A 288358-nucleotide genomic window follows, 5' to 3' on the forward strand; every position below is an offset into this window, starting at 1 on the left:
GATGATAGCTGCGGATATACAAATAAATAAAGGACAAAAGTATACAGGAATTTAAGGTAATAATGTAAAGCTTAACTGAAGTAAGAGTTTTTGCCAAAATCGATTTCCAAAGGGAAGTAACAAGGAAAGCCGAAATCGACCAAAGCTCGATTCTGGCAGAATTTGATAGGAACATTGTATGAACTATTTGGATAATCAATTATGCTCCAATTTATACAAAATAGGTGTCATTAGAAAGCTTTGTCAATCTAGTTTTAGCAAATTATGTTTTATAAGATTTGGAATTTACAACAGGGAGTTATAGATAATTTCGTAGCGAAAGGTCTGAAAATATTAGCTCTGATTTACTGAATCCATAGGGTCGATGAAAGCATATGTTTCAGTTAGCAATTGTACTCCAAAAATTTCAAATCAGATATATACAGAAAGAATTTTGAGTCTAGCTTCGAATAAAATATACTTTGTATGAATCTGAGTTCACAACAGAAAGTTATAAGTAGTTAAGCAACAAGAGGTCAGAAATTTCAGTCCCTGTTTTGCAAAATCTGTAGGGTTAATTTAAACAGAAGTCTTAGTAGGCATTTAAAGTCCAAATCATTCGATCTTTATATCAAAATAAAGATTTTCTTGTCTACTTTCAAATGGAATAGGTTTTTCTAAATCAGAGTTTATTACAAAATGTTATGATCAAAACATTACATAGAGGTCAGATTACCAAAAAATTACAGATTCATAGCTTTATATCAAAACGAAAGAAGGTCTGGTTCTCAGTTGAAATCTTTCAAATTTTTTGGAATAAAAATGGAAACAGAGATTAAAGTCACTGTGGGATTGGGTTAGAACACTTGCCTTAAAATTATTTGAATCCCAAAGGTGAGAAAATTGGTGAAAAACCTCAAGCTCTTCTTCTTCTTCTTCTTCTTCTTCTTCTTCTTCCCTTCTCTTCTCAAACTCACGTTGGCTGCAACTCTTCAGGTTTGTTTTCTTTAACCTTTCATCTAATTATTTAGGTTTTGGCTAATACAAAAGTTGTAAGGTGTCATGCATGCATGAAAGGGGCTAGGTGTCATCTTTAGAGCAAAGATAAGTGATACCAACCTTATGTTAGTTAGTGACACATGTCCACTATATATTTTTTTTTTTCTAACTTAAATCTGAATCTTTCATAAATTATATCAAACTTCTAATATTTACTCTTAGGTCCCTAGCCATAAACCTTTAATATAATATCATTTAATATAAAATAATTATTAAATAAACCTTATTTTTACAAACAAACCTTTTACTAAATTTTTAAAAATGGGGGATGTTACACAATTGCCCCAAGATTAAGCTAATGGGATCACCTCCCATTTCTAACTTAATCAATGTGCTAACTACGATTATTTCCTAAGACATATTCTGCAGCTTGCTCCGGTGCGTAAATCGCTTCTTCCGGCGAGTTTCCGGCGAACTTCCGTCGATCATCCGACAAACCCTCGGTGATCCTCCTGCGGACTTCCGGCAAACTCCTGGACTTGTGACGATCCACTTGGCAAGTTCCGACGAGCTCCTTTAGTAAGCTTCTGGACTTCTCGGATTTGTTCCCGCAGAACCTCCGACGACTGTCCGAACTTCCGTCGAGCTCTTGAACTCCCAACGTGATCATTGTCATGACTCCGGCGCAACTCCTGCTGCATGTCTTACTTTCATCGTAGTCAATCCTGCACACTTATCTCAACACAAACATTAGACAACAAATGACAATTGACTTCATCATCAAAATCCGAGATTCAACAATCTCCCCCTTTTTGATGATGACAATCAATTGATAATGGAGTTAACCTTAACTCCCTCTGTTTATATGCCATACTTCTTGAATTTAAAAACTTTATAAATTCAAGAGACATATTCCCATCATGATTCCTATCATGATGTATTTCTTTGAAGATGATGTCAAGGCTTGACATACATCTTCAAATATAACAAGTTTGAATGATGGTAATTGTAGCAATTCATTATTTTGTAAGATATCGACATGTAAAGCTGTGAAGCAAGATTTTGATATCATTACATGATGTACACATTTCGAATATTTTAGCAAGTGTAGCATTGCATCACATGGTAAGATATCAGCTCGTACGATGCAAATTTTTGTTTGATATCTTGATATAGGGCATATAGCAATGATAGCAATCCTATATTTCTTGGTGATGCATGTATAGCCTAATCATAGCATCAGTGATAGCAATCAGTGATAGCACCCATATCATCATTAGTGATAGCAAACATATCATCATTAGTAAACATATCAGTGATAGCAATCCTATATTTCTTGGTGATGCAAGTATAGCCTAATCATAGCATCAGTGATAGCAATCAGTGATAGCACCCATATCATCATTAGTGATAGCAAACATATCATCATTAGTAAACATATCAGTGATAGCAACCATATCATCATTAGTAAACATATCAGCATCAACCATATCAACATTAGTGATAGTAAACATATCAATTCATATATTTCTCCCCCTTTGTCATCAACAAAAAGCATGGTAGATGTGATTCTAGGAGAACAATATAAGCATAAAAGGAAGGCATGACACATATAATACTTTGAATACCTCTTCTCCTTGTATGTTATAATTCTTTATGTATAAAGGAGGAAACTCATTTTTCAAAAATTTTTTTTCATAAGAGTGTACAGGAAAATCCGATTTTTAGCATTCAAATTGTTAGGCAAATCCGAAAATAACCTCTTTTATGCATTCGGATATGAGTAAACTATTGATTTTCAAAAACATTTTTATATTTGACACATAATTTCCAACATGTTATTTGATCAAGTGATACCAAGGCATGTAATACTAATCAAGTGTTTTGATCATTCAATAAAGTCCGAAAAATAATTTTAACTAGTTTAAGTATTCGGACACATCAACATTCCTAATTCTCTTCTTATAAAATCAAATTGTTCTTCACTTAGAGGTTTTGTAAAGATATCAGCTAGTTGATGTTTCGTATCAATGAACTCTATGATTACATCATGATTCGTAACATGATCTCGTATAAAGTGATGTCTGATATCAATATGTTTTGTTCTTGAGTGTTGTATAGGGTTCTTTGTTAAGCATATTGCACTTGTGTTATCACATTTAATGGGAATATTTTTAAGATGAACTTTATAATCTTCTAAGGTGTTTTTCATCTAAACAACTTGTGCACAGCATGCACTTGCTGCAATATATTCAGCTTTGGTTGTTGATAGTGCAACCGAGTTTTGTTTCTTAGATGACCAGGAAACAAGGGCATGTCCTAAGAATTGACATGTTCCTGATGTGCTTTTTCTATCTTGTCTACAGCCAGCGAAGTCTGCATCAGCATAAGCAATTAACTCAAGATTCTCTGATTTTGGGTACCATAATCCTAGATTTGTGGTACCATAATCCTAGATTTGTGGTACCATTAAGATATCTGAGTATTCTTTTAACTGCTTTGAGATGAGATATCTTAGGGTTTGATTAAAATCTAGCACAAAGTCCTACACTGAACATGATATCTGGTCTAGTTGCAGTGAGGTAAAGTAAACTTCCTATCATACCCCTATAAGTTTTTTGATTGAAGTTTTCTCCACTTTCATCAATTTCTAACTTAGTGGAGGTGCTCATAGGAGTGTTAATAGCTTTTGAGTTATTCATATTAAACTTTTTTAGTAAACTCATAGCATATTTAGTTTGGCTAATAAAGATGCCATTGCTTAGTTGTTTAATTTGTAGACCTAAGAAGAATGTTAACTCTCTCATTAGACTCATTTCGAATTCAAGACTCATAGTTTTAGCAAAAGATTTACAAAGAGATTCATTCGTAGAACCAAAGATAATATCATCAACATAAATTTGAACAATGAGAAAATTATTTTCAAAATTCTTGATGAATAATGTAGTATTAACCTTGCCTTTTATGAAATTATTTTCAATAAGAAAAGAACTAAGTCTCTCATACCAAGCCCTTGGAACTTGTTTTAAACCATAGAGAGCTTTAGTTAATCTAAACACATGATTAGGGAGACTATTATTTTCAAATCCAGGAGGTTGTTCAACATAGACTTCTTCGGAAATAAAGCCATTAAGAAAAGCGCTTTTAACATCCATTTGAAACAACTTAAAATTATTACTACTAGCGTAGGCAAGGAGCATCCTTATGGCTTCTAATCGAGCCACAGGAGCGAAGGTTTCTTCATAATCGATACCTTCTTCTTGGTTGAAACCTTTGGCCACTAATCTAGCCTTGTTTCTAACCACGATACCATTTTCATCTTGCTTGTTTCTAAAGACCCATTTAGTACCAATAAATAAATGGTCATTTGGCCTAGGAACAAGCGTCCACACCTCATTTCTCTCAAATTGATTCAATTCATCTTGCATTGCGATAATCCATGAATCATCTTTCATGGCTTCGTCAACACACTTGGGTTCAATTTGGGAGAGAAAAACGGCGTTGGCACAAAAATTTTTAAGAGAAGATCGTGTTTGAACCCCCTTTGATGTGTCTCCTAAGATTAGCTCCTTAGGATGAGCATCTACATACTTCCAATCCTTGGGTAAGGAAATATGGGAAGTGGATGCATCCAAGTTGCTAGTTGGAGACGGGGTTTCGTTTAAATTCAAAGAATCAAAATTAACATCATCATCAAGATTATTTTTCCTAATTTCGAAAATCTCATTGAAAACAACATGGATGGATTCTTCAATAATTAAAGTTCTCTTATTGAAAATACGAAAAGCTTTAGAAACCGAAGAATAACCAAGAAAGATTCCTTCATCAGATTTAGCATCGAATTTTCCTAAGTTATCCTTTTCATTCAAGATAAAACACTTACACCCAAAGACTTTAAAATATGAGACATTGGGTTTTTTGTTATTCCATAACTCATAAGGAGTTTTGGTGAGTAAGGGTCTTACTAGAACTCTATTCAAAATATAGCATGCAGTGTTTACGGCTTCGACCCAAAAATATTTGGGTAAGCTATGTTCATTCAACATGATTCTTGCCATTTCTTGTAGATTTCGATTTTTTCTTTCTACTACCCCATTTTGTTGAGGATTTCTTGGAGTAGAGAAATTATGGTTGTATCCATTGAGTTCACAGAATTCTTGGAAATCATGGTTTTGAAATTCTCCATCATGATCACTTCTAATTGATTAAATCATAGAACCCTTCTCATTTTGAACAAGTTTACAAAACTTGGTAAAATATCTAAAGCATTCATTTTTCTGTTTTAAGAAGTAGGTCCATGTATATCTGCTATAGTCATCAACAATGACAAAGGCGTATTTGCTACCTCCTAGACTCGATGTAGAGATTGGTCCGAATAAGTCCATATGGATCAATTGTAAGGGCCTAGAGGTGCTTATTTGATTCTTAGCTTTGAAACTACCCTTAATTTGTTTACCTAATTGGCAAGCATCACATACATTATCTTTGATGAACTTGATATGAGGAATTCCTCTTACAAGTTCTCTAGATGATATTTGAGTGATTAGTTTCATGCTAGCATGACCTAATCTTCTATGCCATAGCCAAGCATCCTCATTCATAACCGCAAAACACATTTCATTACACAAATCATTGATGTCAATAGTGTATACGTTATTTTGTTTTAATGCAATCATAGACATGTTCTTATGTGGTTTTTCAATGATGCAAGCATTAAATTCGAATTTGACAGTGTATCCTTTATCGCATAATTGACTAATGCTCAAGAGGTTATGTTTTAAACCATCAACTAACAAAACATCTTTAATAAAGAAGTTGGATTTGTTACCTATGGTTCCTTTGCCAACGATTTTACCCTTGTTGTTGTCTCCGAAGGTGACATAGCCTTCGTCTATGCTAGTGAGCTTAGAGAATTGAGATGGATCTCCGGTCATATGCCTTGAGCATCCACTATCAAGGTACCATCTCTTGCTCCAAGCTTGCGATGGTGTGGGTTTCTACAAGAAAGGATGATTTTTAGGTACCCATTTGCTTTTGGGTGCCTCAAAGATAGATCTACATTGTTTATCATGTTGCATAGAGTTTATCATGGTTCCTTTAGGAACCCAAATCAATTTGTTTGGACTAATTTTCTTGAATGGACAATAATGCGTCTTGTGTCCAAATTTGCAACAAAAGTTGCATTTGGCTTGGTGTTGAACATATAAGATGGGGCCTTTTATAAAGGTGGTTGGATTTCGGTGAGGACTTCTCACAAATCCAATTCCACTCCTTTTTGGAATGTGACCCTTGTTTGCAAGGATCATGTTCAATGACTTGCTACCAACCTCGAATTTCTTCAAGGTATCCTTAAGTAGCAGGTTTTCTTTTTGGAGAGTTTCTAGATCATGGCATTTGATACATGAATTTAAACTATCATGATATTTAGTTTTTAACTTATCAAAATCACAAGTAAGACTATCATGCTCCTTTTTTAGCAATTTGTATTTTCTATTGATAATTTTGCATTCATCAAATAAGTCATGGAAGGCATTTAATAATTCATCGAAAGATAAATCAGCATCTAATAAATTCGTTACCTCATCTCCGATGGCCATTAAGGCGTAATGAGCAACTTGCTCGGTATTGGACTCCTCTTCTTCGGACGCGCTCGAATCATCCCATGTTGCTTTGAGCGCCTTCTTCTTTGTTGTTCTCTTTTTGGCTTGGGGACAATCACTCTTGTAGTGTCCCGGCTTTTTGCACTCATAGCAAATAACTTGGTCCTTCTTGGGTTCAAGTTTATTTTTAGTGTCATTCTTAAACTTGTTTCTTTTAATGAATTTTTAAAATTTTCTTGTTAGAAGTGCCAAGTCATCGTCACAGTCCTCATCACTTGAGTTTTCTTTCAAGTGGTCTTCCAAAGTTCTAAGTGCCATATCCTTCCTGTTCTTTGGAAGGATGTCTTCTTGCTCTTTATGAGCTTTGCAAGTCATCTCATAGGTCATTAATGACCCAATTAGTTCTTCAAGAGGGAAGTTGTTTAGATCTTTTGTCTCTTGAATAGCAGTGACTTTAGGATCCCAACTCTTAGGAAGGGATTTTAGAATCTTATTTACGAGCTCAAAATCCGAAAAACTTTTTCCGAGTCCTTTTAGACCGTTGACGACATCCATGAAACGGGTGAACATGTCGCCAATAGTCTCACTCGGTTTCATCCGAAAAAGTTCGAAAGAGTGTAACAAAAGATTGATTTTTGACTCTTTCACTCTACTTGTGCCTTCATGAGTCACTTCGAGTGTGTGCCAAATATCAAATGCAGTTTCACAAATCGAAACACGATTAAACTTGTTTTTATCAAGTGTGTAAAACAAGGCATTCATAGCCTTTGCATTAAGAGCGAAAGCCTTCTTCTCCAAATCATTCCAATCGATCATTGGAAGAGAAGACTTTGAAAAACCATTCTCAACAAGATTCCAAAGTTCAACGTCCATAGAAATAAGAAAAATCCTCATTCGGGTCTTCCAATAGGTGTAGTCCGTCCCATTAAACATGGGTGGACGTGTAATAGAATGGCCCTCTTGGTTTCCGGCGTAAGCCATCTCTCTTGGGTTTTAATCCGTTTGAGAGTTAACTGGGCTCTGATACCAATTGTTAGGATCGAGAGCACTAAGAGGGGGGGGGGGGGGGGGTGAATTAGTGCAGCGGAAATTTTTCAGCGATTAAAACGAAAGCTGCGTTCGTTCGATAAAAAACGATTTACGTCTAAGTGCAGATTTAGAAAGTTCTGAACTTAGAAACTTGTTTGTAAGATCGCAGAAGGCAGTAAGCAGTTATGATTGAAATCAAAACTTAACCGTAAACTAAAATATGATGATCGTACGAGAAAAGCCGATTTACGTCTAAACGTAGATTCGGAAAATTCTGAACTTAGAAACTTATTCGTAAGATCGCAGAATGCAGTAAACAGTTATGATTGAAATCAAAACGTAAACGTAAACTGAAATATGATGATTGTACGAGGAAAGCCGATTTACGTCTAAACGCAGTTTTACGTCTAAATGCAGATTTACGTCTAAATGCAGATTTACGTCTAAACCTTGAAACTCGTTCGTAAAATCGCAGAGGGCAGTAAACTATTGAGAAGTTTGCAGTGAAGGTAAAATACTCAAAGGAAATGCAAACCGAGATTTAGAGTGGTTCGGTCAATCTTGACCTACTCCACTTTTGGCTTCCTCCACCGACGAGGTCACCGACGTCAACTAGAGGCCTTCCTTAAATAGGCGAAGGCCAACCACCCTCTTACAGATTCACTCCTTTTGACGGGCTTAGGAGACAACCCTTACAGAAGTTTTCTCTCCTCTCTTTACAACTCAAACTTGAAGAATAGAAAGAGGAGAACTAGCAGTTTTGAGCTCTAAGGAACATGGAAAGACAGCAAGATTTCGAGTGTGCGTTCTGTGCTTTCAGTGCTGAATGGGTGGGGTATTTATAGGTCCCAACCCAGTTCAAATTTGGAGCTCAATTCTGTCAATTCCCAGAATTCTGGGATCAGGCGGTTGCACCTCCTGACTAGGGCGGTTGCAACGCTTGGCAGAGCTCGAAGACTGAGCCTCTAGGCGATGCCACCTCTATCAGGGGCGGTTGCACCTCTCTGCCAGAGCTCGAAGACCGAGCTCAGGCGGTTGCACCGCCTGACTGGAGAGGTTGCACCGCCTGGCAAAGCTCGAAACTTGAGCTCTAGCGGTGCTACCTCTTGACAGAAGAGGTTGCACCGCCCAGTCTCGCTCGGAGACTGAGCCCGGGGCGGTGCCACCTCTTGGCTGGAGCGGTTGCACCTCCCAGTCTCGTTGGGAGACAAAGCCTGGGTGGTGCTACCTCCCTGCCTGGGCGGTTGCACCTCCCACAGCAATCAGGGTCCGAATGGGTTAATCCATTCGGCCCAATTTGATTCTTTCAGGGGCCCAATTGCCCCAAGATTAAGCTAATGGGATCACCTCCCATTTCTAACTTAATCAATATGCTAACTATGATTATTTCCTAAGACGTATTCTGCAGCTTGCTCCGGTGCGTCAATCGCTTCTTCCGACGAGTTTCCGACGAACTTCCGTCGATCATCCGACGAACCCTCGGTGATCCTCCTACAGACTTCCGGTAAACTCCTGGACTTGCGATGATCCACTTGGCAAGTTCCGACGAGCTCCTTTGGCAAGCTTTTGGACTTCTCCGATTTGTTCCCGTAGAACCTCCGACGACTGTCCGAACTTCCGTCGAGCTCTTGAACTCCCAACGTGATCATTGTCATGACTCCGGCGTAACTCCTGCTGCATGTCTTACTTTCATCGTAGTCAATCCTGCACACTTATCTCAACACATACATTAGACAACAAATGACAATTGACTTCATCATCAAAATCCGAGATTCAACAGTTCCCTCGTGCGTGATTTCAAGTGTTCGCCAAATATCAAAAGCCGTTTCGTACGTAGAAATCCGATTGAACTCATTTTTGTCGAAAGCACAAAATAAGGCATTCATAGCTTTTTCTTTTAAAGAAAAATACTTCTTCTCCAAATCCAACCATTCGTTCATCGGTTTAGAGGGAAGTTGAAAACCGTTTTCAACAATATTCCATAAATCCAAATTCATAGAAATTAAGAAAACTCTCATTCGAGTTTTCCAATAAGTGTAGTCCAATCCGTTAAACAACGGTGGACGAACAACTGATAAGCCTTCTTGAAAGCCATAAAGAGCCATTTCTCTCGGTTATAAATCCAAAATGACAAATATCGGGCTCTGATACCAATTGTTAAGATTAAGAGCACTAAGAGAGGGGGGGGGGGTGAATTAGTGCAGCGGAAAACTTTCGACGATTTAAAACGCTGTTTGTACGATAAAGACAATTTCGATAAGAAAGACAATTCGGAAATCACTTTAACTTGTGATCAAGTGAGATGCAGTTAAAGTAAAGATATAGAGACAATTTGCAGTTAAGATAGAGAACAGAATGTAATTGCAAACCAAAATACGACGTTCGTACGATAAAAGCAATTTCGGTATGAAAGTCGATTCGAAAGTTGCTTTAACTTAGATTAGGCGAAGTGCAGTTAAAGTAAAGCTATGGAGGTAGTTTGCAGTTAAGATAGAGAACAGAAAGTAAATGCAAACCGAGATTTAGAGTGGTTCGGTCATGTTGAATCTCGTATTTTGATGATGAAACCACTTGATAATTGTGTTTATGTTTTAATCTGCATTTTGAGTGATGAAGGATGCTTCAATCAAGATGAGACAATTAAAGCAGGAAAAATCATATTATGCCGGAGGAACATGTTAGAAGATTGGATGTTGGGCCAGTGGATCGGTCGACGTATCGATAGAAGGCTTTGGGCCGTGGATTCGGGCATTGGGCCAACAAGAGCAGGAATTGTGCCAAGGATATCGGAGTTGTGGAGTCAACTGGCCGATTGGGTAATAGGCCGCAGGAGAGGACGATGCGCCGAAGAATCGGACGAAGCGTCGAGGGACTAATGACATGCCGGACAACTTGGTTAATTGCTTAGGATTAATTGTCTCGATCGAAGTTTTGTTTTACATGTGTAGGATTAACTACGATGAAAGTAATACATGCAGCAGGAGTTGCACCGGAGTCAAGACTATGATCGCGTTGGGAGTTCGAGAGTTCGACGAAAGTCCGGATGGTCGTCGGAGGTTCTACGGGAACAAATCCGAGAAGTCCAGGAGCTTGCCAAAAGAAGCTCGTCGGAACTTGCCAAGTAGATCGTCGCAAGCCCAGGAGTTTGCCGGAAGCTCGCCGGAAGAAGCGATTGACGCACCTGAGCAAGTTACAGTAAATGTCTTAAGAAATATCGTAGTTAGCACAATGATTAAGTTAGAAATGGGAGGTGATCCCATTAACTTAATCTTGGGGCAATTGGGCCCTTGACAGACCCAAATTGGGCCGAATGGATCAGCCAATTCAGACCCAGATTTCTTGGCCAACGGTGGTACCGCCTGGGTCGACAGTGGCACCGCCTAAGGCTCAGTCTCCGAGCTCTGCCAAGCGGTGCAACCACCCTTGACAGGAGGTGGCACCACCCAGAGGCTCAGTCTCCGAGCTCTGCCAGGTGGTGCAACCGCCCCAGTCAGGCAGTGCAACCGCCAGACCTCGGAATTCCGGGAGATGACAGTTTTGAGCTCGGAATTCAAACTAGTTTGGGGCCTATAAATACCCCACCCTTTCAGCAATGAAAGGGCAACCAAAGAAACCAAAAATCCAATCTTACTTTGTGATTTTTAGAGTTCAAAAGTGTTGTATGAGTTAAAAGTTCTCCTTCCTCTTCTCTTCCAAGTTTTGATTTGTCAAGAGAGGAAAGAAAATTTTGTAAGGGTTGTCTCCTAAGCCTATCAAAAGGAGTGAAACAGTAAAAGGGTGGTTGGACTTTGCCTATTGAAGGAAGGTCTCTAGTAGACGTCGGTGACCTCGTCGGAGGAGGAAGCCAAAAGTAGATGTAGGTCAAGATTGACCGAACCACTCTAAAATTATGGTGCTCTTTGGTTTGCATTTATTCTTGCTGCTTACCTTACTGCAAACCTCCATATGTGCTTTACTTCCTATATACTTTTGCTGCACTTCTTTATGAACTCGCTTTCAAGTTAAGTTTCCGAAAACGGTTTTACATCGGAAACGATTTTATCGTACGAACGCAGTTTTAAACGTCGAAAGTTTTCCGCTGCACTAATTCACCCCCCCCGCTCTCTTAGTGCTCTTGATCCTAATAGGTCAATCTTGACCTACATCCACTTTTGGCTTCCTCCTCCGATGAGGTCACCGACGTCCGCTAGAGGCCTTCCTTCAATAGGCCAAGGCCAACTACCCTTTTACAGTTTTACTTCTTTTGACGGGCTTAGGAGACAACCCTTACAGAATTTCTCTCCTCTCTTGAAAGCTCAAAACTGTTGGGAAATCATTGGGGGCGACATCATATGCGCAGCGGAAGAACAAGAAAACAAAATCCCCGATTCCCAAAAAGATGTTCGTCGTCGTGCGATGATTGGTGTGCAAAAATCCGCAAAAACACAAAACTGCGTATAGAGATTGTGTTACCTAGGGAGATCGTATATCCCTATTTCCTTGCAGATCCTTAGGAGAGGGTGAAGGAGGTCAAGCGTCCTCCTCTCTAGCGGTGATCCACACAGCAGGGTTGCGACGACGCTCCTCAAAACTCCAGGCCTACTTTGAGGTGGAGAGGGAGAGGAGAATAAGAAAGGCAAGCAAAGACTCTAGCCTATGAGGCTGTGAATCCCTCCTATTTATAGAGATCCCGTGTCAAACCCTAATGGGTCCTTCCCTAGTGGGTATTGGATCTGCATCCAATAAGACAAGGGCTCCGTCGAATATCTCATATCCGAACCTCTACTCATCGCAATGCCTACCATATGTGTGTGACCCTCTAGGCCCAATATCGAGCTGGCCGTGAGTCATACCTGTCAGAACTCCTTCTAACTCAGTGAATTATTATCTCTGTAATAATTCACTCGACTCATCGACTACGGACGTACTAGGCCACTACGCCGTAGTCCCCAGACGATACAGGGGAATCCAATCCATTGGACCTGTCTGTCCTTAGTTACCATGTACCTATAATCCCTCATCTATCTAATATCCCAGAGACCGTATATCGAGCATGGTGTTGTCAGACCCATACGGTTTCTACTCGAGTCTCGCTCTAATCGGATTCTCCCGGAGAACTCTTTCTCTCTCAACCCGAATGACCCTGGCTAGGGATTTGTCTGAGCAAGAACACATAGGATATTCCTCTCATGATGCCGAGAGTGGATGATCCTGTATTGACACTCAATAGCCCTCGTAAGGTCGACTATCACTCCCAATGACCAGTTGTACTAGATCTGGGGATCGCCAAACCTATAAGTCTGGTATCAAAGAGTGGAGCACTCATACAGGACATCCTTGGTGTCTCAAGTCTAAGGACCAGATACACCACTAGGACTACGGAATCGCTGTCTGACAATAAGGCATCATCAACCATCCAGCATTCCGTAAGCGGATCAATCAGTGAACTCATTCTCCAATGAGCACCTGTACTGTATCCCTAGTGTCCCTACACTAGCAGCTATGAGACCAGCTGCATCCATCATATGGACGGGTATACAGCACACCAGTCTATCCGGTTATCACGATGTCCCTCTCGAGTAACCTATGACCGGGATTATTTAGGATATGTGTTCAAAGTTGAATCGATCTCATTATCGTGATCTCATCACGATCCGATTCCCATTGCACAAATCCAAGGACATCACAATATATATATGCATTTATGCAATAGTTATAAAGTGATATACGCCAAAATATAATAAGCAAAAAGATTCTGTATCAAGTCACACGTGCCATCACTCACGTGATTGGCTTGCTGGGCACCTATGACTAGCAATCTCCCACTTGACCTAAAGCCAATCACCTATGTGTCTGATCCCCATCAGACTCCTGTGACGCTCAAAGACAATCTGAGACAACGGCTTTGTCAGTGGATTTGCAATGTTATCTTCGGATGGAACTCTTTCCACTACTACATCTCCTCGGGTTACGATCTCTCTTATAAGCTGAAACCTCCTCAGAACACTTCTGATGAGACCCGGGTTCCCTTATTTGAATAATCACCCCATAGTTGTCGCAATATAAGGAAGTCGACTTGTCGCTATCTGTATCGACTCCCAAATCTGTGATGAACTTCTTCACCCTGAATCCCTCCTTTGCTGCATCTAATGCAGCAATGTACTCCGCCTCTATGGTCGAGTCAGCAGTGGTATTTTGTTTGGAACTCTTCCAGCACACTGCTCCTCCATTCAAGGTGTACACATACCCTGAATTCGACTTGCTATCATCGACATCAGACTGAAAACTTGAGTCAGTGAAGCCTTCAACCTTAAGGCTATTACCTCCATATACTAGTAAAAGATCCTTAGTCCTTCTCAAGTACTTAAGGATACACTTTACTGCTTTCCAGTGCTCCAAGCCTGGATCCGCCTGATACCTGCTCGTGACACTCAGAGCATGCGCTATATCAGACCTAGTACATAGCATGGCATACATGATATACCATATTGCTGAGGCATAAGGTATCATATCCATGTTCACCCTTTCTTAGAATTTTCAATGCCAAACATTTTGACAATGGTTTCTATGTACCTGGACTAGGACAAGCCAAGCATCCTCTTGGATCTATCTCTATAGATTCTAATCCCCAAGATATAGGATGCTTCCCCTAAGTCCTTTATGGAGAAGTGTCTAGATAACCAAGTCTTTACTATGGATAGCATTCCTACATCATTCCCACTGATGAGGATGTCATCCACATATAACACCAAAAAGGTGATAGCGCTCCCACTTACCTTCCTGTACACACAAGGCTCATCTTCGTTCTTAACGAAGTCATAAGATCTGATTGACTCATCAAATCTTATGTTCCAACTTCGGGAAGCTTGCTTTAGTCCATAAATGGATCTAAGCAACCTACACACCTTATCTGGGCAGTTTTTGGACACGAATCCCTCAGGTTGCATCATATACACTTCCTCCTCGAGGTTCCCATTGAGGAATGCGGTTTTCACATCCATCTGCCAGATCTCATAATCATAGTGTGCTGCAATAGCCAATAGAATTCTGATGGATTTTAGCATTGCTATGGGTGAGAAGGTTTCGTCATAATCAACACCTTTCCTTTGACGATACCCCTTAGCCACTAACCTTGCTTTATAGGTCTCTACCTTTTCATCTACTCCGATCTTTTTCTTAAAGATCCACTTGTAACCGATGGGTACAATACCTTCAGGCACATCAACTAGGTTCCAAACCTTATTGGAGTACATAGAATCCATCTCAGAATTCATGGCTTCTTGCCACTTCCCGGAGTCTATACTCATAATAGCCTCCTCGTAGGTCTGAGGATCAATATCCTCAGCATCCTCTCCTCTAATATGTCCCACATATCTCTCAGGAGGATGAGATACTCTATCAGACCTACGTAAAGTTGAAACTTGTGTATTAGGTACCTGAACAGACTCGGGCTGTAGAGTGGTGCTTGAGCTTGGTTCTCTAACTTCGCTCAACTCTATCATTCTCCCACTATCTCCGCCAAGAATGTGTTCCTTCTCAAGGAACACTATTCTCTTAGCTACAAAGACCTTTTTGTCCTCGAGATGATAGAAATAATACCCACAAGTTTCCTTAGGGTGTCCCACAAATTTGCATCGCTCTGTCCTTGATTCTAACTTATCGGGGTTGTGTCTTTTAACGTGGGCTAAGTAGCCCCAAATCTTAACAACCTTAAGATCAGGCTTCTTCCCTTTCCATATCTCATATGGTGTAAACACTACCAACTTAGTTGGAACTCTGTTCAGTAGGTAAGCTGTGGTCTCTAGGGCATATCCCTAGAAGTAGGTCAGCGAAACTCATTATGGACCGTACCATATCTAATAACGTACGATTTCCCCTTTCAGAGACACCATTGAGCTGAGGTGTGTAAGGAGGTGTCCATTGGGATAATATCCCATGGTCCTTGAGGAACTGAGTAAACTCTGTACTTAAGTACTCACCTCCTCGATCTGATCGAAGAGTTTTGATACTCTTTCCAGTCTGGTTCTCCACCTCATTCTTATACTCTCCGAATTTCTCAAAGGCCTCGGACTTGTACTTCATTAAGTACACATATCCATACCTTGAGAAATCATCAGTAAATGTAATGAAGTAGGAGTAACCTCCAATGGCATGAGTTGACATGGGTCCACATACATCACTATGTATGAGTTCCAACAGCTCAGTGGCTCTCTCTCCAGTTCCACTAAATGGAGAGTTGGTCAATTTTCCACGAATGCAAGGCTCACAAGTTGCATAAGACACATAGTCGAATGGATCTAGATATCCATCATTTAGTAACTTTTGAATCCTTCTTTCATGGATGTGACCTAGCCTACAATGCCACAGGTATGCACTGTTCACTTCATCTCGTTTCCTCTTAGACACATTTACATTCATGATATGTGGAGTAGTGTCTAACATAAATAAACCATTATGCAATGTTCCTTTCGTGATGATCTTATCATCTAATAATATTGAACAACCATTGTTCTCAAAAACAAATTTATATCCACTAAATGTTAAACATGAAATGGAGATAATGTTTTTGATAATAGAAGGAACAAAATAACATGCATCTAATGCAATAAAAGCTCCACTAGGCAGATGTAAGGCGACCTCGCCAACAGCTACTACAGCAACTTTTGCTCCATTACCCATCTTGAGGTCCATCTCGCCAACAGCTACTACAGCAACTTTTGCTCCAGAACCTGCAACGAATTGCATATATGATAAGCACTACCGGTATCCAATACCCATGTGTTATCATAAGATTCTGACAAATGGAGACTAATCATGAATGTACCTGAAGCTTCATCAAGCTTTTGTTTCGCCCTTTCTGCAAGGTATTCTTTGCAGTTTCTCTTCCAGTGCCCATCTTTACCACAGTGGAAGCACTGGCCTTTGTCCTTTGTTGGGTCTTTCTTAGCAACCTTTGCTTTACCTTGTTTGCCCTTGCCCTTTCCCTTCTTAAGGGACCTTTCTGCTTTCCTTTTCTTTCTGGTCTCACCAGTGTAGAGAACTGGCTTCTCTTTCTTAATAGTACTCTCTGCCTCCCTCAATATATTGAGGAGCTCTGGGAGAGTCACCTCAAGCTTGTTCATATTAAAATTCATTATGAACTGTGAAAAGGAATCTGGTAGGGACTGAAGCACAATGTCCACACACAAGTTATCCTCTAGGACCATTCCTAGACCTGTGAGTTTCTCCATCCACTCAATCATCTTTAGGACATGGTTCTGAACCGGTGTCCCCTCAGTCATCCTAGCGCGGAAAAGGCTCTTGGATATCTCATATCGTTGAGTCCTTCCCTGTTCCTCAAACAATTTGCGGACATGTAGGAGAATGGATCTGGCATCCATCTTTTCATGTTGTCTCTGTAACTCTGGAGTCATAGAGCCCAACATATAGCACTGAGCAAGAGTGGAGTCATCAATGTACTTCGCGTAGCGAGCGATCTCATCCTCGCTTGCCCCTTCTTCGGGCGTAGGCATCACTGTATCAAGGACGTACCCAATTTTCTCCGCTGTGAGAACAATTCTCAAGTTACGGAGCCAATCCGTATAATTTGGACCAGTGAGGCGGTTGACATGAAGTATGCCACGTAAGGGATTTGAAAGCGACATTTTCTGAAAATAAAGATGTAGCAGAAATGAATAATATGCAGATTTTGCAATAAATAAACTATCAAGATATGGACTTCTATCTTAATATGCTCCCACTATTTTACTATCGAGTCACGCGACACCCTCAGCACGTGAAACGGAAGTCTCCGGCAGACTTCTAGTGGGGATCAGGATCCAATCAGCGTCTTAGTGTAACCTCGAGGGACTCGACCAATCACACTAAGCCTAAAAGGTAGGCAACTCTTGCCAATCACAACTCCTTGTGATTCCCGTCCTGTTCGGCCTCCGAATCACCATGGCCTCGAGGGACTCGACCAACCATGATGCTCGGTTAAGTCAACACCTTCGTTACAAGATGAGTCTGATTTGATGATATACCCTCGAGGGACTCGACCAAGCATACCATGCCCTCAGGTCACCGGTGACATCTCTATGTCGTAAGCAAGATAGCGAATCATGATATAGGTGAGTCTCGAGGGACTCGACCAACTCAACCTACACCGGGAATCGGTTCCTACTCATAACGATGGAAGGCCACATGGGTCAATCTAATTGCCTCACGTTTACCGACTTAATATTATCGAGAGATGTTTCTATGATTTGGTCTCCTAATATGACATGTCACACATATACATATTTAATATATATCTACATCGCATGCAAATATATATATATATATCTAGTATGTGTATAAGCAATCACACCAGATGATCATGGACCACAACCTAATATGATTAGGCCCGAGCCAATAGGCATAATCACTCACATCAAGATCTATGTGTGCAACGGTGCATCTCCATGCCCTGTGATCGTCCATCTCGTCCTCGTCGGTTTCGTCGACATCTTGATGCATCTCCATGCATCACGATCGTCCGTCTCGTGGGTCCCGCTATCGCATCCACGCTCCCGATGCGCCTCCTCATGTGATTACAACTTAATCATAGGCACGCAGGCCCGACAATAAACGAGAAATATAATGGAGGTTCGCAGACCTCAATAATAATAATCACAAGTACACACATCACACGGTCCATGATCATCCGTCCACACTGTTGAATCTCGGATTTTGATGATATAATCAATTGGTGGGTTAATTGATCTAATCCATATTATTGAGTTAAGTGTGCAGGATTAACTACGATAACCAGAAAACATAAAGCAAGGATACCGGAGTCGAGCTAGATGGACGTTTAAGAGACCGAAAAATCATCGGAGATGCTGCCGGAACCATCCGAGAAGAAATCGGGAACGTGTCGGAAGTTCGCCGAAGAAATCGTCGGAGGCTCGCGGAGATCACCAAGAAGGCTCAGCTACTCGTTAAAGTCATCACAAAGATTAGGAGCTTGTAGGGAGTCCGTCGGAAGAAGTTCGTCGGAAAGCTCACCGGAACAAGACTCGACGTTCGCGGTTAAAAAACTTGCTTAGGATGTTTTTTCTTTTGTGTTATGTAGTTCACCTATAATTAGGATTAGGATTAAGAGATAATCCTATATCCTGGTTAGGGGCCAACTGGGCCCAAAATCAGATTTGGTTTGGGCGAAAATTAAGCCAAACCAATGAATCGGAAAGCCAGGCGGTGGAACCGCCTGGCTGGGCGGTGACACCTCCTTGGCAGGGCGGTTGCACCGTCCAGCACCCGAGCGCTGGGCGGTGGCACCGCCTGGCTGGGCGGTGGAACCTCCAGCACCGGGAACCCTAAGAGAATTCAAAATTTGGAGCCCAAAATTTGAATCCTCTTGAGGCCTATAAATACCCCTCAAATCTCAGCTGAGGTTACAACTTTTGAGAAGCATTTTGATTGAGAGAAAAGTCTTAGAAAGTCTTAGCAAGTCTTGTTTTCAATTTGCTAGAGAGTTCTCCTCCTTCTTTCTTATTGAAAATTTGTAAGAGATTGAGCTGCTTGTAAAAGGTTGTAAGAGGGGTGTTTACCCTTCCATTTCAAGAGACTTGCTAGTGGAAGGTGGGAGCCTCATCGAAGAGGGGCCTCGCAAGTGGAGTAGGTCATTTGACCGAACCACTCTAAAAATCGACGTAATCTCTGGTTTGCTCTTTATTATTGTCATTTACATTACTGTAAATCTTCTTACTGCTTTAGTTCCTTATTACTCTTGCTGCGCAACTTCAAGAATACGCCTTCAAGTTAAATTTCTCAAGTTTCGTATTTAACGTACGAAAGATCTTGTTAAAATCGAAGTTTTATTCCGCTGCACTAATTCACCCCCCCCTCTTAGTGCCGCTCTGATCCTAACAAGTGGTATCAGAGCAAGGTTATCTCTCATATTTGGTTTAATACCCAAGAGAGATGGCTTACTCCGGCATACAAGAGGGCCATTCTATTGCACGACCACCTTTGTTTAATGGGTCGGATTACACATATTGGAAGACTCACATGAGAATCTTCCTCATTTCTATGGACTTTGAGCTTTGGTCTATTGTCGAGAATGGATTTCAAAAATCTTCTCTTCCGATGAGCGAATGGGATGAATCGGAGAAGAAGGTTTTTGCTTTAAATGCAAAGGCTATGAATGCCTTGTTTTGTGCACTAGACAAAAACGAATTTAATCGTGTTTCAATGTGTGATTCGGCTTTTGATATTTGGAGAACTCTTGAGGTCACTCATGAAGGCACTAGCCGAGTGAAAGAGTCCAAAATCAACATTCTTGTGCACTCTTACGAACTTTTCCGAATGAAACCAAATGAGTCCATCGGAGACATGTACACCCGGTTTACGGATATCATCAATGGACTCAAAGCTCTTGGTAAAGATTTTACTAACTTTGAACTAGTAACTAAAATCTTAAGATCCCTCCCTAAAAGTTGGGATCCAAAAGTTATGGCCATTCAAGAGGCCAAAGACCTTAAAGCATTCCCTCTTGAAGAACTCATTGGGTCTCTAATGACCTACGAAATGACATGTCAAGCTCATGACGAGCTCGAGAACCCCCTTCCAAAGAACAGGAAGGATATGGCACTCAAATCACAAGAAGACCACTTGAAAGGAACATCAAGTGATGAGGACAGTGACAATGACATTGCACTTTTGACTCAATAATTTAAAAATATTTAAGAAAGAACAGATTTAAAAATAATACAAAAAATAAATTTGAACAAAAGAAGGACCAAGTGATTTGCTATGAATGCAAAAAAACCGGGACACTATAAGAACGATTGTCCTCAAGCCAAAAAGAGAACATAAAAAAAGAAGGCATTCAAAGCAACGTGGGATGATTCAAGTGCATCCGAAGAAGAGGAGTCCAACACCGAGCAAGTTGCTCATTACGCGCTAATGGCGTTAGGAGAAGAGGTATGTGATTTATTTAATGAAGATTTATCTTTTGAAGAACTATCTATCGCTTTTCATGAATTATTTGATGAATGTAGAACTGTTAGCAAGAAGTTAAGTATCTTAAAAAAAGAGCATGCTTTGCTACAAGATAAGTTTGATAGTCTTCAAACTCCTCCATGCTCTAAGTGTGAGTACTTAGAAGCAATAAAAAATGAAAATATACTTCTTAAGGAAACCTTAAACAAGTTTAAGGTTGGTAGCAAAGGATTAGATATGATCCTTGCACACAAGGGTCATATCGCAAATAGAAATGGAATTGGATTTGTAAAAGGATTACATCAAAATCCTACCACTTTCATAAAAGGACCTACATTATATGTTTCCTCTTATATGAAATGCAACTTTTGTTGCAAATCCGGACATATTGCCTACAAATGCCCACTTAGGAAAATTAGTTCACAAAAATTAATATGGGTTCCTAAAGGAACTATAAAGAATTCAATCATAAATAACAAAGTTAGTGGGTCAATTTTTGAGGCACCCAAAATCAAATGGGTACCTAAAAATTATCCTCTTTTGTAGACAAACCCACAAGCTAGGAGCAAGAGATGGTATCTCGATAGTGGATGCTCAAGACATATGACTGGAGATCCATCTCATTTCTCTATGCTCACTAGCAAAGAAGAAGGGTACGTTACCTTCGGAGACAACAACAAGGGCAAAATCATTGGCAAGGGAACTATTGGTAACAAATTTAATTTTTCCATTGATGATGTCTTACTAGTTGATGGATTGAAACATAATCTCTTGAGTTTTAGTCAACTATGCGATAAAGGTTACATCGTTAGATTTGAATCAAATATGTGCATTATTGAAAAACCAAATCATAACATGACTATGATTGCTTTAAAACAAAATAATGTCTATACCATCAATCTTGATGAACTAAGTAATGAAATGTGCTTCTCCGCCGTAAATGATGATGCTTGGCTTTGGCATAGGAGATTAGGCCATGCAAGCATGAAAACAATATCTAAGATCTCATCTCAAGAATTAGTACGAGGAATTCCAAATATAAAGTTTATTAAGGACAAAGTATGCGATGCATGTCAACTAGGCAAACAATTAAAAACAAGCTTCAAACCAAAAAATCAAATTAGCACTACTAGACCATTACAATTGATCCATTTGGACTTATTTGGACCAATTGATACAACAAGTCTAGGTGGAAGCAAATATGCTTTTGTGATTGTGGATGACTACTTTAGATACACTTGGACCTATTTCTTAGCTCACAAAAGTGATTGCTTCAAGTGTTTCTCTAAATTTTGTAAACTCACTCAAAACGAAAAAGGCTTCATGATTTCATCAATTCGGAGTGATCACGGTGGTGAATTCCAAAACCGTGACTTTCAAAATTTTTGCGAAAATAATGGGTACAATCACAACTTCTCAACTCCAAGAAATCCTCAACAAAATGGAGTAGTTGAAAGGAAAAATAGAAACATACAAGAAATGGCAAGAACTATGTTGAATGAACATAGTTTACCTAAGTACTTTTGGGTCGAAGCCGTAAATACGGCTTGCTACATCATGAATAGAGTCCTAATAAGACCATCCTTATCCAAAACTCCCTATGAATTATGGAATAACAAAAAACCAAACATCTCCTATTTTAAAGTTTTTGTTGTAAATGCTTTATTTTAAATGAAAGGGATGCTTTAGGAAAATTTGATGCTAAATCCGATGAAGGCATCTTTCTTGGTTACTCTTCCGTTTCTAAAGCTTTTCGGGTTTTTAATAAAAGAACTTTAGTAATTGAAGAGTCTATTCATGTAGTTTTCAATGAAATTTCTGATTTAAAGAAAAATGATTTTGATGATGATCTTGGTTTTGATAATTTGAATTTAAATGAACCCTCTCCTCAAAATAGCCATTTGAATGCATCTTCTTCCGAAATTTCTTTACCAAAAGAATGGAAGTATGTAGATGCTCATCCAAAAGAGCAAATTATAGGAGATACATCAAAAGGGGTTCAAACTCGTTATTCTTTCAAAAATTTCTGTGCTAACGCCGCTTTCCTTTCTCAAATTGAACCTAAATGCATTGACGAAGCCTTAAAAGATGATTTTTGGATCATTGCAATGCAAGAAGAATTGAACCAATTTGAGAGGAATGAGGTATGGAAGCTTGTTCCTAGACCAAATGACCACTTAGTCATAGGTACTAAGTGGGTTTTTAGAAACAAGCAAGACGAAAATGGTATCGTGGTTAGAAACAAGGCTAGATTAGTGGCCAAAGGTTTCAACCAAGAAGAAGGTATCGATTACGAAGAAACCTTCGCTCCCGTGGCTCGATTAGAAGCCATAAGGATGCTCCTTGCCTATGCTAGTAGTAATAATTTTAAACTATTTCAAATGGACGTTAAAAGTGCTTTCTTGAATGGTTTTATTTCCGAAGAAGTATTTGTCGAACAACCTCCCGGATTTGAAAATTCTCTTCTTCCTAATCATGTATTCAAATTGACTAAAGCTCTCTATGGCTTAAAACAAGCTCCTAGAGCTTGGTATGAAAGGCTTAGTTCCTTTCTTATTTTAAATAATTTTACCAAAGGCAAGGTTGATACTACATTGTTTATTAAACATTTTGAAAATAATTTTCTTATTGTGCAAATTTATGTTGACGATATTGTTGCCAAATGTATGAGTCTTGAATTTGAAATGAGTTTAATGGGTGAATTAACTTTCTTTTTGGGATTACAAATCAAACAACTTAGTGATGGTATATTTCTTAACCAATCCAAATATACATTAGAATTGTTAAAACGATTTAACATGGATAATTCAAAAGCAATAAACACCCCTATGAGTACTGCGACTAAGTTAGATATGGATGAAAATGGTGAAAGTTTCGATCAAAAAACATATAGGGGAATGATAGGTAGTCTACTCTACCTCACTGCGACTATACCGAATATTATGTTTAGTGTAGGACTTTGCGCTAGGTTTCAATCTAATCCTAAATTATCTTATCTTAAGAGTGTTAAAAGAATATTTAGGTATTTTAAAGGAACTTCAAATTTAGGATTGTGGTATCCAAAATCTAAAAAATTCGATCTAATAGCTTATGCAGATGCCGATTTTGGCGGATGCAGGATAGATAGAAAAAGTACATCCGGAACATGCCAATTTTTAGGACATGCACTTGTTTCTTGGACTTCCAAGAAACAAAATTCAGTTGCACTATCTACGGCGGAAGCCGAATACATTGCTGCAAGTGCATGTTGTGCACAAGTAATTTGGATGAAAAATACATTAGAAGACTATGGAATTCACCTTAAAAATATTCCCATAAAATGCGATAATACTAGTGCCATATGCCTTACTAAAAATCCAATTCAGCACTCTAGAACTAAGCACATCGACGTTAGGCATCATTTCATACGCAATCATGTTCTTAACAATGATGTTGTTCTAGAATTCATTGACACAAAGCATCAATTAGCAGATATATTTACAAAAGCTTTGAATGAAGACCAATTTGAATTCATCCGAAGGGAATTAGGCATGCTAAATTGTCCCTAAAATAAACTTCACAAAAAGGACTCGTTCTTTTCCCTTCGTTTATGAATTTGAATTCTTCCTTCTTCTTCAATTCAAAATGATCCATTAAAATATAAATTATGATCTTGAGGGAAGAAGCTAAACAAAAGGAAGGAAGAAAATTTTTTTTCTTTCCTCCGCGTGATGCCAGCGGTGGCACCGCCAGATCCGGCGGTTGCACCGACTGGCGCTCGGGCGCCAGGCGGTGACACCGACCAGTTTGGCGGTGACACCGACCGAGTCACCCTTTTAACCCGAGGGGTTAGGGCCGGCGGTGACACCGCCCCCAACCCGAAGAAAGACCTCTCCAAAACCCTCTCCCATTCCCTCTAACCCTCATTCTAACTCTTAGAAACATTGGAGAAGGATTCTTGGTGGTCCAAGCTTTCCATCTCTCAACATAATCTCCACAAGGTAACACTTGAAATCCCTCCTTTCTTTTCTCTTTCTCTTGCTTATTTTTCACAATTTCATCATCATCTTGTCTAGAAAATGGCTCCAAAGAGATCAAAAGGAATAAGGATTGAAGGAGATTCATATAACCATGACCTTTTTAGATCAAAAGAGGTAGCCCTTAGCTTTCCAAAATTTGAAACACGATGTGTCCATAAGGGAAAATACGTTGATTTGGATGAACTAGAGGACTTAGATCCCATTAAGTGGTTTGCTCAACTAGAAGCTCTACCTCTACTACAAATAGATGAACCAATCTATCCACGGTTAGTGAGATTGTTCTATGCCAACCTATATGAAGACAATGATAGCCTAAGCACTTACATTCTAGGAACACCCATTAGAATTTTTGACAGCACCATTTGTGAGCTAATTGGCATAACTGAAAAAGATAGGGGATGCTATTTTAAAGGTAAATGGGACGTCAAAAAAATAGGAGCAACCTATTCCGAAGCCGTGAAAACAATTTTTGCAAATCCAAACCTTGACTTCCTACCCAAGAGCTGTGAACACTTAATGCCTTTCAACTCTAAAATTCTTCATCATATTATCACAAGCATCCTATTCCCCAAACAATTTCATCTTGACGAAATAAGTCAAATAGAGATAGGAACCATGTATTGGATTATGACCGGTCAGCATAATTGTTTTGGGTACTTGATTCGCCAACACATGCAGGAAATTATGACTAAAGATATTATATTGCCATATGGGAGGTTAATCACTAGAATTCTTCATGCCTATGACATTTGCATTCCACCCGATGAAGAATCTATTCAAAATGATCGATATAACATAATAAATAAAAACCTGCTAAAAAAACTTAGGTGCACTTTTAGCAATGGCATATGGGTTAGGCAGCCTAGAAGGACGGATCCAATTCCTACACTAATAGAACAACCCCAAATACCAATTCTTATGGGAAGTGAATCTCCTCCTCCTAGTCCCTTTGGAGCAGCACCTTCAGCTCTTGTTTCCTCCTCTGAAGATATCATTATGGCGGAGCTATCTCAGATCAAATCACAGCAAGAACAAATTCAGAATCAATAAGTTGAAATTTTGAAGACACAACGATAGATGAATGAAAAAATAGATATCATGTATCAGCACTGTGGATTACCTCCTAAGGATTAAATTGATGTATCTTTTTATTCTGTCCTGTTTGCTTTTAAAAAAAATAAGTTCATGTTTGTCATCGATTGTACGATAACTGATCTTTCCTTTAGATAACTACTGTCTTAATCTGCATAGATGATGATGTCTTTTGGATAAACTATTTCTGGCAAATTTGAATGATGAACTTTGATAAATGCTAAACCTTTTTCTATGATCATCAATTAGCTGGCTTGTCTCTTTTTGTTGATGACAAAGGGGGAGAAGTGATGACTTACACCAGAACGATATCATGGCTAATATGAATTACAAAAACTTGTGTGATATGAATGTCTTATATGACTTGCAAATCCTTGAAAATATCACAAGATTGATATCATGAAATTTATATTGAAAATGTTTATCTTCTGTGTGATATGAATGTCTTATATGACTTGCAAATCCTTGAAAATATCACAAGATTGATATCATGAAATTTATATTGAAAATCTTTATCTTCTATCGTAGCAAAACTCGTCCCGTATCATTTAACTTATGATTTTCATCGAAGTTTCGTACTTACTATTGTTTAATGAGGATAACGATAAAGTTCCACGATTAGAACTTATCGGGTTATGCTTGAATCCAATGGGATGGAATTCAAGTGTTTTTTATCTTCTCATAATATGGCATATAGATAGGGGGAGTTATGTTTAACTCCGTCATCAATTGATTGTCATCATCAAAAAGGGGGAGATTGTTGAATCTCGGATTTTGATGATATAATCAATTGGTGGGTTAATTGATCTAATCCATATTATTGAGTTAAGTGTGCAGGATTAACTACGATAACCAGAAAACATAAAGCAAGGATACCGGAGTCGAGCTAGATGGACGTTTAAGAGACCGAAGAATCATCAGAGATGCTGCCGGAACCATCCGAGAAGAAATCGGGAACGTGTCGGAAGTTCGCCGAAGAAATCGTCGGAGGCTCGCGGAGATCACCAAGAAGGCTCGGCTACTCGTTAAAGTCATCACAAAGATTGGGAGCTTGCAGGGAGTCCGTCGGAAGAAGTTCGTCGGAAAGCTCGCCGGAACAAGACTCGACATTCGCGGTTAAAAAACTTGCTTAGGATGTTTTTTTTTTTGTGTTATGTAGTTCACCTGTAATTAGGATTAGGATTAAGAGATAATCCTATATCCTGGTTAGGGGCCAACTGGGCCCAAAGTCAGATTTGGTTTGGGCGAAAATTAAGCCAAACCAATGAATCGGAAAGCCAGGCGGTGGAACCGCCTGGCTGGGCGGTGACACCTCCTTGGCTGGGCGGTGGCACCTCCAGCACCGGGAACCCTAAGAGAATTCAAATTTTGGAGCCCAAAATTTGAATCCTCTTGAGGCCTATAAATACCCCTCAAATCTCAACTGAGGTTACAACTTTTGAGAAGCATTTTGATTGAGAGAAGTCTTAGAAAGTCTTAGCAAGTCTTGTTTTCAATTTGCTAGAGAGTTCTCCTCCTTCTTTCTTATTGAAAATTTGTAAGAGGTTGAGCTGCTTGTAAAAGGTTGTAAGAGGGGTGTTTACCCTTCCATTTCAAGAGACTTGCTAGTGGAAGGTGGGAGCCTCATCGAAGAGGGGCCTCGCAAGTGGAGTAGGTCATTTGACCGAACCACTCTAAAAATCGGCGTAATCTCTGGTATGCTCTTTATTATTGTCATTTACATTACTGTAAATCTTCTTACTGCTTTAGTTCCTTATTACTTTTGCTGCGCAACTTCAAGAATACGCCTTCAAGTTAAATTTCTCAAGTTTCGTTCTTAACGTACGAAAGATCTTGTTAAAATCGAAGTTTTAATCCGCTGCACTAATTCACCCCCCACTCTTAGTGCCGCTCCGATCCTAACACACACATCATACATCACATGTATAAATAATCATAATCATGTAGGACTACTAGATAATAATAAAAATAATAATCAACTAAACCTTTTAATTAATTAATATTTTCTGAAATCAGGGATATATAGGGAATTTCTCAATTCCTAAGGGTATTTTCATAATTTTGACAAAAGACAGAAACTAGAATTTCTCAAATTCACAGGGGCAAAACTATCTTTTTGCCCAAAGCCCTAATTCCCTCTTACTGCTGCCGTTGCCGCCGCCGCCACCCTGCTGGCGGCGGCCTGTGCGGCGGGGCGAGGGCGCTGCCCTCGCCTGCAGGCCGCACGCCCGTTGGCGGCGCTGTCGCTGTAGGTGGGCTCCCCTTTCGGGCGCCGCTGCCTCCGCAGGCGGTGCTGTCCCGCCGGGCGGCCGCCCCTATGGGGGGGTTTCGCCCGCGGGAGCAACGGCGGTAGGCGCCGCTACCCTGTGGCGCCTCTGCCCGTGGGCTGCCAGCCCCGCCAGCAGCAAGCCTGCTGCAAGCAGACCGCCGGCCGGCTGCTGCAGGCACAGCGCTAGCGCATGCGCCGGCGCTGTGCTGCCTGGCTGCGGCTGCCGCTGCCGCTGCAGGTGGCTGCAGGCATGCAGATCGAGGGCAGCAACTGTTGCTGCCCTTCCTCGCTTTTGCGTCAACGATTTTGACGTCAAAATTCTTCCTAAACACAATACACGCAGTTCAAAACCAATCATTCGCACGAACAACCTGGCTCTGATGCCACTGTTGGGAAATCATTGGGGGCGATATCATATGCGCAGCGGAAGAACAAGAAAATAAAATCCCCGATTCCCAAAAAGATGTTCGTCGTCGTGCGATGATTGGTGCGCAAAAATCCGCAAAAACACAAAACTACGTATAGAGATTGTGTTACCTAGGGAGATCGTATATCCCTATTTCCTTGTAGATCCTTAAGAGAGGGTGAAGGAGGTCAAGCGTCCTCCTCTCTAGCGGTGATCCACACAGCAGGGTTGCGACGACGCTCCTCAAAACTCCAAGCCTACTCTGAGGTGGAGAGGGAGAGGAGATTAGGAAAGGCAAGCAAAGACTCTAGCCTATGAGGCTGTGAATCCCTCCTATTTATAGAGATCCCGTGTCAAACCCTATTGGGTCCTTCCCTAGTGGGTATTGGATCTGCATCCAATAAGACAAGGGCTCCGTCGGATATCTCATATCCGAACCTCTACTCATCGCAATGCCTACCATATGTGTGTGACCCTCTAGGCCCAATATCGAGCTGGCCGTGAGTCATACCTGTCAGAACTCCTTCTAACTCAGTGAATTATTATCTCTGTAATAATTCACTCGACTCATCGACTACGGACGTACTAGGCCACTACGCCGTAGTCCCCAGACGATACAGGGGAATCCAATCCATTGGACCTGTCTGTCCTCAGTTACCATGTACCTATAATCCCTCATCCATCTAATATCCCAGAGACCGTATATCGAGCATGGTGTTGTCAGACCCATACGGTTTCTACTCGAGTCTCGCTCTAATCGGATTCTCCCGGAAAACTCTTTCTCTCTCAACCCGAATGACCCTGGCCAGGGATTTGTCTGAGCAAGAACACATAGGATATTCCTCTCATGACGCCGAGAGTGGATGATCCTCTATTGACACTCAATAGCCCTCGTAAGGTCGACTACCACTCCCAATGACCAGCTGTACTAGATCTGGGGACAGCCAAACCTATAAGTCTGGTATCAAAGAGTGGAGCACTCATACAGGACATCCTTGGTGTCTCAAGTCTAAGGACCAGATACACCACTAGGACTACGGAATCGCTGTTTGACAATAAGGCATCATCAACCATCCAGCATTCCGTAAGCGGATCAATCAGTGAACTCATTCTCCAATGAGCACCTGTACTGTATCCCTAGTGTCCCTACACGAGCAGCTATGAGACCAGCTGCATCCATCATATGGACGGGTATACAGCACACCAGTCTATCCAGTTATCACGATGTCCCTCTCGAGTAACCTATGACCGGGATTATTTAGGATATGTGTTTAAAGGTGAATCGATCTCATTATCGTGATCTCATCACGATCCGATTCCCATTGCACAAATCCAATGACATCGCAATATATGTATATGCATTTATGCAATAGTTATAAAGTGATATACACCAAAATATAATAAGCAAAAAGATTCTATATCAAGTCACACGTGCCATCACTCACGTGATTGGCTTGCTGGGCACCTATGACTAGCAAAAACTTGGAAGAAAAGAGGGAGGAGAACTTCTAGCCTTTACAACACTTTTGAGCTCTAAAAATCATAGAGTAAGATTGGATTTTCGATGCCCTTTCATGCAGGAAAGGGTGGGGTATATATAGGCCCCAAACTGGTTTGAATTTAGAGCTCAAAAATGTCATTTTCTGAATTTCCTGGGTCCTGGCGGTACTACCTCCTGACTGGGGCAGTACAACCGCCTGGCATCTCGAAGACTGAGCCTCTGGGTGGTGCCACCGACTGACAAGGGTGGTTGCACCGCCCAGTCTCGCTCGGAGACTAAGTCCAGGCGGTGCCACAGCTTGGCCTAGTTGGTTGCATCACCCAGCTTTCCTGGGAGACTATCTCTTGGGCGGTGCCACCGCCGACCCTAGCGGTAACACCGCCTGGCAAGAATTCTAGTCCGAATGGGTTGATCCATTCGGTCCAATTTGGGTCTATCAAGGGCCCAATTGCCCCCATATTAAGTTAATGGGATCACCTCTCATTCCTAACTTAATCTACATGCTAACTACGATATTTTCTTAAGACATTTACTACAACTTACTCTGGTGCGTCAATCGCTTCTTCCAGCGAACATCTGACGAACCTTCAACGATGCTCCGGCGGACTTCCAACAAACTCATGGACTTGCGACGATACACTTGGCGAGTTCCGACGAGCTTCTTTGACAAGCTCCTGGACTTCTCGGATTTGTTCCCGCAGAACCTCCGACGATCGTCCGGACTTCCGTCGAACTCTCGAACTCCCAACGTGATCATAGTCTTGACTCTAGTGCAATTCCTACTGCATGTTTTATTTCCATCGTAGTTAATCCTGCACATGTAAAATAAAACTTCGATCGAGACAATTAATCCTAAGCAATTAACCAAGTTGTCCGGCATGTCACTGGTCCCTCGACGCTTCGTCCGATTATTCGACGCATCGTCCTCTCTTGCGGCCTATTGCCTAATCAGCCAGTTGTCTTCGCAACTCTGATATTCTTGGCACAATACCCGCTCTTCTTGGCCCGATGCCCGAGTCTGCGGCCCGAAGCCTTCTATCGATAGGTCGACCGATCCATCGGCCCGACGTCCAATCTTCTGACATGTTCCTCCGGCACAACATGATTTTTCCTGCTTTAATTGTCTCATCCTGATCGAAGCATCCTGCGTCACTCAAAATATAGATTAAAACATAAACGTAATTATCAATTGGTTTCATCATCAAAATATGAGATTCAACATCTATATCATCTAATTGTTTCCAATTAAACTAATCATGTGAGAAACATTACTAGCCTCCATATTCAAATACAAGCTTAAATCACTACAACCCTGCTCTGATACTAGTTGATGGGATATAAAGAGAAATAACTTTTGTATATGAACAAATACCAGTAGGCCATAACATAGCGGAATTAAATTGAACCACAATCAAATAGAATACCAAGATATACGTGGAAAACCCCTTCAATGTGAAGGGTTTTGCACTATCCCCCTGCAAAGATCCATACAAATCTTTACAATATAAGAGATCTTCCATTCTTGGTTTCCATATCATCCAATTGTTTCCAATTAAACTAATCATGCGAGAAACATTACAGGCCTCCATATTCAAATACAAAATTAAATCACTACAACCTTGCTCTGATACTAGTTGATGGGATATAAAGAGAAATAACTTTTGTATATGAACAAATACTAGTAGGCCATAACACACAACGGAATTAAATGGAACTACAATCAAATAAAACACCAAGATATACGTGGAAAACCCCTACAATGTGAAGGGTAAAAATCATGGGGCAAACTAGAGATAATCCACTATAATAATAATGAATATACAAATCTCAATCTCTTGTCCAAAACTCTAGCAACAATCACAAGAGAATAATTGAGATACAAGGATCATGTCACTGTGCACAATATATAAATCTTCTCTAATTCTCCCTAAGTAATCACAGTAAGAATCTACTATAGATCTGATCTAACCTAATATGAAAGCACTGCTAGATGATTGAGAACAGTCTTTATGTGTTGTTCTTGTCTTCTTCCCTTTTTTTCTCTTCACTTTCTACCTTGTTCTCCTCTTTTTCTTTGGAATCCCATGGCTGCCAAAAATTACCTTTAAAACATAGCCACCCACACTCCCCTAATATGACTTAGGGTTAGGTTAAGTGAGGAGGTGGACAGTGGGTTGTTCAAGCCCACTATGGGCTATCAACCCAACATGGGATGAGTTAAAATATCAAGTAGAAGACCTAAGCTGACAAATAGCAGAACGAAACCTAGTAGTCCGAGCTTGAGTACCTCCTCAAAGATTGCATCCTTATTGTCTTGCCTTGTAGTCTGACACTCCTTGGTTAAAGTCTGACATTCCTTTCTCTCAAACTGTAACATCCCTCATTTTTTAAAAAATTATAAGGACTTATTTATAAATATGAGAATTTTTTTAATAATTCTTTAGCACTAAATATTTTTTATATATATTGAAAGTATTGTGAGAGACCAAAATGTGAATCTCATTAATTGGAGGTGATTTGTGAAAGATTCACACTAAGAAAAAATAAAATAAAATGGAGGACTTGTGGCATTAGCAAGGATGAGTCACTTGTATTTATTCTAAAGATGACACCTAAACCTCCATGCATGCTTGCCACCTCACTATTTTAGCATGAGCCAAACCTAAGTAATTTAAGGTACAATTAAGGGAAACTTTATAGCTAATGTAGCTTGAGAAGAGGAGAAGGAATTGAAGGAGAAGAAGTTTTATCTTGGCTTAAGGTTTTGCATCAATTCCCCCACATTTGGAAATCAAAACTTTTAAAGGCAAATGTTCTAACCCATCATAGAGATAAATTTTGATCCTTGTTTTCACCTTGATTTTGAGAAAATTGGAAGATTGTGGCTGCATGTAAGATATCTATGTCGTTTATACATCAAATGATGAATATGGAATTTTTCAGATTTTGACCTTTCAGTACTCGTGCGTCCATAACTTTTTGCACCAAATTCAGATTAAGGAAAATCCTCTTTCATACGAAAGGAGACTTATACAGCTCTATTTGATATATAAAAAAATATTTAGAGTAAATTTACCTATGCAAACATATGAATGAAAGGCCTCATGTATTCAGTAAAATAGATACTATAGCTTCTGACCTTCTGTTACTAAATTGATCATAACTCTCTAGTGAAAATTCTGAAGTATGCAAACTTAGGTTTTTGGAAACTAGATTCGCATATCTTTCTTTTGACATTAATTTGGAAATTTTGAAATATGTTTGCCATCTGAAACAATCGTTTAAATTGATTCTATCAATTCTGCAAAACAGAGATGATTAATTCTAATATTCTGTTACTAAATTACTCATAACTCTCTGGTGAAAATTCTGAATTATGCAAAGCTTAGTTTGTTGAAAACTAGATTATCATATCTTTCTTTTGACACCTAATTGGGAAATTATGAAGTGTGTTTGACTTCTAAAACATCTGTTTAAATTAATTCTATCAATTCTACAAAATAGAGATAATCAATTCTGACCTTCTGTTATTAAATTGCTCATAACTCTCTAGTAAAAATCCTGAATTATGCAAAACTTAGTTCTTTGGAAACTAGATTCACATATCTTTCTATTGACACCTAATTTGAAAATTTTAAAGTATGTTTGCCTTCTAAAACATCTATTTAAATTGATTCTATCAATTCTGTAAAATAGAGAAGATCAATTTTGACCTTCCGTTACTCTATTTGTTGTAACTTCCTGTTAGAAACTCAAAAAAAAAAAAATGACAAATCTAAGTTCATCTGAAGATAGATTGATACAACTATCTAATGACACCTATTTCTAGTGAATTGGAGCATGCTTGGTCACTCAAACAAATCAGGAAATATACCGTTCGAATTCTGCTAGAATTAAAAACTTTGTTGAGTTTTATCTATTCAAGTTTCATTCTATTGGAAATTTGATCTCTGCTAAATTCTTCTTCAATTGAGCTTTATATTAGTCCTTTGAAATTCTTGTATTGTTCATCCTGAAATTGTTGTATGTTTGAAATTTATTATGTAATGCTTTGTTTGCATTTCCTTCTTTGATAAAGGCAAACGCATATCTCCGTTGTTCCGCATGTGCTTCCGATATGTGCCAATGTTATTTTTCATACTACCCTTTTGTACTCTGGTGTCTTATGGGATATTGTGAACCTTTGCTAGAAATAGTAAAGGGAGTTATGCATAGAGCACGCAATGCTCTACCAGCCCCCATTGACTTCACTCAGACATGGATGGATGAAGCTCCCAGACGTGGAAGACTTATGCTTGGTGGTCATCTTGAAATGGATAAATAACATTATGCATATGGTCCCACAGTGCCCTCTATGTTTTTGATATGATATCCAAAGCTTTGCTTATAAGTTTATATTTATGCTTTGGATAAAAATGGAATGCATGCTACATCAAAAATGACATACAAGCTTGTGTTTATTATTCGATTCACTTGTTATACTTTAAAGTATTTTGTATGTCATTGTTATGCTCCCAAACACTCTTATGCCTTTGATATGCACCTAAATGCCTCATGTGCCATTTGATATATGCCTAAATGCTTCTTTTGCCAATGAAATGCTCTAATTTCCTTTCTCCTATTGTTATGTCTAATGCCTATTTTCGAATGAGATAACTCTTTGTGATTTTTATATCAAATAAGATGATTTCAAATGAACATTGGTATTTTTGCTTTTGTTATCTTGATATTAAGCCTGCTTGAACTTCTCCTATCGTCATGGATATGTTAGTCACTTGCTGAGCTCTTTATGCTCACCCCGTTGCTATATAAATTTTTCAGGGTAGCTTGTCATGCATTGAAAAGCTAGAATTAGGTTGAAGTAGTGAAAGGCTAGAAGATTTTTGGGCTAATCTTTGTTGGTTGATAGGTTTTTGTTGTATAGTATACTTTACTTTTGATGTAATGTTAAAGATATGTTGATACTTATGTGTTGTAAAAGTTTAAAGGACCGCTCATGTTTATGAAATTATAAGTTTAAGTTGTATAAGGATAAGAACTCATGGTAAATAATTATCTTTTTATGATTGTATATATTTCTATGATTATGGTTTTGTGTTGTGGTTGATGCTTAGTTGAGTTGCTTATGGATTTTATGAATCTCTGAGTGAAGTGGAGTATGATTTATGTAACGTACAGGTTTATGGATTATGAATATTAATTTGAATAGTTCTTAGTATCCTTAAATTGTTAGATTGGATTCTGGATTGAATTGATGATGAATTATGATATTATTGATTTTAGACAGGGTCACATCTCCTGAATACGATATTTCGGGAGACGTGATAAGAGTTGGTATCATAGCGTGATTTGGGGATTTCTAAGAATTTTGATATGCTAGATGTGTAATAAATTTTGAGGTTTAGTGATTTCTATTTAGAGACTGATCAAAAGTTTTCTGTTGCTATTTTTAGCAAGCAAGGATGACGAGGTCGTCTGGTTCTCCTGTTGCATCTACTTTTTATCAATTGAGTGGAATTATGAAAACTCTATAGGCTATGACATAAGTAATGCAACAACAAGTCCGACAAGGAAGAAATGATGAAACTGGGAATTTAAACCAAACTAGGTTGGGAATTGAACAGTTTAAGAAGCTTAGTACTCTCAGTTTTAGTGGTGAGCCTGATCTAATGGTAGCAGAACAATGGATGATGCAGATAGAGAAAATATTTGATGTTTTAAATTGCCTAGATGATAAGAAGGTTTCTCTTGCTACCTTCAAGAAGAGGCTGAGCACTAGTGGCGAACCAAGAAGAGGATTTCTGAAGCTCGACAGGAGCCAATCACTTGGAAGGTATTTACAGAAAAGTTCAATGATAAATATTTTCTAGATTGTATAGAAAGTAGAAAGAATTGGAGTTCCTGAGTCTCATCTAGGGAAATTTGATAGTAGCTAAATATGAGTCTAAATTCACTGAGCTCTTTAGATTTGTCACGCATATGACTGATGATGAATATAGGAAAGCAAAAAGATTTGAAAGAGGACTAAGGCCAGCAATGAGAAGTCGGATATAGCTTTAAAACTCCAGGTATATACTGATGTAGTAGAAAGAGCTTTCATACTTGAAAAAGACTTGGAGGAGATCCAAGAAATTAGGGACAAGAACAACAAGGATAAGTTTGTTGGTAAAAGTAAGAGAGGAAATGAAACAGAAAGAAATAACAAGAGGGTAAATATACCTAGATTTGAGAAAGGAACTCCATCGTGTACAAAATGTGGACATAATCATGAAACAAGTGAGTGTTTTCGGGTGACTGGAGCCTATTTTGCCTATGGAAAGTTAGATCATAAAGTCAGAAACTGCCCACTAAACAAAAAAAAAGAGCCACTACCCCTTAACCCAATAGCCTATGCTAGAGTATATGCTATCACGAATAAGATTCCAGAGCCTCTAAATCAGTGGTTGAAGATATTCTACATGTTTCTAATAGAAATGCAAAAGTTTTGTTTGATGCTGGTTCCAACTAATCTTTTGTTTCACAATATTTTGCTTATCACTTGGGCGTTCAACCTAAACCATTGGATTATTTGCTACATGTAACTATTGCTGTTGGGGATTCCTTGACTACAAATCTGGTTTATCCATCTTTTTTGATTTCTATCGGAGAACATGAACTCCTTGCCGATTTGATACTCCTAGAAATCCAAGGTTTTGATATTATACTGGGCATGGATTGGTTATCTTCCTATCATGCTAGTATTGATTGCTATACAAAAATAATTACTTTCTGCATACCAAATCAACCTATCTTCTACTTTAAGGGTATTAGGCATGATTTGCCTCTTTTCTTAATATCGGCACTTCAAACTCAATGCCTTATGCAGAAGGGATGTTTTTGTTATATTATATGTGTAAAGAAACATTCAGAACAAGAAACTCACCTAAATAAAATTTTCATGGCTAAAGAGTTCCCTGATGTATTCCCAAAGGATTTGCTTGGACTACCTCCAAACAGGGAAGGTGAATTTGTTATTGATTTAGTCCCTGGGACAGTCCCAATATCTAAGCCTCCCTACAGAATGGCACCACTCGAGCTCGAGAAATTGAAGAAGCAAATACAAGAGTTGTTAGATAAGGGTTTCATTCGACCCAGCGTCTCACCGTGGGGTGCTCTAGTGCTATTAGTTAAGAAGAAGGATGAGATGTTGAGGCTTTGTATTGATTATAGATAGTTGAATCAGGTGATCATCAAAAACAAGTATCCCCTACCCAGAATTGATGACTTGTTTGATCAATTGCAGGGTGCACAAGTATTCTCCAAGATTGATCTAAGATCAGGTTATTATCAATTGAAGGTCAAGAAGGAGAATATTCCAAAAGCAACATTTAGAACTCGATATGGTCACTACGAATTTTTAGTAATGCCTTTTGGCTTGACTAATGCTCCTGCAGCTTTTATGGAACTATTAAATAGAATATTTCAGCCACTCTTAGATAATTGTGTAATTGTATTCATTGATGACATATTAGTATATTCAAGGAGTAATCAAGAGCATGATAAACACTTGAGAGATGTATTATCTATACTACGAGAAAAGAAGCTGTATGTAAAGTTCAGCAAATGTGAATTTTGGTAGAAGGAAATTGCTTTCTTAGGCCACATGATTTCAGGAAAGGGCATATCTGTTGATCCAAAGAAGGTGAAAGCAATAGTTAATTGGGAAGTGCCAACAAATATAATAGAAGTTAGAAGTTTCTTGGGCATGGCAAGTAATTACAGAAGATTTGTGAAGGGATTTTCTCAAATTGCTCATCCCCTCACTAAACTAACTCAAAAGAATGTGAAATTTGAATGAAGTGGTGATTATGAGCAAAGTTTTCAAGAATTAAAAAGAAGATTGACTAGTGCCCCTATTCTCACTATTCCAAGTGGTAATGAAGGATTTGTAGTTTATACTGATGCTTCAAGAAAGGGCCTTGGATGTGTTTTGATGCAAGAAGGGAAAGTAATTGCTTATGCTTCAAGGTAGCTAAAGAATTATGAATTGAATTATCCGACTCATGATTTGGAATTGGCAGCAATAATCTTTGCTCTAAAGATTTAGAGACATTACTTATATGGGCGAACATTTGATATCTTTACTAATCACAAGAGTTTAAAGTATATTTTTACACAAAAGGAGTTAAATATGAGGTAGTGAAGATGGATAGAACTTCTAAAACATTATGATTGTACCATCCGTTATCACCTAAGTAAAGCAAATGTTGTAGCTGATGCACTTAGTAGAAAATCTACAAGTTTTATGGCTAGTCTGGTTGTGAAACAATGGAAGTTATTAGAAAGAAATTATGATTTGAATGTAATGAGGAAAGAGCAAGACTGAATAATGTTGATGACCTCTATCCAGGTGCAAACTGATCTCATTCAATAAATTAAAGAAGGACAACTATGAGATCCACATTTAATATACATGAGAAATGAAGCTGAAAATGGATTGAAGTTGAATTTTCAAATTTCAAGTGATGGCCTATTGAGATTTGGGGATAGAATATATGTTCCAAATGACCCAAATATCAAGAACCAAATCTTGAATGAAGGTCATAACTTAAAGTATACCATGCATCCTGGTAGCACGAAAATGTATAGAGATCTCCAAAGTCATTATTGGTGGAAAGGTATGAAGAAGGAGATTGCAACATATGTTTCAAGGTGTTTGACATGTTAGCAAATCAAAGCAAAACACCAAAGACTTGGAGGTTTGTTACAGCCCTTAGATATTCCTGAATGAAAATGGGAATGCATTACTATGGACTTTATTTCAAGACTACCTAGAATCTCTAGAAAGCATAATGCTATTTGGGTCATTGTCGATAGGTTAACCAAATCTGTACATTTCTTACTAATTAATATGACTTATTCTCTTGATAGGCTTGTAGATTTGTATGTTGATGAAATAGTAAGACTTCATGGTGTCCCAAAGGAGATCATCTCAGATAGAGACTCCAGATTTCTTTCTAGATTGTGGAGGAGATTACAAGATTCTATGGGCACCAAAGTAAAGTTTAGCACTATCTATCACCCTCAGACTGATGGTCAATCTGAAAGAACAATTCAAGTACTTGAGGATTTGCTTAGAGCCTATGTTATGGATTGGAGAGGTGAATGAGATAAAGATATTTCTCTTATTGAGTTCACTTACAATAATAGTTACCATTCGAGCATTCAGATGGCTCCTTATGAAGCATTGTATGGGCAAAAGTACAGAACGCCTATATGTTGGGAGGAAGTTGGTGATAGAAAGTTATTAGCACCAGATAAAATACAAGAGACTACTGAAAAGATTCAGGTTATTATAAAAAGGCTAAAGGCTGCTCAGAGTCAACAAAAGAGCTATGCTGACAATAGAAGACGAGATATCGAGTTCCAAGTAGGGGATTTTGTATTCCTAAAGGTCTCCCCTTCCAAAGGCGTTGTAAGATATGGAAAGAAAGGAAAGTTAAACCCAAGGTTCATTAGACCTTTTGAGATCCTTGAAAGAATTGGCTCTATCGCTTACAAGATTGCCTTGCCACCATCGATGTGTCATATTCATGATATATTTCATGTGTCAATACTCAAAAAGTATATACCTGATCCCTCTTATGTCATTGAATATGAGCCGATTATGATTGAGAAAGACTTATTTTACAAGGAAGAGCCCATTCGGATTATTGATAAAAAGGAGAAGATCTTAAGAAATAGAATCATTACTCTGGTTAAAGTAATTTGGAAGCATCATCCTACAAATGAAACGACTTGGGAGCTAGAGGAAGAAATGAAGAAAGCTTATCCTTAACTTTTCGTCGAAAGAGGTATGACAAATTTAGAGGACTAAATTTTCTTTTAAGGAGGGGAGAGTGTAACATCCCTCATTTTTTTGTAAATTTATAAGGACTTATTTATAAATATGAGGATTTTTTAATAATTCTTTAGCACTAAATATTTTTTTATATATATTGAAAGTATTGTGAGGGACCAAAATGTGAATCTCATTAATTGAAGGTGATTTGTGAAAGATTCACACTAAGAAAAAATAAAATAAAATAAAATAAAATGGAGGACTTGTGGCATTAGCAAGGATGAGCCACTTGTATTTATTCTAAAGATGACACCTAAACCTTCATGCATGCTTGCCACCTCACTATTTTAGCATGAGCCAAACCTAAGTAATTTAAGGCATAATTAAGGAAAACTTTATAGCCAACGTAACTTGAGAAGAGGTGAAGGAATTGAAGGAGAAGAGAAAGAGAAAGAATTGAAGAAGAAGAAGTTTTATCTTGGCCTAAGGCTTTGCATCAATTCCCCCACATTTGGAAATCAAAACTTTTAAAGGCAAGTGTTTTAACCCATCCTAAAGATAAATTTTGATCCTTGTTTTCACCTTGATTTTGAGAAAATTAGAAGATTGTAGCTGCATGTAAGATATCTATGCCGTTTATACATCAAATGTTGAATTTGAAATTTTTCAGATTTTGACCTTTCAGTACTAGTGTGTCCATAACTTTTTGCACCAAATTTAGATTAAAGAAAAAACTATTTCATATAAAAAAAAGACTAATAGAGCTTTCATTTGATATAAAAAAAAAGATTTGGAGTAAATTTACCTATCTAAACATATGAATGAAATTATCTCATGTATTCGGTAAAACAAATACTACAGCTTCTGACCTTCTGTTACTAAATTGCTCATAACTCTCTAGTGAAAATTCTGAATTATGCAAAACTTAGTTCTTTAGAAACACGCATATCTTTCTTTTGACACCTAATTTGGAAATTTTGAAGTATGTTTGCCTTCTGAAACAATCGTTTAAATTGATTCTATCAATTCTGCAAAATAAAAATGATTAATTCTCACATTCTATTACTAAATTGCTCATAGCACTCTGGTGAAAATTCTGAATTATGCAAAACTTACTTCTTTGAAAATTAGATTCACATAACTTTCTTTTGACACTTAATTAGAAAATTATGAAGTATGTTTGACTTCTAAAACATCTATTTAAATTGATTCTATCAATTTTGTAAAATAGAGATAATCAATTCTAACCTTCTGTTACTAAATTGCTTATAACTCTCTAGTGAAAATTCTGAATTATGCAAAATTGGTTCTTTGGAAACTAGATTTGCATATCTTTCTTTTGACAGCAAATTTAGGAATTTTGAACTATGTTTGCCTTTAGAAATATCTGTTTAAATTGATTATATTAATTCTGTAAAACAGAGATGATCAATTCTGACCTTCCGTTACTTTATTCATTGTAACTTCCTATTAGGAACTCAAAAAAAAAAAACTACAAATCCAAGTTCATCCGAAGATAGATTGATACAGCTTTCCAATGACACCTATTTTTAGTGAATTGGAGCATGCTTGGTCACTCAAACAAATCAGGAAATGTACCATTCGAATTCTGCCAGAATTGAAAACTTTGTTGAGTTTTGCCTATTCAAGTTTCATTCTATTGGAAATTTAATCTCTTCTAAATTCTTCTTCGATTAAGCTTTATATTAGTCCTTTGAAATTCTTGTATTATTTATCCTGAAATTGTTGTATGTTTGAAATTTATTATGTAATGCTCTATTTGCATTTCCTTGTTTGATAAAGGCAAACGCATATCTCCATTGTTCCACATGTGCTTCCGATATGTGCCAATGTTATTTTTCATACTATCCTTTTGTACTCTGGTATCTTATGGGATATTGTGAACCTTTGCTAGAAATGGTAAAGGGAGTTATGCATAGAGCCCGCGATGCTTTGTCGGCCCCCATTGACTTCACTCAAACGTGGGTGGATGTAGCTCTCAGACGTGGGAGACATATGCTTGGTGGTCATCTTGAAATGGATGAATCACATTATGTATGTGGTCCCACAATGTCCTCTATGTTTTTGATATGATATCCAAAGCTTTGCTTATGAGTTTATATTTATGCTTCGGATAAAAATGGAATGCATGCTACATCAAAAATGATATACAAGCTTGCGTTTATTATTCGATTCACTTGTTATACTTTGAAATGTTTCGTATGTCATTGTTATGCTCCCAAACACTCTTACGCCTTTGATATGCACCTAAATGCCTCATGTGCCATTTGATATATGCCTAAATGCTTCTTTTGCCAATGAAATGCTCCAATTTCCTTTCTCCTATTGTTATGTCTAATGCCTATTTCGAATGAGGTAATCCTTTGTGATTTTTATATCAAATGAGATGATTTCAAATGAACACTGGTATTTCTGCTTTTGATATCTTGATACTAAGCCTGCTTGAACTTCTCCTATCGCAATAGATATGTTAGTCGCTTGCTAAGCTCTTTATGCTCACCCCGTTACTATATAAATTTTTCAGGGTAGCTTGTCATGTATTGAAAAACTATAATTGGGTTGAAGCAGTGAAAGGTTAGAAGATTTTTGGGCTAATCTTTGTTGGTTGATAGGTTTTTGTTGTATAGTATACTTTACTTTTGATGTAATGTTAAGGATATGTTGATACTTATGTGTTGTAAAAGTTTAAAGGACCGCTCATGTTTATGGAATAATAAGTTTAAGTTGTATAAGGATAAAAACTCATGGTAAATAATTATCTTTTTTTGATTGTATATATTTCTACGATTATGGATTTGTGTTATGGTTGATGTTTAGTTGAGTTGCTTGCGGATTTTATGAATCTCTGAGTAAAGTGGAGTATGATTTATGTAACGTACAGGTTTATGAATTGTGAATATTGATTTGAATGGTTTTTTGTATCCTTAAATTGTTAGATTGGATCCTGGATTGAATTGATGATGAATTATGATATTATTGATTTTAGATAGGGTCACATCTCCTGAATGCAATATTTCAGGGGGCGTGACACAAACAGAAACCACCTCCGCTCCCACACTTTCATAATTCCTATGCTCTTGCTTTAGTCTTAGAACTTCTCTATGTTGTCCGAGCCTTTACTCGTTAGTTTCGTATCGTTAGTCACTCTTGCTTAAGCCTAAACTCCTGGCTATCATTATTTATTCATTTATCTTGTTCTTAGCACTCTACCTTGAGTTCTTTGTTTTACCTTTAAGCCATCTTAAAGACTTGCTTGCTAATACTAGACTTCGCTCGTTGGAGGGGTTAACTTCAAACTGGCACTCCCCGCTCTCAAGTAGGAAATACGGAATGAAACATAGTAGTAAAAGAATGGTAGCGTGCATCAACATAGAAGAATCCAAACTATAAAGTGAGGATACCGAGCTAAGGATACCCAGGCTAGGAATTCAACTAATCAGTAGAAGAATGCCCCTGGGCGTAGCTCAACTCTAAAGTCAGGATCCCTTTCTAAGTCAACTAATACTAATATACAGTCTAAGGCAACTAATACTAATATATAGCTCTAAGACTAATAGTAGGCCAAGAAGACTAATAGTATAGTCGTTTTAAGAATCAAAGACAAGAAAGCAAGCCTGAAGCCCAGGTTCGGGCAGAAGATAGTATTGGACTTTAGAAGTAAGAGATAAGACTAATAGTAGTAGTTTGAAGAATGAAAGACAGGAAAGCAAGATTAAAGACATGAAAAGCAAGAATGGCCTTGGACCCATAGAGGGGAAGAAGAAAACGGATTGGTCAAAGAATGAGCTAGTATCGCCACTCCAGTAGAGTTAAGAGTAGCACTCGTTAGTTGCATTCCTTATTCCGTGGTTAAGTCTGAAACTCCCCACTTTAAGGATTAGTTCCTGCTATGAAACTCCTGATCTAAATTCTGACTTGCCTCTTTCACTCCGTATCTCCTTACTGGCATTCTGTAGCTCAACTATAGGGCGTAGACTCCTTTCTTACATTCATGTGTGATTGTTAGTCTTATACTGCTCAGTCCCATTATAGTACTACTTAGTTTAGAGTTTAGAGTGCAAGTTTGAGTTTGCCACTCTGACATCTAAATATGTATTTCATACCTAGGCCTTTCACCTTTCATTCTTTGCCCCTCACCTTTTAGTCTTACTTGACTTTCTCTTATTCTTGTATTTGTTCGCCTGCATTTGTAACATCTATTTTTTTTTTATTTTTTTTTATAGATGCTTGTTTGTAAATATGAAGATTAGCTAATAATTCTTTTATATTAAATAATTTTATATTAAATAATTTTATATTAAAAATTTATGGTTAGGGATCTAAATGTGAATATTACAAGTTTGATATGATTTATGAAAGATTTAGATATAAGTTAAAGAAAAAAAATGGTAGACATGTGTCACTAGCTAACCTAATGGTGTCACCTATGTTTATTCTATGGATGATACCTAAGCCCCTTTCATGCTTGCCATCTTACAACCCTTATATTAGCTAAATCTAATATATTAGAAGAGAAATAAAAGGATGAAAACTGAAGAAGCTGCAGCCAACATTAGTATGAGATGGAGAAGAAGAAGAAGAAAAAACGCTTTATTTTGGCTTGAGGTTTTACATCAATTCCATACTTTTGGGACTCAAATTTGTTTAAGGCAAATATTCTAACCCCATCCCATAGAAGTTCTAATCTACGTTTTCATCTTAATCTTATATAATTTGAAAGATTTCAGCTTAGAACTATATATTTCTTTCGTTTTGATACAAAGCCATGAATCGATAATTTTTCGATAATCTGACCTCTATGAACTGTTTTGGACCTAACTTTTAGCACTAAACTCTGATTTAGGCAACGCCTAATACATTTGAAAGTAGACTCGAATATCTTTATTTTGATACCAATTTTGATTAATTTAGAGTTTAAATACCTACTTAGACTTCTGTTTTAATTAACCTAATAGATTCTACAAAACAGGGATTGTAATTTCTGACCTCTTGTTGCTTAACTGCTTATAACTTTCTATTGCGAACTCAGATTCATGCAAAGTATGATTTATTGGAAACTATTCAAAATTCTTTCTTTTCTTACTGATTTAAAATTTTTGAAGTATAATTACAAATTGAAACATCTATTTTCATCGACCCTGTGGAATCAGTAAAACAAACTTGATATTTTCAGACCTTTTGCTACAAAATTATTTGTAACTCCCTACATTAAACTCCAATTCATGCAAAACTTAATTTAACTAAAACTAAATTGACACATCTTTCAAATAACACCAATTTTGTATCAATTAGGGCATAATTGGTTGTCTATATAATTCATACGACATGTCTCTCAAATTCTGCCATAATCGAGCTTTGATCGATTTCAGCTATTCTTGTTTCGTATCTTTGGAAATTGATTTCAGCTAAAACCCTTACTTCAGTGGAGCTTTACATTACTGCTTTAAATTCCTATATACTCTTGTCCTTCAATTATTTGTATACATGATTTTATTATGTAAACTTCATGTTTGTATCGTAATATTTCGTATAGGCACATGCATTCCGTTGTTCGGCATGTGTTTCCGATATGTACCAACCTTATTGTTCACAATACCTTTTTATACTCCGGTGTTTGTGGAATTGTCTGGATCTTTGCCAGAAATGGTAAAGGGGTTATTTGGACCTTTGCTAGAAATAGTAAAGGGATTATCTGGACCTTTGTCAGAAATGGTATACTAGTCATAGGTGCCCAACAAGCCAATCATGTGAGTGATGGCACGTGTGACTAGACACGGAATCTTTTTGCTTATTATGTTATGGCATTTATCACTTAATATTGATTATTGCATATATGCATGTGTATATTGTGATGTCCTTGGATCCGTGCAATAGGAACCGGATCGTGATGAGATCACAATAATGAGACCGATTCACCTTTAAACACAGATCCTAAATAATCCCGGTCATAGGTTACTCGAGAAGGACATTATGATAACCGAACATACTAGTGTGCTGTGTACCCGTCCATATGATGGATGCAGCTGGTCTCATAGCTGCTCGGGTGGGGACACTAGGGATACAGTACAGATGCTCATTGGAGAATGAGTTCACTGATTGATCAGCTTTTGGAATGCTAGATAGTTGATGATGCCTAATTGTCAGAGAGCGATTCTATAGTCTTGGTGGTGTATTTGGTCCTCAAACTTGAGACACCAAGGATGTCTTGTATGAGTGCTCCACTCTTTGATACCAAACTTATCAGTTTTGATGTCTCAGATCTAGTACATCTGATCATTAGGAGTGACAATCAACCTTATGAGAGTTATTGAGTATCAATAGAGGATCATCCACTGTCGGCGTCATGAGAGGAATATCCCATGTGTTCTTGCTCAGACAAGTCCCTAGCTAGGGTCATTCGGGTTGAGAGAGAAAGAGTTCTCCGGAAGAATCCGATTAGAGCGAGACTCGAGTAGAAACCGTATGGGTCTAACAACAGTATGCTCGATATACGGTCTCTGGGATATTAGATGGATAAGGGACTATAGGTATATGATAACTGAGGATAAATAGGTCCAATGGATTGGATTCCCCTATATCGTTTGGAGACTACGGCGTAGTGGCCTAGTACGTCCATAGTCAATGAGTCGAGTGAATTATTAAAAAGATAATAATTTACTAAGTTAGAAGGAGTTCTAACAGGTATGACTCACGGCCAGCTCGATATTGGGCCTGTAGAGTCACACATATATAATAGGCATTGCGATGAGTAGAGGTTCGAATATGAGATATCCCCTGAAGTCCCTATCTTATTGGATATCCAATAAGCCCCTGAATTATTGGATCCCATGGATGAAATCCAATAAGAGCCCATGAGAGATTATTGGATAGAGATCCACTAATCGAAAAGGCTTGGGTAATTGGATACAGATCCAATACCCACTAGGGGAGGATCCATTAGGTTTTGACATGGGGCCTCTATAAATATGAGGGATTCAGAGCCTCATAGGCTAGAGCCTTTATTTGTCTTTCCTATTCTCCTCCCCCTCTCCACCTTAGAGCAGGCTTGGAGTTTTGAGGAGCATCGTCATAGCTCTACTATGTGGATCACTACTAGAGAGGAGGACGCTTGACCTCCTTCACCTCTCCTAAAGATCTGTAAGGAAACAGGGATATATGATCTCCCTAAGTAACACAATATACTCTATACGCAGTTTTAAGTTTCACAGATTTTGCGCACTAATCTTTGCATGACGACGAACATCTCTTTGGGAATAGGGGATTTTGTTTTTCTTGTTCTTCCACTGCACATGTGATGTCGCCCCCAAGATTTTCCAACAGTGGTATCAGAGCCAGGTTGTTCACGCGATAGATTGGTTTTGAAATGCATGTGTTGTGTTTTGAAGAAACTTTTGATGTCAAAATCATTGACGCAAAAGCGAGAAAGGGCAGCAACAATTGCTGCCCTCGATTTACGTGCATGCAACGTAGCCGCAGGCAGGCAGCACAGGGGCTGCATCTACAGCAGCCGGTCGGCGGTCTGCTTGCAGCTTACTTGTGAATACGACATTGTCCACTACAAGCAAGGTAAAGGTCATAAGAACCGCTCTAAGACAACCCTCTTATGCTTATTCAATAAAGTTAACAAAGAATCTGGAAACTTCTATTTAAACACTCGATTCAATAGATGAATCATTTGCTGCTTCCTTTCACACCCCGAGTCAGCATTAGCATAACTTTGATCTACCCTACCCCCATTGCTTTAAGAAAAGAATAAGGGTTGCAAGACAGGAGAAGAATCGCTATTCTAATCTGGATCATAAGCTTTTTTTTTGTTATGATCAAGAGCACTAAGAGGGGGGGGGTGAATTAGTGCAGCGGAAAACCTTCTACGATTAAAATAAATTGCGTTCGTTCGATAAAAGTGATTTCAGTAAGAAAGCCAATTCGTAAATCACTTTAACTTTTGATTAAGCGAGATGCGGCAAAGATATAAATGCAGTTTGCAGTAATGGTTCAAATCAGATAGTAGGCGCAAACTGAAATATGATATTCGTACAGAAAAACTGATTTACGTCTAAATGATGATTCGTAAATCACTTGATTAAGCGAGATGCAGTTAAAGCAAGGATATAAAGGCAGTTTGCAGTTATGATAGAAATCAAAACATAAACGCAAACTGAAATATGATGATCGTACGATAAAACTGATTTACGTCTAAACACCGATTCGGAAAGTGCAAAGCTTGAAACCAAATCGTATAAGCGCAGAAAGCAGTAAGCTTTTGAGGAGGTTTGCAGTAAAGATAAGATGCTCAAAGTAAATGCAAACTGAGATTTAGAGTGGTTCAGTCAATCTTGACCTACTCCACTTTTGGCTTCCTCCACCGACGAGGTCATCGATGTCAACTAGAGGCCTTCCTTCAATAGGTGAAGGCCAACCACCCTTTTACAGTTTCACTCCTTTTGACGGGCTTAGGAGACAACCCTTACAGAATTTCCTTTCCTCTCTTAACAGATTAGGACTTGGAAGAAAAGAGGAAGAGGAACTTTCAACTCATACAACACTTTTGAGCTCTAAAAATCACAAAGTAAAATCAGAATTTCGGTGGTTTTTGGGTACCCTTTCAGTGCTGAAAGGGTGGGGTATTTATAGGCCCCAACCCAGTTTGAATTTGGAGCTCAAAACTGTCAATTCCTGGAATTTCGGGATCTGGCGGTTGCACCGCCTGGCAGAGCTCGAAGACTGAGCCTCTAGGTGGTGCCACCTCCTATCAGGGGCGGTTCCACCTCCTGCCAGAGCTCAAAGACCGAGCTCAGGCGGTGCCACTACCTGATTGAGGCGGTTGCACCACTCAACCAAAGCTCGGAGACCGAGCCCAAGCGGTGCCACCTCCTGTCAGGGGCGGTTGCACCGCCCAGTCTCGCTCGGAGATTGAGCCCAGGCGGTGCCACCGCCTGGCTGGGGCGGTTCAACCGCCTGGCAGAAATTAGGGTCCGAATGGGTTGATCCATTCGGCCTAGTTTGGGTTTTTCAAGGGCCCAATTGCCCCAAGATTAAGTTAATGGGATCACCTCCCATTTCCAACTTAATCATTGTGCTAATTACGATATTTCCTAAGACATTTACTGCAACTTGCTCCGGTGCGTCAATCGCTTCTTCCGGCGAGCTTCCGACGAACTTCCGTCGATCATCCGATGAACCCTCGGTGATGCTCCTGCGGACTTCCGGCAAACTCCTGAACTTGCAACAATCCACTTGGTGAGTTCCGACGAGCTTCTTTGGCAAGCTCATGGACTTCGCGGATTTGTTCCCGCAGAACCTCCGACGACTGTCCGAACTTCCGTCGAACTCTCGAACTCCCAACGTGATCATTGTCTTGACTCCGGTGCAACTCCTACTGCATATCTTACTTTCATCGTAGTTAATCCTGCAAACTTATCTCAACATATAGATTAGATAACAAATGACAATTGACTTCATCATCAAAATCCGAGATTCAACAATCTCCCCCTTTTTGATGATGACAATCAATTGATAATGGAGTTAACCTTAACTCGCCCTGTCTATATGCCATACTTGAGATAAGTCATTCTTGAATTCAAAACCTGTAAATTCAAGAGACATATTGATAAGTTAAAATCATTTAAACTTATCAATACTCCCATCATGATGTATCTCTCTGAAGATAATGTCAAGGCTTGACATTCATTTTCAAATTTTATATAACAAGTTTGAATGATGGTAATAGTAGCAATTCATCATATTGTACGATATCAACATGTAAAACTGTGAAGTAAGATTTTGATATCATTACATGATACAAACAAGGCATAATGCAAATTATAGCAATCATAGCATCAATTCATATATCTCTTGGTGATGCAAGCATGACATTAATACTCATATATTTCTCCCCCTTTGTCATCAACAAAAAGCATAGTAATTGTGATACCAGGAGAACAATATAAGCAAATTTTGAGCATAAGTGTGATGCCTTTACTAGGTTCATGTCATTTTCAATAGTGAGTCAATTATGCAACCATGACATGGAGATATCAATTCTGTTTTTACCCTGCTTCTCCACCGTCTATTTATGAGTTTACTTTAAATGAAGTTAAAATTGATGAGAGATTAAATCTTGCTTCATTTTCACAAGGATCAAGATATGTATTAGAAATGAATCCTTATTAGTAAAAACACTATCATTCATATAATCAGGAATCATTTTATTAAATCCATTTCTTTAAAGAATATTCTTCACATAGGTGTATAAGAGATGTATTTCAAATGTCAACAATGATGAAAATTAAACTCGTTATGACATATACTTTATTAAGTCTGGAAGAGGATAATGTATCGAGAAACTCCAATTTTTAAGAGAATCCAAAAACGAAATTAAGACTTTCATGCATTCGGACGAGACTATGCTATTGATTTTCAAATATGATCATGAAGACAAAATATGCTTATCATCATAGAAATTTTTATATTCATACACATAATTTCTAACATGTAATTGTGTAAAATCATCATAGCAATTAAGTGAAATTGATCAATCATTCAATAAAGTCCGAAAAATAATTTCAACAAGTTTATGTATTCGGACACATCAACATTCCTAATTCTCTTCTTCTGAAATCAAATTGTTCTTCACTTAGAGGTTTTGTAAAAATATCAGCTAGTTGATGTTTAGTGTCAATGAACTCTATGATTACATCATGATTAGTAACATGATCTCGTATAAAGTGATGTCTAATATCAATATGTTTTGTTCTTGAGTGTTGTATGGGATTCTTTGTTAAACATATTACACTTGTGTTATCACATTTAATGGGAATATTTTTAAGATGAACTTTATAATCTTCTAAGGTGTTTTTCATCCATACAACTTGTGCACAGCATGCACTTGCTGCAATATATTTAGCTTCGGTTGTTGATAGTGCAAGCGAGTTTTGTTTCTTAGATGACTAGGAAACAAGGGCATATCCTAAAAATTGACATGTTCCTGATGTGCTTTTCCTATCTAGTCTACAGCCAGCAAAGTCCGCATCAGCATAAGCAATTAACTCAAGATTCTCTGATTTTGGGTACCATAATCCTAGATTTGTGGTACCATTAAGATATCTAAGTATTCTTTTAACTGCTTTGAGATGAGATATCTTAGGGTTTGATTGAAATCTAGCACAAAGTCCTACATTGAATTTGATATCTGGTCTAGTTGTAGTGAGGTAAAGTAAACTTCCTATCATGCCCCTATAAGTTTTTTTATCGAAGCTTTCTCCACTTTCATCAATTTCTAACTTAGTGGAGGTGCTCATAGGAGTGTTAATAGCTTTTGAGCTATTCATATTAAACTTTTTTAGCAAATTCATAGCATATTTAGTTTGACTAATAAAGATGTCATTGCTTAGTTGTTTGATTTGTAAGCCTAAGAAGAATGTTAATTCTCCCATTAAACTCATTTCGAATTCAAGACTCATAGTTTTAGCAAAAGATTCACAAAGAGATTCATTCGTAGAACCAAAGATAATATCATCAACATAAATCTCAACAATGAGAAAATTATTTTCAAAATTCTTGATGAACAATGTAGTATCAACCTTGCCTTTTGTGAAATTATTTTCAAAAAGAAAAGAACTAAGTCTCTCATACCAAGCCCTCGGAGCTTGTTTTAAACCATAGAGAGCTTTAGTTAATCTAAACACATGATTGGGGAGGCTATTATTTTCAAATCCAGGAGGTTGTTCAACATAGACTTCTTCGGAAATAAAGCCATTAAGAAAAGCGCTTTTAACATCCATTTGAAACAACTTAAAATTATTACTACTAGCGTAGGCAAGGAGCATCCTTATGGCTTCTAATCGAGCCACAGGAGCGAAGGTTTCTTCGTAATCGAGCCACAGGAGCCACACCTCATTTCTCTCAAATTGATTTAATTTATCTTGCATTGCAATAATCCATGAATCATCTTTCATGGCTTCGTCAACACATTTGGGTTCAATTTGGGAGAGAACAGCGACGTTGGAACAAAAAATTTTAAGAGAAGAACGTGTTTGAATCCCCTTTGATGTGTCTCCTAAGATTAGCTCCTTAGAATGAGCATCTACATACTTCTAATCCTTGGGTAAGGATGTTTCAGAAGTGGATGCATCCAAGTTGCTAGTTGGCGACGGGGTTTCATTTAAATTCAAGGAATCAAAATTAACATCATCATCAAAATATTTTTTCCTGATTTTGGAAATCTCATTAAAAACAACATGAATGGATTCTTCAATAATTAAAGTTCTTTTATTGAAGATACGAAAAGCTGTAGAAGCCGAAGAATAACCAAGAAAGATTCCTTCATCGGATTTAGCATCAAATTTTCCTAAGTTATCTTTTTCATTCAAGATAAAACACTTACACCCAAAGACTTTAAAATATAAAACATTGGGTTTTTTGTTGTTCCATAACTCATAGGGTGTTTGTTAGAATCAAGAGCACTAAGAGGGGGGGGGGGTGAATTAGTGCAGCAGAAAACCTTCTGCGATTAAAATCGAAAACTGCTTTCGGAGTTTGTTAGAATCAAGAGCACTAAGAGGGGGGGGGGGGTGAATTAGTGCAGCGGAAAACTTTCTGCGATTAAAATCGAAAACTGCTTTTGTTCGATAGAAGTGCTTTTGGTAAGAAAGCCGATTCGTAAATCACTACAACTTTTGACTAGGAGAGATGCAGCAAAGATATGGACGCAGTTTGCAGTTATGAAGGAAATCAGAATATAAGCGCAAACTGAAATACGACGTTCGTACGATAAAAGCGATTTCGGTATAAAAGCTGACTAGTAAACCACTTTAACTTGAGATAAGGCGAGATGCAGTTAAAGCAAAGATATAAAGGTAGTTTGCAGTTATAATGGTAATCAGAACGTAAGCGCAAACTGAAATACGACGTTCGTACGATAAAACTGATTTGCATTTTAAACCCCGATTCGGAAAGGACTGAACTTTGAAATACGTTCGTAAAAACACAGAAGGCAGTAAGCTATTGAGGAGGTATGCAGTAAAGATAAGATGCTCAAAGTAAATGCAAACCAAGATTTAGAGTGGTTCGGTCAATCTTGACCTACTCCACTTTTGGCTTCCTCCACCGACGAGGTCACCGACGTCAACTAGAGGCCTTCCTTCAATAGGCGAAGGCCAACCACCCTTTTACAGTTTCACTTCTTTTTACGGGCTTAGGAGACAACCCTTACAGAATTTACTCTCCTCTCTTTACAGCTCAGAACTTGGAAGAATAGAGGGAGAAGAACTTTTGGCCTTTACAATAATTTTGAGCTCTAAGAATCACAGAAAAAGATCAAGATTTCGGTGTAAGTTGATATGCTTTCAGTGCTGAATGGGTGGGGTATTTATAGGCCCCAACCCAGTTCAAATTTGGAGCTGAAAACTGTCAATTCTCGGAATTCCGGGATCAGGCGGTTGCACCTCCTGACAGAGCTCGAAGACCGAGCTCAGGCGGTTGCACCTCCTGACTGAGGCGGTTGCACCGCTTGGCAGAGCTCGAAGGCTGAGCTCAAGCGGTACCACCTCCTGTCAGGGGAGGTTGCACTGCCCAGTCTTGCACGGAGACTGAGCCCCAAGCGGTGCCACTGCCTGGCTGGAGCGGTTGCACCTCCAAGTCTCGCTCGGAGACTAAGCCCAAGCGGTGCAACCTCCTGCCTTGGGCGGTTCAACCGCGTGGCAGAAATCAGGGTCCGAATGGGTTGATCCATTCGGCCCAATTTGGGTTTTTCAAGGGCCCAATTGCCCCAAGATTAAGTTAATGGGATCACCTCCCATTTCGAACTTAATCAATGTGCTAACTACGATTTTTCCTAAGACATTTACTGCAACTTGCTCCGGTGTGTCAATCGCTTCTTCCGGCGAGCTTCCGGCGAACTTCCGTCGATCATCCGATGAACCCTCGGTGATGCTCCTGCAGACTTCCGGCAAACTCCTGGACTTGCGACGATTCACTTGGCGAGTTCTGACGAGCTTCTTTGGCAAGCTTATTGACTTCTCGGATTTGTTCCCGCAGAACTTCCGACGACTGTCCGAACTTCTGTCGAACTCTCGAACTCCCAACGTGATCATTATCTTGACTCTGGCGCAACTTCTGCTGCATGTCTCACTTTCATCGTAGTTAATCCTGCACACTTAAAATAAAACTTCGATCGAGACAATTAATCCTAAGCAATTAACCAAGTTGTTCGGCATATCATTAGTCCCTCGACGCTTCGTCCGATTCTTTGGCGCATCGTCCTCTCCTGCAGCCTATTGCCCAATCGGCCAGTTGACTCCGCAACTCCGATATCCTTGGCACAATACCCGCTCTTCTTGGCCCAATGCTCGAGTCCACGGCCCGAAGCCTTCTATCGATACATCAACCGATCCACCGGCCCGACGTCTAATCTTCTGACATGTTCTTCCGGCACAACATGATTTTCTTGCTTTAATTGTCTCATCCTGATCGAAGCATCCTACGTCACTCAAAACGCAGATTAAATCATAAACATATATCAAGTAGTTTCATCATCAAAATACGAGATTCAACAGAGTTTTGGTGAGTAAGGGTCTTACTAGAACTCTATTCAAAATATAGCATGCAGTGTTTACGGCTTCGGCCCAAAAATATTTGATTAGGCTATGTTCATTCAACATGGTTCTTGCCATTTCTTGTAAATTTTGATTTTTTCTTTCTACTACTACATTTTGTTGAGGATTTCTAGGAGTAGAGAAATTATGGTTGTATCCATTGAGTTCACAAAATTCTTGAAAATCATGGTTTTGAAATTCACCACCGTGATCACTTCTAATTGACGAAATCATAGAACCCTTCTCATTTTGAACAAGTTTACAAAACTTGGTAAAATATCTAAAGCATTCATTTTTCTGTTTTAAGAAGTAAGTCCATGTGTATCTGCTATAGTCATCCACAATGACGAAGGCGTATTTGCTACCTCCTAGGCTTGATGTAGAGATTGGTCCGAACAAGTCCATATGGATCAATTGTAAGGGCCTAGAGGTGCTTATTTGATTCTTAGATTTGAAACTACCCTTAATTTGTTTACCTAATTGGCAAGCATCACATACATTATCTTTGATGAACTTGATATGAGGAATTCCTCTTACAAGTTCTTTAGATGATATTTGAGTGATTAGTTTCATGCTAGCATGACCTAATCTTCTATGCCATAGCCAAGCATCCTCATTCAAAACCGAAAAACACATTTCATTACACAAATCATTGATGTCAATAGTGTATACGTTATTTTGTTTTAATGCAATCATAGACGTGTTTTTGTACGGTTTTTCAATGATGCAAGCATTAGATTCGAATCTGACAATATATCCTTTATCACATAATTGACTAATGCTCAAGAGGTTATGTTTTAAACCATCAACTAACAAAACATCTTCAATAAAGAAGTTGGATTTGTTACCTATGGTTCCTTTGCCAATGATTTTACCCTTGTTGTTGTCTCCGAAGGTGAAGTAGCCTTCGTCTATGCTAGTGAGCTTAGAGAATTGAGATGGATCTCCGGTCATATGCCTTGAGCATCCACTATCAAGGTACCATCTCTTGCTCCTAGCTTGCGAAGGTATAGGTTTCTACAAGAAAGGATAATCTTTAGGTACTCATTTGCTTTTGGGTGTCTCAAAAATAGATCTACATTATTTATCATGTTGCATAGAATTTATCATGGTTCCTTTAGGAATCCAAATTAATTTGTTCGGACTAATTTTCTTGAATGGAGAATAATGCGTTTTGTGTCCAAGTTTGCAACAAAAGTTGCATTTGCTTTGGTGTCGAACATGTAAGATGGAGCCTTTTATGAAGGTGGTTGGATTTTGGTGAGGATTTCTCACAAATCCGATTCTATTTCTTTTGGGAACGTGACCCTTGTTTGCAAGGATCATGTTCAAAGACTTGCTACCAACCTCGAATTTCTTCAAGGTGTCTTTAAGTAGCAAGTTTTCCTTTTGGAGAGTTTCTAGATCATAGCATTTTATGCATGAACCTAAACTATCATGATATTCAGTTTTTAACTTATCGAAATTACAAGACTATCATGCTCCTTTTTTAGCAATTTGTATTTTCTACTAATAATCTTGCAATCATCAAATAAGTCATGGAAGGCATTTAATAATTCATTAAATGATAAATCTGCATCTATTAAATTCGTTACCTCCTCTCTGATGGCCATTAAGGCGTAATGAGCAACTTGCTCGGTGTTGGACTCCTCTTCTTCGGATGCGCTCGAGTCATCTCACGTTGCTTTGAGCGCCTTCTTCTTTGATGTTCTCTTTTTGACTTGCGAACAATCACTTTTGTAATGTCCCGGCTTTTTGCACTCGTAGCAAATAACTTGGTCCTTCTTGGGTTCAAGTTTATTTTTTGTGTCATTCTTAAACTTGTTTCTTTTAATGAATTTTTTAAATTTTCTTGTTAGAAGTGCTAAGTCATCGTCGTAGTCCTCATCACTTGAGTTTTCTCTCAAGTGGTCTTCTAAAGTTCTGAGTGCCATATCCTTCCTGTTCTTTGGAAGGATGTCTTCTTGCTCTTCATGAGCTTTGCAAGTCATCTCGTAGGTCATTAATGACCCGATTAGTTCTTCAAAAGAGAAGTTGTTTAGATCTTTCGCCTCTTGAATAGCAGTGATTTTAGGATCCCAACTCTTAGGAAGGGATCTTAGAATCTTATTTATGAGCTCAAAATCCGAAAAACTTTTTCCAAGTCCTTTTAGACCGTTGACGACATCCGTGAAACGGGTAAACATGTCGCCAATAGTCTCACTCGGTTTCATCCGGAAAAGTTCGAAAGAATGTATCAAAATATTGATTTTTGACTCTTTCACTCTACTTGTGCCTTCGTGAGTCACTTTGAGTGTGTGCCAAATATCAAATACAGTTTCACAAACCGAAACACGGTTGAACTTGTTTTTATCAAGTGCACAAAATAAGGCATTCATAGCCTTTGCAATAAGAGCGAAAGCCTTCTTCTCCAAATCATTCCAATCGATCATTGGAAGAGAAGACTTCGAAAATCCATTTTCAACAAGATTCCAAAGTTCAAAATCCATAGAAATAAGAAAGATCCTCATTCGGGTCTTCCAATAGGTGTAGTCCGTCCTATTGAACATGGGTGGACGTGTAATAGAATGGCCCTCTTAGTTTCCGGCGTATGCCATCTCTCTTGGGTTTTAATCCGTTTGAGAGTTAACCCCGCTCTGATACCAATTGTTAGGATCAAGAGCACTAAGAGGGGGGGGGGTGAATTAGTGCAGCGGAAAACCTTCTACGATTAAAATAAACTGCGTTCGTTCGATAAAAGCGATTTCAGTAAGAAAGTCAATTCGTAAATCACTTTAACTTTTGATTAAGCGAGATGCAGCAAAGATATAAATGCAGTTTGTAGTAATGGTTCAAATCAGATAGTAGGCGCAAACTGAAATATGATATTCGTATGGAAAAACTGATTTACGTCTAAATGCTGATTCGTAAATCACTTGATTAAGCGAGATGTAGTTAAAGCAAGGATATAAAGGCAGTTTGCAATTATGATAGAAATCAAAACGTAAACGCAAACTGAAATATGATGATCGTACGATAAAACTGATTTACGTCTAAACGCCGATTCGGAAAGTGCAAAGCTTGAAACCCAATCGTATATGCACAGAAAGCAGTAAGCTTTTGAGGAGGTTTGCAGTAAAGATAAGATGCTCAAAGTAAATGTAAACCGAGATTTAGAGTGGTTCGGTCAATCTTGACCTATTCCACTTTTGGCTTCCTCCACCGACGAGGTCACCGACGTCAACTAGAGGCCTTCCTTCAATAGGCGAAGGCCAACCACCCTTTTACAGTTTCACTCCTTTTGACGGGCTTAGGAGACAACCCTTATAGAATTTCCTTTCCTCTCTTAACAGATTAGGACTTGGAAGAAAAGAGGAAGAAGAACTTTCAACTCATACAACACTTTTGAGCTCTAAAAATCACAAAGTAAAATCAGAATTTCGGTAGTTTCTGGGTGCCCTTTCAGTGCTAAAAGGGTGGGGTATTTATAGACCCCAACCTAGTTTGAATTTGGAGCTCAAAACTGTCAATTTTCGGAATTCCGGGATCTGGCTGTTGCACCGCCTGACATAGCTCGAAGACTGAGCCTCTCGGCGGTGCCACCTCCTATCAGGGACGGTTGCACCTCCTGCCAAAGCTCGAAGACCGAGCTCAGGCGGTGCCACCGCCTGACTAAGGCGGTTGCACCGCTCAGCCAGAGCTCGGAGACCGAGCCCAAGCGGTGCCACCTCCTGTCAGGGGCGGTTACACCGCCCAGTCTCGCTCGGAGACTGGGCCCAGGCGGTGCCACCGCCTGGCTGGGGCGATTCAACCGCCTAGCAGAAATCAGGGTCCGAATGGGTTGATCCATTCGGCCCAATTTGTGTTTTTCAGGGGCCCAATTGCCCCAAGATTAAGTTAATGGGATCACTTCCCATTTCCAACTTAATCATTATGCTAACTACGATATTTTCTAAGACATTTACTGCAACTTGCTCCGGTGCGTCAATCGCTTCTTCCGGCGAGCTTCCGGCGAACTTCCGTCGATCATCCGATGAACCCTCGGTGATGCTCCTGCGGACTTCCGGCAAACTCGTGGACTTGCGACGATCCACTTGGCGAGTTTCGACGAGCTTCTTTGGCAAGCTCATGGACTACTCGGATTTGTTCCCGTAGAACCTCCGACGACTGTCCGAACTTCCGTTGAACTCTCGAACTCCCAACGTGATCAGTGTCTTGACTCCGGCACAACTCCTGCTGTATATCTTACTTTCATCGTAGTTAATCCTGCACACTTATCTCAACATATAGGTTAGATAACAAATGACAATTGACTTCATCATCAAAATCCGAGATTCAACAATTTTTTCTCTTTTCTATTGCCTGGAGTTAGAAATTCACTGTTTTCCTTTATTTGATGACTACCCTATAGCTAGGTTAATTATACAATCAAATCATTAATGGAATCTTGAGAGCACATGTCATATAACTATGGAATAGAAACTCCCTTTCCTGTCTTGTTAGCGCACTAAGTCTTGTTGTTTCCCCTGTATGGTACACACACTAAGTCTTGTTGTTTCACCCATATGGTACTATACTTCTAGCCCTTGCTTGTTTTTGTGTTATCTACAAGAGAAGTCATTGTGTTGCAGTAATATCTTAATCTGCTAGATCATGTCCTGTTTTCATCAACTGGAACAGCGAATTCTCGAACTGCTGATTCTTGAGTAGACTTAACAAGCACTGTTTCTTAAACTAGAACAGGAACTGACCTACAAGAAGCTAGAGCACCGACACTAGAACTCCATGACAACACTTGAACAAAACTAAGCTTCACACTTGAGACACCCCTTTCAAATAAGATTTGGATAGAAAGGATAATGTTGGTGCAGGAGATGTATAAGTTACAAGGAGATGTATAAGGTACTAGAGATGTTGCCTAAGAATAGCCAGTTCCAATTAGTTATAGGATCAGAAGCCGAAGCAATAGAAGAGGGAACATTAGAATCCATAGTAGTTCGAAGAATGTCTACAGCAACCAGAGAAGAAGAAGGGACAAGAGAATCAACCGAAGCCGAGAAGAATGCCCACTACGAAGAAGAGGATTTAGCTATGAAGTCTACTGAGCTATAAAGTAAGAAGAAAACCGGTTAGTATATATGAGCCTCATTCAATTAATAGTTGTCTGTAGCTTGTTTTATCCCTTGTTGAATCCGTTCTTGTTGTTGGCGATGAGCCCGCTCCACGGTGGAAAGGTTCAGTTCAAGGAAAGTCTCCAAGAGAGGTAATTGATTGGGACTCTTCAAAGGGATAGTTTGGAGCAACAACAAGCCGTCTCCGCGAGTGATTCTGCCCTTGCGGGGGGCTTTTGCATGCGGGAGCAGCAGCTGCAGGCGCCGCTGCTCCCGCGGGGGTGCCCAGCTACAAGGGTGGCGCCGCCCAGCTGTAGGGGCGGCGCCGCCCGCAGGTAGGGGCGGCGCACCTGCCCCTCGCCGTAGAGGGCTGTCGCCGATAGGGTGGCGGTGCCCGCAGCAAGTAGGGAGAAGAGAGGGTTTAGGGTTTTAGGGCAAAAGATAATTTTACCCCTCGGAATTTTAGAAATTTCATATTCTATCCTTTTATCCAAATTACAAAAATACCTCTCAGAATTCAAAAAATTTCCAACATATCCCTGATTTCAGAAAATATTAATTAATTAAAAAGTTTAATTGATTATTATTTTATTATTACCTAATAGTCCTACATGATGATGATTTATACATATAATGTATGATGTGTAGATAGATAATTATGGACCGTGTGATGTGTGTACTTGTGATTATTATTATTGGGGCCTACGAGCCTCCATTTTATTTCTCGTTTATTGCCGAGCCTACGTGCCTATAATTAAGCTGTAATCATACGAGAAGGTGCAACGAGAGTGTGGAAGCGATAACGGGACCCACGAGACGAACGATCTCGATGCATGGAGATACGTTGAGATGTCGATGGAACCGACGAGGATTAGATGGACGATCACAGGGCATGGAGATGTACCGATGCATACATAGATCTTGATGTAAGTGATTAGGCCCACTGGCTCGGGCTTGATCACATTAGGCTGTTGTCCATGATCATCTGGTGTGATAGCATATACACCTACTAGATATGTATATATATATTTGCATGCGATGTAGATATATATTAAATATGTATATGTGTGACATGTCATATTAGGTATCCAAATTATAGAAACCTCTCTCTGGATAATATTAAGTCGATAAACGTGAAGCAATTATATTGACCTACGTGGCCTTCCATTGTTATAGGTAGGGACCGATTCCCGGTGTAGGTTGAGTTGGTCGAATCCCTCGAGGCTCACCTATATCGTGATTCGCTATCTTGCCTACGACATAAAGATGTCACCGGTGACCTAAGGACATGATATACTTGGTCGAGTCTCTCGAGGGTATATCATCGAATCAGACTCATCTTGTAACGATGGTGTTGACTTAACCGAACATCATGGTTGGTCGAATCCCTCGAGACCATTGTGATTCGGAGGTCGAAAAGGATGGAAATTACAAGGAGTTGTGATCAGCAAGAGTTGCCTACCTTTTGGGCTTAGTGTGATTGTTCGAGTCCCTTGAGGTTACACTAAGACACTGATTGGATTCTGATCCCCACTAGAAGTCTGTCGGAGACATCCGTTTCATGTGCTAAGGGTGTCGTGTGACTCGCTAGTAAAATAGTGAGAGCATATTAAGATATAAGTCCATATCTTGATAGTTTATTTCATGCAAAATCTATATGTTATTCATTTCTACTGGATCTTTATTTTTAGAAAATATCGCTTTTAAATCCCTTACATGGCATACTTGATATCAACCGCCTCACTGGTCCAAATTATACGGATTGGCTCTGCAACTTGAGAATTGTTCTCATGGCGGAGAAAATCACATACGTCCTTGATACAGTGATGCCTACGCCCGAGGAAGGCACAAGCGAGGATGAGATCGCTCGCTATGTGAAGTACATTGATGACTCTACTCTTGCTTAGTGCTATATGTTGGGCTCTATGACTCTTGAGTTACAGAGACAACATGAAAAGATGGATGCCAGATCTATTCTCCTACATGTCCGTAAATTGTTTGAGGATCATGGAAAGACTCGGCGATATGAGATATCCAAGAGCCTCTTCTACGCTAGGATGACTGAGGGGACACCGATTCAGAACCATGTCCTAAAGATGATTGAGTGGATGGAGAAACTCACAGGTCTTGGAATGGTCCTAGAGGATAATTTGTGTGTGGACATTGTGCTTTAGTCCCTACTAGATTCCTTTTCACAGTTCATAATGAATTTTAATATGAATAAGCTTTCGGTGACTCTCCTAGAGCTCCTCAATATGTTGAGGGAGGCAGAGAGTACTATTAAGAAAGAGAAGCCAGTTCTCTACACTGGTGAGACCAGAAAGAAAAGGAAAGCAGAAAAGTCCCTTAAGAAGGAAAGAGCAAGGGCAGACCAGGTAAAGCAAAAGTTGTTAAGAAAGACCCAACAAAGAACAAAGGCCAGTGCTTCCACTATTGCAAAGATGGGCATTGGAAGAGGAACTGCAAAGAATACCTTCTAGAGAGGGCGAAATAGAAGCTTGGAGAAGCTTCAGGTACATTCATGATTAGTCTCCATTTGTCAGACTCTTATGATAACACATGGGTATTGGATACCAGTAGTGGTTATCATATATGTAATTCGTTGCAGGTTCTAACAAGGCCTAGGAGACTAGAGAGAGACAAGATGGACCTCAAGATGGGCAATGAAGCAAAAGTTGCTGTAGTAGCTATTGGCAAGGTCGCCCTACATCTGCCTGATGGAACTTTTATTATATTAGATGCATGTTATTTTGTTCCTTATATTATCAAAAACATTATCTCTATTTCATGTTTGATAGTTAGTGAATATAAATTAGTTTTTGAGAACAATGGTTGTTCGATATTATTAGATGATGAGATCATCATGAAAGGAACATTGCATAATGGTTTGTTTATGCTAGACACTACTCCACATATCATGAATGTAAATGTGTCTAAGAGGAAACGATATAAGGTGAATAGTGCATACCTGTGGCATTGTAGGCTAGGTCACATCCATGAGGGAAGGATTCCAAAGTTGCTAAATAATGGATATCTAGATCCATTCGACTATGAGTCATATGCCACTTGCGAGCCTTACCTTCATGGAAAACTGACCAACTCTCCATTTAGTGGAATTAGAGAGAGAGCCACTAAACTGTTGGAACTCAAATATAGTGATGTATGTGGACCCATGTCAACTCATGTCATTGGTGGTTACTCCTACTTCATTACCTTTACTGATGATTTCTCAAGGTATGGATATATGTACTTAATGAAGTACAAGTCCGAGGCCTTTGAGAAATTCAGAGAGTATAAGAATGAAGTAGAGAACCAGACTCGAAAGAGTATCAAGACTCTTCGATCAGATTAAGGAGGTGAGTACTTAAGTACAGAGTTTACTTAGTTCCTTAAGGACCATGGGATATTATCCCAATGGATACCTCCTTATACACCTCAACTCAATGGTGTGTCTGAAAGGAGAAATCGTATGCTATTAGATATGGTACGGTCCATGATGAGTTTCGCTGACCTACCCGTCTCATTCTGGGGATATGCCCTAGAGACCGCAGCTTACCTTTTGAACAGAGTTCCAACTAAGTCGGTAGTGTCTACACCATATGAGATATGGAAAGGGAAGAAGCCCAATCTTAAGATTGTTAAGATTTGGGGTTGCCCTGCCCACGTTAAAAAATAAAACCCTGTTAAGTTAGAATCGAGGACAAAGCGGTGCAAGTTTGTGGGATACCCCAAGGAAACTTGTGGGTATTATTTCTATCATCTCGAGGACCAAAAGATCTTTGTATCTAAGAGAGCAGTGTTCCTTGAGAAGGAACACATTTTTGGCAGAGACAGTGGGAGCATGATAGAGTTAAGCGAGGTTGGAGAACCTAGCTCAAGCACCACTCTACAGCCCGAGTTTGTTCAGGTACCTAACACACAAGTTCCAACTTTACGTAGGTCCAACAGAATATCTCATCCTCCTAAGAGATATGTGGGACATATTAGAGGAGAAGATGTTGAGGATATTGATCATCAAACCTACGAGGAGGCTATTATGAGTATAGACTCCGGGAAGTGGCAAGAATCCATGAATTCTAAGATGGATTCTATGTACTCCAACAAGGTTTGGAACCTAGTTGATGTGCTTGAAGGTATTGTACCCATCGGTTACAAGTGGATCTTTAAGAAAAAGATCGGAGTAGATGAAAAGGTAGAGACCTATAAAGCAAGGTTAGTGGCTAAGGGGTATCGTCAAAGGAAAGGTGTTGATTATGACGAAACCTTCTCACCCATAGCAATGCTAAAATCCATCCGAATTCTATTGGCTATTGTAGCACACTATGATTATGAGATCTGACAGATAGATGTGAAAACTACATTCCTCAATGGGAACCTCGAGGAGGAGGTGTATATGATACAACTTTGAGGGATTCATGTCCAAGAACTTCCCAGATAAGGTGTGCAGGTTGCTTAGATCCATTTATGGACTAAAGCAAGCTTCCTGAAGTTGGAACATAAGATTTGATGAGGCAATCAGATCTTATGACTTCATTAAGAACGAAGATGAGCCTTGTGTGTATAGGAAGGTAAGTGGGAGCGCTATCACATTTTTGGTGTTATATGTGGATGATATCCTGATAATTGAGAATGACATAGGAATGCTATCCACAGTAAAGGCTTGGTTATCTAGACACTTCTCTATGAAGGACTTAGGGGAAGCATCCTATACCTAGGGGATTTGAAACTATAGATATAGATCCAAGAGGATGCTTGGCTTGTCCTAGTCCAGGTACATATAAACCATTGTCAAAAGGTTTGGCATGGAAAATTCCAAGAGATGTCTCAAACCGATGAGACATGAGATATCGCTTTCTATGAGTATGTCCCCAAAGACTCCAGAAGAAAGGGCAAACATAGATATGATACCTTATGCCTCAGCGATAGGGTCTATCATGTCTATCATTCTATGTGCTAGGCCTGATATAGCACATGCTCTGAATGTCACGAGTAGGTATTAGGCAGATCTAGGCTTGGAGCACTAGAAAGTAGTAAAGTATATCCTTTAGTACTTGAGAAGGACTAAGGATCTTTTACTAGTATATAGAGGTAGTAGCCTCAAGGTTGAAAGCTACACAGACTCGAGTTTTCAGTCTGATATTGATGATAGCAAGTCAAATTCGGGGTATGTGTACACATTGAATGGAGGAGTAATGTGGTAGAAAAGTTCCAAGCAAGATACTACTACTGACTCGACCACAGAGGTGAAGTACATTGCTATATCAGATGCAGCAAATGAGGGAGTCTGGGTGAAGAAGTTCATCACAGATTTGGGAGTCGTGTCGGATAGTGAGGAGTCGATTTCCTTATATTGCGACAACAAAGAGGCAATTGCTCGAGCGAAGGAACCCAAGTCTCATCAGAAATCTAAGCATGTTCTGAGGAGGTTCCACCTTATCAGAGAGATTGTAACCCGAGGAGATATAGCAGTAGAAAGAGTTCCATCCGAAGATAATATTACAGATCCACTAATAAAGCCATTGTCTCATATTGTCTTTGAGCGTCATAGGGGTCTAATGGGGATTAGACACATTGGTGATTGGCTTTAGGTTAAGTTGGAGATTGCTAGTCATAGGTGCCCAGCAAGCTAATCATGTGAGTGATGGCACGTGTGACTTGATCTTTTTACTTATTATATTTTACCATTTATTACTTTATATTGATTATTGTATATATGCATATGTATATTGTGATGTCCTTGAATCTGTGCAATGGGAATCGGATCGTGATGAGATCACAATAATGAGATTGATTCACCTTTAAACACAGATCCTAAATAATCCCGGTTATAGGTTACTCGAGAGGGACATCGTGATAACCGGACAGACTGGTGTGTTATATACTCGTCCATATGATGGATGCAGCTAATCTCATAGCTGCTTGTGTGGGGACACTAGGGATACAATACAGGTGCTCATTGGAGAATGAGTTCACTAATTTATCCGTTTTTAGAATGTTGGATGGTTAATGATGCCTTATTATCAAAGAACGATTCCATAGTCCTAGTGGTGTATTTGGTCCTTAGACTTGAGACACCAAGGATGTCTTATATGAGTGCTCCACTCTTTGATACCAAACTTATAGGTTTGGATGTCCCAGATCTAGTACAGCTGGTCATTAGGAGTGGCAGTCGACCTTACGAGGGCTATTAAGTGTCAATAGAGGATCATCCACTCTCGGTATCATGAGGGGAATATCCCATGTGTTCTTGCTCAGACAAATCCCTAGCCAGAGTCATTCAGATTTAGAAAGAAAGAGTTCTCCGGGAGAATTCGATTAGAGCAAGACTCGAGTAGAAACCGTGTGGGTCTTACAACACCATGCTCGATATACGGTCTCTAGGATATTAGATGGATGATGGACTATAGGTACACGGTAACTGAGGATAGATAGGTCCAATGAATTGGATTCCCCTGTATCATTTGGGGACTACGACGTAGTGGCCTAGTACGTTCGTAGTCGATGAGTCAAGTGAATTATTATAGAGATAATAATTCACTAAGTTAGAAGGAGTTCTAACAGGTATAACTCACGGCCAGCTCGATATTGGGCCTAGAGGGCCACACACATATGATAGGCATTGCGATGAGTAGAGGTTCGGATATGAGATATCCGCCGGAGCCCTTGTCTTATTGGATATCCAATAAGCCCCTGAATATTTGGATCACATGGACGAAATCCAATAAGAGCCCATGAGCGATTATTGGATAGAGATCCACTAATCGAAAAGGTTTGGGTAATTGGATACAGATCCAATACCCACTAGGGGAGGATCCATTAGGTTTTGACAGGGGGCATCTATAAATAGGATGGATTCAGAGCCTCATAGGCTAGAGCCTTTGCTTACCTTTCTTATTCTCCTCCCCCTCTCCACCTTAGAGCAGGCTTAGAGTTTTGAGGAGCATCGTCACAGTCCTGCTGTGTGGATCACCGCTAGAGAGGAGGATGCTTGACCTCCTTCACCCTCTCCTAAAGATCTGCAAGGAAACATGGATATACGATCTCCCTATGTAACACAATCTACTCTATACGCAGTTTTAAGTTTCACAGATTTTTTGCACCAATCTTTGCACGACGACGAACATCTCTTTGGGAATAGTAGATTTTGTTTTTCTTGTTCTTCCGCTGCGCATGTGATGTCGCCCCCAAGATTTCCCAACATGGTAAAGGGTATATGCTTAGAGCCAGCGATGCTCTACCAACCCCCTCTGGCTTCATCTAGACGTAGATGGATGCGGCTCCCAAACGTGGGAGATTATGTTTGAGATCCCACTTCAACTTCTATGTGTTTGAAATGATATCCAAAGCTTTGGCTGTGTTTCTATGCATGCTTTGGATAAGAATGAAATAAATGCAACGTCATATGACATTTGAGTTTTTGTTCATGTTTTGTTCTTTGATATATTCCAAAATATTTAGATATATTTGTTATGCCTTGAAAAATATCATATGCCATGGATATGCTCCTTATGCTAATGATATGCTCCAATTACCTTTTCTCGATTGAATGAACAAAACATGCTTCTTATCTTGTATCTATGCTTTGTATTTTTCATACCTTATTTGTATGAAAACTGTCCTCTTTACTATGGATATATTAGTCACTTGCTAAGCTTTATATGCTCACCTTGTTGCTATATAAATTTTTTAGGATAGCTTATATCTCGCTAACATATGTAAATTGGGTTAAGGTAGTGGAAAGCTAGAAGGTTTTGGAGCAAACCTTTCATACTTGATAGTTTGATATTGTATAAGTTCATTTATATGTAATGAAATATCAACGATAACTCTAGATTGATGTATCTTGTAAATATTTGAAAAATACATCTCATATCGGAGATTTTGGGAATGTTAAGTTTAAATTATATAATGATATAAACATGCGGTACATGTTGGATTTGTGATTGTATAGATTCCCATGCTGATGGATTTATTATGTGGTTATGATTTAGTTGAGTTGGTTTTGGATTCTATGCATCATTAAGTGATATGGAATATGATTTTAAACTGCATAGGTCTTATAGATTATGGAATATATGGAAATAACTTGAATGTTTTCTCAGTGTCCTCAAATATGTGATTGGATCCTAGAAAAAATATATTGTTGATCTATAATAAATTCAGGGGGGCGTGACAGCATTCCACTAGCAAGTTGCAAGTACAAAACTGAACTTGTTAGTAGCACAATGAACATAGCATATAGGAGACAAGCCTTGCGAGGTTCCCAGCACTTTTAGCCTTACTTTACCGTAGCTCATTTTTTATTAGTACTTGTCTCAAACTACCACTCCTAGTTTTAAGTCTGATTCCTGCCCTCAATCCTTTAGAGATCTTGTTTCATTCATCCACTCCTACCTTATTCCCTGCAGGGGTAGGCTTACACTGCCACTGAAGAACTCAATCCCTTATAATAGTTGGGGTCTAGCGCTCCTACTCTTAATTCCCATGTTCGGTTGTTGGCCTACCACTACCTTCTTTCATTCTTAAATAACTAACTCCAAGACTTATAAAGTAGTGATAAGCCCTAAGGCCTTATCGTAAAAGAAAGAAGAGAAAAGGGGATGATCACTTCGAGCGGATCGGCCTCCTTGGATTTGTCAATAGATTGGAATAACATTTCATTGATTGTCGAAACGAAATGATTACATCACTCTTTATAGAGTTCTACCTAGAGTTCACCAGGACTTGGACTCTTAATAATAAATAAATATTAAATAAATATTTACCCAACTCTAACTGAACTAAATATACTCAATAAATATTATTCAAAAGCTCAGAAAATAAAAGAGTCCTAACAATTCCTCCCTCTTCAAATCAGCCTTGTCCTCAAAGCTGAACAGCATCAAACTCGAGGAGCTTCTCTTTCAGTACTTCAGTCATAGGCTATTTGTAATGCATCACAACCCGTTGATCAAGTAAGTATGGTCTCTACTTTTTGATAGTGTAAACAATAGGTCGGTCTTTCAGTGTAGTAATCATTGCAAGAAACTCTTGGCCCAATATAATCAATTTTATCTTTGAACATTTGCTATCATAAGTTCAAATCCATCCAGCAACAATCTTTACTTCAAATCTATCACTACCTTCAATGTGGTGGGCCAATCGGTCAATAGTCTCACTATCCATAAAATTGTTAGTACTACCAGCATCAATCAAAACTATAACATGCTGATGTTCCAAAGTTTTACCAACTTTCATAATTTGCAGGTTAGAGTAGTCAATTAATGCATGTATTGTATGTATGGTAGGCCCAATATCTTTATTAGAATCTATACCTTCATGATCAGAGTCCACATTCTTAGCTTTTGATTCCTCTCCAATTGGTTGAATTATCAAAAGTTGCCCTTGTTTACATCGGTGTTCCATACTCCACTTTTCATCATAGTACAAACCCTTTGCTGATCTTTCATTGAGTTCTTTTTGGGTTAGTCTTCAGGTGTCAAGGTTTTGGTTGGGAATAGATGGGGCGGGTAGCTTGCTGATTATCTGGTTATTGTCACTTTTGTTTCCATGATTTTCCCCACTAATTTTTTTCTCATGTAGATGTGTGAATGAGATTGTAGCTATCATAATGTGGGGTTGACGAGCATTAACTTCACACCGGATATCTAGATTAAGTTCTTCAATAAATGTTCTCACCAGTTGTCATTCAGACCAATATCTAGCTTGATTTGACAATCGTTCAAATCTGATATGACATTCTAATACTGTAGAAGTCTGATAAATTTTGGCGAGCTGCCCATCAACATTCTCGTATTCAGATGGTCCAAAGCGAATAAAAAGTCCTATCTTAAATTGCTCCCATGAGGGAATTTCGTGGTAAGTTTTGTACTAAACATACCATTGGATTGCATCTCCCTCTAGTTGGATAGAGGCTATTTCCACCTTGGATTCTTCTGGAGTTCTATGAAAACGAAAAATTTTTTCTGCCCTAGAGATCCAACTGGTCGAATCTCCATCTTCCTATCTCAGAAATTCCACCTTCATGTGTGAGTAACGTAGAACTTGAGCCCCCATCTTATTGAAATATATTGAGGCTCTCCCATAGGCTCTTTTTAAAATCACTAAGTGTTTCTTGTAGCCAATTCTTAATTCTGATTTTTAACGCTTCCATTTGTGCTTTCAATGAGTTATCAGTGGCCATTACATAAGACTACAAATATGTAATCTCAACTCCTGTTTTTGGTGTCAGGACTAGGGCATCAATCACTGCCCTATTCGGTGCTGTTGTTGTGACACAATCGGTGGTAGCACTGTTGGAATGAAGAGTTGCTGCGAGGATGTGGGGATGTAGCTGCGGTCACTACATGGGAGGCAGTGATGCTTGTTGTGGTCACTACGTGGAGGGATCGTTGTTACTGAGGCCTAGGAGGCAGCGATGGTGGTGCAACTAGGGGCAGCACCGCTAAGGGCTCACCACTACCATGGCTATGACGACGCAGATGGAAGGCAGTGTTGCTCTGTCTCTATTGCACTACGGAAGGTCGTTGGCCGAGGAGTAGCAACGACAGTGGTCGAGCGGCCGGGAAGCAACTGTAGCAGTGGATAAGGAGTTGCCTTGCAGCGACGGTGGGGAAGAAGGGAAGCAGGGGTGCAACGAGTTGAAGTAGGGTGCGGCAAGCTGAAGTAGGGGTGCAGGCTGCCAGGAAGTAGGGGCGGCGGTGCTGGAGAGGGGGAGGTTGGGGGCCGGGGAGCAACAGTGGCAGTGGTCGAGCTGCCGGGAAGCAACGACAGCGGTGGAGAAGGAGGCAGCGAGTGTCGCGGCAAGGATCGACGGGGGCTGCGGCAATAGAGGGAGCTATATTTCTGTCACACCGCAGAAGGATTAGTTGTTGCCAAGGATGAGAGGCAGTAGTGGTGGTGCGATTCGGAGCAAGGTCGTTGAGGGCGAGGAGCAGCAAAGGGTCACCGAGGCTAGGTGTTGCTAAGGGGTGGTCCGCTGGCTGGGAGTAGCGATGACGACCCTTTCTTGGTTGCCCTACTTTGGTCATCACGAGGAGGGGAGGTCAAGCGGCTGTAGTTGTGACCCAAGGGGAGGTTGGCGGCGGTGGAGAAGGAGGCAGCGGTGGTGGCGTGATTGGGAGCAATGTCACCAACGATTACCGATAGCTAGGATTGACGAGGGGGCTACGATAGTAGGGTTGGGATGGACGCTGGCAGCATCATCTCCTGGCAACGGTGGTGGCTCGGATGGGAGGCGACAGGTGGCGATGGACTCTGGCTAGGATGCTGGGCAAAGTTGAACGCTGGCTGGAGAGCAGCAGCGGTGGGTGGGCTGGCCAGAAGTAGGGGAAGCAGGGGTGTGCGGTTTCGGCTTCTTTTTCTTCTCTCTCTCTTTTTTTTTTTTTCTGAAGATGAAGATAACTGCAGCTAGAAGATTGAGGATCGCTACTCTGATACCAATTGATAAGACCCTAAGGTCTTATCGTAAAAGAAAGAAGAGAAAATGAGATGATCACTTCGAAGGGATCGACCTCCTTGGGTTTGTCCATAGACTAGAATAACATTTCATTGATTGCCAAAAAGAAATGATTACATAACTATTTATAGAGTTCCACCTAGAGTCCACTAGGACTTGGACTTATAATAATAAATAAATATTAAATAAATCTCTATCCGACTCTAACTGAACTAAACAAACTCAATAAACATTATTCAAAAGCTCAGAAAATAAAAGATTTATAACAATTAACATATTAGTAATGAAAATATAACTAAGGAGCTAACCATAGTAATACAAGAATCAGACAAGTAACTTGTTCAACAACACAACCTTCAACTAGGGACCTCAAATCAGTATTTCACCTTTCACTCCACCATTCCTTGCCTTCATTCTTTAGCTCGTGTTTCAAACTTATACTACTTATTTCAATTCAAGTTTATGAGTGAGAGTCCTTTACTCGCTAGTTGCATTTCCATTCTCTTGTTGAAAACTGACACTCCCAACTCCCAAAATACCACTAATGCCCTCAATTATGTAGCTCCAAATCCAGTTTCCTTATAGAAATTCTTGCTTATGAGTTTGAGTATTGCACTCGCCCCTTCCATTCTACTTGCCTCTTCAACTCCTTACTTGAAGTTCAAATTTCTATTTCAAACTACTGGCTGTTTGGGGTGAGTACTAAGAATTGAACTGAGGGTGCCGGTGCTCTCAAGTAATAAATAAGGAATTGCACGAAGTACCATAAGAATGGTCTAATGATGAGGTAGGATAGAATCAAACAAGTATAAGAATGTGAAGCGTAACTCTAAAGAAGTAAACTAACAAGTGAGTATTTATTTATAGTGATTATCAAGTCATGTATTTGGTATTTATTGGTAGTTATTCCCGAGTCCTATATTTGATAAACGCAACTGCCCTATTCTCTGTAGTTTGAGAGATCTGGCCTAAACTCCTTGCTTTCAAACTAGCACTCCCGTCTCTTATTCTTACTTCTAGTCTGAAACTCCTTGATATCTAATTCTGACTTGCCCGGAGTTCACTCTTAGGCTTTATCTTTGGATTCCTATGTTTGAGACTAACTCTGTCATTCCTTTCTTTGATTCTTGTTTTCTAACCCTTCTATTCCCATGTTAGAGTGTTAATTTGGACACCAATTAGGGACCCTTACTAAGGTAGGGTAGAATGGAATGCCAGTGCATGGGAATGAAACTACTACTAGTCTTAGGGCGCGTATCACCAAAAAGGTATCCTGACTTTGATTCTTATCCCTATCCTGTCCCTACTTTGAAACTGAAACTCCTTTCTCTCAGTCTTATCCCCCCTTCCCGCACTGCACTCCCTCCTAAGGGAATGGATGAAACTGACAAGTAACAGAACCAAGCTAGTAAGTCAAAGAATGAAGCATGGAATAAGAGAGCGAAATAGGTAAGTATGAGAATTGAGCTAAGTAGCACAAGCCTTAGGGTTTCCTCCAAGGGACAAGCCTTGCTTTTGTTAATTAGCCTTCTAATTGCCTTTTTCATTCCTTAGTTGAGTTCTACGAAGGTAAAACCCTTTTCTTGTTAGGGACCATTGCTCAGATAGGATAGAATCAAACTAGTGCTAACAAGAATCAAACATGAAATACATAATTACTGTAAGCCGTATTAGAATGGAAACCCTTACTATCAGAATGAAAACATCAAGTAAGGATATTGATCTACAAGGACCAATCTTTGTGTAAGACCTATAAGACCGAGAAATGAAATTAGTACTTATAAGAATGAACTGGTGCTAGCAGGAATTGAAAGAATTCAGACTTGAATCTAGAAACTCGGAATTGAACTTTATTATTTATTACTTTATTATTTATTATAAGTAATAGAACTAAACGGGAGATATGGAATATAACTTAGTAGTATCATATTTGCACTCAGTAGTCAGAGTAGTGGTATTAGAAATGCAACTAACAAAAACTAGAATGAAAGTGCAAATGGAACAACTCGATAGGGTGTGGGTGAGTATTCAGAACTAAAACACTAACTAGGAATCCAACTAATAAGTACAATAATGTCCTAGGTGCCTAGTCAGACTTCAACTATCAACTGGGAATTGACTAGTACTTGACTGTCCTATCTCTTGCTCTGCCTTTCCTATCTTTTTCACTCTTTAGTCACTCTTTAGCTCAAATTTAGGGCCTATACTTACCTAGGACTCTAGCTAGGAGAGTCCTAATTGAGAAGGATATTTATGTAAAATCTATCTAAGCCAACCCCTATTAAAGAGGTGAAGAGGCCGACTAGGGTTAGGAGGTTGTTTCTTAGAGAAGAATTATGAGTTGTAAAGGAATAGGAGTCTTGAGTAGGAGTCATATTAAGAGTTGGTTAGAAGTAGGAGTCTTGAGTAGAAGTCCTATTAGGAGTTAGGGTTTAAAAGCCCTATAAATAGCTATGTATTTTTTCTCTTTTAATAAACAATAGATAAATCTTTTCTGCAACCTTTGAGTACCTTTGAGTAGTAACTTGGAAGGAGGAATCCCTATAGAGTTCCAAGGAGGCCGATCCCTAAAGAGATTAATCTCAAGTTTAGAATCTGTACGGGTTCTACTACCTAGTATTAGAGCAATGTTCTTGACATCTCATTGCCCTTCCACAGCCATCAATCAACCCTCCATAGCCACTTAAAGCAATTCCCATAATTGCTTAAAAGATCGTCGCCAAATTCCGCCGTCATCTCCATCACTACGGATCATCCTTTGATCTCCCCGTGAATTGCAATAGGTTCTAGTTTCTTACCTTACTGCTACTATAATATAGTTATCCTTATTCAAAAATCAAAAAAAAAAAATTGTTCCTATATTGTTGCATAAACTTTTTGTCACAAAGTTTTCATCTCTGCGATGAAAGATATATTGTAAAATTCCAACCACATAGGACAATCTATTTGATATTGCTATTGTATTTTTTTTATCCAAATCTCTACAAAATTTTTATGATAGCTTTAACACTTCCTAACAATAGATTTTCCTTTAGTTTTGTTAAAAAAATTTTAATATAAACTACTGATCTTTTACATCCAATCTGCTACACTTGAAAATCTGTGCTGCAGAAAATTGTTGCCGCATATTGTTGCCTTAACTGATCTATTTGTAATATTTTTTGAACAAAATTTCTTATATAATTCATAGATCATCTTGGTTTCCATTTAATATTGATGATTAAGGAATTCATCTATAAAAATGTTCTTATGTTGCTACAAATTTTCGTCGCAAACCGTTGAAATTTTTTGACGAGAATTCTGCTATCACAACTTGCACCAATTTCCTTGCTGTTATACTGTCAAAATTTTCTTAATTAAATTGGTTATCCTTGCTGTCATATAAACTGAGATTTTGTTGTCAATTCCCTCATCAAATATCTTGGTTTTTGCTGAAAATTTCATCGAAAAACCGTTATTTCTTCGATGATAATTCTGCTCTTACAAGACAACACATACCTTCAGCAACTTCCACTGATTTCTATTAAACATTTGCTGCCATCTACCATAGATCTAAAACTTTTTTCGCTAACATTCATCTACTACCATCACTGCCCTAAAACTCCACTAAAACACACCCACAAACTGTATCCAAAACAGCTACAAAATAAGCTTATACCGTAGCCTACATCCACCAATCCACCAACCCTTTCGATCATCACTTCTCTCAACCTATATATGCCTTTAACCCAACAACAAAAGAGATATCTTAATATCACAGATTTGGAGGTGTATACTATGGCATCTGAGAAGACAATCAATGCTAAATTCGAAGCCTTCGAGGCGTGAATGGAGGATAAGATTCAGACACTCTTTACCGAACTCAGATTGGGCCGACCACCAAGCCCGAAGAAATCACATCAAGGAGAGAGTTCTGCCCAATCGCACTATGCCCGAAGAGATGACTTCCAAGGGAGGGGAGGCTCTATGACTAATCTCAACTATCCACGCATGAGGGTGGACTTCCCTAGATGGGAAGAAGGAGACCCGATTGGTTGGATCTCGTGTCCGGAGTGATATTTTCGATAACACAAAACCGCGGATGCATCTATGGTGGAAATTGCAGCTATACATCTTGAAGGGGATGTCATACAGTGGTTTGACTAGTTTGAACACACTTATAGAGTCATCTCATGACGACAATTCAATGAAGGGCTACTGATCTACTTTGGACCAACCAATTACGAGAACATTGATGGACAACTAGCAAAGATCCGATAAACCTCCACCATTCAGGAGTACCAAACTAGGTTTGAAGGGTTATCTAATCAAACTCATGATTAGTTTGAAAAACAGCTATTGGAAACCTTCATTGAGGGCTTGAAGCCGGAGATCATGGGAGAAGTTAAAGCGCTATAAACATACATGCTTATGACAGCCATCTCTTTCGCATGACTTCAAGAGGATCGATTGAACCATGAAGTCCAAAGGACTAGGGTCGCTCCTCGACTAGCAATATTGAATCCCTCAGCCCCCCCTATTGTCAACTGAGTCCTTGCACCAAAAAGGTTGACAAGAGAAGAGCTTCGAGAGCGATCTGCGAAGGGGTTATGTTGGCACTACGACGAGCCGTGGAGCCACGAGCATCGCTATAGAAAGGGGAGACTTCTTATGATTGAACCAGTAGAAGAAAAAGGTCATTAAACATCTAAAAGAGAGCCTTGAACATGAAGAAGAAGATGGGAAGAAGAGCCATAACGGACCGACGTTACGGTACACGCACTAGCTGGCTACTCAAACCCGCAAACAATGAAAGTTAGAGGCATTCTAAAAAAATAATCGATCATTGTTCTCATCGCAAGAACAGCACTAATAACTTCCTAAATAGTAAGGTTGCTGCTCGGATGGTGCTCCATATCGATGGTTGCAACAAGTTCTGTTGAATCTCGGATTTTGATGATGAAATCAATTGATGGGTTAATTGATCTAATCCATATTATTGAGTTAAGTATGCAGGATTAACTACGATAGCTTAAATATATAAAGCAAGTCTACCGGAGTCAAGTTCGATGGGTGTTCGAGAGTCCGCCGAAAGTCTAAAGATTCGTCGAAGATGTGCTGGAACCAACCGAGAAGAAATCGGGGACTTGTCGAAGTTTTCGGAAGTCCGCCGAAGAGATCATCGGAGGTTCGTAGAGATCACCGAGAAGGCTTGGCTACTCACTGAACTCGCCACAAGATCGGGAGCGTGTTGGGAGTCCGCCGGAAAAAAATCCGAGGGTGTATCAAAAGTCCGCCGGATGATCACCAGAAAGCTCGCCAAAAGGAAACTCGACGTTTGTTGGTTAAAAACTTGCTTAGAACTATATTTTCAGTTGCGTAGTTTACATGTAATTAGGGTTAGTATTAAGGGATAATCTTATATCCTAGTTAGGGGCCAATTGGGCCAGAATATGACCTGGTTTGGGTTAGATCTGAAGCCCAACCAGGGACCCATAAGGTCGAGCGGTGGAACCGCCGAACTGGGCGGTGGCACCACCCAGAACCCGAAGGATCGAGCGGTTGTACCGCCAGACTAGGCGGTGGCACCGCCCAGCACCCGAGAGGTCCGATGGTGGCACCGCCGGATTGGACGGTGGCACCACCAATACACTGTCAGTGTCAAACACTAACAGGCGGTGGCACCGCCACTAACAGGCGATGGCACCACCAGCACCGGGAAACACAAAAGCAATTCAAATTTGGAGCCCAAATTTGAATCCTCTTGAGGCCTATAAATACCCCTTAATTCTCAACAGAGAATATAACTTTTTGAGAAGCAATAGATTGAGATAAAAGCCTTAGCAAAGTCTTTAGCAAGCCTTGTTTTCAATTGCTTGAGTGTTCACCGCCTTCCTTTTCGTTGAAAATTTATAAGAGTGTAAACTACTTGTAAAAGGTTGTAAGAGGAGTATTTGTCCTTTCCCTTCAAAGTGATTTACTAGTAGAAGTTGGGAGTCTCATCGAAGAAGGCTTCGCAAGTGGATGTAGGTCATTTGACCAAACCACTTTAAATTGGTGTGTTCCTTGAATATGTGAGTACTTACCTTTCTGAAATTGTTATTTACACTGTAGCAAGCTTTCGTTTTCATCTTCTCACTTTACTAAAGTTACTATCGAATCGAAATCTCCTCGCATTTATGAATTTATTTTCAAACTTATAAGTTTTAATCTGCTACACTAATTCACCCCCCCTTTTAGTGCCGCTCCGATCCTAACAATTGGTATCAGAGTAAGGCTTACTCTTATATTTGGTTTAATACCCAAGAGAGATGGCTTACTCCGGCATGCAAGAGGGTCACTCTATTATACGTCTGCCTATGTTTAATGGGTCAGATTACATGTATTGGAAGACTCGTATGAGAATCTTCCTTATTTCCATAGATTTTGAGCTTTAGAATATTGTCGAAAATGGATTTCAAAAACCTTCTCTTTCGATGAGCGAATGGGATGAATCGGACAAGAAGGTTTATGCTTTAAACACAAAGGCTATGAATGTCTTGTTTTGTGCACTTGACAAAAATGAATTTAATCGTGTTTCGATTTGCGATTCAGCTTTTAATATTTGGAGAACTCTTGAGGTCACTCATGAAGACACTAACTGAGTGAAAGAGTCCAAAATCAACATTCTTATGCATTCTTACAAACTTTTCCGGATAAAACCAAGTGAGTCCATCGGAGACATGTACACCCGTTTCACGAATGTCATCAATGGACTCAAAGCTCTTGGTAAAGGATTTTCTAACTTTGAACTAGTAACTAAAATTTTAATATCCCTTCCAAAGAGTTGAGATCCAAAAGTTACGGCCATTCAAGAGGCCAAGGACCTTAAAACATTTTCTCTCAAATAATTTATTGGGTCTCTTATGACCTACGAAATGACGTGTCATACTCATGAAGAGCTCGAGAACCCCCTTCCAAAGAATAGGAAGGATATGACACTTAGAACACAAGAATACCACTTGAAAGGAACATCAAGTGATGAAGATAGTGATGATGACATTGCACTTTTAACTCGAAAATTAAAAAAATTTATAAAAAAGAACAAATTTAAAAATGACACCAAAAACAAACTTGAACATAAAAAGAACCAAGTAATATGCTACGAATACAAGAAGCCAGAGCACTTCAAAAATGAATGCCCCCAAACCAAGAAGAAGTAACCAAAGAAGAAGAAAGCTTTGAAAAAGACTTGGGACGACTCAAGTGATTCCGAGAATGGAGAAGCTAGCAACAAAGAGGAGGCAAACTTCGCGCTAATGGCTTTAGGAGGAGAAGTATATGATTTAATTAATGAAGATTTATCTTTCGATGAACTTTCTATCGCTTTTCACGAATTATTTGATGAGTATAGAACTATTAGTAAGAAGTTCAATCTATTAAAGAAAGAGCATGCCTTACTATAAAATAAGCTTGATAATCTTCAAACTCCTCCATGCTCTAAGTGTGAACACTTAGAAGCAATAAAAAATGAGAATTTGCTACTTAAAGAGACCTTAAATAAGTTTAAGGTCGGTAGCAAAGGCTTGGACATGATCCTTGCAAACAAGGGTCACGTTGCAAATAGAAGTGGAATTGGTTTTGTGAGAGGATCTCACCAAAATCCTACCACCTTCATTAAAGGACCCACATTACATGTTTCACCTCATTTGAAATGCAACTTTTGTTGTAAATCCGGATATATTGTTTACAAATGTCCATTTAAGAAAATTAGCCCACATAAGTTGATATGGGTTCCTAAAAGAACTATAAATAATTCAATGATGAATAACAAAATTAGTATATCAATTTTTTAGGCACCCAAAATCAAATGGGTACCTAAAAACCATCCTCTTTTGTAGACAAACTCACAAGCTAGGAGCAAGAGATGGTATCTTGATAGTGGATGCTCAAAGTACATGACCGAAAATCCATTTCATTTCTCTATGCTCACTAGCAAAGAAGAAGGGTATGTCACATTCGGAGACAACAACAAAGGTAAAATCATTGGCAAGGGAACCATAGGTAACAAATCAAGTTTTTCAATTGATGATGTGTTGCTGGTTGATGGATTGAAACATAATCTCTTAAGCATTAGTCAATTATGTGATAAAGATTACATCATTAGATTTGAATCTAATGTGTGCATTATTGAAAAACCAAACAATAACATATTAATAATTATCTTAAAACAAAATAATGTCTACACCATCAACCTTGATGAACTTAATAATGAAATGTGCTTTTCCATTTTAAATGATGATGCTTGGCTTTGACATAGGAGATTAGGCCATGCAAGTATGAAACTAATATCTAAGATTTCATCTAGAGAGTTAGTACTATTGAATCTCGTATTTTGATGATGAAATCAATTAATAATTATGTTTATGTTTAACTGCATTTTGAGTGATGCAGGTCTACTCGATCAGGATTAGATAATTAAGGCAGGAGGAATTGACGTTGCGCCGGAGGAGATCACGTTAGGATATTAGATGGCAGAAGGCTTCGGACGTCGGGCATCGGGCCAAGAGCGGAATTGCGCCAAGGATATCGGCGTTGCGGAGGTCAACCGCTGATTGGGCAACAAGCCGCAAGAGAGGACGATGCGCCGAAGAATCGGACGAAGCGCCAACCAATGACGTGCCGGGCAACAGAATGTCAATTCGCTTTATAATAATTGTCTAGATCGGAGTAGAGTTTTTGGTTTGTGTGTGCAGGATTAACTACGATAACGATGAAGACATAAAGCGAAACAAAGTGCTGGAGTCAAGCGCGAAGGATTCATTGCGAGTTCGAGAGTTCGATGGAAGTCCGAAGGTTCGTCGGGAATGCTGCCGGAACTAGCCGAGAATGAGTAGGGAGCTTGCCGAAGGGTTTTTCGGAAGCTCGCCGGAAGGTTCGTTGGAAGTTCACGGAGCTCGCCGAGAAAGATCGGAGGTTGCCGAAGAAGCTCGTTGGAACTCGTCAAGATCAAATCGTGAAGTCTAGGAGCTTACCGGGAGTCCGTAGAATGGTTTCCGAGAGTTTATCGGAAAATCGTCGGAAGTTCGCCGGAAGCTCGCCGGAAGAAGTCTTGACTTACGGACTTTGTAATAGCTTATAAAATGTCTTTAAATTCATAGTTAGCACGTTAATTAGGGTTAGGATTATGTGTTAATCCTATAACCCAAGATGAGGCCAATTGGGCCCGAGTTCGGACTGGTTTGGGCCAAGTTTGGAGCCCAACCAGTGAGCTGATTTGGCCTAGGCGGTGGCACCCGAGAGCTGGGCGGTGACACCTCTTGGGCTGGGCGGTTGCACCGTCCAGCACCCGAGCGCTGGGCGGTGGCACCGCTTGGCTGGGCGGTGGCACCGCCAGCATCGGGAACATAAGAGAATTCAAATTTTTGGAGCCCAAATTTGAATCCTCTTGAGGCCTATAAATACCCCTCAAGTCTCAGCTGAGAAAACAACTCTTTGAGCAGCAAGTGATTGAGAGAAAAGTCTTAGAAGAGTCTTTGCCTTTCTTGTTTTCAATTTGCTAGAGAGTTCTCCTCCTTCTTTCTTGCCGAAAATTTGTAAGAGGTTGAACTGCTTGTAAAAGGTTGTAAGAGGGGTATTTGCTCTTCCATTTCAAGAGATTTGCTAGTGGAAGGTGGGAGCCTCATCGAAGAGGGGCCTCGCAAGTGGATGTAGGTCATTTGACCGAACCACTCTAACATCGGCGTGATCTCTAGTTTGCATTTCATTATTGCTATTTACATTACTGCAAACCTTCTTACATGCTTTAGTTCCTTATTACCTTTGCTGCGCAGCTTTAAGAATACGCTTTCAAGTTAAGCTTTTCAAGTTCCGTTCTTATCGTACGAAAGATTTGTCAAAAACCAATGTTTTAATCCACTGCACTAATTCACCCCCCCCCTTAGTGCCGCTCCGATCCTAACAATTGGTATCAGAGCCACGTTTTTCTACCTTGGTTTAACACCCAAATAGAAATGGCTCTTTATGGCTTTCAAGAGGGTCACTCTCTCATTTGTCCTCCCTTTTTCAATGGGATGGACTACACTTATTGGAAAACTCGAATGAGAGTTTTCTTACTTTCTTTAGATTTGAATTTATGGCACATAGTCGAAAATGGATTTGAAATGTCTTCTCTTCCAATGAACCATTGGAATGATTTGGAGAAGAAGATGTTTTCTTTAAACGCAAAGGCTATGAATGCCTTATTTTGTGCTTTGGACAAAAATGAGTTCAATCGGATTTCAACGTGCGAAACGACTTTTGATATTTGGCGAACACTTGAAATCACCCACGAAGGAACTAGTAGAGTCAAAGACTCGAAATTTAACATTTTAATACATGATTTCGAGCTTTTTCGAATGAAGCCGAGCGAAACCATTGTTGACATGTACACCCGTTTTACGGATGTCGTCAATGGTTTACAAGCTCTTGGCAAATGTTTCTCGAATTTTGAACTTGGTAGTAAAGTTTTACGATCACTTTCTAAAGCTTGGGAATCAAAAGTAACGGCTATACAAGAAACAAAAGATTTAAATATTTTTCCACTTGAAGAACTTATCGGCTCATTGATGACATATGAAATGGTGCGCAATGCACATGATGAATACAATGAACACTTGAACCACCTTCCAAAGAACAGGAAGGATTTGGAACTCCGGACAAATGAATACCACTTGAGCGATGACCTAAGTGATGAGGACAATGATGAACTTGAACTTCGAACACTAAATCTTAATAAGTTTATTAAATAAAAATCTAAAATAAACAATGAACTTGAACGGAGGTAGAGGCCAAAGAAAAGGAAGGCACCCAAGGATGAATCAAGAACTTCCAAAGGTGAAACGACGAATTGGGCTTTGACGAGCTTCGACTACAAGGTAAGTAACTCAACTCTCTTGAATTATTTTGAAATTACATAATACTTTTCATGAGTTATTTTTAATTTAATTTAGGATTAATTACATGAAAATAAAAAATTAGAAATCATGCTTATCGTTCTAGTAATTTTAAAAATAATCATGAAAATTGTATGTTTATGATAAACAAAATGATCTTGATTAAAAATGCCTTATGAAATGTGATATCATGCCTAATAAATTTATTTTTTGAAGCTATGCATGATGATGATGAGTTTTGGGTAATTTATAGTTTATTGATTATTGATGATTTTCATAATGATCTTTTACGATTTATGGATTATCGATTTATACCATGATGAAAGTTGCTTTCGAAAATGATGCACAACCTTTGTATGCAAACTAAGCATGAAAAGATAGATTCACCTAAAAAGAAAAATGTATGACTACAACAAATAACAAATGATTTTGGTTGAAAATTCTTTATACTCAATGAAACCATCATTAATGAATATGCTTTATGTTTAATAGTTTTTTTGGCTTATATGCTCTATCGTGATAAATATTTTGAAAATAAATGAAATCATGTTTGATTTGATATAATGCATAATGATCATGCTTAATAAATTTCGAAATTATGCTTGATGAATCTTGTGATTTATGGATTATTGATTTTTACCAAAATGAAAGTGTCTTATTAATCTTTATTGTAATAAATCTTACACTTTCATTTTTAAACATGATACATGTTTTTATTTGGTATAAGTAAAATAAAATCATATGAATTGAAACAACTAAAAAGAGGAAAATATTTTTTCCTTGAAAATTTATTTTTCTCTATCCTATTGATCTTGATGTTTATTATGATAAATCTATGTATACCATTTTGAATCTCTAGAAAGTAATGTTGATATTTTGATGATTTTGATGATTTAAATTTGAAATGAGTATTATCAAAATCATGATATTGATTTCTTGGAATAACATGAGATTACCTTTGATGATCATTTTGATTCATGGAATTTTGGATTCATGACTTGGTCTTACATTTGTTTATGAGATGGTTGAAATCTTTGTACGTTTGAATTCTTCCCTTCTCCTTTCAATTTATGCATGTTATATGTTAAAGATTTAAAACTATGTTTTGGTATCATGCATATCTAAGAAATATTGATGTGACAAATTGAATAATTTGAAAATGAATGATGATTTTTCTCTTGAATATAACTTGTGATTTTTTTTTATAAATCATCATTTTGATTTCTCAACATTCGATACATGAGATTTTATTATAAATCAAAATTTCTCATTAATCTATCTTCTACGATTTTACTTGATATTCTCTTGAGAGGAGATTTTCTAAATGAATCATGATTTTTCCTTGTGAGTTCTTGGAGTTATTACTTGATTTTTCTTTTAAAACAAGATCTCTTCTTTGTACTCCTATGATTTTTCTTGATATTTTATTTAAAGAAGATATTTACTATATGAATCATGTCTTTTGGTATTCAAATGATTTTATCCTTCATGACATGATTTCTTTGTATTTATGGCTTGCATGGCTTGAAATGTTTTGGTATGATGCATGCAATGATGAAATATTCATAAAGTTAAAATGATGTATGCAATACTTATGATAATGATGTACATGATGTATTTATTGCATATGATGTGTATCATGAATGCTTTAAATGATGAATGTTTGGTATCATGATCAACATGTTGATAAATGCTTGAAAATTTTAATGTTTGAGTATCATGTATGATATGCTTATTAATGATGATTGATTTATTTTTCTGTATCGTGCATGAAAAATAAGGTTATTGAAATTGTATATGTTTTAATTTGAATATATAATGATGCACAAATAAGAATGATACTTACCTTTGTCATAATATGAAAATTGATATAAGGGTCTTCCCTTCTTTTTGACAATGACAAAGGGGGAGCAAGAATTTCTAGCGTGGACATCAGAGGCAAACTAACTAGCTTGCACAATTCAAGATGAAAGCAAAAATTGCACTTCTCAAAAGAGAAGATGCAAATGTAACATTTGCCAAATTGTTTGCTTGCCTCATGTAAAACATTATCTCTTGCTAGTTTGGCATTTGTGCTAGCTTGTATGTTGCAAAACGTGATCACTTTTTCAAACATTTTGCTAGCTTACACTTTGCAAAGAAAGCAAAAATGGCACTTCTAGAAGAAAGAGCTTATTATTTTGAACATCACAAGCTTTGCCTATCTTAAGAAACAAAAATTACAAAAGTGCTATCTTGCCTATCTCAAGAAGCAAAACTTGCAAATTGCACATTGCAATAAGAAGTAAGAATTATGAGCTTACACAAGAAAGCTATCTTGCACTTGCTTTCGAAATTTTTGCTAGCTTGTATATTGTGAAACTTACATATCGTAAAAATTGCTAGCTTGTAGTCTAAAGAGAAGCAAAAAGTTGCTATCTCAAAAGAAGCAAATGTGCTATCTTTCCTATCTTAAGAGGCAAAAATGCTAACTTGCACATCTAGCAAAACTTGACAAATTTGCATATTTCAAGAAGCAAGAGTTGCTTTCTTGAACATCTCAATATTGCTAGCTTGCATTACCAAAAGTGCTATCTTGTATGCTGTAAAACTTGCATATCTAAAACTTGATAGCTTGAATGTCCTAAGCATGATGCATTACTTGCTAAATTTTCTAGCTTCAAAACTGCATGATGATAAAACTTAATATTATGTTTTTCATGCAATGAGTTGAACTTATATTACAAACACAAAGAATAGTTGTACTTCTCCTTTTTGTTGATGACAAAGGTGGAGAAGTATGTTGATGACATGATATGCATAAGTTTATGCATATGTTCATGATGATGTGTTGCAAGTATTCATGATGAATATTGCAATGACTTGAATTTAGTTTGAATTCAAGGTTCTATTAATACGGCATATTGATAGGGGGAGTTTGTTTAAACTCCGGGAGTCAAGTTGAACTCCGTCATCAATTAGTTGTCATCATCAAAAAAGGGAAGATTGTTCAATCTCGTATTTTGATGATGAAACCAATTAATAATTATGTTTATGTTTAACTACATTTTGAGTGATGCAGGTCTACTCGATCAGGATTAGATAATTAAGGCAGGAGGAATTGACGTTGCGCCGGAGGAGATCACGTTAGGATATTAGATGGCAGAAGGCTTCGGACGTCGGGCATCGGGCCAAGAGCGGAATTGCGCCAAGGATATCGGCGTTGCGGAGGTCAACCGCTGATTGGGCAACAAGCCGCAAGAGAGGACGATGCGCCGAAGAATCGGACGAAGCGCCAACCAATGACGTGCCGGGCAACAGAATGTCAATTCGCTTTATAATAATTGTCAAGATCGGAGTAGAGTTTTTGGTTTGTGTGTGCAGGATTAACTACGATAACGATAAAGACATAAACCGAAACAAAGTGCTGGAGTCAAGCGCGAAGGATTCATTGCGAGTTCGAGAGTTCGACGGAAGTCCGAAGGTTCGTCGGGAATGCTGCCGGAACTAGCCGAGAATGAGTAGGGAGCTTGCCGAAGGGTTTTCCGGAAGCTCGCCGGAAGGTTCGTTGGAAGTTCACAGAGCTCGCCGAGAAAGATCGGAGGTTGCCGAAGAAGCTCGTTGGAACTCGTCAAGATCAAATCGTGAAGTCTAGGAGCTTGCCGGGAGTCCGCAGAATGGTTTCCGAGAGTTTATCGGAAAATCGTCGGAAGTTCGCCGGAAGAAGTCTTGACTTACGGACTTTGTAATAGCTTATAAAATGTCTTTAAATTCGTAGTTAGCATGATAATTAGGGTTAGGATTAGGTGTTAATCCTATAACCCAAGATGGGACCAATTGGGCCCGAGTTCGGACTAGTTTGGGCTAAGTTTGGAGCCCAACCAGTGAGCTGATTTGGCCTAGGCGATGGCACCCGAGAGCTGGGCGGTTGCACCGTCCAGCACCCGAGTGCTGGGCGGTGGCACCGCCAGCATCGGGAACATAAGAGAATTCAAATTTTTGGAGCCCAAATTTGAATCCTCTTGATGCCTATAAATACCCCTAAAGTCTCAGCTGAGAAAACAACTCTTTGAGCAGCAAGTGATTGAGAGAAAAGTCTTAGAAGAGTCTTTGCCTTTCTTGTTTTCAATTTGCTAGAGAGTTCTCCTCCTTTCTTGCTGAAAATTTGTAAGAGGTTGAACTGCTTGTAAAAGGTTGTAAGAGGGGTATTTGCCCTTCCATTTCAAGGGATTTGCTAGTGGAAGGTGGGAGCCTTATCGAAGAGGGGCCTCGCAAGTGGATGTAGGTCATTTGACCGAACCACTCTAAAATCGGCGTGATCTCTGGTTTGCATTTCATTGTGGCTATTTACATTACTGCAAACCTTCTTACATGCTTTAGTTCCTTATTACCATTGCTGCGCAACTTTAAGAATACGCTTTCAAGTTAAGCTTTTCAAGTTCCGTTCTTATCGTACGAAAGATTTGTCGAAAACCAATGTTTTAATCCGCTGCACTAATTCACCCCCCCCCTTAGTGCCGCTCCAATCCTAACAAGTACGAGAGATTCTCAATATGAAGTTTGTTAAGGACAAAGTGTGTGATGCTTGTCAATTAGGAAAATAAATAAAAACTAGTTTCAAACTAAAAAATCAAATTAGCACCACTAGACCATTGCAATTGATTCATTTGGACTTATTTGGACCAATCGACACAACGAGTCTAGGAGGAAGCAAATATGCCTTCGTATTTGTAGATGATTATAGTAGATACACTTGGACCTATATTTTGGTTTACAAAAGTGATTGTTTCAAATGTTTCTCTAAATTTTGTAAACTTACTCAAAACGAAAAAGGCTTTATGATTTCAGAAATTCGGAGTGATCACGGTGGAAAATTTTAAAACTGTGACTTCCAAAATTTTTGTGAATCCAATGGATATAATCATAACTTCTCCACTTTGAGAAATCCTCAACAAAACGAGATAGTTGAAAGAAAAAATAGAAATTTATAAGAAATGACAAGAACCATGTTAAATGAACATAGTCTACCTAAGTATTTTTGGGCCGAAGCCATTAATATGGCTTGTTTTGTCATGAATAGGGTTCTAATAAGACCATCTCTATCAAAAACTCCCTATGAATTATGGAATAACAAAAAACCAAATATTTTTTATTTTAAAGTTTTTGGTTGCAAATGCTTTATTTTGAATGAAAAGGATGCCTTAAGAAAATTTGATGCTAAATCCGATGAAGGCATCTTTCTTCGTTACTTTTTTGTTTCTAAGGCTTTTCGTATTTTTAACAAAAGAACCTTAGTTATAGAAGAGTCTATTCATGTAGTTTTTAATGAAATTTTTGAGTTAAAGAAAAATAATTTTGATGATGATCTTGATTTTGATAATTTGAATTTCAATGAACCCCCTTCCCAAAATAGCAATTTGGATGCATCTTCTTCCGAAATTTCCTTACCCAAGGAATGGAAGTATGTAGATGCTCATCCAAAGGAGCTAATTATAGGAGATACATCAAAAGGGGTTCAAACTCGTTCTTCCTTCAAGAATTTTTGTGCTAACGCTGCCTTCCTTTCTCAAATTAAACCTAAATGCATTGACAAAGCCTTGAAAGATAATTCATGAGTTATTGCAATGCAAGAGGAATTGAACCAGTTTGAGAGGAATGAGGTATGAAAGCTTGTTCCTAGGCCTAGTGACCATTTAGTTATAGGTACTAAATGAGTCTTTAGAAACAAGCAAGATAAATGCAGTATCGTGGTTAGAAACAAGGCTAGTCTAGTGGCCAAAGGTTTCAACCAAGAAGAATGTATCGACTACGAAGAGACCTTCGCTCCTATGGCAAGATTAGAAGCTATTAGGATGCTCCTTGCCTATGCTAGTAGTAATGATTTTAAACTATTTCAAATGGATGTCAAACATGTTTTCTTGAATGGTGTTATTTCCGAAGAAGTGTATGTTGACCAACCTCTCGGATTTGAAAATTCTCTTCTTCCTAATCATATATTTAGATTGACTAAGGCTCTCTATGGCTTCAAACAAGCTCCTAGAGCTTGGTATGAAAGGCTTAGTTCCTTTCTTATTTTAAATAATTTTACAAAAGGCAAGGTTGATACTACATTATTTATCAAATATTTTAAAAATAATTTTTTTATTGTTCAAATTTATGTTGACGATATTATATTTGGTTCTTCGGATGAATCACTATGTGAATCATTTGCCAAATGTGTAAGTCATTAATTTGAAATGAGCCTAATGGGAGAATTAACCTTCTTTTTAGAATTACAAATTAAACAACTTAGTAATGGTATATTTCTTAATCAATCTAAATATACATTAGAATTGTTAAAATGATTTAACATAGATGGTTCAAAAGCGATAAACACTTCTATGAATACTTCCACTAAGTTAGATATGGATGAAAATGGTGAAAACTTTGATCAAAAAACGTATAGGGGAATGATAGGAAGCCTACTTTACCTCACCGCAACTAGACCGGATATCATATTTCGTGTAGGACTTTGTGCTAGGTTTCAAGCTAATCCTAAATTATCTCATCTTAAAAGTATTAAAAGAATCCTTAGATATCTTTAAAGAACTACTAATTTAGGATTATGGTATCCAAAATCCGATAATTTTGATTTAATAGCTTGTGTAGATGTTGATTTTGGCGGATGTAGGATAGATAGAAAAAGCACATCCGGAACATGTCAATTTTTAGGACATGCACTTGTTTCATGGACTTCCAAGAAACAAAATTCGGTTGTATGATCTACGGCGGAAGCTGAATACATAGCTGCAAGTGCATGCTATGCACAAGTTGTTGTTGAATCTCGTATTTTGATGATGAAACTACTTGATATATGTTTATGATTTAATCTGCGTTTTGAGTGACGCAGGATGCCTCGATCAGGATGAGACAATTAAAGCAGGAAAATCATGTTGTGCCGGAGGAACATGTCAGAAGATTGGACGTCGGGCCGGTGGATCGGTCAACGTATCGACAGAAGGCTTCGGGCCGTGGACTCGGGCATCGGGCCAAGAAGAGCGGGTATTGTGCCAAGGATATCGGAGTTGCGGAGCCAACTGGCCGATTGGGCAATAGGCCACAGGAAAGGACGATGCGCCGAAGAATCAGACGAAGCGTCGAGGGACCAATGATATGCCGGACAACTTGGTTAATTGCTTAGGATTAATTGTCTCGATCGAATTTTTGTTTACATATGCAGGATTAACTACGATGAAAGTAAGACATGCAGTAGGAGTTGCACCGGAATCAAGATAATGATCAGGTTGGGAGTTCGAGAGTTCGACGGAAGTTCGGATAGTCGTCGGAGGTTCTGCGGGAACAAATCCGAGAAGTCCATAAGCTTGCCAAAGAAGCTCATCGGAACTCGCCAAGTGGATCGTCGCAAGTCCAGGAGTTTGCCGGAAGTCCGCAGGAGCATCACCGAGGGTTCATCGGATGATCGACTGAAGTTCGCCGGAAGCTCGCCGGAAGAAGCGATTGATGCACCGGAGCAAGTTGTAGTAAACATCTTAGAAAATATCATAGTTAGCACAATGATTAAGTTGGAAATGGGAGGTGATCCCATTAACTTAATCTTGGGGCAATTGGGCCCCTAAAAAACCCAAATTGTGCCGAATGGATCAACCCATTCGGACCCTGATTGCTGTGGGAGGTGCAACCGCCCAGGCCAGGAGGTAGCACCGCCTAGGCTAAGTCTCCGAGTGAGACTGGGTGGTGCAACCGCCCCAGCCAGGAGGTGGCACCGCCTGGGCTCAGTCTCCGAGCGAGACTGGGCGGTGCAACCTCCCCTGACTGGAGGTGGCACCGCTTGAGCTCAGTCTTCGAGCTCTGCCAGGCGGTGCAACCGCCTCAGTCAGGAGGTGCAATCGCTTGAGCTCAGTCTTCGAGCTCTGGCAGGAGGTGCAACCGCCCCTAACAGGAGGTGGCACCGCCAGAGACTCAGTCTTCGAGCTCTGCCAAGCGGTACAACCGCTCCAGTCAGGAGGTGCAACCGCTTGATCCCGGAATTCCGGGAATTGACAGTTTTGAGCTCCAAATTTGAACTGGGTTGGGGCCTATAAATACCCCACCCATTCAGCACTGAAAGAGCACAAACTTACACTCGAAATCTTGATATTTTTCTGTGATTCTTAGAGCTCAAAATTGTTGTAAAGGCCAAAAGTTCTCCTCCCTCTGTTCTTCAAAGTTTTGAGTTTGAAAGAGAGGAGAGAAAATTTCTGTAAGGGTTGTCTCCTAAGCCCGTCAAAAGGAGTGAAACTGTAAAAGGGTGGTTGGCCTTCGCCTATTGAAGGAAGGCCTCTAGTTGACGTCGGTGACCTCGTCGGTGGAGGAAGCCAAAAGTGGAGTAGGTCAAGATTGACTGAACCACTCTAAATCTCGGTTTGCATTTACTTTGAGCATTTTATCTTTACTACAAACCTCCTAAATAGCTACTGCCTTCTGCGCTTTTACGAACGAGTTTCTAAGTTCAGAGCTTTCCGAATTTGCGTTTAGACGTAAATTGGCTTTTTCGTACGATCATTACATTTCAGTTTACGTTTACGTTTTGATTTCAATCATAACTGCAAACTGCCTTCTGCGCATTTATAAAACATATCTCAAAGTTCAGTATCTTCAAAATTGGCATTTAGATGTAAACCGATTTTATCGTACGAACGTCGCATTTCAGTTTACGCTTGCATTCTGATTTTCATCATAAACTACAAACTGCCTTCGTAGATTTACTTTAACGTCATCTCGCTTAATCTTATGTTAAAGTAATCTTAGAATCGGCTTTTACATCGAAATCGTTTTTATCAAACGAATGCAGCTTTCGATTTTAATAGTGAAAGATTTCCGCTGCACTAATTCACCCCCCCCCCTCTTAGTGCTCTTGATCCTAACAATTAGTATCAGAGCCCGGTATTTCTCATTTCGGATTTACACCCGAGAGAAATGGCTCTTCATGGCTTTCAAGAGGGCTTATCGATTTTTCGTCCACCGTTGTTTAACGGATTGGACTATACTTATTGGAAAACTCGAATGAGAGTTTTCTTGATTTCTATGAATTTGGATTTATGGAATATCATTGAAAACGATTTTCAACTTCCCTCTAAACCGATGAACGAATGGTCGGATTTGGAGAAGAAGTATTTTTCTTTAAACGCAAAGGCTATGAATGCCTTATTTTGCGCTTTAGACAAAAATGAGTTCAATCGGATTTCTATGTGCGAAACGGCTTTTGACATTTGGCGAACACTTGAAATCACTCACGAGGGAACTAGTAGAGTCAAAGACTCAAAAGTTAACATTTTATTGCATGATTTTGAGCTTTTTCGAATGCAACCAAGCGAGACTATAGGCGACATGTACACCCGTTTCATGGATGTCGTCAATAGTTTAAGAGCTCTTGGAAAATGTTTTTCGGATTTTGAACTCGTAAACAAGATTTTGCGTTCTCTTTCTAAGAAGTGGGATTCAAAAGTAACTGCAATACAAGAAGCTAAAAACCTAAACAACTTACCACTTGAAGAACTAATTGGTTCGTTGATGACATATGAAATGGTGCACAATGCACATGATGAACATGTTGAACACAATCACCTTCCAAAGAACATGAAGGATTTGGAACTCCGGACAAATGAATGCCACTTGAGCGATGACTCAAGTGATGAGGACAATGATGAACTTGAACTTCGAACACTAAATCTTAATAAGTTTATTAAACAAAAATCTAAAATAGACAATGAACTTGAACGAAGGAAGAGGCCAAAGAAGAGGAAGGAAACAAGGATGAATCAAGAACTTCCAAAAGTGAAACGGCGAATTGGGCTTTGACGGGCTTCGAGTACAAGGTAAGTAACTCAACTCTCTTGAATTATTTCAAAATTACATGATGCTCTTCATAATACATTTTCTTTTTAATATAGAATTAATTTTCTTGAAAATTACATGTAAAAAAAAAATATGATGAAAATGCAAAATTTATGATCATGCTAGTAGTTTTGAAAATAGTCATGAAAAATACATATTTTATGATAAACAAACAAAATGATTTTGATTGAAAATATGAAATCATGCTTGATGATATAATGATGTTTTGATACCATGATTTTATTCTATGCATGAGATTTTAAAAATCGTGTTTATTGGTTTTATAATTATGGATGATGAATCTTGCGATTTTCGATTTTCACGGTAATGAAAGTGCCTTATTGATCTTTGTCGTAATAAAACTTGCACTTTTGATTTTAAAACATGCTACATGTTTGGCATAGATGAAATAAAATCATATGAACTAAAACAACTAAAAAGAGAAAAGTATTTTTCTTGAAATTTATTTTTCTCTACCGTATTGACTTTTTCACTAAGAGATCAATAAAATTATCTATGCCATTTTGAATCTCTTGAAAGTAATGTTAAGATTTTGATGATGTATTGTTCTTATTTATTGAAATGAATCGTGATTTCTTGGAATTATAACTTGAGAATTCTTTTTATAAATCAAAATAACTTACTGTGATTCTTTCTTTTTGCTATTTGAGTTATCTAAAAAGAATCATAATATGTCTCTTAATATTCATAATTTGTCTACATGATTCGTAAATCTCATTACCAACTCTTCTCGATATTCCTTATGTGATGACATGAATACATGAAATATTCATTAATTTATTTTGATGTATACAAATGAAAAGTTATGATCATGCATGGTAAGATATAATTTGACAAAATTGATACCATCATGATATGAAGCATTTATGATTTGCAATGATACATGCAATACTTGAGCTTTTTAATTATGATGTGATGTATTGCATATGATGTAAATCATGATTTAAAATGCTATGAGTTGTTACTAAAATGATGTATGCTGATTTAATGTCATGAATACTCTAAATGATGAATGTTTGGTATCATGATCAAAATGTTGATAAATAGTTAAAAATTTAAGTATCATGTATGATATGCTCATAATATTGATTGATTTATTCAGTATCATGCATGAATGAAATATAAGGTTTTTGAAATTGTGCATGTTCGAATTTGAAAATATAATGATGCACAAATAAGATTGAAACCTTCCCTTGTCATGATTTAGAAATTAATGTAAAGGGTCTTCCCTTCTCTTTCCCAATGACATAGGGGGAGAAAAAGTTGCTAATGTGCATATCTCAAAGAGAAAATTTGCTAGCTTGTATATTGTAAACTTGCTATCGTACTATCATGATGATGAGCATGTCTTATCTTCATAATTGTATTTGAAAAACTATGACAAAAATATGTCCGAATGATTGAACTTGTTAAAATTAATTTTCGGACTTTCTTGATTGAATGATCAAATCACTCGACTGCCATGATGATTTTACACAATTACATGCCCTAATAATAGGTTGGAAATTATGTGTTTTGGATACAAAAATTTCCATGATACTAAGCATGTTTTGTCCTCATGATTGTATTTGAAAATCAATAGCACAGCCTTGTCCGAATGCATGAAAGTGTTAATTTCATTTTCGGATTCTCTTAACTATTGGCATCCTAACAATTAGATTTTCGAATTATCCTCTTCCAGACTTAATAAGCATATGTCATATCAAGTTTAATCCATATCATTAATTTTTGACATATGGAATCAATCAGCAATTACATCTCTTATACACTTATCATGTGAACAATATTTTGTTTTGAGAAATGGATTTGATGAAATGATTCCTGCTTATAAATTCCTTCTTGAAAAAGGAAGTCATTTTTACGTACAAGGATTTGATACATATCTTGATACTTGTAAAATTGAAGCGTGCTTTAATATCTTATCGATTTTAACTTCATTCGAGTAAGCTCAGAAATAGCTTTCCTCCGTCATGCAAAAAGAAAATAACAAATAAAATGGAAGAAGTTTTCAAAGCTATCTCCATGTCATGTTTTCCTTGAAATGTTTGAATATTTGGTATCTTATCACTTTTTGTTGAAAATGACATAAACCTGATTATGGCATCGCACTTATATTTAAAATTTGCTTATATCATTTTCCTTTTTGTTGACGACAAAGGGGGAGAAATATATGAATTGATGCTATGAACACTGATGCTATGATTGCCAAATTTGCATTATGCCATGTCTGCATCATGTGTTAAAATGTCAAGAACTTGTATCGTAATTTTACGCATTGATATCTTACCATGTGATGAAATGCTACAATTGATAAACACTTGAAATGTTTGCGTTATGATATCAAAAGCTTACATCGCAATTTTACATGTTGATATTTGATAATAGCAAACTTGCATGATGATAAAACTGTTGAATCTCGGATTTTGATGATAAAATCAATTGATGGGTTAATTGATCTAATCCATATTATTGAGTTAAGTGTGCAAGAGTAACTACGATAACCAGAAAACACAAAACAAGAATACCGGAGTCAAGTTCGATGGACGTTTAAGAGTCCGAAGAATCGTCGGAGATGCTGCCGGAACCAACCGAGAAGAAATCGGGAACCTGTCGGAATTTTCGGAAGTTTGCCAAAGAGATCGTCGGAGGTTCACGGAGATCACCGAGAAGGCTTGGCTACTCGTTAAAGTCATCACAAGTTCGGGAGCTTGTTGGGAGTCCATCGGAAGAAGTTCGTCGGAAAGCTCGCTGGAACAAGACTTGACGTTCGCGGTTGAAAACTTGCTTAGGATGTGTTTTGTTATGTAGTTCACTTGTAATTAGGATTAGGATTAAGAGATAATCCTATATCCTAGTTAGGGGCCAACTGGGCCCAAAATTAGACTTGGTTTGGGCTAAATTTGAAGCCCAACAAGTGAACCGAAGGGTCTGGCGGTGGCACTGCCCAACGCCCGAGAGCTGGGCGGTGGCACCGCTTGGTTTGGGCGGTGGCACCGCCCAGCACTGTCAGTGTCTGACACTGACAGGCGGTGGCACCGTCACTGACAGGCGGTGTCACCGCCAGCATCGGGAACCTAACGAGAATTCAAATTTGGAGCCCAAATTTGAATCCTCTTGAGGCCTATAAATACCCCTCAAATCTCAGCTGAGATCACAACTTTTTGAGCAGCAAGTGATTGAGAGAAAAGTCTTAGAAGAGTCTTTGCTAGTCTTGTTTTCAATTTGCTAGTGTTCACCTCCTTTCTTTCTGAAAATCTGTAAGAGAGTGAACCGCTTGTAAAAGTTGTAAGAGGGGTATTTACCCTTCCCTTTCAAGAGATTTGCTAGTGGAAGGCGGGAGCCTCATCGAAGAGGAGCCTCGCAAGTGGATGTAGGTCATTTGACCGAACCACTGTAAAATCGACGTAATCTCTGGTTTGCATTTACTTATTGTCATTTGTATTACTGCAAACCATTTGCACTTTAATGCTATACTGCTTTGTCTCCGTCTTACTTATCTCTTCAAGTTAAAACGCAATCGAAACAGTTTTAAATGAAAACGTTGCTTTTATCGTATGAAGTTTTCGAAAAGTATTTAAATCGTGAAAAGTTTATCGCACTTCACCGCTGCACTAATTCACCCCCCCCTCTTAGTGCCACTCCGATCCTAACAATTGGTATCAGAGCAAGGCTCACTCTCATATTTGGTTTAATACCCAAGAGAGATGGCTTACTCGGCATGCATGAGAGTCATTCTATCACACGTCCACCCTTGTTTAATGGGTCGGATTATACTTATTGGAAGACTCGGATGAGGATCTTCCTCATTTCTATGGATTTCGAGCTTTGGACTATTGTTGAAAATGGATTTAAAAAATCTTCTCTTCCGATGAGCGAATGGAATGAATCGGAAAAGAAGGTTTTTGCTTTAAATGCAAAGGCTATGAATGCCTTGTTTTGTGCACTAGACAAAAATGAATTTAATCGTGTTTCAATTTGTGATTCGGCTTTTGATATTTGGAGAACTCTTGAGGTCACTCATGAAGGCACTAGCCGAGTGAAAGAGTCCAAAATCAACATCCTTGTGCACTCTTACGAACTTTTCCGAATGAAACCAAGTGAGTCCATCGGAGACATGTACACCCAGTTTACGGATGTTATCAATGGACTCAAAGCTCTTGGTAAAGATTTTACTAACTTTGAACTAGTAACTAAAATCTTAAGATCCCTCCCTAAAAGTTGGGATCCAAAAGTTACGGCCATTCAAGAGGCCAAAGACCTTAAAACATTCCCTCTTGAAGAACTCATTGGGTCTCTAATGACCTACGAAATGACATGTCAAGCTCATGACGAGCTCGAGAACCCCCTTCCAAAGAACAGGAAGGATATGACACTCAAATCACAAGAAGACCACTTGAAAGGAACATCAAGTGATGAGGACAGTGACAATGACATTGCACTTTTGACTCAAAAATTTAAAAAATATTTAAGAAAGAACAAATTTAAAAATAATACAAAAAATAAATTTGAACAAAAGAAGGACCAAGTGATTTGTTATGAATGCAAAAAACCAGGACACTACAAGAACGATTGTCCTCAAGCCAAAAAGAGAACATCAAAGAAGAAGGCGCTCAAGGCAACGTAGGATGATTCAAGCGTGTCCGAAGAAGAGGAGTCCAACACCGAGCAAGTTGCTCATTACGCGCTAATGGCTTTAGGAGAAGAGGTATGTGATTTATTTAATGAAGATTTATTTTTTGAAGAACTCTCTATCGCTTTTCATGAATTATTTGATGAATGTAGAACTATTAGCAAGAAGTTAAGTATCTTAAAGAAAAAGCATGCTTTGCTACAAGATAAGTTTGATAGTCTTCAAACTCCTCCAAGCTCTAAGTGTGAGCATTTAGAAGCAATAAAAAATAAAAATTTACTTCTTAAAGAAACCTTAAACAAGTTTAAGGTTGGTAGCAAAGGATTAGATATGATCCTTGCACACAAGGGTCACGTCGCAAATAGAAATGAAATTGGATTTGTAAAAGGATTACATCAAAATCCTACCACTTTCATAAAAAGGACCTACATTACATGTTTCCTCTTATATGAAATGCAAATTCTGTTGCAAATCCGGACATATTGCCTACAAATGTCCATTTAGGAAAATTAGTTCACAAAAATTAATATGGGTTCCTAAAGGAACTATAAAGGATTCAATAATAAATAACAAAGTTAGTGGATCAATTTTTGAGACACCCAAAATCAAATGGGTACCTAAAAGTCATCCTCTTTTGTAGACAAACCCACAAGCTAGGAGCAAGAGATGGTATCTCGATAGTGGATGCTCAAGATATATGACTGGAGATCCATCTCATTTCTCTATGCTCACTAGCAAAGAAGAAGGGTACGTCACCTTCGGAGATAACAACAAAGGCAAAATCATTGGCAAGGGAACTATTGGTAACAAATTTAGTTTTTCTATTGATGATGTTTTACTAGTTGATGGATTGAAACATAATATCTTGAGTATTAGTCAACTATGCGATAAAGGTTATATCGTTAGATTCGAATCAAATATGTGTATTATCGAAAAACCAAACAATAACTTGACTATGATTGCACTAAAACAAAATAATGACTACACCATCAACCTTGATGAACTAAGTAACGAAATGTGCTTCTCCGCTCTAAATGATGATGCTTGGCTTTGGCATAGGAGATTAGGCCATGCAAGCATGAAACTAATATCTAAGATCTCATCTAGAGAATTAGTACGAGGGATTCCAAATATGAAGTTTACTAAGGACAAAGAATGTGATGCATGTCAACTAGGTAAACAAATAAAAACTAGTTTCAAACAAAAAAATCAAATTAGCACCACTAGACCACTACAATTGATCCATTTGGACTTATTCGGACCAATTGACACAACAAGTCTAGGAGGAAGCAAATATGCGTTTGTAATTGTGGATGACTATACTAGGTACACTTGGAACTATTTCTTAGTCCACAAAAGTGATTGCTTCAAGTGCTTCTCTAAATTTTGTAAGCTCACTCAAAACGAAAAAGTTTTCATAATTTCATCAATTCGTAGTGATCACGGTGGCAAATTTCAAAACCGTGACTTTCAAAATTTTTGTGAAGTTAATGGATACAATCACAACTTTTCCACTCCGAGGAATCCCCAACAAAATGGAGTAGTTGAAAGAAAAAATAGAAACCTACAAGAAATGGCAAGAACTATGTTAAATGAACATAGTTTACCTAAGTATTTTTGGGCCGAAGTCGTAAATACGGCTTGCTACATCATGAATAGAGTCCTAATAAGACCATCCTTATCAAAAACTCCCTATGAATTGTAGAATAACAAAAAACCAAATATTTCCTATTTTAAAGTTTTCGGTTGTAAATGCTTTATTTTGAATGAAAGGGATGTCTTAGGAAAATTTGATGCTAAATCCGATGAAGGCATCTTTCTTGGTTACTCTTTCGTTTCTAAGGCTTTCCGGGTTTTTAACAAAAGAACGTTAGTAATAGAAGAGTCTATTCATGTAGTTTTTAATGAAATTTCTAATTTAAAGAAAAATAATTTTGATGATGATCTTGGTTTTGATAATTTGAATTTAAATGAACCTCCTCCTCAAAATAGCAACTTGGATGCACCTTCTTCCGAAATTTCCTTACCCAAGGAATGAAAGTATATAGATGCTCATCCAAAGGAGCTAATTATAGGAGATACATCAAAAGGGGTTCAAACTCATTCCTCTTTCAAGAATTTTTGTGCTAATGCCGCCTTCCTTTCTCAAATCGAACCTAAATGCATTGACGAGGCCATAAAAGATGATTTTTGGGTTATTGCAATGCAAGAGGAATTGAATCAATTTGAGAGGAATAAGGTATGGAAGCTTGTTCCTAGACCTAGTGACCATTTAGTCATTGGTACTAAATGAGTCTTTAGAAACAAACAAGACGAAAATGGTATCGTGGTTAGAAACAAGGCTAGATTAGTGGCCAAAGGTTTCAACTAAGAAGAAGGTATCGATTACGAAGAAACATTCGCTCCCGTGGCTCGATTAGAAGCCATAAGGATGCTCCTTGCCTATGCTAGTAGTAATAATTTTAAACTATTTCAAATGGATGTCAAAAGTGCTTTCTTGAATGGTTTTATTTCCGAAGAAGTATATGTCGAACAACCTCCCGGATTTGAAAATTCTCTTCTTCCTAACCATGTATTTGTTCAATCTCGTATTTTGATGATGAAACCAATTGATAATTATGTTTATGTTTAACTACATTTTGAGTGATGCAGGTCTACTCGATCAGGATTAGACAATTAAGGCAGGAGGAATTGACGTTGCGCCGAAGGAGATCACGTTAGGATATTGGATGGCAGAAGGCTTCGGACGTCGGGCATCGGGCCAAGAGCATAATTGCGCCAAGGATATCGGCGTTGCGGAGGTCAACCGCCGATTGGGCAATAAGCCACAAGAGTGGACGATGCGCCGAAGAATCGGACGAAGCGACAACCAATGACGTGCAGAGCAACAGAATGTCAATTCACGTTGTAATAATTGTCTAGATCGGAGTTGAGTTTTGGTTTATGTGTACAGGATTAACTACGATAACGATGAAGACATAAAGCGAAACAAAGTGCTGGAGTCAAGCGCGAAGGATTCGTTGGGAGTTCGAGAGTTCGACGGAAGTCCGAAGGTTCGTCGGGAATGCTGCCGGGACTAGCCGAGAATGAGTAAGGAGCTTGCCGAAGGGTTTTTCGGAAGCTCGCCGGAAGGTTCGTTGGAAGTTCGCGGAGCTCACCGAGAAAGATCGGAGCTTACCGAAGAAGCTCGTTGGAACTCGCCAAGATCAAATCGTGAAGTCTAGGAGCTTGCCGGGAGTCCGCAGAATGGTTTCCGAGAGTTTATCGGAAGACCGTCGGAAGTTCGCCGGAAGCTCGCCGGAAGAAGTCTTGACTTACGGACTTTGTAATAGCTTAGAAAATATCTTTAAATTCGTAGTTAGCAAGTTAATTAGGGTTAGGATTAGGTATTAATCCTCTAACCCAAGTAGGGGCCAATTGGGCCCGAGTTCGGACTGGTTTGGGCCAAGTTTGGAGCCCAACCAGTGAGCTGAATTGGCCTAGGCGGTGGCACCGCCTAGGCTTGGCGGTGGCACCGCCCAACACCCGAGAGCTGGGTGGTGACACCTCTTGGGCTGGGCGGTTGTACCGCCCAGCACTCGAGCGCTGGGCGGTGGCACCGCTTGGCTGGGCGGTGGCACCGCCAGCATCGGGAACATAAGAGAATTCAAATTTTTGGAGCCCAAATTTGAATCCTCTTGAGGCCTATAAATACCCCTCAAGTCTCAGTTGAGAAGACAACTTTTTGAGCAGCAAGTGTTTGAGAGAAAGGTCTTAGAAAAGTCCTAGCTAATCTTGTTTTCATTTTGCTAGTGTTCACCTCCTTCTTTCTTGCTGAAAATTTGTAAGAGAGTGAACCGCTTGTAAAGAGTTGTAAAAGGGTATTTACCCTTCCCTTTCAAGAGATTTGCTAGTGGAAGGTGGGAGCCTCATCAAAGAGGGGCCTCGCAAGTGGATGTAGGTCATTTGACCGAACCACTTTAAAATCGGCGTAATCTCCGGTTTGCGTTTATGTTTATGCATTTATCTTTCTGCAAACCTTTACTTTGCTAAGTTCACTGCCCTCATCTTATTACGTACGCTTTCAACGCAATTGAAACGGTTTCAAACGAAAACGTTGTTTTTATCGTACGAAAGATTTTCTAAAACCGAAGTTTTAATCCGCTGCACTAATTCACCCCCCCCCCCCCCCCCCCTCTTAGTGCTGCTCCGATCCTAACAATTGGTATCAGAGCCACGTTTTTCTACCTTGGTTTAACACCCAAATAGAAATGGCTCTTTACGGCTTTCAAGAGGGTCACTCTCTCATTTGTCCTCCCTTTTTCAATGGGACGGACTACACTTATTGGAAAACTCGAATGAGAGTTTTCTTACTTTCTTTGGATTTGAATTTATGGCACATAGTCGAAAATAGATTTGAAATGTCTTCTCTTCCAATGAACCATTGGAATGATTTGGAAAAGAAGATGTTTTCTTTAAACGCAAAGGCTATGAATGCCTTATTTTGCGCTTTGGACAAAAATGAGTTCAATCGGGTTTCTTTGTGCGAAACGACTTTCGAAATATGGCACACTCTTGAAATCACACACGAAGGCACTTCTAGAGTCTAAAGATTCGAAAATCAACATTTTAATGCATGATTTCGAGCTTTTTCGAATGAAGCCGAGCGAAACCATTGTTGACATGTACACCCGTTTTACGGATGTCGTCGATGGTTTACAAGCTCTTGGCAAATGTTTCTCGAATTTTGAACTTGTTAGTAAAGTTTTACGATCACTTTCTAAAGCTTGGGAATCAAAAGTAACGGCAATACAAGAAACAAAATATTTAAATATTTTTTCACTTGAAGAACTTATTGGCTTATTAATGACAATAGAAATGGTGCGCAATGCACATGATGAACACAATGAACACTTGAACCACCTTCCAAAGAACAGGAAGGATTTGGAACCTCGGACAAATGAATACCACTTGAGCGATGACTCAGTGATGAGGACAATGATGAACTTAAACTTCGAACACCAACTCTTAATAAGTTCATTAAACAAAAATCTAAAATAAACAATGAACTTGAATGGAGGAAGAGGCCAAAGAAAAGGAAGGCACCCAAGGATGAATCAAGAACTTCCAAAGGTGAAACGACGAATTGGGCTTTGACGGGCTTCGACTACAAGGTAAGTAACTCAACTCTCTTGAATTATTTTGAAATTACTTGAAGTTTTTCATGAGTTCTTAATTTAGATAGTAGGAACAGGAAATAAAAAAAATATATTTTTCAAAATGTATATCATGTTTTTCTTTTTTAGCATCTTTAAAAAAATTAAAAATTTGATCAATGAAAAGTATATTGCTAAGGTTTCATGCATGTTATGTTTTGAAATGTTGAATGATGTATGCAACATTATGGATTATAGTTATATGATATGTGATAATGCTTAGGATTAATCCATGCATGTGTATTTTGATGATTTTATGTCATGCATGAGTTTTTGAAGTAAATGTTGATTTGATACTCTCATTTTGGATTAACATGTTTTTGGTTTAATCATTTTTATGATGAATTAAGATGACATTCTCATGACATATTAAGATGACATAGTGCATGTACATCTATGTATGAATTTCTTGATAGTCTTTTGATGATAGATGTGATATCATGATGTTTTATTTTTGATGTGTTTGGTCTTGACGGCTTTTTGACGAAACTTATGTTTTGACTTTAAATGATGATACAATGTTTACACAAAAAGACTTGAACACTCTCACATGAAATCAATTGTATGAAATGGAAATGAATTTTCTATTCTATTGAGATTAATAAATTTATTTTACCAATCTTATGAATCTCATGAAAATAAACATGATGAATATTTTATAAATGAGTTGTCTTATAAGATTTTGCCTTTACATCTTGAACTTTAATGCTTATATTGATTTAGCATATAAAGACTAAGGCATGCTCATAAGAAGCAAATCACATGAATAGAAATTTATAAAAATGAAATGTAATCCTTTATCTTATTGATTTGTACCTAAGAGACCAATAAAACTATCTATGCCATTTTGAATCTCTTGAAAGAAATGTTGAGATTTTGATGATTTGGATGATTTGAATTTGAATGAGTTTTATTCAAAATCATGATCTTGATTCCATGATATTTACAAATTAAGATTTATTATGAATCAAGATTTTTTCATTAATCGATCTCCTAAGATTTTCTTTTGATTATTTATGAGTAGGTTTTTCAAAAAGAAATCATGCCTTTTGGTATTCATATGTTCTAATCTTTCATGATATGATTTTTATACAATTCCTTGTATTCATGAAATGTTTATCGCATCACCCAATTACTTTCTTCTTGATATTCCTTATGTGGTGATTAAAATTATGCATGAAATACTCTTGATATTATTTTGATGTATACAAATGAAAAGTTATAATCATGAATGATCGGATGAAATTTGACAAGTTAATATCTTCATGATTTGAAATATTTATAATTTGAAATTATGCATGCAATTGCTTTGTATTGTGATGATATATGCATCATGAATACTTTATTATCATACATGAAAATAGTGATAAACATTTTGAAAATAAATGTTTGTATCATGTTAGATGATTTTACATTTTGTGCATGATGAGTTATAGTGATGATTGAAACAATGATTGAAATGCTTTAAATGATGAATGTTTGGTATCATGATCAACATGTTGATAAATGCTTGAAAATTTTAATGTTTGAGTATCATGTATGATATGCTTATTAATGATGATTGATTTATTTTTCTGTATCGTGCATGAAAAATAAGGTTATTGAAATTGTATATGTTTTAATTTGAATATATAATGATGCACAAATAAGAATGATACTTACCTTTGTCATAATATGAAAATTGATATAAGGGTCTTCCCTTCTTTTTGACAATGACAAAGGGGGAGCAAGAATTTCTAGCGTGGACATCATGAAAAGAGGCAAACTAACTAGCTTGCACAATTCAAGATGAAAGCAAAAATTGCACTTCTCAAAAGAGAAGATGCAAATGTAACATTTGCCAAATTGTTTGCTTTCCTCATGTAAAACATTATCTCTTGCTAGTTTGGCATTTGTGCTAGCTTGTATGTTGCAAAACTTGATCACTTTTTCAAACATTTTGCTAGCTTACACTTTGTAAAGAAAGCAAAAATGACACTTCTAGAAGAAAGAGCTTGTTATTTTGAACATCACAAGCTTGCCTATCTTAAGAAACAAAAATTACAAAAGTGCTATCTTGCCTATCTCAAGAAGCAAAACTTGCAACTTGCACATTGCAATAGGAAGCAAGAATTATGAGCTTACACAAGAAAGCTATCTTGCATTTGCTTTCGAAATTTTCGCTAGCTTGTATATCGTGAAACTTACATATCGTAAAAATTGCTAGCTTGTAGTCTAAAGAGAAGCAAAAAGTTGCTATCTCAAAAGAAGCAAATGTGCTATCTTGCCTCTCTTAAGAGGCAAAAATGCTAACTTGCACATCTAGCAAAACTTGACAAATTTACATATTTTAAGAAGCAAGAGTTGCTTTCTTGAACATCTCAATATTGCTAGCTTGCATGATGTAGAACTTGCTATCTTGAACATTACCTAAAGTGCTATCTTGTATGCTATAAAACTTGCATATCTAAAACTTGATAGCTTGAATGTCCTAAGCATGATGCATTACTTCCTAAATTTTCTAGCTTCAAAACTGCATGATGATAAAACTTAATATTATGTTTTTCATGCAATGAGTTGAACTTATATTACAAACACAAAGAATAGTTGTACTTCTCCTTTTTGTTGATGACAAAGGCAGAGAAGTATGTTGATGACATGATATGCATAAGTCTATGCATGAGTTCATAATGACGTGTTGCAAGTATTCATGATGAATATTGCAATGACTTGAATTCAGTTTGAATTCAAGGTTCTATCAATATGGCATATTGATAAGGAGAGTTTGTTTAAACTCCGGGAGTCAAGTTTAACTCCATCATCAATTGGTTGTCATCATCAAAAAGGGGGAGATTGTTCAATCTCATATTTTGATGATGAAACCAATTGATAATTATGTTTATGTTTAACTGCATTTTGAGTGATGCAGGTCTACTCGATCAGGATTAGACAATTAAGGCAGGAGGAATTGACGTTGCGTCGAAGGAGATCACGTTAGGATATTGGATGGCAGAAGGCTTCGGACGTCGGGCATCGGGCCAAGAGCAGAATTGCGCCAAAGATATCGGCGTTGCGGAGGTCAACCGCCGATTGGGCAATAAGCCGCAAGAGATGACGATGCGCCGAAGAATCGGACGAAGCGACAACCAATGACGTGCAGAGCAACAGAATGTCAATTCGCGTTGTAATAATTGTCTAGATCGGAGTTGAGTTTTGGTTTGTGTGTACAGCATTAACTACGATAACGATGAAGACATAAAGCGAAACAAAGTGCTGGAGTCAAGCGCGAAGGATTCGTTGGGAGTTCGAGAGTTCGACGGAAGTCCGAAGGTTCATCGGGAATGCTGCCGGGACTAGCCGAGAATGAGTAGGGAGCTTGCCGAAGGGTTTTTCGGAGGCTCGCCGGAAGGTTCGTTGGACGTTCGCGGAGCTCACCGAGAAAGATCGGAGCTTACCGAAGAAGCTCGTTGGAACTCGCCAAGATCAAATCGTGAAGTCTAGGAGCTTGCCGGGAGTCCGTAGAATGGTTTCCGAGAGTTTATCGGAAGACCGTCGGAAGTTCACCGGAAGCTCGCCGGAAGAAGTCTTGACTTACAGACTTTGTAATAGCTTAGAAAATATCTTTAAATTCGTAGTTAGCACATTAATTAGGGTTAGGATTAGGTATTAATCCTATAATCCAAGTAGGGGCCAATTGGGCTCGAGTTCGGACTGGTTTGGGCCAAGTTTGGAGCCCAACCAGTGAGCTGAATTGGCCTAGGCGGTGACTCCTCCTGGGCTGGGCGGTTGCATCGCCCAGCACCCGAGCGCTGGGCGGTGGCACCGCCAGCATCGGGAACATAAGAGAATTCAAATTTTTGGAGCCCAAATTTGAATCCTCTTGAGGCCTATAAATACCCCTCAAGTCTCAGCTGAGAAGACAACTTTTTGAGCAGCAAGTGTTTGAGAGAAAGGTCTTAGAAAAGTCCTAGCTAATCTTGTTTTCATTTTGCTAGTGTTCACCTCCTTCTTTCTTGCTGAAAATTTGTAAGAGAGTGAACCGCTTGTAAAGAGTTGTAAGAGGGGTATTTACCCTTCCCTTTCAAGAGATTTGCAAATGGAAGGTGGGAGCCTCATCGAAGAGGGGCCTCGCAAGTGGATGTAGGTCATTTGACTGAACCACTTTAAAATCGGCGTAATCTCCGGTTTGCGTTTATGTTTATGCATTTATCTTTCTGCAAACCTTTACTTTGCTAAGTTCATTGCCCTCATCTTATTACGTACGCTTTCAACGCAATTGAAACAGTTTCAAACGAGAACGTTGCTTTTATCGTACGAAAGATTTTCTAAAACCGAAGTTTTAATCCGCTGCACTAATTCACCCCCCGCCCCTCTTAGTGCTGCTCCGATCCGAATAGTATTCAAATTGACTAAGGCCCTCTATGGCTTGAAACAAGCCCCTAGAGCTTGGTATGAAAGGCTTAGTTCCTTTCTTATTTTAAATAATTTTACTAAAGGCAAGATTGATACTACATTGTTTATTAAACATATTGAAAATAATTTGTTTATTGTGCAAATTTATGTTGACGATATTATTTTTGGCTCTTCGGATGAATCACTATGTGAATCATTTGTCAAATGTATAAGTCATGAATTTGAAATGAGTTTAATGGGTGAATTAACTTTCGTTTTGGGATTACAAATCAAACAACTTAGTGATGGTATATTTCTTAACCAATCTAAATATACATTAGAATTGTTAAAATGATTAACATGGATAATTCAAAAGCAATAAACACCCCTATGAGTACTGCGACTAAGTTAGATACGGATGAAAGTAGTGAAAATTTCGATCAAAAAACATATAGGGGAATGATAGGTAGTCTACCCTACCTCACCGCGACTAGATCGGATATTATGTTTAGTGTAGGACTTTGCGCTAGGTTTCAATCAAATCCTAAATTATCTCATCTTAAAAGTGTTAAAAGAATATTTAGGTATCTTAAAGGAACTCCAAATCTAGGACTATGGTATCCAAAATCTGAAAATTTTGATTTAATAGCTTATGCAAATGCCGATTTTGGCGGATGCAGGATAGATAGAAAAAGTACATCTGGAACATGCTAATTTTTATGACATGCACTTGTTTCTTGGACTTCCAAGAAACAAAATTCAGTTGCACTATCTACGGCGGAAGCCGAATACATTGCTGCAAGTGCATGCTGTGCACAAGTTATTTGGATGAAAAATACATTAGAAGACTATGGAATTCACTTTAAAAACATTCCCATAAAATGTGATAATACTAGTGCCATATGTCTTACTAAAAATCCAATTCAGCACTCTAGAACTAAGCACATCGACGTTAGGCATCATTTCATACGCGATCATGTCCTTAATAATGATGTTATTCTAGAATTCATTGACACAAAGCATTAATTAGCAGATATATTTACAAAAGCCTTGAATGAAGACCAATTTGAATTCATTAGAAGGGAATTAGGTATGTTAAATTGTCCCTAAGAATAAACTTGTTTAAATGGATTTTCCGTAAAGTTTTTCATTCTCTCTCCGTTCCTCGGTGAATCTGATCCTTCTCTTTCGATTCTAAATGACTTGTTAAATTATCTTATCCTATCTCGAGTCAAACACCGCTCCCATCTGATCAAGATTAATGATTTTATGATATTTTGAATCTCAAAATTGATTTTGATGACTTGATTATGAGTTTCAAGTTGACGAATTGAATTTAAATGGATTTGTATTCGAATTATGATCTTGACTTATTGGAGTTACTACTTGAAATTTTTTTTCTTATCCCAATCTCTTCTTTGTACATCTACAATTTTTGTTATTTATAGAAAGAAGAGATTTGATAATATAGATGAATGATGTATGATCAATGATAAAATCTTTGTATCACAAATTATGTGCTTCAAGTCTCATTCCCTTTTTGTTGATGACAAAGGGGGAGAAAAGTGATGACTTGTATCATTTTAATAGCATGACTTATATCATTTTAATAACATGAATTATATAAATTGCAAAAAGCTTGTGTGATATGAATGTCTTATATGCCTTGCAAAATCTTCGAAAATATCGCAAGTTCGATTGATTATATTGAAAGCATGCCGTACATTTATATCATGAAATTCATGTTGAAAATCTTTATCTCCTGCCGTAGTAAAAATTGTCTCTTATCATTCGACTTGAAAATGATTTTCATCGAAGTTTTGTATTTACTATTGCTTAATAAGAATAACGATAAGTTCTACGGTTAGAACTTATCGGTTTATGCTTGAATTCAATGGATGAAATTCAAGTGTTTTCATCTTCTCATAATATGGCATATAGATAGGGGGAGTTATGTTTAACTCCGTCATCAATTGATTGTCATCATCAAAAAGGGGGAGAATGTTGAATCTCGGATTTTGATGATAAAATCAATTGATGGGTTAATTGATCTAATCCATATTATTGAGTTAAGTGTGCAAGAGTAACTACGATAACCAGAAAACACAAAGCAAGAATACCGGAGTCAAGTTCGATGGACGTTTAAGATTCCTAAGAATCGTCGGAGATGCTGCCGGAACCAACCGAGAAGAAAACGGGAACCTGTCGGAATTTTCGGAAGTTTGCCGAAGAGATCGTCGGAGGTTCACGGAGATCATCGAGAAGGCTCGGCTACTCGTTAAAGTCATCACAAGTTCGGGAGCTTGCTGGGAGTCCGTCGGAAGAAATTCGTCGGAAAGCTCGTCGGAACAAGACTCGACGTTCGCGATTGAAAACTTGCTTAGGATATGTTTTGTTATGTAGTTCACTTGTAATTAGGATTAGGATTAAGAGATAATCCTATATCCTGGTTTGGGGCCAATTGGGCCCAAAATTAGACTTGGTTTGGGCTAAATTTGAAGCCCAACAAGTGAACCGAAGGGTCTGGCGGTTGCACCGCCCAGCACCCGAGAGCTGGGCAGTGGCACCGCCTCGGCTGGGCGGTGGCACCGCCTGGTCTGGGCGGTGGCACCGCCAGCATCGGGAACCCAACGAGAATTCAAATTTGGAGCCCAAATTTGAATCCTCTTGAGGCCTATAAATACCCCTCAAATCTCAGTTGAGATCATAACTTTTTGAGCAGCAAGTGATTGAGAGAAAAGTCTTAGAAGAGTCTTTGCTAGTCTTGTTTTCAATTTGCTAGTGTTCACCTCCTTCTTTCTTGCTGAAAATCTGTAAGAGAGTGAACCGCTTGTAAAAGTTGTAAGAGGGGTATTTACCCTTCCTTTTCAAGAGATTTGCTAGTGGAAGGTGGGAGCCTCATCGAAGAGGGGCCTCGAAAGTGGATGTAGGTCATTTGACCGAACCACTGTAAAATCGGCGTAATCTCTGGTTTGCATTTACTTATTGTCATTTATATTACTGCAAACCATTTGCACTTTAATGCTATACTGCTTTGTCTCCGTCTTACTTATCTCTTCAAGTTAAAACGCAATCGAAACGATTTTAAACGAAAACGTTGCTTTTATCGTACGAAGTTTCCGAAAAGTGTTTAAATCGTGAAAAGTTTATCGCACTTCACCGTTGCACTAATTCACCCCCCCCTCTTAGTGCCACTCTGATCCTAACAAAAACTTGATATTATGTTTTTCATGCAATGAGTTGAACCAATATCACAAACGCTTGATTGTGGTACTTCTCCTTTTTGTTGATGACAAAGGGGGAGAAGTATGATGTTATGCATAAGTTTATGCATCAGTTCATGATGACGTGTTGCAAGTATTCATGATGAATATTGCAATGACTTGAATTCAGTTTGAATTCAAGGTTTTATCAATATGGCATATTGATAGGGGGAGTTTGTTTAAACTCCGGGAGTTAAGTTTAACTCCGTCATCAAGTGGTTGTCATCATAAAAAAGGGGGAGATTGTTGAATCTCGTATTTTGATAATGAAACTACTTGATATATGTTTATGATTTAATCTACATTTTGAGTGACGTAGGATGCCTCGATCAGGATGAGACAATTAAAGCAGGAAAATCATGTTGTGCTAGAGGAACATGTCAGAAGATTGGACGTCGGGCCGGTGGATCGGTCGACGTATCGACAGAAGGCTTCGGGTCGTGGACTCGGGCATCAGGCCAAGAAGAGCGGGTATTGTGCCAAGGATATTGGAGTTGCGGAGCCAACTAGCTGATTGGGCAATAGGCCGTAGGAAAGGACGATGCGCCGAAGAATCGGACGAAGCGTCGAGGGACCAATGACATGCCGGACAACTTGGTTAATTGCTTAGGATTAATTGTCTCGATCAAATTTTTGTTTACATGTGCAGGATTAACTACGATGAAAGTAAGACATGCAGTAGGAGTTGCCCCGGAGTCAAGACAATGGTCATGTTGGGAGTTCGAGAGTTCGACGGAAGTTCGGACAGTCGTCGGAGGTTCTGCGGGAACAAATCCGAAAAGTCCATAAGATTGCCAAAGAAGCTCGTCGGAACTCGCCAAGTGGATCGTCGCAAGTCCAGGAGTTTGCCAGAAGTCCACAGGAGCATCACCGAGGGTTCATCGGATGATCGACAAAAGTTCGTCGGAAGAAGCGATTGACGCACCGGAGCAAGTTGCAGTAAACGTCTTAGAAAATATCGTAGTTAGCACAATGATTAAGTTAGAAATGGGAGGTGATCCCATTAACTTAATCTTGGGGTAATTGGGACCCTAAAAAACCCAAATTGGGCCGAATGGATCAACCCATTCGGACCCTGATTGCTGTGGGAGGTGCAACCGCCCAGGCCGGGTGGTAGCACCGCCTAGGCTAAGTCTTTGAGTGAGACTGGGCGGTGCAACCGCCCCAGCCAGGAGGTGGCACCGCCTGGGCTCAGTCTCCGAGCGAGACTGGGCGGTGCAACCTCCCCTGACAAGAGGTGGTACCGCCTGAGCTCAGTCTTCGAGCTCTGCCAAGCGGTGCAACCGCCTTAGTCAAGAGGTGCAACCGCCTGAGCTCAGTCTTCGAGCTCTGGCAGGAGGTGCAACCGCCCCTGACAGGAGGTGGCACCGCCCAGAGGCTCAGTCTTCGAGCTCTGCCAAGCGATGCAACCGCTCAAGTCAGGAGGTGCAACCGCCTGATCCCGGAATTCCGGAAATTGACAGTTTTGAGCTCCAAATTTGAACTGGGTTGGGGCCTATAAATACGCCACCCATTCAGCACTGAAAGGCAGCAACTTAACACCGAAATCTTGATTCTTTTCTGTGATTCTTAGAGCTCAAAATTGTTGTAAAGGCCAAAAGTTCTTCTCCCTCTGTTCTTCCAAGTTCTAAGTTGTAAAGAGAGGAGAGAAAATTTCTGTAAGGGTTGTCTCCTAAGCCTGTCAAAAGGAGTGAAACTGTAAAAGGGTGGTTGGCCTTCGCCTATTGAAGGAAGGCCTCTAGTTGACGTCGGTGACCTCGTCGATGGAGGAAGCCAAAATTGGAGTAGGTCAAGATTGACCAAACCACTCTAAATCTCGGTTTGCATTTACTTTGAGCATTTTATCTTTACTGCAAACCTCCTAAATAGCTACTACCTTCTGCGCTTTTACGAACGAGTTTTTAAGTTCAGAGCTTTCCAAATATGCGTTTAGACGTAAATCGGCTTTTTCGTACGATCATTACATTTCAGTTTACATTTACGTTTTGATTTCAATCATAACTGCAAACTGTCTTCTACGCATTTATGAAACATATCTCAAAGTTCAGTATCTTCAAAATTGGCATTTAGACGTAAACTGGTTTTATCGTACGAACGTCGCATTTCAGTTTGCGCTGGCATTCTGATTTTCATCATAAACTGCAAACTGCCTTCGTAGATTTACTTTAACGTCATCTCGCTTATTCTTAAGTTAAAGTAATCTTAGAATCGGCTTTTACATCGAAATCATGTTTATCAAACGAACGCGGCTTTCGATTTTAATAGTGAAAGATTTTCGCTACACTAATTCACCCCCCCCCCCCCCCCCCCCCTCTTAGTGCTCTTAATCCTAACAGTTGTTTGGATGAAGAATACAATAGAAGACTATGAAATATACTTGAAGAATATTCCCATAAAATATGATAATACAAGTGCTATTTATCTAACTAAAAATCCAATTCAGTACTCTGGAACTAAGCATATTGACATTAGGCATCACTTTATATGAGATCATGTGAATAATAATAATGTCATTCTAGAATTTATTGATACAAAGCATCAATTAGCGGATATTTTTACAAAAGCCTTAAATGAAGATCAATTTGACTTTATTATAAGGGAATTAAGCATGTTGAATTGTCCTTGTGAATGAGCTTGATTGTATACATTTTTCGAAAATTCTTCATCCTCTTTTCGGTTTTCGTGGATTTGACTTCTTTCTTATTATTGTAAACCTCTATGCTACCTTGACATGCGTTTGACATTATCCTAGTATATGATGTTGCATGTTTCTTTCCGAAATTTTGTCAACATTTTGATGGCTGCTTCATGTTATTATGGATGATTTGATGTCTTTCTTGAATGATCAATATTAATGCCAAGTTGAAGCTTTGATAATTTTGCCATTTCCTTTCCAAGATTTTTTTTCTTATGAGATGATTTAATGAATAGCTTCAATGATCACGAGTTTTATGCTTAAAACCTCATCTCCTTTTTGTTGATGACAAAGGGGGAGAAGAATGTGCAAAAAATTGATGACTTGTGCAAAATATAAATTGCAAAAGCTTGTGTAATGCAAATGTCTTATATGCATCGCAAATGTGATAGCATGACTTATATGAATTACAAAAGCTTGTGTAATGTAAATGTCATATATGCATCGCAAAAATGTCTTATATGCATCGTAAAACTTTTTGAGAATATCGCAATATGAAAGTTTTTAGATTGGTTGTCGTTTCATCTCATGATCATATGAAATCATGCCTTACATTTATATCATGAGATTTATGTTGAAAGTTTATATCTCTTATCGAAATGATAATTGTCTTTTATCATTCGACTTGAAAATAATTTTCATAGCTTGAAATTATGAGAAATACGAAGTTTCGTATTTGTTCAAGCTTATCGAAAATAACGATAAGTTCAACGGATAGAACTTATCGGTTTGAGTTTGAATGCAAAGAAATTGAATTCAAGAGTTTTTATCTTCTCATTATATGGCATGTAGATAGGGGGACTTATGTTTAACTCCGTCATCAATTGATTGTCATCATCAAAAAGAGGGAGATTGTTGAATCTTGGATTTTGATGATGAAATCAATTGATGGGTTAATTGATCTAATCCATATTATTGAGTTAAGTGTACAGGATTAACTACGATAGCTTGAAGATATAAAGTAAGTCTACTAGAGTCAAGTTCGATAGGTGTTCGAGAGTCCGCCGAAAGTCCGAAGATTCGTCGGAGATGCTGTCGGAACCAACCGAGAAGAAATCGGGGACTTGTCAAAGTTTTCGGAAGTCCGCCGAAGAGATCATCGGAGGTTCGCAGAGATCACCGAGAAGGCTTGGCTACTAGCTGAACTCGCCACAAGATCGGGAGCCTATTGGGAGTCCGCCGGAAGAAATTCGAGGGTGTATCGGAAGTCCGATGGAAAGCTCGCCGGAAGGAAACTCGATGTTTGCCGGTTAAAAACTTGCTTAGGACTATGTTTTCAGTTACGTAGTTTGTATGTAATTAGGGTTAGGATTAAGGGATAATCCTATATCCTGGTTAGGGGCCAATTGGGCCCAAATATGACTTGGTTTGGGCCAGATCTGAAGCCCAATCAGTGACCCGTAAGGTCGGGCGGTGGTACCGTCGGACTAGGCGGTGGCACCGCCCAGCACCCGAGAGGTCCGGCGGTGGCACCGTCGGATTGGGCTGTGGCACCGCCAGTACACTGTCAGTGTCAGACACTGATAGGCGGTGGCACCGCCACTGATAGGCGGTGGTACCGCTAGCATCGAGAAACCCAAAAGCAATTTAAATTTAGAGCCAAAATTTGAATTCTCTTGGAGCCTATAAATATCCCTCAATTCTCAGTAGAGAATACAACTTTTTGAGAAGAAATAGATTGAGATAAAAGCCTTAGCAAAGTCTTTAGCAAGCCTTGTTTTTAATTTCTTGAGTGTTCACCTCCTTCCTTTTCGTTGAAAATTTGTAAGAGTGTGAACCACTTGTAAAAGGTTGTAAGAGGGGTATTTGTCCTTCCCCTTCAAAGTGATTTGCTAGTGGAAGTTGGGAGCCTCATCGAAGAAGGCTTCACAAGTGGATGTAGGTCATTTGACCGAACCACTTTAAATTGGTGTGTTCCTTGAATTTGTGAGTACTTACCTTTCTAAAATTGTTATTTACACTACAGTAAGCTTTCGTTTTCATCTTCTCACTTTACTCAAGTTACTATCGAATCAAAATCTCCTCGCATTTACGAATTTGTTTTCAAACTTACAAGTTTTAATCCGCTGCACTAATTCACCCCCCCTCTTAGTGCCGATCCGATCCTAACAAGTTTGACGTAAAGGTCATCGACGGAAGAATCCTAAAGTGCGACCAAAGATGTTCGCAGGTGAAACTATTACTGCAAGACCAAGAAATTATCATTGACTTCTTCCTCCTACCAATTGATGACTATGAGGCCATGCTTGGCATAGAATGGCCGACAACGCTATGTAATGTCTCTTGGAACTTCTCTAAATTAATTATGAAATTATGCTGCAAAGGCAAATAGATCATCCTACGTAGGAAGCACGAAAGCAACGTAACCATCGTTTTGACACAATGAATGGAGAAAGTTTTACACAAGGTAAGTGGTGGATTTTTGATGCATCTCCAACAGCAACCAGAGGGGAATAAAATAAAAATTGAAGATCAAAATCTTGCCCAATTGCTTGCTAAATTTGCTGACATTTTTGCTGAGTCACACGGTCTTCCTCCTACTCGGCAACATGACCATCGGATTCTAATCCTTCTAGGAAAGCCACCAGCGAACACTCGGCCATACCAATATCCTCACCTCTAGAAGGATAAAATTGAAAAGATCGTAAAGGAGATGCTTGAAACAGGGATGATTCGGCCAAGTTGCAGCCCCTATTCCTCATCGGTGCTACTTGTATGCAAGAAGGACGAAACTTGACGGATGTGCATCGACTACCGAGCTTTAAATGGCATCACCATCAAGGACAAGTACCCAATACCAGTAGTGGATGAACTTATTAATGAATTAAAAGGAGCTCGAGTCTTCACGAAGTTGGACCTTCGATCCGGTTATCACCAATTTGGGTATGTGAAGACAACATTCCAAAAATTACATTTCGTACACATAACGGCCATTATGAATTCTTGGTAATACCTTTTGGACTCACTAATGCTTCTTTAACCTTCTAAAGTCTTATGAACAATATTTTTTGGAGCTTTCTTTGTAAATTTGTGCTAGTATTTTTCGATGATATTCTCATTTACAGCCCTTCTCTTGAGACTCATTTTTAGCATTTACGGATTGTTTTGACGATCTTTCGGGAGAATACTCTTTTTGTTAAGTAGCCAAAGTGCAGTTTTCTCTAGCAAAAAGTAGAGTACATTGGGCATATAATATCAAAAGAAGGAGTGGTGGTAGACCCAACAAAAATTGAAGTAATGCAAGGCTGGCCGAAACCTACAAACGTGAAATTACTACGCGAGTTCCTTGGACTAACGAGCTACTACCAAAAATTTGTTAAGGACTATGGGAAGATCAGTGCACCCCTCACTTCGCTACTAACAAATAATACCTTTCAATGGTCGGACAAAGCCTCCGTTGCCTTCAACAAACTTAAGCCATGACAATGACGCCGATGCTAGCGCTACCAGATTTCAGCCGACCCTTCATCATTGAGGCCGACGGATCTAGAGTCGGAATTGGAATCATTCTCATGCAAGATGGTCGACCACTCATATACACCAGCAAGGTATTATCTCCCTCCCATTAAAATCTGTCAATATATGATAAGGAGATGCTTACCATTGTACACGTAATAACAAGGTGGAGACCCTAATTGATCGGTCGGCGATTTCAAATTAAAACCAACCATAGAAGCCTCAAGTACTTTTTGAAGCAAAAGATGTCATCCCCTCAGCAGCAAAAATGGGTAACCAAACTTCTTGGGTTTGATTATGAAATTATTTACAAAAAGGGGAAAGAAAACGTTATTGCAGATGCACTCTCACTACTACCTGACTAAGCTAAGGTTTCAACCATCTCCCTTCCTACCACCAGCTTCTTCGAGAACATTACATAATAATAGAAGAAGGATCCAGAGATCAGCAACATCATAAAAAAATTGGAGGAGGATCCAAGTGCAATAGCCCACTACACTTTGGATTCGAGGGGTCTACGCTACAAAGGTCGCATTGTGCTTATACCTAACTCCCCTTGCGTCAAAATCATCATGCATGTAATGCACTCCACACCTTTAGCAGGACACTCTGGATTCCTGAAAACTTACAAAAGAGTAAAGCAAAATTTTTATTAGAGAGGGATGAAAAAAATTATTACTGAATATGTGGCACAATGTGATATTTGTCAACAGCACAAGGGTGAAACAGTGGCAAGTCCAGGGAAGCTACAACCACTACCTATACCGGACTTAATGTGGATTGACATCTTCATGGACTTCATCGAAGAGCTGTCACCTTCCAATGGTAAAAGCACAATTCTCATAGTGGTTAATCGACTTACGAAATATGCTCATTTTTGTGTTGTGCGAAATCACTACACTGTTGCTAGTGTTGCCCAGATTTTCATAGAAAATATTATTAAACTACATCGGATGCCAAGGTCTATTATAAGTGATTATGAAAGGATCTTCAACAGTAAATTTTGGATCGAGTTATTTTAGTTACAAGGCACCAAACTCAAGATGAGCACATCATATCATCCATAAACTAACAGCCAAACAGAGGTGGTAAACAGGTGTTTAGAGATGTACTTTCGGTGTTTCGCCAGCGACCGACCAAAGGAGTGGGTGAAATAGCTTCCCTGGGCTGAATGGTGGTATAATACTACATATCATTAATCTACAAAATGTATCCCTTATGACGCACTGTATGGTCGGCCGGCCCTTGTGATTCCAAAGTATGTAATTGGCTCGGCCAAGGTAGATTAGGTCAAATAAGAATTGATTGATAGGGACAAACTCCTACAACTGTTAAAGGATAATCTCTCTACCATTCAAGCTAGAATGAAGCAGTAAGTTGACACACAACAAAGTGAAAGAGAATTTTCATTAGGAGATTGGGTTTATCTTCTCCTACAGCCATACAAGCAACTCTCTATCAACACTCGAGCCTCCATGAAGCTATCCCCACATTTTTATGGGCCCTATCAAATCACAAAGCATATTGGAGCCATGGCGTACAGACTTAAATTACCTGAGGATGCCAAAATTCACCCTATCTTCCACATGTCATGCTTGAAGCCCAAGTTGAGAGAACATGAGTCATCCTAGATCCAACTGCCCAACACCACTAAGGATGGAGTTCAAGCCGAACCACAAGCCATCCTCGACCATAGAATCATGATGCATCATCGATGTCCCTCTACTGAAGTACTATTGCATTGGAATAATTTACCACTTGAAGACGCCATATGGGAATCATATGAGGAGCTGAAGACCCGGTTCCCTGAGTTCATGGAATCTCAACCTTGAGGACAAGGCTGAATTGAAGAGGGCAGGTCTATTAGGACTCTAGCTAGGAGAGTCCTAATTGAGAGGGGCATTCATGTAAAACTTATCTAAGCCGACCCCTATTAAAGATGTGAAGAGGCCGGCTAGGGTTAGGAGGTTGTTTCTTAGAAAGAATTATAAGTTGTAAAGGAATAGAAGTCTTGAGTAGGAGTCCTATTAGGAGTTAGGGTTTAGAACCCTATAAATAGCCATGTATTCCTCCTCTTTCGATAAGTAATCGATGAATCTTTTCTGCAGCCTTTGAGCAGCAACTTAGAGGGAGGAACCCCTATAGTGTTCTAAGGAGGCCGATCCCTAAAAAGATCAACCCCAAGTTTAGAATCTGCAAGGGTTCTATCACACTGTTTGCTTATATTCTAAGTTTCCTTCTTGAATTCTTTGGTGATGAGACATAAGATTATAGTAGTATGGGTGGGCCTAGTAAGAAATTACAACACATGAGTAATAGTCCAACTCAAAACAAACCAATATCAGACTTCAACTATGTAGTGGAGGAATGCCTAGCAAGTAGGAAAGTTTGCATTAAGCCCTATGAACCTAGACATTGAGATTTATAGTAGTATTAGTAAGAATGCAAGACCTACTTGTCACGCCCCTCAAAATATCGATAATATTAAAAAATTTTCAACACAAATCCATCCAGGATCCAAACACACATTGGAGGTCACTAAGAAAACATTCAGATCAAAATTTCACCTCTATGATCTACAAATTTATAAACCCTGTGCAGTTCATAAATATACAACACATCGCTCGATGATTCATAAAATCTGAACCCAACTCACCGAAATAATAACCACAACATACATTCACAAGTGTGGGAGTCTGTACAGTCATAAAACCAACGTTTACCATAAGTTTATATCGTTACACGAATTAAACTTAACATTCCAGAATCTTAAACATGAGAGTACCTTTAAACTTATACAAATCCCACAAGTTTAGATTCATCGTCAACATTTCATTAGATGCAGAGTGTGCTTATACAACAAAAACATATATACTAATAAAGATCTGCCCGAAATCTTTTAGCTTTTCACTACCTCAGCCCAATCTTAACATTTAAGCAAGCGATAAGCTATCCTGAAAAATTTATACAGCAATGGGGTGAGCATATAAGGCTCAGCAAGTGACTAACATATCCATGGTAAAAGAGGGCAATTTCCAAACAAATAAGGTTTCAAAATGTAAGGCAGAATATAATAATTCATAGACATAATAGAATCATAAATATCATCTCAATCAAACATATTTGGTTCATAACAGATCGAGCATAGAGTAATTGGAGCATATCAATAGCATATGAAATGTTCCGGAGCATATCAACAACATATGGAACATTTCGAAGCATAACAATAGCAAATGAAACATTTTGGAGCATATTAGAGGCGTACGAAATGTTTCAGAGCATATCAATGATAAATGAAACATTTCGGAACATATCAATGGCGTATGGACCATTTCAGAGCATTTCAAAGACGAATATGAAACAAAAGCTCAAACGTCGAATTTGACGTTGCATTCATATCATTCTTATCCAAAGCATGTATAGAAACACATAACCAAAGCTCTAGATACCATATCAAACATATAGAAGGTGAAGGGGGACCATAACATAATATGGTACGTCCATTTTTGAATGACCACCAAACATAAGTCTCCCAAGTCTGGGAGGTCTCCCACGTCTGGGAGCTCCATCCACCCACGTCTGAGTGAAGTCATAAGGGCCGACAGAGCATCACTAGCTCTATGCATAACTCCCTTCACCATTTCTGGCAAAGGTTCACAATATCCCACAAACACCAAAGTATAAAAGGATAGTATGAACAATAAATAGCACATATCGGAAGCACACGCGGAACAACAAAACGTACATGTGCCTTTACGAGTCAATACGAAGTAAGCAAATATCTTTCACCATTGTATTCAGACTTGAAAGGAAATGAAAGCAAGGGCACACACAGAATCCAAGCAATCACATTCAACTCAATTCAAATAAGAAGGTTAGATTAATTCGATATCCAAAGGAATGAAACTAGAATAGGCACATATCGAAAGTAAATGCAGAACAATGGGATATACATATGCCTATATGAGTCAATGTGATATAGAATAAATATTACACGATATGTTCAAGAATGGAAATAATTTATAGATAAGAGCAAACAAGAATTCAAGCATTAATATAAGCCTCAATTGAGTGAAGGGAATTGAATGAAATCTATTTCCAAACGAATGAAAATAGAAGATGCGAAATCGATCAAAGCTCGATTTCTGAGAATTCGAGAGGCACATTGGATAAATACTTCAGATTGTCAATTATGCTCCAATACCCTCAAGAAGGCTATTATCGAAAGATATATCAATCTATTTTTTGATAAAACAAACTTCGTATGAATCAAGGTTTCCAACAAGGAGTTACCATTGATTTAGTAACCAAAGGTCAAAAACAAAATCACTATTTTGCAGAATTCATAGTGTCGGATTCAACAGATAACATGATAGGCATTTGAATTCCAAAATTTTCAATCTATGTGTCAAAAGAAAGATCTATAAGTCTAGTTTTGAATAAAGTTAGTTTAGTATAAATCAGAATTTCCAACAGGGACTTATAGGTATTCTAGTATCAAAAGGTTAGAAATTTTGATCCCTGTTTTGCAGCATCTATAGGCTCATTTGAAACAGATGTTTGGGTAAGTATTCAGTGTCCAAAATCTTCAAAATTATTGTCAAAAGAAATATATAAGAGTCCTGCCCAATTCCACATTTGGTGCTAAAAATTATAGCTGAAACAGTATATAGGGGTCAGTTTATCGAAAAATTCCAGATCCACGGTTTTATGTCCAAAGAGAGAATTTTTTTCTTCTTCTTCTTCTTCCCCCTTTTTTTTCTCTTCTTCTTTCTTTCTTCTCTGTTCTTCCATGCAGCTGCCTTCTCTGATTCTTTAAGAACGAAGGCAGAGAGACTTAAACGGTGGGATTTGTAATTTTATGTATTTTGCAGTTTAGTCCTATTATTATATTTACGATTAGGTCCTCAGGGTTTACATATAGGTCCTCAGATTTTTTTTTTGAACAAATCCCCCAAATCTTATGAATAACTTCTCAGATTCATACTTTGGCCCTTTTATCAAATTTAAAATAGATAATTACATTACAACTAGAAACTTATACGAAAATTCAGAAATGAGGAATGTTACACTACTAGCAATACTTAAAGATTTGCTGGCGCCCTTGCTGGGACTAGGATAGAGGTGAACTCATGAGTACAAGAATGAGGAGGTGCCCTACAGAGGTGGAAATCAAACTATAACAAAAAGAGGAATTACACCCTGTACTCAAAGAATGGAGCTAATAACTAGAAGAATGGAACAATGAACACAAGAATTCTACTCATTGGTACAAGACGGAGTACACAAATATGGAATTGCCCTGAGTAACCCAAGAATGAACTAATGCCCAACAATCGAATCAAGCAAAGAATACAAACCTTAGAAACCGAATAAAGAATACAACTCATACTTCAAAGAATGCCAACTAGGAATTAATACTGTAACTCGAAACCTGGGAATCGAACCAATGCTTCAAAGCGTAACACCCATAACTAGGAATCAAACTCAAAAGTATATCGGTATCAGAATCAAACTATCAAGTAAGAACTAAACCTCACTAGCAGAATGAAACTATGAACAAAGAATTTCTCTCTTTCTCGCCAACCTAGCACTCCTTCCTTTAAGAATTGAGTATAAGTTTTCAAGTAAGCATAAGTGGGTGTCTAGTCTATAAGAATGAACTAGTGCTTAAAAGAATATAACTAAGAAGTATTAGTAAAAGAACTCAACTAAGAAGTAGAAGTATTAGTATCAGTATGAAACTTATAAGAACAAGTATCAGAACTCACTAACGACCGAGGCAATATAAGAATCCAACTTGAAATAAAGATGGGAGGTAAGGAATGGAGGAACCACACTTGCAAATATGATTTAGGTCCCAGGAATGGAAGAATGAAAATGTGCCCCAGGAATCACACTTTGCAGGGCACGGAAGAAAAACGTAGAAGTGAGATTTGCCCTAAGAAGAATCAGAATGGGCCCTTTAAGGAGTTGTACAAAATTAACTCCCAGTATAACGGGCTTCAACAAGCAACTAGGAATTGAAGGCGGGAAAGACAGTTAAAGACAAGAGAGGAATACCTTAACTCACAAGCAAGAATGAAAGGTCTTCTCCTGCTGTCAGAGTGGGATAAAGGAAAGGAGGACTCAAACTCAAAAGCAAGAAAGTAAGGAGTAGGATTTAGGACTAAGACTACTGGGTTTAGTTCTCCGTAGTGAGAGTTTGATTCTGGAGTTTAATTCTGACTTTTGAGTGGAGTGCCTGGTGCCCTAGTTGACCTTCCCCATCATAGGAGGGAGTTCATAATAGAGTAATAAGAATGCTAGGTACAAATACAAGAGTGAAGGGAGCAAGTAGACAAATAAGATAAAGGGGTGTCGGGCTAAAACTAAGAAGCAAGATGTGAGATCAGTGGTTGAATTCAAAGTTGATAGTTATAGTCTTAGAGGACCAAGTTCAATTCTTTATTCATAGTTTCCATCTTGCTAAGCACACCAGTTCAGCCTTGGAAGTAGTGTAGTTACTATAGTCTGAGTTCCGAGCTAAAGCCTTGTTAGTAGTGGTTTCAATCGTTAGAGGCATATTTTCATTCTCTATGAGGTGTTTTAGTCTTAGAAGCCATAGCCGGATTCCTATTTTCTTGTTTCAGTCTTGTTGGGTAGTGTTTTATTCTTTTTAGCAGTGTTTTGATTCCTAGTTTCGGGTTGAGTCTTGCCCGTACTAGCTAAAGTCTATATTTCACAGTTCAAGTCTTATTAGTAGTAGTTGCTATCTGATAGTTAGGAGTTGATTTCCCACTTATGAGTTGTTTTCTAATGCTACTGAGTAAAATTCTGACTTGAGAGTTAGATTCCTCTGATACGACGCCCACTCTGATACTAATAAGTTATTCCCCATAGAGACAGTTTGATTCCTGAGTTTAATTCTAATACTTACCTGTTTCACTCTGTTACTTGTTTGATTCATGGAAGGGTCTGTCTTGCCGCTATAAGTACTAGTTATCTCTCTCAGCCTTCTACTTGCTTCTTTCATTATTTGAATTGATGCTTTTATTCCGACTTTCAAAGGTCATTCCTGTGCCAATCAATGATCTTCTTCCCATGCTACCATTCATTTAATACTGAGTTGAGTTCTACTCCACTATGTGGTGTAGGCATTCTTATACTAATAAGATTCATTCTGTCCCCGCTCGCCCTTACTTCTGTCTTTAATTCTTACTTTCCTCCTTGGCAGTTGAGCTCTGTGACTTATTATCCTTGCCATTCTTTGACTACTGAGTGGAATTCCTAAAGTAAGGTTCGGATAGCAACGTCAGATAGTAAGTCTAAAACCATAGCATGGGAATCTAAGGCAGGAGAGGCAGAGTGCAAAGGGAGCGGAAGACTCGAAGACAAGAGTTTTGGACTAACCAATCTCTCAGGGGAAGCTTACCTTTATAAGAGTAACCTGTTCCTGCTGAGTTAAGTAACTGTGTTGAAGTCTAGGAGTGATGTTTTATTCTTTTACTTATTTACTTGATTCTTACTTGAGCTATTTCATTCTTTGACTTAGTTCTTGGCTTAGGTCTTCTAGCTTAGGTTTTGTATTCTTACCACTACCACTATTAGTATTGTAGCTCGTATACAAAGAAAGGTATCCTTACTTGGAAGCAGCGAGGAGAGTTCTAAGACTAAAACCCATATAAGCAAGACTTTAAGGGTGCACCAACTGATAGGCGAAACTCAAAAAAGTAGTGGCATTCAGGCTTTAAGTCAAGGGTCTAAGCCTAGGCAAGGGAGTTGCATAATTAAAGAAGTAGAAGACCAAAACTCATAACCAAGAGAGCAAGGCAGAAGTGGAAGTTTGAAACAGGGGAATAGGGATGCAAGGAGTGGTAGTTTGTGAGTAAAGAGTTGAAGAGTGAAAGTAAGCAATAGAAGACTCCAGCTCGATCTAAGGGAATGAAAGAATGAAGTGGAAGAACCAGATAGAGGAGGGGCAGGGACAAGTACCAATAAGAATTCAAAAGACTCGGAACGAAAAGAATGAAAGAGATGCTTTAGGCGGGTAAGCACTCCTAGAATTCCAGATATATGAATATATGACTTGAGCCAGGTAAGGGTAAGCGAAAGAGAGGGGGGGGGGGTAGGAGAGAGAGGTTGTAACAAAGTGCAGTAGGGCCGCTAGTGTTCGTAGAATTCAATAAGCTTACCTTGATCGAGTAGACTTAACTCACACGGAAAGAGATTCCAAGACATAAGTTGATGGTTCCCCTATAGGACAAAATAAGGTAAAGAATCAGTTCGAGATCCAGTAGAAAATGGAGTGGAAGTTTGAATTGCACATTTCTCTTTCTGTTCCAATTGACAATGGATAATTGCCTGTTCCTATTTTTATTTCAATTGCAAGCCCTATTCGAGCAATTTCAAGATCTGGTGAAGAAAGTGGAATTCGAGCTGGATACTTTGACCTAGAGCATAACAGAAGAGAATGGAGTTTACCCTAGCCTAGACTATAGATTGATGTAACCAAAAGGATAAGTAGCTTTAAGAGTCAGTCCAGTTTTCATTGCTTGTTTAGCAGTTGCTTGCCCCAGTTAATCTCTTCTAATTTCTATACTACCTCTTAACGCTACTATACCTCTTGTTCTTTTCACTCTTACTCCTATACCTTTCACTCATGTTCCTATAGCGAATAGAGAAATAGGATAGGACTTATATACTACTGGTTATCATACTAGGTTCTACTACAGTAGTTGCTTGTCCCTAAGCTCCCTACCACGTAACATTAGTAGTTACTGGTGCCTACTTGCTATGTATCTGTAAGCCGAATTCCGTTAGTAAAGATATCTTCTATTTAGAGTACCTATGTTAAGAGGAAAGAATTCACTACATCCAGAGTTGCTTGTTTGTTTCATCTGTTTGTATTATAGAATGTCTTGATTGTCCCGGAATAGCTTCTTTATCCTTGTCGGCCTATTCCTATTCCAGTTATAGGATCTTCAGCTAGGTGAATAAAGTCTATTTCTATACTAGCTTCCTCCCTTACGGAATCTTTCTTTGTTCATGACTCTAGAAGAATAATTGGTTAAGTATCTCGGGCGAAACGAATCAAATCCAAATTGAAATATGGAGTTTTCATTTCGTTGCTGCCACTAGAACTCATCAACTCCTTCACTTTTGACGCTTGACTTAATTCCTAAGCTAGCTAAGGCACGATGTTCCCTTGCTTGAGTGGGGCGGCCTTATAGTGTTGGTGAATGATTATAAGGCGGGTTGGGTACGAGCTTTCAGAAAATAATGTAGCTATCCCCTTATATAGAAGTGCGGAACAACACTCTAGAAACTCCATACTTACTCTCCACTCACTTATTACTAGCATAAGCTCACTTTAGAGTCTAAACTCTCTACTCTCAACTCACTTATTACTGCTGTTGGCACAAAAAACTCACATCTTTCTTACTTTAGTTACGGAATGGAATAATGCTTATTGCTTTCTTGTTGCCATTATATGTTAGGACTCTAGCTAAGAAAGTCCTAATTGAGAGGGACATTTATGTAAGACCTATCTAGTCGACCCTTATTAAAGAGGTGAAGAGGCCAACTAGAATTAGGAGGTTGTTTCTTAGAGAAGCATTAGGAGTTGTAAAGAAATAGGAGTCTTGAGTATGAGTCCTATTAGGAGTTGGTTAGAAGTAGGAGTCTTGAGTAAGAGTTCTATTAGAAGTTGGGGTTTAGAAGCCCTATAAATAGCCAAATATTCATCCTCTTTTCTCAAGCAATAGATGAATTTTTTCTGCAGCCTTTGAGCAGCAACTTGGAGGAAGGAATCCCTATAGTGTTCCAAGGAGGCCAATCCTCTAATGAGATCAACCCCAAGCTTAGAATCTATAAGGGTTCTAACATTTGGTATCAAAGCAACATTCTTGAAATCTCATTACCCTTACATAGCTATCCATCAGCCTTCCACAATCGCCCAAAATAATTCTCATAATTACTTAAAAGATTGTTGCCGAATTCCACCATCATCTCCACCACTGCGGATCATCCTTTTATCTACCCGTGAATTGCAACAGGTTCTAGTTTCCTACCTTACTGCTGCTACAATTTAGTTATCCTTATTAAAAAATCTACCCATCCATTAGCTCTCCACAACTGCCCAAAGCAATTCCCACAATTGCTTAAAAGATCATCGTCAAATTCTGTCGTCATCTCCACCACTACGGATCATATTTTAATCTCCCCATGAATTACAATAGGTTCTGGTTTTCTATCTTACCACTACTGTAATTTAGTTATCCTTATTTGAAAATCCAAAAAAAAATTGTTCTTATATTGCTGCATAAACTTTTTGTCACAGAGTTTTTATCTCTACAACGAAAGATACACTGCAGAATTCTAGCTATATAGCACAGTCTGTTTGATCTTGCTACTATGTTTTTTCTGTCCAAATCTTTAAAAAAAATTTATAACAGCTTTGACACTTCCTAACAACAGATTTTCCTTTGGTTTGATCAAAAAATTCTCAATATAAACTATTGATCTTTTACATCCAATCTGCTACACTTTAGATGTAAAAATTTGTTGCAATACCTTTTCATGATTCTCAATTCTTTTGAACCTCCCACCACCCATGCCATTAATCCGTCAACATAAAAAAGATAGGGACATCTCTTATCTACAGGCATATGCTATGACTTCTCAAGATCCAATTGATGCCAAATTTGAAGCATGGGGATCTTGGATTATATCGCGGCTTGAATTGCGCTTGGAGGACAAATTCAGAATTGTTTGTAGAATTCAGAATTTAGAATTCAGCCCTTCTCAAGATCCAATTGTTTGCAGAATTCAGAATTGGACAACCACCGAGTCCAACCAAATTTCAGTGATATGAGAGTTCAAAGAGGCCTCCATAGAAGGAGGGACAGCCCTTGGATATGCTGCAGCCACGCATGGGGGTGGAATTCCTGAGATGGAAAGAAGGAGACCCGGCAGGGTGGATTTCGTGTGCCAAATGTTACTTTCGCTACTACCAAACGTCGAATGATGCTATAGAAGAAATTGCTATCATCCACCTTGAAGGAGATGCTATTCAATGGTATAATTAGTTGGAATACAATCGTGGGGCTCTGACGTGGAATCAATTTGAGAACGCACTGCTGAATCATTTCGGACCTACGGATTATGAAAATATCGATGTCCAACTCGCAAAGATTCGACAAACCTCTATGATTTAAGAGTACCAAACTAGATTTAAGAAGCTATCCTACCTTGCTCGTGATTGGATTGACCATAAATTGTGAGGAAAATTCATCAAAGGACTCAAGCCAGAGAGAAAAGGGGAGGTTAAGGCACGGCAACCTCGTACCGTGATAGTTATGATTTCTTTCGCTTGAATACGCAAAGAATAGCTCAACCAAGATGCTCGGAGGATGAGAAACTCTCCTAGGCCCATGGCGTATAAACCTCATTCTGCTCCTAGCCATCCTTCGATGCCAAAAAATTTGACAAAAAAAGAACTACATGACCGATCAGCAAAGGGTCTTTGTTGGCATTGCAACGAGCCGTGGAACTGCGATCATCGCTGCAAAAGAGGATGCCTCCTACTAATTGAACCACTTGAAGACATGGAGGAGGAGATCTAAGATAATGAGGAAGAGGTCATGGATGAAGAACAACAACCGGTTGATATTATAATGCATGTCCTTGCCAGTTACGTTAACTCGCAAACGATGAAAGTGAGAGAACTTTTGAAGCAACAACCTATCACCATTCTTATTGACACTGGGAGCACTAATAATTTCATGAACAACAAAGTTGCTGTTCGAATGGCTTTACCTATCAAGAATTGATATAGGTTTAACGTTGAGGTCACCGACGGACGAATTTTGATGTGTGATCATAGGTGCCCGTGGGTGAAACTATTGCTGCAGGACCAAGAGATAATTGCATATTTCTTTCTCCTCCCTCTTGATGATTATGAGGCCATGCTTGGCATCGAATGACTGATGATATTAGTTTATGTTTCCTAAAATTTTGTGAAACTAATTATGAAATTTTACAGTAAGGGGAAATAGGTGATACTGCACGGGAAACATAGGGCTGACATAATGATGATTTGCACACAACGAATGGAGAAGGTTTTACACAAAGCATACTACAGATTTTTGGTACAACTTGAGTAGCAAACTAAGGGAGAGCCAACAAAATTTAAAGATCCAAACCTACTTCCTTTGTTTGCTGAATTTTCAGATATATTTGATAAACCGCACAACTTAGCTCCTACCCATCGGCATGATCATTGTATATAGATTCTTCTGAGCAAACCTCTAGCAAATACACGGCAATACCAGTATCCACATCTCCAAAAGGATGAAATAGAAAGGATTATAAAAGAGATACTCAAAACAGGAGTTATTCGGCTAAGTTGCAGCCCCTACTCTTCACTAGTACTCCTCATTTGAAAGAAGGATGGAACATGGCGAATGTGTGTTGATTACTGAGCTCTCAACGACATAACCATCAAGGACAAATACCCTATTCTAGTAGTAGATGAATTGATTGATAAATTAAAGGGAGCAAGAGTCTTCACAAAGCTAGACTTTCGATCCGAGTATCTTCAAATACGAGTGTACGAAGAAGATATACCGAAAATCGCCTTTCGAACACACAACGACCACTATGATTTTTTGGTAATGCCCTTTGGTCTCATCAATGCTCCCTCCACCTTTCAGACTTTATAAGTGATATTTTTTGGAATTATCTTCATAATTTTGTGCTAGTTTTCTTCGACGATATCCTTATTTATAGCCCTTCTCTTGAAAATCATTTTCAGTACTTACAACTTATTTTGACGATTTTGTGAGAACATATTCTTTTTGTCAAAAAATTGAAGTGCCGCTTTCTTCAACAAAAGGTGAAATATCTAGGGCATATCATATCAGAGGAAGATGTGGTGGTGGACCCTTCCAAAATTGAAGCAATGTAGAACTGGCCGACTTCGAGGAACATAAAATCGCTATGTGGCTATCTCGGTTTAACAGGCTACTACCACAAGTTCGTGAAAAATTATGAAAAGATCAGTGCACCCCTTACATCCTTGTTGGAAAAAGATACTTTCCAATGGTCGAACAAAGCTACCACCGCCTTCGACAAACTTAAAGTCGTAATGATGACAACTCCCGTACTAACGCTACCCGACTTTAGTAGGACTTTTGTTATTAAAGCCGATGCCTCCTGAGTCAGAATTGGTGCTGTACTAATGCAAGATGGCCACCCTTTCACTTATACCAAAAAGGCGTTATTGTTAGGATCAAGAGCACTAAGAGGGGGGGGGGGTGAATTAGTGCAGCGGAAAACTTTCGACGATTAAAACTACGTTCGTACGATAAGAGCGATTTAGGTAGAAAAGCCGATTCGTAAATACTTTAACTTATGATCAAGCAAGATGCAATTAAAGCAAGTCTATAAAGGCAGTTTGCAGTTATGATGGAAATTAGAATGTAAGCGTAAACTGAAATATGATGTTCGTATGATAAAACTGATTTACGTCTAAACGCCGATACGGAAAATACTGAACTTTGAAACACGATCGTAAATGCGCAGAAGGCAGTAAGCTATTGAGGAGGTTTGCAGTAAAGATAATATGCTCAAAGTAAATGCAAATCGAGATTTAGAGTGGTTCGGTCAATCTTAACCCACATCCACTTTTGGCTTTCTCCACCGACGAGGTCACCGACGTCCACTAGAGGCCTTCCTTCAATAGGCGAAGGCCAACCACCTTTTAACAGTTTCACTCCTTTTGATGGGCTTAGGAGACAACCCTTACATAATTTTCTTTCCTCTCTTGACAGATCAAAACTTGGAAGAAAAGAGGAAGGAGAACTTTTAACTCATACAACACTTTTGAGCTCTAAAAATCACATAGTAAGATCAGGATTTCGATGGATTTTGGTTGTTCTTTCATTGTTGAAAGGGTGGGGTATTTATAGGCCCCAATCCAGTTTGAATTCCGAGCTCAAAACTGTCAATTCCCAGAATTCTGGGGTCTGGCGGTTGCACCGCTTAGCAGAGCTCGAAGATTGAGCCTCTAGGCGGTGTCACCTCTTGTCAGGGATGGTTGCACCTCCTACCAGAGCTCGGAGACCGAGCTCAGGCGGTTGCACCTCTGTCAGAGGCAATTGCATCGCCTAGCCAGAGCTCGGAGATTGAGCCTTGGGCAGTGCCACCACCAACCCAGGCGGTGCCACGTCTGGCCAAGTAATTTGGGTCCGAATGGGCTGATTCATTCGACCTAATTTTGGTTTGTCAAGGGCCCAATTGCCCCAAGATTAAGTTAATGTGATCACCTCCCATTTCTAACTTAATCATCATGCTAACTACGAATTTCTTAAGACATTTACTGCAACTTGCTCCGGTGCGTCAATCGCTTCTTCCGGCGAGCTTTCGTCGATCATTCGATGAACCCTCGGTGATGCTCTTGCGGACTTCCGGCAAACTCCTGGACTTGCGACGATCCACTTGGCAAGTTCCGATGAGCTTCTTTGGCAAGCTCCTGGACTTCTCGGATTTGTTCCCGCAGAACCTCCGACGACCGTCCGAACTTCCGTCGAATTCTCGAACCCCCAACGTGATCATAGTCTTGACTCCGGCGCAACTCCTGTTGCATGTCTTACTTTCATCTTAGTTAATCTTGAATACTTATCTCAACATATGAATTTGATAACAAATGACAATTGACGTCATCATTAAAATCCAAGATTCAACAATCTTTCCTTTTTTCATAATGACAATCAATTGATAACGGAGTTTACCTTAACTCCCCTTATCTATGTGCCATAATTGAGATAAGTTATTCTTGAATTCAAAGCCTTTGAATTCAAGAGACATATTGATAAGTTAAAATCATTTAACCTTATCAATACTCCCATCATGATTCCCATCATGATGTATCTCTCTGAAAATGATGTATGATGTCAAGGCTTGACATCAATTTTCAAATTTCAAATGTGAATGATGGTAATAATAGCAATTCATCATATGGTAAGACATCAACATGTAAACTTTCGAAGTAAGATTTTGATATCTTAACATGATGCACACATTTCAAGTATTTTAGCAATCATAGCATTTCATCACATGGTAAGATATCAACACGTAGGACTACGATGTAAGTTCTTGATATCTTAACATGATACAAACATGACATATTGCTAATATGGCAATCATAGTTATCATTAATTCATATATTTTCGATGATGCAAGCATGGCATAATCATAGCATCAATTCATATATCTGCTTTTTTCAACATAATATGGTATTTATAGCATCAATTCATATATTTCTCCCCCTTTGTCATCAACAAAAAGGAGAACGATATAAACAACTTCTAAATATACGTGTGATGCCATAAGTAGGTTCATGTCATTTATCTATATAGAGTGATAGGATATAAATTATACAAATATCTCAAGAAAAACATGACATGAAGATTATAGAGTGAAAACTTCTTCCTTTTTATTTGTTATTATCTTTTTGCATGAAGGAGGAAAGCCATTTGTGTAGTTCAAATCGATAGGATATTAAGGCATGCTTTACAAGGATCAGGATATTTATATGAATCAAATCCTTGCACATAAAAATATCTTCCTTTTATAAGAAGGAATCATTAAATCTATTTCTCAAAGAGAATATTTTTCACATGATAAGTCTAAAAGATATGTATTTGCTAGATGATTCTATTTGTCAAAAATCAATGATGTGAATCAAACTATATGTGACATATGTTTATTAAGTCCGAAAGAGAATAATGTATTCATGAAATCCGATTGGAACTGAAAATTTAATTTAACACTTTCATGCAATCGAACAAGACTATACAATCATGAAGACATGCTCATTGTTATGGAAATTTTTGTATTAATTTTCAACATGTTATTTTAGGCATGTAATGGAAATTAAGTTATTTGATCATTCAATCAATAAAGTCCGAATAATAATTTTAACAAGTTTATGCATTCGGACACATCAACATTCGTAATTCTCTTCTTATGAAATCAAATTGTTCTTCACTTAGAGGTTTTATAAAAATATCAGCTAGTTGATACTTAGTATCTATGAACTCTATGATTACATCATGATTAGTAACATGATCTCGTATAAAGTGATGTCTAATATCAATATGTTTTATTCTTGAGTGTTGAATGAGATTCTTTGTTAAACATATTGCACTCGTGTTATCACATTTAATGGGAATGTTTTTAAGATAGACTTTATAATCTTCTAAGGTGTTTTTCATCCACACAACTTGTGCACAGCATGCACTAGCTGCAATATATTCAGCTTCGATTGTTGATAGTGCAACCGAGTTTTGTTTCTTAGATGACCAGGAAACAAGGGAATGTCCCAAAAATTGACATGTTCCTGATGTGCTTTTTCTATCTGGTCTATACCCAGCAAAATCCGCATCAACATAAGCAATTAACTCAAAATTTTTGGATTTTGGATACCATAATCCTAGATTTGTGGTACCTTTAAGATATCTAAGTATTCTTTTAACCGCTTTGAGATGAGATATCTTAGGGTTCAATTGAAACCTAGCACAAAGTCCTACACTGAACATGATATCTAGTCTAGTTGTAGTGAGGTAAAGTAAACTTCCTATCATACCCCTATAAATTTTTTGATCGAAGCTTTCTCCACTCTCATCATTTTCATGGCTATGTTACTTTCTCATATCATGTGTACCAAGACACGAGGTTTTCAAAGTAGGCATTATAGAAATATTTAATTTCACCGTAAAATCCGATAATGAGATTTAAACATCTCAAAGTAACCCTGCATATTCTCACCAATTAAGTAACCATATCTGAGATTAGTAGCTATCAAGGCATTGTGATCATAAAGAGTTTACAACAACGTAATTGTTACAACAAGAGATGATAGTGTCCACATGTACATATACAAGCTTATTCAGGAGGTGAAAAATTAAAATGCCTAAACAAGGAGTCAAATTGTCGATGAATTTGCTGTAGCTCAGATAGGATTTGATCTTGCCGGTGTTCAAGCCGATCTTATCTTTGTTCAAATCGGTCCATCCAAATCCCAATGTCTTCGATAGATGATGCAGGAGCTTGCTCAAATGGATGTGTTTTCTCAAAGGGACAGATCGGAGGAGATTGATTACCCCTAAAGACTAGTGTTTCGGGTTCTGGTTCAGGTTGGGGGGATCGGTTCTTCTAGGCATTCTAACCCAATTATCGTTTCTATAAACACATCTCAATCGGTGAAGTAGATTTTTGTTTATTATGCTAAACCTATCTACTTTCATCACTTGTTCGTTGGGTGGGATTGGAATATCGTAGGCTTTAAGTATTCTAGTGATTATACCACCATATGGAAGCATCATGTCTCTCTTAGATAGTTCTATCATGTTTTGTTGGATAAGGTATCCAAAATAGATGTTATGTCCTTTCATGATCCAATACATGGTTCCTAATTCCATTTGACTTACTTCATCATGATGGTATTATTTATGGAGAATGATGCTAGTTAGGATATGATGAAGTACTTTAGTGTTTAGCGGTAGTAGATGTTCACAGCTTTTAGGAACTATCACTAAGTTGGGATTACCAAAAATTGTTCCTAAGGCTTCAACATATGTTGTCCCAACTGTTTCATTGTCCCACGATCCTCTAAAATAAAGTCCTCTATTTTTTACGGGAATGCCTATCGTGTCGCAAATAAATTTATCCGTAATGGAGATGTGTTGTCCTAAGAGATAGGTAGACATTCTTTCTTCTTCATCTACTTATAGATTGTTGTAAAACAGTCTAACAAGTCTTGGATAGATGGGTTCACTAATTTGTAAAATAGGGAGTAGATCTAAGTTTGTAAACCATTGGATTGTCTCTAAGTCTCTTAGTTCATCTAAATCTACATGTTTTCCCTTATTGACACTTCTAAATTCGAAAGAGGAAAATTTTTCAGTATGATATTTTGAATCGAAAAGGGTAAGATCAAAGTCTTCCACTAATCTCCTCTTCACTTTGTCCCTTGAGGATCTTCTAGAGCCCATAACTACTGTTATTTAAGAGGATAGTAATGAGCAAGAGTAAATGAATCAAAAACAGAATTTAGAGGCTTCTTAGAGAATACCTTAAGTGAGATCTTCAAAAGAAGGAGAGATTATTGACCTTTTGCTTCGAAATAAAGAGTATTTGAGATGCTAAGAGGGGAGAAATGGAGGTGGAGAAGCTTTGGAAGAGTAAAGAGGGGAAGGGAGTGAGTTGGGGTCAGTTCCACTACCGGCCCTAGCTTGGTTTAAAAGGGGGCAGGATTGCGGACGGTTGCACCGCTAGCTGGGCGGTGCAACCGCTTGCAATACGTGATAGCCGGAGGTGCTACCTCCAGCTGGGGTAGTGCCACCGCCTGCAGGTAGTGAGCACTCGTTTTGATTGCTGTGTGGTCTGATTTGAATGTTTTTGACTTGAGAAGAATTTTTATTTGTGGAGCAATCAACTTTACTTACGTAATTACGTAAGAATTTTCATTTTAAGATGAGAAATTTTGCACGATCAAGATAGATCTAGTGATGCGCATACTCTACTTCAAATGTTGTACGCATGTTTATGATAGATTATCCAAGTTGGTAAGCTTTGCAAGTCCATGACAAACTTTGCTTACAAGACGTAAGTTCATGATATAGTTGGATTTGAAAGTAACGAACAAGTCAATTTGATGGGGTCGGAAATCCAAAGGATATGTGAAGGTAGAATCACGGGTTTCCAATTCTGAGGGATCAAATAGGATTGTATCTGTATTGCTCTTGTAATTTTAATTTTCTAATCCTCTTTTTGTTATTTAGGCTAGGGAGCATCGCGTGTTCTTTTTGGATCTCGGGTTATGAATATCGAGAATCTAAAGAGCAGGATATTATTTCTTGCTCCCAACTTGGGATGGTTTGCGTTTCTACAAGACAGGATAATTTTTAGGTACCCATTTACTTTTGGGTCCCTCAAAAACTGATCTATATTATTTGTCATGTTGCATAGAGTTTATCATGGTTCCTTTAGGAACCCAAATTAATTTGTTCGGACTAATTTTCTTGAATGGACAATAATGCGTTTTGTGTCCGTGTTTGCTTTGGTGTCGAACATGTAGGATGGGGCCTTTTACGAAGGTAGTTGGATTTTGATGAGGATTTCTCACAAATCCGATTCCACTTCTTTTTGGGAACGTGACCCTTGTTTGTAAGGATCATGTTCAAAAACTTGCTACCAACCTCGAATTTCTTCAAGGTGTCCTTAAGTAGCAAGTTTTTCTTTTGGATAGTTTTTAGATCATGACATTTTATACAAGAACCTAAACTATCATGATATTCAGTTTTTAACTTATCGAAATTACAAGTAAGACTATCATGCTCCTTTTTTAGCAATTTGTATTTTCTACTAATAATCTTGCATTCATCAAATAATGCATGGAAGGCATTTAATAACTCATCAAATGATAAATCTGCATCAATTAAATTTATTACCTCCTCTTCGATGGCCATTAAGGTGTAATGAGTAACTTGCTCGGTGTTGGACTTCTCTTCTTTGGATACGCTCGAGTCATCCCACGTTGCTTTGAGCGCCTTCTTCTTTGATGTTCTCTTCTTGGCTTGGGGACAATCACTTTTGTAGTGTCCCGGCTTTTTGCACTCATAGTAAATCACTTGGTCCTTTTTGGGTTCAAGTTTATTTTTTGTGTCATTTTTAAACTTGTTTCTCTTAATGAATTTTTTGAATTTCCTTGTTAGAAGTGCCAAGTCATCGTCACAGTCCTCGTCACTTGAGTTTTCTCTCAAGTGGTCATCTAAAGTTCTAAGTGTCATATCCTTCCTGTTCTTTGGAAGGATGTCTTCTTGCTCTTCATGAGCCTTGCATGTCATTTCATTGGTCATTAATGACCCGATTAGTTCTTCAAGAGGGAAGTTTAAATTTTTAGCCTCTTGAATAGTAGTGACTTTAGGGTCCCAACTCTTAGGAAAGGATCTTAGAATCTTATTTACGAGCTCAAAATCTGAAAAACTTTTGCCGAGTCCTTTTAGACTATTGATGACATCCGTAAAACGGGTGTACATGTCGCCAATAGTCTCGTTCGGTTTCATTCGGAAAAGTTCGAAAGAGTGTATCAAAAGATTGATTTTTGACTCTTTCACTCTACTTTTGCCTTGGTGAGTCACTTCGAGTGTATGCCAAATATCAAATGCGGTTTCACAAACCGAAACACGATTAAACTCATTTTTATCAAGTGCACAAAATAAGGCATTCATAGCCTTTGCATTAAGAGCGAAAGTCTTCTTCTCCAATTCATTCCAATCGATCATTGGAAGAGAAGACTTCGAAAATCCATTTTCGACAAGATTCCAAAGTTCAAAATCCATTGAAATAAGGAAGATCTTTATTCGGGTCTTCCAATAGGTGTAGTCCGTGCCATTGAACAAGGGTGGACATGTAATAGAATGACCCTCTTGGTTTCCGGCATATGCCATCTCTCTTGGGTTTTAATCCATTTGAGAGTTAACCCCACTTTGATACCAATTGTTAAGATCAAGAGCACTAAGAGGGGGGGGGGGGGGGGTGGGGTGAATTAGTGCAGCGGAAAACTTTCGACGATTAAAATAGCGTTCGTACGATAAGAGCGATTTTGGTAGAAAAGCCGATTTATAAATCACTTTCACTTGTGATCAAGCAAGATGCAGTTAAAGCAAGTCTATGAAGGTAGTTTGCAGTTATGATGGAAATTAGAATGTAAGTGTAAACTGAAACATGATGTTTGTACGATAAAACTGATTTACGTCTAAACGCCGATTCAGAAAATACTGAACTTTGAAACACGATCATAAATGCGCAAAAGGCAGTAAGTTATTGAGGAGGTTTGCAGTAAAGATAATATGCTCAAAGTAAATGCAAACCGAGATTTAGAGTGGTTCGGTCAATCTTGACCTACATCCACTTTTGGCTTCCTCCACCGACGAGATCACGGACGTCCACTAGAGGCCTTCCTTCAATAGGCAAAGGCCAACCACCTTTTTACAGTTTCACTCCTTTTGATGGGCTTAGGAGACAACCCTTACATAATTTTCTTTCCTCTCTTGACAGATCAAAACTTGGAAAAAAAGAGGAAGGAGAACTTTCAACTCATACAACACTTTTGAGCTCTAAAATTCATAGAGTAAGATCAGGATTTCGGTGGTTTTTGGTTGCTCTTTCATTGCTGAAAGGGTGGGGCATTTATAGGCCTCAACCTAGTTTGAATTCCGAGCTCAAAACTGTCAATTCCCGGAATTCCGGAGTCTTGCGGTTGCACCGCCTGGCAGAGCTCGAAGACTGAGCCTCTAGGCGGTGTCACCTCTTGTCAAGGGCGGTTGCACCTCCTACCAGAGCTCGGAGACCGAGCTCAAGCGGTTGCACCGCCCAGTTAGAGCTCGGAGACTGAGCCCTGGGCGGTGCCACTACCGACCCAAACGATGCCACCTTTGGCCAAGTAATCTGGGTATGAATGGGCTAATCCATTCAGCCCAATTTGGGTCTGTCAAGGGCCCAATTGCCCCAAGATTAAGTTACTGGGATCACCTCTCATTTCTAACTTAATCATCGTGCTAACTACGAATTTCTTAAGACATTTACTGCAATTTGCTCCGGTGCGTCAATCGCTTCTTCCGGCGAGCTTTCGTCGATCATCCGATGAACCCTTGGTGATGCTCCTACGGACTTCCGGCAAACATCTGGATGTGTGACGATCCACTTGGCAAGTTCGGACGAGCTTCTTTGGCAAGCTCCTGGACTTCCCGGATTTGTTCTCGTAGAACCTCCGACCGTTGAATCTCGGATTTTGATGATAAAATCAATTGATGGGTTAATTGATCTAATCCATATTATTGAATTAAGTGTGCAGGATTACCTACGATAACCAGAAAACACAAAGCAAGAATACCGGAGTCAAGTTCGATGGACGTTTAAGAGTCCGAAGAATCGGCGGAGATGCTACCGGAACCAACCGAGAAGAAATCGGGAACTTGTCGGAATTTTTGGAAGTTCGCCGAAGAGATCATCGGAGGTTCACGGAGATCACCGAGAAGGCTCGGCTACACGTTAAAGTCATCACAAGATCGGGAGCTTGTTGGGAGTCCGTCGGAAGAAGTTCGTCGGAAAACTCGCCGGAACAAGACTCGACGTTCGCGTTTGAAAACTTGCTTAGGATGTTTTTTTTTGTTATGTAGTTCACTTGTAATTATGATTAGGATTAAGAGATAATCCAATATCCTGGTTAGGGGCCAACTGGGCCCAAAATTAGACTTGGTTTGGGCTAAATTTGAAGCCCAACCAGTGAACCGAAGGGTCTGGCGGTGGCACCGCCAGACTGGGCGGTTGCACCACCCAGCACCAAAGAGCTGGGCGGTGCCACCGCCCACCCAAGAGCCAGGCGGTGGCACCACCTGGGTTGGGCGGTGGCACTGCTTGTCCACTGTCAGTGTTTGACACTAACAGGCGGTGGCACCGCCACTGACAAGCGGTGGCACCGCCACTGACAGGCAGTGGTACCGCTAGCATCGGGAACCCAAAGAGAATTCAAATTTTGGAGCCCAAATTTGATTCCTCTTGAGGCCTATAAATACCCCTCAAATCTCAGCTGAGATTACAACTTTTTGAGAAGCAATTGATTGAGAGAAAGGTCTTAGAAAAGTCTTAGCTAGTCTTGTTTTCAATTTGCTAGTGTTCACCTCCTTTCTTGCTAAAAATCTGTAAGAGAGCGAACCGCTTGTAAAAAATTGTAAGAGGGGTATTTACCCTTCCCCTTCAAGAGATTTGCTGGTGGAAGGTGGGAGCCTCATCGAAGAGGGGCCTCGCAAGTGGATGTAGGTCATTTGACCAAACCACTTTAAAATCGGCGTAATCTCTAGTTTGCATTTCATTATTGCTATTTACATTACTGCAAACCTTCTTCATTGCTTTATTTCCTCATTACCTTTTTTGCACAACTTTGCGAATACGCTTTCAAGTTAAGCACTTCCGAGTTCGATTTTTATCGTACGAAAGATTTGTCAAAACCGACGTTTTAATCCGCTGCACTAATTCACCCCCCCCCTCTTAGTGCCGCTCCGATCCTAACAATTGATATCAGAGCTAGGCTCACTCTCATATTTGGTTTAATACCCAAGAGAGATGGCTTACTCCGGCATGCATGTGGGTCATTCTATCACATGTCCACCCTTGTTTAATGGGTCGGATTATACTTATTGGAAGACTCGTATGAGGATCTTCCTCATTTCCATGGATTTCGAGCTTTGGACTATTGTTGAAAATGGATTTCAAAAATCTTCTCTTCCGATGAGCGAATGGAATGAATCAAAGAAGAAGGTTTTCGCTTTAAACGCAAAGGCTATGAATGCCTTGTTTTATGCACTAGACAAAAATGAATTTAATCGTGTTTCAATTTGTGATTCGGTTTTTGATATTTGGAGAACTCTTGAGGTCACTCATGAAGGCACTAGCCGAGTGAAAGAGTCCAAAATCAACATCCTTGTGCACTCTTACGAACTTTTCCGAATGAAACCAAGTGAATCCATCGGAGACATGTACACCCGGTTCACGGATGTCATCAATGGACTCAAAGCTCTTGGTAAAGATTTTAGTAACTTTGAACTAGTAACTAAAATCTTAAGATCCCTCCCTAAAAGTTGGGATCCAAAAGTTACGGCAATTCAAGAGGCCAAAGACCTTAAAACATTCCCTCTTGAAGAACTTATTGTGTCTCTAATGACCTATGAAATAACATGTCAAGCTCATGACGAGCTCAAGAACCCCCTTCCAAAGAACAGGAAGGATATGGCACTCACATCACAAGAAGACAACTTAAAAGGAACATCAAGTGATGAGGATAGTGACAATGACATTGCACTTTTGACTCAAAAATTTAAAAAATATTTAAGAAAGAACAAATTTAAAAATAATACAAAAAATAAGTTCAAACACAAGAAGGACCAAATGATTTGCTATGAATGCAAAAAACTGAGACACTACAAGAACGATTGTCCTCAAGCCAAAAAGAGAACATCAAAGAAGAAGACGCTCAAGGCAACGTGGGATGATTCAAGCGCGTCTGAAGAAGAGGAGTCCAACATCGAGCAAGTTGCTCATTACGCCCTAATGACCATCGGAGAAGAGGTAATAGATTTAATTGATGCAGATTTACCTTATCATGAATTATTAAATGCTTTCCATGAGTTATTTGATGAATGTAAGACAATTAGTAGAAAATATAAATTGCTAAAAAAGGAGCATGATAGTCTCATTTGTGATATCGATAAATTAAAAACTGAATATCATGATAGTTTAGCTCCATGTATAAAATGTCATGATCTAGAATCTCTCCAAAAGGAGAACTTACTACTTAAGGACACCTTGAAGATATTCGAGGTTGGTAGTAAATTTTTGAACATGATCCTTACAAATAAGGGTCACGTTCCTAAAAGAAGTGGAATCGGATTTGTGAGAAGTTCTCACCAAAATCCAACCACCTTCATTAAAGGCCCCGTCTTACATGTTCGGCACCAAAGCAATTGCAACTTTTGTTGCAAATATAGACATAAAACTTATAAATGTCCATTCAAGAAAATTAGTCCGAACAAACTAATTTGGGTTTCTAAAGGAACCATGATCAATTCTATGCAATATGATGAACAAGTTAAATCAGTTTTTAAGGCACCCAAAAGAAAATGGGTACCTAAAAATAATCCCTTCTTGTAGAAACATACACCATCACAAGCTAGAAGCAAGAGATGATATCTAGATAGTGGATGCTCAAGACATATGACTGGAGATCCATCTCATTTCTCTATGCCCACTAGCAAAGAAGAAGGGTACGTCACCTTCGGAGACAACAACCAAGGCAAAATCATTGGCAAGGGAACCATAGGTAACAAATTAAAATTTTCTATTGATGATGTCTTACTAGTTGATGGATTGAAACATGATCTCTTGAGTGTTAGTCAATTATGCGATAAAGGTTATATCGTTAGATTTGAATCAAATGTGTATATTATTGAAAAACCAAACCATAACATAACTATGATTGCATTAAAACAAAATAATATCTACACCATCAACCTTGATGAACTAAGTAATGAAATGTGCTTCTCCGCTTTAAATGATGATGCTTGGCTTTGGCATAGGAGACTAGGCCATGCAAGCATGAAACTAATATATAAGATCTCATCTAGAGAATTAGTGCGAGGAATTCCAAATATAAAGTTTATTAAGGACAAAGTATGCGATGCATGTCGACTAGGTAAACAAATAAAAACTAGTTTCAAACCAAAAACTCAAATTAGCACAACTAGACCATTACAATTGATTCATTTGGACTTATTTGGACCAATTGACACGACAAGTCTAGGGGGAAGCAAATATGCGTTTGTAATTGTGGATGACTATACTAGATACACTTGGACCTATTTCTTAGCTCACAAAAGTGATTGTTTCAAGTGTTTCTCTAAATTTTGTAAACTCACTCAAAACGAAAAAGGTTTCATGATTTCATCAATTCGGAGTGATCACGGTGGCGAATTTCAAAACCGTGACTTTCAAAATTTTTGTGAAGTTAATGGATACAATCATAACTTCTCCACTCCGAGGAATCCCCAACAAAATGGAGTAGTTGAAAGAAAAAATATAAACCTACAAGAAATGGTAATAACTATGTTAAATGAACATAGTTTACTTAAGTATTTTTGGGCCGAAGCCGTAAATACGGCTTGCTACATCATGAATAGAGTCCTAATAAGATCATCCTTATCAAAAACTCTCTATGAATTATGGAATAACAAAAAACCAAATATTTCCTATTTTAAAGTTTTCGGTTGTAAATGCTTTATTTTGAATGAAAGGGATGCTTTAGGAAAATTTGATGCTAAATCCGATGAAGGAATCTTTCTTAGTTACTCTTCCGTTTCTAAGGCTTTTCGGGTTTTTAACAAAAGAACCTTAGTAATAGAAGAGTCTATTCATGTAGTTTTTAATGAAATTTCTAATTTAAAGAAAAATGATTTTGATGACGATCTTGGTTTTGATAATTTAAATTTAAATGAACCCCCTCCTAAAAATAGCAACTTGGATGCACCTTCTTCCGAAATTTCCTTACCCAAGGAATGGAAGTATATAGATGCTCATCCAAAGGAGCTAATTATAGGAGATACATCAAAAGGGGTTCAAACTCATTCCTCTTTCAAGATTTTTTGTGCTAATGCCGCCTTCCTTTCTCTAATCGAACCTAAATGCATTGACGAGGCCATAAAAGATGATTTTTGGGTTATTGCAATGCAAGAGGAATTGAATCAATTTGAGAGGAATAAGGTATGGAAGCTTGTTCCTAGACCTAGTGACCATTTAGTCATTGGTGCTAAATGGGTCTTTAGAAACAAGCAAGACGAAAATAATATCGTGGTTAGAAACAAGGCTAGATTAGTGGCCAAAGGTTTCAACCAAGAAGAAGGTATCGATTACGAAGAAACCTTCGCTCCCGTGGTTCGATTAGAAGCCATAAGGATGCTCCTTACCTATGCTAGTAGTAATAATTTTAAACTATTTCAAATGGATGTCAAAAGTGCTTTCTTGAATGGTTTTATTTCTGAAGAAGTATATGTCGAATAATCTCCCCCTATTTCTTGGACTTCCAAGAAATAAAATTTAGTTGCACTATCTACGGCGGAAGCCGAATACATTGCTACAAGTGCATGCTCTGCACAAGTTGTTTGGATGAAAAATACATTAGAAGACTATGGAATTCACTTTAAAAACATTCCCATAAAATGTAATAATACTAGTGTCATATTTCTTACTAAAAATCCAATTCAGTACTCTAGAACTAAGCACATCGACGTTAGACATCATTTCATACGCGATCATATCCTTAACAATGATGTTGTTCTAGAATTCATTGACACAAAGCATCAATTAGCAGATATATTTACAAAAGCTTTGAATGAAGACCAATTTGAATTCATTAGAAGGGAATTAGGTATGTTAAATTGTCCCTAAGAATAAACTTGTTTCATTGGATTTTCCATAAATTTTTTCATCCTATCTCCGTTCCTCGGTGAATCTGATCCTTCTCTTTCGATTCTAAATGACATGTTAAATTATCTTATCCTATCTTGAGTCAAACACCGCTCCCATCTGATCAAGATTAATGATTTTATGATATTTTGTGAATCTCGAAATTGATTTTGATGGCTTGATTATGAGTTTCAAGTTGACGAATTGAATTTGAATGAATTTGTATTCGAATTATGATCTTGACTTATTGGAGTTACTACTTGAAATTTTTTTTATCACAATCTCTTCCTTGTACATCTATAATTTTTGTTATTTATAGAAAGAAGAGATTTGATAAAATGGATGAATGCTGAATTTTCCTTTAAGATGAACTCTGCGTAAATATTTTAGCATACTTAATTTTGAATGATAAAATTTTTGGTGATCAATGCTGAATTCCTGATGTTATAATCACAAATTATGTGCTTCAAGTCTCATTCCCTTTTCGTTGATGACAAAGGGGGAGAAAAGTGATGACTTGTACTATTTTGATAGCATGACTTATATGAATTGCAAAAGCTTATGTATATCGCAAGATTGATTGATCATATTGAAAGCATGTCTAACATGTATATCATGAAATTCATGTTGAAAATCTTTATCTCCTGTCATAGTAAAGCATGTCTAACATGTATATCATGAAATTCATGTTGAAAATCTTTATCTCCTGTCATAGTAAAAATTGTCTCTTATCATTCGACTTGAAAATGATTTTCATCGAAGTTTCGCATTTACTTATGCTTAATGAGAATAACGATAGGTTCTACGGTTAGAACTTATCGGTTTATGCTTGAATTCAATGGGATGGAATTTAAGTGTTTTTATCTTCTCATAATATGACATATAAATAGGGGGAGTTATGTTTAACTCCGTCATCAATTGATTGTCATCATCAAAAAGGGGGAGATTGTTAAATCTCGGATTTTAATGATAAAATCAATTGATGGATTAATTGATCTAATCCATATTATTGAGTTAAGTGTGCAGGATTAACTACGATAACCAGAAAACACAAAGCAAGAATACCGGAGTCAAGTTCGATGGACGTTTAAGAGTCCGAAGAATCGTCGAAGATGCTGCCGGAACCAACCGAGAAGAAATCGGGAACCTGTCGGAATTTTTGGAAGTTCGCCGAAGAGATCGTCGGAGGTTCACGGAGATCACCGAGAAGGCTCGGCTACTCGTTAAAGTCATCACAAGATCGGGAGCTTGTTGGGAGTCCGTCGGAAGAAGTTCGTCGGAAAGCTCGCCGGAACAAGACTCGACGTTCGCGGTTGAAAACTTGCTTAGGATGTTTTTTTTTGTTATGTAGTTTACTTGTAATTAGGATTAGGATTAAGAGATAATCCTATATCCTGGTTAGGGGCCAACTGGGCCCAAAATTAGACTTGGTTTGGGCTAAATTTGAAGCCCAACCAGTGAACCGAAGGGTCTGGCGGTGGCACCGCCTAGCACCCGAGAGCTGGGCGATGGCACCACTTGGCTGGGCGGTGGCACCGCCCGTCCACTGTCAGTGTCTGACACTAACAGGCAGTAGCACCGCCACTGACAGGCGGTGGCACCGCCAGCATCGGGAACCCAAAGAGAATTCAAATTTTGGAGCCCAAATTTGAATCCTTTTGAGGCCTATAAATACCCCTCAAATCTCAGCTGAGATTACAACTTTTTGAGAAGCAATTGATTGAGAGAAAGGTCTTAGAAAAGTCTTAGCTAGTCTTGTTTTCAATTTGCTAGTGTTCACCTCCTTCTTTCTAACTGAAAATATGTAAGAGAGTGAACCGCTTGTAAAAAGTTGTAAGAGGGGTATTTACCCTTCTCCTTCAAGAGATTTGCTAGTGGAAGGTGGGAGCCTCATCGAAGAGGGTCCTCGCAAGTGGATGTAGGTCATTTGACCGAACCACTTTAAAATCGGCGTAATCTCTGGTTTGCATTTCATTACTGCTATTTACATTACTACAAACCTTCTTACTTGCTTTATTTCCTTATTACCTTTTCTGCACAACTTTGCGAATACGCTTTCAAGTTAAGCACTTCCGAGTTTGATTTTTATCGTACGAAAGATTTGTCAAAACCGACGTTTTAATCCGCTGCACTAATTCACCCCCCCCCCCTCTTAGTGCCGCTCCGATCCTAACACCGACGACCATCCGAACTTTCATCGAATTCTCGAACCCCCAACGTGATCATAGTTTTGACTCTGACGCAACTCCTATTGCATGTCTTACTTTCATCATAGTTAATCCTGCACACTTATCTCAACATATGGATTATATAACAAATGACAATTGACGTCATCATCAAAATCCGAGATTCAACAGTTATCTCCTTCCCAACTCAAGATGACTATTTACGATAAGGAGATGGTTGCGATTGTGTAGGTAGTGGCCAAGTGGAGACCGTACTTGATTGGACGACGCTTTCAAATCAAAGCCGACGATAAAAGCCTAAAATATTTCTTAAAGCAGAAGATATCTTCCCCTGAGCAAAAAAAATGGGTAACAAAGCTTCTTGGATATGATTATGAAATAATTTACAAAAAGGGGAAAGAGAATGTTGTTGCAGATGCGCTTTTGCGACTACCCAAGCAAGTTAAATTTTCGACCATTTCACTTCTGACTAATAACTTCCTTGAGGATATTAAGAGGGAATAGAAGGAAGATCTAGAGACCAATAAGATCATAAAAAAATTGGAGGAAGCACTAAGATTCGTGGCTCATTACAGTTGGGACTCAAAAGAATTACGCTATAAGGGACGCATTGTGCTTATGCCAAATTCTACTTGCATCTTCACGGGCAGATTTTAGATAGAGTTATTCCATATGCAGGGCACTAAATTGAAAAGGTATACGGTGTATCACCCACAAACCAATGGCTAGACTAAAGTGGTGAATAGGTGCTTAGAGACATACCTTAGATGGTTCATCGGTGACTGGCCAAAAGAATGGACAAAGTGGCTTCCCTAGGCTGAATGGTGATATAATACAACTTATCATTCATCCACAAAATGTACTTCCTATGAGGCTTTGTATGGCTGACCTCCCCCTATGATCCCAAAATATATGTTGGGCACTTCTAAAGTGGAACAAGTAGACAGGAAACTATAAGACAAAGACAAAATGCTGAAGTTGCTAAAAGATAAACTCATTGCAGCTCAAATAAGGATGAAACAATAATATGACCAACACAAAGGTGAAAGAGAATTTTCAGTAGGAGATTAGGTCTTCCTACGGCTCTAGCCATATAAGCAAACGTTAATCCATACCAAAGCATCTATGAAGCTTTTACCTCGATTTTATGGACCCTACCAAAATTTGGAGCACATCAGAGTTGTAGCATACATATTGGACTTACCCACTAGCTCCCGAATCCATCCAGTCTTCCATGTGTCATGTTTAAAGCTCAAGGTGGGACAAAATGAGATAGCTCAAAGCCATCCACCAAATATGACTACCCAAGGAGAACTCCAGACCCAGTCTAGTGCCATTATTGATCGACGGATCGTGACTCAACGATGACGACCCACTACTGAAATGCTAGTACAATGGACGAACTTACTAGCAGAAGGTGCCACTTAGGAGAACTATAACAACTTGAAGAATAAATTTTCAGAATTCATGAATTGTCAACATTAAGGACAAGGTTGATTTGAAGAGGGCGGGTCTGTTAGGACTCTAGCTAAGAGAGTCCGAATTAAGAGGGGCATTCTTATAAATTCTATCTAGATGACCCCTATTAAAGAGGTGAAGAGGTTAGCTAGGGTTAGGAGGTTATTTTTTAGAGAAGCATTAGGAGTTGTAAACGAATAGGAGTCTTGAGTAGGAATCCTATTAAGAGTTAGTTAGAAGTATGAGTCTTAAGTAGGAGTCCTATTAGAAGTTAGGGTTTAGAAGCACTATAAATAGCCATGTATTCATCTTTTTTTCTTAAGCAATAGATGAATCTCTTCTATAACCTTTGAACAGTAATATGGAGGAAGGAACCCCTATAACATTCCATGGAGGCCGATCCCCTAAAGAGATCAACCCCCAACTAAAAATCTACAAAGGGTTCTAGGAATGTTGCTTGAGGCGTGCTCTTCTTTATTGCTTAGGTTTGTGCGGGTATGCTCCTACTGTCATGTCAGAGAATCAGTAGTCAAGCGATGTTGGCGGGTGAAAAAAGTCAATGGGAAAGAGAGAATTCGAAGGCTAAAGGTATTAAGGAACGAGAGCACCAAGTATTTCAGTATCATATCTTTGTTTGCTTGTTCTTGTTCCCACAGTTTTCTAATTGATTCTAGCATTATTGCCTTCATAATTGACTCTAGCCTTCCAACTCCTGCTCCCAAAAACAGGACTTGCTCTAGGCGGCTACCTATCTCTTCTGATTTACATAAATCTATAGCAGGTGTGCACTTAATTCAATCAACTAAACTAATAGAATCCAAATACATTTAGTAACAAAAGAGAGCATTTAAGTTAATCATATCATATCAGTACCCTGATACACAATAAATAGTGTTAGCGCCCCTGAAACAATAAGAAAATAGACCAGTTCCTAATACTTTGGATTTCCCCCAGTAATATTGAACATGAAAAGCTTAGGGAAAGCATGGAGCGGCACAAGAGAAGCAACTAGGCATTAGAAAATGGTGCGTTGGATTTCTCTCAGGGGTGTTTAAGGACGACTCTTGTCGTGGGGTGTTCAGGATAACTCTCGGGGTGCTAAAGGAAAGTTTCAAGCCAAGGTTTAGTAACATCCCTTCTCTGGGCTGGAATAAGGTCTCATAGAGTGAGGGCGGTAACATCCCTTCTCTAGACTGACCGGAATAAGATAAGGGTCTCCGGGAGTGGGGGTGGTGCAAGCTTGAGTCTCATCTCTTTTCTTTGGGTGCTTGAGAAGGCTTCATTTTGTTCGTTTAACCTAGGGGAAACTCATATTATAGCTAATCCCTTATGTTGCCTGCGTAACGACTGTTCTAATACATTTGTAGCCTTAATTAAAGTATTAGACTCAGTTGTAAACTCATTAAGACAACTTAGTTTCACGTCAGTCTCAATTAGTTCATATGTTTGAGTATAAAGAAGCAGTTATCAAGTCAGCGGCAAGTTCAATTCCGAGTTTTCCTTGGCTAATGTTGAGTTCTAGTTTTCTCAGTACTAGCGAGTTGACCTGACCACGAGATATTTCATTCTTTCTTGATTTGTGTTCTTTTGTGTAATGGGAAGGAAGATGACATTCCTCTGATATATATGATGGGGATATAAACAGGAATAACCTTTGTATAGGAACAAATACTAGAAGACCAAAATACGTAGCGGAATAAAATGGAAACACAATCAAACAGAACACCAAGATATACGTGGAAAACCCCTTCAACGTGAAGGGTAAAAACCACGGGGCAAACTAGAGATAATCCACTATGAGAATAATGAATATACAAATCTCAATCTCTTGCCCAAAACCCTAGCAACAACCACAAGAGAAGAACTGGGATACAAGGATCACGTCACTGCCCACAATATCTAAAACTCTCAAGTAATCACAGCAAGAGCCTACTGTAGATTTGATCTAACTTGAGATGAGAACACTACTAGATGATTGAGAACAGTCTCTCTGCGTTGTCCTTGTCTTCTTCCCTTTCTTTCTCTTCCTTTTCTGCCTTGTTCTCCTTCTTCTCTTTGGAATCTCGTCGCTCCAAAGATCTGCCTCGTTGCTGCCTTTTTATAGCTTTAATCTGCCTCTAAAACGCAGCCACTACACCACCCTAATCTTAATTAGGGTTAGGTTAAGAGGGAGTGTGGGCTGTGAGCTGATAAAGCCCACATGGGCTGAATATGGGCCATCAGCCCAACAACCTCCCCCTTCAGCCCATAAGGAGGCTGTCCCATGACTCCTCAATGTGAAGCCATACCGACCAACTGTCGGCATATCTCCTGTCTTTCTTTTGGTAAGGTCTTCGTCAATATGTCTGCTCCGTTGTCATTTGTATGAATTTTCTGAAGCTGCAACTGCTTCTCTTCAAATACATTTCGAATCCAGTGGTATCTGATATCTATATGCTTTGACTTGGAATGAAACATTGGGTTCTTACACAAATGGATGGCACTTTGGCTGTCACAATGCACCACATAATTTTTCTGTTTCAGCCCCAATTCTTGTAAGAATTCTTTCATCCATAACATTTCTTTGCATACCTCTGTAGCAGCAATATATTCTGCTTCTGTGGTAGAGAGAGCAATACACCTTTGTAACTTGGATTGCCATGACACAGCTCCCCCTGCAAAAGTAAGTACATAACCTGAAGTAGACTTCCTCGTATCTATATCTCTTGCCATATCTGCATCTGTGTAACCTGTTAACACAGGTGGTCCACCTCCAAAGCTTAAACAAACCTTAGAGCTCCCTTTGAGATATCTAAAAATCCACTTCACTGCTGCCCAGTGCTCTTTGCCTGGATTTGCAAGAAATCTGCTAGTAACACCCACTGCATATGCGATGTCCGGCCTCGTACATACCATTGCATACATTAAACTTCCAACTGCTGAAGCACAAGGAACCTTTTGCATTTTCTCCTTCTCCTCATCACTTGACGGACTCTGTTCTGAGCACAACTTGAAGTGACCTGCAAGAGGAGAACCAACTGGCTTAGCATTGCTCATACTAAATCTTTCCAATACCTTCTCGATGTATTTCTCCTATGACAACCAAATCTTCTTATTTTTCCTGTCACGGGAAATCTGCATGTCTAGTATTTGCTTTGCTGGCCCCATGTCCTTCATTGCAAAAGACTCACTCAGTTCCTTCTTCAACCTGTCAATTTTAGACATATATTTCCCAAGAATAAGCATGTCATCAACATAAAGTAAGAGAATAATAAAATCCTCACCAAACCATTTGATGTACACACAATGATCTGAAGCCGTTCTTTTGTATCCATTTTCTGTCATGAATGAATCAAACTTTCTGTACCACTGTCTTGGAGCTTGCTTTAGCCCATATAAGCTCTTCTTCAACTTGCAGACAAAATTATCTTTACCTTTGACTTTGAAGCCTTCTGGTTGCTCCATATAAATTTTCTCCTCCAAATCACCATGAAGGAAAGTTGTCTTCACATCTAACTGCTCAACCTCCAAGTCCTGGCTAGCAGCAATACCAAGAGCAACACGAATAGAAGACATTTTAACAACAGGAGAAAATATCTCTTCAAAGTCAATACCTTTCTTTTGACCAAAGCCTTTTACAACCAATCTAGATTTGTACTTTGGTTGAGAACAATATTCTTGAGTCTTCAACCTAAAAACCCACTTGTTTTTCAAGGCCTTCATTCCATTTGGTAGCAGCACCAAATCATAAGTGTGGTTCTTCTGAAGAGCATCCATCTCTTCCTGCATAGCAACTAACCACTTCTCTTTCTGCTCACTCTCAACTGCTTCCTGGTAACTCTCTGGTTCACCTGCATCAGTAAGCATCACATACTCATCTGTAGAGTATCTTCTGGAAGGTTGACGTTGTCTAGAAGATCTTCTCAACTAAGGTTCTGTGGGAACTTGCTCTCCTACTTCTTCTTGCTCAACATGTCCTGCAGGTAAATCAACATCAGGCTCTACACTATTTTCCTACACATCTCCCCCATCACCCTGATATACTGGAGGAATAACTGGGTCACAATCTGTTAATCCTTCTGTAGAAGTTTTGGCTGGTGCCTTCTTCTTCAAATCCTCAAAGGTTTGATCCTCAAAGAAGACCACATCTCTGCTCCTGAACACCTTCTGCTTTTCTGGATCCCAAAGCCTGTAACCAAACTGATCATGTGAGTAACCAAGAAAAATACATTCTTTAGACTTACCATCCAGCTTGGACCTCTCATTGTTTGGAATATGTGCAAATGCGCGACAACCAAACACTCTCAAATGCCTGTAGGAAACATCTTTCCTTGACCATACATGCTCTGCAACATCACCATCTAGGGCTGTACATGGTGATAAGTTGATCACATCAACTGCAGTCCTCAAAGCCTCATCCCAAAACCTTTTGGGTAGCTTGGCTTGTGAAAGCATACATCTGATCTTTTCCATTATGGTGCGGTTCATCCTCTCTGCAATTGCATTATGCTGAGGTGTACCAGGAACTGTCATATCATGTTGGATCCCATGTGACCTGGAATAGTCATTAAACAATCCCGTATACTCACCACCATTATTTGATCTTATGCATTTCAATTTCCTTTCTGTCTCCCTTTCAACCCTAGCATGAAACTCTTTGAAGACATTAATAACCTGATCTTTGGTCTTCAAAGCATAAGCCCAAACTTTCCTGGAAAAATCATCTATAAAAGTGACAAAATAAAGTGCACCACTTATACCAAGAACATCAACAGATCCACCAGGAGTTTTTGTCCTCAAAGGACCACATACATCTGTATAAACATGGTCTAAGGCATGCATTTTTCTAGACAAAGCAGCACTAGCAAATGAAACTCTATGTTGTTTACCAGCCAAACAATCAATACAAGGGTTCAGATGTATACCTCTGAGATCTGGTAATACCTCTCTCTTAGAAAGAGCTTGCAGCCCCTTCTCGCTCATGTGTCCCAATCGTCTATGCCACAACTACATACTGAAGTCTTTCTTTGTAGCATTTAATTGCTCACCATAAGCTTTAGCCTGCAACCTGTACAAAGTATGACATTTCTTTCCACTAGCTATAACAAGAGAACCCTTACAGAGCTTCCATTGCCCTCTGTGAAATCTGCTTTCATACTCTTCATCATCTAGTCTTCCAACTGAAATTAAATTCAGCCTCAAGTCAACCACATGCCTCACATCCTTAAGTACCAACTTGCAGCCAAGGTTGGTCTTTAAATGGATATCACCCATGCCAATGATGTCTACTGTGCCATAGTTGCCCATCTTGACAATACCAAAGTTTCCAGACCTGTATGTAGCAAAAAACTCTCTCCGAGGTGTAGCATGATAAGAAGCACCTGTGTCAATCACCCACTCAAGATCCTGACACACACAAGAAAAAATATCATCAGAAGGAGACAAAATCAAATAATCACCACCCTGCACTATAGCTGTAGTATTATCCTTTGACTTTGTAAACTCCACTTCTTTTCCCTTTTTCTTGTTCTTCTTAGGTTGCTTACATTGGTTCTTGTAATGTCCTTTCTCACCACAGTTATAGCAAACAATATCTTTTCTTGATCTTGACTTGCTCCTACCCATACGTGAACTGCTTCTGGACTTTGACCTTCCTCTGTTCTCTGAGATAAGTGCCTGTGAATCATTCTGAGATGTTGCCGAACTCTTTCTTCTCAACTCCTCATTCAACAAACTGCTTGTTACTTGACTCATAGTGACAATACCATCTGGTGCAGAATTACCAAGGGAAACCACCAGTGTCTCCCAACTTTCTGGTAATGAACTGAGAAGTAACAATGCCTGCAACTCATCATCAAGAGACATTTTCATAGAGGATAACTGGTTAGTAATACTCTGCATTTCATTCAAATGCTCAGCAATAGAAGCACCCTCTCTATATTTTAGGTTCACAAGTTTTCTGATCAAAAAAGCTTTGTTGCCAGTTGTTTTTCTTTCATAGAGACTTTCCAATTTTTTCCAAAGAGAATATGCAGAAATTTCAGTAGAAACATGGTGAAAGACACTATCATCAAGCCACTGTCTAATAAACCCAATTGTTTTTCGATCTAACCTCTTCCACTCATCATCTGTCATAGTTGTAGGTTTTGCACTATCCCCTTGCAAAGGTCCATACAAATCTTTGCAATACAAGAGATCTTCCATTCTTGGTTTCCATATCATCTAATTATTTTCATTCAAACTAATCATGCGAGAAATATTACTGGCCTCCATGTTCAAATACAAAAATTAAATCACCAAAACCCCACTCTGATACCAGTTGATGGGGATATAAACAGGAATAACTTTTGTATAGGAACAAATACTAGAAGACCAAAATACGTAGCGGAATAAAATGGAAACACAATCAAACAGAACACCAAGATATACGTGGAAAACCCCTTCAACGTGAAGGGTAAAAACCACGGGGCAAACTAGAGATAATCCACTATGAGAATAATGAATATACAAATCTCAATCTCTTGCCCAAAACCCTAGCAACAACCACAAGAGAAGAACTGGGATACAAGGATCACGTCACTGCCCACAATATCTAAAACCTCCCAAGTAATCACAGCAAGAGCCTACTGTAGATTTGATCTAACCTGAGATGAGAACACTGCTAGATGATTGAGAACAGTCTCTCTGCGTTATCTTTGTCTTCTTCCCTTTCTTTCTCTTCCTTTTCTGCCTTGTTCTCCTTCTTCTCTTTGGAATCTCGTCGCTCCAAAGATCTGCCTCGTTGCTGCCTTTTTATAACTTTAATCTGCCTCTAAAATGTAGCCACTACACCACCCTAATCTTAATTAGGGTTAGGTTAAGAGGGAGTGTGGGCTGTGGGCTGATAAAGCCCACATGGGCTGAATATGGGCCATCAGCCCAACAATATATGCACAAGATAGAGATTCCATTCATGGTTGACTCGGCGCTAAGAGAAGAGGCTTCAAATGGAAAGTCTACATCGACTCTAGAATCAGCATAAGAAAGATCTTCAGCAGGAGAAAGTTAGTCAGCTAAAAGCGGGAAGGAGAAGGAAATAATGCTTTCATTATATTCGTTTTAAGAAGCCAAGTTGATCAGATTCAAAAGAAAGAGAATCAGCAGTGCCGAGATCTGAAGCCGCAAGCAGTGGTGTTGGCGACGAGATAGGTTCGAGTGTGAAAGTAGAAGTGGAAGTTGAAGTTTGGGTAAGAATAAAGTATTGGCATAGTATAGCAGTGTTGACCAGAATCAATTAATTCTTCAGCTAATTCAGTTCCAGTTAGAGTTATTAGCGGGTCTTCAATGAGAGATGGTCTTACCGCATAGTAGGCAGAGTTGAATTTACCATGGCTTATAAACAACGAGAAGGAAGCCAGCCTTCTTCACCTTGTAAAGGTCAAAACATGAAAGTGTTGTGAGGGTGCCACTGTTGCTTTCAGAGTAGATATGGTTTCAGGAGTCGATATGGTTTCAAATGTAGTCGTGGAGTTCCAATTGAGACTTATTGGCGCCCTTATGCTTACTTTCGTGTTTAAGAGAATTGAGCTATCCCCTACCCATAGGCGTAAAGCAAAGATTATAGGCTATAGGAGGCGGGAAAGAAATAAGGGTGCCTTCACCAAGATAAGTACTCTCAATCAGGGGCCAAGCAACTACTAGACAAGCAAAGGAGTGAGTGTTTGGAGAAGAATAGAGATTTGGAAGTGGGAAGTGTAGTTGAGTGAGGGGAAGAAGAAGAAGGATTAGCTGTTGGGGAGCAGGAGTGGAGTGTCCTGTTACATCTCTTTCTATACAAGGGCTCGTGTTTGAAAGATGGAATTCTTTGTTGCGCTTGGGTACCAAAGATTCAATTCATTTTGATTGCCTAAATAGTAAGGGAGTAGTTGACGGGAAGGGAGTTTCAAGTAGTTTCTATTCCTACTTGACATCTACATCCAGTTCATAAATGAATCAAAGAGTTGACTCTGCGGGAGCTCAATTACCCCTTTTTTAGTTTGAATTCCATTCTTACCTTCGAGATCGAAATTCCATTATGACTTTGGGTATGCGTATATTGCATATCGAAGTGACAGTTTCATCCGTCTCTTGCACCCAGGTAAAGAATAATAGTCAATACCCCCTCCCTAGTGCTCCTAATCTTTCTTATTCTCCAACTCCTACCTAAGAAGATCCATCCTACTTATTTCTCTTTTCTTAGCATTGCACTCGTTAGTTATGTTGCTTAGCAATTCACTCTTTATTATGTTGCTTGGCACTTCATTCATTAGTTATGGGTTTCTTGCTTAGCACATGGGTTATCCTATTCCCTGGATATAGTATCTTCTCTTCTTCCTACCCTCGATAGGCGAATACAGTTCAGTTGCTGTCGCTTTTCACTCGCTACCGCCCAAACGAAAGCAGAAATTGTGATACATGGCTCCAACCTCTTATTAGGTTTATGCCCTTCAAAGCTATATTCTGACTTTCAGACTTCTATCATAATAGATAGTAGTAGCTAATGATTCTGTTTCTTCTGACTCCATGTAATTCTTACTTTCCAACTTGAGAGTACTAGGTGGATGAAGTTACCAACATCTATTAAACAGAGTTCAATCCCCGGATTCTTACCTTAAAGCGAAATCCCCTTCCCGTTTTCTTACCTTGCAGTTCCATTCTTACTTTCAAACTTCAACCCAGAACTTGACAATCCATCGAGCACCGAGTCAAGAAATACTTATTTCAATTTCAATCACTCCATTCCCATTAGTGCTGAAGAATAGGTGTTTCAATTATAGACAGGGTTTAGAGCACTAAGCCAATCAGTAGAGTTCGTTGCTTCGAGTATTGTTGTAGACATTGATTCTTATGTAGGTGTTGTAGCTCGGCCAGTTCTAGTTCTTTATCGCTATGTAGGTGGAGTGAAAACTAGTTCCGCTCCGTGGGCTATGTATAGGTCTTATGACTCTAGAGCCATAGGAAGTTCACTCTGCTAAGCTATCAAGTAAGAATAACACCGGAAGGTAGATAACGTTTGAATCACACAAGCAAGAATACCAACGAATACAGGACTTGATGTAGTTGCTTAGTTAGTAGTTACTTGCCACCTGCTTGGTTATTATACGTTGCTTGGCGAGTCGATTCGGCTTCTATATAGGATGAAACACAAACTAGAGTGAGACTTGAGTTCGGAGCTGTATCCCTATATCCAGAAGTAGGAACTCAATAATCTGTAGTGCGAGTCAACTAGATAAGAAGTCGGACAAGAATATAGAGTTAGCCGGGGAAGTAGGAACCAGAGAGGATACTATTGTCGATTCTGAAGCCCCAAGTAGGAGAATGAACTAGATGCTGTGCGATGAAAGTATGACGTTGAAACAAGATCCAAAGAAGCAGATGTATTGGAAGTTGGCTTTGAAATAGGATATGAAGAATCAAATACTGGCTTATAATCCGAAGAAAGATCAACAAGTAGATCAAGGTATTTTGGTTCTACAAGTGTACTTCCACTAGAAGAAAGATATTTCGCTACATCGAAAGCAACAGAATCATCAGTATTAGTTGACTCTTCTATGCAAACAAGAGCAAAAATTCCTTAGTTGTTTCCTTGGCGCTAACATGAGCTCAATCACCTTTTGAATTCAATGATGACTTGAGAGTTGAGTTCACGAAAACAGGACTTGTGCTAATAGAGTTATTAAGGTTACCGTGAGCGTATAGATCCCTTGATTGATCCCTTGCTTTTGAACTAGCTTCTTTACTTTGCTTTATATCCAGAATTTATGTTTCGTCGGTAAATTTCTAATGTAGTATAGAAAAAGAGAATATTCTATATTTATCCGTGGCGGGGCTCACTAACAATGCTACAATTATACGCTTACGCTACCTGTTCTCTTATCTCTTATTTTATAGAATCTTAAGATTGTGGAATCTCGAATTTTGATAAAAAAATCAATTGATATGTGTTTATCATCTAATATATGTTTAAGTGATACAAGACTAGCTTCGATCAGAAATGGTAAATTGATTAAAATAGGAAAAATCAAATGCTGAGCCAGAGCAAACATGTCAGAAGATTGAACGTTGGGTCGGAGGATCAGTCGACGTGTCGGCAGAAGGCTTCGGTCTATGAATTCGAGCATCGGGCTAAGAAGATCAAATATTACGCCAAGGAGATTGGATGTTACGAGAAGACAACATGTTGATTGGGCAATACGCCGAAGGAGAGGACGATATGCCGAAAGATCGGACGAAGTGCTAGAAGAACCAATGATATGCTGAACAACATAAGATTCACTTGTAATTGATTATGTCTAGATCGAGTTAGTTTAGAGTCTAATTAAGTCAGTTTATAATGTAATTTAGCTAAATTAATTAGGGGCTAACTGGGCCCAAGTTTGGCTGTGTTGGACCAAGTGAAAGGCCCAAACAGTAACCCACACTAGTGGAACTACCAGTGGCACAGTCTCCGAGATTGTGTTAGGTGGTGGTACCGCCAATCTGGGTGGAGATACCGCACAAACTCAATCTCCGAGACTGTCAAGTGGTGGTACCACCAGTCTGGGCGGTGGTACCACCCATACATAGTCTCCCAAGCAATGGTACCGCTAGATTGGGTGGTGGTACCACCAGACTAGGCGATGGTACCACCCAGTATTAGTGCTGCAAGTAATGGCACTACCAAGACCAAGGAAACCCTGGATGAGATCTTTTTTGGCTCCAATTTTGAAGTTATTTAGGGTCTATAAATACCCCAACTATTCCTGTACGGAGTAACAAGAATTGAACATGAAATTGAGTCAAAAAGAGGGAAAGAAAAATAGGAAACTCTCTTAGGTTTTAGAGTCTTTTCTATTGAACCTCAGATTTTGATGATGAAATCAATTGGTAAATTATTTGATCTAATCCATGTGTTGAGATAAGTGTGTAGGATTAACTACGATAGCAGAAAGGCATAAAGCAGATGATGGGCTAGAGTTGAAGATTCGGACGATATACTAGGAGCTTACCGTGAGTTCATCGTGAGATCACCGGAAGCATGCTGGAAGACTCGCCGAAAGCTCATTGGGAGATCGCCGGAAGACTAGCCAAGAGTTCATCGGGAGTTCGCCGGAAGCACGTTGGAAGACTCATAGAGAAGTTCGTCGAAGGATTGCCGAAAGTGAAATTGATGTATCGGACTAATTGCTTGTCTTAATCATAGTTAGAATCGTAAATTAAGTTAGGATTGAGAGATAATCCCATTAACTTAATTAGGGGCCAACTAGGCCCTTAATAGGGCTGAATTGGGCTAGATTGAACAGCCCATTTGCCCCTGAAAACATGGCCGACTATGGCACCGCCTAGTGACCCAATCCCCTAGGTGGTCTAGGCAGTGGCACCGCCCAGACTAGGAGACGGTACCGCCCAGACTAGGTGATTGTACCATCGGTAGTTATTACCTGCCAGTGGTGGTACCGCTAGAGCTCGGTCTCCAAGCTTTGTCAAGCGGTAGTACCGCCCAAACTGAGCGATGGTACTACCCAGTATCATATTACAAGCGGTAGTATCACCCAGTAATGGTGGTGACACCACTAGTACCCTAGAAATTCAGGATGAGATATTTTTTGACTCCATTTTTGAAGTCATTGGGCCTATAAATACCCCACCCTTTTCTGCATGAAAGGTAAAAAAAAGCATTGGCATAATCTTGAGTTCTTGAGTCTTAATATGTTGTAAAAGTGAAGAGTTCTCCTCCTTCATCTCTTAACCTTGTAACCATCCAAGAAAGAGGAGTGAGACTTGTAAGGGTTGTCTCCTAAACCCGGCAAAAGGAGAAAGAGCTATAAAAGGTGGTTGGCCTTCGCCTATCGAATGAAGGCCTTTAGTGGATGCCGGTGACCTTGTCGGAGGAGGAATCCGAAAGTGGATGTAGGTCACATTGACTAAACCATTCTAAATTCTGGTTTGCTTTTCATTTATGCAATTTACATTACTACAAATCTTCTTAATCTTCTCTTGCACTTTCATAAAAGCTTTTAAGTTCAAATTCTCTCCGAAACGGATTGAATCGAAACCATTTTCATCGGAATCAGTTTTAATCGAAATGAATATTTTTCTGAAATAGGAAAAGTTTTCCACTGCACTAATTCACCCCCCCTCTTAGTGCCACTCTTATTCCTAACACTTTCTTCCTAGTATTTAGAAAGTTCTTCTGAAGGGAGAAACGAGGTCTATGAAAGAGATGTTGTAAGGGTTGTCTCCTAAACACGTGAAAAGGAGAAAGAGTGTAAAATGATAGTTGATCTTTGTCCATTAAAGATCATTAATGATGCATGCAAAACTTATGATAATGATGCTTGCAATGTAATGATATGCAAATATTCATGATGAAATATTGCTTTGACTTGAATTCAATTTGAATTCAATGTTCTATCAATATGGCATATTGTTAGGGGGAGTTAAGATTAACTCTGTCATCATCAAAAAGGGGGAGATTGTTGAATCTCGGATTTTGATGAAGAAATCAATTGATGTATTTGTCATCTAATGTATATTTAAGTGATATAGGACTAGCTTCAATCATAAATGACAAATCGATTAAAGTAGGAAGAATCAAATGCTAGGCCAGAGTAAACATATCAGAAGATTGGACATCGAGTCGGAGGATTAGTCGACGTGTCAACAGAAGGCTTCGGTCCGTGAATTCGGGCATCGTGCCAAGAAGATCAGACATTGTGCCAAGGAGATCGGATATTTCGAAAAGACAACATATTGATTGGGAAATACGCCGAAGGAGAGGATGATGCGCCGAAAGATCAGACGAAGCGCTGGAAGAACCAATGATATATCTGACAACATAGGATTCACTTGTAATCGATTATGTCTAGATCGAGTTAGTTTAGAGTCAATTAAGTCAGTTTAGAATGTAATTAGGTCAACTCAACTAGGGGCCAACTGGGCCCAAGTTTAGGTTGTGTTGGGCCAAGTGAAAGGCCCAAACAGTGACCCAAACTACTGGAGCTATCGGTAGTACAGTCTCTGAGACTGTGTTAGGCGGTGGTACCACTAATATGGGCAGTGTGAAAGAACCCTAGTAGGGTTGGATCTGTTGAATCTCGGATTTTGATGATGAAATCAATTGATGGGTTAATTGATCTAATCCATATTATTGAGTTAAGTGTGTAGGATTAACTACGATAACCAGAAAACGCAAAGCAAGAATACCGGAGTCAAGATCGATGGACGTTTAAGAGTCCGAAGAATCGTCGGAGATGTTGCCGGAACCAACCGAGAAGAAATCGGGAACCTATCGGAATTTTCGAAAGTTCGCCGAAGAGATCGTCAGAGGTTCACAGAGATCACCGAGAAGGCTCGGCTACTCGTTAAAGTCATCACAAGATCGGGAGCTTGATGGGAGTCCATCGAAAGAAGTTCGTCGGAAAGCTCGCCGAAACAAAACTCGACGTTCGCAGTTGAAAACCTGCTTAGGATGTGTTTTGTTATGTAGTTCACTTGTAATTAGGATTAGGATTAAGAGATAATCCTATATCCTATTTAGGGGCCAACTGGGCCCAAAGTCAGATTTGGTTTGGGCTAAAATTAAGCCAAACCAATGAACTGAAGAGCCAGGCGGTGGAACCGCCTGGCTGGGCGGTGGCACCGCCCAGCACCCGAGAGCTGGGCGGTGACACCTCCTTGGCTGGGCGGTTGCACCGTCTAGCACCCGAGCGCTGGGCGGTGGCACCGCTTGGCTGGGCGGTGGCACCTCCAGCATCGGGAACCTAAAGAGAATTCAAATTTTGGAGCACAAATTTGAATCCTCTTGAGGCCTATAAATACCCCTCAAATCTCAGCTGAGGTTACAACTTTTGAGAAGCATTTTGATTGAGAGAAAAGTCTTAGAAAGTCTTAGCAAGTCTTGTTTTCAATTTGCTAGAGAGTTCTCCTCCTTCTTTCTTATTGAAAATTTGTAAGAGGTTGAGCTGTTTGTAAAAGGTTGTAAGAGGGGTATTTACCCTTCCATTTCAAGAGATTTGCTAGTGGAAGGTGGGAGCCTCATCGAAGAGGGGCCTCGCAAGTGGATGTAGGTCATTTGACCGAACCACTCTAAAATCGGCGTAATCTCTGGTTTGCATTTCATTATTGTTGTTTACATTACTGCAAACCTTCTTACATGCTTTAGTTCCTTATTACCTTTGCTGCGCAACTTCAAGAATACGCTTTCAAGTTAAGTCTTTCAAGTTCCGTTCTTATCATACGAAAGATTTTTCTAAAACCGAAGTTTTAATCCGCTGCACTAATTCACCTCCCCCTCTTAGTGCCGCTCCGATCCTAACAAGTGGTATCAGAGCAAGGTTATCTCTCATATTTGGTTTAATACCCAAGAGAGATGGCTTACTCCGGCATGCAAGAGAGCCACTCTATTGCACGACCACCTTTGTTTAATGGGTCAGATTACACATATTGGAAGACTCGTATGATGATCTTCCTCATTTCTATGGACTTTGAGCTTTGGTCTATTGTTGAAAACGGATTTCAAAAATCTTCTCTTCCGATGAGCGAATGGAATGAATCGGAGAAGAAGGTTTTTGCTTTAAATGCAAAGGCTATGAATGCCTTGTTTTGTGCACTAGACAAAAATGAATTTAATCGTGTTTCAATTTGTGATTCAGCCTTTGATATTTGGAGAACTCTTGAGGTCACTCATGAAGGCACTAGCCGAGTGAAAGAGTCCAAAATCAACATCCTTGTGCACTCTTACGAACTTTTCCGAATGAAACCAAGTGAATCCATCGGAGACATGTACACCCGGTTCACGGATGTCATCAATGGACTCAAAGCTCTTGGTAAAGATTTTAGTAACTTTGAACTAGTAACTAAAATCTTAAGATCCCTCCCTAAAAGTTGGGATCCAAAAGTTACGGCAATTCAAGAGGCCAAAGACCTTAAAGCATTCCCTCTTGAAGAACTCATTGGGTCTCTAATGACCTACGAAATGACATGTCAAGCTCATGACGAGCTCGAGAACCCCCTTCCAAAGAACAGGAAGGATATGGCACTCAAATCACAAGAAGACAACTTGAAAGGAACATCAAGTGATGAGGACAGTGACAATGACATTGAACATCAACTAGGCAAACAAATAAAAACAAGCTTCAAACTAAAAAATCAAATTAGCACCACTAGACCATTACAATTGATCCATTTGGACTTATTTGGACCAATTGATACAACAAGTCTAGGTGGAAGCAAATATGCTTTTGTGATTGTGGATGACTACTCTAGATACACTTGGACCTATTTCTTAGCTCACAAAAGTGATTGCTTCAAGTGTTTCTCTAAGTTTTGTAAACTCACTCAAAATGAAAAAGGCTTCATGATTTCATCAATTCGGAGTGATCACGGTGGTGAATTCCAAAACCGTGACTTTCAAAATTTTTGCGAAGTTAATGGGTATAATCATAACTTCTCAACTCCAAGAAATCCTCAACAAAATGGAGTAGTTGAAAGGAAAAATAGAAACCTACAACAAAATGGCAAGAACTATGTTAAATGAACATAGTTTACCCAAATATTTTTGGGCCGAAGCCGTAAATACGACTTGTTACATCATGAATAGGGTCCTAATAAGACCATCTCTATCAAAAACTCCCTATGAATTATGAAATAACAAAAAACCAAATATTTCTTATTTTAAAGTTTTTGGTTGTAAATGCTTCATTTTAAATGAAAAGGATGCCCTAGGTAAATTTGATGCTAAATCCGATGAAGGCATTTTTCTTGGTTACTCCTCTGTTTCTAAGGCCTTTCGTGTCTTTAACAAAAGGACCTTAGTAATAGAAGAGTCTATTCATGTAGTTTTTAATGAAATTTCTGATTTAAAGAAAAATGATTTTGATGATGATCTTGGTTTTGATAATTTGAATTTAAACGAACCCCCTCCTCAAAATAGCCATTTGAATGCATCTTCTTCCGAAATTTCTTTACCCAAAGAATGGAAGTATGTAGATGCTCATCCAAAGGAGCTAATTATAGAAGATACAACAAAAGGGGTTCAAACTCGTTCTTCTTTCAAGAATTTTTGTGCTAACGCCGCTTTCCTTTCTCAAATTGAACCTAAATGCATTGACGAAGCCTTAAAAGATGATTTTTGGGTCATTGCAATGCAAGAAGAATTGAACCAATTTGAGAGGAATGAGGTATGGAAGCTTGTTCCTAGACCAAGTGACCACTTAGTCATAGGTACTAAGTGGGTCTTTAGAAACAAGCAAGACGAAAATGGTATCGTGGTTAGAAACAAGGCTAGATTAGTGGCCAAAGGTTTCAACCAAGAAGAAGGTATCGATTACGAAGAAACCTTCGCTCCCGTGGCTCGATTAGAAGCCATAAGGATGCTCCTTGCCTATGCTAGTAGTAATAATTTTAAACTATTTCAAATGGATGTCAAAAGTGCTTTCTTGAATGGTTTTATTTCCGAAGAAGTATATGTCGAACAACCTTCTGGATTTGAAAATTCTCTTCTTCCTAATCATGTATTCAAATTGACTAAAGCTCTCTATGGCTTGAAACAAGCTCGTAGAGCTTGGTATGAAAGGCTTAGTTCCTTTCTTATTTTAAATAATTTTACCAAAGGCAAGGTTGATACTACATTGTTTATTAAACATTTTGAAAATAATTTTCTTATTGTGCAAATTTATGTTGACGATATTATTTTTGGCTCTTCGGATGAATCACTATGTGAATCATTTGCCAAATGTATGAGTCATGAATTTGAAATGAGTTTAATGGGTGAATTAACTTTCTTTTTAGGATTACAAATCAAACAACTTAGTGATGGTATATTTCTTAACCAATCCAAATATACATTAGAATTGTTAAAACGATTTAACATGGATAATTCAAAAGCAATAAACACCCCTATGAGTACTGCGACTAAGTTAGATATAGATGAAAATAGTGAAAATTTCGATCAAAAAACATATAGGGGAATGATAGGTAGTCTACTCTACCTCACCGCGACTAGACCAGATATTATGTTTAGTGTAGGACTTTGTGTTAGGATATAGAGAGCACTAAGAGGGGGGGGTGAATTAGTGCAGCGGAAATCTTTCAGCGATTAAAAGATGAAAGCTGCGTTCGTTCGATAAAAACGATTTCGATGTAAAAGCCGATTTTAAGATTACTTAAGATTCAATGCAGTTTACGTCTAAACACAATTTACGTTTAAATGCAGTTTACGTCTAAACGCAGTTTTGCGTCTAAACGCAGATTTACGTCTAAACGCAGATTTACGTCTAAACGCAGATTTACGTCTAAACTCAGTTTACGTCTAAAACGCAGTTTTACGTTTTAAACGTAGTTTGCGTCTAAACGCAGTTTTACGTCTAAACGTAGATTTACGTCTAAATGCAGATTTACGTCTAAACGCAGATTTACGTCTAAACGTAGATTTACGTCTAAACTCAGTTTACGTCTAAACACAGTTTGGGCAGTTTTACGTCTAAACGCAATTTTACGTCTAGACGCAGTTTTAAAGGGATCTGAACTTAGAAACTCGTTCGTAAAAGCGCAGAAGATAGTTTTGCTGAATCAAGGCGTAAACGTAAACTGCAATGTAAATATCATACGAAAACACTGGTTTACTTCTGAAAGCAGATTCGGACAGATCAGCACTTAGAAAGTTGTTCGTGAAGGCATAGAAGACAGTTTTGCAGAATCAAAACGTAAACGTAAACTGTAATGTACGAAAACACCGATTTACGTCTGAATGCAGATTTGGAAAGAATAGCAGTTAGAACTTGTTCGTAAAAGCGCAGAGAGCAGTAGTTATGAAGGAGGTTTGCAGTAATGACAAAGAGCTCAAAATAAACGCAAACCAGAGATTTAGAGTGGTTCGGTCAGTCTTGACCTACTCCACTTTTGGCTTCCTCCACCGACGAGGTCACCGACGTCAACTAGAGGCCTTCCTTCAATAGGCGAAGGCCAACTGCCCTTTTACAGTTTCTTTCCTTTTGACAGGCTCAGGAGACAACCTTTACAGACCTTTCTCTCCTCACTTTACAACTCAAAACTTGAAGAACAGAAGGAGGAGACTTAAAGGCTTTACAACACTTTTGAGCTCTTAGAATCACAGAAAAGATCAAGATTTCGGTGTAGGTCTATATCTCTTCAGTGCTGAATGGGTGGGGTATTTATAGGCCCCAACCCAATTCAAATTTGGAGCTCAAAACGATCAAATCCCGGAATTCCGGGATCAGGCGGTTGCACCTCTTGACTGGAGAGGTTGCACCGCCTGGCAGAGCTCGAAGACTGAGCCCAAGCGGTGCCACCTCTTGACTGAGGCGGTTGCACCTCTCTACCAGAGCTCGAAGACCGAGCTCAGGCGGTGCCACCTCTTTGTCAGGGAGGTTGCACCGCCCAGTCTTGCTCGAAGACTGAGCTCAGGCGGTGCTACCTCTTGGCTGGGGAGGTTGCACCGCCCAGTCTCGCTGGGAGGCTTAGCCCAAGCGGTGCCACCTCCTGGCCTGGGCGGTTGCACCTCTTGGTGCAATCAGGGTCCGAATGGTTAGCTCCATTCGGCCCAATTTCAATCTTTCAGGGGCCCAATTGCCCCAAGATTAAGCCAATGGGATCACCTCCCATTTTCCAACTTAATCAACGTGCTAACTACGATTAAATCTAAGACAATTTCTGCAGCTTTGCTTCGGTGCGTCAATCGCTTCTTCCGGCAAGTTTCCGGCGAACTTCCGTCGATCATCCGATGAATCCTCGGTGATGCTCCTGCGGACTTCCGGCAAACTCCTGGACTTTGCGACGATCCACTTGGCGAGTTCCGACGAGCTTCGCTTGGCAAGCTTCTGGACTTCTCGGATCTGTTCTCGCAGAACCTCCGACGACCGTCCGAACTTCCGTCGAACTCTCGAACTCCCAACGTGATCATGAACTTGACTCCGGCGCAACTCCTGCTGCTTGTCTAACTTTCATTGTAGTTAATCCTGCACACTTATCTCAACACATAGATTAGACAACAAATGACAATTGACTTCATCATCAAAATCCGAGATTCAACAATCTCCCCCTTTTTGATGATGACAATCAATTGATAATGGAGTTATCCTTAACTCCCCCTGTCTATATGCCATAGTTGAGATAAGTCAACCTTGAATTCAAGACCCAAGAATTCAAGTGACGTATTGATAAGTTAGATCAGTTAAACTTATCAATACTCCCATCATGATACTCATGATGTATCTCTTCAAAGATGATGTCAAGGCTTGACATACATCATCAAGTTTGTATGATTGTGTTTGTAACTATTCATCATGTAGTTTGGACATTATTATATAAAGCTGTGAAGCACTATTACATGATGCACACATTTGAAATATTCTAGAAAGTTTTGCATTTTCTTCACATGATAAGATATCAACTCAGGGCATAATGCAAACTTTAGCACATGTTCATATATTTCTTTGTGATGCAGGAATGGCATAATCATAGCAGTGTTTATAGCATCACTCATAGTATTTCTAATCATAGCAGTGTTTATCAATTCATGTATTTCTTCCCCTTTGTCATCAACAAAAAGCATAGTAATTATGATACCAGGAAAATAATATTGGCAAGCTTATAGAGTAATTTTACATAGATTGCTTTAAATACTTATTCCCCTTTTTTGTAAAGATTTTGCAGGATGGAATACATACACATCACTTCATCAAATTTATTCATGAAAGTGTACGAGAAAATCTGTTTTATAGCATTCGAATAAATAAGATGCATTCGGACAAGATTTTGTTGCAGATTTTCACATAGAAACATGGCAATCAAGTGATTTGATAATTCAATATAGTCCGAAAAATAATTTTAGCAAGTTTATCTATTCGGACACATCAACATCCCTAATTTTCTTCAAATGAAATCAAATTGTTCTTCACTTAGAGGTTTTGTAAAAATGTCAGCTAGTTGATGTTTAGTATCAATGAACTCTAGGGTTACGTCATGATTAGTGACATGATCTCGTATAAAGTGATGTCTAATATCAATATGTTTTGTTCTTGAGTGTTGTATAGGATTCTTGGTTAAGCAAATTGCACTCGTGTTATCACATTTAATGGGAATATCTTTAAGATTAACTTTGTAATCTTCTAAAGTGTTTTTCATCCATACAACTTGTGCACAGCATGCACTTGCTGCAATATATTCAGCTTCGGTTGTTGATAGTGCAACCGAGTTTTGTTTCTTTGATGACCAGGAAATAAGGGCATGTCCTAAGAATTGACATGATCCTGATGTGCTTTTTCTATCTAATCTACAGCCAGCAAAGTCTGCATCAGCATAAGCAATTAACTCAAAATTCTCTGATTTTGGGTACCATAATCCTAGATTTGTGGTACCATTAAGATATCTAAATATTCTTTTAACTGCTTTGAGATGAGATATCTTAGGGTTTGATTGAAATCTAGCACAAAGTCCTACACTGAACATGATATCTGGTCTGGTTGCAGTGAGGTAAAGTAAACTTCCTATCATACCCCTATAAGTTTTTTGATCAAAGCTTTCTCCACTTTCATCAATTTCTAACTTAGTGGAGGTGCTCATAGGAGTATTACTAGCCTTTGAGTTGTTCATATTAAACCTTTTTAATAAATTCATGGCATATTTAGTTTGACTAATAAAGAATGTTAATTCTCCCATTAAGCTCATTTCGAATTCAAGACTCATAGTTTTAGCAAAAGATTCACAAAGAGATTCATTTGTAGAGCCAAAGATAATATCATCAACATAAATCTGAACAATGAGAAAATTATTTTCAAAATTCTTGATAAATAATGTAGTATCAACCTTGCCTTTTGTAAAGTTATTTTTGATAAGAAAAGAACTAAGTCTCTCATACCAAGCCCTTGGGGCTTGTTTTAAACCATAGAGAGCTTTAGTTAATCTAAACACATGATTAGGGAGGCTATTATTTTCAAATCCAGGAGGTTGTTCAACATAAACTTTTTCGGAAATAAAGCCATTTAAAAAAGCGCTTTTAACATCCATTTGAAATAACTTAAGATTATTACTACTAGCGTAGGCAAGGAGCATCCTTATGGCTTCCAATCGAGCCACAGGTGCGAAGGTTTCTTCGTAATCGATACCTTCTTCTTGGTTGAAACCTTTGGCCACTAATCTAGCCTTGTTTCTAACCACAATACCATTTTCATCTTGCTTGTTTCTGAAAACCCATTTAGTACCAATTACTAAATGGTTATTTGGCCTAGAAACAAGCGTCCACACCTCATTTCTCTCAAATTGATTTAATTCATCTTGCATTGTGATAATCCATGAATCATCTTTCATGGCTTCATCAACACATTTGGATTCAATTTGGGAGAGAAAGGCGGCGTTGGCACAAAAATTTTTAAAAGAAGATCGTGTTTGAACCCCCTTTGATGTGTCTCCTAATATTAGCTCCTTAGGATGAGCATCTACATACTTCCAATCCTTGGGTAAGGATGTTTCGGAAGTGGATGCATCCAAGTTGCTAGTTGGAGAAGGGGTTTCATTTAAATTTAAGGAATCAAAATTAACATCATCATCAAGATCATTTTTCTTAATTTCGGAAATCTCATTAAAAACAACATGAATGGATTCTTCAATAATTAAAGTTCTTTTATTGAAGATACGAAAAGCTTTAAAAACCGAAGAATAACCAAGAAAGATTCCTTCATCGGATTTAGCATTAAATTTTCCTAAGTTATCCTTTTCATTTAAGATAAAACACTTACACCCAAAGACTTTAAAATATGAAACATTGGGTTTTTTGTTATTCCATAACTCATAGGGAGTTTTGGTGAGTAAGAGTCTTACTAGTACTCTATTCAAAATATAACATGCAGTGTTTACGGCTTCGGCCCAAAAGTATTTGGGTAGGCTGTGTTCATTCAACATGGTTCTTGCCATTTCTTGTAGATTTCGATTTTTTCTTTCTACTTCCCCATTTTGTTGAGGATTTCTTGGAGTAGAGAAATTATGGTTATATCTGTTGAGTTTACAGAATTCTTGGAAATCGTGGTTTTGAAATTCTCCACCATGATCGCTTCTTATTGACGAAATCATAGAACCCTTCTCATTTTGAACAAGTTTACAGAACTTGGTAAAATATCTAAAGCATTCATTTTTTTGTTTTAAGAAGTAGGTCCATGTATATCTGCTATAGTCATCAACAATGACAAAGGCATATTTGCTACCTCCTAGACTTGATGAAGAGATTGGTCCAAACATTATCTTTGATGAACTTGATATGAGGAATTCCGCTTACAAGTTCTTTAGATGATATTTGAGTAATTAGTTTCATGCTAGCATGACCTAATCTTCTATGCCATAGCCAAGCATCCTCATTTAAAACTGAAAAACACATTTCATTACACAAATCATTGATGTCAATAGTGTATACGTTATTTTGTTTTAATGCAATCATAGACATGTTTTTATGGGGTTTTTCAATGATACAAGCATTGGATTCGAATTTGACAATGTATCCTTTATCACATAATTGACTAATGCTCAAGAGGTTATGTTTTAAGCCATCAACTAACAAAACATCTTCAATAAAGAAGTTGGATTTGTTACCTATGGTTCCTTTGCCAATGATTTTACCCTTGTTGTTGTCTCCGAAGGTAACATAGCCTTCATCTATGCTAGTGAGCTTAGAGAATTGAGATGGATCTCCGGTCATATGCCTTGAGCATCCACTATCAAGGTACCATCTCTTGCTCCTAGCTTGGGATGGTGTGGGTTTCTACAAGAAAGGATAATTTTTAGGTACCCATTTGCTTTTGGGTGCCTCACAAATAGATCTACACTTCTTATCATGTTGCATAGAATTTGTCATGGTTTCTTTAGGAACCCAAATTAATTTGTTTGGACTTATTTTCTTGAATGGACAACAATGTGTCTTGTGTCCAAATTTACAACAGAAGTTACATTTTGCTTGGTGTTGAACATGTAAGATGGAGCCTTTTATAAAAGTGGTTGGATTTAGGTGAGGACTTTTCACAAATCCAATTCCACCTCTTTTTGGAACGTGACCCTTGTTTGCAAGGATTATGTTCAATGACTTGCTACCAACCTCGAATTTCTTCAAGGTGTCCTTGAGTAGCATGTTTTCTTTTTGGAAAGTTTCTAAGTCATGACATTTGATACATGAATTTAAACTATCATGATGTTCAACTTTTAACTTGACAAACTCACAAGTAAGACTATCATGCACCTTTTTCAGCAATTTATATTTCTTACTGATACTCTTGCATTCGTCAAGTAACTCATTGAAAGCATTTAATAATTCATCGAAAGATAAATCAGCATTTAATGAATTCGTTACCTCCTCTCCAATAGCCATTAAGGCGTAATGAGCAACTTGCTCGGTGTTGGACTCCTCTTCCTCAGATGCGCTCGAATCATCCCATGTTGCTTTGAGCGCCTTCTTCTTTGTTGTTCTCTTTTTGGCTTGGGGACAATCACTCTTGTAGTGTCCCGACTTTTTGCACTCATAGCAAATAACTTGATCATTCTTGGGTTCAAGTTTATTTTTAGTATCATTCTTAAATTTGTTTCTTTTAATGAATTTTTTAAATTTTCTAGTTAGAAGTGCCAAGTCATCGTCACAGTCCTCATCACTTGAGTTTTCTCTCAAGTGATCTTCAGAAGTTTTGAGTGCCATATCCTTCCTGTTCTTTGGAATGATGTCTTCTTGCTCTTCATGAGCCTTACAAGTCATTTCGTAGGTCATTAATGACCCGATTAATTCTTCAAGAGGGAAATTTTGTAAATCTTTTGCCTCTTGAATAGCAGTGACTTTGGGATCCCAACTCTTGGGAAGGGATCTTAGTATCTTATTAACAAGTTCAAAATCCGAAAAGCTCTTTTCGAGTCCTTTTAGACCGTTGACGACATCCGTGAAACGGGTAAACATGTCGCCAATGGTTTCACTCGGTTTCATCCGAAAAAGTTCGAAAGAATGTAACAACAAATTGATTTTTGACTCTTTTACTCTACTTGTGCCCTCATGGGTCACTTCGAGTGTGTGCCAAATATCAAATGCAGTTTCACAAGTTGAAACACGGTTAAACTCGTTTTTATCAAGTGCACAAAATAAGGCATTCATAGCCTTTGCATTAAGAGCGAAAGCCGTCTTCTCTAAATCATTCCAATCGATCATTGGAAGAGAAGACTTCAAAAATCCGTTTTCGACAAGATTCCACAGTTCAAAATCCATAGAAATAAGAAAGATCCTCATTCGGGACTTCCAGTAGGTGTAGTCCGTCCCGCTGAACATGGGTGGACGCGTAATAGAATGCCCCTCTTGGTTTCCGGCGTATGCCATTTCTCTTTGGGTTTTAATCCGTTAGAGAGTTAACCTTGCTCTGATACCAATTGTTAGGATCGAGAGCACTAAGAGGGGGGGGGTGAATTAGTGCAGCGGAAATCTTTCAGCGATTAAAAGATGAAAGCTGCGTTCGTTCGATAAAAACAATTTCGATGTAAAAGCCGATTTTAAGATTACTTAAGATTCAATGCAGTTTACGTCCAAACACAATTTACGTTTAAATGTAGTTTGCATCTAAACGCAGTTTTACGTCTAAACGTAGATTTACGTCTAAACGCAGATTTACGTCTAAACGCAGATTTACGTCTAAACTCAGTTTACGTCTAAAACGTAGTTTTACGTTTTAAACGTAGTTTGCGTCTAAATGCAGTTTTACATCTAAACGTAGATTTACGTCTAAACGCAGATTTATGTCTAAACGTAGATTTACGTCTAAACTCAGTTTACGTCTAAACATAGTTTGGGCAGTTTTACGTCTAAACGCAATTTTACGTCTAGACGTAGTTTTAAAGGGATCTGAACTTAGAAACTCGTTCGTAAAAGCGCAGAAGACAGTTTTGCAGAATCAAGGCGTAAACGTAAACTACAATGTAAATATCGTACGAAAACACTAGTTTACGTCTGAAAGCAGATTCGGACAGATCAGCACATAGAAACTTGTTCGTGAAGGCGCAGAAGACAGTTTTGCAGAATCAAAACGTAAACGTAAACTGTAATGTACGAAAACACCGATTTACGTCTGAATGCAGATTTGGAAAGAACAGCAGTTAGAACTTGTTCGTAAAAGCGCAAAGAGCAGTAGTTATGAAGGAGGATTGCAGTAATGATAAAGAGCTCAAAATAAACGCAAACCAGAGATTTAGAGTGGTTCGGTCATTCTTGACCTACTCCACTTTTGGCTTCCTCCACCGACGAGGTCACCGACGTCAACTATAGGCCTTCCTTCAATAGGCGAAGGCCAACTGCCCTTTTACAGTTTCTTTCCTTTTGACAGGCTCAGGAGACAACCTTTACAGACCTTTCTCTCCTCACTTTACAACTCAAAACTTGAAGAATAGAACGAGGAGACTTAAAGGCTTTACAACACTTTTGAGCTCTTAGAATCACAGAAAAGATCAAGATTTCGGTGTAGGTCTATATCTCTTCAGTGCTGAATGGGTGGGGTATTTAAAGGCCCCAACCCAATTCAAATTTGGAGCTCAAAACGATCAAATCCCGGAATTCCGGGATCAGGCGGTTGCACCTCTTGACTGGAGAGGTTGCACCGCCTGGCAGAGCTCGAAGACTGAGCCCAGGCGGTGCCACCTCTTGACTGATGCGGTTGCACCTCTCTGCCAAAGCTCGAAGACCGAGCTCAAGCGGTGCCACCTCTTTGTCAGGGAGGTTGCACTGCCCAGTCTTGCTCGAAGACTGAGCTCAGGCGGTGCTACCTCTTGGCTGGGGAGGTTGCACCGCCCAGTCTCGCTGGGAGGCTTAGCCCAAGCGGTGCCACCTCCTGGCCTGGGCGGTTGCACCTCTTGGTGCAATCAAGGTCCGAATGGTTAGCTCCATTCGGCCCAATTTCAATCTTTTAGGGGCCCAATTGCCCCAAGATTAAGCCAATGGGATCACCTCCCATTTTCCAACTTAATCAACGTGCTAACTACGATTAAATCTAAGACAATTTCTGCAGCTTTGCTTCGGTGCGTCAATCGCTTCTTCCGGCAAGTTTCCGGCGAACTTCCGTCGATCATCCGATGAATCCTCGGTGATGCTCCTGCGGACTTCCGGCAAACTCCTGGACTTTGCGACGATCCACTTGGCGAGTTCCGACGAGCTTCGCTTGGCAAGCTTCTGGACTTCTCGGATCTATTCTCGCAGAACCTCCGACGACCGTCTGAACTTCCGTCGAACTCTCGAACTCCCAACGTGATCATGAACTTGACTCCGGCGTAACTCCTACTGCTTGTCTAACTTTCATCGTAGTTAATCCTGCACACTTATCTCAACATATAGATTAGACAACAAATGACAATTGACTTCATCATCAAAATCCTAGATTCAACACTTTGCGCTATGTTTCAATCTAATCCTAAATTATCTCATCTGATGAGTGTTAAAAGAATATTTAGGTATCTTAAAGGAACTCCAAATTTAGGATTGTGGTATCCAAAATCTGGAAAATTTGATCTAATAGCTTATGCAGACACCGATTTTGGCGGATGCAGGATAGATAGAAAAAGTATATCCGGAACATGCCAATTTTTAGGACATGCACTTGTTTCTTAGACTTCCAAGAAACAAAATTCAGTTGCACTATCTACGGCGGAAGCCGAATACATTGTTGCAAGTGCATGTTGTGCACAAGTCATTTGGATGAAAAATACATTAGAAGACTATGAAATTCACTTTAAAAACATTCCCATAAAATGTGATAATACTAGTGCCATATGTCTTACTAAAAATCCAATTCAGCACTCTAGAACTAAGCACATCGACGTTAGGCATCATTTCATACGCGATCATGTCCTTAAAAATGATGTTGTTCTAGAATTCATTGACACAAAGCATCAATTAGCAGATATATTTACAAAAGCTTTGAACGAAGATCAATTTGAATTCATTAGAAGGGAATTAGGCATGTTAAATTGTCCCTAAAATGAGCTTCACGAAAAATGACTCGTCCTTTTCCTTTCTTTTGTGGATTTGATTTCTTCTTCTTCTTCAATTCAAAATGATCCATTAAAGTATAACTTATGATTTTGAGGGAAGAAGCTAAACAAAAGGGAGGAAGAAAAATTTTTTTTCTTTCCTCCGCGGGATGCCAACGGTGGCACCGCCAGATCCGGCGGTTGCACCGCTCGGTTTGGCGGTGACACCGACCGAGCGACCCATATTAACCCAAGGGGTTAGGGCCGGCGGTGACACCGCCCCCAACTCGAAAAAAAAACTTCTCCAAACCCTCTCCCATTCCCTCTAACCCTCATTCTAACTCTTAGAAGCATTGGAGAAGGATTCTTGGTGGTCCAAGCTTTCCATCTCTCAACATAATCTTCATAAGGTAACACTTGAAATCCCTCTTTTTGGTATCCCATTCCCTCTTTTCTTTCCTCTTTCCCTTGCTTATTTTTCACAATTTCATCATCATTTTGTTTAGAAAATGGCTCCCAAGAGATCAAAAGGAAAAAGGATTGAAGGAGATTCATTTGACCATGATCTTTTTAGATCAAAAGAGGTAGCCCTTAGCTTTCCAAAATTTGAAACATGATGTATCCACAAGGGAAAATACGTTGATCTGGATGAACTAGAGGACTTAGAACCCATTAGGTGGTTTGCACACCTAGAAGCTCTACCTCTACTACAAATAGATGAACCAATCTATCCGCGATTAGTTAGATTGTTCTATGCCAACCTATATGAGGACAACGATAGCCTAAGCACTTACATTCTAGGAAGACCCATTAGAATATTTGACAGCACTATTTGTGAGCTAATTGGCATAACTGAAAAAGATAGGGGATGCTATTTTAAGGGTAAATGGGACGTCAACACAATAGGAGCAACCTATACCGAAGCCGTAGAAACAATTTTTGTAAATCCAAACCTTGACTTCCTACCCAAGAGCTGTGAACACTTATTGCCTTTCAACTCTAAAATTCTTCATCACATTATCACAAGCATCATATTCCCCAAACAATTTCATCTTGACGAAATAAGTCAAATAGAGATAGGAACCATGTATTGGATTATGACCGGTCAGCATAATTGTTTTGGGTACTTAATTCGCCAACACATGCAGGATATTATGACTAAAGATACTATATTGCCATATAGGAGGTTAATCACTAGACTTCTTCATGCCTATGACATTTGCATTCCACCCGATGAAGAATCTATTCAAAATGATCGATATAACATAATAAATAAAAACCTACTGAAAAGACTTAGGTGCACTTTTAGCAATGGCATATGGGTTAGGCAGCCTAGAAGGACGGATCCAATTCCTCCACCAATAGAACACCCCGAAACACCAATTCTTATGGGAAATAAATCTCCTCCTCCTAGTCCCTTTGGCGCAGCACCTTCAGCTCCTATTTCCTCCTCTGAAGGTATCATTATGGCAGAACTGTCTCAGATCAAATCTCAGCAAGTACAAATTCAGAATCAACAAGTTGAAATTTTGAAGACACTTCGACAAATGAATGAAAAAATAGATATCCTGTATCAGCACTGTGGATTACCTCCTAAGGATTAAATTGATGTATCTTTTATTCTGTTCTGTTTGCTTTTAACAACAAGTTCAAAGTTTGTCATCGATTGAACGATAACTGATCCTTCCTTTTCGATAACTACTGTTTTGATCTGCATAAATGATGATGTCTTTTGGATAAACTATTTCTGGCAAATTTGAATGATGAACTTTGGTTCCTATTAAATGCTAAACCTTTTTTCTATGATCATCAATTAGCTAGCTTGTCTCTTTTTGTTGATGACAAAGGGGGAGAAGTGATGACTAAGTGATGACGAAGTGATGACTTACACCATAACAATAGCATGACTTATATGAATTACAAAAACTTGTGTGATATGAATGTCTTATATGCCTTGCAAAATCCTTGAAAATATCGCAAGATTGATTGATCATATTGAAGGCATGCCTTACATTTACATCATGAAATTCATGTTGAAAATCTTTATCTTCTATCGTAGTAAAAATTGTCTCTTATCATGATTTTCATCGAAGTTTTGTATTTACTATTGCTTAATGAGAATGACGATAAGTTCTACGGTTAGAACTTATCGGTTTATGCTTGAATTCTATGGATGGAATTCAAGTGTTTTCATCTTCTCATAATATGGCATATAGATAGGGGGAGTTATGTTTAACTCCGTCATCAATTGATTGTCATCATCAAAAAGGGGGAGATTGTTGAATCTCGGATTTTGATGATGAAATCAATTGATGGGTTAATTGATCGAATCCATATTATTGAGTTAAGTGTGCAGGATTAACTATGATAACCAGAAAATGCAAAGCAAGAATACCGGAGTCAAGATCGATGGACGTTTAAGAGTCCGAAGAATCGTCGGAGATGCTGCCGGAACCAACCGAGAAGAAATCGGGAACCTATCAGAATTTTCGGAAGTTCGCCGAAGAGATTGTCGGAGGTTCATGGAGATCACCGAGAAGGCTCGGCTACTCGTTAAAGTCATCACAAGATCGGGAGCTTGATGGGAGTCCGTCGGAAGAAGTTCGTCGGAAAGCTCGCCGAAACAAAACTCGACGTTCGCGGTTGAAAACCTGCTTAGGATGTGTTTTGTTATGTAGTTCACTTGTAATTAGGATTAGGATTAAGAGATAATCCTATATCCTGTTTAGGGGCCAACTGGGCCCAAAGTCAGATTTGGTTTGGGCTAAAATTAAGCCAAACCAATGAACCGAAGAGCCAAGCGGTGGCACCGCCTGGCTGGGCGGTGGCACCGCCCAGCACCCGAGAGCTGGGCGGTGACACCTCCTTGGTTGGGCGGTTGCACCGTCCAGCACCCGAGCGCTGGGCGGTGGCACCGCTTGGCTGGGCGGTGGCACCTCCAGCATCGGGAACCTAAAGAGAATTCAAATTTTGGAGCCCAAATTTGAATCCTCTTGAGGCCTATAAATACCCCTCAAATCTCAGCTGAGGTTACAACTTTTGAGAAGCATTTTGATTGAGAGAAAAGTCTTAGAAAGTCTTAGCAAGTCTTGTTTTCAATTTGCTAGAGAGTTCTCCTCCTTCTTTCTTATTGAAAATTTGTAAGAGGTTGAGCTGTTTGTAAAAGGTTGTAAGAGGGGTATTTACCCTTCCATTTCAAGAGATTTGCTAGTGGAAGGTGGGAGCCTCATCGAAGAGGGGCCTCGCAGGTGGATGTAGGTCATTTGACCGAACCACTCTAAAATCGGCGTAATCTCTGGTTTGCATTTCATTATTGTTGTTTACATTACTGCAAACCTTCTTACATGCTTTAGTTCCTTATTACCTTTGCTGCGCAACTTCAAGAATACGCTTTCAAGTTAAGTCTTTCAAGTTCTGTTCTTATCATACGAAAGATTTTTCTAAAACCGAAGTTTTAATCCGCTGCACTAATTCACCTCCCGCTCTTAGTGCCGCTCCGATCCTAACAGGATCCTACTTAACTAAGAAGCAGCTAATAAAACCCTAGGCAAAAGGGGTAACTCACTTAGGAAGCAGCCCTTAGGGCTAGGGTTTGGAGCCCTATATAAGTATGTAGCTTCCATCTCTTTGGGAATAAGATCTATCTACTATTGTAACCATTTGGCCGACTTCAAGGAGGGTGGAACCCCTATAGTGTTCCAAGGAGTGATCTCCCTCAAAGATTAATCTACATAGAATTCCTTTGGGGTTCTATCATCTGGTATCAGAGCTACGATCTTGTTGCTTTTGTGGCCATCCCTACCGCCCACCACTAGGCAAGAAATTCCCATAATTGCTCTTGACGTCGCCATCTCCACCGTCATCTTCTGCCGTAGATCATATCAATCTACTACCGTCACCTCCAATTGCATCAAAGATCTGGTATTCTCCTATCACTAATACCTTTTGCTGCTGTAATTTTTCATTCCAAATATGAAGAAGAAGTCTTTTTATCTATCTTATGCTATGAACTCCTTTTGTCATAAAAGTTATCATCTTTGTGAACGAAGGATTGCTGCAGAAAATTTCAGCCGCATATTATTGCCTTTTACCGATCTATTTACTATCTTTTTTGAACGAAATTTCTTATACGCTTCATAGATCATCTTGGCTTCTATCTAAGATTGATCTATTGAGGAAATCATCTCTAAAAATGTTCTTATGTTACTGCAAATTTTCGTCATAAACCGTTGGAATTTTTCGATGAGAATTATGTCATCGCAACTTGCACCAATTTCCTTGCTGTTATACTGCCAAAAGTTTTTTGATTAAATTTATCATCATTACTGTTATCTAAAACAAGATTTTGTTGTCAAATTTTCTCCTCAAATCTCTCAGTTTTTACTGGAAATTTCATCGAGAAATCACTATTTCTTCGATGACAATTCTGCTCATACAAGACAACACCTATCTGCAGCAACTTCCACCGATTTCTATCAAACCTTTGCTGCCATCTACCACAGATCTAAAACATTTTTCCTAACCTTCATGCACTACCATCATAGCTCTAAAACTCCACCGAACCACACCCTCAAAATGCACCCAAAATAGAAATTCACTACCACAGCCTACATCCACCAACCCTTTCGACTACCACTTCTCTTAACCGATACATGCCTTTAACCTGACAACAAAAGAGAAATTTTAACATTAAAGATTTAGAGGCATACACTATGGCATCTGAGGAGGTAATCAGTGCTAAATTTGAAGCCTTCGAGACATGAATGGAGGATAAGATTCAGACTCTCTTTATCGAACTCAGTTTGGGCAGACCACCAAACCCAAAGAAATCCTATCAAGGGGAGAGCTCTGACCAATCACACCAATCCCAAAGAGATGACTTCCAAAAGAGGGGAGGCTCTATAACTGATCCCTACTATCCACGCATGAGAGTGGACTTCCCTAGATGGGAAGAAGGAGACCTGATTGGTTGGATCTCATGCACGGAGCGATATTTTCGGTACCACAAAACCGCGGACGCATCTATGGTGGAAATTACAGCTATACATCTTGAAGGGGATATCATACAGTGGTTTGATTGTTTGAATACACTCATGGAGTCCTCTCATGGTAGCAATTCAAAGAAGGACTGTGATCCGCTTCGGACCAACTAATTACGAGAACATTGATGGACAACTAGCAAAGATCAAACAAACCTCTACCATTCAGGAGTACCAAATTAGATTTAAAAGGTTATCTAATCAAACTCAAGATTGGTCTGAGAAACAGGTATTGGGGACCTTCATTGAGAGCTTGAAGCCCGAGATCCAGGGAGAAGTTAAATCGCGATAACCGTACAAGCTTATGGCAGCCATCTCTTTCGCACGACTTTGTTAGGACTCTAGCTAGGAGAGTTCTAATGGAGAGGGACATTCATGTAAAACCTACCTAAGCCGACCCCTATTTAAGAGATGAAGAGGCTGGCTAGGGTTAGGAGATTTTTTTCTTAGAGAAGAATTAGGAGTTGTAAGGGAATAGGAGTCTTGAGTCGGAGTCCTATTAGGAGTTGGTTAGAAGTAAGAGTCTTAAGTAGGAGTCCTATTAGGAGTTAGGGTTTAGAAGCCCTATAAATAGCCATGTATTCCTTCTCTTTTCTTAAGCAATAGATGAATCATTTATGCAGCCTTTGAGCAACAACTTGGAGGGAGGAACCCCTATAGAGTTCTAAGGAGGCCGATCCCCTAAAGAGATCAACCCCAAATTTAGAATCTACAAAGGTTCTAACACTTGGTATCAGAGCAGCATTCTTGGCATCTCGCTGCCATTCCATAGCCATCCATCAGCCCTCCACAGCCACCCAAAGCAATTCCCACAATTGCTTAAAAGATCGTCGCCAAATTCCGCCATCATCTCCACCACCGCGGATCATCCTTTGATCTCCCCATGAATTGCAACAGGTTCTAGTTTCCTACCTTACTGCTGTTGCAATTTAGTTATCCCTATCCGAAAATCCAAAAAAAAAAAAAAACTGTTCCTATTTTGCTGCATAAACTTTTCATCATAAAGTTTTCATCTCTACAACGAAAGATACATTACAGAATTTCAACTGCATAGCACTATTTGTTTGATCTTGATACTATATTTTCTCTATCCAAACCTCTACACATTTTTTTTGATTAAATTGGACATCCTTGCTGTCGTATAAACTAAGATATTACTGTCAATTCTCTCCTCAAATCTCTCAAATTTTTGGTGGAGATTTCGTCGAGAAACCGCTATTTCTTCGACAACAATTCTGCTCTTACAAGACAACACAATTCTGCAGCAAACTTTCACTGATTTCTATCAAACCTTTGCTGCCATCCACCATAGATCGAAAACTTTCATCCACAGCCCTAAAACTCCACTAAACCACACCCTCAAACTGCACCCAGAAAAAGCCACAAAACAAACCTAAACCGCAACCTACATCTACCAATCCACCAACCCTTTCAACCATCACTTCTCTCAACCTATATATGCCTTTAACCCATCAACAAAAGAGAGATCTTAACATCACAGATTTGGAGTCATATACTATGGCATCTGAGGAGGCAATCAATGCTAAATTTGAAGCCTTCGAGGCACGAATGGAGGATAAGATTCGGACTCTCCTTACCGAATTCAGTTTGGGCCGACCACTAAGCCTGAAGAAATCATATCAAGGAGAGAGCTCTAACCAATCACATCATGCCCAAAGAGATGACTTCCAAGAGAGGGGAGGCTCTATGACCGACCCCAACTATTCGTGCATGAGAGTGGACTTCCCTAGATGGGAAGAAGGAGACCCAATTGGTTGGATCTCGCGCGCGGAGCGATATTTTCGGTACCATAAAACTGCGGATGCATCCATGGTGGAAATTATAGCTATACATCTTGAAGGGGATGCCATATAGTGGTTTGACTAGTTTGAACACACTTATGGAGTCCTTTCATGACGACAATTCAAAGAAGGACTGCTGATCCGCTTCGGACCAACTTATTACGAGAATATTGACGGACAACTAGCAAAGATCCGACAAACCTCCACCATTCAGGAGTACCAAACCAGGTTTGAAAGGTTATCTAATCAAACTCATGATTGGTCTGAAAAACAGCTATTGGGGACCTTTATTGAGGGCTTAAGGCGCGACAACCGTACACGCTTATGGCAGCCATCTCTATCGCACGACTTCAAGAGGAGCGATTGAACCATGAAGCCCGGAGGACTAGGATCACTCCTCGACCTACAATACTAAAGCCCTCAGCCCCCCTACTATCAACCAAGTCCATGCACCGAAAAGGTTAACAAGAGAAGAACTTCAAGAGCGATCTGCGAAGGGGTTATGTTGGCATTGCGACGAGCCGTGGAGCCACGAGCATCGCTGTAGAAAAGGGAGACTTCTTATGATTGAACCAGTAGAAGAAGAGGTCATTGAACATCCAGAAGAGAGCCTTGAATATGAAATAGAAGATATAGAAGAAGAGCCACAACCGACCGATATTACGGTACACACACTAGCCGGCTACTCAAACCCGCAAACGATAAAAGTTGGAGGCCTTCTCAAACAACAGCCGATTACTGTTCTCATCGACACGGGCAGCATTAATAACTTCCTGAATAGTAAGGTTGCTGCTCGGATGGCACTGCATATTGAAGGTTGCAGCAAGTTCAATGTAAAGGTGGCTGATGGCAGAATCCTAAAGTGCGACCAAAGATGCTCGCAGGTGAAACTATTACTGCAAGACCAAGAAATTATCACTGATTTCTTCCTCCTACCACTTGATGACTTTGAGGCAGTGCTTGGTATAGAATGACCGACTACACTAGGTGATATCTCTTGGAACTTTTCTAAATTAATTATGAAATTCTACTGTAAGGGCAAATAGGTCATCCTATGCGGGAAGCGCGGAAGCAACGTTACTAATGTTTTCACCCAACGAATAGAGAAAGTTTTACACAAGGTAAATGGTGGCTTTTTGATGCACCTCTAGCAGCAACTAGAGGGGAAGAAAATAGAAATTGAAGATCAAAATTTTGCCCAATAGCTTACTGAATTTGCCGATATTTTTGCTGAACCATGCGGCCTTCCTCCTTCTTGACAACAAGACCATCGAATTTCAATCCTTCCGGGTAAGCCACCAGCAAACACTCGATCGTACCGATATCCTCACCTCTAAAAAGATGAAATTGAAAAGATCGTAAAGGAGATGCTTGAAACAGGGGTGATTCGGCCAAGTTGCAGCCCCTATTCCTCACCAGTGCTACTTGTACCCAAGAAGGACGGAACTTGGCGGATGTGCATCGACTACCGAGCTTTAAATGGCATCACTATCAAGGACAAGTACGTAATACCAGTGGTGGATGAACTTCTTGATGAATTAAAAGGAGCTCGAGTCTTCACGAAGTTGGACCTCCGATCTGGTTACCACCAAATTCGGGTATGTGAAGATGACATTCCAAAAACTGCATTCCGCACACATGATGGTCATTATGAATTCTTGGTAATGCCTTTTAGACTCACTAATGCTCCTTCAACCTTTCAAAGTCTCATAAACGATATTTTTTAGAGCTTTCTTCGTAAATTTGTGCTAGTATTTTTCGATGATATTCTCATTTACAGCCCTTTCAGCATTTACGGATTATTCTAACGATCCTTCGGGAGAATACTCTTTTTGTTAAGCAACTAAAGTATAGCTTTCTCCAGCAAAAAGTAGAGTACCTTGGGCACATAATATCAGAAGAAGGAGTGGCGGTAGACCCAACAAAAATTGAGACAATGCAAGGCTGGCCGAAACCTACAAATGTGAAATTACTATGTGGGTTCCTTAGACTAATAGGCTACTACCGAAAATTTGTTAAGGACTATGGAAAGATCAGTACACCACTCACTTCTCTACTAAAAAAATATGCTTTCCAATGGTCGGACAAAGCCTCTGCTGCCTTCGACAAACTTAAGGTAGCCATGACAACGACGCCGGTGCTAGCACTACCAGATTTCAGCCGACGCTTCATCATTGAGACCGACACATCTGGAGTCGGAATTGGAGCCATTCTCATGCAAGATGGTCGACCACTCGCATACACTAGCAAGACTTTATCTCCCTCCCATCAAAACATGTCAGTATATGATAAGGAGATGCTCGCCATTGTACACGCAGTAATGAGGTGGAGACCCAACCTGATCGGCCGACGATTTCAAATTAAAACCGACCATAGAAGCCTCAAGTATTTTTTGGAGAAAAAGATATCATCCCCTGAGCAACAAAAATGGGTAACCAAACTTCTTTGATTTGATTATGAAATTATTTACAAAAAGGGGAAAGAAAACATTGTTGCAGATGCACTCTCACGGCTACTTGAGCAAGTTAAGATTTCAACCATCTCCCTTCCTACCACTAGTCTCCTCGTGGACATTAGGGAAGAATGAAAGAAGGATCTAGAGATCAGCAACATTATAAAAAAATTGGAGGAGGATCCAAGTGCAATAGCCCACTACACTTGGGATTCGAGGGATCTACGCTACAAAGGTCGTATTGTGCTTATACCTGACTCCCCTTGTATCACAATCATCCTGCATGAAATGCACTCCATACCTTCAGCAGGGCACTCTGGATTCCTAAGAACCTACAAAAGAGTGAAACAAAATTTTTATTGGAAAGGGATGAAAAAAATTATTGCTGAATATGTGGCACAATGTGATGTATGTCAACAGCACAAGGGTGAAACTGTGGCAAATCCAAGAAACTACAACCACTACCTATACCAGACTCGGTGTGGACTGACATCTCCTTGGACTTCATTGAAGGGCTGCCACCTGCCAAAGGTAAAAGTACAATTCTCGTGGTGGTTGATCAACTTACGAAATATGCTCATTTTTGTGCTGTGAGAAGTCCCTATACTACTGCTAGTATTGCCCAAGTTTTCATAGAAAATATTGTTAAACTGCATGGGATGCCAATGTCCATTGTAAGTGATCGTGATAGGATCTTCACTAGTAAATTTTGGACCGAGTTATTCCAGTTACAAGGCACCAAACTCAAGATGAGCACAACGTATCATTCACAAACTGACGGCCAAACAGAGGTGGTAAACAGGTGTTTAGAGACGTATTTTCAGTGTTTCGCTAGCAACCGACCAAAAGAGTGGGCAAAATGGCTTCTCTGGGCCGAATGGTGATATAATACTACATATCATTCATCTACAAAATGTGCCCCTTATGAAGCATTGTATGGTCGATCGGTCCTTGTGATTCCAAAGTATGTAATTGGCTCAGCCAAGGTAGATCAGGTTAAATAAGAATTGATTGATAGGGACAAACTTGTTAAAAGATAATCTCTCTATAGCTCAAGCCAGAATGAAGTAGCAAGCCGACACACGACGAAGTGAAAGAGAATTTTCAGTAGGAGATTGGGTTTATCTTCACCTACAACCATACAAGCAACTCTCCATCAACACTCGAGCCTCCATGAAGCTATCTCCACGATTTTTTGGGCCCTATCAGATCACAGAGCGTATTGGAGTAGTGGCTTATAGGCTTAAATTACCTGATGATGCCAAAATCCACCCTGTCTTCCACGTGTCATGCCTGAAGCCCAAGTTGGGAGAACACGAGTCACCCCAGATCCAATTGCCCAACACCACTGAGGATAGAGTTATTCAAGCTCAACCATAAGCCATCCTCGATCGTAGGATCGTGATGAGTCACCGACGTCCCTCTACTGAAGTACTAGTGCATTGGAATAATTTACCACTTGAAGACACCACATGGGAACCATATGAGGAGTTAAAGACCTGGTTCCCTGAGTTCATGGAATCTCAGCCTTGAGGACAAGGCTGATTTGAAGAGGGCGGGTCTGTTAGGACTCTAGCTAGGAGAGTCCTAATTGAGAGGGACATTCATGTAAAACCTACCTAAGCCGACCCCTATTAAAGAGATGAAGAGGCCGGCTAGGGTTAGGAGATTTTTTTCTTAGAGAAGAATTAGGAGTTGTAAGGGAATAGGAGTCTTAAGTAGGAGTCCTATTAGGAGTTGGTTAGAAGTAAGAATCTTAAGTAGGAGTCCTATTAGGAGTTAGGGTTTAGAATCCTTATAAATAGCCATGTATTCCTTCTATTTTCTTAAGTAATAGATGAATCTTTTCTGTAGCATTTGAGTAGCAACTTGGAGGGAGGAACCCCTATAGAGTTCCAAGGAGGCCGATCCCCTAAAGAGATCAACCCCAAGTTTAGAATCTGCAAGGGTTCTAACAGACTTCAAGAGGAGCGATTGAACCATGAAGCCTGGAGGATTGGGGTCACTCCCTGACCAGCAATATTAAATCCCTCAGCCCCCTATACTATCAACCAAGCTGCTGCACCAAAAAGGATGATAAGAGAAGAGCTTTGGTTGCGATTCGCGAAGGGGTTATGTTGGCATTGCGACGAGCTGTGGAGCCGCGTGCATCGTTATAAAAAAGGGAGACTTCTTGTGATTGAACCAGTAGAAGAAGAGGTCATTGAACATCCAGAAGAGAGCCTTGAACATGAAGAAGAAGATGTGAAAAAAGTGCCACAATCAACCGAATTTATGGTACATGCACTAGCCGACTACTCAAACCCGCAAACGATGAATGTTAGAGGCCTTCTCAAATAACAACTGATCACTGTTCTCGCTGACACGGGCAGCACTAATAACTTCTTAAATAGTAAGGTTGCTGCTCGAATGGCGATCCACATCAAAAGTTGTGGCAAGTTCGATGTAATGGTCGCTGACAGCAGAATCCTAAAGGGCGACCAAAGATGCCCACCAGGTGAAACTATTACTACAAGACCAAGAAATTATCACCGATTTCTTCCTCCTGTTAGGATCGGAGCGGCACTAAGAGGGGGGGGGGGGGTGAATTAGTGCAATGGATTAAAACTTCGGTTTTGAAAAAATCTTTCGTACGATAAAAAATCGAACTTGAAAAGCTTAATAACTTAGAAGCGTATGGAACCATAGTGACTAAGTAAAGTAGTTTGTAGTATGTAAATGGCAAGAATAAAATGCAAACCAGAGAAGATGGTAGTTTATAGTGGTTCGGTCAATCGTGACCTACATCCACTCCTCCGATTCCTCTTCCGTCGAGGCCATCGGCATCCACTAATGATCTTCCTTTACTAGGCGAAGATCAACCTCCTTCTTACACCCCTCTTACAACCTCTTACAAGTGGTTTACCCTTTTACAAAGATTTCAATGAAAAGAAAGGAGGTGAACGCTCAAGCTATTGAAAACAAGACTTTTCCTAAAGCTTTTCTCAACTTATAGCTTCTCAAAAGGTTGTAATCTCAGCTGAAATTTGAGGTGTATTTATAGGCCTCAAAAGGATTCAAATTTGGGCTCCAAAATTTGAATTCTCTTTGGTTTTCGAGGCCGGCGGTGCCACCGCCTGTTAGTGTCTGACACTGACAGTGGACTGGTGGTGCCACCGCCCAACCAAGCGGTGCCTAGCAAGCCAATCACGTGAGTGATGGCACGTGTGACTTGATACAGAATCTTTTTGCTTATTATATTTTGGCGTATATCACTTTATAACTATTGCATAAATGCATATATATTGTGATGTCCTTGGATTTGTGCAATTGGAATCAGATCGTGATGAGATCACGATAATGAGATCGATTCACCTTTAAACACATATCCTAAATAATCCCGGTCATAGGTTACTCGAGAGGGACATCGAGATAACCGGATAGACTAGTGTGCTGTATACCCATCCATACGATGGATGCAGCTGGTCTCATAGCTGCTCGTGTAGGGACACTAGGGATACAGTACAGGTGCTCATTGGAGAATGAGTTCACTGATTGATCCGCTTACGGAATGCTGGATGGTTGATGATGCCTTATTGTCAGACAGCGATTCCGTAGTCCTAGTGGTGTATCTGGTCCTTAGACTTGAGACACCAAGGATGTCCTGTATGAGTGCTCCACTCTTTGATACCAGACTTATAGGTTTGGTTGTCCCTAGATCTAGTACAGCTGGTCATTGGGAGTGGTAGTCGACCTTACGAGGGCTATTGAGTGTCAATAGAGGATCATCCACTCTCGGCGTCATGAGAGGAATATCCTATGTGTTCTTGCTCAGACAAATCCCTGGCCAGGGTCATTCGGGTTGAGAGAGAAAGAGTTCTCCGGGAGAATCCGATTAGAGCGAGACTCGAGTAGAAACCGTATGGGTCTGATAGCACCATGCTCGATATACGGTCTCTGGGATATTAGATGGATGAGGGACTATAGGTACATGGTAACTGAGGACAGACAGGTTCAATCGATTGGATTCCCCTGTATCGTCTGGGGACTACGGCGTAGTGGCCTAGTACGTCCGTAGTCGATGAGTCGAGTGAATTATTACAGAGATAATAATTCACTGAGTTAGAAGGAGTTATGACAGGTATGACTCACGGCCAGCTCGATATTGGGCCTAGAGGGTCACACACATATGGTAGGCATTGCGATGAGTAGAGGTTCGGATATGAGATATCCGACAGAGCCCTTGTCTTATTGGATGCAGATCCAATACCTACTAGTGAAGGACCCATTAGGGTTTAACACGGGATCTCTATAAATAGGAGGGATTCACAGCCTCATAGGCTAGAGTCTTTGCTTGCCTTTCCTATTCTCCTCTCCCTCTCCACCACAGAGTAGGCCTGGAGTTTTGAGGAGCGTCGTCGCAACCCTGCTGTGTGGATCACCGCTAGAGAGGAGGACGCTTGACCTCCTTCACCCTCTCCTAAGGATCTGCAAGGAAACAGGGATATACGATCTCCCTAGGTAACACAATCTACTCTATACACAGTTTTGTGTTTTGCGGATTTTTGCGCACCAATCTTCGCACGACGACGAACATCTTTTTGGGAATCGGGGATTTTTGTTTTCTTGTTCTTCCGCTGCGCATATGATGTCGCCCCCCAATGGTTTCCCAACAGTGGTATCAGAGCCAGGTTGTTCGTGCGGATGATTGGTTTTGAACTGCGTGTATTGTGTTTAGGAAGAATTTTGACCTCAAAATCGTTGACGCAAAAGCGAGGAAGGGCAGCAACAGTTGCTGCCCTCGATCTGCATGCCTGCAGCCACCTGCAGCGGCAGTCGCAGCCGTAGCCAAGCAGCACAACGCCGGCGCATGCGCAAGCGCTGTGGCTGCAGCAGCCGGCCTGCGGTCTGCTTGCAGCAGGCATGCTGCTGGCAGGGCTGGCAGCCCACGGGCAGAGGTGCCGTAGGGCAGCGGCGCCTGCCGCTACTGCTCCCGCGGGCGAAACCCCCCCCACAAGGGCGGCCGCCCGGCGGGACAGCACCGCCTACGGAGGCAGCGGTGCCCGAAAGGGGAGCCCACCTGCAGCGGCAGCGCCGCAAGCGGGCGTGCCGCCTGCAGGCGAGGGCAGTGCCCTCGCCCCGCCGCACAGGCCGCCGCCGGCAGGGTGGCGGCGGCGGCAGCAGCGAAAAGGGGAAAGGGCATTAGGGTTTTCTGGAAAAAAGATAGTTTTGCCCCTCGAAATTTGAGAAATTCCAGTTTCTGTCTTTTGTCCAAATTACGAAAATACCCTTAGGAATTGAGAAATTCCCTACATGTCCCTGATTTCAGAAAATATTAATTAATTAAAAGGTTTAGTTGATTATTATTTTTATTATTATCTAGTAGTCCTACATGATGATGATTATTTATACATGTGATGTATGATGTGTGGACGGATGATCATGGACCATGTGATGTGTGTACTTGTGATTATTGTTATTGAGGTATGCGAACCTCCATTATATTTCTCGTTTATTGTCGGGCCTGCGTGCCTATGATTAAGTTGTAATCACACGAGGAGGCGTAGTGGGAGCGTGGATGCGATAGCGGGACCCACGAGACGGACGATCGTGATGCATGGAGATGGATCAAGATGTCGACGGAACCGACGAGGACGAGATGGACGATCACAGGGCATGGAGATGCACCTTTGCACACATAGATTTTGATGTGAGTGATTAGGCCTACTGGCTCGGGCCTAATCATATTAGGTTGTGGTCCATGATTATCTGGTGTGATTGCTTATACACATACTAGATATGTATATATATTTGCATGCGATATAGATATATATTAAATATGTATATGTGTGACATGTTATATTAGGAGACCAAATCATAGAAACATCTCTCGATAATATTAAGTCGGTAAACGTGAGGCAATTAGATTGACCCACATGGCCTTCCATCGTTATGAGTAGGAACCGATTCCCGGTGTAGGTTGAGTTGATCGAGTCCCTCGAGACTCACCTATATCGCGATTCGCTATCTTGCTTACAACATAGAGATGTCACCGGTGACCTGAGGGCATGGTATGCTTGGTCGAGTCCCTCGAGGGTATATCATCAAATCAGACTCATCTTGTAACGAAGGTGTTGACTTAACCGAGCATCATGGTTGGTCGAGTCCCTCGAGGCCATCGTGATTCGGAGGCCGAACAGGACGGGAATCATAAGGAGTTGTGATCGGCAAGAGTTGCCTACCTTTTAGGCTTAGTGTGATTGGTCGAGTCCCTCGAGGTTACACTAAGACGCTGATTGGATCCTGATCCCCACTAGAAGTCTGCCGGAGACTTCCGTTTCACGTGCTGAGGGTGTCGCGTGACTCGTTAGTAAAATAGTGGGAGCATATTAAGATAGAAGTCCATATCTTGATAGTTTATTTCTTGCAAAATCTGCATGTTATTCATTTCTGCTACATCTTTATTTTCAGAAAATGTCGCTTTCAAATCCCTTACGTGGCATACTTCATGTCAACCGCCTCACTGGTCCAAATTATACGGATTGGCTCCGTAACTTGAGAATTGTTCTCACAACGGAGAAAATCGGGTACGTCCTTGATACAGTGATGCCTACGCCCGAAGAAGGGGCAACCGAGGATGAGATCGCTCGCTACGTGAAGTACATTGATGACTCCACTCTTGCTCAGTGCTATATGTTGGGCTCTATGACTCCAGAGTTACAGAGACAACATGAAAAGATGGATGCTAGATCCATTCTCCTACTTGTCCGCAAATTGTTTGAGGAACAGGGAAGGACTCAACGATATGAAATATCCAAGAGCCTTTTCCGCGCTAGGATGACTAAGGGGACACCGGTTCAGAACCATGTCCTAAAGATGATTGAGTGGATAGAGAAACTCACAGGTCTAGGAATGGTCCTAGAGGATAACTTGTGTGTGGACATTGTGCTTCAGTCCCTACCAGATTCCTTTTCACAGTTCATAATGAATTTTAATTTGAATAAGCTTGAGGTGACTCTCCCAGAGCTCCTCAATATGTTGAGGGAGGTAGAGGGTACTATTAAGAAAGAGAAGCCAGTTCTCTACACTAGTGAGACCAGAAAGAAAAGGAAAGCAGAAAGGTCCCTTAAGAAGGGAAAGGGCAAGGGCAAACAAGGTAAAGCAAAGGTTGCTAAGAAAGACCCAACAAAGGACAAAGGCCAGTGCTTCCACTGTGGTAAAGATGGGCACTCGAAGAGAAACTACAAAGAGTACCTTGCAGAAAGGGCGAAACAAAAGCTTGATGAAGCTTCAGGTACATTCATGATTAGTCTCCATTTGTCAGACTCTTATGATAACACATGGGTATTGGATACCTGTAGTGCTTATCATATATGCAATTCGTTGCAGGTTCTGGCAAGGCCTAGGAGACTAGAGCGAGGCGAGATGGACCTCAAGATGGGTAATGGAGCAAAAGTTGCTGTATTAGCTGTTGGCGAGGTCGCCCTACATCTGCCTAGTGGAGCTTTTATTGCATTAGATGCATGTTATTTTGTTCCTTCTATTATCAAAAACATTATCTCCATTTCATGTTTAACAGTTAGTGGATATAAATTTGTTTTTGAGAACAATGGTTGTTCGATATTATTAGATGATAAGATCATCACGAAAGGAACATTGCATAATGGTTTATTTATGTTAGACACCACTCCACATATCATGAATGTAAATGTGTCCAAAAGGAAACGAGATGAAGTAAACAGTGCATACCTGTGGCATTGTAGGCTAGGTCACATCCATGAAAGAAGGATTCAAAAGTTACTAAATGATGGATATCTAGATCCATTCGACTATATGTCTTATGCAACTTGTGAGCCTTGCATTCGTGGAAAATTGACCAACTCTCCATTTAGTGGAACTGGAGAGAGAGCCACTGAGTTGTTGGAACTCATACATAGTGATGTATGTGGACCCATGTCAACTCATGCCATTGGAGGTTACTCCTACTTCATTACATTTACTGATGATTTCTCAAGGTATAGATATGTGTACTTAATGAAGTACAAGTCCAAGGCCTTTGAGAAATTCAGAGAGTATAAGAATGAGGTGGAGAACCAGACTGGAAAGAGTATCAAAACTCTTCGATCAGATCGAGGAGGTGAGTACTTAAGTACAGAGTTTACTCAGTTCCTCAAGGACCATAGGATATTATCCCAATGGACACCTCCTTACACACCTCAGCTCAATGGTGTCTCTGAAAGGAGAAATCATACTTTATTAGATATGGTACGGTCCATGATAAGTTTCGCTGACCTACCCATCTCATTCTGAGGATATGCCCTAGAAACCGCAGCTTACCTTCTGAACAGAGTTCCAACTAAGTCGGTAGTGTCTACACCATATGAGATATGGAAAGGGAAGAAGCCTGATCTTAAGGTTGTTAAGATTTGGGGCTGCCCTGCCCACGTTAAAAGACACAACCCCAATAAGTTAGAATCAAGGACAGAGTGATGCAAATTTGTGGGATACCCCAAGGAAACTTGTGGGTATTATTTCTATCATCTCGAGGACAAAAAAGGTCTTTGTAGCTAAGAGAGCAGTATTCCTTGAGAAGGAACACATTCTTGGCGGAGACAGTGGGAGAATGATAGAGTTGAGCGAAGTTAGAGAACCAAGCTCAAACACCACTCTACAGCCCGAGTCTGTTCAGGTACCTAATACACAAGTTTCAACTTTACGCAGGTCTGATAGAGTATCTCATCCTCCTGAGAGATATGTGGGACATATTAGAGGAGAGGATGCTGAGGATATTGATCCTCAGACCTACGAGGAGGCTATTATGAGTATAGACTCCGGGAAGTGGCAAGAAGCCATGAATTCTGAGATGGATTCTATGTACTCCAATAAGGTTTGGAACCTAGTTGATGCGCCCGAAGGTATTGTACCCATCGGTTGCAAATGGATCTTTAAGAAAAAGATCGGAGTAGATGGAAAGGTAGAGACCTATAAAGCAAGGCTAGTGGCTAAGGGGTATCTTCAAAGGCAAGGTGTTGGCTACGACGAAACCATCTCACCCGTAGCAATGCTAAAATCCATCAGAATTCTATTGGCTATTGCAGCACACTATGATTATGAGATCTGGCAGATGGATGTAAAAACCGCATTCCTCAATGGGAACCTCTAGGAGGAGGTGTATATGATGCAACCTGAGGGATTCGTGTCCAAGAACTACCCAGATAAGGTGTGTAGGTTGCTTAGATCCATTTATGGACTAAAGCAAGCTTCCCGAAGTTGGAACATAAGATTTGATGAGTCAATCAGATCTTATGACTTCGTTAAGAACAAAGATGAGCCTTGTGTATACAGAAAGGTAAGTGGGAGCGCTATCACCTTTTTGGTGTTATATGTGGATGACATCCTGATCATTGGGAATGACGTAGGAATGCTATCCAGAGTAAAGGCTTGGTTATCTAGACACTTCTCCATAAAGGACTTAGGGGAAGCATCCTATATCTTGGGGATTAGAATCTATAGAGATAGATCCAAGAGGATGCTTGGCTTGTCCCAGTCCAGGTACATAGGAACCATTGTCAAAAGGTTTGGCATGGAAAATTCCAAAGGGCAAACATGAATATGATACCTTATGCCTCAGCAATAGGGTCTATCATGTATGCCATGCTATGTACTAGGCCTGATATAGCGCATGCTCTGAGTGTCACGAGCAAGTATCAAGCGGATCCAGGCTTGGAGCACTGGAAAGCAGTAAAGTGTATCCTTAAGTACTTGAGAAGGACTAAGGATCTTTTACTAGTATATGGAGGTAATAGCCTTAAGGTTAAAGGCTTCACTGACTCAAGTTTTCAGTCTGATGTCGATGATAGCAAGTCGAATTCAGGGTATGTGTACACCTTGAATGGAGGAGCAGTGTGCTGGAAGAGTTCCAAGCAAGATACCACTGTTGACTCGACCACAGAGGCGGAGTACATTGCTGCATCGGATGCAGCAAAGGAGGGAGTCTGGGTGAAGAAGTTCATCACAGATTTGGGAGTCGATACAGATAGCGACAAGTCAACTTCCTTATATTGCGACAACTATGGGGTGATTACTCAAATAAGGGAACCCGGGTCTCATCAGAAGTGTTCTGAGGAGGTTCCAGCTTATAAGAGAGATCGTAACCCGAGGAGATGTAGTAGTGGAAAGAGTTCCATCCGAAGATAACATTGCAGATCCACTGACAAAGCCGTTGTCTCAGATTGTCTTTGAGCGTCACAAGGGTCTGATGGGGATCAGACACATAGGTGATTGGCTTTAGGTCAAGTGGGAGATTGCTAGTCATAGGTGCCCAGCAAGCCAATCACGTGAGTGATGGCACGTGTGACTTGATACAGAATCTTTTTGCTTATTATATTTTGGCGTATATCACTTTATAACTATTGCATAAATGCATATATATTGTGATGTCCTTGGATTTGTGCAGTGGGAATCGGATCGTGATGAGATCACGATAATGAGATCGATTCACCTTTAAACACATATCCTAAATAATCCCGGTCATAGGTTACTCGAGAGGGACATCGTGATAACCGGATAGACTAGTGTGCTGTATACCCGTCCATATGATGGATGCAGCTGGTCTCATAGCTGCTCGTGTAGGGACACTAGGGATACAGTACAGGTGCTCATTGGAGAATGAGTTCACTGATTGATCCGCTTACGGAATGCTGGATGGTTGATGATGCCTTATTGTCAGACAGCGATTCCGTAGTCCTAGTGGTGTATCTGGTCCTTAGACTTGAGACACCAAGGATGTCCTGTATGAGTGCTCCACTCTTTGATACCAGACTTATAGGTTTGGCTGTCCCCAGATCTAGTACAGTTGGTCATTGGGAGTGGTAGTCGACCTTATGAGGGCTATTGAGTGTCAATAGAGGATCATCCACTCTCGGCGTCATGAGAGGAATATCCTATGTGTTCTTACTCAGACAAATCCCTGGCCAGGGTCATTCAGGTTGAGAGAGAAAGAGTTCTCCGGGAGAATCCGATTAGAGCGAGACTCGAGTAGAAACCGTATGGGTCTGACAGCACCATGCTCGATATACGGTCTCCGGGATATTAGATGGATGAGGGACTATAGGTACATGGTAACTGAGGACAGACAGGTCCAATGGATTGGATTCCCCTGTATCGTTTGGGGACTACGGCGTAGTGGCCTAGTACATCCGTAGTCGATGAGTCGAGTGAATTATTACAGAGATAATAATTCATTGAGTTAGAAGGAGTTCTGACAGGTATGACTCACGGCCAGCTCAATATTGGGCCTAGAGGGTCACACACATATGGTAGGCATTGCGATGAGTAGAGGTTCGGATATGAGATATCCGACAGAGCCCTTGTCTTATTGGATGCAGATCCAATACCTACTAGGGAAGGACCCATTAGGGTTTGACACGGGATCTCTATAAATAGGAGGGATTCACAGCCTCATAGGCTAGAGTCTTTGCTTGCCTTTCCTATTCTCCTCTCCCTCTCCACCTCAGAGTAGGCCTGGAGTTTTGAGGAGCGTCGTCGCAACCCTGCTGTGTGGATCACCACTAGAGAGGAGGACGCTTGACCTCCTTCACCCTCTCCTAAGGATCTGCAAGGAAACAGGGATATATGATCTCCCTAGGTAACACAATCTACTCTATACGCAGTTTTGTGTTTTGTGGATTTTTGCGCACCAATCTTCGCACGACGACGAACATCTTTTTGGGAATCGGGGATTTTTGTTTTCTTGTTCTTCCGCTGCGCATATGATGTCGCCCCCCAATGATTTCCCAACATCTAGGCGGTGCCACCACCTAGGCCAATTCAACTCACTGGTTGGGCTCCAAACTTGGCCCAAACCAGTCCGAACTCGGGCCCAATTGGCCCCTACTTGGGTTATAGGATTAACACCTAATCCTAACCCTAATTAATGTGCTAACTACGAATTTAAAGACATTTTCTAAGCTATTACAAAGTCTGTAAGTCAAGACTTCTTCCGGCGAGCTTCCGGCGGTCTTCCGATAAACTCTAGGAAACCATTCTACGGACTCCCGGCAAGCTCCTAGACTTCACGATTTGATCTTGGCGAGTTCCGATGAGCTTCTTCGGCAAGCTCCGATATTTCTCGGCGTGCTCCGCGAACTTCCAACGAACCTTCCGGCGAGCTTCCGAAAAACCCTTCGGCAAGCTCCCTACTCATTCTCGGCTAGTTCCGGCAGCATTCCCGACGAACCTTCGGACTTCCGTCGAACTCTCGAACTCGCAACAAATCCTTCGTGGTTGACTCCGACACTTTGTTTTGCTTTATGTCTTCATCGTTATCATAGTTAATCCTGCACACATAAGCAAAAACTCTACTCCGATCTAGACAATTATTACAACGCAAATTGACATTTTATTGCCCGGCACGTCATTGGTTGGCGCTTCGTCCGATTCTTCAGCGCATTGTCCTCTCTTGCGGCTTGTTGCCCAATCGGCGATTGACCTCCGCAACCCCAATATCCTTGGCGTAATTCCGCTCTCTTTGGCCCGATGCCTGACGTCTGAATCCTTCTACCGTCCAATACCCTGACATGATCTCCTCCGACGCAACGTCAATTCCTCCTGCGTCAACTGTCTAATCCTGATCGAGTAGACCTGCATCACTCAAAATACAGTTTAAATTATAAACACATATCAAGTGGTTTCATCATCAAAATATGAGATTAAACAATCTCCCCCTTTTTGACGATGACAACCACTTGATGACGGAGTTTACCTTAACTCCCAGAGTTTAAACCAACTCCCCCTAACAATATGCCATATTGATATAACCTTGAATTCAAACAGAATTCAAGTCATTGCAATATTTATCATGAATACTTGCAACACATCATAATGAACATATGCATAAACTTATGCATCACATGTCATGTCATCAACATCCTTCTCCCCCTTTGTCATCAACAAAAAGGAGAAGTACCACAATCAAGTGTTTGTTATATGGGTTCAACTCATTGCATGAAAAACATAATATTAAATTTTTATCATCATGCAATCTAGCAATTTTACAACATTTTAGAACTTGCAAGCTAGCAATTTAGAGATGTTCAAGAAAGCAACTCTTGCTTCTTGAAATATACAAGTTTTATAAGCTAGCAAATTCAAATATATGCAAGTTGGCATATTTGCTTTTCTTGAGATAGGCACGATAGCACATTTTTGCATTTTCTTGATGTTTCAAGCTAGCAATTCTTGGTGATGTTCAAGATAGCAATTTCTTCTTTTTTGAGAAGTGCAATTTTTGCTTTCTTCTTGAATTATGCAAGCTAGCTATCTCCCCCTTAGTCATTGTCAAAAGGAAGGGAATACCCTTTATGTCAATTTCTAAATCATGACAAAGGTAAGTAATCATTCTTCTTTGTGCATCATTATAGTTTCAATGCACAAATTCATTAACATTACATTTCTTTTTTTTTTTTATGCACGATACCAAATCATCATTATGAGCATATTAAACATGATATTCAAGCATTCATGATATATCATTTTGGCAACATGATCATAGCAATTCAAATGATGGTATCTAAATGTCAAAATTCATTACATCCTATCATGCATGATCATTGACTTCTCATTTGTATTTCATGCATTATTCATTTCATCTCATAAGGAATATCAAGAAGAGTTATTGGGTGATGAGATAAATATTTTATTAATACACAGAATTGTATAAAAATCATATCATAAGTGTTTTATGTATTCATATTATCACATGAAGCATACAAGACAATAATGCAAAGAAATCATGTCATAAAGGATATCAATGTGAAAATTCAGCAAAGATCACATAATAAAATCGCAAAGCATGATATAATTATGCGATATATCATGAGATGATAATTTATCATATCAATGAAAGATATCAATTGTTAAACATGATATGATAATAGTCTCAAAATTTTCAATTTGTGATACATGTGATACATTGCGATACACTAAAAACTTTAATGCGATGCTTTTAAGGATATCAACCTATTTTTGATACAAAGCATGGCAAGAGCAATTATATTGCAAGTTTTCTAAGTTTTGCATTTTTTTGCTTCTTTCGAAATAGCAATTTTTTGCTTCTCTTTATATTGCAAGATTTGTAATTCATTGGTAGTATTTATGATAGCAAGTTCTTTCAATGAAATGATCGAGCTAGCAAATTTTTCTTCCTTTGAAATATGCAGGCTAGTAAACTAACTCCCCCTTTATCATTATCGAAAAGAAGGGAGAACTCAATGGCTGAAAATTTCAACCATTCAACAAGCCAAATATGCAAAGAATTCATAAAAGATATCAATAAGGATCAATTCGTGAATACCAAAGATATGATTCATGGTTTATTAAAATTCTTCTTAATAAGTTCACGATCAAGATTCATATAATTCATAATAAAGCAAATTGATGTACAATCATCACACAAGACATACAAGGCAAAGAAATCTTGTTATTTCTATATTATGATATCAAGGCTCATGATTCATTTGAAAAGATATAGCACAAAGAGCAAATTGAAATATTCTTATCAATATCACATTTTACAAGAAATTTCAAGAATCAAATATCAAGTAATCATCATGTTTCTTCAAAATTCTTAAGTCAAGAAGTCAAGGGAAAGTTAATGATTTGGTTAAAACAAAATTCATTCAAGTTAATTCAAAAAAATCATAATCAAATCATCATTTTTGTGATTCAAAACATGAATAACGTTATTACTATTTCATCAAACTCAATTTCGAGATTCACACAATATCATGAAATTATTAATCTCGATAAGATGGGAAAAGCATTTTCTTTTTAAGTGATTCTTTTAACACAACATAAAAAAAACTTATTTATAATTCAAGTGATTTACAAGATATCATAAATGAATTTATCACTTGTATTTCATAAAAATCGAGAACTCTAGAGATAGAAAATGATTGAAGCATTTAACATGATTGAAGCATGATTCATATTTAAAATGTATCTTATGTCGTAAATACGAATCAAGCATTTGTCAAATCTGAAATCATCCTCAAAATTACATTCAATAAATTCATATATGGCAAGCATAAATTGATTGAAAAATCAATAAGATAGAGGATTGCATTTCATTTTTGTAAATTTCTATTCATGTGATTTACTTCTTATGAGCATGCTTTTGCTTTAAAAAAAAATGTCAACATTCAAGATAGAAAGGTAAATTTCGTAAAATAAATTATCAAGCATGATTCCATGATAACATCCTTATAATATCTTGATATTCATTATCAAGTAGAATTTCAAAAAGTATGTTCAAGAGAAATCATTAAGACCAAATGCATGATACACTCATTTATTTTCAAAATATTCATCATGTTTATTTTCATGAGATTCACAAGATTGGTAAAATAAATTCATTAATCTCAATAGGATATAAAATTCATTTCCATTTCATACAATTGATTTCATGTGAGGGTGTTCAAGTCTTTTTGTGAAAATATTGTATCATCATTTAAAGTCAAAACATAAGTTTCGTCATAAAGCCGTCAAGACCAAACACATCAAAAATAAAACATCATGATATCACATCTATCATCAAAAGACTATCAAGAAATTCATACATAGATGTACATGCACTATGTCATCTTAATATGTCATGAGAATATCATCTTAATTCGTCATAAAAATGATTAAACCAAAAACATGTTAATCCAAAATGAGAGTATCAAATCAACATTTACTTCAAAAACTCATGCATGACATAAAATCATCAAAATACACATGCATGGATTAATCCTAAGCATTATCACATATCATATAACTATCATCCATAATGTTGCATACATCATTCAACATTTCAAAACATAAAATGCATGAAACCTTAGCAATATACTTTTCATGATCAAATTTTTAATTTTTTTAAAGATGCTAAAAAGAAAAACATGATATAATTTTTGAAAAATAATTTTTTATTTCCTATTCCTACTATCTAAATTAAGAACTCATGAAAAAACTTCAAGTAATTTCAAAATAATTCAAGAGAGTTGAGTTACTTACCTTATAGTTGAAGCCCGTCAAAGCCCAATTCGCCGTTTCACCTTGGAAGTTCTTGATTCATCCTTGGTTGCCTTCCTCTTCTTTGGCCTCTTCCTCCGTTCAAGTTCATTGTTTATTTAAGATTTTTGTTTAATAAACTTATTAAGATTTAGTGTTCGAAGTTCAAGTTCATCATTGTCCTCATCACTTGAGTCATCGCTCAAGTGGTATTCATTTGTCCGGGGTTCCAAATCCTTCCTGTTCTTTGGAAGGTGGTTCAAGTGTTCGTTGTGTTTATCATGTGCATTGCGCACCATTTCATATGTCATCAATGAGCCGATAAGTTCTTCAAGTGGAAAATTATTTAAATCTTTTGTTTCTTGTATTGCCGTTACTTTTGAATCCCAAGCTTTAGAAAGTGATCGTAAAACTTTACTAACAAGTTCAAAATTCGAGAAACATTTGCCAAGAGCTTGTAAACCATTGACAATATCCGTAAAACGGGTGTACATGTCAATAATGGTTTCGCTCGGCTTCATTCAAAAAAACTCGAAATCATGTATTAAAATGTTAACTTTCGAGTCTTTGACTCTACTAGTTCCCTCGTGCGTGATTTTAAGTGTTCACCAAATATCAAAAGCCGTTTCGCACATAGAAATCCGATTGAACTCATTTTTGTCCAAAGCGCAAAATAAGGCATTCATAGCCTTTGCGTTTAAAGAAAAATACTTCTTCTCCAAATCTGACCATTCGTTTATCGGTTTAGAGGGAAGTTGAAAACCGTTTTCAACGATATTCCACAAATCCAAATTCATAGAAATCAAGAAAACTCTCATTCGAGTTTTCCAATAAGTGTAGTCCAATCCATTAAACAACGGTGGACGAAAAACCGATAAGCCCTCTTGAAAGCCATGAAGAGCCATTTCTCTCGGGTGTAAATCTGAAATGAGAAATAATGGGCTCTGATACCAATTGTTAAGATCGGAGTGACACTAAGAGGGGGGGGGGGGGGGGTGAATTAGTGCAACGTATTAAAACTTCGGTTTTAAAAAAATCTTTCGTACGATAAAAAACCGAACTTGAAAAGCTTAATAACTTAGAAGTGTATGGAACCGTAGTGACTAAGTAAAGTAGTTTGCAGTATGTAAATGGCAAGAATAAAATGCAAACCAGAGAAGACGGTAGTTTATAGTGGTTCGGTCAATCGTGACCTACATCCACTCCTCTGATTCCTCTTTCGTCGAGGCCACCGGCATCCACTAATGATCTTCCTTTACTAGGTGAAGATCAACCTCCTTCTTACACCCCTCTTACAACCTCTTACAAGTGGTTAACCCTTTTACAAAGATTTCAATGAAAAGAAAGGAGGTGAACACTCAAGCTATTGAAAACAAGACTTTTCCTAAAGCTTTTCTCAACTTATAGCTTCTCAAAAGGTTGTAATCTCAGCTAAGATTTGAGGGGTATTTATAGGCCTAAAGAGGATTCAAATTTGGGCTCCAAAATTTGAATTCTCTTTGGTTTCCGAGGCCGGCGGTGCCACCGCCTGTCAGTGTCTAACACTAATAGTGGACTGGCGGTGCCACCGCCCAGCCAAGCGGTGCCACCGCCCAGCTCTCGGGTGCTGGGCGGTGCCACCGCCCAGTCTAGGTGGTGCCACCGCCTAAGCCAATTTAGCTCACTGGTTAGGCTCCAAACTTGGCCCAAACCAGTCCGAACTCGGGCCCAATTGGCCCCTACTTGGGTTGTAGGATTAACACCTAATCCTAACCCTAATTAACATGCTAACTCTGAATTTAAAGACATTTTCTAAGCTATTACAAAGTCCGTAAGTCAAGACTTCTTCCGGCGAGCTTCAGGCTGTTTTCCGATAAACTCTCGGAAACCATTCTGCGGACTCCCAACAAGCTCCTAGACTTCACGATTTGATCTTGGCGAGTTCCGATGAGCTTCTTCGGCAAGCTCCGATCTTTCTCGGCGAGCTCTGTGAACTTCCAACGAACCTTCCGGCGAGCTTCCAAAAAACCCTTCGGCAAGCTCCCTACTCATTCTCGGCTAGTTCCGGCAGCATTCCCGACGAACCTTCGAACTTCCGTCGAACTCTCGAACTCGTAACAAATCCTTCACGCTTGACTCCGACACTTTGTTTTGCTTTATGTCTTCGTCGTTATCATAGTTAATCCTGCACACACGAGCAAAAACTCTACTCCGATCTAGACAATTATTACAATGCAAATTGACATTCTGTTGCCTGGCATGTCATTGGTTGGCGCTTCGTCCGATTCTTCAGCGCATTGTCCTCTCTTGCGGCTTGTTGCCCAATCGGCGGTTGACCTCCGCAACCCCGATATCCTTGGCGCAATTCCGCTCTCTTTGGCCCGATGCCCGACGTCTGAAGCCTTCTGCCGTCCAATACCCTAACGTGATCTCCTCCGGCGCAACGTCAATTCCTCCTGCGTCAACTGTCTAATCCTGATCGAGTAGACCTGCATCACTCAAAATGCAGTTTAAATTATAAACACATATCAAGTGGTTTCATCATCAAAATACGAGATTCAACACCTCCTACCAATTGAGGACTATGAGGTCGTACTTGGTATAGAATGGCGCTACGCTAGGTGATGTCTCTTGGAACTTTTCAAAGTTAATTATGAAATTCTACTGAAAGGCAAATAGATCATCCTATGCGGGAAGCGCGGAAGCAACGTAACCACTATTTCCACCAAATGAATGGAGAAAGTTTTACACAAGGTAAATGGTAGCTTTTTGATGTATCTCCAACAACAACCGGAGGGGAAGAAAATAGAAATTGAAGATCAAAATCTTGCCCAATTGTTTGCTGAATTTGCCAATATTTTTACTAAGCAGCACGATCTTCCTCCTACTCGGCAACATGACCATCGGATTCCAATCCTTTCGGGCAAGCCACCAGCGAACATTTAGCTGTACTATTATCCTCATCTCCAGAAGGATGAAATTGAAAAGATTGTAAAGGAGATGCTTGAAACAGTAGTGATTCGGCCAAGTTGCAGCCCCTATTCCTTATCGGTGCTACTTGTACACAAGAAGGACGAAACTTAGTAGATGTGTATCGACTACCGAGCTTTAAATGATATCACCGTCAAGGACAAGTACCCAATACCATTGGTGGATGAACTTCTTGATAAGTTAAAAGGAGCTCGAGTCTTCACGAAATTAGACCTTTGATCCGGTTACCACCAAATTCAGGTATGTGAAGATGACATTCCAAAAACTACATTCCGCACACATGACGGCCATTATGAATTCTTGGTAATACCTTTTGGAATTACTAATGCTCCTTCAACTTTCTAAAGTCTCATGAACGATATTTTTTGGAGCTTTCTTCGTAAATTTATGCTAGTATTTTTCGATGATTTTCTCATTTACAACCCTTCTTTTGACTCACTTTTAGCATTTACGGGTTGTTTTGACAATCCTTTGGGAGAATATTCTTTTAGTTAAGTAGCCAAAGTGCAGCTTTCTCTAGAGAAAAAGTAGAGTACCTTGGACTAAGGGCTACTACCGAAAATTGGTCGAGGACTATGGGAAGATCAGTGCACCTCTCACTTCTCTACTAAAAAAAGATGTCTTCTAATGGTTGGATAAAGCCTCTGTTGCCTTTGACAAACTTATGGTAGCAATGGCGACGATGCCGGTACTAGCGTTACCGGATTTCAACCAACCCTTCATCATTGAGGCCGACGCATCTGAAGTCCAAATTAGAGCTGTTCTCATAAGATGGTCGACCACTCACATACACCAGTAAGGCATTGTCTCCCTCCCATCAAAATATGTCAATATATGATAAGGAGATGCACGCCATTGTGCACGTAGTAATGAGGTGGAGACCCTACCTGATCGGCCGGTGATTTCAAATTAAAATCAACTATAGAAGCCTCTAGTATTTTTTAGAGCAAAAAATATCATCTCCTGAGTAGAAAAAATGGGTAACCAAACTTCTAGGATTTGATTATGAAATTATTTACAAAAAGGGGAAAGAAAACATTGTTGCAGATGCACTTTTATAGCTACTTGAGCAAGCTAAAATTTTAGCAATCTCCCTTCCTGCCACTAGCTTCCTTGAGGACATTACGGAAGAATGAAAGAAGGATCCAGAGATTGGCAATATCATAAAAAAAAATTGGAGGAGGATCCTGTTAGGATCAAGAGCACTAAGAGGGGGGGGGGGGGGGTGGTGGGTGAATTAGTGCAGCGGAAAACTTTCGTCGATTCAAAAAAACTTCGTACGAAAACTATTTCGGAAAGATCTTTAACTTCAGAGCAAACATAAGTATAGTTGATGTAAAGCAATAGAGGCAGTTTGCAATTAAGATAAAGAGCAGAATGTAAATGCAAATCGAGATTTAGAGTGGTTCAGTCAATCTTGACCTACATCCACTTTTGGCTTCCTCCTCCGATGAGGTCACCAACGTCCACTAGAGGCCTTCCATTAATAGGCGAAGGCCAACCACCCTTTTACAACTTTTCTCCTTTTGACGGGCTTAGGAGACAACCCTTACAAGTTTTCACTCCCCTCTTGAATGATCAAGACTTAGAAAGAAAAGAGGGAGTGGAACTCTAGCCTTTTACAACACTTTTAAGCTCTCAAATACTTAGAATAAAAGCAAGCTTTCGGTGCCCTTTCATGCAGGAAAGGGTGTGGTATATATACGCCCCAATTAATTTGAATTCAGAGCTCAAAAGTGTTCATTCTCGGATTTCCGGGGTCTTGGCGGTACCACCGCCATAACTGGATGGTACTACCGCCTGTCATCTGTCACTGAGTGATACTACTGCTCAGTCTAGGCGATACTACCGCCTGACATTGCTTGGAGACCGAGCTCAGGCGGTACCACTGCCTGACAGGGGCCGTACCATTGTTGGCAGTAATAACTATCGGTGGTACCACCACCTAACAGGGGCGGTACTATCGCCCAGAACTCCTAGGAGACCGAGTCTCCTGGGCGGTGCCACCGTCGGCCAGGAATTCTGGGTCCAAATGGGCTGAACCATTCGGCCCAATTTGGGTCTGCCAAGGACTAGTTGGCCATAGATTAAGTTAATGGGGTCACCTTCCAATCGTAACTTAATCTATATGCTAACTACGATAATTAAGTCATCAATACTGCAGATCGTGTTCCGGTGTGTCAATCGCTTCTTCCGGCGAGCTTCCAACAAACTTCTGGCGAACATTAGACAAACCCTTGGCGATGCTCTAGTGGACTCCCAGCAAACTCCTAGACTTGCGATGATCCTCTTAGCGAGTTCCGATGAGCTTCTTTGGCAAGCTCTTGGATTGTTCCCTCAGAACCTCCGATGACCATCCGGACTTCCGACGAACTCTCGAACCCCCAACATGATCTTGGTCTTGACTCTAGCTTAACACCTGCTGCATTTCTTACTACCATTGCAGTTAATCCTGCACACTCATCTCAGCATACGGATTGGATAACCAAATGACAATTGACTTCATCATCAAAATCCGAGATTCAACAATCTCCCCCTCTTTGATGATGATAATCAATTGATGATGGAGTTAACCTTAACTCCCCCTATCTATATGCCATACTTGAGATAAGTCATTCTTGAATTTAAAGCCTTTAAATTCAAGAGACATATTGATAAGTTAAGTTTATTTAAACTTATCAATACCCCCATCATGATTCCTATCATGATGCATCTTTCTGAAAGTTGACATCTATTTTCAAGTCTTATATTTCATATGTGAAAGATAGCAATCGTAGCAATTCATCACATGGCAAGATATCAATTTGTAAGATTGCGATGTAAGCTCTAGATATCTTAACATGATGCAAATATGGCAATAATAGCAATTCATCATATGACAAGATATCAACAATGTAAGCTCTAGATATCTTATCATTAATGCAAATATGACAATCATAGCAATTCACTCTATCATCAATTTACCACATATTTCTCCCCCTTTGTTATCAACAAAAAGGAGAATGATTCAAGCGTACTTCAAGCATAGTAATAAGTGTGGTAAAGATTCATGTTATTTTTCAACCATAAGATACCATTCATACAAATTATTTTTAAGCAATCATGACATGGTATCATTAAAAAGTCCATTAAGGAGATAGCTTTCATTATTTTTTCCTTATTTGTCATTAACATTTTGCATGAAGGAGGAAAGCTATTGTGAACTAACTTTGAATGAAGTTAAAAATGATAAGAGATTAAATCATGCTTCATTTTTATAAGAATCAAGATATACATGTGAAATTAAATTCTTGCAAGTGTTTATTAAAAAAAAAGTCTTCCTTCATCAAGAAGGAATTCATTTCATCAAATCTATTTCTCAATTAAAATTTATTTTTCACAAGGTAAATCCATGAGAGATGCATTTGTTAATCAATTCCATATGTCAAAAATCATGGAGCATTGATATGAAATAAACTTGATATGACATAGGCTCATGAAAGCTCCATTCAAGAAATACATTTAATCTAGAAGAGAAATACAAAATCATGCATTGTTAGGATCAAGAAAGTCCGAAAATGAAGTTTAACAAATTCATGCATTTGGACAAAGTTTTGCTATAGCTTTTCAAACACAATTATGAAGGTAAAACATCCTTATCATTATGGAAATCAAGACACATAATTTTCAACATATTATTGAAGCATATAGTCATATAAAATTCGTATCATAAGATTTTTAGCATTAAGTGATTGATCATAGAATCAAGAAAGTCCGAAAAACCAATAAGTTCATGCATTCGGACAAAGTTTTGCTATAGCTTTTCAAACACAATCATGAAGGTAAAACATCCTTATCATCATGGAAATCAAGACACACAATTTCCAACATGTTATTGAAGCATATAGTCATGTAAAATTCATATCGTAAGATTTTCAGTATTATGTGATTGATCATAGAATCAAGAAAATCCAAAAGCGAAGTTCAATCAACATTAACATTCCTAATTCCGTAAGTGCTAACTAAATAATACATCAAGTCATTGATACCAATAGTTTAAACATATCAAAGCAAGTGGTATTGTGATCAAGGTGACTAGCATAAAGAGTTTACAACAACATAGTTTTACAACATGACAAAAAGGAATTGTGTCTACATTATACATAAGCTCATTCAGGTGGTGGTAAATTAAAATGCTTAAACAGAGTGTCAAACTGTCGATGAATCTGATGTAGCTCAGATCAGATTTGATCTTGGTGATGTTCAAGCCGATCTTGTCTTTGTTCATAGCGATCCATCAAAATCCCTATGTCTTCAATAGATGATGAAGGAGCTTGCTCAATTGGGTGTGATTCCTCAAAGGGACTAGTAGGGGGAGATTGATTACCCCTAAAGATTAGTGTTTCTGGTTCTGGTTCAGGTTGAGATGGATCGGTTCTTCTAGGCATTCTAACCCACATACCATTTCTATATATACATCTCATTCGACGAAGTAGATTTTTATTTATGATGCTAAATCTATCTACCTTTATAACCTCTTCATCGGGTGATATTGCAATATCATAGGTATTAAGTATTATAGTGATTATGCCACCATATTGAAGCATCATGTCATTTTTGGATATTTCTTTCATGTTTTGTTGGATAAGGTAACCAAAACAGTTGTTAAATCCTTTCATGATCCAGTACATGGTTCCTAGTTCTATTTTACATACTTCATCATGATGGTATTATTTAAGAAGAATGATACTAATTTGGATGTGTGGAAGTATTTTGGTGTTTAATGGTAATAGATGTTCATAGTTTTTAGGAAGTATCATTAAGTTGGGACTACTGAAAATTGTTCCTAAGGCATCAACATACGTGGTCCCAACCGTTTCATCATCCCATTGTCCTCTAAAATAACAACCTCTATCTTTTATAGAGATGTATATGATGTCGCAAAGGGATCTATCCGTAATGGATATGTGATGTCCTAGAAGATAGGTAGATGCCCTTTCTTCTTCATCTACATGTAGATTGTTATAAAACAACTTAACAAGTCTAGGGTAGATGCATTCACTTATTTGTAGGATTGGGAGAAGATCTAGATTTACAAACCATTGAATTGGCTCTAAATCACTTAGTTCATCTAGATCAGCATACTTTCACTTATGAACATTTCTAAATTCTATGAAAGCAAATTTTTGGGTATGTAGATTTGAATCAAAAAGTGTGGAATTAAAGTTTTCTTCTAATCTTCTCTTTCCTTTGTCCCTAGAGGATCTTCTACTACTATTTAGGAAGATAAATAATGAGCAAGAGTAGATCAAACAAAAGAAAAATCAAAGGGTTTTTTTTTAGAATACCTTAGTTGAGATCTTAAAGAGGAAGTAGGATTGATTCTTGATCTTGTAGGAAATAGGCAGTTTTTGGGCAGCTAAAGGGGAGGAATGGAGTTGGAGGAGAGTTTAGAGCTACAAGGAGGAGAAGAGAATGAGTTGGGGTCGGTTCTACCGCCGGCCCTAGCTCGAGTTTAAAAAGGGGCAGGTTGTGGGCGGTGCAACCGCCTACCACCTATGACAGCCGGTGGTGCTACCGCCAGGTAGGTGGTGCCCCCACCTACAGGTAGTGAGCACTGCGTTCAGGGCTGTATAGGCTGATGTGGGTGTTTTCAATTTGAATAGAGTTTTTATTTATGGAGCAGCCAACCTTAATTATGTAAAAGTTTTCATCACAAGATGAGAAATTTTGTACGTTCATGACAGATCTTGTGAAATGCATACTCTACTCAAATGTGTTTATGATAGAGTTTTTAATATGTTCATGACTTGTCATGCAAGCTTGTAAGCCTTGCTAGTTCATGATTTGTATGCAGACTTGACTTGCAAGTCTTAAGTTTGTGATCTTGTAAGATATAGTTGGATCCGGAAAATTTTGAAGAAGAAATGTATCCGATGAATTCAGAATTCCAGAGGATATGTGAAGGGAAAATCATGAGTTTCAAAATTTGAGGGATCAAACAGGATTGTATCAGTATCATTTTGTAATTGATAGTTTCAATTTTACTGATCCTCTTTTTGTCATTTTAGCTAGAGAGCGTTATGAGTCATTTTGGATCTCTTGGTCATAGGCCTTAAGCATCCACTATCAAGGTACCATCTCTTGCTCCTAGCTTGTAGTGATATATGTTTCTACAAAAAAGGATGATTTTTAGGTACCCATTTAATCTTGGGTGCCTAAAAAACCGATCTAAATTGTTTGTCATGTTGCATGGAATTTATTATGGTTCCTTTAGGAACCTAAATCAATTTGTTAGGACTAATCTTCTTGAATGGGCAATGATAAGTTCTATGTCCATGTTTGCACCATAAGTTGCATTTGTTTTGGTGCGAAATATGCAAGATAGGGCCTTTAATGAAAGTGGTTGGATTTTGGTAAGAGCTTCTCACAAATCTGATTCCACTTCTTTTAGGAACGTGACCCTTATCGGTAAGGATCATGTTCAAGGACTTGCGACCTAATGAAAATAATAGAAGATAAGAATAATTATTGAAGAAGCTTTATTGAAGAAGTGAAAAAGCTTAAATACATTAATATATCCCTCTCCTATTTATACAAATTAGAAGGAAGGATTTCCCTTAACAGAATAGAGAGATTTCCTCATATAGTTAGGGAAATCTTATCTTCTATCACTACCAACCTCGAAGGTGTCCTTGAGTAGCAAGTTCTCCTTTTGGAGTACTTCTAAGTTATGGCATTTCGTACATAGAACTAAACTATCATTATATTCAATTTTTAATTTATCAATATTACTAACAAGAATATCATGCTCCTTTTTTAATAATTTATATTTTCTACTAATTATTTTGCATTCATCAAATAAATCATGGAAAGCATTTAATAATTCATCAAATGATAAATCTGCATCAATTAAATTTGATACCTCCTCTCTAATGGCCATGAGTGCATAATGAGCAACTTGCTCGGCATTGGACTCCTCTTCTTCGGATGTGCTTGAATCATCCCACGTTGCTTTGAGCACCTTCTTCTTTGGTGTTCTCTTCTTGGCTTGAAGACAATCACTTTTATAGTGTCCAGGCTTCTTGCATTCGTAGCAAATAACTTGGTCCCTTTTAGGTTCAAATTCATTTTTAGTGTCATTTTTAAATTTTTTTCTTTTAATAAATTTTTTAAATTTTCTTGTTAGAAGTGCCAAGTCATTGTCATAGTCCTTATCACTTGAGTTTTCTCTCAAGTGGTCTTCTTGAGTTCTAAGTGTCATATCCTTCCTGTTCTTTGGAAGTGTGTCCTCATGCTCTTCATGAGCTTTGCAAGTCATTTCGTAGGTGATTAATGACTCGATTAATTCTTCAAGAGGGAAGTTGTTTAAATCTTTAGCCTCTTGAATAGCAGTGACTTTAGGGTCCCAACTCTTTGGAAGGGATCTTAGAATTGTTGAATCTCGGATTTTGATGATGAAATCAATTGTCAATTGTTTGTCTAATCTGTGTGTTGAGATAAGTGTGCAGGATTAACTACGATGAAAGTAAGACATGCAGCAGGAGTTACGCCGGAGTCATGACAATGATCACGTTGGGAGTTCAAGAGCTCGACGGAAGTTCGGACAGTCGTCGGAGGTTCTACGGGAACAAATCGGAGAAGTCCAAAAGCTTGCAAAAGGAGCTCGTCGGAACTTGCCAAGTGGATCATCGCAAGTCCAGGAGTTTACCGGAAGTCTGCAGGAGGATCACCGAGGGTTCGTCGGATGATCGACGGAAGTTCGCCGGAAACTCGTCGGAAGAAGCGACTGACGCACCGGAGCAAGCTGCAGAATATGTCTTAGGAAATAATCATAGTTAGCACATTGATTAAGTTAGAAATGGGAGGTGATCCCATTAGCTTAATCTTGGGACAATTGGGCCCCTGAAAGAATCAAATTGGGCCGAATGGATTAACCCATTCGGACCCTGATTGCTGTGGGAGGTGCAACCGCCCAAGCCAGGAGGTAGCACCGCCCAGACTATGTCTCCCAGTGAGACTGGGCGGTGCAACCGCCCCAGCCAAGAGGTGGCACCACCCCGGGCTCAGTCTCCGAGCGAGACTGGGCGGTGCAACCTCTTCTGTCAAGAGGTAGCACTGCTAGAGCTCAAGTTTCGAGCTCTGCCAGGCGGTGCAACCTCCCCAGTCAAGCGGTGCAACCGCCTGAGCTCCGTCTTCAGCTCTGGCAGAGAGGTGCAACCGCCCCTGACAGAGGTGGCACCGCCCAGAGGCTCAGTCTTCGAGCTCTGCCAGGCGGTGCAACCGCCCCAGTCAGGAGGTGCAACCGCCTGATCCCGGAATTCCGGGAATTGACAGATTTGAGCTCCAAATTTGAACTAGGTTGGGGCCTATAAATACCTCACCCATTCAGCACTGAAAGCACAGAACACACACTCGAAATCATGCTGTCTTTCTATGGTTCTTAGAGCTCAAAACTGCTAGTTCTCCTCTTTCTGTTCTTCAAAGTTTGAGTTGTAAAGAGAGGAGAGAAAACTTCTGTAAGGGTTGTCTCCTAAGCCCGTCAAAAGTAGTGAATCTGTAAGAAGGTGATTGGCCTTCGCCTATTGAAGGAAGGCCTCTAGTTGACGTCAGTGACCTCATCGGTGGAGGAAGCCAAAAGTGGAGTAGGTCAAGATTGACCGAACCACTCTAAATCTCGGTTTGCATTTCCTTTAAGCATTTTACCTTCTCTGCAAACTTCTCAATAGTTACTGCCCTCTGCGATTTTACGAACAAGTTTCAACGTTTAGACGTAAATCTGCGTTTAGACGTAAATCTGCGTTTAGACGTAAATCTGCTTTTTCGTATGATCATCATATTGCAGATTGCATTTACGTTTTGAGCTTTTCCAATACTGCACACTGCCTTTATACTCCTGCTTAAACTGCGTCTTATCTAATCAAGTGATTTACGAATCACCATTTAGACGTAAATCAGTTTCTTCGTACGAACGTCGGATTTCAGTTTGCGCCGATATTCTGGTTTTCATCATAGCTGCAAACTGCCTGCTTAGTTTGACTTTAACATTGATTAGTATCAACTTTCATACAGAAGTTGTTTTTATCGTTCGAACGCAGCTTTCGATTTTAATCGCAGAAAGTTTTCCGCTGCACTAATTCACCCCCCCCCACTTAGTGCTCTCGATCCTAACAATTGGTATCAGAGCCCGGTTAACTCTCAAACGAATTAAAACCCAAGAGAGATGGCTTACGCCGGAAACCAAGAGGGCCATTCTATTACACGTCCACCCATGTTTAATAGGACGGACTACACCTATTGGAAGACCCGAATGAGGATCTTTCTTATCTCTATGGATGTTGAACTTTGGAATCTTGTCGAAAATGGTTTTTCGAAGTCTTCTCTTCCAATGATCGATTGGAATGATTTGGAGAAGAAGGCTTTCGCTCTCAATGCAAAGGCTATTAATGCCTTATTTTGCGCACTTGATAAAAACGAGTTTAATCATGTTTCGATTTGTGAAACTGCATTCGATATTTGGCACACACTTGAAGTGACTCATGAAGGCACAAGTAGAGTGAAAGAGTCAAAAATCAATCTTTTGTTACACTCTTTCGAACTTTTCCGAATGAAACCGAGTGAGACTATTGGCGACATGTTTACCCATTTCACGGATGTCGTCAACGGTCTAAAAGGACTCGAAAAAAGTTTTTCGGATTTTGAGCTCGTAAATAAGATTCTAAGATCCCTTCCTAAGAGTTGGGATCCTAAAGTCACAGCTATTCAAGAGGCAAAAGATCTAAACAACTTCCCTCTTGAAGAACTAATTGAGTCATTAATGACCTATTAGATGACTTGCAAAGCTCATGAAGAGCAAGAAGACATCCTTCCAAAGAACAAGAAGGATATGGCACTTAGAACTTTGGAAGACCACTTGAAAGAAAACTCAAGTGATGAGGACTGTGACGATGACTTGACACTTCTAACAAGAAAATTTTAAAAATTCATTAAAAGAAATAAGTTTAAGAATGACACTAAAAATAAACTTGAACCCAAGAAGGACCAAGTTATTTGCTATGAGTGCAAAAAACCGGGACACTACAAGAGTGATTGTCCCCAAGCCAAAAAGAGAACAACAAAGAAGAAGGCGCTCAAAGCAACATGGGATGATTCGAGCGCATCCGAAGAAGAGGAGTCCAACACCGAGCAAGTTGCTCATTACGCCTTAATGGCCATCGGAGATGAGGTAACGAATTTATTAGATGCTGATTTATCTTTCGATGAATTATTAAATGCCTTCCATGATTTATTTGATGAATGCAAGATTATCAATAGAAAATACAAATTGCTAAAAAAGGAGCATGATAGTCTTACTTGTGATTTTGATAAGTTAAAAACTGAATATCATGATAGTTTAAATTCATGTATCAAATGCCATGATCTAGAAACTCTCCAAAAAGAAAACCTGCTACTTAAGGACACCTTGAAGAAATTCGAGGTTGGTAGCAAGTCATTGAACATGATCCTTGCAAACAAGGGTCACGTTCCAAAAAGGAGTGGAATTGGATTTGTGAGAAGTCCTCACCTAAATCCAACCACCTTCATAAAAGGCCCCATCTTACATGTTCAACACCAAACCAAATGTAACTTTTGTTGCAAATTTGGACACAAGACGCATTATTGTCCATTCAAGAAAATAAGTCCAAACAAACTGACTTGGGTTCCTAAAGGAACCATGATAAACTCTATGCAACATGATAAATAATGTAGATCTATCTTTGAGGCACCCAAAAGCAAATGGGTACCTAAAAATCATCCTTTCTTGTAGAAACCCACACCATCGCAAGCTAGGAGCAAGAGATGGTACCTTGATAGTGGATGCTCAAGGCATATGACCAGAGATCCATCTCAATTCTCTTAGCTCACTAGCATAGACGAAGGCTATGTCACCTTCAGAGACAACAACAAGGGTAAAATCATTGGCAAAGGAACCATAGGTAACAAATCCAACTTATTTATTGAAGATGTTTTGTTAGTTGATGGTTTAAAACATAACCTCTTGAGCATTAGTCAATTATGTGATAAAGGATACACTGTTAAATTCGAATCTAATGCTTGCATCATTGAAAAACCACATAAAAATATGTCCATGATTGCATTAAAACAAAATAACGTATCCACTATTGACATAAATAATTTGTGTAATGAAATGTGTTTTTCAGTTTTGAATGAGGATGCTTGGCTATGGCATAGAAGATTAGGTCATGCTAGCATGAAACTAATCACTCAAATATCATCTAAAGAACTTGTAAGAGGAATTCCTCATATCAAGTTCATCAAAGATAATGTATATGATGCTTGCCAATTAGGTAAACAAATTAAGGGTAGTTTCAAGACTAAGAATCAAATAAGCACCTCTAGGCCCTTATAATTGATCCATATGGACTTGTTCGGACCAATCTCTACATCGAGTCTAGGAGGTAGCAAATACGCCTTTGTCATTGTTGATGACTATAGCAGATATACATGGACCTACTTCTTAAAACAGAAAAATGAATGCTTTAGATATTTTACCAAGTTTTGTAAACTTGTTCAAAATGAGAAGGGTTCTATGATTTCGTCAATTAGAAGTGATCATGGTGGAGAATTTCAAAACTATGATTTTCAAGAATTCTGTTAACTCAATGGATACAACCATAATTTCTCTACTCCAAGAAATCCTCAACAAAATGGGGTAGTAGAAAGAAAAAATCGAAATTTACAAGAAATGGCAAGAACCATGTTGAATGAACATAGCCTACCCAAATATTTTTGGGCCAAAGCCGTAAACACTGCATGCTATATTTTGAATAGAGTTCTAGTAAGACCCCTACTCACCAAAACTCCTTATGAGTTATGGAATAACAAAAAACCCAATGTTTCATATTTTAAAGTCTTTGGGTGTAAGTGTTTTATCTTGAATGAAAAGGATAACTTAGGAAAATTTGATGCTAAATCCGATGAAGGAATCTTTCTTGGTTATTCTTCGGTTTCTAAAGCTTTTCGTATCTTCAATAAAAGAACTTTAATTATTGAAGAATCCATTCATATTGTTTTCAATGAGATTTCCAAAATTAGGGAAAATGATCTTGATGATGATGTTAATTTTGATTCCTTGAATTTAAATGAAACGCCGTCTCCAACTGGCAACTTAGATGCATCCACTTCCCATATTTCCTTACCCAAGGATTGGAAGTATGTAGATGCTCATCCTAAGGAGCTAATCTTAGGGGACACATCAAAGGGGGTTCAAACACGATCTTCTTTTAAAAATTTTTGTGCCAACGCCGCTTTTCTCTCCCAAATTGAACCCAAATGTGTTGATGAAGCCATGAAAGATGATTCATGGATTATCACAATGCAAGATGAATTGAATCAATTTGAGAGAAATGAGGTGTGGACGCTTGTTCCTAGGCTAAATGACCATTTAGTTATTGGTACTAAATGGGTCTTTAGAAACAAGCAAGATGAAAATGGTATCGTGGTTAGAAACAAGGCTAGATTAGTGGCTAAAGGTTTCAACCAAGAAGAATGTATCGATTATGAAGAAACCTTCGCTCCTGTGGCTCGATTAGAAACCATAAGGATGCTCCTTGCCTACGCTAGTAGTAATAATTTTAAGTTGTTTCAAATGGATGTTAAAAGCGTTTTTCTTAATGGCTTTATTTCCGAAGAAGTCTATGTTGAACAACCTCCTGGATTTGAAAATAATAGTCTCCCTAATCATGTGTTTAGATGAACTAAAGCTCTCTATGGTTTAAAACAAGCTCCAAGGGCTTGGTATGAGAGACTTAGTTCTTTTCTCATTGAAAATAATTTCATAAAAGGCAAGGTTGATACTACATTATTCATCAAGAATTTTGAAAATAATTTTCTCATTGTTCAAATTTATGTTGATGATATTATCTTTGGTTCTACGAATGAATCTCTCTGTGAATCTTTTGCTAAAACTATGAGTCTTAAATTCGTAATGAGTTTAATGGGAGAGTTAACATTCTTCTTAGGTTTACAAATCAAACAACTAAGCAATGACATCTTTATTAGTCAAACTAAATATGCTATGAATTTACTAAAGAAGTTTCATATGAAGAACTCAAAAGCCATTAACACTCCTATGAGCACCTCCACTAAGTTAGAAATTGATGAAAGTGGAGAAAGCTTTGATCAAAAAACTTATAGGGGTATGATAGGAAGTTTACTTTACCTCACTGCAACAAGACCAGACATCATGTTCAGTGTAGGACTTTGTGCTAGATTTCAATCAAATCCTAAGATATCTCATCTCAAAGCAGTTAAAAGAATACTCAGATATCTTAATGGTACCACAAATCTAGGATTATGGTACCCAAAATTAGAGAATCTTGAGTTAATTGCTTATGCTGATGCGGACTTTGCTGGCTGTAGATTAGAGAGAAAAAGCACATCAGGAACATGTCAATTCTTAGGACATGCTCTTGTTTCCTGGTCATCTAAGAAACAAAACTCGGTTGCACTATCAACAACCGAAGCTGAATATATTGCAGCAAGTGCATGCTGTGCATAAGTTGTATGGATGAAAAACACCTTAGAAGATTATAAAGTTCATCTTAAAAATATTCCAATTAAATGTGATAACACAAGTGCAATATGCTTAACAAAGAACCTTATACAACACTCAAGAACAAAACATATTGATATTAGACATCACTTTATACGAGATCATGTTACGAATCATGATGTAATCATAGAGTTCATTGATACTAAACATCAACTAGCTGATATTTTTACAAAACCTCTAAGTGAAGAACAATTTGATTTTATAAGAAGAGAATTAGGAATGTTGATGTGTCCGAATACTTAAACTAGCTAAAATTATTTTCCGGACTTTATTGAATGATCAAATCACTTGATTAGTATTACATGCTTTGGTATCACTTGATCAAATAACATGTTGGTAATTATGTTTTGGAAAAGTTCATTTCATTTTCGGATTTGCTTAACAATTTGAATGCAAAAAATCAGATTTTCCTGTACACTCTTATTTTTGGAAAAATGAGTTTCCTCTTTCATGCACAAAGAATTATAACATACAAGGAGAAGAGGTATTCAAAGCATTATACGTGTCATGCCTTCCTTTATGTGCTTGATAACCTGCTTATATTGTTCTCCTGGAATCACATCTACCATGCTTTTTTGTTGATGACAAAGGGGGAGAAATATATGAATTGATATGTTTGCTATCACTGATGTTGATATGGTTGCTATCACTGATGTTATGATTAGGCCATACTTGCATCACCAAGAAATATATGATTGCTATCATTGCTATATGCCCTATACCAAGATATCAAACAAAAATTTGCATCGTACGAACTGATATCTTACCATGTGATGCAATGCTACACTTGCTAAATATTCGAAATGTATATATCATGTAATGATATCAAAATCTTGCTTCACAGCTTTACATGTCAATATCTTACAATATGATGAATTGCTACAATTACCATCATTCAAACTTGTTATATTTGAAAATGAATGTCAAGCCTTGACATCATCTTCAAAGAGATACATCATGATAGGAATCATGATGGGAATATGTCTCTTGAATTTATAAAGATTTTAAATTCAAGAAGTATGGCATATAGACAGGGGGAGTTAAGGTTAACTCCATTATCAATTGATTGTCATCAACAAAAAGGGGGAGATTGTTGAATCTCGGATTTTGATGATGAAATCAATTGTCAATTGTTTGTCTAATCTATGTGTTGAGATAAGTGTGCATGATTAACTACAATGAAAGTAAGACATGCAGCAGGAGTTGCGCCGGAGTCATGACAATGATCACGTTGGGAGTTCAAGAGCTCGACGGAAGTTCGGACAGTCGTCGGAGGTTCTGCGGGAACAAATCCGAGAAGTCCAGAAGCTTGCCAAAGGAGCTCGTCAGAACTTGCCAAGTGGATCGTCGCAAGTCCAGGAGTTTGCCGGAAGTCCGCAGGAGGATCACCAAGGGTTCGTCGAATGATCGACGGAAGTTCGCCGGAAACTCGCCGGAAGAAGCGATTGACGCACCGGAGCAAGCTGTAGAATATGTCTTAGGAAATAATCGTAGTTAGAACATTGATTAAGTTAGAAATGGGAGGTGATCCCATTAGCTTAATCTTGGGGCAATTGGGCCCCTGAAAGAATCAAATTGGGCCGAATGGATTAACCCATTCGGACCCTGATTGCTATGGGAGGTGCAACCGCCCAAGCCAGGAGGTAGCACCGCCCAGACTATGTCTCCCAACGAGACTGGGTGGTGCAACCACCCCAGCCAAGAGGTGGCACCGCCTCGGGCTCAGTCTCCGAGCGAGACTGGGCGGTGCAACCTCCCCAATCAGGCGGTGCAACCGCCTGAGCTCGGTCTTCGAGCTCTGGCAGAGAGGTGCAACCGCCCCTGACAGAGGTGGCACCGCCCAGAGGCTCAATCTTCGAGCTTTGCCAGGCGGTGCAACCACCCCAAGTCAGGAGGTGCAATCGCTTGATCCCGGAATTCCGGGAATTGACAGATTTGAGCTCCAAATTTGAACTGGATTGGGGCCTATAAATACCCCACCCATTCAGCACTGAAAGCACAGAACACACACTCGAAATCTTGTTGTCTTTCTGTGGTTCTTAGAGCTCAAAACTGCTAGTTCTCCTCTTTCTGTTCTTCAAAGTTTGAGTTGTAAAGAGAGGAGAGAAAACTTCTGTAAGGGTTGTCTCCTAAGCCCGTCAAAACGAGTGAATCTGTAAGAAGGTGGTTGGCCTTCGCCTATTGAAGGAAGGCCTCTAGTTGACGTCGGTGACCTCATCGGTGGAGGTAGCCAAAAGTGGAGTAGGTCAAGATTGACCGAACCACTCTAAATCTCGGTTTGCATTTCCTTTAAGCATTTTACCTTCATTGCAAACTTCTCAATAGTTACTGCCCTCTGCGATTTTACGAACAAGTTTCAATGTTTAGACGTAAATCAGCTTTTTCGTATGATCATCATATTGCAGATTGCATTTACGTTTTGAGCTTTACCAATACTGCACACTGCCTTTACACTCTTGCTTAAACTGCATCTTATCTAATCAAGTGATTTACGAATCAGCATTTAGACGTAAATCAGTTTCTTTATACGAACGTCGGATTTCAGTTTGCGCCGATATTCTGGTTTTCATCATAGCTGCAAATTGCCTGCTTAGTTTGACTTTAACATTAATTAGTATCAACTTTCATACAGAAGTTGTTTTTATCGTTCGAACGCAGCTTTCGATTTTAATCGCAGAAAGTTTTCCGCTGCACTAATTCCCCCCCCCCCTCTTAATGCTCTCGATCCTAAAAAGAATTTTATTAATGAGCTCGAAATCCAGAAAACTTTTACCGAGTCCTTTTAGACCATTGATGACATCCGTGAAATGGGTGTACATGTCACCTATGGTCTTGCTTGGTTTCATTCGAAAAAGTTCATAAGAATATACTAAAAGATTGATTTCTAAATCTTTCACTCTGCTCGTACCTTCATGCGTCACTTTGAGTGTATGCAAAATATTAAATGCAGTTTCACAAATCGAAACACGATTGAACTTGTTTTTATCAAGTGCACAAAATAAGGCATTCATAGCCTTTGCATTTAGAGTGAAAGTCTTCTTCTCCAATTCATTCCAATTGATCATTGGAAGAGAAGACTTTGAAAATCCATTTTTAACAATATTCCAAAGTTCAAAATCCATGGAAATAAGGAAGATCCTCATTCGAGTCTTCCAATAGGTGTAGTCCGTCCCATTGAACATGGGCGGACGTGTAATAGAGTAACCCTCTTGGTTTTCGACATATGCCATCTCTCTTGGATTTTAATCTAACTGAGAGTGAACCCGCTCTAATACCAATTGTTAAAATCAAGAGCACTAAGAGGGGGGGGGGGTGAATTAGTGCAGTGGAAAACTTTCGTCGGATCAAAAAGACTTCATACGAAAATCATTTCAGAAAGATCTTTAACTTGAGAGTAAACAGAAGTATAGTTGATGTAAAGCAACGAAGGCTTCCTTGATCGGGTCTTCCAATAAGTGTAATCCAACTGAGAGTAAACGGAACTTGACCTACATCCACTTTTGGCTTCCTCCTCCAACGAGGTCACCGACGTCCACTAGAGGCCTTCCTTCAATAAGCGAAGGCCAACCACCCTTTTGCAGCTTTTCTCGTTTTGACAGGCTTAGGAGACAACCCATACAAGTTTTCACTCCTCTCTTGAATGATCAAGACATAGAAAGAAAAGAAGGAGAGGAACTCTAGCCTTTTACAACACTTTTAAGCTCTCAAATACTAAAGAGTAAAAGCAAGCATTCGGTGCCCTTTCATGCAGGAAAGGGTGGGGTTTATATAGACCCTAATCAATTTGAATTCGGAGCTCAAAAGTGTCCATTCATGGATTTTTGGGGTCTTGGCGATACCACCGTCATAACTGGGTGGTACTACGGCCTGTCATCTATCACTGAGCGGTACTACCGCTCAGTTTGGGCAGTACTATCGCCTATCATTGCTTGGCGACCAAGCTTAGGTGATACCACCGTTTGATAGGGGTAGCACCACCGCTGGCAGTAATAACTACTAGTAGTACACTATCGCCTAGAACTCCTAGGAGACCGAGTCTCCTAGGCGGTGCCACCGCCGGTCAGGAATTCTGGGTCCGAATGGGCTAATCCATTCAGCCCAATTTGGGTCTGCCAAGGGCCCAATTAGCCCTAGAGTAAGTTAATAGGATCACCTCTCAATCCTAACTTAATCTACATGCTAATGACTACAATTAAGACATTAATACTATAGATCATATTCCGGTGTGTCAATCACTTCTTCCGGCGAGCTTCCGACGAACATCCGGCAAACCCTCGGTGATGCTCCAGCAGACTCCAGGTAAACTCCTAGACTTACGACGATCCTCTTGCCGAGTTTCGATGAGCTTCTTTGGTAAGCTCCTGGACTTCGCGGATTGTTTCCTCAAAACCTCCGACGACTATCCAGACTTCCGATGAACTCTCGAACCCCCAACGTGATCTTGGTCTTGACTCCGGCTTAACACTTGCTGCATATCTTACTGCCATCATAGTTAATCCTATACATTTATCTCAACATATGGATTAGATAACCAAATGACAATTGACTTCATCATCAAAATCCGAGATTCAACATATCCAAGTGCAATAGCCCACTACACTTGGGATTCGAGGGATCTATGCTACAAAGGTCACATTGTGCTTATACCCGATTCCTCTTGCATCAAAATTATCCTGCATGAAATACACTCCACACCTTTAGCAGGGCACTCTGGATTCCTGAGAACCTATAAAAGATTGAAGCAAAATTTTTATTGGAGAGGGACAAAAAAAATTATTTCTGAATATGTGACATAATATTATGTATGTCAACAGCACAAGGGTGAAACAGTGGCGAGTCTAGGGAAGCTACAACCACTACCCATACCGGACTCGGTATAGACTGACATCTCCATAGACTTCATCAAAGGGCTGCCACCTTCCAAAGGTAAAAGCACAATTCTAGCAGTGGTTGATCGACTTATGAAATATGCTCATTTTTGTGCTATGCAAAATCCCTACACTGCTGCTAGCATTGCCTAGATTTTCATAGGAAATATTGTTAAAATGCATGGGTTGCCAAGGTCTATTGTAAGTGATCATGATAGGATCTTCACCGATAAATTTTGGATCGAGTTATTTCAGTTACAGGGCACCAAATTCAAGATGTGCACAGCATATCATCCATAAACTAACGGCCAAACAGAGGTGGTGAATAGGTGTTTAGAGATGTACCTTCGATGTTTCGCTAATGACTAGTCAAAGGAGTGGGCGAAATGGCTTCCTTCGGCCGAATGGTGGTATAATACTATATATCATTCATCTACAAAATGTGCTGCTTATGAAGCACTATATGGTCGGCCGATCCTTGTGATTCCAAAGTATGTAATTGGCTCGACCAAGGTAGATCAGGTCGACTAAGAATTGATTGATAGATTGTTAGGACTCTAGCTAGGAGAGTCCTAATTGATAGGGACATTCTGTTAGGACTCTAGCTAGGAGAGTCCTAATTGAGAGGGACACTCTATTATGACTCTAACTAGGAGAGTCCTAATTGAAAGGGACATTCTGTTAGGAGGTTTTTTCTTAGAGAAGAATTAGGAGTTGTAAGGGAATAGGAGTCTTGAGTATGAGTCATATTAGGAGTTGGTTAGAAGTAAGAGTCTTAAGTAGGAGTCCCATTAGGAGTTAGGGTTTAGAAGCCCTATAAATAGCCATGTATTCCTTTTCTTTTCATAAGCAATAGATGAATCTTTTCTAGAACCTTTGAGCAGTAACTTGGAGGGAGGAACCCCTATAGTTTGGGGGATTTGTTCAACAAAAAAAAAATCCAAGGACCTATATGTAAACCCTGAGGACCTAATCATAAATATAATAATACAAGGACTAAACTATAAAATATATAAAATTACAAATCCCACCATTTAAGCCTCTCTGTCTTTATTCTTAAGGAACCAGAGAAGGCAGCTGCATGGAAGAACAGAGAAAGAAAGAAAGAAGAAGAGAAAAAAAAGGGGGAAGAAGAAGAAGAAAAAATTTGGGGCTTTAAGGTTTCTTGCTCAAATCTTCTCATTTAGGGTCATAATTCTCAAAGACAAGTGTTCTAATCCCATCCTACAGAATTATTAGTATTTGATCTCATATTTATTCTGAATTATTCGAAAGATTTCAGCCTAGAACCTGATATTTCTCTTGTTAGATATAAAAATCATGGATCTAAATTTTTCAGTAAACTAACCCCTATACATTGTTTCAGCCATAATTTTTAACACCAATTGTGGATTTAGGCAGGACCTTATTCATTTGAAAGTAGATTCTTATACATTTCTTTTGACACTGATATTTAAAATTTTGGACACCGAATACTTACCCAAACGTCTGTTTCAAATGAGCCTATGGATGTTGCAAAACAGGGATCAAAATTTCTGACCTTTCGATACTAAAATGCCTATAAGTCCCTGTTGAAAATTCTGATTTATATCAAACTGATTTCATTTGAAACTAGACTTGTAACTTTTCTTTTGATATATATATTAAAAAATTTGGAATTCAAATGCCGATTCTTCTATCTGTTGATTCCGCCCTATGGATTCTGTAAAACAGTGATTTAGTTTTTGACCTTTGGTCACTAAATCAATGGTAACTCCTTCTTGGAAACCTTGATTCATATGAAACTTATTTTATCAGAAAATAGATTGATATATCTTTCTATAGTAACTTTCTTAAGGGTATTGGAGTATAATTGATAATCTAAAGTATTTGTTCAATGTGCCTCTTGAATTCTGTCAGAAATCGAGCTTTGGTCGATTTCGTGTATTCTGTTTCATTCGTTTGGAAATAGATTCCATTCAGTCCCCTTCACTCAATTGAGGCTTATGTTAGTGCTTGAATTCTGGTTTGCTCTTGTTTGTAAATTTTTTACATTCTTGAAACATTTTGTGTAACGTTTATGCTATATCGCATTGACTCATATAGGCACATGTATATCCCATTGTTCCGCATTTGCTTTCGATATGTGCCTATTCTAGTTTCATTCCATTGGATATTGAATTCATCTAACCTTCTTATTTGAGTTGAGCTATATATGATTGCTTGGAATCCGTGTATACTCTTGCTTTCATTTCATTTCAAATCTGAATACATTTGTGAGAGATTGTTGCTTGCATCGTATTGACACGTAAAGACACATGTACGTTTTGTTGTTCCGCGTGTGCTTCTGATATATGCTATTTATTATTCGTACTGCCCTTTTGTACTTTAGTGTTGTGGGATAATGTGAACCTTTACTAGAAATGGTAAAGGGAGTTATGTATAGAGCCTGCGATGCTCTATCGGCCCCCTCTGACTTCACCTAGACATGGGTGGATGGAGCTCCCAAACATGGGAGACTTCTGTCTGGTGGTCATTCAGAAATGGATGAATCACATTCTGTCTGTGGTCCCACTACACCTTCTGTATGTTTGATATGATATCCAGAGCTTTGGTTATAGGTTTCTGTACATGCTTTGGATAAAAATGATATGAATGCAACGTCAAATACGAAGTTTGAGCTTCTGTTTGGTATTTGTTATTGATATGCTCCGAAATATTCCATACGCCATTGATATGCTCCGGAACATTTCATACGCCACTTATAAGCTCTGAAACATTTTATTTATTATTTATATGCTCCGAAATGTTTAATTCATTGTTGATATGCTTCGAAATGTTCCATACGTCGTTGATATGCTCCGGAACATTTCATACGCCATTAATAAGCTCCGAAATATTTCATTTGTTATTGATATGCTCCGAAACGTTTCATTCGTTACTGATATGCTCCAATTACTCTATGCCCCATCTGTTATGAGCCAAATATGTTTGATTGAAATGACATTTGTGATTCTGCACCTAATTATATTACGTCTATGAATTCTTATATCTCGCCATGCATTTTGAAACTTTATCTCTTTAGAAATTGTCCTCTTTTGACATGGATATGTTAGTCACTTGCTGAGCTTTATATGCTCACCCCATTGTTGTATAAATTTTTCAGGATAGCTTGTCGCTTGCTTAAATGTTAAGATTGGGCTGAGGTAGTGGAGAGCTATTCAGAATTATGAGCAAGTCTGGTTGGTTATTATGTTAATGTTGTATAAGCACATTTTGTATGTAATGAAATGTTATCGATGAACCAAAATGGATATACCTTGTAAAAGTATAAGACGATCTCTCTTATTTCGGAACGTTAAGTCTAGTTTACGATGATATGAACTTATGGTAAATGGTTGGAGTTCTGATTGTATAAATTACTTAGCTTGTGGATTTATAAATGTTGTTCATGTTTGTTAAGTTGGCTTGGGTTGCCATAAATGTGAATTATCGAGTGATGTGATATATGATTATAAACTGCACAGGTTTTATAGATGTGAATTTGATAGAATATTTTTCATTGTCCTCAAATGTTAGTTTGGATCCTTGATTGGTTTTGGATGAAAATTTCAATATCATGGATATTTTTGAGGGGCGTGACACAATCACCAAGCCCGAAGAAATCACATCAAGGAGAGAGCTCTAACCAATCGCACTAAGCCTGAAGAGATGACTTCCAAGAAAGGGGTAGTTCTTTGATCGATCCCAACTATCCACGCATGAAGGTGGACTTCCCTAGAAGTGAAGAAGGAGACCCGATTGGTTGGATTTCACGTGTGGAGTGATATTTTCAGTACCACAAAATTGTGACCTTAACTATGGTGAAAATTACGGCTATACATCTTGAAGGGGATGCTATACAATGGTTTGACTAGTTACGAGAACATTAATAGACAACTAGCAAAGATCCGACAAACCTCCACCATTCAAGAGTACCAAACCATATTTGAAAGGTTATCTAATCAAACTCGTGATTGGACTCAAAACTAGCTATTGGTGACCTTCATTGAGGGCTTGAAGCCAGAGATCCGAGAAGAAGTTAAAGTACGACAACCATACACGCTTATGGCCGCCATCTCTTTCGCACGATTTCAAGAGGAGCAATTGAACCATGAAGCCCGGAAGACTAGGGTCACTCCTCAACTAGCAATCCTGAAGCTCTCAGCCCCCCCTACTATCGACCAAGTCTTTGCACCAAAAAGTTGACAAGAGAAGTGCTTCGGGAGCGATATGCGAAGGGGTTATGTTGGCACTATGACGAGCCATGGAGTCGTGAGCATTATTGTTATAAAGGGAGACTTCTTATGATTGAACCAGTAGAAGAAGAGGTCATTGAACATCCAAAAGAGAGCCTTGAACATGAAGAAGAAGATGTGGAAGAAGAGCCATAACCGACCGATGTTACGGTACACGCACTAGCTGGCTACTTAAACCCGCAAACGATGAAAGTTGGAGGCCTTCTCAAATAACAATCGATCACTGTTCTCATCGATACGGGCAGCACTAATAACTTCCCAAATAGTAAGGTTATAGCTCGGATGGCACTCCACATTGAAGGTTGCAGCAAGTCTGATGTAAAGGTCACCGATGGTAGAACCCTAAAGTGCGACCAAAGATGCTCGCAGGCGAAATTGTTGCTACAGGACCAAGAGATAATTGCACATTTCTTCCTCCTCCCTCTTGATGATCATGAGGCTATGCTTAAAATTAAATGGTTGATGACATTAGGTGATATTTCTTGAAATTTTATGAAAGTAATTATGAAATTTTACAATAAGGAGAAATAGGTGATATTGCACGGGAAACGTGGGGGCGACGTAACGACGATTTGCACACAACAAATGGAGAAGGTTTTGCATAAAGCATGCAGTGGCTTTTTGGTACAACTTGAGTAGCAAACTAAGGGAGAGCTAACATAATTTAAAGATTCAAACCTATTTCCTTTGCTTGCTGAATTTTCAAATATATTTGACGAACCATGTAACCTACCTCCTACCCGTCAGCATGATCATTGTATACTGATTCTTCTGGGCAAACCTCCTACAAATACTCGGCCATATCAGTATCCATATCTGCAGAAGGATGAAATAGAAAGGATTATAAAAGATATGCTCGAAACAGGAGTTATTCGGCCAAGTTTCAGCCCCTACTCTTCACCGGTGCTCTTCGTACGAAAGAAGGACAGAATATGGCGATTGTGCGTTGATTACCGAGCTCTCAATGGCATAACCGTCAAGGAAAAATACCCTATTACAATAGCAAATGAATTGCTAGATGAAAGGGAGCACAAATCTTCACAAAGCTGGACCTTTGATCCGGGTATCAACAAATACGAGTGTGCGAAGAAGACATACCGAAAACCACCTTTTGAACACACATCAACCACTACAAATTTTTGCTTTCTTCAATAGAAGGTGAAATATCTTGGGCATATCATATCAGAGGAAGGTGTGGCAGTGGACCCCTCAAAAATTGGAGTAATGCAGAACTAGCTAATCTCGAGGAACATAAAATTGCTACGTGGCTTTCTCGGTTTAATAGGCTACTACCACAAGTTCATAAAAAATGATGGAAAGATCAGTGCACCACTTACTTCCTTGCTAAAAAAAAAAGCTTTCCAATGGTTGGAAAAATCCATCACCACCTTCGACAAACTTAAAGCCGCAGTGATGACAACGCCCATACTAGAGCTACTCGACTTCGGCAAGACTTTCGTTATTGAAGCCGATGCCTCCGGAGTCAGAATTGGTGTTGCACTAATGCAAGATGGCCACCCCCTCGCTTATACCAGTAAGACATTATCTCCTTCTCATCTCAAAATGACTATTTATGATAAGGAGATGTTCGCGATTGTGCATATGGTGGCCAAATGGAGATCATACTTGATCGGGCGATGCTTTCAAATCAAGACTAACCATAAAAGCCTATATATTTCTTGGAGTAGAAGATATCTTCCTCCAAGTAGCAAAAATGGGAACCAAAGCTTCTTGGATATGATTATGATATAACATACAAAAAGAAAAAAGAAAATATTATTGCAGATGCGCTTTCACAACTATCCAAGCAAGCTGAATTTTTGGCCATTTCACTTTCGAGTAGCAACATCCCTAAGGATATTAAGAGGGAATGGTAGGAAGATCCGAAGACCAATAAGATCATAAAAAGAAAAAAATTAGAGGAAGCACCAAGCTTCGTGGCTCATTACAATTGGGACTCAAAAGAATTACGCTACAAGGGCACTAAATTGAAAAGGAGTACGACATATCACTCACAAACCGATGGCCAGACGGAAGTGGTAAACAGGTGCTTGGAGATAGCCCAAAGCCACCCACCAAATATGACTACCCAAGGAGAACTCCATACCTAGTTGAGTGACATTATTGATCGACGAATCATGACTCGACGACGATGACCCACTACTGAAATGCTAATATAGTGGGTGAACTTACCAGTAGAAGGTGCCACTTTGGAGAACTATAATGACTTGAAGATCAAATTCCTAGAATTCATGGATTGTCAGCCTCGACGGCAAGGTTGACTTGAAGAGGGCGGGTCTGTTAGGACTCTAGCTAGGAGAGTCCTAATTGAGAGGGGCATTCATGTAAAACCTACCTAAGCCGACCCCTATTAAAGAGGTGAAGAGGTCGGCTAGGGTTTGGAGGTTATTTTTTAGAGAAGAATTAGGAGTTGTAAAGGAATAGGAGTCTTGAGTAAGAGTCCTATTATGAGTCTTGAGTAGGAGTCTTGATTGAGTAGGAGTCCTATTCGGAGTTAAGGTTTAGAAACCCTATAAATAGCTATGTATTCATCCTCTTTTGATAAGTAATAAATGAATCTTTTCTGCAGCCTTTTAGTAGCAACCCCAAGGAAGGAGGAACCCCTATAGAGTTCCAAGGAGGCCGATCCCCTAAAGAGATCAACCCTAAGTTTAGAATCTGCAAGGGTTCTAATAGAGGAGGACGCTTCTCACTTTTACAACACTTTTAACATTCCAATAAGTTTTTTTCACACTTTGTTACCCTTTCATGCAGAAAAAGATGGGATATTTATAGGCCCTAATTGCTTCAAAATTGGAGCCAAAAGTATCTCATTCCGGATTTTCGGGGTACTGGTGGTACCACCGCCAGTACTGGGTGGTACCATTGCCAATACTGGGAGGTACCACCGCCTAACACTTTGACATTAGGTGGTACCATCACCTAATCTAGTAGTACCACCACCTAGTCTGGTGGTATCATTGCCTGATATAGTCTTGGATACTGAGCTATGGCGGTACCACTACTTGATAAGGCGGTACCACCGCCTAGCAAGTAATAACTGCCGGCAGTACCATCGCCCAATCTAGGTGGTACCATCGCCTAGTCTAGGCTGTACCACCGCCCAGATCACTTGGGAGACCATTCCTTGGGTGGTTCCACTGCCCTAGTCTAGCGATGCCATCGCCAGACAAGGTCTAGCAACTTGGTTAGGCTTTCAATCCATCCCAAACCAGTCCAATTACAGGCCCAATTGACCCCTAATAAAGTTAGTGGGATTATCTCCCAAATCTAACCCTAATTACATGCTAATTATGATTCTTAAGGCATATACTAAGCAAATCAAGTCCTATTAGTCTAGGTTTGTTCCGGCAAGCTTTCGGCAATATTTTGATGAACTTTCGATGATCTATCATGGACTTAGCTAGTTTTGCCTAAGTCGTGTGACATCCTTGTGAGTCCGTTCGTAAAGGTCAGCTTCCCCGAAACCTCCCATGATCACTTAGGACCTACAAAAGAGAAAACGGGTTAGAGAAAGTGCCTCACTCAAGATCCACATGCAAACATTTCAAAAAATACTTCATAGCCAATGCAAATTATAAACAGACTTTATAAGCTCTGAACGGTTGCACAACAAAGGGTTCAAAATGGTCCACTATAGACCAAAATCTCGCACAAGTGTCCACACGACAACCTTTATTACAAGCCTAAAATGACCACAAAACCCAACTAAATTGGGGACATTAAGCTTTTGACCATCCCTCTACATACTGTCCAAAGCATGAACAAACCAAAAGACATTGATATATATGAGTATTATATTAAACACCTTATTTACAGTTTTGTCTGTGACATTCTCCCCCACTTATTCCTTCGACGTCCTTGTCAAAGCCTTTTGCTGACACTACAACTCCTTACCTTTGTTGAGTCTTCAATCTTCTGCTCTAGCTGTAATGTACCTCTTGACTCCTAGCCACTCTCTACTACTATTGTTGAGTGGTCAAACTTTTGATCCACTAAGCTGTTTCAACTCGCCAATGACTCTGACTCTAGTGTAGGATTGGCAGAGTTGTGTTGATCCTTGTTGGTTCCTACGGATCCTTCAAATAAAGGAAAAAACCATCCTTACTATGTGCTAATCTCTCAAATGCCTCATGCTGTTTGAACTGGGTGGATGCTTGTTGGAACTTTAATGAGCATCGCCTTGCAAAATTTTGAAGTTTTGGGTCCTTTCTCCATAAAATTTGTCCATCGACTCTTCTTTCATTTAGTTATCACTTCCTAGTAGATTCGTATCACTTCTACTTTCAAATGGTATTCTATTGGGAAATGAAGCGGATTATCTACTCTTAGTAGCACTGATCACCATTGGTGAGGATTTGACAATTATTGTCTTCCATTTGGTTTTTTTGAAGGGTCCTTTAACATGTATAGAACTCTTCTACTTAATAGATAAGAGAATTGGGGTATTCGATTTCGCCCATTCTCTTAAGAGTTGAGAAGGCAAAGGTTACTTGACTTTGCCCGCCACCTCGAGATTTGTACTCCATGCATCGAGCTGGTTACTAGCCTTCGCCTGCTCTTTACTCACACTTCTGAAGCACTTGAAGTGTTTGCACTCCTTGCATTGAGTTAGCTACTATGATTCACCGTCTTAATGCCATCGAACTTATGGAATACAGGAAGTATTTACCACAACTTAAAGTAAGTCTCTAATATTTTTGGTCGCCTTTGGGATTATACCATCTTCTCCATCTACCCTGCCACCTACTTCTCTAAGTAGCAAAGGTACAGTACTACGTACTACCTACTTCATTCCTTGGTCGTGCACTCTTGCATAACCAAAAGTCTTTCACTTTCGGCTATCTTGATGAGAAGCTCACTAACACCAGTCTTACGAAGTTCCCTGGCCTTTGCCCTTCAGTCTTATCTCAGTACTTAGAGTTTGCCTCTATTCTCTACCTCCTTGGCCACTTTTATAACTAAGCGCTCTCCCTCCATAAGAGCAAGGGATCGATGATTTCATAGAAGTCCCATCTCTGCAGTACCATGGCACTGCCATGCCCATAGCCCTACTATACGTCGCTTCACATCTACTTCCCTTTCTTCATAATCGGTAGATTTACCTCTGTGGCACACCTCCGAGTCCACCTCCATTCTAACTGATGCTTGGTTTTTGGGTAGCTAAGCCCCTCTGGACTCGTCATCGCTTCATCACCTCTTTCGACCCTTTGCATCAACACCTCTATGTTCTTGAAGCAGTTCCCCTTGGTCGATGGAAAGATAGACTGCAACTCCCATGCATGGTCTCTACCATCATGTTGCAGGGTTGGCACCGATTATGTTCTCCTTAGCTTCCTTGGTAGCAACGTTCGCTTACTCGGCCTTGTCCTCTGACATGCCGGGCTCCCTATTAGTACCCTTGCATATTCTAAGCTTGGGGTTGATCTCTTTAGGGGATCGGCCTCCTTGGAACTCTATAGGGGTTCCTTCCTCAAAATTGCTACTCAAAGGCTGCAAAAAAGATTCATCTATTGCTTTAGAAAAGAGGATGAATACATGGCTATTTACAGGGTTTCTAAACCTTAACTCCTAATAGGACTTCTAACCAACTCCTAATAGGACTCATACTCAAGACTCCTATTCCTTTACAACTCCTAATGCTTTTCTAAGAAATAACCTCTTAACCCTAGCCGACCTCTTCACCTCTTTAATAGGGGTCGGCTAGGTAGGTTAACATGAATGCCCCTATCAATTAGGACTCTCTTAGCTAGAATCCTAATAGACCTGCCCTCTTCAAATTAGCTTTGTCCTCGAGGCTAACAATTTATAAATTCTAGCAATTTGATCTTAAAGTCATCATAGTTCTCCCAAGTGGCACCTTCTACTAGTAAGTTTGCCCACTGTATTGGCACTTTAGTAGTGGGTTATCGTCGTTGAGTCACGATCCGTCGATCAATAATGGCACTCGGTTGGGTCTGGAGTTCTCCTTGGGTAGTCGTATTTGGTAGATGGCTTTGGGCTGTCTCCAAGCACTTGTTCACCACTTCTGTCTAGCCATCGGTTTGTGGGTGATATATCGTACTCCTTTTTAATTTAGTGTTTTGCTTCTAGAATAACTCTGTCCAAAATCTGCTCATGAAGATGCAAGTATAATTTGGCACAAGCACAATACGTCCCTTATAGCGCAATCCTTTTAAGTCTCAACTGTAATGAGCCACGGAGCATGGTGTTTCCTCCAATTTTTTTATGATCTTACTGGTATCTGGATCTTCCTGCCATTCCCTCTTAATATCCTCAAGGAAGTCGCTGGTCAGAAGTGAAACGACCGAAAATTCAGCTTGCTTGGGTAGTCACGAAAGCAGATTTACAACACAATTCTCTTTCCCTTTTTGTAAGTTATTTCATAATCATATCCAAGAAGCTTTGTTACCTATTTTTGCTGCTCGAGGTAAGATATCTTCTGCTCCAAGAAATATTTTTAGCTTTTATGGTCGACCTTGATTTGAAAGCGTCGCTCAATCAAGTATGGTCTCCACTTGGCCACCACATGCATAATCGCGAGCATCTCCTTCTTGTAAATAGTCATCTTGAGATGGGAAGGAGATAGCACCTTACTAGTATAAGTGACGGGTGACCATCTTGCATTAGTACAACACCAATTCTGACTCTGAAGGCATCGGCTTCAATAACAAAAGATTTGCCGACGTCGGGTAGCATTAGTACGAGCGTTGTCATCATGGCCGCCTTAAGTTTGTCAAAGGCAACAAGGCTTTGTCCGACCATTGGAAGGCATCTTTTTTTAGTAGAGAGGTGAGGGGTGCACTGATCTTCCCATAGTCCTTAACAAATTTTCGGTAGTAGCCCGTTAGTCCAAGGAACCCGCGTAGTACTTTCACATTTGTAGGTTTCGGCCAGCCTTGCATTGCTTGAATTTTTGTTGGGTCTACCGCCACTTCTTCTAATATTATATGCTCAAGATACTTTACTTTTTGCTGGAGAAAACTGCACTTTAGTTGCTTAACAAAAAGAGTATTCTCCCGAGGATCTTCAAAACAACTCGTAAATACTGAAAGTGAGTCTCAAGTGAAGGGCTGTAAATAAGAATATCATCAAAAAATACTAACACAAATTTACAAAGAAAGCTTCGAAAAATGTCATTTATGAGACTTTGGAAGGTTGAAGGAGCATTAGTGAGTCCAAAAGGTATTATCAAGAATTCATAATGGTCGTTATGTATGCAGAATGTAGTTTTTGGAATGTCGTCTTCATATACCCGAATTTGGTAGTAACCGGATCAGAGGTCCAACTTCGTGAAGACTCGAGCTCCTTTTAACTCATCAAGAAGTTCATCCACCACTAGTATTGGGTAATTGTCCTTGATGGTGATGCTATTTAAATCTCGGTAGTTGATGCATATCTGTCAAGTTCCGTCCTTCTTGCGTACAAGTAGCATCGGTGAGGAATAGGAGCTACAACTTGGCCGAATCACCCCTGTTTCAAGCATCGCTTTTACGATCTTTTCAATTTCATCCTTTTGGAGGTGAGGATATCAATACGATCGAGTATTCACTGGTGGCTTGCCCGGAATGATTGGAATCCGATAGTCATGTTGCCGAGTAGGAGGAAGACCGTGCGACTCAGCAAAAATGTTAGCAAATTCAACAAGCAATTGGGCAAGATTTTGATCTTTAATTTCTATTTTCTTCCCCTCTAGTTGCTGCAAGAGATGCATCAAAAAGCCACCACCATTTACCTTGTGTAAAACTTTCTCCATTCGTTGAGTCAAAATAGTGGTTACGTTGCTTATGCGCTTCCCGCATAGGATGATCTATTTGCCTTTACAGTAGAATTTCATAATTAATTTAGAAAAGTTCCAAGAGACATCACCTAGCATCGTCAGCCATTCTATGCCAAGCATGGCCTCACAATCATCAATTGGTAGGAGGATGAAGTCGGTGATAATTTCTTGGCTTGCAGTAATAGTTTCACCTGCGGACATCTTTGGTCGCACTTTAGGATTCTTCCGTCGGCGACCTTTACATTGAACTTGCTGCAACCTTCGATGTGTAGTGCCATCTGAGCAACACCCTTACTGTTTAGGAAGTTATTAATGCTACCTGTGTCGATGAGAACAATGATTGGTTGTTGTCTGAGAAGGCCTCCAACTTTTATCGTTTGCGGGTTTGAATAGCCGGCTAGTGCGTGTACCGTAAAATTGGTCGGTTGTGGCTCTTCTTTCATAGCTTCTTCTTTATATTCAAGGTTCTCTTTTAAATGTTCAATGACCTCTTTTTCTACTAGTTCAATCACAAGAAGTCTCCCATTTTTACAGCGATGCTTGCGGCTCCACAGCTCGTAGCAATGCCAACATAATCCCTTCGCAGATCGCTCTTGAAGCTCTTCTCTTGTCAACCTTTTTGATGCAGGGGCTCGGTTGATAATAGGAGGGGCTGAGGGCTTCAGTATTTCTAGTTGGGTAGTGACTCTAGTCCTCCAAGCTTCATGGTTCAATTGCTCCTCTTGGAGTAGTGCGAAAGAGATGGCTACCATAAGTGTGTATGATTATCACGTTTTAACTTCTCCCCGAATATCTGGCTTTAAGCCCTCAATGAAGGTCCCTAGTAGCTATTTTTCAAACCAATCATAAGTTTGATTAGATAACCTTTCAAATCTAGATTGGTACTTCTGAATGTTGGAGGTTTGTTAGATCTTTGCTAGCTGTCGGTCAATGTTTTCGTAATCGGTTGATCCGAAGTGGATTAGCAGTCCTTTGAATTGTCGCCATGAGAGGACTCCATGAGTGTATTCAAATCAATCAAACCACTATATAGCATCCCTTTCAAGATGTATAGCTATAATTTCCACCATAGATATGTCCGTGGTTTTGTGATACTGAAAATATCGCTCCGTGCAAGAGATCCAACCAATCAGGTCTTCTTTTTCCCATTTAGGGAAGTCCACCCTCATGCATAGATAGTAGGGATCAGTCATAGAGCCTTCCCTCTATTAGAAGTCATCTCTTCGGGCTTAGTGTGATTTGTCAGAACTCTCTCCTTAATGTGATTTCTTCAGGCTTGGTGGTTGGCCCAAACTGAGTTCAGTAGAGAGAGTCTGAATCTTATCCTCCATTCGTGCCTCGTAGGCTTCGAAATTAGTATTGAATGCCTCCTCAGATGACATAGTATATGCCTTCAAATCTGTAATGTTAAGATGTCTCTTTTATTGTCGGGTTAAAGGCATATATAGGTTGAGAGAAGTGGTGGTCAAACGGGTTGGTGGATTGGTGGATGTAGGCTGTGGTTTAGGCTTGTTTTGTGGCTGTTTTGGGTGCAGTTTGAGGGTGTGGTTTAGTGATGTTTTAGGACTGTGATGGTAGTAGATGAAGGTTAGAGAAAAATTTTTTAGATCTGTGATAGATGGCAGTAATGGTTTGATAGAAATCAGTGGAAGTTGCTGCAGATATGTGTTGTCTTCTAAGAGCAGAATTATCATCGAAGAAATAATGGTTTCTAGATGAAATTTTTAGCAAAAACTGAGAGATTCGAGGAGAAAATTTGACAACAATATCTTGGTTTATATAACAGCAAAGATGACTAATTTAATCAAGAAAATTTTAGTAGTATAACAGTGAGGAAATTGGTGCAAGTTACGATAGCAGAATTCTCGTCAAAAAATTTCAGCGGTTGGCGATGAAAATTTGCAGCAAAATAAGATTATTTTTAGAGATGAATTCCTTAATAGATCAATCTTAAATAGAAGACAAGATGATCTATGAAGTGTATAAGAAATTTCGTTCAAAACTAATTGCAAATAGATCGGTTAAGGCAACAATATGCGGCTGAAATTTTCTATAACAATCCTTTATTCGCAAAGATGATAACTTTTGCGTTAAAAGGAACTCGTAGCATAGGATAGATAAGAAGACTTCTTCTTAGTATTTTGAATAGAAAATTACAGCAGCAAAAGGTATTAGTGATAGAAGAATACCAGATCTCTAATGCAATTGGAGATGACGATAGTAGATTGATTTGATCTATGGCAAAAGATGACGGTGGAGATGGCGACGTCAAGAGCAATTGTGGAAATTGCTTGGCTGGTGGTGGGTGGCAGGGATGGCAGCAAAAGCAGCAAGATCACTGCTCTGATACCAAATGTTAGAACCCTTGCAGATTCTAAGCTTGGGGTTGATCTCTTTTGGGGATCAGCCTCCTTGGAACTCTATAGGGGTTCCTTCCTCCAAATTACTACCCAAAGGCTACAGAAAAGATTCATCTATTGCTTTAGAAAAGAGGATGAATACATGGCTATTGATAGGGCTTCTTGTTAGGATCAAGAGCACTAAGAGGGGGGAGGGTTGAATTAGTGCAGCGGAAAACTTTCGACGATTAAAACTGTGTTCGTACGTTGAAATCCGATTCCGACGTAAAAGTTATTTTGTGCAGATAATAACTTTGAAAGCTTATGGAAATGTATTTGAAGTAAAGTAAGGAAGGCAATTTGCAGTTAAGATATAAATCAGAATGTAAGCACAAACTGAAATATGATGTTCGTACGATAAAATCGATTTCCGTCGTAACGCTAATTCAAAAAATACTTAACTATGAAACATGTTCATAAATGAGCAGAAGGCAGTAAGCTATTAAGGAGGTTTACAGTAAAGATAAGATGCTCAAAGTAAATGCAAACCGAGATTTAGAGTGGTTCGGTCAATCTTGACCTACATCCACTTTTGGCTTCCTCCTCCAACGAGGTCACTGACTTCCACTAGAGGCCTTCCTTCAATAGACGAAGGCCAACTACCCTTTTACAATTTCACTCATTTTGATGGGCTTAGGAGACAACCCTTACAAACTTTTCTCTCCTCTCTTGAAAGATCAAAACTTAGAAAAAGATGGAGGAGAACTTCTAGCCTTTATAACACTTTTGAGCTCTAAAAATCATAGAGTAAGATTGGAATTTTGGTGCCCTTTCATACAGGAAAGGCTGGGATATATATAGGCCCCAAACTAGTTTGAATTTGGAGCTCAAAGATGTCTTTTCCTGGATTTTCGGGGTCCTGGCGGTACCACCTCCTGACTAGGGCGGTACAACCGCCTGGCAGCTCAGAGACTGAGCCTCTAGGCAGTACCATCGCCTGATAGGGGTGGTTGCACTGCCCAGTCTCGCTCGGAGACTGAGCCCTAGCGGTGCCATCGCTTGATTGGGGCGGTTGCATCGCTTGACAGAGCTCGAAGACCGAGCTCAGGCGGTTCCACCGCTTGTCAGGGGCGGTTGCACCGCCCAGTCTCGCTCAGAGACTGAGCCCAGGCAGTGCCACCGCTTGCCTAGGGCGGTTACACTGCCCAGCTTTCCTGGGAGACCCTCTCTTGGGCGGTGCCACCGCCTAGCAGGAATTCTGGTCTGAATAGGTTGATCCATTCGGCCCAGTTTGGATCTGTCAAGGGCCCAATTGCCCCCAGATTAAGTTATTGGGATTACCTCCTATTCCTAACTTAATCTACATGCTAACTACGACATTTCTTAAGACATTTACTACAGTTTGCTCCGGTGCATCAATCACTTCTTCCGGCGAGCTTCCGGCGAACATCCGACGAACCTTCGGCAATGCTCCGACAGACTTCTGGCAAACTCCTGGACTTGCAACGATCCACTTGGCAAGTTCCGATGAGCTTCTTTTGGCAAGCTCTTGGACTTCTCGGATTTGTTCCCGTAGAACCTCCGACGACCGTCCGGACTTCCGTCGAACTCTCGAACTCCCAACGTGATCATAGTCTTGACTCCGGCGCAACTCCTACTGCATGTCTTACTTTCATCATAGTTAATCCTGTACACTAATCTTAATATATAGATTAGATAACAAATGACAATTGACTTCATCATCAAAATCCGAGATTCAACAATCTCCCCCTTTTTGATGATGATAATCAATTGATAACGGAGTTAACCTTAACTCCCCCTATATATATGCCATACTTGAGATAAGTCATTCTTGAATTCAAGGCCTTTGAATTCAATAGACTTATTGATAAGTTAAGAACTCTTAACCTTATCAATTACTCCTATCATGATTCCTATCATGATGTATCTTATTAAAAATTATGTAAAGACTTGACATCCATTCTCAAGTTTTACATTTCAAATATGAATAATGGTAGCAGTTCAACATAAGATATCAACATGTAAATTTACAATTTAAGCTTTTGATATCTTAACGTAAAGCAAACATTTCAAGTGTTTAGCAATCGTAGCATTTCATCACATGGTAAGATATCAACACGTAAAATTATGATGCAATCATGGCATAATGCAAATATGGCAATCATAGTTATCATCAATTCATATATTTTCGATGATGCAAGCATGGCATAATCATAGCATCAATACTCATAGCATCAATTCATATATCTCTCCCCTTTTGTCATCAACAAAAAGGAGAACGATATAAGCAAATTTTAAGTATAAGTGCAGTATTTATTCATGCTATAACTAGGTTCATGTCATTTTTCAACAGTGAGTGATAGGATACCAATTATGCAAACATCTCAAGGAAAACATGACATGGAGATAGCTTTGAATACTTCTTCCTTTTCATTTGTTATTATCGCTTTGCATGAAGGAGGAAGGCTATTTGTGATACCAGCTATTTGTGAGTTTACTTTGAATGAAGTTAAAATTGATGAGAGATTAAATCATACTCCATTTTTACAAGGATCAAGATATGTATATGAAACAAATCCTTGCAAGTAAAAACACTAACATCCATATTTCAAGAAGGAATTTACAAGCAAGAATCATTTTATCAAATTTATTTCTCAAAAAAATATTTTTCACATGATAAGTGTATGAGAGATGTTTTTGCTAGTTGATTCCATATGTCAAAAATCAATGATGAGAATCAAACTCGATATAACATATGCTTATTAAGTTTGGAAAAGGATAATGTATCGAGAAAATCTGATTGTTAGGATACTACTAGTTAAGAGAATCCTAAAATGAAATTAACAATTTCATGCATTCGGACAAGACTATAATATAGATTTTCAAATACAATCATGAAGACAAAACATGCTCATGTTATGAAAATTTTTGTGTCCAAAAAACATAATTTCCAACATGTAATTTTAGGCATGTAATGGCAATCAAATGATTTGATCATTCAATCAATAAAGTCCAAAAAATGATTTTAACAAGTTTATGCATTCGGACACATTAACATTCCTAATTCTCTTCTAATGAAATCAAATTGTTCTTCACTTAGAGGTTTTGTAAAAATATCAGCTAGTTGATACTTAGTATCAATGAACTCTATGATTACATCATGATTAGTGACATTATCTCGTATGAAGTGATGTCTAATATCAATATGTTTTGTTCTTGAGTGTTGAATGGGATTCTTTGTTAAACATATTGCACTTGTGTTATCACATTTAATGGGAATATTTTTAAGATGGATTTTATAATCTTCTAAGGTGTTTTTCATCCACACAACTTGTGCACAGCATGCACTAGCTGCAATATACTCAGCTTCGGTTGTTGATAGTGCAACCGAGTTTTGTTTCTTAGATGACCAGGAAACAAGGGAATGTCCCAAAAATTGACATAATCCTGATGTGCTTTTTCTATCTAATCTACACCTAGCAAAATCAGCATCAGCATATGCAATTAACTCAAAATTCTCAGATTTTGGATACCATAATCCTAGATTTGTGGTACTTTTAAGATATCTAAGTATTCTTTTAACCTCTTTGAAATGAGATATCTTAGGGTTCGATTGAAACCTAGCACAAAGTCCTACATTGAACATGATATCTGGTCTAGTTGTAGTGAGGTAAAGTAAACTTCCTATCATACCCTTATAAGTTTTTTGATCGAAGCTTTCTCCACTTTCATCAACTTCTAACTTAGTGGAAGTGCTTATAGGAGTGTTAATAACTTTTGAGCTATTCATATTAAATCTTTTTAGCAGATCTAAGGCATATTTAGTTTGACTAATAAAGATGTTATTGCTTAGTTACTTAATTTGTAAGCCTAAGAAAAAGGTTAATTCTCCCATCAAACTCATTTCAAATTCGAGACTCATGGTTTCAGCAAAAGATTCACTAAGTGATTCATTCGTAGAACCGAAGATAATATCATCAACATAAATCTGAACAATGAGAAAATTATTTGCAAAATTTTTGATAAACAATGTAGTATCGACCTTACCTTTTGTGAAATTATTTTCAATAAGAAAAGTACTAAGTCTATCATATCAAGCCCTTGGGGCTTGTTTTAAACCATAGAGAGCTTTAGTTAATTTAAACACATGATTAGGGAGGCTATTATTTTCAAATCCGAGAGGTTGTTCAACATAAACTTCTTCAGAAATAAAGCCATTAAGAAAGGCGCCTTTAACATCCATTTGAAACAACTTAAAATTATTATTACTAGCATAGGCAAGGAGCATCCTTATGGCTTTTAATCTCGCCACAAGAGTGAAGGTTTCTTCGTAATCGATACCTTCTTCTTGGTTGAAACCTTTGGCCACTAATCTAGCCTTGTTTCTAACCACAATACCAGATTCATCTTGCTTGTTTCTAAAGACCCATTTAGTACAAATAACTAAATGGTCATTTGGCCTAGGAACAAGCTTCCACACCTCATTTCTCTCAAATTGATTTAACTCATCTTGCATTCCGATAATCCATGAATCATCTTTCATGGCTTCGTCAATACATTTAGGTTCAATTTGGGAGAGAAAAGCGGCGTTGGCATAAAAATTTTAAGAGAAGAACGAGTTTAAACCCCCTTAGATGTGTCTCCTAGGATTAGCTCCTTAGGATGAGCATCTACATACTTCTAATCCTTGGGTAAGGGTGTTTCGGAAGTGGATACATCCAAGTTGCTAGTTGAAGAAGGGGTTTCATTTAAATTCAAGGAATCAAAATTAACATCATCATCAAAATCATTTTTCTTGATTTCAGAAATCTCATTGAAAATAACATGAATGGATTCTTCTATAATTAAAGTTCTTTTATTGAAGATACGAAAAGCTTTAGAAACCAAAAAATAACCAAGAAAAATTCCTTCATCAGATTTAGCATCAAATTTTCTTAAGGCATCTTTTTCATTCAAGATAAAACACTTACACCAAAAAACTTTAAAATATGAAACATTGGGTTTTTTATTATTCCACAACTCATAGGGAGTTTTGGTGAGTAAGGGTCTTAATAGAACTCTATTCAAAAAATAGCATGTAGTGTTTACAGCTTCGGCCCAAAAGTATTTGGGTAGGCTATGTTGATTTAATATGGTTCTTATCATTTATTGTAAATTTCTATTCTATCTTTCTACTACTCCATTTTGTTGAGGATTTCTCGGAGTAGAGAAGTTGTGGTTGTATCCATTAGATTCACAAAATTCTTGGAAATCATGGTTTTGAAATTCACCACCGTGATCACTTCGAATTAATGAAATCATAAAACCCTTTTCATTTCGAACAAGTTTACAAAATTTGGTGAAATATCTAAAGCATTCATTTTTATGTTTCAAGAAATAAGTCTATGAGTATCTACTATAGTCATCTTGTTGAATTTCGGATTTTGATGATAAAATCAATTGATGGGTTAATTGATCTAATCCATATCATTGAGTTAAGTGTGCAGGATTAACTATGATAACCAGAAAACACAAAGCAAGAATACCGGAGTCAAGTTCGATGGACGTTTAAGAGTCCGAAGAATCGTCGGAGATGCTGCCGGAACCAACCGAGAAGAAATCGGGAACCTGTCAGAATTTTCGGAAGTTCGCCGAAGAGATCATTGGAGGTTCACAGAGATCACCAAGAAGGCTTGGCTACTCATTGAAGTCATCACAAGATTGGGAGCTTGCTGGGAGTCAGTCGGAAGAAGTTCGTCGGAAAGCTCGCCGGAACAAGACTCGACGTTCGCGATTGAAAACTTGCTTAGGATGTTTTTTTGTTATGTAGTTCACTTGTAATTAGGATTAGGATTAAGAGATAATCATATATCCTGGTTAGGGGCCAATTGCGCCCAAAATTAGACTTGGTTTGGGCTAAATTTGAAGCCCAACCAGTAAACAGAAGGGTCTGGCGGTGGCACCGCCAGATTGGGCGGTGGCACCGCCTGGGCTGAGCGGTGGCATCGCCCAGCACCCGAGAGCCAGGCGGTGGCACCACCTGGGCTGGGCGGTGGTACCGCCCGTCCATTGTCAATGTCTGACACTAACAGGCGGTGGCACCGCCAGCATCAGGAACCCAAAGAGAATTCAAATTTTGGAGCCCAAATTTGAATCCTCTTGAGGCCTATAAATACCCCTCAAATCTCAGCTGAGATTACAACTGTTTGAGAAGCAATTGTTTGAGAGAAAGGCCTTAGAAACGTCTTAGCTAGTCTTGTTTTCAATTTGCTAGTGTTCACCTCCTTCTTTCTTGCTAAAAATCTGTAAGAGAGTGAACCGCTTGTAAAAAGTTGTAAGAGGGGTATTTACCCTTCCCTTTTAAGAGATTTGCTAGTGGAAGGTGGGAGCCTCATCGACGAGGGGCCTTGCAAGTGGATGTAGGTCATTTGACCGAACCACTTTAAAATCGGCCCAATCTCTGGTTTGCATTTCATTACTGCTATTTACATTACTGCAAACCTTCTTACTTGCTTTATTTCCTCATTACCTCTGTTGCACAACTTTGCGAATATGCTTTCAAGTTAAGCACTTCCGATTCCAATTTTTATCGTACGAAAGATTTGTCGAAACCAACGTTTTAATCCGTTGCACTAATTCACCCCCCCTCTTAGTGCCGCTCTGATCCTAACAATTGGTATCAGAGCTAGGCTCACTCTCTTATTTGGTTTGATACCCAAGAGAGATGGCTTACTCCGGCATACATGAGGGTCATTCTATCACACGTCCACCCTTGTTTAATAGGTCGGATTATACTTATTGGAAGACTCGTATGAGGATCTTCCTCATTTCCATATATTTCGAGCTTTGGACTATTGTTGAAAACGGATTTCAAAAATCTTCTCTTCCGATGAGCGAATGGAATGAATTGGAGAAGAAGGTTTTTGCTTTAAACGCAAAGGCTATGAATGCCTTGTTTTATGCACTAGACAAAAATGAATTTAATCTTGTTTTAATTTGTGATTCAGCTTTTGATATTTGGAGAACTCTTAAGATCACTCATGAAGGCACTAGCCGAGTGAAAGAGTCCAAAATCAACATCCTTGTGCACTCTTACGAACTTTTCCGAATGAAACCAAGTGAGTCCATCGGAGACATGTACACCCGGTTTACGGATGTCATCAATGGACTCAAAGCTCTTGGTAAAGATTTTACTAACTTTGAACTAGTAACTAAAATCTTAAGATCCCTCCCTAAAAGTTGGGATCCAAAAGTTACGGCAATTCAAGAGGCTAAAGACCTTAAAACATTCCCTCTTGAAGAACATATTGGGTCTCTAATGACCTACGAAATGACATGTCAAGCTCATGAGGAGCTCGAGAACCCCCTTCCAAAGAATAGGAAGGATATGACACTCACATCACAAGAAGACCACTTGAAAGGAACATCAAGTGATGAGGACAGTGATAATGACATTGCACTTTTGACTTAAAAATTTAAAAAGTATTTAAGAAAGACCAAATTTAAAAATAATACAAAAAATAAATTTGAACACAAGAAGGACCAAGTGATTTGCTATGAGTGCAAAAAACCAGGACACTACAAGAACGATTGTCCTCAAGCCAAAAAGAGAACATCAAAGAAGAAGGCGCTCAAGGCAACGTGGGATGATTCAAGCGCGTCCGAAAAAGAGGAGTCCAACACCGAGCAAGTTGCTCATTACGCCCTAATGGCCATCGGAGAAGAGGTAACGGATTTAATTGATGCAGATTTACCTTATCATGAATTATTAAATGCTTTCCATGAGTTATTTGATGAATGTAAGATAATTAGTAGAAAATACAAATTGCTAAAAAAGGAGCATGATAGTCTCACTTGTGATATCGATAAATTAAAAATTGAATATCATGATAGTTTAGCTCCATGTATAAAATACCATGATCTAGAATCTCTCCAAAAGGAGAACTTGCTACTTAAGGACACCTTGAAGAAATTCGAGGTTGGTAGCAAATCTTTGAACATGATCCTTACAAATAAGGGTCATGTTCCTAAAAGAAGTGGAATTGGATTTGTGAGAAGTCCTCACCAAAATCGAACCACCATCATTAAAGGCCCTGTCTTACATGTTCGGCACCAAAGCAATTGTAACTTTTGTTGCAAATATGGACATAAAACTTATAAATGTCCATTCAAGAAAATTAGCCCGAACAAACTAATTTGGGTTCCTAAAGGAACCATGATCAACTCTATGCAATATGATGAACAAGTTAAATCAGTTTTTAAGGCACCCAAAAGAAAATGGGTACCTAAAAATAATCCCTTCTTGTAGAAACATATACCATCACAAGCTAGGAGCAAGAGATGGTATCTAGATAGTGGATGCTCAAGACATATGACTGGAGATCCATCTCATTTCTCTATGCTCACTAGCAAAGAAGAAGGGTACATCACCTTCGAAGACAACAACCAAGGCAAAATCATTGGCAAGGGAACCATAGGTAACAAATTAAAATTTTCTATTGATGATGTCTTACTAGTTGATGGATTGAAACATAATCTCTTGAGTGTTAGTCAATTATGCGATAAAAGTTATATCATTAGATTTGAATCAAATGTGTGTATTATTGAAAAACCAAACCATAACATAACTATGATTGCATTAAAACAAAATAATGTCTACACCATCAACCTTGATGAACTAAGTAATGAAATGTGCTTCTCCGCTTTAAATGATGATTCTTGGCTTTGGCATAGGAGACTAAGCCATGCAAGCATAAAACTAATATCGAAGATCTCATCTAGAGAATTAGTGCAAGGAATTCCAAATATAAAGTTTATTAAGGACAAAGTATGTGATGCATGTCAACTAGGTAAACAAATAAAAACTAGTTTCAAATCAAAAACTCAAATTAGCACCACTAGACCATTACAATTGATTCATTTGGACTTATTTGGACCAATTGATACGACAAGTCTAGGAGGAAGCAAATATGCATTTGTAATTGTGGATGACTATACTAGATACACTTGGACCTATTTCTTAGCCCACAAAAGTGATTTTTTCAAGTGTTTCTCTAAATTTTGTATACTCACTCAAAACAAAAAAGGTTTCATGATTTCATCAATTCGGAGTGATCACGGTGGCGAATTTCAAAACCGTGACTTTCAAAATTTTTGTGAAGTTAATGGATACAATCACAACTTCTCCACTCTAAGGAATCCCCAACAAAATGGAGTAGTTGAAAGAAAAAATAGAAACCTACAAGAAATGGCAAGAACGATGTTAAATGAACATAGTCTACCCAAGTATTTTTGGGTCGAAGCTGTAAATACGGCTTGCTACATCATGAATAGGGTCCTAATAAGACCATCTCTATCAAAAACTCCCTATGAATTATGGAATAACAAAAAACCAAATATTTTCTATTTTAAAGTTTTCGGTTGTAAATGCTTTATTTTGAATGAAAGGGATGCCTTAGGAAAATTTGATGCTAAATCCGATGAAGGCATCTTTCTTGGTTACTCTTCCGTTTCTAAGGCTTTTCGGGTTTTTAACAAAAGAACCTTAGTAATAGAAGAGTCTATTCATGTAGTTTTTAATGAAATTTCAAATTTAAAGAAAAATGATTTTGATGATGATCTTGGTTTTGATAATTTGAATTTAAATGAACCTCCTCCTCAAAATAGCAACTTGGATGCACCTTCTTCTGAAATTTCCTTACCCAAGGAATGGAAGTATATAGATGCTCATCCAAAGAAGCTAATTATAGGAGATACATCAAAAGAGGTTCAAACTCGTTCTTCTTTCAAGAATTTTTGTGCTAACGCCGCCTTCCTTTCTCAAATCGAACCTAAATGCATTGACGAGGCCATAAAAGATGATTTTTGGGTTATTGCAATGCAAGAGGAATTGAATCAATTTGAGAGGAATAAGGTATGGAAGCTTGTTCCTAGACCTAGTGACCATTTAGTCATTGGTACTAAATAGGTCTTTAGAAACAAGCAAGACGAAAATGGTATCGTGGTTAGAAACAAGGCTAGATTAGTGGCCAAAGGTTTCAACCAAGAAGAAGGTATCGATTACGAAGAAACCTTCGCTCCCGTGGCTCGATTAGAAGCCATAAGGATGCTCCTTGCCTATGCTAGTAGTAATAATTTTAAACTATTTCAAATTGATGTCAAAAGTGTCTTCTTGAATGGTTTTATTTCCAAAGAAGTATATGTCGAACAACCACCCGGATTTGAAAATTCTCTTCTTCCTAATCATGTATTCAAATTGACTAAGGCTCTCTATGGCTTGAAACAAGCTCCTAGAGCTTAGTATGAAAGGCTTAGTTCCTTTCTTATTTTAAATAATTGTACCAAAGGTAAGGTTGATACTACATTGTCTATTAAAGATTTTGAAAATAATTTTCTTATTATGCAAATTTATGTTGACGATATTATTTTTGGCTCTTCGGATGAATCACTATGTGAATCATTTGCCAAATGTATGAGTCATGAATTTGAAATGAGTTTAATGGGTGAATTAACTTTCTTTTTAGGATTACAAATCAAACAACTTAGTGATGGTATATTTCTTAACCAATCTAAATATACATTAGAATTGTTAAAACGATTTAACATGGATAATTCAAAAGCAATAAACACTCCTATGAGTACTGCGACTAAGTTAGATATGGATGAAAATAGTGAAAATTTCGATCAAAAAACATATAGGGGAATGATAGATAGTCTACTCTACCTCACCGCGACTAGACCGGATATTATGTTTAGTGTAGGACTTTGCGCTAGGTTTCAATCAAATCCTAAATTATCTTATCTTAAAAGAGTTAAAAGAATATTTAGGTATCTTAAAGGAACTCCAAATTTAGGATTGTGGTATCCAAAATCTGAAAAATTCGATTTAATAGCTTATGCAGATGCCGATTTTGGTGGATGCATGATAGATAGAAAAAGTACATCCGGAACATGCCAATTTTTAGGACATGCACTTGTTTCTTGGACTTCCAAGAAACAAAATTCAGTTGCACTATCTACGGTGGAAGCCGAATACATTGCTGCAAGTGCATGCTGTGCACAAATTGTTTGGATGAAAAATACATTAGAAAACTATGGAATTCACTTTAAAAACATTCCCATAAAATGTGATAATACTAGTGCCATATGTCGTACTAAAAATCCAATTCAGCACTCTAGAACTAAGCACATCGACGTTAGGCATCATTTCATACGCAATCATGTCCTTAACAATGATGTTATTCTAGAATTCATTGACACAAAGCATCAATTAGCAGATATATTTACAAAAGCTTTGAATGAAGACCAATTTGAATTCATTAGAAGGGAATTAGGTATGTTAAATTGTCCCTAAGAATAAACTTGTTTGAATGGATTTTCCGTAAAGTTTTTCATCCTCTCTCCGTTCCTCGGTAAATGAGAGGGACATTCTATGATATTTTATGAATCTCGAAATTGATTTTGATGGCTTGATTATGAGTTTTAAGTTGACGAATTGAATTTGAATGGATTTGTATTCGAATTATGATCTTGACTTATTGGAGTTACTACTTGAAATTTTTTTTATCACAATCTCTTCCTTGTACATCTACAATTTTTGTTATTTATAGAAAGAAGAGATTTGATAAAATGGATGAATGCTGAATTTTCCTTTAAGATGAACTCTGCGTAAATATTTTAGCATACTTAATTTTGAATGATAAAATTTTTGTATGATCAATGCTGAATTCCTGATGTTATAATCACAAATTATGTGCTTCAAGTCTCATTCCCTTTTTGTTAATGACAAAGGGGGAGAAAAGTGATGACTTGTACCATTTTGATACCATGACTTATATGAATTGCAAAAGCTTGTGTGATATGAATGTCTTATATAAAAAGTGATGACTTGTAACATTTTGATAGCATGACTTATATGAATTGCAAAAGCTTGTGTGATATGAATGTCTTATATGCCTTGCAAAATCTTTGAGAATATCGCAAGATTGATTGATCATATTGAAAGCATGTCTAACATGTATATCATGAAATTCATGTTGAAAATCTTTATCTCCTGTCATAGTAAAAATTGTCTCTTATCATTCGACTTGAAAATGATTTTCATCGAAGTTTTGTATTTACTTATGCTTAATGAGAATAACGATAAGTTCTACGGTTAGAACATATCGGTTTATGCTTGAATTCAATGGGATGGAATTCAAGTGTTTTTATCTTCTCATAATATAGCATATAGATAGGGGGAGTTATGTTTAACTCTGTCATCAATTGATTGTCATCATCAAAAAGGGGGAGTTTGTTGAATCTCGGATTTTGATGATAAAATCAATTGATGGGTTAATTGATCTAATCCATATTATTGAGTTAAGTGTGCAGGATTAACTACGATAACCAGAAACCACAAAGCAAGAATACTGGAGTCAAGTTCGATGGACGTTTAAGAGTCCGAAAAATCGTCGGAGATGCTGCCGGAACCAACCAAGAAGAAATCGGGAACCTGTCAGAATTTTCGGAAGTTCGCCGAAGAGATCGTCGGAGGTTCACGGAGATCACCAAGAAGGCTCGGCAACTTATTGAAGTCATCACAAGATCGGGAGCTTGTTGGGAGTCCGTCGGAAGAAGTTCGTCGGAAAGCTCGCCGGAACAAGACTCGATGTTCGTGGTTGAAAACTTGCTTAGGATGTTTTTTTATTATGTAGTTCACTTGTAATTAGGATTAGGATTAAGAGATAATCCTATATCCTGGTTAGGGGCCAACTGGGCCCAAAATTAGACTTAGTTTGGGCTAAATTTGAAGCCCAACCAGTGAACCGAAGGGTCTGGCGGTGGCACCGCCTAGCACCCGAGAGCTAGGCGATGGCACCGCCCAGCACCCGAGAGTTGGGCGGTGGCACCGCTTGGCTGGGCGGTGCCACCGCCCGTCCACTGTCAATGTCTGACATTGACAGGCGGTGGCACCGCCACTGACAGGCGGTGGCACCGCCAGCATCGGTAACCCAAAGAGAATTCAAATTTTGGAGCCCAAATTTAAATCCTCTTGAGGCCTATAAATATCCCTCAAATCTCAACTGAGATTATAACTTTTTGTGAAGCAATTGTTTGAGAGAAAGGCCTTAGAAAAGTCTTAGCTAGTCTTGTTTTCAATTTGCTAGTGTTCACCTCCTTCTTTCTTGCTGAAAATCTGTAAGAGAGTGAACCGCTTGTAAAAAGTTGTAAGAGGGGTATTTACCCTTCCCTTTCAAGAGATTTGCTAGTGGAAGGTGGGAGCCCCATCGAAGAGGGGCCTCGCAAGTGGATGTAGGTCATTTGACCAAACCACTTTAAAATCGGCCCAATCTCTGGTTTGCATTTCATTACTGCTATTTACATTACTGCAAACCTTCTTACTTGCTTTATTTCCTCATTACCTTTGCTGCACAACTTTGCGAATACGCTATCAAGTTAAGCACTTCCGATTCCGATTTTTATCGTACGAAAGATTTGTCGAAACCATCATTTTAATCCGTTGTACTAATTCACCCCCCCCTCTTAGTGCCGCTCCGATCCTAACACATCTATAATGATGAAGGCGTATTTGCTACCTCCTAGGCTTGATGTAGAGATTGGTCCGAACAAGTCCATATGGATTAATTGTATGGGCCTAGAGGTGCTTATTTGATTCTTAGATTTGAAACTACCCTTAATTTGTTTTCCTAATTGACAAGCATCACACACATTATCTTTGATGAACTTGATATGAGGAATTCCTCGTACAAGTTCTTTGGAGGATATTTGAGTGATTAGTTTCATACTATTAGGACCTAATCTCCTATGCCAAAGCCAAGCATCCTCATTCAAAACCGAGAAACACATTTCATTTCAAAGATCATTGATGTCAATGGTGTATACATTATTCTATTTTAATGCAATCATAGATATGTTTTTGTGTGATTTTTCAATGATGCAAGCATTAGATTCAAATTTGACGATATATCCTTTATCACATAATTGACTAATGCTCAAGAGGTTATGTTTTAAACCATCAATTAACAAAACATCTTCAATAAAGAAGTTGGATTTGTTACCTATGGTTCCTTTGCCAATGATTTTACCCTTGTTGTTGTCTCTGAAGGTGACATAGCCTTCGTCTATGCTAGTGAGCTAAGAGAATTGAGATAGATCTCCGGTCATATGCCTTGAGCATCCACTATCAAGGTACCATCTCTTGCTCCTAGCTTGTGATGGTGTATGTCTCTACAAGATAGGATAATTTTTAGGTACCCATTTACTTTTGGTTGCCTCAAAAACTGATCTACATTGTTTATCATGTTGCATAGAGTTTATCATGGTTCCTTTAGGAACCCAAATTAATTTGTTCGGACTAATTTTCGTGAATGGACACTGATGCATTTTGTGTCCATATTTGTAACAAAAGTTACATTTGCTTTGGTGTCGAACATGTAATATGGGGCTTTTTATGAAGGTGGTTGGATTTTGGTGAGGACTTCTCACAAATCCGATTCCACTTCTTTTGGGAACGTGACCCTTGTTTGCAAGGATCATGTTCAAAGACTTGCTACCAACCTCGAATTTCTTCAAGATGTCCTTAAGTAGCAAGTTTTCCTTTTGGAGAGTTTCTAGATCATGACATTTTTCACATTGAGCTAAACTATCATGATATTCAATTTTTAATTTATCAAAATTGCTAACAAGACTATCATGCTTATTTTTCAGTAATTTATATTTTCTACTAATTATTTTACATTCATCAAATAAGTCATGGAAGGCATTTAAAAAATCATTAAATGATAAATCTACATCAATTAAATTTGTTACCTCCTCTCCGATAGCCATTAAGGTGTAATGAGCAACTTGCTCGGTGTTGGACTCCTCTTCTTCGGACGTGCTCGAGTCATCCCACGTTGCTTTGAGCGTCTTCTTCTTTGATGTTCTCTTCTTGGCTTGGGGACAATCACTTTTATAGTGTCCTGACTTTTTGCATTCGTAGCAAATAACTTGGTCCTTTTTGGGTTTAAGTTTATTTTTTGTGTCACTTTTAAACTTGTTTCTCTTAATGAATTTTTTGAATTTCCTTGTTAGAAGTGCCAAGTCATCATCATAGTCCTCATCACTTGAGTTTTCTCTCAATTGGTCATCTAAAGTTCTAAGTGTCATATCCTTTCTGTTCTTTGGAAGGATGTCTTCTTGCTCTTAATGAGCCTTGCAAGTCATTTCATAGGTCATTAATGACCCAATTAGTTCTTCAAGAGGGAAGTTGTTTAAATCTTTAACCTCTTGAATAGCAATGTCTTTAGGGTCCCAACTCTTAGGAAGGGATCTTAGAATATTATTTACCAGCTCAAAATCTGAAAAACTTTTGTCGAGTTCTTTTAGACCATTGACGACATCCGTGAAACAGGTATACATGTCGCTAATAGTCTCGCTCGGTTTCATTCAGAAAAGTTCAAAAGAATGTATCAAAAGATTGATTTTTGACTCTTTCACTCTACTTGTGCCTTCGTGAGTCACTTCGAGTGTATGCCAAATATTAAATGCGGTTTCACAAATCGTGTTGTTGTCTCTTTGTGAATCTTTTGTTAAAACTATGAGCCTTGAATTTGAAATGAGTTTGATGGGAGAATTAACCTTCTTTTTAGGCTTACAAATTAAGCAACTTAGCAATGGCATATTTATTAATCAAACTAAATATATTTTAGATTTGCTAAAAAAATTTAATATGGATAGCTCGAAAGCTATCAACACTCCTATGAGCACCTCCACTAAGTTAGAAATTAATGAAAGTGAAAAAAGTTTTGATCAAAAAACTTATAGGGATATGATAAGAAGTTTACTTTACCTTATTGCAACTAGACTAGATATTATGTTCAGTATAGGACTTTGTACTAGGTTTCAATCGAATCGTAAGATATCTCATCTCAAAGCAGTTAAAAGAGTACTTAGATATCTTAAAGGTACCACAAATCTATGATTATGGTATCCAAAATGTGAGAATTTTGAGCTAATTACTTATGCTGATGCAGATTTTGCTAGGTGTAGACTAGATAGAAAAAGCATATCAGGAACATGTCAATTTTTAGGACATACACTTGTTTCCTGAAATTCTAAGAAACAAAACTCGGTTGCACTATCAACAATCGAAGCTGAATATATTGCAACTAGTGCATGCTGTGCACAAGTTGTATGGATGAAAATCACCTTAGAAGATTATATAGTTCATCTTAAAAATATTTCCATTAAATGTGATAACACAAGTGCAATATGCTTAACAAGAATCTAATTCAACACTCGAGAACAAAGCATATTGATATTAGACATCACTTTATGTAAGATCATGTCACTAATCATGATGTAATTATAGAGTTCATTGATACTAAATATCAACTAGCTGATATTTTTACAAAGCCTTTAAGTGAAGAACAATTTGATTTTATTAGAAGAGAATTAGGAATGTTGATTTGTCCGAATGCATGAATTTATTAAATTGGTTTTTCGGACTTTCTTGATTCTATAATCAATCACTTAATGCTGAAAATCTTATGATATGAATTTTACATGACTATATGATTCAATAACATGTTGGAAATTGTGTGTCTTGATTTCCGTGATGATAAGCATGTTTTACCTTCATGATTGTGTTTGAAAAGCAATGGCAAAACCTTGTCTGAATGCATGAATTTGTTAAACTTCATTTTTGGACTTTCTTGATCCTAACAATGCATAATTTTGTATTTCTCTTCCGGATTAAATGTATTTCTTGGATAGAGCTTTCTTGAGCCTATGTCATATCAAGTTTATTTCATATCAATGCTCTATGATTTTTAACATATGGAATTGATTAACAAATGCATCTTTCATGGATTTACCTTGTGAAAAATAATTTTTAATCGAGAAATGGATTTGATGAAATGAATTCCTTCTTGATAAAGGAAGACCTTTTTTTTTAATGAACACTTGCAAGAATTTAATTTCACATGTATATCTTGATTCTTGTAAAAATGAAGCATGATTTAATATCTTATCATTTTTAACTTCATTCAAAGTTAGTTCACAATGACTTTTCTCCTTCATGCAAAATGTTAATTACAAATAAGGAAGAAATAATGAAAGCTATCTCCTTCATGGACTTTTGAATGATACCATGTCATGATTGCTTGAAAAATAATTTGTATGAATGGTATCTTATGGTTGAAAAATAACATGAATCTTTACCACACTTATTACTATGCTTGAAATATGCTTGAATCATTCTCCTTTTTGTTGATGACAAAGGGGGAGAAATATGTGGTAAATTGATGATAAAATAAATTGCTATGATTGTCATATTTGCATTAATGATAAGATATCTAGAGCTTACATTGTAATTTTACAATGTTGATATCTTGCTATATGATGAATTGCTATGATTGCCATATTTGCATCATGTTTAGATATCTAGAGCTTACATCATAATCTTACAAATTGATATCTTGCCATGTGATGAATTGCTACGATTGCTATCTTTCACATATGAAATATAAGACTTGAAAATGGATGTCAAGCCTTGACATCATTTTCAGAAAGATACATCATGATAGGAATCATGATGGGGGTATTGATAAGTTTAAATAAACTTAACTTATCAATATGTCTCTTGAATTCAAAGGCATTGAATTCAAGAATGACTTATCTCAAGTATGGCATATAGATAGGGGGAGGTAAGGTTAACTCCATCGTCAATTGATTGTCATCATCAAAAAGGGGGAGATTGTTGAATCTCGGATTTTGATGATGAAGTCAATTGTCATTTGGTTATCTAATCCGTAAGTTGAGATAACTGTGTAGGATTAACTATGATGGCAGTAAGACATGCAGCAGGTGTTAAGCCGAAATCAAGACCAAGATCACGTTGGGGGTTCGAGAGTTCATCGGAAGTCCGAACGGTCGTCGAAGGTTCTACGAGAACAATTCGAGAAGTCCAGGAGCTTACCAAAGAAGCTTGTCAGAACTCACCAAGAGGATCGTCGCAAGTCCAGGAGTTTGCCGAGAGTCCATCGGAGCATCGCCGAGGGTTCGTCGGATGTTCGCCAGAAGTTCGCCGGAAGCTCACCAGAAAAAGCGATTGATGCACCGGAACACGATCTATAGTATTGATGTCTTAATTGTCATAGTTAGCATGTAGATTCAATTAGGATTGGGAGATTATCCCATTAACTTAATCTTGGGCCAAATGGGCCCTTGGCAGACCCAAATTGGGCTGAATGGATTAGCCCATTCAGACCCAGAATTCTTGGCCAACGATGGCACCGCCTAGGAGACTCGGTCTCCCAAGAGTTCTGGGCGGTAGTACTGCCCTTGTCAAGCGATGGTACCGCCAGCAGTTATTACTGCCAATAGTGGTACCACCCCTGTTAGGCGATGGTACTGCCTAAGCTCGGTCTCCGAGTGATGTCAGGCGGTGGTACCGCCCAGACTAAGCGGTAGTATCGCTCAGTGACAGATGACAAGCGGTAGTACAACCTAGTTATGGCGGTGGTACCGCTATGACCCCGAAAATCCCAGAATAGACACTTTTAAGCTTCGAATTCAAACTGATTGAGGCCTATATAAACCCCACCCTTTCCTGCGTGAAAAGGCACCGAAAGCTTGCTTTTATTCGAAGTATTTGAGAGCTTAAAAGTGTAAAAGGCTAGAGTTCCTCTCCCTCTTTTCTTTCTAAGTCTTGATCATTCAAGAGAGGAGTAAAAACTTGTAAGGGTTGTCTCCTAAGCCTATCAAAAGGAGAAAAACTGTAAAAGGGTGGTTGGCCTTCGCCTATTGAAGGAAGGCCTTTAGTGGACGTCAGTGACGTCGTCGGAGGAGAAAGCCAAAAGTGCATGTAGGTCAAGATTGACCGAACTACTCTAAATCTCAGTTTGCATTTATATTCTGCTCTTTATCTTAATTGCAAACTGCCTTCGTTGCTTTACATCAACTAAACTTTTGTTTACTCTCAAGTTAAATATCTTTCTGAAATGGTTTTCATACGAAGTCTTTTTGAACCGACGAAAGTTTTCCACTGTACTAATTCACACCCCCCCTCTTAGTGCTCTTGATCCTAACACTTGGTTGGTTCTGGCAGAACTTCCGACGAACGTCCGGACTTCCGGCGAACTTTGGAACTCCCAACGAGATCTCGATTTTGACTCTAGCACCACACCTGCTTTATGTCTTACTGTTATCGTAGTTAATCCTACACACTTTTATCAACATTGAAGCGATAGATTCCATCAACCTCTCCCCCTTTATCATCACAATTTTGCATGAGGAAGAGGAAAGAAGGTAAGGAGGGAATCCATTAGGAACTAAATTTGTGAAATGATCTGAATTAAGTCAAAAACGATAAATAAGTTTTCATTAAAACATGCTTTCATTTTGACAAATAGAAGGGATTCATGAAAAGGATTGAGATATTTATGTGAAATGAAGTCCCCAATCTTGAAAATAATTATCACACATGAAAATTCATCTTTCAAGGATTAAGATATCCATTGGAATTCCTTCATTTTTCATGAGAATAATAAGGAAGAATTCATGGGAGAGGAGTATCACATGAAGGAGAAATTCACAAATAAAACTTCATAGTGAGAAGAGCATTACATCAAATCCATTTTTCATTAAAAATTCATAAGAGTGAAATCCATGAGAGATGCATTTGCCAATGACTTCCATATGTCAAACATCAAGATATTTAAATGCACAATCACTTTATGCATGATAAAATGTTTTGGCAAAGTCTTTCTCATGAAATATCATTATTATTGTATTGTAGCATTCAAAAGTTCACAATATTAAGAATTTGATAATGTATTATTTATATGATAAAGAAATCATAACATCATAAAATTTTCAGCATAGAGTTTTGACATCAAAGTAAGCATCTTATTTACATCATTATGTAAAATTCGCATCATAAGAGGAGAAGATTCATACTCAAACATCATATAAAACTTGTATGGTAAAATGCATATGGCTCATTATGCATAATATAAGATTATGATTTAAGTGAGTGATCCAAAGAATCAAGAAAGTTTGAAAACGAAATTTAAAAAATTCATGCATTTGGACAAATTAATATTCATAATTCTCTTATAATAAAATCAACTTGTCCTAAAAGGCTTTGTAAAAATATCGGCTAATTGATGTTTCGTATCACTAAACTCTAAGATTACATCATGATTATTAACATTATCTCATATAAAGTGATGCCTAATATTAATATGTTTAGTTCTAGAGTGTTAAATGAAATTTTTTGTTAAACATATTGCACTTGTGTTATCACATTTTATGGGAATATTTTTAAGATGAATCTTATAATTCTCTAAAGTGTTTTTCATCCACATAACTTGTGCACAACATGCACTAGCTGTAATATACTAAACTTCGGTTGTAGATAGTGCAACCAAGTTTTGTTTCTTAGAAGACCAAGAAACAAGTGTGTGTCCTAAAAATTGATATGTTTCAGATGTGCTTTTTCTATCTAATCTACATCCAACAAAATCTGCATCAGCATAAGCAATTAGTTCAAAGTTCTTGGATTTTGGATACCATAATCCTAGATTATTGGTACCTTTAAGATATTTAAGAATTTTCTTAACTGCTTTAAGATGAGATATCTTAGGATTAGATTGAAACCTAGTATAAAGTCCTATACTAAACATGATATCCGGTCTAGTTGCAGTGAGGTATAGTAAACTTCCTATCATACCCCTATAAGCTTCTTGATCAAAGCTTTCTCCACTTTCATCAATGTCTAACTTAGTGGAGATACTAATATGAGTATTGATAGCTTTTGAGCTATCCATATTAAACATTTTTAATAAATCTAAAGCATATTTTGTTTGACTAAGAAAAATGTCATCACTTTGTTGTTTGATTTGTAAGCCTAAAAAGAAAGTTAATTTCTCCATCAAACTCATTTCAAATTCAAGACTCATACTTTTAGCAAATGATTCACATAGAGATTCATTCGTGAAACCGAAAATAATATCATCAACATAAATTTGAACAATAAAAAAATTATTTTTAAATTTTTTTATAAACAATGTAGTATCGACCTTACTTTTAGAGAAATTATTTTCGATAAGAAATAAGCTAAGTCTCTCATACCAAGCCCTTGGGGCTTGTTTCAATCTTTAAAGAGCTTTAGTCAATTTAAACACATGATTAGGGAGATTATCATTCTCAAATCCGGGAGGTTGTTCAATAGAAACTTCTTCAGAAATAAAGCCATTAAGAAAAGCACTTTTAACATCCATTTGAAATAACTTAAAATTTTTACTACTAGCATAAGCAAGGAGCATCCTTATGGCTTCTAATCGTGCCATAGGAGCGAAGGTTTCCTCATAATTGATACCTTCTTCTTGGTTGAAACCCTTGGCCACTGATCTAGTCTTGTTTCGAACCATGAGACCAAATTCGTCTTGCTTGTTTTTAAAGACCCATTTAGTACTAATAACTAAACGGTCATTTGGCCTAGGAACAAGCTTCCACACCTCATTTCCCTTAAATTGATTCAACTCTTCTTGCATTGTGATGACCCATAAATCATCTTTCAAGGCCTCTTCAATACATTTAGATTCAATTTGGAAGAGAAAAGTGGCATTGGCACAAAAATTTTTAAGAGAAGAACGAGTTTGAACCCCTTTTAATGTGTCTCCTATGATTAGCTCCTTAGGATGAGCATCTATATACTTCCATTTCTTGGATAAAGATGTTTTGGAAGAAGATGCATCCAACTTGCTAGATGAAGAAGGGGTTTCATTTAAATTTAAAGCATCAAAATCAACATTATCATCAAAATCATTTTTCTTGACTTCGGAAACTTCATTGAAAATAACATGAATAAACTTTTCTATAATCAAAGTTCTTTTGTTAAAGATACGAAATGCTTAAGAAATAGAAGAATAGTCAAGAAAAATCCTTTCATCGGATTTTGCATCAAATTTTCCCTTTTTCATTCTAGATAAAACACTTACACCCAAAAACTTTAAAATATGAAACGTTGGGCTTTTTGTTGTTCCACAACTCATAAGGAGTTTTGGCGAGTAAGAGTCTTACTAGAACTCTATTCTTGACATTGTATGTCGTATTTACGGCTTCGGCCCAAAAATATTTGGGTAGGCTATGTTCAATTAACATGGTTCTAGCCATTTCTTGTAAGTTTCTATTTTTTCTTTCTACTACGCCATTTTGTTGAGAATTTTTTTGGAGAAGAGAAATTATGGTTGTATCCATTAGATTCACAAAATTCTTAGAAATCAAGGTTTTAAAATTTACTACTGTGATCACTTCGAATTGATGAAATCATAAAACCCTTTTCGTTTTGAACAAGTTTACAAAACTTAGAGAAATACCTAAAGCAATCACTTTTATATGCCAAAAAGTAAGTCCATATGTATATACTAAAATCATCCACAATGACAAATGCGTATTTGCTTCCTCCTAGGCTTGATATAGCAATTGGTCTGAATAAATCCATATGGATTAATTGCAATGGCCTAGAGGTGCTTATTTAGTTCTTTAGTTTGAAACTACTTTTTATTTGCTTTCCTAGTTGACATGCATCACACACATTGTCTTTGACAAACTTAATGTGAGGAATTCCTTTCACAAGCTTGTTCTTTAGATGAAATTTCAGAGATTAGTTTCATGCATGCATGACCTAACCTTCTATGCCAAAGCCAAGCATCATCATTTAAAACCGGAAAACACATTTCATTACAAAGATCATTAATATTGATAGTGTATATATTATTTTGTTTTAGAGCAATCATAGATGTGTTTTTGAATGGTTTTTCAATAATGCAAGCATTGGATTCAAATCTAATAATGTATCTTTTATCATACAATTGACTAATGCTCAAAAGATTATGCTTTAAGCCATCAACTAACAATACATCTTCAATAGAAAAGGTGGATTTGTTACCTATGGTTCCTTTGCCAATGATTTTACCTTTGTTGTTGTCTCCAAAGGTAACATATCCTTCGTCTATGCTAGTGAGCTTAGAGAATTGAGATGGATCTCCGATCATATGCCTTGAGCATCCACTATCAAGGTATCATCTCTTGCTCCTAGCTTGGGATGGTATAGGTTTCTACAAAAAAAGATGATTTTTAGGTACCCATTTGACCTTGGGTGCCTCAAAAATCGATCGGCTTAACTTATCATTTTGCATTGAATTCTTTATGGTAAATCAATTTGTGTGGACCACATTTCTTAAATGGATAATGATAAGCTATATGCCCAAATTTGTAACAAAAGTTACATTTGTTTCAGGGTGAAACATGCAAAGTAAGGCCTTTAACAAAGGTGGTTGGATTTTGGTGAGAGCTACTTACAAATCTGATTCCATCATTTCTATGAACGGGACCCTTATTGGCAAGTATCATGTTCAAGGACTTGCTACCAACCTCAAACTTTTCTAAGGTTTTTTTTAATTAGCAAATTTTCCTTTTGAAGTATTTTTAGTTCATCACATTTCGTACATGGAGCTAAATGATCATTGTACTTAACTTTTAATCTATTGTAATCACTAATAAGAGAATTATGCTCCTTTTTTAATAATTTATATTTTTTATTAATTAATTTATATTCTTTAAATAAATCATAAAAAGCATTTAATAGTTCATCAAAGGATAAATTTGCATCAAATGAACTTGCTACCTCATCTCCAATAGCCATTAGTGCATAGTGAGTAACTTGCTCGGTGTTGGTAGGCTCCTTTTCTTCGGATGCACTTGAGTCGTCCCATGTTACTTTAAGAGCCTTCTTCTTTAGTGGCCTCTTCTTGGCTATGGGACATTCACTCTTGTAATGTTCCGACTTTTTGCATTCGTAGCAAATTAATTGATCTTTCTTATGTTCAATTTTATTTTTAGTATCATATTTAAATATATTTCTTTTTATAAATTTTTGAACCTTTTTGTTAAGAGTGACAAGTCTTCATCAAGGTCCTCATCACTTGTGTTTTCTTTCAAGTGGTCTTCTTGGGTTCTTAGTGCCATATCCTTTTGGTTCTTTGGAAGAGTGTCCTCAATCTCTTCATGAGCTTTATAAGTCATCTCGTAGGTCATTAGTGACCCAATTAGTTCTTCGAGAGAAAAATTATTTAAATCTTTGACCTCTTGAATAACCATGAATTTAGGGTCCTAACTCTTTGGAAGAGATCTTAAAATTTTATTAACAAGTTTAAAATCCAAGAAACCTTTATTAAGTACTTTTAGACCATTGATGACATCCGTAAATCGAGTGTACATGTCTCCAATGGTCTCACTCGGTTTCATCTGAAACAACTTATGAGTATGCACTAAAAGATTAATTTTCAACTCCTTCACTCTACTAGTGCCTTCATGAGTCACTTCGAGTGTGTGCCAAATATCAAAAGTGGTTTCACAAATAGACACACGATTGAACTCATTTTTATCTAAAGCACAAAACAAGGCATTCATAGCCTTGGCGTTTAAAGTGAAAGTCTTCTTCTCCAACTCATTCCTATCATTCATTGGAAGAGAAAACTCTTGAAACTCATTTTCAACAATATTTTACAATTTGAAATCTATTAAAATTAGGAAGATCCTTATTCTAGTCTTCCAATATATGTAATCTATCGCATTAAACATGGGCGGACGTGTAATTGAATGACCCTCTTGGTTGCCGGCAAATGCCATCTCTCTTGGGTCTTAAACCAAATGTGAGTGAACCTTGCTCTGATACCAATTGTTAGGATCAAGAGCGGCACTAAGAGGGGGGGTGAATTAGTGCCGCAGAAAACTTTCCTGATTTCAAAAGTCTTTGTTTCGATTAAAACTGATTCCGATGAAAATTATTTCAATACAATCCGTTTCGAAGAGAAATTGAATTTGAAAACTTTCGTAAAAGTGCAAGAAGAAGATTAAGAAGGTTTATAGTAATGTAAATTGCATGAATGAAAACAAACTAGAATTTAGAGTGGTACGATCGATGTGACCAACATCCACTTTCGGATTCCTCCTCCGTTGAGGTCACCGGCGTGTACTAAATGCCTTCCTTCAATAGGTGAAGACCAAACAAGCCTTACAAGCCTTGTTTATTCCTCTTTATTCTCCTTTTTCCGGGTTTAGGAGATAACCCTTACAAGCCTCACTCCTCTTTCTTGGATGTTTACAAAGCTAAGAGAGGGAGGGGAGGACTCTTTCTAACTTTTACAACACTTAACACCCCAAAGATTCAAGAATATGTTAAAAACTTTCGTGCCCTTTCATGCATAAAAGGGTAGGGTTTTTATAGGCCCCAATGGCTACAAAATTAGAGCCAAAAAGTGTCTCATCCCGGATTTTTGGGGTATTGGTGGTACCACCACCATTACTAGGCGGTACCACCGCCTAACAGAGCTCGGAGATCGAGCTCTGGTGGTACCACTGCCTATCAGGGGTAGTACCACCGTTGATAGCATTACCTGCCATCAGTACCACCGCCCAGACCACCTAGGAGACTAGGTCTCCCAAGTAGTGCCACCGCCGGCTATATTTTTAGGGGCTGAATGGGTTGTTCAATCCAGCCCAATTCATACCTATTTAGGGCCTAGTTGGCCCCTAACTAAGTTAGTGGGATTACCTCCTAATCCTAATTTAATTTATGGACTAACTACAATATTTAAGACAATTTGACAAGGCATCTTGTTCCGGTACGTCAATTGCTTTTTCGGCGAGCTTCCAGTGATCTTCCGACGAACTTCCGATGAACTGTCGATAATGTTCCGGCGGGCTCTCAGCAAGCTCCTGAACTTTATGACGAGCTTCTTGGTGAGTTCCGAAGAGCTTCTTTGGCAAGCTCCTGGACTTCTCGCTTGGTTCCGGTAGAACTTCCGACGAATGTTTGGACTTCCGACGAACTCTTGAACTCCTAACGAGATCTCGATTTTAACTCCAGCACAACACCTACTTTATATCTTAATGCTATCGTAGTTAATCCTGCACACTTTTCTCAACATATAGATTAGATCAAACAATTTACAATTGACTTCATCATCAAAATCCAAGATTCAACAGATAGGTACAATACCCTCGGGCGCATCAATTAGGTTTCAAACCTTGTTGGAGTACATGGAATCCATCTCAGAATTCATGACTTCTTACCACTTCCCGGAGTCTATACTCATAATAGCCTTCTCGAAGGTCTGAGGATCAATATCCTCAATATCCTCTCCTCCAATGTGTCCCATTTATCTCTCAGGAGGATGGGATACTCTATCGGACATATGTAAAGTTAGAACTTGTGTGTTAGGTACCTGAACAAACTTGGGCTATAGACTGGTGCTTGAGCTAAGTCTCCAACCTCACTCAACTCTATCATTCTCCCACTATCTCTACCAAGAATGTGTTCTTTCTCAAGAAACACCACTCTCTTAGCTACAAAGACCTTTTGGTCCTCGAGATAATAGAAATAATACCCACAAGTTTCCTTGGGGTATCCCATGAACTTACATCACTCTGTCCTCGATTATAACTTATCGGGGTTGTGTCTTTTAACATGGGTAGGGCAACCCCAAATCTTAACAACCTTAAGATCATGCTTCTTCCCTTTCCATATCTCATATGGTGTAGACACTACTGACTTAGTTGGAACTCTATTCAGAAAGTAAGCTATGGTCTCTAGGGCATATACCTAGAATGAGATGGGTAGGTCAGCAACACTCATCATGGACCATATCATGTTTAACAACGTACGATTCCTCCTTTTAGATACACCATTGAGCTGAGGTGTATAAGGAGGTGTACATTGGGATAAAATCCTATGGTCCTTGAGAAACTGAGTAAACTCTATACTTAAGTACTCACCTCCTCGATTTGATTGAAGAGTCTTGATACTCTTTCCAGTCTGGTTCTCCACTTCATTCTTATACTCTCTGAATTTCTCAACGGCCTCGGACTTGTACTTTATTAAGTACACATGTCTATACCTAGAGAAAACATCAGTAAAGATAATGAAGTAGGAGTAACCACCAATGGCATGAGTTGACATGGGTCCACATACATCACTATGTATGAGTTCGAGTAGCTAAGTGACTCTTTCTCTAGTTCCATTAAATGAAGAGTTGGTCAGTTTTCCACGAAGGCAAGGCTCGCAAGTTGCATATGACTCATAGTCGAATGGATCTAGATATCCATGTTGAATCTCATATTTTGATGATGAAACCAATTGATAATTGTGTTTATGTTTTCATCTGCATTTTAAGTGACGTAGGATGCTTCGATCAAGATGAGGCAATTAAAGCAAGAAAAATCATTTTGGGCCGGAGGAACATGTCAGAAGATTGGATGCCGAGCCGGTGGATCAGTCGACATATCGATAGAAGGCTTCGGGCCATAGATTCGGGCATCGGGCCAAGAAGAGCGGGTATTGCGTCAAGGATATCAAAGTTGCGGAGTCAACTGGCCGATTGGGCAATAGGCCGTAGGAGAGGACGATGCGCCGAAGAATCAGACGAAGCGTTGAGGGACCAATGACATGCTGGACAACTTGATTAATGCTTAGTATTAATTGTCTAGATTGAAGTTTGTTTTATATGTGCAGGATTAACTATGATGGTAGTAAGACATACAGTAGGTGTTGCGTCGGAGTCAAGACCAAGATCATGTTGGGAGTTCGAGAGTTCGATGGAAGTCTGGACGATCGTCAGAGGTTCTACGAGAACAAATCCGAGAAGTCCACTAGCTTGCCAAAGAAGCTCATCGGAACTTGCCAAGTGGATCGTCGCAAGTCCAGGAGTTTTCTGGAAGTCTGCTAGAGCATTGCCGAAAGTTCGTTGGAAGCTCGCTGGAAGAAGCGATTGATGCACCGGAGCAAGTTGTAGTATTAATGCCTTAAATATCGTAGTTAGCATGTAGATTAAGTTAGGAGTGGGAGGTGATCCCATTAACTTAATCTGGGGGCAATTAGGCCCTTGACAAACCCAAATTGGGCCGAATGGATCAGCCGATTCAGACGCAGAATTTCTGACCGACGGTGGCACCGCCTAGGAGCTCAATCTCCTAGGAATGCCAAGCGGTGGTACCGCCCTTGTCAGGCGGTGGTACTGCCTAAGCTCGATCGCCGAGCGAAGCTGAACGGTGGTACCACCCCTAACAGGCGGTGGTAGCACCCTTGACAGGCGGTGGTACCACCCCTGACAAGCGGTGGTACCACCCCTGACAAGCGGTGGTACCGCTTGAGTTCGGTCTCCAAGCAATGCCAGGTGGTAGTACTGCCTAGTTATGGCGGTAGTACCGCTAAGACCCCGGAAATCGAAGAGATGACATTTTTTTAGCTCCAAATTCGAACCAGTTGGGGCCTATATAAGCCCCACCCTTTCCTGCATGAAAGGGCACCGAAATCTTGATCTTATTCTAAGAAATTTAAGAGCTCAAAAGTGTTGTAAAAGGCCAAAAGTTCTTCTCTCTCTTTTCATCTAAGTTTTGATCATTCAAGAGAGGAGTGAAAATTTGTAAGGGTTGTCTCCTAAGCCCGTCAAAAGGAATAAAGCTGTAAAAGGATGGTTGGTCTTCGCCTATTGAAGGAAGGCCTTTAGTGGATGTTGCCAACCTCATTCGAGGAGGAAGCCAAAAGTGGATGTAGGTCAAGATTGACCGAACCACTCTAAATCTCGATTTGTATTTACTTTACGTCAACTATACTTCCGTTTACTCTTAAGTTGAAGAACTTTTCGAAACGGTTTTCATCGACAACGATTTCATCGTACGAACGTTGTTTTAATTGATGAATGTTTTCTGCTGCACTAATTCACCCCCCTCCCAGTGCTTTTGATCCTAACAATTGGTATCAGAGCCTCGTGATTTCTCATTTGTCATTTGGATTAACACCCAAGAGAAATGGCTCATTTCTGCTTTCAAGAGGGTTACTCTCTCATTCGTCCTCCCTTTTTCAATAGGACGGACTACACATATTGGAAAACTCGAATGAGAGTTTTCTTGCTTTTATTAAATCTCGATTTATGGCACATAGTCGAAAATGGTTTTAAAATGTCTTCTCTTCAAATGAAAGATTGGAATGATTTGGAGAAGAATATTTTTTCTTTAAATGCTAGAGCTATGAATGCTCTATTTTGTGCCTTAGATAAATCAGAGTTTAATCGGGTTTCTTTGTGTGAAACGGCTGTTAGGACCCTTTTTCTGAGCTTTTGAATAATGTTTATTGAGTTTGTTTAGTTCAGTTGTTTATTGAGTTAGTTTGGTTCAGTTAGAGTCAAGTAGAGGTTTATTTAATATTTATTTATTATTAGAGTTCAAGTCCTGATGGAATTTGGGTGGAACTCTATAAATAGGGATGTAACTACTTCTTTTCAGTAATCTATGAAAAATACTATTATGTCTTTGGACAAACCCTAGGAGGCCGATCCCCACGAAGTGATCAAGGAGGGTCGATCCCCTCGAAGAGATCAAGGAGGGCCGATTCCCTCGAAGCGATCATTATCATCCCCATTTCTCCCCTTTCTTCCACGATAAGACTTTAGGGTCTTATCATTTGGTATCAGAGCCTACGATAAGACTTTAGGGTCTTATCATTTAGTATCAGAGCCTATGATAAGACTTTAAAGTCTTATCATTTGGTATCAGAGCGACGATAAGACCTTTAGGGTCTTATCATTTGGTATCAGAGCGACGATAAGACCTTTAGGGTCTTATCATTTGGTATCAGAGCAGTGATCCTTCGCGTTCTCGTTGCAACGAAGCTATCAAAAAAAAAAAAAAAAAAAAAGGTACGAAGAAAGAAAGAAAGAAAGAAAGAGAGAAGAAGAAGCAGTAACCGCAGCTACGCACCCCTGCTTCCCCTACGTCCGGCCAGCCCACCCGCCGGCCGTCGCTACTCTCCGGCTAGCGCCCACCATCACCTCGCTTCCCGGCCGGTGACCACCACCGCCAGTGTTCCCCAGCTAGGAGACGATGCTGCCAGCGTCCATCCCAGCCCTACTGCCGCCGCCCGCCTCCCCTTGCGTCGCAGCACAGCTGCTCGACTCTTCTCCTCGGCGATCGTTGGTGACGCTGCTCCCAGCCGCGCCACCACTGCTGCCTCTCCACCGCAACCCTAGTCGTGCCCCCCCCTTGGGTCACAGCCGCAGCCGCCTGTTGCCGCAGCCCCTCGTAGCAACGGTTGCAGAAACAGAGTTCCTCTATTGCCGCAGCCCCTCGTCGATCGCAGCCGCGCCTCCACCAGCCGCGCCGCCTCCAGCGCTCCTCTTCCCCTCCAGCGCAGTCGCCGACCAGCCGACCCATCACTGTTGCGGGCCACCGTGCGACGACCGCCGCACGCCTCCCAGCAGCCGATCCTCCTTGCTCTGCATCCGTAGTGCCAGAAACAGGGCAACTCACTGGTTGCCCTTGTTCCCAACCGTGACACCGCCGACTCCTCCTTCTCCACCGCTGCTTCTCGGCCGCACGATCAACGCCGCGCCACCGTTGCCAGCATCGCCAGCGGCTCCGGCTGTGGTGCGATAGAAATAGAGCACCCTGTTTCCCATCTCCAGCATCACAACTTCCCGGCCAGCGACGATGCTCGCTGCCTTTTTCTCCACCGCCAACGCTGCGCTCCGACCAGTGACCACCGGTGCTGCCAGCCACCGCAGCCTTCTCCTCAACCGATCGTGATCCTTCCGGCCAACTCCTTCGGTGGTGCGACAAAAACAGAACCACCACGCAGCAACAAAAACAGTGGCACCCTCTGCCACCATAGCCGTCGATTGTAACCACCGTTGTCGCTCCCGGCCAACGACCACCCCCTCGATCTGCACCGTTGCTGCAGCCCCCTTGCTCTGCATCGTTGCTGCAGCCGCCGGTTGCCACCACTGCAGCCTCAACCCCGGTCGCTTCAACGCCACTTCCCTCTTGTTCTGCCTCCGCTGCTGTAGTTGTCGGTTGCCATCACCGCAACCTCAACACGGCTGCTCGGCGATTGCTTCCTTGGGTCACAACAGCCGCAACCGTCACCTTTCAGCCTTGGCGCTCTCATCTCACGTAGTAACACAAACATAGGGCAGCTACTCTTCCTCCAACGCAGTGACCGCAACACTGCCCTTGGCGTCCACCTCCTCGGCAACTTCACATCGACAGTGTTGATGCCCTTGACCGACACCAAAAACAGAAGTTGAGATTACAGATTTGCAGTCTTACGCAATGGCCATTGATAACTCGGTGAAAGCACAAATGAAAGCATTGGAAATCAGAATTGAGAACCGACTGCAAGAAACACTTAATGATTTCAAAAAGAGCCTACTGGAGAGCCTTAGCAAATTTCAACAAAATGGAGGCTCAAGTTCTACATTGCACAGATATGAAAATACAAGAAAATGGCCCCAAGATTGTGACACAAATTACTCACACATGAAGATGGAATTTCCAAGATGGAAAGATGAAGATCCGACCAATTGGATCTCTAAGGCAGAAATTTTTTTCCGTTTTCACAGAATCCCAGAAGAATCCAAGGTAGAAGTGGCCATAATCCAGCTCGAGGGAGATGCACTCCAGTGGTACGATTGGTATGAAACTTTCCACGGAGTTCCTTCGTGGGAGTAGTTCAAAAGAGGGCTTCTTGTTCGCTTTGGCCCATCCGAATATGAGAATGTTGATTGCCAGCTCGCCAAATTTAATCAAACTTCTACAGTGTTAGAATATCATAGTAGGTTTGAAAGATTATCAAATCAAGCTAGAGATTGGTCGAACCGACAACTTCTAGATACATTTATTGAAGGGCTTATTCCAGAGATCCGGTGTGAAGTTAAGCTCGTCAACCCCGTACTATGATAGCTGCGATCTCATTTGCAAATCTATATGAGAAAAAAATTAGCAAGGAAAGATCAGCAAGAGGTTTGTATTATGATGAAAAATGGAGTATGGAGCACCGATGTAAACAAGGGCAACTTCTAATGATTTAACCAATTGGAGAGGAACCAAAAGCTAAGAATGTGGACTCCGATCATGACGGTATAAATTCTAATAAAGATGTTGGACCTACCATATATATAATGCATGCATTAGCCGACTACTCTAACCCGCAAACTATGGAAGTTGGCAAAACTCTGGAACATCAGCCTGTTATAGTTTTGATTGATACTGGTAGCACTAACAATTCTATGGACAGTGAGGCTGTTGACCGATTGGCCCACCACATTCAAGACTATGACAGATTCGAAGTAAAGATCATTGATGGACGAATTTTCACTTGTGATAGCAAAGGTTCCAAGATAAAATTGATTATACAAGGCCAGAAGTTTCATGCAACGATTACTACACTGAAAGACCGACCTGTTGCTTACACTATCAAAAAGTGGAGACCATACTTACTTAATCAACGAGTTGTGATGCGTTACAGATAGTCTATGGCTAAAGTGCTGAAAGAGAAGCTCCCCGAGATTGATGTTGCTCAGCCTTGAGGACAAGGCTGATTTGAAGAGGGAGGAACTGTTAGGACCCTTTTTCTGAGCTTTTGAATAATATTTATTGAGTCTATTTAGTCCAGTTGTTTATTGAGTCAGTTTGGTTCAATTAGAGTCAAGTAGAGGTTTATTTAATATTTATTTATTATTAGAGTTCAAGTCCTGATGGACTTTGGGTGGAACTCTATAAATAGGGATGTAACTGCTTCTTTTCAGTAATCTATGAAAAATATTATTCTGTCTTTGGACAAACCCTAGGAGGCCGATCCCCTCGAAGTGATCAAGGAGGGTCGATCCCCTCGAAGAGATCAAGGAGGGCCGATCCCCTCGAAGCGATCATTATCATCCCCATTTCTCCCCTTTCTTCCACAATAAGACTTTAGGGTCTTATCATTTGGTATCAGAGCCTACGATAAGACTTTAGGGTCTTATCAACGGCCTTCGATATTTGACATATTCTCGAAATCACACACGAAGGCACAAGTAGTGTAAAAAATTCTAAAGTAAATTTTTTGATGCACGATTTTGAGATGTTTTGTATGGAACTAAGAGAGACTATTGGAGACATGTACACTTATTTTATGGATGTCATCAATAGTCTAAAAGCACTTGGTAAAAGCTTTTCGAATTTTGAACTCATTAACAAGATTTTGCGCTCACTTTCTAAAACTTAGGATTCAAAAGTAATCACTATTCAAGAGTCAAAAAATTTAAATATTTTTTTGATTGAAGAACTATTAGAGTCTTTAATGACCTATGAAATGATGTGCAATGTATGAAAAGAACTTGAGAACCACATTCCAAAGAACATGAAGGATTTCAAACTTAGAACATTTGAAGACCACTCGAGCATAAGCTCAAGTGATGGTGATCATGAACAACTCACTAAGAAATTTAAAATGTTAATAAAATAAAATTTAAAGAACAAAAAGAACGAAACTACTTGCTTTGAATGCAAGAAGAAGAATATAAATTGGGATGAATCGAGCTCCTCTGAAGACGAGGAGAAAATCAACAAATGCGAGATGGCTAACTATGCCTTAACAGCATTTGACGATAAGGTAATCGAAACCCCCTTAATTTATTTTAAAATTACTTGATACTTTTCATGATGTATTTTTTTAATTTAGTTTAGAATTAATTTTTCTTGAAAATTACATGTTTAAAAATGAAAATGTAAAAATTAGGATCATGCTAGTAATTTTAAAAATGATAATAAAAATTATATGTTTAATAACAAAATGATTTTGGTTAAAAATGCTTTATGCTCAATGAAACTATGATTGATGAATATGCTTTATGTTTAATGATTTCTTTGGCTTGTATGCCTTATCATAATGAATGTTTGTATCATGCTTGATGATCTTTATGCATGAGGACATGAAGTAATAATTTGAAATCATATGTCTTGGAATTGTGTAACACTTATTGATCTTGATGATTTTTTATCTTTCCGTTTTAAATGTTGATGCATGGTTTTAACATAAGAACAAATATTTGAGCATGCTTATATAAAATCTATCACACAAATTGAAACTAAAGAAGTTTAGATATCTTTAAGAATCATTCAACATTATATTCAATGAAACCAAGCTTGATGACTTAATGAAAATGTAATGATGATTTGAAAACATGCTTAACGAGTTTATATTTCGAACTTATGCATGATAATTTTTGCGATCTTTGTAAGTTCTTTTTGTTTGGTGTTAATGAATGATGCATGGATATGAAAGAAAAGAACATGCTTATATGAAATCAATCACATAAAATGTATCACATAAAAAGAAAAATATATTATTGGATTTAAAATCATGAATCTAGTTATGTTATGAATATTGTGAACCATGAAATTAATTTTGATGGTTTGAATTTAATGGGTTTTATCGAAATCACGATCTTGATTTCTCAAGATTTATAACTTGAAATCTTTAATGAATCAAGATTTTTTACTCTTTATTCTCTTGCATTTTGAGAAAATTTTTAATATGAATCATAAGAGTTCTTATGCATGAATTGAAATCTTTTTCTCCTACGTTTCCTTTTATGATTTACTAAAGAGAATATCTTTTTCAAAATTCATGACTTAAAATTTCATTTGAATATCTTTTATTATTTGATCTCCTAAGATCTCTCTTTGAATATTTAAAGAGGAGAATTTTCTAGATGAATCATGATTTTGATGATTGAAGATTTGATATGCATGAATTGAGATCTTGCTCTCCTACTATTCTTTTCGCTATTCACTAAAAAGAAGACTAATTCTAATAAACCATGATATGCTATTTGACATCTTTTAAGGTTTATGATTTGAATTTTATTATGTAAAATTCCTTATATTTATGAATTAATATCTCATCACCAAGTTCTTCTTGATATTCTTCATGTGATGATATGAATGCATGCAATACTTATGCTTTTTATTATAATGATGTATGTGATGTATTCCATATAATGTGTATCATGAATGCTCTAAATGATGAATGTTTGGTATCATGATCAAAATATTGAGAAATGCTTAAAATTATCATATATGATATGCTCATAATGATGATTGATTTATATTTCAGTATCGTGCATGAAAAATAAAATGTAAAGTTTTAAAATTATGCATGTTGTAAATTGAAATTATAATGATGCACAAACATATTGAAATAAGGTTGATACTTAAACCTTGTCATGATTTGATAATTATAGTAAAGGGAAATGAATTACACTATTATATTGTTATTCCCTTCTATTTGACAATGACATAGGAGGAGCAAATTTCGCTAGCTTGCTAGCTTGAATACTTCAAGAAGAAAGCAAAAATTACACTTCTCAAAAGAGAAGAAAGAACTTGCTTCTTGAACATCTCACATTGTTAGCTTCCATATTGTAAAATAATGTAACATTTTGTTAGCTTGCATTATTACAAAGGAAGCAAATATTTGCTACCTCACAAATTGCAAAAAAAAAAAAAAAAAAACTTACTAGGAATCAAAGTTGCTAGCTTATTCAAAAGTGACACATGCAATACTTATGAAATTATTATGATGATGTATTTGATGTATTGCATATCATGTATGAGAATCATAATTAAAATTGCATTGACTTGTATTAAATTCAAGGTTTATCTCAATTATGACATATTGAAATAAGAATGACACTTTATTCTTGTCATAATTTGAAAATTGATGAATTGCACCATTGTTTTGTTATTCCTCTCTTTTTGCCAATGACAAAGGGGGAGAAAGAATTTCTAGCGTGCACATCATGAAAAGAGGCAAACTTGTTAGCTTGCATAAGTCAAGAAGATGCAAAAACATGTTAGCTTGCTTATCTCAAAAGAGAATCAAAGATTGCTAACTTGCATATTTCAAGAAACAAAAGTTGCCTTCTTGAACATCTTCAATATTGTTAACTTACATGATGTAAAACTCAAAATTTTTTGCTAGATTGCATGATGATTAAACTTGAGATTTATTATGCAATGATTTGAAACTGTTATGTCAAAACAAATGAGAATTGAACTTCTCCTTTTTGTTGATGACAAAGGGGGAGAAGTATGTTGATGTTATAAATGATTTTATCATGACATATTGCTTGGATTGTTGAATCCAAGAGTTCAACTCAAATATGCCATATTGATAGGGGGAGTTTGTTTAAACTCCGAGAGTTAAGTTTAACTCTGTCATCAATAGGTTGTCATCATCAAGAAGGGGGAGATTGTTGAATCTTGTATTTTGATGATGAAACTAATTGATAATTATGTTTATATTTTAATCTACATTTTATGTGATGTAGGATGCTTCGATCAGGATGAGACAATTAAAGTAGGAAAAATCATGTTGGGTCGGAGGAACATGTTAGAAGATTAGACGTCGGGCTGGTGGATCGATCGACGTATTGATAGAAGGCTTCGGGCCATGGATTTAGGCATTGGGCCAAGAAGAGTGGGTATTGCGCCAAGGATATCGGAGTTACAGAGTCAACTGGCCGATTGGGCAATAGGCCGTAGGAGAGGATGATGCGCCGAAGAATTGGACAAAGCGTCGAGGGACAACTTGATTAATGCTTAGTATTAATTGTCTAGATCGAAGTTTGTTTTACATGTGTAGGATTAACTACGATGGTAGTAAGATATGCAGCAGGTGTTGCGCCGGAGTCAAGACCAAGATCACGTTGGGAGTTCGAGAGTTCGACGAAAGTCCAGATGGTCGTAAGAGGTTCTACAGGAACAAATCCAAGAAGTCCAGGAGCTTACCAAAGAAGCTCGCCGGAACTCGCTAAGTGGATCATCGCAAGTCCAGGAGTTTGTCAAAAGTCCATCGGAGTATCGCCGAGGGTTCGTCGGATGTTCGCTGGAAGTTCACCGGAAGCTCGCTAGAAGAAGCGATTGACGCACCGGAGCAAGTTACAATATTAATGTCTTAAATATCGTAGTTAGCATGTAGATTAAGTTAGAAATAGGAGGTGATCCCATTAACTTAATCTGGGGGTAATTGGGCCCTTGACAAACCCAAATTGGGCCAAATGGATCAGCCCAATCGGACCCAGAATTCCTGGCCGACGGTGGCAACGCCCAGGAGCTTAGTCTCCCAGGAATGCCAAGCAATGGTACTGCCCCTGTCAGGCGGTGGTACCACTTGAGCTTAGTCTCCAAGCAAAGTTGAGTAGTGGTATCGCCCCTGACAGGTGGTGGTACCACTTGAGCTCGGTCTCCGAGCAATTCTAGGTGGTAGTACCACCCAATTATGGAGGTAGTACCGCCAGGACCCTAGAAATCCGGGAGATGATATTTTTTAGCTCCAAATTCAAACCAGTTGGGGCCTATATAAACCCCACCATTTCCTGTATGAAAGGGCACCAAAATCTTGATCTTACTCTGAGAATTTGAGAGCTCAAAAGTATTGTAAAAGACCAAAAGTTCTTCTCCCTCTTTTTATCTAAATTTTGATCATTCAAGAGAGGAGCGAAAATCTATAAGGGTTGTCTCCTAAGCCTGTCGAAAGGAGTAAAGCTATAAAAGGGTGGTTGGCTTTCGCCTATTGAAGGAAGGCCTCTAGTAGACATCGACGACCTCATCGGAGGAGGAAGCCAAAAGTGGATGTAGGTCAAGATTGACCGAACCACTCTAAATCTCGGTTTGCATTTACATTCTGCTCCTTATCTTAACTGCAAACTACCTCCATTGCTTTATGTCAACTATACTTCCATTTACTTTTAAGTTGAAGAACTTTCCGAAATGGTTTTCATTGAAAATGATTTTATCATACGAATGTCGTTTTAATCGATGAAAGTTTTCCCGTACACTAATTCACACACCACCCCCACTCCCCTAGTGCTTTTGATCCTAACAATCCATCCTTTAGCAACTTTTGAATCCTTCCCTCATGGATGTGACCTAGCCTACAATGCCACATGTATGCATTGTTCACCTCATCTCATTTCCTCTTAGACACACCTACATTCATGATAGGTTGAGTAGTGTCTAGCATAAATAAACCATTATGCAATATTCCTCTCGTGATGCTCTCATCATCTAATATTATTGAACAACCATTATTCTCAAAAACTAATTTATATTCACTAACATTTTAACATAAAATGAAAATTATATTTTTGATAATAGAAGAAACAAGATAACATGCATCCAATGCAATAATCGCTCCACTAGGCAAATGTAGAGCGACCTCGCTAACAGCTACTACAACAACTTTTGCTACATTTCCCATCTTAAGGTCCATCTCACCAATCTCTTAGACCTTGCTAGAACCCGCAACGAATTGCAAATATGATAAGCACTACTAGTATCCAATACCCATGTGTTATCATAAAAGTCTAACAAATTGAGACTAATCATGAATATGCTTGAAGCTTCTCTAAGCTTATGTTTCGCCCCATCTGTAAGGTACTTATTGCGGTTCCTCTTTCAATGCCCATCTTTTTTGCAGTGGAAGCACTGGCTTTTGTTCTCTGCTGGGTCTTTCTTAGCAACATTTGCTTTATCTGGTCTGCCCCTGCCCTTGCCCTTGCCCTTCTTAAGGGACTTTTCTGCTTTCCTTTTCTTTCTTGTCTCACTAGTGTAGAGAACTAGCTTATCTTTCTTGATAGTGCTCTCTACCTCCCTCAATATATTGAGGAGCTCCAAGAGAGTCACTTCAAGCTTGTTCATATTAAAATTCATTATGAACTATGAAAAGGAATCTAGTAGGGACTTAAGTACAAGATCCACACATAGGTTATCCTCTAGGACCATTCCTAGACCTGTGAGTTTCTCTATCCACTCAATAATCTTTAGAACATGGTTCTGAACTGATGTTCCCTCAGTCATCTTAGTACGGAAGAGGTTCTTGGATATCTCATATCGTTGAGTCATTCCCTGTTCCTCAAACAGTTTGTGAACATGTAGAAGAATAGATATGGCATCCATCTTTTCATACTGTCTTTGTAACTTAGGAGTCATGGAGCCCAACATATAACACTGAGCAAGAGTGGAGTCATCAATGTACTTCACATAGCGAGCGATCTCATCCTCGCTTCCCTCTTCCTCAGGCGTAGGCATCACGGTATTAAGGACGTACGTGATTTTCTCCAGCATGAGAACAATTCTCAAGTTACAGAGCCAATCCATATAGTTTGGACCAATGAGGTGGTTAACATCAAGTATGCCACATAAGATATTTGAAAGCGATATTTTTTAAAAATAAAGATGTAGCAAAAATAAATAACATGCAGATTTTACAAAAATAAATAATCAAGATATGGACTTCTATCTTAATATGCTCCCACTATTTTACTAGCGAGTCACCGACACTCTCAACATATGAAATGGAAGTCTTTAGCAGACTTCTAGTGGGGATCAAGATCCAATCAAGGTCTTAGTGTAATCTCGAGAGACTCGACCAATCACACTAAGCCCGAAAGGTAGGCAACTCTTGTCGACCAATCCTGTTCGTCATCCGAATCACCATAGTCTAAAGGGACTCGAACAACCATGATGTTTAGTTAAGTCAATACCATTGTTACAAGATGAGTCTGATTCGATGATATACCCTCGAGGGACTCGACCAAGCTTACCATGTCCTCAGGTTACCGGTGATATCTCTATGTCATAGGCAAGATTATTAGGAAAAGAGTCGGCACTAAGAGGGGGGGGGGGGGGGGTGAATTAGTGCAACGGTAAAATTACGTCAGTTCAAGAAACCTTCGTACGATAAAAACCGATTTCGATGAAAACCGTTTCAAAGAGAGGTTAACTTGAAAGCGTTTTTTGTAAAAATAGCTTGAAAGCGTACGAAAGATGCATAGTGGATGTAAAGCAAGTTAAGAGGTTTGCAGCAAAGTAAATTGCTCAAATATAGAAATGCAAACTAGAGAAGTGCAGGCCGATTTTATAGTGGTTCGATCGTCGTGACCTATATCCACTCCACCGATTCCTCTTCTATCGAGGCCACCAGCATCCACTATCGATCTTTCTTTATAGGCGAAGATCAACCTCCTTCTTACAGTTCTTTCTCCTTTTATCGGGTTTAGGAGATAACCCTTACACCCCCACTCACTCCTCTCTCAAACTATTCTAACACTTAGAACTTTAAGAGGAGTTTCACATAAGATTACAGCAAGGTTTCTTTCCTTTTTACTCTCAGTACTTGTGTACTTTAACCAGGGATGGGAGGGGTATTTATAGGCCTCAAGTTAATTCAAACTTGGAGCCTAAAATTATCTCATCCCGAGTTTCCTAGGTTCGGGTAGTACCACCGCCTGTGTTGGGTAGTACTATCGCTAGTGTCAGCCTGACACTAACACTGCACTGGGCGGTACCATCGCCTAGTTTGGTGGTACCACCACCTAGGAGGCTGTGCTGGGTAGTACCACCACTCAGATTGGCAGTACCACCACCTGTAGCCTCTCGCAGACTATGTATGGGCAGTACCACCACCTGACATAGTCTCGGAGACTGTGCCACGATGGTGCCACATCTTGAGTCACTATTTGGGCTTTTTATTGGGCCCAACACAGTCCTTAATGGGCCCAATTGGCTCCTAATTGGGGCCCAAATTCAATCCCAATTATGTGCTAACTACAAATTCTAAGGCATTTCCTAAGCTAAATAAGTCTGTAAGTCTAGTTTCTTCTAGCGAGCTTCCGACGATCTTCCGACGATCTTCCGACGATCTCTCGGCAATGTTCCAGCGAACTCCCGGTAAGCTCCTAGACTTCACGACGATCTTTTTCGTAAGTTTCGATGAGCTTCTCTACTGGTTCTTGCAGAACTTCTAACGAGCGTCCAGACTTCCAACGAACTCTCGAACTCCCAACGAAATCGCGTTCTTGACTCTAGGACTTCATTTTATTTTATGCTTTGTTATTGTAGTTAATTCTACACATGTAAAAACATACTTCGATCTAGACAATTATTACTATGCTTGAATTATGTTGTCCGGCATGTCGTTGGTCCATCGACATTTCATCTGATTCTTCAGCGCATTATCCTCTCTTGTGGCCTATTGCCCAATCGGCCAATTGACTCCGCAACTTCGATATCCTTAGCACAATATCTGCTCTTCTTAGCCTGATGCCCGAATCCATGGCCCGAAGCCTTCTGTCGATACGTCGACCGATCCTTCGGCTCGACGTCCAATCTTCTGACATGTTCCACCGGCCCAACATGATTCTTTCTACTTTAATTATCTCATCCTAATTGAAGCATCCTGCATCACTAAAAACACAGATAAAATCATAAATACTTATCAATTGGTTTCATTATCAAAATATGAGATTAAAAAATCTCCCCCTTTTTGATGATGACAACCAATTGATGATGGAGTTAACCTTATCTCCCCCTATCAATATGTCATATTGATATAACCTTAAATTCAAGCTAAATTCAAGTCATTGCAAATTTCATCATGAATATTTGCAATACGTGATCATGCATAACATGAGCATACTTCTCCCCCTTTGTCATCAACAAAAAGGAGAAGTGCCAACTATGAGATATAAGTTCAAATCATTGCATAAAAAAAAAACATAATATCAAGTTTTATCATCATGCAATTTTGTAAGCTAGAAAATTTAGCAAGTGTTACATCATGTAAGTTATCAAGTTTTAGATATACAAGGTTGTAAGATAGCAAGTTTACAACATACAAGCTAGCAAAAATTTCGAAAGCAAATGCAAGATAGCTTTCTTGTTGAAGTGTGTAAGCTAGCGATTCTTGCTTCCTATTGTAATGTGCAAGTTGCAAGTTTTGCTTCTTGAGATAGGCAAGATACTGATGTTTAAGATAGCAAGCTCTTTCTTCTCTTTTGAGAAGTGTCATTTTTGCTTCCTTTGCAAAGTGCAAGCTAGCAAAATTTTACATTATTTTACAACATGCAAGCTAACAAGTTTTGCATTATGCAAGCTAGTGAGTTTTTTGTAAACTTTTTACACCTTTTGATATATGCAAGATAGCATATTTTTGCATCTTCTTGACTTGTGCAAGCTAGCTAGCAAGCTAGCTACCTCCCCCTTTATCATTGTTAGAAAGAAGGGAAGAATACAATTGTGTATCTCTTTTTCCCTTTACAATAACTTTCAAATCATGACAAAGGATAAATAACAACGATGAAAAATCAAGTTATGAATGTCAAAATTATTTTTCATCATGAATATTTCATCATTGCATGCATCATTATCATAAGTTGAAGTATTGCATGCATAATATCAAATCATCATTCATAATTACATTAATGTTTTAATCATTATTTCAATATGTTTGTGCATTATTATAGTTTCAATTTACAACATACACAATTTTAAAACATTACATATCATCCTTACTCTATGCATGATACTAAAAATAAATTAATCATCATATCATACATGATACTCATATGCTAGCAAATTTATCATTTTAAGCATCAAAACAATATCATGAGTATTTCATACATTCATATCATCAATGTTTCAATCATTATTTCAATCATCAAAAATGAAAGATAAGTCTAAAATTCAAGAGATCAAGATCATAATCTGAAAAATGTATAAGAAGAATTTATGTATTTGGAAGATCTAACATGTCTAAGTTTCTTATTTAAGCTAGCAATTTTTGTTCTCCCCTTTGTTATTGTAAACAAGGAAGAAGTAGAGTGGAAAAATACAATTTTTACATCAATACTCTACTTATAACATGAGGTTTATGTTGAATCTCGGATTTTGATGATAAAATCAATTGATGGGTTAATTGATCTAATCCATATTATTGAGATAAGTGTGCAGGATTAACTACGATAACCAGAAAACACAAAGCAAGAATACCGGAGTCAAGTTCGATGGACGTTTAAGAGTCCGAAGAATCGTCGGAGATGTTGCTGGAACCAACCGAGAAGAAATCGGGAACCTGTCAAAATTTTTGGAAGTTCACCGCAAAGATCGTCGGAGGTTCACGGAGATCACCGAGAAGGCTCGGCTACTCGTTAAAGTCATCACAAGATCGGGAGCTTGCTCGGAGTCCGTCGGAAGAAGTTCGTCGGAAAGCTCGCCGGAACAAGACTCGACGTTCACGGTTGAAAACTTTCGTAGGATGTTTTTTGTGTTATGTAGTTCACTTGTAATTAGGATTAGGATTAATGAGATAATCCTATATCCTGGTTAGGGGCCTACTGGGCCCAAAATTAGACTTGGTTTGGGATAAATTTGAAGCCCAACCAGTGAACTAAAGGGTCTGGCGGTGGCACCGCCGGACTGGGCGGTTGCACCGTCTGGGCTGGGCGGTGGCACCGCCTAGCACCCGAGAGCTGGGCGATGGCAGCGCTTGGCTGGGCGGTGGCACCGCCCGTCCATTGTCAGTGTCTGACACTGACAAGCGGTGGCACCGCCACTAACAGGCGGTGGCACCGCCAGCATCGGGAACCCAAAGAGAATTCAAATTTTGGAGCCCAAATTTGAATCCTCTTGAGGCCTATAAATACCCCTCAAATCTCAACTGAGATAACAACCTTTTGAGAAGCAATTGATTGAGAGAAAGGTCTTAGAAAAGTCTTAGCTAGTCTTGTTTTCAATTTACTAGTGTTCACCTCCTTCTTTCTTGCTGAAAATCTGTAAGAGAGTGAACCGCTTGTAAAAAGTTGTAAGAGGGGTATTTACTCTTCCCCTTCAAGAGATTTGCTAGTGGAAGGTGGGAGCCTCATCGAAGAGGGGCCTCGCAAGTGGATGTAGGTCATTTGACCGAACCACTTTAAAATCGGCGTAATCTCTGGTTTGCATTTCATTACTGCTACTTACTTTACTGCAAACCTTCTTACTTGCTTTATTTCCTCATTACCTCTGCTGCACAACTTTGCGAATACGCTTTCAAGTTAAGCACTTCCAAGTTCAATTTTTATCGTACGAAAGATTTGTCAAAACCGACGTTTTAATCCGCTGCACTAATTAACCCCCCCCCCCCTCTTAGTGCCGCTCCGATCCTAACAATTGGTATCAGAGCTAGGCTCACTCTCATATTTGGTTTAATACCCAAGAGAGATGGCTTACTCCGGCATGCATGAGGGTCATTCTATCACACGTCCACCCTTGTTTAATTGGTCGGATTATACTTATTGGAAGACTCGTATGAGGATCTTCCTCATTTCCATGGATTTCGAGCTTTGGACTATTGTTGAAAACGGATTTCAAAAATCTTCTCTTCCGATGAGCGAATTGAATGAATCGGAGAAGAAGGTTTTTGCTTTAAACACAAAGGCTATGAATGCCTTGTTTTGTGCACTAGACAAAAATGAATTTAATCATGTTTCAATTTGTGATTCAGCTTTTGATATTTGGAGAACTCTTGAGGTCACTCATGAAGGCACTAGCCGAATGAAAGAGTCCAAAATCAACATCCTTGTGCACTCTTACAAACTTTTCCGAATGAAACCAAGTGAGTCCATCGGAGACATGTACACCCGGTTCACGGATGTCATCAATGGACTCAAAGCTCTTGGTAAATATTTTACTAACTTTGAACTAGTAACTAAAATCTTAAGATCCCTCCCTAAAAGTTGGGATCCAAAAGTTACGACAATTCAAGAGGCTAAAGACCTTAAAACATTCCCTCTTGAAGAACTTATTGGGTGTTTAATGACCTATTAAATGACATGTCAAGCTCATGACGAGCTCGAGAACCCCCTTCCAAAGAACAGGAAGGATATGACACTCACATCACAAGAAGATCACTTGAAAGGAACATCAAGTGATGAGGACAGTGACAATGACATTGCACTTTTGACTCAAAAATTTAAAAAATATTTAAGAAAGAACAAATTTAAAAATAATACAAAAAATAAGTTCGAACACAAGAAGGACCAAGTGATTTGCTATTAATGCAAAAAACGGGGACACTACAAGAATGTTTGTCCTCAAGCCAAAAAGAGAACATCAAACAAGAAGGCGCTCAAGGCAACGTGGGATGATTCAAGCGCATCCGAAGAAGAGGAGTCCAATACCGAGCAAGTTGCTCATTACGCCCTAATGGCCATCGGAGAAGAGGTAATAGATTTAATTAATACAGATTTACCTTATCATGAATTATTAAATGCTTTCCATGAATTATTTGATGAATGTAAGACAATTAGTAGAAAATATAAATTGCTAAAAAAGGAGCATGATAGTCTCACTTGTGATATCGATAAATTAAAAACTGAATATCATGATAGTTTAGCTCCATGTATAAAATGTCATGATCTAGAATCTCTCCAAAAGGAGAACTTGCTACTAAAGGACACCTTGAAGAAATTCGAGGTTGGTAGCAAATCTTTGAACATGATCCTTACAAATAAGGGTCACGTTCCTAAAAGAAGTGGAATCAGATTTGTGAGAAGTCCTCACCAAAATCCAACCACCTTCATTAAAGGCCCCGTCTTACATGTTCGGCACCAAAGCAATTGCAACTTTTGCGACAAATATGGACATAAAACTTATAAATGTTCATTCAAGAAAATTAGTCCGAACAAACTAATTTGGGTTCCTAAAGGAACCATGATCAACTCTATGCTATAAGATGAACAAGTTAAATCAGTTTTTAAGGCACCCAAAAGAAAATGGGTACCTAAAAATAATCCCTTCTTGTAGAAACATACACCATCACAAGCTAGGAGTAAGAGATGGTATCTAGTTAGTGGATGCTCAAGACATATGATTGGAGATCCATCTCATTTCTCTATGCTCACTAGCAAAGAAGAAGGGTACGTCACCTTCGGAGACAACAACCAAGGCAAAATCATTGGCAAAGGGAACCATAGGTAACAAATTAAAATTTTCTATTGATGATGTCTTACTAGTTGATGGATTGAAACATAATCTCTTGAGTGTTAGTCAATTATGCGATAAAGGTTATATCGTTAGATTTGAATCAAATGTGTGTATTATTGAAAAACCAAACCATAACATAACTATGATTGCGTTAAAACAAAATAATGTCTATACCATCAACCTTGATGAACTAAGTAATGAAATGTGCTTCTTTGCTTTAAATGATGATGCTTAGCTTTGGCTTAGGAGACTAGGCCATGCAAGCATGAAACTAATATCTAAGATCTCATCTAGAGAATTAGTGCGGGGAAATCCAAATATAAAGTTTATTAAGGACAAAGTATGCGATGCATGTCAACTAGGTAAACAAATAAAAACTAGTTTTAAATCAAAAACTCAAATTAGCACCACTAGACCATTACAATTGATTCGTTTGGACTTATTTGGACCAATTGATACGACAAGTCTAGGAGGAAGCAAATATGCGTTTGTAATTGTGGATGACTATACTAGATACACTTAGACCTATTTCTTAGCTCACAAAAGTGATTGTTTCAAGTGTTTCTCTAAATTTTGTAAACTCACTCAAAATGAAAAAGGTTTCATGATTTCATCAATTCGGAGTGATCACGGTGGTGAATTTCAAAACCATGACTTTCAAAATTTTTGTGAAGTTAATGGATACAATCACAACTTCTCCACTCCGAGGAATCCCCAACAAAATGGAGTAGTTGAAAGAAAAAATAGAAACCTACAAGAAATGGCAAGAACGATGTTAAATGAACATAGTCTACCCAAGTATTTTTGGGCCGAAGCCGTAAATACGGCTTGCTACATCATGAATAGGGTCCTAATAAGACCATCTCTATCAAAAACTCCATATGAATTATGGAATAACAAAAAACCAAATATTTCCTATTTTAAAGTTTTCGGTTGTAAATGCTTTATTTTGAATGAAAGGGATGCCTTAGGAAAATTTGATGCTAAATCCGATGAAGGCATCTTTCTTGGTTACTCTTCCATTTCTAAGGCTTTTCAGGTTATTAACAAAAGAACCTTAGTAATAGAAGAGTCTATTCATGTAGTTTTTAATGAAATTTTAAATTTAAAGAAAAATGATTTTGATGATGATCTTGGTTTTGATAATTTGAATTTAAATGAACCCCCTCCTCAAAATAGCAACTTGGATGCACCTTCTTCTGAAATTTCCTTACCCAAGGAATGGAAGTATATAGATGCTCATCCAAAGGAGCTAATTATAGGAGATATATCAAAAGGGGTTAAAACTCGTTCATCTTTCAAGAATTTTTGTGCTAACGCCGCCTTCCTTTCTCAAATCGAACCTAAATGCATTGACGAGGCCATAAAAAATGATTTTTGGGTTATTGCAATGCAAGAGGAATTGAATCAATTTGAGAGGAATAAGGTATGGAAGCTTATTCCTAGACCTAATGACCATTTAGTCATTGGTACTAAATGGGTCTTTAGAAATAAGCAAGACGAAAATGGTATCGTGGTTAGAAACAAGGCTAGATTAGTGGCCAAAGATTTCAACCAAGAAGAAGGTATCGATTACGAAGAAACCTTCGCTTCCGTGGCTCGATTAGAAGCCATAAGGATGCTCCTTGCCTATGCTAGTAGTAATAATTTTAAACTATTTCAAATGGATGTCAAAAGTGCCTTCTTGAATGGTTTTATTTCCGAAGAAGTATATATCGAACAACCTCCCGGATTTGAAAATTCTCTTCTTCCTAATCATGTATTCAAATTGACTAAGGCTCTCTATGGCTTGAAACAAGCTCCTAGAGCTAGGTATGAAAGGCTTAGTTCCTTTCTTATTTTAAATAATTTTACCAAAGGCAAGGTTGATACTACATTGTTTATTAAATATTTTAAAAATAATTTTCTTATTGTGCAAATTTATGTTGACGATATTATTTTTGGCTCTTCGGATGAATCACTAAGTGAATCATTTGCCAAATGTATGAGTCATGAATTTGAAATGAGTTTAATGGGTGAATTAACTTTCTTTTTAGGATTACAAATCAAACAACTTAGTGATGGTATATTTATTAACCAATCTAAATATACATTAGAATTGTTAAAATGATTTAACATGGATAATTCAAAAGCAATAAGCACCCCTATGAGTACTACGACTAAGTTAGATATGGATGAAAATAGTGAAAATTTCTATCAAAAAACATATAGGGGAATGATAGGTAGTCTACTCTACCTCACCGCGACTAGACCGGATATTATGTTTAATGTAGGACTTTGCGCTAGGTTTCAATCAAATCCTAAATTATCTCATCTTAAAAGTGTTAAAAGAATATTTAGGTATCTTAAAGGAACTCAAAATATAGGATTGTGGTATCCAAAATCTGAAAAATTCGATTTAATAGCTTATGCAGATGCCGATTTTGGCGGATGCAGGATAGATAGAAAAAGTACATCCGGAACATGCCAATTTTTAGGACATGCACTTGTTTCTTGGACTTCCAAGAAACAAAATTCAGTTGCACTATCTACGGCAGAAGTCAAATACATTGCTGCAAGTGCATGTTGTGCACAAGTTGTTTGGATGAAAAATACATTAGAAGACTATGGAATTCACTTTAAAAACATTCCCATAAAATGTGATAATACTAGTGCCATATGTCTTACTAAAAATCCAATTCAGCACTCTAGAACTAAGCACATCGACGTTAGGCATCATTTCATACACGATCATGTCCTTAACAATGATGTTGTTCTAGAATTCATTGACAAAGCATCAATTAGCAGATATATTTACAAAAGCTTTGAATGAAGACCAATTTGAATTCATTAGAAGGGAATTAGGTATGTTAAATTGTCCCTAAGAATAAACTTGTTTGAATGGATTTTCCGTAAAGTTTTTCATCCTCTCTCCGTTCCTCGGTGAATTTGATCCTTCTCTTTCGATTCTAAATGACATGTTAAATTATCTTATCCTATCTTGAGTCAAACACCGCTCCCATCTAATCAAGATTAATGATTTTATGACATTTTGTGAATCTCGAAATTGATTTTGATGGCTTGATTATGAGTTTCAAGTTGACGAATTGAATTTGAATGGATTTGTATTCGAATTATGATCTTGACTTATTGGAGTTACTACTTGAAATTTTTTTTTATCACAATCTCTTCCTTGTACATCTAAAATTTTTGTTATTTATAGAAAGAAGAGATTTGATAAAATGGATGAATGCTGAATTTTCCTTTAAGATAAACTCTGCGTAAATATTTTAGCATACTTAATTTTGAATGATAAAATTTTTATATGATCAATGCTGAATTCCTGATGTTATAATCACAAATTATGTGCTTCAAGTCTCATTCCCTTTTTGTTGATGACAAAGGGGGAGAAAAGTGATGACTTGTACCATTTTGATAGCATGACTTATATGAATTGCAAAAGCTTATGTGATATAAATGTCTTATATGCCTTGCCAAATCTTTGAGAATATCGCAAGATTGATTGATTATATTGAAAGCATGTCTAACATGTATATCATGAAATTCATGTTGAAAATCTTTATCTCCTGTCATAGTAAAAATTGTCTCTGATCATTCGACTTGAAAATGATTTTCATCGAAGTTTCACATTTACTTATGCTTAATAAGAATAACGATAAGTTCTACGGTTAGAACTTATCGGTTAATGCTTGAATTCAATGGGATGTAATTCAAGTGTTTTTATCTTCTCATAATATGGCATATAGATAGGGGGAGTTATGTTTAACTCCGTCATCAATTGATTGTCATCATCAAAAAGGGGGAGATTGTTGAATCTCGGATTTTGATGATAAAATCAATTGATGGGTTAATTGATCTAATCCATATTATTGAGTTAAGTATGTAGGATTAACTACGATAACCAGAAAACACAGAGCAAGAATACCGGAGTCAAGTTCGATGGACGTTTAAGAGTCCAAAGAATCGTCGGAGATGCTGCCGAAACCAACCGAGAAGAAATCGGGAACCTGTCAGAATTTTCGGAAGTTCACCGAAGAGATCGTCGGAGGTTCACGGAGATCACCGAGAAGGCTCGGCTACTCGTTAAAGTCGTCACAAGATCGGGAGCTTGCTGGGAGTCCGTCGGAACAAGTTCGTCGGAAAGCTTGCCGGAACAAGACTCGACGTTCGCGTTTGAAAACTTGCTTAGGATGTTTTTTATGTTATGTAGTTCACTTGTAATTAGGATTAGGATTACGAGATAATCCTATATCCTGGTTAGGGGCCAATTGGGCCCAAAATTAGACTTGGTTTGGGCTAAATTTGAAGCCCAACCAATGAACCGAAGGGTTTGGCGGTGGCCCCGCCAGACTGGTTGCACCGCCCAGCACCCGAGAGCCAAGCAGTGGCACCGCCCAGCACCCGAGAGCTAGGCAGTGGCACCGCCCAGCACCCAAGAGCCAAGCGGTGGCATCGCTTGGTTGGGCGGTGGCACCACCCGTCCACTGTTAGTGTCTGACACTAACAGGCGGTGGCACCGCCAGCATCGGGAACCCAAAGAGAATTCAAATTTTGGAGCCCAAATTTGAATCCTCTTGAGGCCTATAAATACCCCTCAAATCTCAGCTGAGATAACAACTTTTTGAGAAGCAATTGATTGAGAGAAAGGTCTTAGAAAAGTCTTAGCTAGTCTTGTTTTCAATTTGCTAGTGTTCACCTCCTTCTTTCTTGCTAAAAATCTGTAAGAGAGTGAACCACTTGTAAAAAGTTGTAAGAGGGGTATTTACCCTTCCCCTTCAAGAGATTTGCTAGTGGAAAGTGGGAGCCTCGTCGAAGAGGGGCCTCGCAAGTGGATGTAGGTCATTTGACCGAACTACTTTAAAATCGGTGTAATCTCTGGTTTGCATTTCATTACTATTATTTACTTTACTGCAAACCTTCTTACTTGCTTTATTTCCTCATTACCTTTGCTGCACAACTTTGCGAATACGCTTTCAAGTTAAGCACTTCCGAGTTCAATTTTTATCGTACGAAAGATTTGTCAAAACCGACGTTTTAATCCGTTGCACTAATTCACCCCCCCCCCCCTCTTAGTGCCTCTCCGATCCTAACAGTTTACAACCACAAATACAAAGAAATTTACACATCATGTCATGAAAGATAATAATATCAAATCATGAATGCCACAAGACATGATTTATTTTATCAAATCTCTTCTTTTTATAAATAGTAAAAAGAAACATAAGAGATCAAATGATACAGTATCTTGATTCATGCATAAGAAATCTCAAGTTATAAATCTGAAAAATCAAGATAAAGCATATTCAAATTCAAATTATCAACTCAAAATCATTTTCAAGAGATTCAAAAATAACAAACATACATTCATTGATATCCCTTTTGTTTTTGAAAGATCGATAAAGTAGAGATTAAGAAATTATTTAAGAAAAATATTTTCCTTCCCCCTTTTTTATTTGATTTATTTCACACAAGCATGCCCAAGTTTTCATGCCAAGTTAAAGCATGCATCATTGTTTAAGATTGAAAAGTAGATTTTGTCATAAAAACCATCAACACCAAAAAAAAAAAAAAAAAACACATTAAACATAAGGCTTCTTTAAACAAGAGATTTGATTCATCGTTTTAATTCCAATGATAATATATTTTCCTTTTTATGTGTTTCATTTTATGTGATTGATTTCATATAAGCATGATCAAGTTTTTGGTATGAAAACATACATCATAGTTTAAAACTGAAAAGGCCACGTTCATTAACGTAAAAATCACTAATCTATAAATCTCAAGAATCATCATGCATAAATTTGAAATATAAACTCATTTAGCATGATATCAAATCATTACTTCAAATGAAACTTAATTTCATTAATAATAGAGCAACTTTAATTAAAATTGAGAAACAATATGATTAATCTTATTAAGTGTGCAAGCATTAGATTTATATTTAACATTTTATTACATTATTGCATCATTAAAACATCAAGCATGATTTCAATCAACATCGGAAATACACATTATTTCTTCTTGAAAAATATACATAGGATTATTATTAGATTTAAATCTAACATTTTATTCTTTTAACATAAAATATATAATTTTCATTATCATTTTTAAAATTACTAGCATGATCCCAATTTTTGTATTTTCATTACTTTATTAAACATGTAATTTTTAAAAAGAAATTTAGATAATTTTTTTTTAAAACTAAATTAGAAACAACTCATGAAGAACATTAAGTAATTTCAAAGTAAACTAAGGGAGTTTCGTTTGAGTTGTTTACCTCATTGTAGAAAGTCGTAAGGTGTAGTTTGCCACTTCGCCTTTGTTGATTTTCTCCTTGTCTTCGGAGGAGCTTGATTCATCCCAAAGTTCTTCCCTCTTCTTGCATTCATGACAAGTAGTTGCATTCTTTTTGTTCTTTAATTTTTGTTTCATGAACTTTTTAAATTTCATAGTGATGAGTTCAAGTTCACCATCACTTGAGCTTATGCTCGAGTGGTCTTCAATTGTTCTTAGTCCGAAATCCTTCCTGTTCTTTGGAAGGTGGTTCTCAAGTTCTTTATGTGCATTGCACGTCATTTCATAGGTCATTAGATACTCGATAAGTTCTTCGATCAAAAAAGTATTCAAATTTTTTTATTCTTGTATAGCTGTTATTTTCGAATCCTAATTCTTAGAAAGTGATCGTAAAATCTTGTTAATGAGCTCAAAATCCGAAAAACTTCTACCAAGTGCTTTTAAACCATTGACGACATCCGTAAAACGGGTGTATATGTCTCCAATGGTTTCGCTTGGTTTCATATGAAATAGTTCAAAATCATGCATTAAAAGATTGACTTTAAAATCTTTTACTCTACTTATGCCTTCATGTGTGATTTCGAGAGTGTACCATATTTCGAAAGTCGTTTCGTAAGTAGAAACCCGATTAAACTCAGTTTTATCAAAAGCACAAAATAGAGCGTTTTTCAATTCGATAATATTCCATAAATTCAAATCCAACGAAAGCAAGAAAACTCTCATTCAAGTTTTTCAATATGTGTAGTCCGTCCTATTGAACAAGAGAGGACGAATGAGAGAATGACCCTCTTGAAAGCCGAAAATAGTCATTTCTCTTGGGTGTTAAACCAAATGAGAAATACAAGGCTCTAATACCAATTGTTACGAAAAGAGTCGGTACTAAGAGGGGGGTGAATTAGTGCAGTAGTAAAATTACGTCGATTCAAAAACCTTCGTACGATAAAAATCGATTTCAACGAAAACCGTTTAGGAGAGAGATTAACTTGAAAGTGTTTACATAAAGATAGCTTGAAAGCATATGGAAGATGCGTAGTGTATGTAAAGCAAGTTAAGAGGTTTGCAGTAGAGTAAATTGCTCAAATATAGAAATGCAAACTAGAGAAGAACACGCCAATTTTATAGTGGTTCAGTCGTCATGACCTACATCCACTCCACCGATTCCTCTTCAGTCGAGGCCACCGGCATCCACTATCGATCTACCTTTATAGGTGAAGATCAACCTCCTTCTTACAGCTCTTTCTCCTTTTACTGGGTTTAGGAGATAACCCTTACACCCCCACTCACTCCTCTCTCAAACTATTCTAACACTTAGAACTTTGAGAGAAGTTTCACATAAGATTACAGTAGAGTTTCTTTCCTTTTTACTCTCAATACTTGTGTAGTTTAACCAGGGATGAGAGGGGTATTTATAGGCCTCAAGTTGATTTAAACTTGGAGCCTAAAAACATCTCATCCTGGGTTTTATGGGTTCGAGTGGTACCAACACCTATGCTAGGCGGTACCACTGCTAGTGTCAGTCTGATACTGACACTACACTAGGCGGTACCACCGCTTGGGAGGCTATGCTGGATAGTACCATCACCCAGACTAGTGGTACCACCGCTTGCAGCCTCTCGGAGGCTGTGTTTGGGCGGTACCATCACCTGACATAGTCTTGTAGGTTGTGCCATGACGGTGCCACCTCTTGGGTCATTGTTTGGGCCTTTCATTAGGCCCAACATAGTCCTTACATCGGCCCAACTAGCCCCTAAGTGGGTTGGCCCAAATCCAATCCCAATTACATGCTAACTACGAATTCTAAGATATTTCCTAAGCTTAACAAGTCCGTAAGTCTAGTTTATGTTGAAATCTCAGATTTTGATGATGAAATCAATTGATGGGTTAATTGATCTAATCCATATTATTGAAGTTAAGTGTGCAGAATTAACTATGATAGCCTAAAAACATAAAGCAAGGATACCGGAGTCAAGTTCGATGGACGATTGAGAGTCCGAAGATTCGTCGGTGATGCTGTCGGAACCAACCAAGAAAGATCGAAGACGTATCGGAATTTTCGGAAGTCTGCCGAAGAGATCGTCAGAGGTTTGCAGAGATCACCGAGAAGGCTCGGCTACTCATTGAATTCGTAACAAGATCGGGAGCCTGTTGGAAGTCCGCTGGAAGAAACCCGAGGGCGTATCGGAAGTCCGCTGGAAGATCACAGGAAAGCTCGCCGAAACAAAACTTGATGTTTGCCGGATAAAAACTTGCTTAGGATTATGTTTTTTAGTATGTAGTTCACATGTAATTAGGGCTAGGATTAAGGGACGATCCTATATCTTGGTTAGGGGCCAACTGGGCCCAAAAGTGACCTGGTTTG

Source organism: Musa acuminata, chromosome BXJ1-3 (genome assembly GCF_036884655.1).
Source record: "Musa acuminata AAA Group cultivar baxijiao chromosome BXJ1-3, Cavendish_Baxijiao_AAA, whole genome shotgun sequence".
NCBI lineage: Eukaryota > Viridiplantae > Streptophyta > Magnoliopsida > Zingiberales > Musaceae > Musa > Musa acuminata.